The sequence below is a fragment of the Pongo pygmaeus genome, chromosome 20, assembly GCF_028885625.2.
Source record: "Pongo pygmaeus isolate AG05252 chromosome 20, NHGRI_mPonPyg2-v2.0_pri, whole genome shotgun sequence".
Taxonomy (NCBI): Eukaryota; Metazoa; Chordata; class Mammalia; order Primates; family Hominidae; genus Pongo; species Pongo pygmaeus.
Window position 1 is genome coordinate 20960640 of NC_072393.2, and position 288358 is coordinate 21248997.

At 39.6% G+C, this 288358-nt stretch overlaps 2 protein-coding genes, 1 long non-coding RNA gene and 2 pseudogenes across 13 annotated transcripts; 3 read left to right on the forward strand and 2 right to left on the reverse strand.

Annotated features, from left to right (window-relative positions):
* Positions 1-10331: 10331 nt before the first annotated feature.
* On the forward strand, positions 10332-21157 carry LOC129020582 (uncharacterized). Its single transcript, XR_008495859.2, has 3 exons — positions 10332-10419; positions 15903-16065; positions 21074-21157. It is a non-coding gene; the product is annotated as an uncharacterized LOC129020582 (long non-coding RNA).
* Positions 21158-48290: 27133 nt separating this feature from the next.
* Positions 48291-216397, reverse strand: LOC129020572 (zinc finger protein 486-like). 9 transcript variants are annotated; one of them, XM_063658821.1, is made up of 5 exons: positions 76473-76616; positions 64248-64390; positions 62066-62192; positions 61182-61277; positions 48291-51257 (listed from the first exon to the last, which is right to left on the reverse strand). In XM_063658821.1, the coding sequence occupies exons 3-5, from the start codon at positions 62097-62099 to the stop codon at positions 49453-49455; spliced, it is 1935 nt and encodes a 644-aa protein (XP_063514891.1). In that variant the 5' UTR covers positions 62100-62192; positions 64248-64390; positions 76473-76616; the 3' UTR covers positions 48291-49452. The 9 variants fall into 9 exon arrangements, with proteins under 9 accessions (XP_063514891.1, XP_063514890.1, XP_063514888.1 ...); XM_063658820.1 differs by lacking the exon at positions 64248-64390 and adding an exon at positions 75601-75752 and having other exon boundaries at positions 76473-76613; XM_063658818.1 differs by lacking the exon at positions 64248-64390 and having other exon boundaries at positions 76473-76620.
* LOC129021039 (zinc finger protein 506-like) lies at positions 103628-126234 on the forward strand (annotated as a pseudogene).
* Positions 126154-149438, forward strand: LOC129021040 (zinc finger protein 737-like; annotated as a pseudogene).
* On the reverse strand, positions 206451-237568 carry LOC134738876 (zinc finger protein 737). Of its 3 annotated transcripts, none has more exons than XM_063658826.1 (5): positions 237359-237564; positions 225408-225534; positions 224173-224268; positions 216340-217697; positions 206451-208077 (listed from the first exon to the last, which is right to left on the reverse strand). In XM_063658826.1, the coding sequence occupies exons 1-5, from the start codon at positions 237359-237361 to the stop codon at positions 208006-208008; spliced, it is 1656 nt and encodes a 551-aa protein (XP_063514896.1). In that variant the 5' UTR covers positions 237362-237564; the 3' UTR covers positions 206451-208005. The 3 variants fall into 3 exon arrangements, with proteins under 3 accessions (XP_063514896.1, XP_063514897.1, XP_063514898.1); XM_063658827.1 differs by having other exon boundaries at positions 206451-208094; XM_063658828.1 differs by lacking the exons at positions 206451-208077; positions 216340-217697 and adding an exon at positions 223701-223954 and having other exon boundaries at positions 237359-237568.
* Between the last annotated feature and the right edge of the window lie 50790 nt (positions 237569-288358).

Consider the following 288358-nt stretch of genomic DNA (forward strand, 5'->3'; position numbering starts at 1 on the left):
AATAAGTCTGTATTTAAAAAACAACATGTACACATTTACTCATGCAATGTTTATTGAGCAGGTACTGTGTGCTCAAGAGTATGATACAGAGCACAGTACTGGGAATAACATTATGTAATTCTCATAACACCTTGGGAGCTGGTACTAAGGTTTTAATAAATTTCAGTATTTATATAAAAGGCCCAGCATTTTTATTTCTTCTTGCATTTCCCTATCATCAAAATTTTAAAAAACTATTGAGAATAAAAGCTAAAAATAGACAGATATAAGAGATATAAAAAGGAAGAGTTTAATGTAGTTTAGAGAAAATTTCATTCTGTCTATATTTCCTTTTTTGTGACTTGTGGAGCAACTACTGGATATGCAGGAATAGAAAACAAGTTGCTAAATAGAACGTTTCTGCAAATAGTGGTTTTCATAGAAAATTTAAAATCTAAGACCCTACAATACATACTTTATTTTTCTCATTTATCTGCTTTTGGGTTGCAGGAAATTGTGAGCACCAGCTCTAGAAAGGCAGCAGGATTCACCAGCTAAAACTCTGATCTCTTCTAATCAGCTCTGTGAGGCAAGACTCCCGGGTAGGGTCAGACCTAAATAAGGCCTTCAAAAAAAGTCAGTCTGAAAGAACTGGGCCAGGAAGTAAATCCCATGTAGAATTCTGTTCTCTATGCCATTGGGAGATTTCCAGTTATGTTTTTTCTAATCTTACCTAAAAGAAACTTAAATCCCAGAGTCTGTAATTTTAATCTTTTCTAGCCAATGCCCTGTCAACTTTATACATGATAATATGCAACTTAAACAACATGATAATATGCAATTTAAACAAATCCCTTCTGTTTTTCTAGGGTAATTTTATTAGAAAATAAATACATACATTTAACAAGGTGAAAGAATAAAAACTATGTGGCCCAGTGCGGTGGCTCATGCCTGTAATCCCAGCACTTTGGGAGGCTTTGGCAGGTGGATCACGAGGTCAGGAGTTCAAGACCAGCCTGACTGAGATGGTGAAACTTCATCTCTACTAAAAATACAAAAATTAGCGGGGTGCAGTGGCAGGCACCTGTAATCCCAGTTACTTGAGTGGCTGAGGTAGGAGAATTGCTTGAACCCAAGTGGCAGAGGTTGCAGTGAGCTGAGATCACACCACTAAACCCCAGCCTGTATGACAAAGTGAGACTCCATCTCCAAAAAAAAAAAAAAAAAAAGAAATGAAAGAAATTAAAATTGTAATAACAATTCTTCTGTTCATAAATATCCCTTCAGCTGTGGACTTCAGAAGTCAGAAAAATGTAATAAAAGTGGCAAATAAAGCCCAAGATTTTGGGCACATCTATTTGTTGTACCAACCATATGGTGCATAATTCAATTATTTATCTAGTTGCTAGTCTAGACAAAAAGTTTCTGGATTGTAGGAACTATGACTGCTTCATGTATTTTTTTAATGGCCATATAAATTGGAAGCTACTAGTTTATCTATCTGGGTCTCCAGATCTCCTCCTTGTTTATCATCCCAGTACCAGGAAACTAGAGAAACTGTCATCTGGCTACCAACCAAAGACATCTTTTGTATGAGGGGATGAACAGACACAGGATGACTCATTTCTCTTACACTGAGACAGAAGCAGAATTAACCACTCTTGTCTGCTCTGGACATCCTTAAATGGTTCAAAGACACCTAGGTGACTGAGAGAATTCCCATTGACCTGGGGCTGATGGCCCAATGATAAGCCAGGCTGGAGAGACTCAGGCCAATTCTAAATAGAAAATAGAACTGCCTTGGTGGAGCTCAAGAACCTGGGTCACCTGTCCTGATTTGCTAGCTCTTGGGTAAAAGAAAGAACACAAATACTCTACTCCAGTATCACATTTTACAGGTAAATTTAGTTGTGACATGGCTCTGGATACTTTGTGGCCTTGATCTCTCATGCCTAAGATGCTTATTTGCACTTACAGATTCTGCCATCACATTCTATTTCCTCCTGGATCCTCTCCCATAACTGTAGCAGGGCAATGAACAAAATGTGTAAAATCTCAAAATGCCACACTCCCAAATGGGAGCTTAAGATGTCAAGGGTGACATCTCACAATGCAGAAAATGCCTTTTGTTAGTTTTCTGTACATCTCAGTTCAAATTCCTGTCCTTTTTTCTAAATTCCAGGCAGAGGGAAGACCTTATCTGCAGATTCTAGGTAGGATCAACCTGGCTCTGCATCCTACGGTGTTACAGCAAGTGGAGTACAAAGGAGAGATCCCCTCATTGAGGCTGCTCTAGCACATTCTAAATAAGCCTAAATGGAAAAAAAAAAAAAAGCTGGCGTAACATGAATGTAAGTAGACAGTTTATTTGGTCAACTTTGCAGATTATAAGCTGGGAGCAAATATTCAAGTTGCCTTAAATCTACACTTTGATTAGCAGCAGTTACAAGAAGATTTGTAAAGACAACAAGAGAAAGAGAGAGAGTGGGCTGACACAAAGTTGTTTTTCAGAAAATTTTATTTATTTACAGAAATGACTTTGATTATTGATTAGAAATATATAGTTATTGTTTAGGGTATGGGATATAGGGTCCAATGCAGCATTATTAGTTTATTTTATGGCTACTTGTGGCAATAGTGAACAGTTTCAAGTGATAAATATGTAGTTCAAAGCAGGGAGAAAGATATAACTGCACTCTCATTTTAATGTCTGAGTTTGATAACCAAAAGGACTTGCATTTTTCAGATAAACGTTTTTTATTTCCCAATCTCAAGACCAGGATTCAAAATTTGGAGCTGCAGATTTAGGGCCTGAATGTCTGAAGTAGCAGCACGTGTTACCTGCAAATTTGTGAGCATTTTAGCAAGAGGAGGAAGAAAGTGGAGATTCTCTTGTCTACATGTCTACTCAATGCACACGTTACTTTAATTGGATTTGTGGGTCCCACGATCTCTGAATCAGTTTCAGATCTGAAGATACAAGAGTCAGTGAAAGAGGTAAAATGATTGATTACTGTACTGTGAAACTGATGGAAATCTGATCTAGCCTCTCTAGAAGTGACTGTAGAGGACTATAGATACCAAATAGGTAGAGACACAATTCTGCCTGCATATTTAGGGGACGTCATGCACTTTGCTCTACAACTGTGAGTTCACTAGAAGCCTGAGAGGAAGTCTTCTCTAGAGTAAATTCTGGTTGGCACCTTATGTGTTTATATTATGTCTGGTAATTCTAGACAGTGTTTTGAAACAATAATTAAAAGAAAAGTTTTCTCCATCCCCAGAAGAATGTCACAATAGAACAGAAAAAAATGGTTATATTACACAATTAAACTTGAACGTGACATGCATCATAGTCAATCTGCTTAAGAGACTGCAATAATAAAAAGATGGACATCATAATTAGTCCACAAGTAGAAGAATTTACAGCATGATGTCATACATAGTTCATTCTAAATTCACCTGGAGATTGAAGAGGCCATCTGTGTATGCTAATTGCTTATATTCAATGATAAATAATCTTTTCACATCTTCATAATAGGAGGTAGTTTAGCACCTTGAAGCCAGGTACCTGATGAAGCTAGGCTTTCACTCTGCTACAAAAATGGTTGAATAGGGTTCTATGTTTTTGGCTATTTACATTTTAGAGCAGTGGTTCTGTACTCCCTGGCACTGGGCTACAGCACTCCTGCTTGATTTCACCTGGTTGCTAGTGTCCTCTTGACTTCTACCATCTGTCACTGAGGAACAGCCCAGAGCACAGCTCATATTTTATGTGAAGTCCATTTGCCACAGCAGCACTCTAGTGTCACATCAGACAGGGAAGCCTGAGCTACAGGAGAAGAGCCTACGGGCCTCCTGGGTAGAATTACACATTCACAATAATGGAAATGGGAGCAGTGTTTCAGCCCATTTCTACTTATAATGGTGACCAGTGAAAAATACTGCTGAATTTCCAGCATGAATCTAGATAGAGATAGCTCCAAAAGTTCTCACTGTGACAGCTCAGCTTATTCCAAAATCATGGGATATGAATAAGGCTTCTGAAAAAGAGACCCAAAGCATTGGAGAGAAAAACAGATCTCCATCAGAGCAAGATGGTTCTGAGAGAAAAAAGTTAAAATGATCCTAAGAAAAATCTCAGATTACATATAAGATTGATTATGTCAGATAGAAAATATTCCCCTAAAAGAAATTTCTCTCTAAACACCTAAAGTGTACAGCTACTCTCAACATGAGAAATGTGAGCATTATGAAGAAAGGGGGCAGATTTTCAGAATTTTATAAAGTTTCTTTTCCATCTCTGCTGTTCTCTCATCTCCTAGCCATTGAATGGGGGTTCTATATTGGAATATATTTGACAACTTCCAACAACACTTTCTGATGAAAAAATAGAATCTGACTGTGTTCATATAGTGGAATATGTTAGAACTTGCAACACAGCTAACTGAAGAGCTATTATGGTTTTTGGGTGGCCTAACTTTATTTGTCCTGCAATAGCAGCATACCAATTTAGTGAAATAAAATATACTAAAATTGTGTTTACTCAAAATTATCCCTATTGAATAAAGTAACAAACATGTCACACTAATATCTATTTACTGTAACAATTTGGTAGTAAATTTTCTTTGTATATTAAATATAAATATCTAAGTATAAATAATTTTAATGAACTAGTCATAATGTATATAGCATTTAAAAAATTAAAACTTCAGTTAACACATTTTATATTTCAAAAGTATAAATAACAATATTAAAATAACCATGTAAGTGATTCATTCAAAGTAAGTAGTGCAGCTTTGTATTCATACAATTGTAGAAAATACTGTTTCTGGCTTATGCCTGTAATCCCAGCACTTTAAGAGGCGAGAAGGGTGGATCACCTGAGGTCAAGAGTTCAAGATCAAGGTGGTGAACATGGTAACACCTCATTTCTACTATAAATACCAAAACTTAGTCATGCAGGGTGAGGCATGCCTGTAATTCCAGCTACTTGGGAGGCTGAGGCAGGAGAATCACTTCAACCTGGGAGGCAGTGGTTGCAGTGAGCTGAGATCACACCACTGCACTCCAGCCTGGGCAACAGAGTGAGACTCTGTCTCAAAAAAAAAGAGAAAATACAGTTTAATGTACATGAATGCAGATTGTCTACAAACATTACACATAATTATGCTAATTGTTATGAAGTAATAAATAGAAAGCAAGATACAACTACAGACTCCACTGTTTAGTTTATACCCTGAACTGTTTTTGCTGTTGCAGTATAAGCACTTCAGCCTGCAAATATTGGATAATTACCTTGGATCATCAGGTTTCTGTCAAAGAAATATAGTATCTTTTAGACTTTATCATTCTGTTTTGCTAAATTTAATCTTATCTTTGTGCTAAGCTTCTGTGTGCTCTTAAAATGAGCTTTTATCTAAACAAATCTGTCTACTTTAAATGACTAAAAATGAAAAAAATAACCTTTTCAGAACCAAAAACAAAGCAATAAATCTGAATCAATAGATAATCTGGAGCCAGAAAAAATGACAAAAGGCTTATTTAGTTGTTAATATGATTTACATATATTTCCAAAAGCAGAGAAAAATATCTATATATAATCTAAATCCCTTAACAAAAGAGGGAATAGCAAAACTTTTTTTGGAAGCTTTTTTTTTTTTTGAGACAGAGTCTCGCTCTGTTGCCCAGGCTGGAGTGCAGTGGCGTGATCTCAGTTCACCGCCAGCACCACCTCCTGGGTTCACGCCATTCTCCTGCCTCAGCGTCCGGAGTAGCTGGGACTACAGGCACCTGCCACCATGCCTGACTAATTTTTTTGTCCTTTTAGTAGAGACAGGGTTTCACCGTGTTGGCCAGAATGGTCTCGATCTCCTGACCTCGTGAACCACCCTCCTCGGCCTCCCAAAGTTCTGGGATTACAGGCTTGAGCCACCACGCCCGGCCTTTTTTTGGAACTTTTTAATGAGTTTTTGAACTCTTGGACATCTGAAATTTGCACACTGTATACACTTGAAAGAAGGTTTATGGGGAAGCTGGGTGGGGTGGCTCATGCCTGTAATCCCAGCACTTTGGGAGGCCAAGGCAGTCAGATCATGAGGTCTGGTGGTCGAGACCATCCTGGCTAACACGGTGAAACCCCATCTCTACTAAAAATACAAAAAATTAGCCAGGCGTGGTGGTGGACACCTATAGCCCCAGATACTTGGGAGGCTGAGGAAGGAGAATGGCCTGAACCCGGGAGGCAGAGCTTGCAGTGAGCCGAGATCACGCCACTGCACCCCAGCCTGGTCAACAGAGTGAGACACTGTCTCAAAAAAATGAAAAATAAAAAATAAATTAAAAAAAGAAGGTTTATGGGGAAAAAAACAGAAGATAAAAAGATTACATAAAATCCATAAGTGCCCAAGACAAATGAAACAGAATAGAGAGCCCAGAAATAATGCCACCTTCCTACAACCATCAGATTTTTTACAAAGTTGACAAGAAGAATGTGGGAAGATTTTTCTCTGTAATAAATGGTACTGGAATAATAGCTAGTGTTATGTAGAAGACAGAAACTTGACCCCTTCATTGCACCACATACAAAAATCAACTCAAGATAAAATAAAGACTTAAATGAAAAACTTAAAGTTATAAAGAAACCCTGCAAGATAACCTAGGAAATACCATTCTTGACACAGAAACGGGTAAAGACTTCATGATGAAACTATAAAAACCAACTGCAACAAAAGCAAAAATTGACAAATGGGACCTATTTGAACTTAAGAGCTTCTTCACAGCAAAGGAAACTATGAATAGAGCAAACAGACAACCTACAGAGTAAGAGAAAATATTTGCAAATTTTGCCTCTTACAAAGGCCTAATATACACAATTTATTAAGAACTGAAATGAGTTTAGAAGAAAAAACCAAGCAACCTCATTAAAAAGCAGGCAAAAAATATGAACGGATGCTTTTCAAAAGACATACATGTGGCTAACAAATATTATGAAAGAAAGGTCATTGCTAATCATTAGAGAAATTAAACGAAAAACACAATGAGACACCACCTCACTCAAACACGTCAGAATGGCTATTTTTAAAAAGTCAAAAAGTAACAGGTGCTGGCAAAGTTGCAGAGAAAAAGGAAATGCTTATACTCTGCTGGTGGGAGTGTAAATTAGTTCAATAACTTAAAAAGCAGTGTGGCGATTCCTCACAGAACTAAAAACAGAATTATCATTTGATCCACGAGCCTCAAAACTGGGTATATACCCAAAGAAATATAAATGTTTATATTATAAAGACACATCCACATGCATGATCACTGCAGCACTATTCACAATAGCAAAGACATGGACAGGCCGTGAATGCCTATCAATGGTAGACTGGATAAAGAAAACATGGTATGATCAGATGCGGTGGCTCATGCCTGTAATCCCAGCACTTTGGGAGGCGGAGGCAGGTGGATTGCCTGAGCTTAGAAGTTCGAGACCAACCTGGGAAACATGGCAAAATCCTGTCTCCACGGAAAATACAAAAAGAAAAATTGGCCAGGCATGGTAACAAACACATTTAGTCCCAAGGTTGAGGCTAAAGTAAGCCAATATCACACCATGGCACTCTGATCTGGGCAATAAATGAAACCCTGTCTCCAAAAATAAAATAAAATAAAATAAAAGATTTAGTAAAAACAAAATATGGTACATAAATATCATGGAATACTCTGTAGCCATTAAAAAATAGTTATCATGTGCGTTGCAATAACATAGATGAAGCTGGAGACCATTATTCTTACAAAACTAATGCAGAGACTGGGCACGGTGGCTCACGCGGGTAATCCCAGCACTTTTGGAGGCTGAGGTGGGCTAATTACCTGAGGTTGGGAGATTAAGACCAGACTGATCAACGTGGGGAAACCCCGTCTCTACTAAAAATACAAAATTAGCCAGGCGTGGTGGTGCGTGCCTGTAATCTCAGCTACTTGGAAGGTTGAGGCAGGAGAATCCCTTGAACCCTGGAGGTGAAGATTGTGGTGAGCTGAGATGGCACCACTGCACTCCAGCCTGGGAAACAAGAGCAAAGCTCTGTCTCAAAAAAACCAAACAACAGGGCCGGGCACGGTGGCTCATGCCTCTAATTCCAGCAGCTTGGGCTCCCTGAGGAGGATGGATTATGAGGTCAGAAGATTGAGACCATCCTGGCTAACACGGTGAAAACCCGTCTCTACTAAAAGTACAAAAAATTAGCTGGGCGTGGTAGCGGGTGCCTGTAGTCCCAGCTACTCAGGAGGCTGAGGCAAGGGAATGGCGTGAATCTGGGAGGCGGAGCTTGCAGTGAGCCGAGATCACACCACTGCACTCCAGCCTGGGCAACAGAGCAAGACTCAGTTTCAAAAAAAATCACAAAACAGAACAACAACAACAAAAAAACAGAAAACTAATGCAGAAACGGAAAACCAAATGCATGCTATTATTTTTAAGTAAGAGCTAAGTAATAAGAACACATGAACACAAAAAGGAGAACAACGGACATTGAGGCCTAGTTGAGGGTGGAGGGTGGCAGGACTCAGAGGATCAGAAAACATACCTGTTTGGTGCTATGGGTAGTACCTCAGGGACAAAATAATCTGCACACTAAACCCTCATGACATAATTTTAGCCATATAACAAACCTACATGTGTACACCAAACCAGAAATAAAAGCTAAAAGAAAAAAGAAATCCCTGTGTGGGAGAGTGCAATGCAGGTGTATGAACTGATTTTGGCTACAGATAGTGGCCCAGGTGGAAATGTACTCTGATTGATTTCTGTGTGCCTGCAGATTATAAACAGGTGGCTCAGAACCTTAGGGTGGTGGAGAAAACAGGTTGCTGCTGCAGATTCAGTGTCTGGGGGTGGGGATATGCCAGGAGACTTGTAGAGACTTGTGGCTTCTTGGCAAGAAACACTTGGATCAAAAATGCCATGGTGGCCAGGTGCCATGGCTCAAGCCTGTAATCCCAGCACTTTGGGAGGCTAAGACAGATGGATCACCTGAGGTCAGGAGTTTGAGGACAGGAATTTGAGACCAGCATAGTGGAGGGCACCTGTAAACCCAGCTACTCAGGAGGCTGAGGCAGGAGGATCACTTGAACTCAGGAGGCAGAGGTTGCAGTGAGCCGAGATCGTGCCACTGCACACCAGCCTGGGCAACAAGAGTGAAACTCTGTCTCAAAAAAATAAAAAAATTAAAAAATACAAAAAATTAGCCAGGTGTGGTGGTACACACCTGTAGTCTCAGCTACTCCAGAGGCTGAGGCAGGATAATCATTTGAACCTAGTAGGCAGAGATTGTGTAATGGCCTAAGGCATTCACCTTGCCCTTTGCCTAGACAGAGCCCATTCATCAAGACAGGGGAATTTGTGGAGAAAATGTTAAACATTAAATTTCAACTCAATTGAACGTGGACACAAACAATGGTCACCAAGTCCTGGAACAGGTTATGTGAGCCCCTTGAGGCATTCATCCAGCACTATTTTTGAGAAATCTCTATTTGAAATGCTTGTTCCTTGGTGCCATAAAGAAATAGCACTTGAACATAAATTTAATTTACTCAGTAAGGCCATTTTTATTCTCTGCAGAAAGGGTACACTTACCAGCAGTTTTGCCATAAGAGTACACCAACCAAAGGAGACAAGGTCATTTATAACCCGACACATCAATCCTACTCCTGTGTCTGGTTTTCACTGGCTGGGACCAGACCTCACATTCTGTATTTGTCTCGATTGGCTAGCAACGTAGAACTTTTTAAAAGAGGCAAATGCAGAGGAGAACAGAGGAAGGAGGAAGTAACTTGTGGAATGATGAGAAAGGTAAAAACACCTTCAAATAATGAAGAGGAACAGGCTATGACCTAATGCTTGCTTGGACCAGTATAAGCATGCCAGAGCAAATATTTAGGCTAAATAGTGGGAGCTAAGAACATAAAGAACACTGATTTCTTTATTATGGCTAGCAGATATTTAAGAATATTGGCACAGGTCTTTCAATAAATTTTACTTCTAAGAGAAGTTACTATTTATTCGTAATTAGACGGGGAGGAAAGTCTTTGAAGAGGACTCTACTTTACTTTTACATCTCTATTTTAATCTATTCCTCTACATTAGTTATTGAAAAACAATAGAGAATTGCAAAAAAACAAGTTCACCTATTTGTGTTCCTGGAGCCCATTCGCAAAGGGCCCTTGTGACTGGGCCTCATGCCAAACAAGTTGTTACAAAAAGGGCTAGGGCCCCAGACTGCGCCAAGGATTCAAGAGACCTCTCCTCATCTGTACATGGTTGAGTGTCCGACTCTGGAGCCCAGGCTGTCGCTTACTGGTGTGGTGGTGAATCCTCCATAGTCTGATGAGTGTGGTGTCTGACTCTGGAGCCCAGGCTGTTGCCTCCTGGTCTGGTGATGAATCCTCCATAGTCTGGTGAGTGTAAGTACATACACACACACACATATAGATATATGTATATATATGTGTATATACACACATATATATGACTTTTCCCTTCTCCCGTTTCCATTGCAATTTTCTTATTATATCAATTTGCTTATTATATCTGCATTGCCATTTACATAAGATAAAACTTCTTTACCCTTTAAGGTATTGTGTGTCTTTGTTTCTCCCCTCATGAGTTTCCTGCACAGAACACCATATTTTTCAGAGGCTTTATTTGTTTCTTATTATTCTTTTTTCCTTAATCTTGACTGCATGCCTAATTTTGGCAAGGTGCTATTCATACTCTGATATCCTTTCTTCTGCTTAGTCAATTCGGCTTCAAATACTTTTGTATCCTTCATGAAGCATACAAAAAAACCTAACTGGGCCTTTGGCCAGGGATGGTGGCTGAAGCCTGTAATCCCAGCACTTTGGGAGGTCATGGTGGGTGGATCACGAGGTCAGGAGTTTAGGACCAGCCTGGCCAAGATGGTGAAACCCCATCTCTACTAAAAATTGAAAAGTTAGCCAGGCATGGTGGTGGAAGCCTATGTCAGTCTTCTGAGCCCAAGCCCAGCCATCGTATCCCCTGTGACCTGCACATATACATCTAGATGGCCTGAAGCAAGTGAAGAATCACAAAAGAAGTGAAAATGGCCAGTTCCTGCATTAACTGATGACGTTATCTTGTGAAATTCCTTCTCCTGGTTCAGAGGCTTCCCCTCTGAGCACCTTGTGATCCCCACCCCTGCCTGCAAGAGAAAAACTCCCTTTGACTATAATTTTCCACTACCCACCCAAATCCTATAAAATGGCTCCACCCCATCTCCCTTTGCTGACTCTCTTTTCGGACTCAGCCCACCTGAACCCAGGTGATGAAAAAGCTTTATTGCTCACACAAAGCCTGTTTGGTGGTCTCCTCACATGGACGCATGTGAAAACCTGTAATCTCAGATAAACAGGCGGCTGAGGCAGAGAATTGCTTGAACCTGGGAGGCAGAGGTTGCAGTGAGCCGAGATCATGCCACTGCACTCCAGATTGTGCAAAAGAGAGAGACTCTGTCTCAAAAAAACAAAACAAAACAAAACAAAAACAGAATACAGAAGATCTTTCTTCCATTTTGACTGTAGAAAATGAACATATTTCCACAGGAAAATGTGGTAGATAATTGATGAGTTACATAGATTCGTCAAACTATCTGTTTATCTTTTTGCAGGGTGAATTTGTGACAGTGACTATCTTGGTTCTATATCTTTTTGTCTTGTTTCTTAGTTTAGTGCTAAATTATATGTGGTGAAATGTGGTACTGTTAGTTATGAGTTCTAAATGTCTTTTCAAAGAATCAATATGTCAGTATGTTCAATTCTTTGCCTTCTACTTTTAAATTTAACTTCCTCATAAAGCAAACTTTTTCAATTACCTGCTCCACCTGACTCATTTCAATCACCTGCTCCACCCTGCCTCACTCCGATAACCTGCTACCTGCTCTGCTCTGACTCATTTTTTTCCCTGCATAACCATTTTTTTTCCACCAAACCACTCACCCCATCACTCCGTTTAAATTAGCTAAGTGGAATTAGTTTAGCCTATGCAGTCTAACCCTAGCCAATAGGGGAAAGACACAGCAGCAGAGGCCATGTGCGTCAGGGATAAGAACCGCTTTCCCTCTCTTGTCCAGGTGTGTACTTACCATTGCTCTGTTTGTAAGGGCACGCCCTTCTATAGAATTACCTTGCCTTGCTGAGAATCAAAAAAAAATTTTATATTCGAGTGCTATTTCTTTTGCGGCACAGAAACTTTATTTATAACAATTTGGGGGCTCGCTTGTGATTACATTCCCCTCCAGGGGTGGTCTCTGGTTCTCTCTCTTGAGGAGGCTTGCCCTGCCCACTTGTGGCAGCCTCAGGGGTGAGAAATCCAGACCCACTCAGTGAGAAAAATAACCGGAGCTCTCAGCAACGTGGGAAAAAAAAAAAACTGGTCAGTAACCTAGTTTAAGGATCCTCATATACTGTGGCAACAACTCCGTGCACAGACCAAGGAAGGAGAAGCCGCGGGAGCCTGAAAACTACTTCCTTGGTAGTCAAATTCTGGAGGGCTAAATGTGTTTGTGTGTGAATGATCACAAACAACCCCGCTTGCAATGTTGTTTGTGTGGATGCTGACAAGTCCTACTGCTGAATGGAGTGAGTGGGTCCTCTCCGTGGTTCTGTAGCTACCTCATATGACTGAGGGTGGATCTTGCCATGAGATTTATTCTGGCATGCCAACACTAAGAGGGGCCTAATTCTCCCTTGGGGGAGCAGCCAGAGGAAACAACACGAGTGGGAAGTGTGCAAGGAAAGAGGGGGAAAGGGAGGAAACAGGTTAACTTTTTGGGACAGGCAAGGAGAGACATTTCTGGTGACAGGGGATGAGACTTCTGGGACAGGCAAGGTGAGACATCCCTGGTTTGAGGGGTTGAGGCTTCTGCTAATTTCAAGCGTTGAACCTCACACAATCCCCCCCTTTCCTTTTTTCTTGGGGGCAGAAAGAGTAGCTCCACTCCCTCTGGTCCCTCCCCTAAGGGAAGGAGGAGAGGACAGAACAGCAGCATAAGCATCTGGGAGAGGCAGGGAAAGACCAGCAGAGAGATGAGACAGAGAGAGGGAGAGAAGAGAGAGAGAGGAAGAGACAGAGAGACAAAGAGGGAGTCAGAGAGAGAGACAGAAAGTCAAAGAGAAAGAAAGAGAGAAGTAGTAAAGAAAAAACAGTGTACCCTATTTCTTTAAAAGCCAGGGCAAATTTAAAGCCTATAATTGACAATTGAAGGTCTTCTCCGTGACTCTATAACACTCTAATACCACCTTGTTTGCATTGTAAACAAGGGTGTAGCCCAAAAGCACTGAGGTCGCTGACAACCTGTAGCCTTCCTATCAAAAATCCTTAACCCAGAATCCTGTGGATGAATGTATTTCATTCAATCTGTAGCGACAACTGCTTTGCTTGTAATGCCCAACCTTGTTTTTACTAACCCTGTTTTTAGATCCTCCCTTTCTCTCCCTTAATCACCTAGCCTTGTTTCCACATGAATAAAACTCTCCCTGGGCCAGGCGTGGTGGCTCACACCTGTAATCCCAGCACTTTGGGAGGCCTAGGTGGGCAGATCACGAGGTCAGGAGATTGAGACCATCCTGGCTAACATGGTGAAAACCCATCTCTACTAAAAATACAAAAAATTAGCCAGGCGTGGTGGTGGGCACCTGTAGTCCCAGCTACTGGGGAGGCTGAGGCAGGAGAATTGCCTGAACCCGGGAGGTGGAGCTTGCAGTGAGCCAAGATCGTGTCACTGCACTCTAGCCTGGGTAACAGCCAGACTCTGCCTCAAAACAAACAAACAAACAAACACTCTCCCTTAGCTGAGAAAGCCAGACAAACTCCATCTGGCCTCCTTGGTTTACAAGACATTAAGGACTCCTTACCCACCCCCTTCTTCAAGGAGTTAACTTGTGTAAACAGATTCTCAACATATCAAAAGAGTCCAATTAACAGATAAGGTACTGAAACAAACAATGTACAAAGTTCCCAGGATTTTGCTCAAAAGATAACACCGTTAAGCTTTGAATTTGTGTCCGGCATAGGACCCATATTTAACATCTTATGAAGGATTTAGAGCCCCTGCACCTGGTACTGTTGCTTTTCTGTAACCATTTGTCTTTTAAATTGTCTGTTTCTCTGTAATCATTTGCCCTTTTAATTTTTGCATGTTTTTACCTCTGTAGAATTGTTGCATTTGAGCTCCCCTCCCCTTCCTAAACCAAAGTATAAAAGAAAATCAAGCCCCCTCCTCATAGCCAAAAGAATTTTGAGTGTTAGCCGTCTCTTTGGCCGCCGACTAAATAAAGGACTCTTAAATCTCAAAGTGTGGCATTTTTCTAACTCGCTCGGGTATCACATTTGGAGGCCCCAGCGAGATATATTCACCACCGGGCGAGAGCTGGGCTTGCTCCAGGCTCCCCTGGACAGACGGCTGGCTTATAGTGGGGGTGCCACCTGAAAAATTTTTCCAGGTCCCTTAAAGGCAACCATCTTGTGGAGGAGAGCGGATTGACTACCGTGTAGGTGCCCACAAAATTCCACCTGTGAGTCCTCAACTTCTGACCCTGGGGTCGGGTAAATCAGGCTTGACTTTCGTTTGGTAAGAGGGAAGCGTCCCTGATGAGGGCGTCCCTCTTTTTGACTCTGCCCATTTTTCCAGGACGCTGGAGGGTAGAGTCCTGGTTTTATGTTAGGTTCCTCTGTGTCTCTCTCCAGGAGGGAAGCGGCCCTGATGGGGGCACTCCCTGGACTCTGTCCACATCCCAGGATGCTGGGGACTGAGTCTTGATTTCTGGCAGGCCAGCCTCTCTCTCTCTCTCTTTCTCTCTCTCTCATTAAAGACTAGTCTCACTCTCTGCTCTTTCTTACTCTCCTTCTCCCTTTTTCTATCTCTCATCCTTCTCTTGTTCAGGTTTCTTGGAGACCTCCGGGGAAAAAAAAAAAAAAAACTGTTATAAACTCTGTGTGAATGGTGAGTGACTGGGTGATTGCAGAAGACAAGGGCCAGTTTGTAGCTCCAGGGTGAAAGCTATGGAGTTCGAGTGGGCCCTCACCTGTGGTTCCGTGAGGACCTCGTAAGGCTTAAGGTAGCATAGGGCATAGCTCCATCTGAGCCAGGGGTTTATACTAGCCTGCCAGTGCTAAGAGGAACCCAAGTCCCCCCAGGGGGAGGGGCCAGGTGGGCATCTGACTGATCCCATCACGGGACCCCCTCCCCTTGTCTAATAAAAGCTGTCATAATTGTTTACATGCCCTAGGGCCAATTGTTTGTTTTATGTTCATTGTTCTGCTCAGTGTCTATTGTCTTGTTTAGTGGTTGTCAAATTTTGTATGTTAGGTCATTGATATCGCCCAAGACATCTGGGTAAGACTTCTTCAAGGTCCTTAGTGTTGATTTTTTATCACAGGAGGTTAAATTTCTCATCAATCATTTAGGCTGGCCACCACAGTCCTGCCTTTTCTGGCAGAAACAAATCAGGTGTTGTTAGGGGAAGGAGTGTGGAGAACATTCACCTGATTGGGATTTCTGGCACCATGAAGGTTGCTGGTATTTAGATTGTCATACTGTAAATCCAAGCGACTGGGCTGCCTCTAGACTAAACCGGTGGTGGGTTCAAAATAGCCACCCTGCAGATTTCCTTGCTCACCTCTTTTGTCATCCTGTAACTTTTCCCATGCCCTTAAATAGGACGCTGTGTAGGGAAACCTACACCTGTACTGCTTTACTTCATTTAGATTCTTACTGTGTTCCTCCGTGGCTACTCTCCCACCTTAAAAATGATCCGAGTGGTCTCATCCCTGCCCCTTACCCTGTACATCTTGTTTTCTGGTGCCACAGCAAGTTCAGCATCTCCAGGACTTGACTCTGCTCTCACTCCTTAAACCCTTACAGGAAAAGGCTGAGTTTGAGCTATTTGCCTTTGAGTCATGGAGACATCAACAGTATTTAGGGTACAGGTCCAGGGGAAGAGGGAGAATGCCTAGATCCGACTGACCCAGGAGACCTCGGGGCAGCCTCTAGTCCCCCTGTTCAATCTTAAAGCTACAGTAATGTGGTAAGTGGTATTAGCTGTTGTGGTTTTTCTGCTCTTTCTGGTTATGTTGATTTTGTTCTTTTGATACTCCAGCCCCCTAGGGAGTGAGTTTCTCTGTCCGTGTTGGGTTTAATGTCTATGCTCAAATCTTAATAAATTGCCTTCAAAAACAAATGAGAAACTCCTCCTCTGGCCTTGTAAGGGTTGGAGCCCTCTCCAATGTATGCTGCAGAATTTTCCTCTCCGTTTCTGAGAGGATTATGGAGTCCGCCTTAAAAAAGGCAAGCTCCGGACACTCTGTGAAGTAGAATGGCCAAAGTTTGGAGTCGGGTGGCCCCCTGTAGGGTCACTGAACCTCGCAATTGTTCAGGCTGTGTGGCAGGTTGTTACTGAAACTCTCAGCCACCCCAATCAGTTTCCCTACATTGATCAATGGCTGAGTTTGGTCAGAATCCCCCCTCCATGGCTCGGCTCATGTGCCGTTCATAATTCTACCTCCAAGGTCCTTCTGAGCCAGACCGCATTTTTGCCTCAACCCTCAGCCGGTCCAACTCCCCCTGTACTGCCTCCCTCTGAAGAAGAGGAGAGTCTCCCTCAACAAGTCCCACCACCTTACAACCAGCCTGCTCCCTTAGAATCATCCCTTGTCTCCTCAACTACTTCCCCTGTAGGATCGCCACCTATTGCCTCTTGATTGTGACCACGGTAGGACGAAGTAGCCCCTCTACTACCGCTGAGAGAGGCGCAAGTCCCTCTGGGTGATGAGCGCTCATCCCCCTTCTTGGTTTATGTCCCTTTTTCTACTTCTGACTTGTTTAATTGGAAAACCTATAATCCTCCCTTCTCTGAAAAGCCCCAGGTTTTGACCTCTCTGATGGAGTCCGTACTCCGGACTCACCGGCCCACCTGGGATGATTGCCAACAGCTCCTTTTAACTGTTTTCACCTCTGAAGAGAGGGAAGGTATCTGAAGAGGCCAAAAAGTACTTCCTCACATCAGCCAATAGGCCAGAGGAGGAAGCTAGAGACCTCCTTGAGGAGGTCTTTCCCTCTACCTGGCCTAATTGGGACCCAAATTCCTCAAGTAGAAGGAGAGCTTTGTATGATTTCCACTGGTATCTCCTTGCGGGTATTAAGGGAGCCATTCGGAAACCCATAAACTTGTCTAAGATGAGTGAAGTTGTCCAGGGGCCTGATGAGTCAGCAGGAGCATTTTTAGAGTGCCTCCAGGAGGCTTATCAGATTTACACCCCCTTTGACCCGGCGGCTCCCGAAAATAGCCTTGCTTTTAATTTGGCATTTGTGGCTCAGGCAGCCCCAAATGTTAAAAGAAAACTCAGAAAACTGGAGGGATTTGCTGTAGTGAATATCAGTTAGCTTTTAGAAACAACCCAAAAGGTTTTTGATAATTGAGAGTTTGAAAAACAAAAACAAGCAACACAGGCAGCTGAAAAAGGTGCTGATAAAACATTCAAAAGATAAGCAAAAATCTTAGTGATGGCTGTCCAAGAGGGGAAAAAGGAAAGGCCCCCATCACAGAAAAATGGCCAGGGAACCTTGGGTTCCCACCAGAAAGGTAAAGGAGGTGAACAGGCTCCTCTAGGAAAGGACCACTGGGCTTATTGCAAGCAGGCTGGCAGTGGAAAAAGGAATGCCCACTATGGCCAGAAGAAAAATAAGAAAAGAAACATGTCCTCACCTTATCCATAATGGAAGAGCCTGATGACTGACAGGGCCAGGGCTCCCTCGCTGTTGGCCCCCAGGAGCCCTTGGTAACCACTACAGTGGGGGGCAGCCTGTACACTTCCTAGTAGATACCAGGGCAGAGCACTTGGTACTGCAGACCCCCTTGGGCAGTGTCTCAAATAAAAGAGTGCCTGTACAAGGGGCAACTGGAGCTATTCAATAATATCCTGTCACACACTCATGAGAATTGAGCTTGGGACAGAAAAGAGTGACACAGTCATTTCTTGTGGTTCCTGAGTGTCCTTTTCCTTTTCCTCTCCTTGGATGAGACCTGCTCCATAAGTTACAGGCCTCAATCTCTTTCTCAGCTCAACAGGCTCACCTCACAGTAGGAAATACAGCTCCCTCCACTGCCCAACTCCTGCTAACTACCCCTCTTTGGAGGAATACCTTTTAGTTTCACCATCACAATCACCAGAGGAGAATAATAATCCTCTTCTATTGGACTTACAGACATTTTTTCCCTGAGTTTGGGCCTAGTCAAACCCTCCAGGACTGGCTAAACACCATTCACCAGTAGTTGTAGAACTCCTGGCCACTGCCATGCCAGTCCAGGTGAAACAATACCCCATGAGTCAGGGGGCTAGACAGGGGATTAATCCCCATATTTAATGTCTGTTACAAGCTGGCATACTTACACCATGTCAGTCTGCTTGGAATACTCCATTATTGCTGGTCCAGAAACCTGGAACAAGTGATTACTGGCTGGTACAGGACTTAAGGGAAGTTAACAAATGGACTGTTACTGTCCATCCAACCATCCCTAATCCTTATACTCTACTTAGCCTGCTCTCACCAGAACATACAGTATACACTGTCCTTGACCTAAAGGATGCTTTTTTTGCGATTCCTCTGGCCCCCCAAAGCCAGCCGATCTTTGCATTTAAATGGACAGATCCTAGCTCAGGAGACACTACCCAACTGACTTTGACTTGGTTACCTCAGGCTTTTAAAAACTCCTCCCCCCTTTTTGGGGAGGCTCTCCAGTAAGATCTTATACCATTCCAAGCTAGTCACCCTAACTGTACTCTTCTTCAGTACGTCGATGATCTTTTATTAGCTACTGGAACTATGGACAGTTGCCTGCAACATATGAGAGACCTACTTTACCTTCTTCAGGAGCTCAGGTATTGAGTCTCCACCAAAAAGGCCCAGCTTTGTCTTCCCAGAGTGTCTTACCTGGGATACGAGATAAACCAAGGAAACAGGGCACTCACCAGTGCCCGGAAAGAAGCCATCCTATGAATACCCACTCCTACCACCAAGAGACAGGTATATGAATTCCTGGGGGCCATGGGATACCGTTGCCTCTGGATATTGGGGTTCACAGAGATTGCCAAGCCCCTGTACACTGCTACAGGAAGAAATGGCCCACTGGTTTGGACAGATGCCGAAGAACAGGCTTTTCAAAACCTGAAAAAGGTATTAACTGAAGCCCCTGATTTAGCCCTCCCAAATATCTCAAAGCCATTTCACCTGTTTGTCCATGAAAGCCAGGGAGTTGCTAAAGGGGTACTTACTCAGACTTTAGGACCCTGGAGATGCCCAGTGTCCTATTTGTCTAAGAGGCTGGATCCTGTGGCCTCTGGATGGCCAAGTTGTCTGCAAGCCATAGCGGCTACACCAAGCCTAGTCCAAGAGGCTGATAAGTTAACTCTGGGTGAAAATTTAACCCTTATGGCTTCTCATGCCATAGAGACTTTACTACGAAGTGCTCCTGGCAAATGGATGTCAAATGCTTGCATCTTGCAGTATCAGAGTTTACTGTTAGATCAGCCTCATTTGACTTTCTCTCCCACAAGGTGTTTAAATCCAGCTACACTACTTCCTGATCCAGACTCCACTACTCCTGTTCATGACTGTCAGAAACTGTTGGAAACTACTGAAACTGGCTGACCTGATCTTCAAGATGTGCCCCTAGAAAAGGCAGATGCCACTCTGTTCACAGATGATAGCAGCTTCCTAGAGAAGGGAGTACGAAAGGCTGGTGCAGCTGTTACCATGGAGACAGACGTGTTGTGGGCTTAGGCTTTACCAGCGAACACCTCAGCACAAAAAGCTGAATTGATCACCCTCACTCAGGCTCTCCAATACGTTAATAAACATATTAACATTTACACTGGCAGCAGGTATGCCTTTGCTACAGTGCATGTACATGGAGCCATCTACCAGGAAAGCGGGCTACTCACCTCAGCAGGAAAGACTATCAAAAACAAAGAAGAAATTCTAGCCCTGCTTGAAGCCATATGGCTCCCTCAGCAGGTGGCTGTAATCCACTGCAAAGGACATCAAAAAGAAAACACGGCCATTGCCTGTGGTAACCAGAAAGCTGATTCAGCAGCTCGGGACACAGCGTGACTTTCAGTCATGCCTCTAAACTTGCTACCCACAGTTTCTTTTCCTCAGCCAGATCTGCCTGACAACCCCTTGTACTCAACAGAAGAAGAAAAACTGGCTTCAGATATTGGAGCAAATAAAAATCAGGAAGGTTGGTGGATTCTTCCTGACTCTAGAATCTTCATACCCTGAACTCTTAGGAAAACTTTAATCAGCCACCTACATTCTACCACCCATTTAGGAGGAAAAAAACTAGCCCAGCTCCTCCAGAGCCTTTTTAAGATCCCCCGTCTTCAAAGCCTAGCAGATCAAACAGCTCTCCAGTGCACAACCTGCTCCCAGGTAAAGGTCAAGCAAGGTCCTAAACCCAGCCCAGGTCACCATCTCTGAGGAAACTCACCAGGAGAAAAGTGGGAAATTGACTTTACAGAAGTAAAACCACACCGGGCTGGGTACAAATACTTTGTAGTACTAATAGACACCTTCTCTGGATGGACTGAGGCATTTGCTACAAAAAAAGAAACTGCCTGCATGGTACTTAAGTTTTTACTCAATGAAATCATCCCTTGATATGGGCTGCCTGCTGCCATAGGGTCTGATAATGGACCAGCTTTCACCTTGTCCATAGCTCAGTCGGTCAGTAAGGTGTTAAATATTCAATGGAAGCTCCATTGTACCTATCTACCCCAGAGCTCTGGGCAGGTAGAACACATGAACCGAACCCTAAATACACTCTTACAAAATTAATCTTAGAAACCGGTAAAAATTGGGTAAGTCTCCTTCCTTTAGCTCTACTTAGAGTAATGTGCACCCCTTATCGGGCTGGGTTCTCACCTTTTGAAATCATGTATGGGAGGGTGCCGCCTATCTTTTCTAAGCTAAAGGATGCCCATTTGGCAGAAATATCACAAGCTAATTTATTGCAGTACTTAAAATCTCTCCAACAGGTACAAGATATCATCTTGCCACTTGTTTGAGGAGCTCATTCCAATCCAGTTCCTGACCAGACAGGGCCCTGCCATTCGTTCCAGCCAGGAGGCCTAGGGTTTGTTAAAACGTTCCAGAAAGAAGGACTCACTTCTGCTTGGAAGGGACCTCTCACCATCATCCTCACGACACCAACGGCTCTGAAGGTGGATGGCATTCCTGCTTGGATTCATCACTCCCACAACAAAAAAGGCCAACAGAGCCCAACTAGAAACATGGGTCCCCAAGCCTGGGTCAGGCCCGTTAAAACTGCACCTAAGTTGGGTGAAGCCATTAGATTAATTCTTTTTATATACCTCTCTTGCTTCCTTTTGCCTGTTACATCCTCTGCGCCTTCCTACTCCTTTCTCCTCACCTCTTTCACAACAGGACGTGTATTTGCAAACACTTCTTGGAGGGCCGGTACCTCCAAGGAAGTCTCCTTTGCAGTTGATTTATGTGTACTGTTCCCAGAGCCAGCTCGTACCCATGAAGAGCAACACAATTTGCCAGTCATAGGAGCAGGAAGTGTTGACCTTGCAGCAGGGTTTGGACACTCTGGGAGCCAAACCGGATGTGGAAGCTCCAAAGGTGCAGAGAAAGGGCTCCAAAATGTTGACTTTTACCTCTGTCCTGGAAATCACCCTGATGCTAGCTGTAGAGATACTTATCAGTTTTTCTGCCCTGATTGGACATGTGTAACTTTAGCCACCTACTCTGGGGGATCAACTAGATCTTCAACTCTTTCCATAAGTCGTGCTCCTCATCCTAAATTCTGTACTAGAAAAAATTGTAATCCTCTTACTATAACTGTCCATGACCCTAATTCAGCTCAGTGGTATTATGGCATGTCATGGGGATTAAGACTTTATATCCCAGGATTTGATGTTGGGACTATGTTCACCATCCACAAGAAAATCCTGGTCTCTTGGAGCCCCCCCAAGCCAATTGGGACTTTAACTGGTCTAGGTGACCCTATGTTCCAGAAACACCCTGACAAAGTTGATTTAACTGTTCCTCTGCCATTCTTAGTTCCTAGACCCCAGCTACAACAACATCTTCAACCCAGCCTAATGTCTATACTAGCTGGAGTACACCATCTCCTTAACCTCACCCAGCCTAAACTAGCCCAAGATTGTTGGCTATGTTTAAAAGCAAAACCCCCTTATTATGTAGGATTAGGAGTAGAAGCCACACTTAAACGTGGTCCTCTATCTTGTTATACACGACCCCGTGCTCTCACACTAGGAGATGTGTCTGGAAACGCTTCCTGTCTGACTAGTACTGGGTATAACTTATCTGATTCTCCTTTTCAGGCTACTTGTAATCAGTCCCTGCTTACTTCCATAAGCAACTCCGTCTCTTACCAAGCACCTGACAATACCTGGCTGGCCTGCACCTCAGGCCTCACTCGCTGCATTAATGGAACTGAACCAGGACCTCTCCTGTGTGTGTTAGTTCATGTACTTCCCCAGGTATATGTGTACAGTGGACCAGAAGCACAACTCCTCATTGCTCCCCCTGAGTTACATCCCAGGTTGCACCGAGCTGTCCCACTTCTGGTTCCCCTCTTGGCTGATCTTAGCATAGCTGGATCAGCAGCCATCGGTATGGCTGCCCTGGTTCAAGGAGAAACTGGACGAATGTCCCTGTCTCAACAGGTGGATGCTGATTTAAGTAACCTCCAGTCTGCCATAGATATACTACATTCCCAGGTAGAGTCTCTGGCTGAAGTAGTATTTCAAAACCGCCAAGGCTTAGATCTGCTATTCCTCTCTCAAGGAGGTTTATGTGCAGCTCTAGGAGAAAGTTGTTGCTTCTATGCCAATCAATCTGGAGTCATAGAAGATACACTCCAAAAAGTTCGAGAAAATCTAGATAGGTGCCAACAAGAACGAGAAAATAACATCCCTTGGTATCAAAGCATGTTTAACTGGAACCCACGGCTGACTACTTTAATCACTGGGTTAGCTGGACCTCTCCTCATCCTACTATTAAGTTTAATTTTGGGGCCTTGTATATTAAATTGGTTTCTTAATTTTATAAAACAACGCATAGCTTCTGTCAAACTTATGTATCTTAAGACTCAATGTGACCCTCTTGTTAATAACTGAGGAATCAATGATTTGACTCCCAAAAAACACAAGTGGGGAATGTAATGCCCAACCTTGTTTTTACTAACCCTGTTTTTAGACTCTCCCTTTTGCTCCCTTAATCACCTAGCCTTGTTTCCACACGAATAAAACTCACCCTTAGCTGAGAAAGCTGAACAAAATCCATCTGGCCCCCTTGATTTACAAGACATCAAGGACTCCTTACCCACCCCCTTCTTCAAGGAGTTAACTTATGTAAGCAGATTCTCAACCTATCAAAGAGTCCAATTAACTGATAAAGTACTGAAACAAACAATGTACTAAGTTCCCAGGGTTTTGCTCAAAAGATAACACCATAAAGCCTTGAGTTTGTGTCCTGCATAGGACCCATATCTAACATCTTATGAAGGATTTAGAGCCCCCGCACCTGGTGCCATTGCTTTTCTGTTACCATTTGTCTTTTAAATTGTCTGTTTCTCTGTAACCATTTGACCTTTTAATTTTTGCATGTTTTTACTTCCATAGAATTGTTGCATTTGAGCTCCCCTCCCCTTCCTAAACCAAAGTATAAAAGAAAATCAAGTCCCCACCTCATGGCCAAGAGAATTTTGAGCGTTAGCCATCTCTTTGGCCACCAGCTAAATAAAGGACTCTTAATTCGTCTCAAAGTGTGGCGCTTTTCTACCTTGCTCGGGTGTAACATGCTAACAGAAGAAAGTATGAGGTTATTCTGTTAAAAAAAAATGATTTAACATTAACCATTGAAAATCCCCTTAACCCAGCAGGTTTCCTAACAGGGAATCTAAACCTTAATTACCATATAAAGGTCCAACCAGACCTAGGAGGAACTCCCTTCAGGACAGGATGATAGATGGCTCCTCCTGGGTGACTGAGGGAAAAAGGCACAATGGGTATTCAGTAACTGATAAGGAAACTCTTGTAGAAGCAGAGTTAGGAAAATTGCCTAATAATTGGTCTGCTCAAACGTGCAAGCTGTTTGCATCCAGCCAAGACTTAAAGTACTTAAAGAATGAGGAAGGAGTCATCTATACCAATTCTAAGTTAATATGGACTGAACAAGGTCTTATTAATAGCAAATAATAATTGAAATCCCAAATTGACGAGGTTTTCAACAAAAGTAAATTTTGCTGAATGTTAACAGTGTAACATGTATTATCCTAAATTCTAATCTTGTGACCTTAGACAGTCTAGTTCAAAGACATGAAGGCAATTCACATTGGAAAAGAATGGTTATCATCTCTGAAAGAAAAAAAAGGAGGGGTGGAGAATTTATGTAAAAAGGGACGTTATATGGTAAATTCTTGTTCTAAAATTAACTGGTTGTTTAAAGAAAGGGATGTTTGCAACAAGTCAGAAAGTTGAGGCATGTGAAGAATTATCTTTGAAAGCCATGAAAAATGTTATAAAGGGAATTTATGCAAGAAATGTTTTATAATTTAAAAGTAATTAGGCCTCCTGAATGTAAAACTATGGAAGAAACAGTTTACTTGTAAGGTGTGTAAGGAAAGTAAAATATACTTTTGGTAAAAGGATTATAAGGAGGCATAAGAATGTGGATTTTTACCTACATTAAAAGGTTAAAAAAATTTATTTTAAAGGTCTCAGCAAGTTTTGAAACATTAATTGTAAAGAAAATTCTGTGTGTAAACATACGAGCTAAAGTTAAAGGGGTATCATCCAGTTTTTCTGTGAACTGGACAGTAAAATAAAAGCACAACAGGTTTTTCTTAAAGCACTAACTTGCTCTTTAACAAAAATTATAAAAGGTTAAAAAGAGTCTATAAAAATCTTACCTTATGGTCAGACATTAAAAGTTGGATAAATATGTCTACAACGTTTTATTAAAGTTAAGTTTAACAGTAATAGCACTAAATTTAGCTTATCTCATATAAAAATCATACAGGAAGCATTTTAAAGTATAAAATGGTGTTTGACTTTCTTTGGTCTGAAATCTAATAAAAATAGGTGCTAAAGAAAATTTCTCAACAAGAAGGCACCAAGGATTATAAAATCCACTGTTGATGTCCCCACATTTAAAACAAAAGATCGATTTCTTAGAAATCTTATACTAGGCATATCTTTCACTTTACTTTCCCTCAAAACTAAAAGTCTTTTAGCACAGGTACCACCCCTAGAATTCCTGGTAAACCAGCACCAGCCTTGGGATCACGCTCTCATCAAAGGATGAAAAGAAGGAAAACTCAAGTCAGCCTGGGAAGGACCCTACCTTGCGCTGCTAACTGAGACTCCTGTTCATACCACAGAAGGGGGATGCACACATGACACCTGAGTCAAGCAAGCGCCATTATCATCAGAATCATGGGCCATTGTTCCTGGATCAAGCCCTACCAAATTAAAGCTAAGAAAAGCTCAGTCTAACGATACTTTCCTTTCCTTTCCTAACCCAGTGCTTATATTCATTACTATTCCTACCACTAGCAACTCTAACCCCACTTTAGAGCATTTCTATGATTTAGGAGCAGAGGTCACTGGAAAGGATCCTATAGGATTCTTTAAGATGCACATTTTTCTCCCTCCTCCACCTCCTACATCTGCCCTGTTCCCAAACCTATGACACCAAACTATGCCTCACCTCATGCCAAATGACAAAAGCAAGCTCTCAGTAGCAGAAATAGGAGACCTGAGGCAAACCATAGCCATTGAAACAGGATATAAAGATGTAAATGCCTGGATAAAATGGATTAAATATTCCATTCATGCTTTAAACAAAAGTGACTGTTATGCTTGTGCGGATGGTAGGCCAGAGGCCCAGGTTGGGCCTTTCCACTGGGATGGTCCTCAAACCAAGTGGACATGGAGTGCATGGCCACTGCTTTTCAAGATTCCACTGCCTGGAATAACGAATCATGTCAAGCTCTTTCTCTGCTATTTCCTGAAGTCCAACACCCTGAGGGTCAGCCCCTGAGTGCCATCTAGCCTCCATCTTCCAAAACCAACTTTACATCGTGTCTCCAATGACAAGGGAAAAAATTTGGCATTCCTTGGAAACTTTACAGGATGGAGTGAAGTCCGGCATTTCCTAGAGCTGACCCGTTAGTCTGCTCTTATTCATCCCTGAGTGGATGTATGGTGGTATTATGGAGGATCTTTACTGGACACTTTGCCAAATAATTAGAGCAGTACTTATGCTCTAGTTCAATTGGCTATCCCTTTTACTCTGGCATTTCATCAACCAGAGGAAGGAAAAATAAGATATCATAAAGTGAGAGAAGCTCCTTATGGGTCTTTCGACTCTCAAGTCTATTTAAATGCAATTGGAGTCCCACAGGAAGTACCAGATCAATTTAAAGCCCCAAATCAGGCCGGGCACGGTGGCTTATGCCTGTAATCCCAGCACTTTGGGAGGCTGAGGTGGGCAGATCACGAGGTCAGGAGATCAAGACCATCCTGGCTAACACAGTGAAACCCCGTCTCTACTAAAAATACAAAAAATTAGCAGGGCGTGGTGCTGGGCGCCTGTAGTCCCAGCTACTCGGGAGGCTGAGGCAGGAGAATGGTGTGAACCCAGGAGGTGGAGCTTGCAGTGAGCCGAGATCGTGCCACTGCATTCCAGCCTGGGCGACAGAGAGAGACTCCATTTCAGAAAAAAAAAAAAAAACCCAAAATCAAATATCTGCAAGATTTGAGTCAATATTTTGGTGGGTGGCAATTAATAAAAATGTAGATTGGATAAACTACATCTATTACAACCAACAGCGATTTATTAACTACACTAGAAATGCTGTTAAAGGAATAGCTGAGCAATTAGTGCCTACTAGCCAGACGGCTGGGGAAAAATAGAATAGCCTTAGACGTAATATTAACAAAAATAGAAGGAGTTTGCATCTTGATTAAAACTCAATGTTGTACCTTCATCCCAAACAATACTGCCCCTGATGGAAATACTACAAAGGCATTGCAAGGTCTGACTGCTCCGTCCAATGAGTTAGCCAAAAACTCAAGTGTAAATGACCCCTTTACAAGTTGGCTAGAAAAGTGGTTCAGTAAATGGAAAAAAATAATAGCCTAAATTCTTACTTCCCTTGCAGACATAATGGGTATACTTAATCTTCTCAGGTGCTGTGTCACACCGTGACTCCGTGAGGTGGTGCAGAGGCTTATAAAAACAGCACTTACTAAAACCTCCCTTAATTATCCACCATCTTATCCATAGAAGCTTCTTTTGGAAAATCAAGCAGAACATCTAAGCCAAGACATGTTAAAAAAAATTGAAAAGAAAGGGCTGTAAGGAAATGCAAGAGGAAGGGTAGTTAGATATGACTTCTAAATTTCTTCTCAAAGAATCAATATGTCAGTATGTTCAATTCTTTGCCTTCTACTTTTAAACTTAACTTCCTCATAAAGCAACCTTTTTCAATTACCTGCTCCACCCTGACTCATTCCAATTACCTGCTCAACCCTGACTCATTCCCATTACCTGCTACCTGCTCTGCTCTGACTCATTCTCCACCCTGAATAACCACTTTTTCCTACCAAACCACTTACCCCGTCACTCTCTTTAAATTAGCCAATCGGAATTAGTTTAGCCTGTCTGGTCTAACCTTAGCCAATAGGGGAATGACACAGCAACAGGGTCCACGTGCATCAGAGATAAGAACCCCTTTCCCTCCCTTGTCCAGGTATGCGCTCACCATTGCTCCATCTGTAAGGGTGCATCCTTCTATAGAAGTACCTCAGCTTGCTGAGAATTAAAAAGAAAATGTTATATTTGAGTGCTATTTCTTTAGCAGCACTGAAACTTTATAACAGTACCTTCTACACGTGTTCCCATGTGACTAATCTTTTACTGCATAATTTTTAATAGAAATAATAAAATAATACATATATTGTCTGAAAAAAGTACATATATTTGCTTTTCTTATGAAGGTATAAAATGCAAGCACCTTAGCCAGGTACACTGGCTCTTACCTGTAATCCCAGCAGTTTGGGAGGCCAATGCAGGTTGATCACTTGAGGTCAGGAGTTCAAGACTATCAGGCCTCTGAGCCCAAGCTAAGCCATCATATCCCCTGTGTCCTGCACATATACATCCAGATGGCCTGAAGCAACTGAAGAACCACAAAAGAAGTGAAAATAGCCAGTTCCTGCCTTAACTGATGACATTCCACCACTTCTGGGTAGAAATGTTGAGGAAGCAGGATAGTAGCCTGCTGGTAAGATTAGTAAGAGGGGCTGCAAAGAAGATAATAAAAATATTGAATAAGGTGGGGTCAGCAGTTTGAGACCAGTCTGGTCAACAAAGTGAAACACTGTGTCTACTAAAAATACAAAAATTAGCTGGTGGTTGTGGTGGGAGCCTGCAATCCCAGATACTCAGGAGGCTGAGGCAGGAGAATTGCTTGAATCCGAGAGGCAGAGGTTGCAGTGAGCCGAGATGGCACCACTGCACTGCAGCCTGGGTGACAGAGTGAGACTCCATCTCAAAAATAGTAATTTATTTTGGCCACTGAAGACAAATTCAGCTGATTGTTTTAGTGAGAATAAGGAGAAAATGTGCAGAGTATGTATCTGGCACTGTGATAAGTAAGAAAAGAGAGCACTATCTAAGTCATAATGGGAAGAGTGTTTCTTTCCACAAACTGTTACTGGAGCACAAAAAGGATGGAGAATTTTATTAATCACAAATTTTTTTATGATTTTGTGTTTCATCTTTCCCCATCTCTTTTCTTGTTCTATGCATTTCTTCCATTTGGCTTTTCCTAGGCTGCATCTTATATATGAAACCGGTAAACATAACTACGGTGTTTTGCTGAGTTCTGTGAGTAGCTCTACCCAATTATTGAACTTCAGGGAGGTTATGGGAGTCCCCAATTTTTAAGCAGCAGCTCAGAAGCATAGATGGGCCCATGGGGTTTGTGACTGGCATCTGCAGTGAGGACAATGTTGTGGAACTGAGCCCTGAATCAGGGTCTGTGCTGACTCTGGGTGGTGTCAGAATTCAAATGTTAATGAGTTGGTGTTGGAGAATTATTTGATGTTCAGGAAACTACAGATTTGGTGCCAGAAAAAAGATATCATGGAGGGCTGGCCTGGAATAAAATTCTGGGTGTTTGGGAATGGGAGGCTCTGCTCTCCTGTACACAGGCTGTCACACTGCCCATTGTCCTGTGATTCCAGGTCTTCTCCCAGGGTGACAGAGAACTGAAAACTTAGAGGAAAGGGGCGATGATGACAGACCCCCTTTTCTTGCAGCTGCTACTACAGGATTCCCACCCATTCCCAAACACACACACTAGACATTGACATGTCCACACTCCTCCCAGGACTAGGCACCACCCTCAGGAACTTCCCCACTGCATTTTTGATCCAAGTGTTTCTTGCCAAGAACCCACAAGTCTCTACAAATCTGGCATATCCCCCTCCCTGGACACCGAATCTGCAGCAGCAACCTGTTTTCTCCACCAACCAAGGTTCTAGACCTGCTTTTCATAATCTCATCTGCCTGCATTCACACAGAAATAAATCAGAGTACAGCCCCACCTGGGCCACTATCTGTAGCAAAAATCAGTCCGCTTACCTACATTGCACTCTCCCTGACCCAGGAATTTCTTTTTCTTTTAGCTCTTATTTTTGGTTTGGGGTACACATGTGGGTTTGTTACACAGCTATGTCATGGGGTTTGGTGTGCAGATTATTTTGTCCCTGAGTTACTACCTGTAGCACCAAACAGGTATGTTTTCTGATCCTCTGAGTCCTCCCATACTCCAACCTCAACTAGGCCTCAGTGTCTGTTGTTCTTTTTTTTCTTTTTTTTTGAGACCGAGTCTCACAATCTTGCCCAGGCTGGAGTGCAGTGGTGCCATCTCAGCTCACTGCAAGCTCCACCTCCTGGGTTCACACCATTCTCCTGCTGCCTCAGCCTCCTGGGTAGCTGGGACTACAGGTGCCTTCCACCATGCCTGGATAATTTTTTGTATTTTTAGTAGAGACGGGATTTCACCGTGTTAGCCAGGATGGTCTCTATCTCTTGACCTTGTGATCCGCCCGCCTTGGCCTCCCAAAGTGTTGGGATTACAGACATGAGCCACTGTGTCTGGCCTGTTCTTCTCTTTGTGTTAATATGTTCTTATTATTTAGCTCTTACTTATAAATAATAACATGCATTTGGTTTTCTGTTTCTGCATTAGTTTTCTTTTTTTTGTTTTGTTTTGTTTTGTTTTTTTGAGAAGGAGTTTTGCTCTTGCTGTTTAGGCTGGAGTGCAATGGTATCATCTCGACTCACTGCAAACTTCATTTCCTGGGTTCCAACAATTCTCCTGCCTCAGCCTCCAGAGTAGCTGATATTACAGGAGGGTGCCACCACTCCTAGCTAATTTTGTATTTTTAGTAGAGACAGGGTTTCTCTATGTTGGTCAGGCTAGTCTCAAACTCCTGATCTCAGGTGATCCGCCCAACTCGACCTCTCGAAGTGCTGGGATTACCGGCCTGAGCCATCGTGCCTGGCCTCTGCGTTAGTTTTCTAAGAATGTTGGTCTTCACCTTCATCAATGTTATTGCAAAGGATATGGTCATTTTGTGTGTGTGTGTGTGTGGCCACTCAGTATTCCATGGTTTTGTTTTTACTAAATTTTGTTTAGTAAATTTTTGTTTTTACTAAATTTTTTATTTTATTTTTGGAGACAAGCTTATTGCCCAGGCTAGAGTGCCAAGGCATGATATTGGCTTACTTTAGCCTCATCTTCCCAGGCTCAAGCAATTCTCTCCTACCTCATCCTCCCAAGAAGCTAGGACTACACGAAGGCATTACCAAGCCTGGCCAATTTTTCTTTTTGCACTTTCCGTGGAGACAGGATTTTGCCATGTTGCCCAGGCTGGTCTCAAACTTCTAAGCTCAGGCAATCCACCTGCCTCCACCTCCCAAAGTGCTGGGATTACAGGCATGAGCCAACACATCTGACCGTACCATATTACCATATTTTCTTTACCCAGTCTACCATTGATAGGCATTTAGGGCCTGTCCATGTCTTTGCTAGTGTGAATAGTGCTGCAGTGAACATACATGTGGATGTGTCTTTATAATATAATAATTTATATTTCTTTGGGTATATACCCAATTATGAGATCCCTGGGTCAAATGCTAATTCTGTTTTTAGTTCTGTGAGGAATCACCACACTGCTTTTTACAGTTGTTGAACAAATTTACACTCCTACCAGCAGAGTATAAGCATTCTTTTTTCTCTGCAACCCTTGCCAGCATTTGTTATGTTTTTGAAATTTTATAAGTAGCCATTCTGATGGATGTGATGCGGTATCTTATTGTGGTTTTTCTTTTAATTTCTCTAATGATTAGTGATGAGCATTTTTTCACATGATTGTTAGCCACATGTTTGTCATCTTTTGAAAAGAATCTCTTCATGTTTTTGTGATGTTACTTTTTAATAAGGTTGGTTTCTTTTTTGTAAACTTGTTTACGTGTTTTTTTTGTTTTGTTTTTTGTTTTTGAGATGGAGTTTCACTCTTGTTGCCTAGGCTGGTGTGCAATGGCCCAATCTTGGCTCACCGCAACCTCCACCTCCTGGGTTCAAGAGATTCTCTTGCCTCAGCCTCCCAAGTAGCTGGGATTACAGGCATGCACCACCATGCCCTGCTAATTTTGTATTTTTAGTAGAGATGGTGTTTCTCCACGTTGGCCAGTCTGGTCTCAAACTCCCGACCTCAGGTGATCTGCCCACCTCGGCCTCCCAAGGTGCTGGGATTACAGGGGTGAGCCACCGCATCTGGCCTAAGTTCTTAATAAATTCTGGATATTAGACCTTTGTTAGAGAAAAAGTTTGCAAATTATTTTTATTCTGTAGGTTGTCTGTTTACTCTGTTGATAGTTTCCTTTGCTGTGAAGAATCTCTTTAGTTTAAATAGGTCCCATTTATCAATTTTTGCTTGTGTGGCAATTGCTTTTGGTAGATTCATCATGAAGGCTTTGTGAGTTTCTATGTCTAGAATGGTATTACCTAGGTTATCTTGCAGGGTTTCTTATAATTTTAAGTTTTACATTTAAGTGTTTAATTCATCTTGAATTCGTTTTTGTATATGGTGTAATGAAGGGGTCCAATTTCAGTCTTCTACATAGTGCTAGGTAATTATTCCAGCACCATTTATGAAATAGAGAATTCTTCCCACATTTCTCTTGTCGGCTTTGGCAAAAATCTGATGGTTGTAGGAGGGTGGCATTAATTCTGGGCTCTCTATTCTGTTGCATTGGTCTTGTGCACTCATGGATTTTTTTATAACAACTTTCTGTCTTCTGTTTTTTCCCCCCATAAGCCTTCTTTCAAGTGCATATAGTGTGCAAATTTCAGATGTCCCAGAGTTCAAAAAATTTTTAAAGTTCAAAAAAAATTTTTGCTTTTTCTCTTTTCTTAGGTATTTAGATTACATGTAGATGTTTTTCTCTGCTTTTCTGAAATATATGTAAATCGTATTAATAGCTAAATAAATCTTTTGTCATTTTTCTGACTCCAGATTTTCTTTATCTAGTACTTCAGATTTATTGCTTTACTTTTGGTTCTGAGGATTAATTTTTTTCATTTTTAGTCCTCTAAAGTAGACACAGATTTGTTTAGATAAAAGCACTTTTCAAGAGCACACAGAAGCTTAGCACAAAGATAGGATTTAGTTTTGTAATATGGAATGATAAAGACTAAAAGATACTAAGTTTCTTTGACAGAGACCTGATGATCCAAGGAAATTATCTAATATTTGCAGGGTGAAGTACTTATACTGCAAAAGGAAGGACAGTTCAGTGTGGAAACTGAAGGGTGGAGTCTGTAGTTATACCTTGCTTTCTATTTATTACTTCAGAACAATTAGCATAGTTATGTGTAGTGTTTGTAGACAACCTGCATTCATATAAATTAAACAGTATTTTCTTTTATTAATTATACTTTAAGTTCTAGGGTACATGTGCACAACGTGCACGTTTGTTACATATGTATATATGTGCCAGCTTGGTGTGCTGCACCTATTAACTCGTCATTTACACTAGGTATATCTCCTAATGCTTTCCTTCCCCCCTCCCCCCAAGTATTTTCTTTTTTTGAGACAGAGTCTCACTCTGTTTCCCAGGCTGGAGTGCAGTGGCATTATCTCAGCTCACTGCAACCACTGCCTCCTTGGTTCAAGCAATTATCCTGTTTTAGCCTCCTGAGTAGCTGGGATTACAGGCCTGCACCACCATGCATGGCTATGTTTTTGTATTTTTAGTAGAGATGGGTTCTCACCACGTTGGCCAGCTTGATCTTGAACTCCTGACCTCAGGTAATCCACCCAACTCACTCTTCCAAAGTGCTGGGATTATAGGTGTAAGCCATAAACAGTATTTTCTAAAATTTTATGAAAGTAAAGCTGCAATGCTGACTTCGAATGAATCACTTTGTTATTTTAATATTGTTATTTATACTTTTGAAATATAAAGTGTTTTAATTGAAGTATAGTTGCTATTTAGTTATTTAGAGACAGAGTCTCACTCCTTCACCCAGGCTGGAATGCACTGGCTTGATCTCAGCTCACTGCAATTGCTGCCTCCTGGGTTCAAGTGATTCTTCTGTCTCAGCCTCCTGGGTAGCTGGGACGACAGACACAATCCACCATGCCTGTTTTTTTTTTTTTTTTTGTATTTTTAGTAGAGATGGCTATTCACCATATCGGCCAGGTTGGTCTTGAACTCCTGACCTCGTGATCTGCATGCTTCAGCCTCACAAAGTGCTGGGATTACAGGCATGAGACACCAATCCTGGCTATAGCTGCAATTTTTAAAATGCTGCATACATTATGACTAGTTTATTAAAATTATTCATACTTAGATATTTATATGTAATATCCAAAGAAAATTTACTACCAAGTTGTTACAGTAGATATTAGGCTTACGTGTTTATTACCTTATTCTATAGGGATAATTATGAGTAAACACAATTTTAGTATATTTTATTTCACTAAATTGGTATGCTGCTATTACAGGACAAATAAAGACAGGTGATGTGGCCACCCAAAATCCGTAATAGCTCTTCAGTTAACTATGTTGCAAGTTCTAATATATTCCACTATATGAACACAGTCAGATTCTATTTCATCAAAAAGTATTGTTGGAAGTTGTCATATGTATTTCAATATAGAACCCCCATTCAATGGCTAGGAGATGAGACAGCAGCAGAGATGGAACAAAAACTTAATAAAATTCTTCTGAAAATCTGCCCCCTTTCTTCATAATGCTCATGTTTCTCATGCTGAGAGTAGCTGTGCACTTTGGATGTTTAGAGAGAAATTGCTTTTAGGGGAATATTTTCTGACTGACTTGATCAATCTTACATCTAATCTGAGCTTTTTCTTAAGATCTTTTTAACTTTTTTTCCTCAAAATAATCTTACTCAGATGAAGATCTGTTTTTCTCTCCAATGCTTTTGTGTTTGTTTCAAAAGCCCTATTCATACCTCATGGTGTCTGAATGAGGTGCGCTGTCACAGTGAGAACTTTTGGAGCCATTTCTATATGGACTCATGTTGGAAATTCAGCAGTATTTTTTCCATGTCACCATTATAAATAGAAATGGAGGCTGAAACACTGCTCACATTCCCATTATTGTGAAGGTGCAATTCTACCCAGAAGGCCTGCGGGCTCTCCTCCTGCAGCTCAGGCCTCACTCTCTGATGTGACACTAGAGTGCTGCTGTGGTGAATGGTGTTCACATAAATTGTGAGCTGTGCTCTGGGTTGTGCATCAGTGGCAGATGGTAGAGGTCAAGAGAGGACACTAGCAACCAGGAGAAAAAAACCAGTGCCAAGGAGTACAGAGCCACTTCTTTTAAATGGGAAAAGTTTATTTGTATTGAATATAAGGAATTAGCATACAGAGATGGCCTCTTCAGTCTACTCATGAACTAATTATGGTGACTATCTTTCTGTCTTTGCAGTCTCTTAAGCAGATTGATGATGTTGCAAGTCAAAGTCAAATTCCCTTGTGTAATAAAACCATTTTCTTTCTGTTCTATTATTGTAGAGTTTCTCTGGGGCTTGAGAAAATTTTTCTTTTTCTTTCTCTTTTTTTTTTTTTTTTTGAGATGGAGTCTCACTTTGTCACTCAGGCTGGAGTGCAGTGGCATGATCTCGGCTCACTGCAACCTCTGCCCTCTGAGTTCAGGTAATTCTCCTGCCTCAGCCTCCCTAGTAGCTAAGATTACAGTCACCTGCCACCGTGCCTGGCTAATTTTTTGTATTTTTACTATGGACAGAGTTTTACTACCTTGGCCAGGCTGGTCTTGAACTCCTGACCTCGTGATCCACCTGCCTCAGCCTCCCAAAGTGCTGGGATTACAGACATGAGCCACCGCACCTAGTCGAAAATTTTTCTTTTAATTATTGTTTCCAAACACTCTCTAGAATTACTAGACATGATATAAACACATAAGGTGCCAACAGGATTTCCTCTAGAGAAGACTTTTACTCTCAGGCTTCCAGTCAACTCACACTTGTGTTGCAAAGTGTATGCTGTCCCCTAAATATGCAGGCAGAATTGTGTCTCTGCCTATTTGGAATCTATAGTCCTCTACAGTCACTTCCAGAGAGGCTAGACCACATTTCTACAAACTTCACAGGGGAGTAATTAACCATTTTACCTCTTTCAATGACTCGTGTATCTTCAGACCTGACACTGATATAGAAACTATGTAGCCCAGAAACCCAATCAGAATAACATGTGTGCACTGTGTAGACACAGAGACAGGAGAATCTCCACATTCTCCTTCCTTCTCTTGCTAAAGTGCTCACAAATGTGCAGGTAACACCTGCTGCTACTCCAGCCATTCAGGCCCTAAATCTGTAGCTTCATATTTTGAATCCAGGTCTTGAGATTTGGGAAATAAAAAACTTTTATCTAAAAAATTCAAGTCCTTTTGGTTATCAAACTCAGAGAGACATGAAAATAAAAGTGCAGTTATTTCTCCCCTCTTGGAACTATGTATTCATCTCCTGAAACTGTTCACTGTTGCCACAAGTACCTATAAATTAAACTAATAATGCCACATTGGACAGTATATCCCATACCCTAAACCATAACAATATATATCTAATCAATAATCAATGCTATTTCTGTATATAAATAAAAATTTCTGACAAACAACTTTGTATCAGCCCACTCTCTGTCCTTCTCTTGTTGTCTTTACAAATCCTCTTGTAACTGCTGTGAATCAAAGTGTAGATTCCAGGCAAATTGAATCTTTGCTCCTAGGTTTTAACCCTTAAGCTTGACCCAAATAAACTGCCTACTTATATTCATGTTGTGTCAGTTTTTTTTTTTATGTAGACATATTATTTAGAAAGTGCTACAGCAGCCTCTATGAGGGGATCTCTTCTTTGATTGTACTCCACTTGCTGTAACACCAAAGGATGCAGAGCCAGGTGGATCCTACCTAGAATCTGCAGATAAGATCTGGCCTCTGCCTGGGATTTACAAAAATGGCCAGATATTGGATTGAGAATGTATAGAAAACAAACAAAAGAAATTTTCTGCATTTTGAGATATCAACATAGACATCTTAGAGCCCCCATTTGGGAGTGTGGCATTTTGAGTTTTTTTACATCTTGTTCATTGACCTGCTACAGTTATGTGAGAGGCTCCAGGAGGAAATAGCAAATGATGCCAGAATCTGTAAGTGTAAATAAGCATCTTAGGAGTGAGAGATGAAGTCCACAAAGTATCCAGAGCCATGACCACAACTCTGTTTACCTGTAAAATGTGATACTAGAGTGTAGAATATTTTTGTTCTTTCTCTTACCCAAGAGCTAGCAAATCAGAATGGTGATCCAGGTTCTGGAGCTCCACCAGGGCAATTCCCTATTCCATTTACAATCAGCCTGAGTCTCTCCAGCCTGGCTTATCATTGGACCATCAGCCCTGCATCACTGGGAATTCTCTCACAACCACCTAGGTGTCTTTGAGGCATTTGAGGATGTCCAGAGCAGAATTATGTCAGGCTGACAAGAATGGTTAATTCGGCTTCTCTCTCAGTATAAGAGAAATGAGTCATTCTGTGTTTGTTCATCCCCTCATACAAGAAGTGTCATTGGTTGGTACCCAGATGAGAGTTTATCCAATTTCCTGGTACTTGGATGATAAACAAGAGATCTTGAGACCTAAATAGATAAACTAGTTGTTTCCATTTCATATGGCCATTAAAAAAAAATGAAGCAGTCATGGTTCCTACAATCCAGAAATGTTTAGTCTAGACTAGCAACTGCATAAATAATTAGGTTATGCATTATATGGTTGGTACAACAAGCAGATGTGTCCAAAATCTTGGGCTTTATTTAGGCCACTTTCTTTATGTTGTTGTGACTTCTGATGTCTACACCTGAATGATATTTATGAACAGAAGAATTGCTATAATTTCTTTTTTATTTTTGAAATGGAGTCTTACTCTGTCACCAAGGCTGCAGTGCAGTGGCACAATCTTGACTCACTGCAACCTCTGCCACCCGGGTTCAAGCACTTCTCCTGCCTCAGCCTCTTGAGTAGCTAGGATTACAGGTGCCTGCAACAGCACCTGGCTAATTTTTGTATTTTTTGTAAAGACGGGGTTTGACCATCTTGGTCAGGCTGGTCTCAAACTCCTGACCTCAAGCTCCAGCCAACTTGGTCACCCAAAGTGCTGGGATTATGGGCATGAGCCACCATGCCCAGCCATATAATATCTATTTTTATTACCTTGTTAAGTGCATGGTATTTATTTTCTAATAAAATTACACTAGAAAACCTGAAGGGATTTGTTTAAATTGCATATTAGTATATGGTATATAGTTGACAGGGCAGTTGCTAGAAAAGATTAAAATTAGAGAAATTCTAGGATTTAAGTTTCTTTCAGGTAAGCTTAGAAAAAACAAAACTGGTATTACCCCAGTGGCATAGAGAACAGAATTCTATAGGGTTCTTACCCTGTTCCAGACCTGTTCATATTCACACTTGTTGGAGGCCTTATTTAGATCTGAATCTAACCTGGAGTCTTGCACTCAGAACTGATTAGTAGAGATCAGAGTTTTGGCTGGTGAATCCTTCTGCCTTTCTAGAGCTGGTGCTCACAATTTCCTGAAACCCAAAAGCAGATAAATGGGAAAAATAAAGTATGTATTGTAGGGTCTTAGTTTTTAAATTTTCTTTTAAAACCAGTGCTTGCAGAGACATTCTATTTAGCAACTTGTTTTCTTTTCCTGCAGATCCAGTAGTTGCTCCACAAGTCACAAAAAAGTAAATATAAACAGAATACAATTTTCTCTAAACTACATTAAACTCTTCCTTTCTATATCTCTTTCATGTGTATATATTTAGCTTTTATTCTTTACAGTTTTTTAAAAAACTTGATAACAGAGAAAAGAAGAAGAAATAAAAATGCTGGGCCCTTTATCTAAATCTTGGAAATTATTAAACCCTTAGTACCAGCTCCCAGGGTGTTATGACAATTAAATCACATAATGTGTTATGCCCGGCACTGTGCTGCATCATACTCTTGAGCACATAGTACATGCTTAATAAACATTGCATTAGTAGGTGTGTACATGTTTTTTAAATACAGACTTATTCAGACATTGCTGTCTTTTGTTTCCTCTGTAAACTTTAAAGACCCAGCAAAGAATGTAAAACTTTAGGATGGAGATGGGTTGTCCCTATTTGTACAAGAAATATTTGGTTGTGACAAGAGTTCTAAGTGTAAGGAACTCTGTGCTGTGCCTGCTTCTCTAACTAATGCTAATAATGAGCCCAGTGAAAGAAACATCAGCATTGACAGGGAACTTGTTTAAAACACCCATTCATGGACGCTTTTCAAACCTACAGAATCACATTACATAAAGTGGTGCCAAAATTACCAAGTGATTTATAAGCTCATTAAAGCTTGAGAGGCAATGATTAGCTCAGTGGTTATCAGCCCAGGCTTCTCATTAGGATCACAAGGCCAATTTGCAGAAACCTCTTGTGTCCCCCCCACAGCTTCTGTTTATTGTTGTGGGTAGAAATATCTACGGTTTTTTTTTTGCCTTTTTTTTTCCTTTTTGTGGAGAATGTGGTCTTGCTATATTGCCCAGGCAGGTCTCGAACTCCTGGGCTCAATCTATCATCCTGTCTCTGCCTCCCTGAGAGCTGGGACTACAGGTGTGAGCCACCGCATCTGGCTCCATGTTGCTTTAATGAAGGGCCTCATGTGACCCTAAGGCGAGGTAAAAATCAAGTATGAGGGTTTCAAAATACATTCATGAGAGTTAAGTTCCACCTTTGCCCTAAAGGGTGGTCACAGGGGCAGTTCTGTTTGGGTTTGGTAGGGACAGGTCAGTGTGGCACATATTTGCATTACTGTAGCAGAAATTGCTGGTGTCTGTGGCAGGGGAGGGCAACTGAGGACAGAAAAGGAGAAACTTATATTTTTATCTTCATGGAGCAGCTCATTGTTCCCGAATCTCTTCTGTTTTAAGGGACAGAAATGAGTGGACTTTTTCTGTCTTTTTCTGCCAGTTGATGTCATGCTAGCAGGTACACGTGTGGTACTGACACCTTTAATGGCATATTCTCAAGATGCAGGTGTAATTTATCCAGAGAATCTCATCTGAGAAGAAATTCCAGAGAAGGAGAAGAAAGAAAAATAAATGGCTTTTCTTCAGGTAAACAGGTGTCAGATGAAGAGCTGTGTCCACTCTGCCTCCTGGACTGCCACGAATTTAGTACTTAAAAAACTTTATTTCTCTACTTGTGTTTTTCCTCCTTAATGAGTTTGGTGTAACTACTTCATAAAATTCTTATCATAGTCAAGAGTCTCTGAGAAATATTTCTTCCCGATATCCAGTAGCATTCTCTAGTTTCTATGTTATAGCTTCTTATATGCCATGAAGAATTCTCAGCAAGAATTTATGATACACAGTATTAAAAATGTTCCCTTTGTAGCTGTTGAACAGGAAAAGATGTGGATACTCAAGATCTCTATTGGGGAAACCTGTGGTCCATAGTACACATGGAGAACATGTCATATTGAGGCTCCATCTGTGTGTTCCATTAGCTCTATGCAGAACAGGATTAAGAAAATGCTTATTTAAATGAAATGGAATTTATTAACCAGAAAGTTCTGAAAAAAATTATTTGGAGATATCTGTTTTCTAGGTTGCCAAATGAAGCCTATTTAAAATTACTGTTAAAATTACACAACATAGGAGTTATCTGGATTTTGAAGTTTGCATACAACTGATTTTTTTTATGGTTAAATTCAGAATATAATTTACTTCTTTTGGGAGAAATATTTCAACACTGATGCTGTGTTCTTCTATGTGAATTAGCACATCATAAAAATTTGTCCTCGTGCAGTTAGTGGTTAACGATTCACTTGGTAGAATAGCTCTCTGATGAATTATTTTCTCTACAGAGTTAATTATTTTTCTCTTTATCATTAAGTATCTTTATGCAGCGGATGTGCATAAATCATCACATTTAATCTGGCAACTGTTCTTTTTTCTAATTTTTTCCACATAATTTTCTTTGGAAAATGAAGGCTTTTATCTTTGCTTACAGGCTAGAAAAACTGGGAAAAACATGGGCTCTTCCACTTACTGGATGTTTGACAAAATATCCTTCTTGGGCCAAAAACATTGGCATTACTGGTGAGCTTGTTAGAAATTCAAAAAATCGGCCAAGTGCTGTTGCTCAAGCATGCAATCTTACCACGTTGGGAGGCTGAGGCGGGTGGATCACCTGAGGTCAGGGTTTTGGGTCCAGCCTGGCCAACATAGAGAAAACCCCGTCTCTACTAAAAATACAAAATTATCCGGGTGTGGTGGCGCATGCCTGTAATCCCAGCTACTCAGGAGGCTGAGGCCAGAGAATCTCTTGAACCCGGGAGACTTAGGTTGCGGTGAGCCAAGATTGCATCACTGCACTTCAGCCTGGGCAACTAGATCAAAACCCTGTCTCAGAACAATACAAAACAAAACAAAAAATTTGAGAGGTGCCTTCTAACTCAACATGTCTTTTCCATTTGAAAAATATTCACAACTCATTCTGTGTGATGTAAATATAGCACTCAAAAATGTACATGTTTGTGTTTATGGCCTTAATTTTATACTTTATTATATGGAAAAATGTAGGAACTGATATTGTGGATGTTATGCCGCTCTTTTTTCTCAGAGTTAGAGGATATATTAGAGAATATTTCTGTGTTGATATTATTTTATTGGATAACTTTAGTCAGTCCAATAAGTCAGAACCAGTTCTCTTTACTCTCTCATTTCATCTTAAGTCAAATTAAAAATTCTGCCTATGGCCACGTGGTGAAAATGTGTGTGTGTGTGTTTTTCAGGGACCATTGCAATTTAGAGATGTGGCCATAGAATTTTCTCTGGAAGAGTGGCATTTCCTATACACTGCACAGTGAAATTGATATAGGGATGTGATGTTATGGAACTACAGACACCTGGTCTTTTTTTGGTGAAGATAGCATTAATATATAATTCATAATATACTCTGATTATTTCTCTTTTTTATAGAATGTATTATAGTAGTTTATTCTTTGAATAAAAGAGTTTCAGCGCTCGGCATGATGGCTCATGCCTGTAATCCCAACACTTTGAGAGGCTGAGGCAGGTGGATCATGAGGTCAGGAGTTCAAGACCAGCCTGGACAAGATGCTGAAACCCCGTCTCTACTAAAAATACAAAAAATTATCCAGGCATGGTGGTGGGCCCCTGTATTCCTAGCTACTCAGTAGGCTGAGGCAGAGAATTGCTTGAACCTGAGAGGCAGAGGCAGTGAGCTGAGATCGGGCCACTGCACTTCAGTCTGAGCAACAGAGTGAGACTTCATCTCAAAAAAAAAAAAGAGTTTCAGATCCCCCTTTATTTGTAAAATCTTCAGAATTTGGTAATATAGGAAAGAATTTATTCAATAAGTTTTGTCTTAATCCAAACTTTCCACAGTACTGAGATGAGCTGTATTTTTTACTCTAAATTAGTGGTACTTCCAGAAATTTAGCAGCATAAAATATTGTTGCCCCCACCTGAAAATCTAATTGCCACCACCAATTTTTGATTCAGTAATACCAGGTATTAAAATTAAGAAACCTACAAATTGAAAATATTTTCTAAATGTTTAGAAATTTCTTTTATAATTTAGTATTTTTGTATCAATTTACTATTATATTTTATCACATCCTCTCTGCTGAGCACATTACTAGATTGTAGTTGAAGAATATGAGCAAGATTCACGTTATTTATTCTTAATAAAACAGGTATTGTTTTCTCTAAGCCAGACCTGATTACTTGTCCTGAGCAAGGAAAAAAACCTTTGACTTTGAAGAGACCTGAGATGATTGCCATAGCCCCAGGTAGGTGCGAGCGAAAATGAATACAACAGATGACACAGATAAGAGGTCCCAAGGTCAAAGAAAAAGCCAGTCCTTAGAATGTGATTGGGGAAGCTGAGTTCCAAAGGAAATAGTTCCTGGGCATCTGGGTTTTTTTTCTTTGTTTGTTTTATTTTATTTTTTAAATTTTGCTCTCAGAAAGGGGCATCTTTTGTGTTATCCTTTTTGCTTTTTTTTTTTTTTTTTTGAGATGGTGTTTGGCTCTCATTGCCCAGGCTGGAGTGCAATGGTGTGATGTTTTCTCACCACAGTCTCCACCTCCCATGTTCAAGCGATTCTCCTGACTCATTTTTTCTAGTAGCTGGGATTACAGGCATGCACCACCATGCCCAGCTAATGCTATATTTTTAGTAGAGATGGGGTTTCTCCATGTTGGTCAGGCTGTTCTCGAACTCACAAACTCAGGTGATTTACCTACCTCAGCCTCCCAAAGTGCTGAAATAACAGGCTTGAGCCACCACACCCAGCCCTGCTTTATGCTTTTAAATTCTCTAAGGATTCTACTTTTCCTTCGATGAACTTCCTTCAGGTTTATACTGAAAGCAAAATTCCTCTTCATGGCATATAAGAGACTGCACAAGCTGGCTGCTTTTTTATTGTTTGGGGGCCTCACAAACATTTGCATGATTTAGAGAAACTAAAACTCTTTTTTGAGTTTTTTTTGCATCAGATTTGAAATGTGTGAGAGCAGTAGTTTCTGTTGCATTTTTAAATTCATTTTTTCTGCACAGTCCTTTCTGTTTTTATTCTAGTCTTGAAATATAGTTTGAAATTATAAGTATGATATCCTTCTGCTTTGTTGTTTTTCCTTGATTGCTTTGGCTATTCAAAGTTTATTTTAGTCTCGTGTAAATTTTAGAATTATATTTTCCATTACTGTGAAAAAAATAGCACTGCAATTTTGATTGGAATTATATTGAATCTATAGATCACTTTGGATAACATGGCACATTAGTAATATTTATTTTCAATTCACAGACAAAATATTTTAAAATTTATTTGGATCTTCTCTAATTTTTTTCATTTTTTATTGGAAAGATTTTTTTACCTCCTTGGTTAAATTTTTTCTCAGAAATTTATTATTTAATACTATAGCAAATAAGATTTCTTTCCTTTTTTTTTTCCTTTAGAGATAGAGTCTTGCACTGTCACCCAGGCTGGAGTGTAGTGGCATGATCTTGGCTTACTGCAAACTCCACCTTCTGGGTTCAAGCAATTCTCTTGCCTCAGCCTCCCAACTAGAAGAGATTGCAGGTGCCCAGCACCATGCCCAGCTAATTTTTATATTTTTAGTGCAGATAGACTTTCATCATGTTGTCCAGGCTGGTCTTGAACTCCTGAACTCAGATGATCCACCCACCTCGGCTTCCCAAAATGCTGGGATGGCAGACATGAGCTACCATGCCCAGCCTCTTCCTGTATTTTATCAGATAGTTTTAAGTGTATGAAATCATACATATACTTGTATGTTAATTTTATATTTTGCTAATTTACTGACTGTATTTAGTTTAGACAGGTTTTAATATACTGTTTATGGTTTCTTTGTGTTTCTTTTTGAGACAGAGTCTCACTTTGTCGCCCAGGCTGGGGTTCAGTGGCACAATCTCAGCTCACTTCAAGCTCCACCTCCCAGGTGCACGCCATTCTCCTGCCTCAGCCTCCAGAGTAGCTGGGACTATAGATGTCTGCTGCTGTGCCCGGCTAATTTTTTGTATTTTTTTTTTTTTTTTGTATTTTTTTTTAGTAGAGACGGGGTTTCACCGTGTTAGCCAAGATGGTCTTGATCTCCTGACCTCGTGATCCACCCACCTCGGCCTCCCAAAGTGCTGGGATTGCAGTCATGAGCCACCGCGCTCGGCCCTGTTTATGATTTCTTAAATATAAAATTGTATGATCTACAAACTGCAACTTTTTACTTATTTTTCTTTAATTTCAATGGATTAAATTTTTTTTGACTAATTCTTCTGCCACATACATCCAGTGCTAGATTAAAATAGAAGCATTGACAATGGGCAAAATGTAGTTTTGTATTGGTGTCTGAATTTGATGGAACAAACACCTCTTCAAATTTTCATAAACTGATTTCAGAAGATAAAAATATTTTGTTGGACCATTAGGGTGATGATATGCTCTCTGAATTTGTCGTGAAGAGGGGTTGTAGCTCAGTCACAAGGCTGCTGGGTCTGCTTTAGGGTCCACCTTTAGTTGGCTTGTTACAGGGGCTTGTATAGTTGTAATTCCCATTTTATTTGTGAACAGACCATGTGTTTTTCAGGACTTTGCTCCATAGGGCAGACACTAGGGCAGGTTTTTGCAGTCGGGTCTGCATATGGTGGGCCTCGCATCAGGATGTGGATGAGTGTAGCTTTCACTGAGTACCAGAGAACATTTCCTCAGGTAACTGTGTGGGTTTCTATGTAGGCAGAACTGATCATAAACTGAGGCTCAGGTAACTGAAACTGAGTCATTGAACTGCTTCACAGACCCCGGTAAAGGCCAAGGTCTGCAGGCCTGCCTACATGGCTGTAAATGGGTGCCTTCCTCCAGGTCTCTGGAATGGCAGGACCTTGGCCAGACTGTGGCTGGTAGGATGTTGGGATAATTACAGAGTAAGTTCAGAATTCTCAGTGGGATCAAGTTGGGTGAACCCTATCCTGGTCTGTAGCCAAGAACAGGGGTCATGTAGTTTTCCACCTGAATGAGGGCCTGCCTTCTGAATAGAACACTTCTCAATCTTAAGCTTTAACAGTGTTTCACAACTCCCTCCCTGGATCTCAAATCTCTCATAGAGGCACTTATTTTGGAGATGACGTCTTGGTACATAACCAAGGCTGGCCTCAAAATCCTGGCCTGAAGCAGTTCTCCAACCTTAATGTACCACATAGCTGTCATTACAGGTGTAAGCCATAATGACTGGTTCTCTAATAAGGGCATTTTTTTTTTCTGCTGAGATGGCGTCTCACTCTGTCATTCAGGCTGGAGTGCAGTGGCACCATCTCAACTCTCTGCAAACTCCGCCTCCTGGGTTCAGGCAATTCTCCTGCCTCAGCCTCCTGAGTAGCTAGGATTACAGGTGTGTGCCACCATGACCGCCTAATTGTTTTGTATTGTTAGTAGAGATAGGGTTTCACCATGTTTGCCAGGCTGGTCTTGAATTCCTGACCTCGTGATCTGCCTGCCTCAGCCTCCCAAAGTGCTGGGATTAAAGGCATCAGCCACAGCGCTCAGCCAATAAAGGCATCAGGGATGGCTGATTTCTTTTGCTGTAAGGGAATATGAAAATAGGGCTCTTTTAATCTTATTTATGTCACTCTCTCTATACATTTTTACTTTCTATTTTCTATTTCAAATTTGTCTGTAACTTTAGATTCAGATGTTTAGGACAATATGCTAGAATTTGCATGGTATGCCTGAAGTAAATTACATAAGTAGTAGGCACTCCATATTTACCAAAATACCTAGTTATAGATTCAAGTTTGTTGCAGGCAAAAAGGAATTACAGAATTTTCATCTACATTCTTCAGCCTATATCTAAAGAATAATAGTTTATTTCTTAATATTTGTTTCACATATCACAGTGCCTAACCCTATTCTGCCAAATACATATGTATATAATTTTTTCTATGTTTAACAATTTAAGCCTATTCTTTTCTTCTAAAGTTGGATTACAACAGTTTCATTTTGTGTAAGAACAGCATATATTTGAAACATGAAGAGTAACCCTAGTTTCTTTTAAATGCTTATTAAATGTTTCTAATTAGATTCTTCTATTTATTGTTTTGGGAAAAAAAGTCTTTCTGTTACTTTTGTTATCTACATAAAAAAAGATATCCTCTACAAATAATAATTAACAAATGTCCAGTTTTATTCATTACAAATATTAACATCATTTTTCTGGCTTATCCTTTATGCACGATTTTATACATTCACACACACATAGAACATTAAAAGTATATCCAATTATTCAATTTTGGTTGAATTTCATTAAAATAAGTGTTAAAAAGGTTTATTTGTTTTCTGTTTTGAGAAGGCTTTTATTGTTGTACTCCAGAGTGTTGTTTCTGGAGACAAAGTTGCTGTGCCTTAATAGGGAGATTCTTGGGAGAATCTAAACCATAAGCAACAAAATTTTATGTTAATAAATTCAAGACAAAGCAGAAAGTATAGATTTGCTTTCAGCATTCCCGAGGTGTTTAGTTTTTTATTAGTCACCTAATTAAAATAATGTTTTGTTCCAATAATTGTTCTTTTCTTCTGAAAATAAGCAGAAACTCATACTTACACAAAAACACTCACTTCATAATTTTCTTACACCTAAGGTTTATCTTCAGAATGACATGTGTATATTTAACCCTGTGCAAATTAACACTAAAAGTCTATGTTTGCAGGCAGAGACCACATGTTCAAAGAAAACTATATAACAAATATTTTTAAATAATTTTTCAGGATTCTGTATGGATTTCTATTTCTTTTCTTCCTGAGATTGAGTCTCACTCTGTCACCCAGGCTGGAGCACAGCTGTGGGATCTCAGCTCACTGCAACCTCTGCCTCCTGGGTTCAAGTGATTCTCCTGCCTCAGCCTCCATGTGCAACCATGCCCGGCTATATTTAATACTTTTAGTAGAGACGAGGTTTCACCATGTTGGCCAGGCTGGTCTTGAACTCCTGACCTCAGGGAAACCACCTGCCTCGGCCTCCCAAAGTATTGGGATTACAGACATGAGCCACTGGGCTGGGTCATATTCTATTTATATTTCAGTATAATTTTTATTATGGCCATAAAAATAACACTGTAGTCAATAACAATTTAATTGTACATTTTAAAATAACTGAAAGTATATAATTACACTGTTAAGGATAAATGCTAGAGGTGATGGATACCTTATTTACCCTAATGTAATTACTACATATTTTAGGCCTGAATGAAAATATGCCATATAAGGCATAAATATATATACATACTATATACCCACAAATACCAATAATAAATTTCAATAAGAAAAAATAAAAACCTAACCTATGGAAACAATATTCTTAAATTCATTTGCTGTTTAAAGCCACTGGCAAAGTGATTACTAGAGATGTTATTTCACTATGTACCAAATAGTATATTGCTACCATCTTTTACCTACACCCTTGAGTAAGGTGGGATAGGTTAGTTAGTGGAATAATGCTTCATTAAATGCACAATAGTCTTAACATGGTAAAAAAATAAAATTAAGTTCACACATAATCTAATGATTTTTAAATATACTGCATTTCATTACATAAAAGCACAATTAATAAAGTGTACTTATTTTAATATACTTTTAACTATAATTAATAATTTCACTATAATGTAGAAAATACTCTGAACACCTAGCTTATACATTACTTAATATAGGTTAACTACAATGAGCTTCTCCACTTATCTTTTCATCATGCATCTTACATTTTAGTGTCCTTACTTTTATAGAAAAGGTCATAAATAATGCCCAATAAAAAAAGAATCTCTGGTATCTCTGATGCAGCAAAAATTGCTCATATGCTTTCACATGTGAATAGGAATAAAATAACAGCATAAAGTAATTTGAAAGCTGTATGACATCATTATTCACTTTTGAAAAAACTTTTTTCAAGAAAACAAGTATACTTTTAATGTAATTACAATGCTTCCAAAAATCTCCTTTTAAAGCTGTATACAAATAATTTTAAACAATTTTTTATTTTTTTATATTTATCAAGTGTGGCAACCAAATAAAGGCTTTGTCACATTTTATACATTTCTACAATTTCACACTAGTATAATTTTTTTATATATAGAAAAGTTGGAGGTGTTGGGAACAGCACTGTCACGTCTTTTAGGTTTGTAGAGTTCCTCTTCAGCATGAATTATTGTCATGTCTCTTAAGAATTGAGAACTTATGGCTAGGAATGGAGGCTTATGCCTGTAATCCCAGCACTTTAGGAGGCCAAGGTGGGTGGATCAACTGAAGTCAGGAGTTTGAGATGAGCCTGGCAAACATGGCAAAACCCCATCTCTACTAAAACTACAAAAATTAGCTGGGTGTGGTGGTGGGCACCTGTAATCCCAGCTACCCAGGAGACTAAGGTTGCAGTGAGCTGAGATCATGCCATTGCACTCCAGCCTGGGTCACAAGAGTGAAACTGCATCTCAAAAAAAGAAAAAAAAATTGAGAACTTGTTATAGGCTTTGCCAAATTCTTCACACCTGTAGGGTTTCTGTCCAGTATGAATTATGTGTAATAAGTGTTGAGGACTTCCTTACAAAGGTTTGTCAGCCTGGTGCAGTGGCTCATGCCTGTAATCCTGGCACTTTGGGAGGCCAAGGTGGGTGGATCCCTTGAGGTTGGCAGCTGAAGACCAGCCTAACCAACATGGAGAAACCCCATCTGTACTAAAAATGCAAAATTAGCCAGGTGTGGTGGCACATGCCTGTAATCTTAGCTACACAGGAAGACTGTGGCAGGAGAATTGCTTGAACCTGGGAGATGGAGGTGATGGTGAGCCAAGATTGCACCATTGCACTCCAGCCTGGACAACAAGAGTGAAACTCCATCTCAAAAATAAGTAAATAAAAAAATAAAGCTTTGTTACATTATTGGTTTCTGTCCAATATGAATTCTCTTATGTTTATTAAAGTCTGAGGACCAGTTAAAAGCTTTGCCACATTCTTCACATTTGTAAGGTTTCTCTCCAGTATGAATTGCCTTACATTCACTTAGAGTTGAGGATGCAGTAAAAGTTTTGCCACATTCTTCACATTTGTAGGGTTTCTCTCCAGCATGAGTTCTCCCATGTTTATGGAGGCTTGAGGACCATGTAAAGGTTTTGCCACATTCATCACATTTATAGCATTTCTCTCCAGTATGAATTGTCGTGTATAGTAAGGTGTGAAAAATGGTTGAAGGCTTTGCCACATTCTTCACATTTGTAGAATTTCTCTCCAGTATGAATCTTCTGATGTTCACTAAGGGTTGAGGATAAAATAAAGGCTGTGCCACATTTATAACACTTGTATGGTTTCTCTCCAGCATGAATTTTCTTATGCCTAGTAAGGTGTGAGGAATGGGTGAAGGCTTTGCCACATTCTTCACATTTGTAGGGTTTCTCTCCAGTATGAATCTTCTCATGTTTATTAAGGTTTGAGGATGAAATAAAGGCTTTGCCACATTTATCACACTTGTATGGTTTCTCTCCAGTATGAGTTTTCCTATGTGAAGAAAGGGTTGCAGGACAGTTAAAAGCTTTGCCACATTCTTTACATTTGTAGGGTTGCTCTCCAGTATGAGTTATCTTATGAATAGCAAGCTGTGAGGACCAGTTAAAGGCTTTGCCACACTCTTCACATTTGTAGGATTTCTCTCCAGTATGGATTATCTTATGTTTAGTAAGGGTAGAGGAATACTTAAAGGCTTTGCCACATTCTTCACATTTGTAGGGTTTCTCTCTAGTATGAGTTATCTTATGTGTAGTTAGATGTGAGGACCACCTGAAGGCTTTGCCACATTCTTCACATTTGTAGGGTTTCTCTCCAGTATGAATTCTCTTATGTGTAGTAAGGTGTGATGACCATCTGAAGGCTTTGCCACATTCTTCACACTTGTAGGGTTTCTCTCCAGTATGAATCTTCTCATGTTTACTAAGGGATGAGGAAAAAATAAAGGCTTTGCCACATTTATCACACTTGTATGGTTTCTCTCCAGCATGAATTTTCTTATGCCTAGTAAGCTGTGAGGAACAGGTGAAGGCTTTGCCACATTCTTCACATTTGTAGGGTTTCTCTCCAGTATGTATTCTCTTATGTGTAGTAAGGTGTGAAGACCATCTGAAGGCTTTGCCACATTCTTCACATTTGTAGGGTTTCTCTCCAGTATGAATCTTCTCATGTTTACTAAGAGATGAGGAAAAAATAAAGGCTTTGCCACATTTATCACACTTGCATGGTTTCTCTCCAGTATGAGTTTTCTTATGTGAAGAAGGGGTTGTGGGATGGTTAAAAGCTTTGCCACATTCTTTACATTTGTAGGGTTGCTCTCCAGTATGAGTTATCTTATGACTAGCAAGCTGTGAGGACCAGTTAAAGGCTTTGCCACACTCCTCACAATTGTGGGATTTCTCTCCAGTATGAATTATCTTATGTGTAGTAAGGGTAGAGGAGTGCTTAAAGGCTTTGCCACATTCTTCACATTTGTAGGGTTTCTCTCTAGTATGAGTTATCTTATCTGTAGAAAGAGTTGAGGACCAGTTGAAGTCTTTGCCGCATTCTTCACATTTGTAGGGTTTCTCTCCAGTATGAATTTTCTTACGTGTAGTAAGGGTTGAGGACTGTTTAAAAGCTTTGCCACATTCTATATGTTTCAAAGGTTTTTTTACAGTATGTCTTCTCTTTTGTCTGTTTGAATTTGAAAATTGATGAAAGACTTTCACATATTTATCACATTGAAATATTTTGCAATGGGTAGTTGTCAAACATTGGTTAAGCCCATTATAACCTCTTTTGTGCACCTTACACTCATCCACACTTTGACATCCTTTTTTTAACCGTAAATTGCCATGTCCACATTTTTTATATCTTCTCAGTATCACTTTTTGAAAAGAATCTTTTATGTTCTGCTCTGGCCAAAGTTCTTGGGCAAAATGAGAACACATAACTGAAAGAGACAATAAAAACACAAAACTTCAACTGCTAGACTCAGATAAACATATTTTACAAATCTAACCTATAAAATTTCACAGACTACCTAAGGAAGATGACATAGCAAAATACCACAAGCTGTAATTTCTTCCTGGACATATAAATGTAACAAAAACATACTGACCAAAATACATTTGTAAAAAATGTATAAGTGAATTAAGTGTGTGAAGGGTCCTAGGTGAGCACAATGCAAAAAGCCACATAGAAGAAAAAGAAAAGTCTGTTACTTATACCCAACACAGCTCTTCCATCTCTCCAGTAAAACACTGTGCCTTTAAAAGTAAATTGCTGGCCTGGTGTGGTGGCTCATGTCTGTAAACCCAACACTTTGGGAGGTGGATGTGGGTGAATCACTTGAGGTCAGGAGTTCAAGACCAGCCTGGCCAAGATGGTGAAACCCCATCTCTACTAAAAATACAAAAAATTAGCCAGGCATGGTCATGGGCACCTGTAATCTCAGCTACTGGGGAGGTTGAGGCATGAGAATTGCTGGAACCCCAGGGTGGAGGTTGCAGTAAGCTGAGATTGCACCACTGTACTCAGACCTGGGTACAGAGTGAGAACCCATCACAAAAAATAAAAATTAAAAAAAAGTTAATTGCCAACGAGGCATGATGGCTCATGCCTGTAATTCCAGCAATTTGGGTGAACAAGATGGGAGTACCATCAGAGGTGATCAGCTGGACCAACATGGTGAAACCTCATCTCTACTAAAATACAGAACATTAGCCAGGGGTGGTAACAGGTACCTGTACTCCTAGCTACCTGGGAGGCTGAGGCAGGATAATTGCTTGAACTCTGGAGGCAGAGATTGTACTGAGCCAAGGTCATGCCACCGCACTCCAGACTAGTTAATAGAGCAAGGCTCTGTCTCACACATACACACAAAAATGTAAATTGCCAACTCCTGGTTTCTTTTTTAAAAAACAAGAAAAATATTGGCACATACATCTTTATTTCTGGCTTCTAGGGGCTTTTTTAGACACTAGTTGATATGTCCCATGACACAAAATGCCAAAAAAATCGTGATATGTGTTAGAATGACCCTTTGAGTCTGATGAGTCTGAAGGTAAATTATAGAGAAGCAGAGAAACTGCAGTAAACCAAACAGGGAATGGGTGTAGCAAATGATTACTTACTATTAACTAAACAATAAACATAAAATTTTAAACAAGACACACCCTAAAAACATGTTTGAGGAATTCTTAGAATCTAGAGTCAAGACAACTGATTTCAGACTATGCCAGGACAGAGCTATATTATAAAGACTGTAACAGGTAGCTTTTTGTTAATGTCCTAATCTCAATCAAAGGTTATAGTGTATATCAAATATTACAGCAACATGGCCCCATCAAAAAAATTATAAAATTTTCAAAATCAACCATAAAAAATATATAAAATCAACCATAAAAAATATATAAAGTAATTTTTAAATTTCCAAATGGATTGAACAGCCCAGTGTTGGTGGCTCATTCCTGTAATCCCAGCATACTGGGAGATCAAGGTGGGAAAATCACATAAGGTCAGAAGTTTGGGACCAGCCTGAGCAACACGGTGAAACCCTGTTTCTACTAAAAATACAAAAATTAGCTGGGCATGGTGGCATGTGCCTGTAATCCCAGGTACTTGGGAGGTTGACACAGGATAATTGCTTGAATCCAGGAGGGGAAGTTTGCAGTGAGTGGAGATTGTACCACTGCAATGCAGGCTCGGCAACAGAGCAACACTGTCCCAAAATAAAGTAAAAAAGGCCAGGTGCAGTGGTTCTTGCCTGTATTCCTAGCACTTTAGGAGGCTGAGGTGGGTAGATCATTTGAGGTCAGGAGTTCAAGATCAGCCTGGTCAACATGGGGAAACCCCGTCTGAATTAAAAACACAAAAAATTATCTGGGCATGGTGGCAGGCACCTGTATTCCCAGCTACTCAGGAGGCTGAGGCAGGAGAATTGCTTGAACCAGGAGGCAGAAGTTGCAGTGAGCCGAGATTGCGCCACCGCATTCCAGCCTCAGTGACAGAAAAAGACTCTGTATCAGAAAAAAAAAACCAGAAACACAGACAACTATTGAAGATCAGAAAAATGAGAACAAAAAGAAATACTAAAATAAACACACACAAAAATTGTGAATATAAAAAGTACAAAAATAACTGAAAAATTTATTACAAGAAAATATGTAAACATGAAAAAGCTGGAAAAACAAACTTAGATACACACAAATATATTTATAACACCCAAATAAGCAAAATTTCAAAAATCACATATAAGAATATAATTTTGGGTGCTGTAAGATAAAAATGATGTTTCGTTTATAAGCATAGTCTCATGAGATAACCAGTGAATTTATTTAAAACATTTTTGCATGTCAAAAGGAAACTGATATTGTTAAAGTTATAATAATAATAAAAAAGCTGTCAAATGGGAATAATACCATCAGCAAAATTGTACTATCAAATAAAAAGAAGTCCTTCCAAAATAACCAAATCCTGAGAAAGTATATTGGCACTGCGTACACCCTACATATGAAATATGCTGAAAGGAGTTTCTTCCACTGAAAATAACATAATGTAAGAAAACAACACATAATCATATGAAAATACACAACTTTCTGGAAAAGACATGCAAATTCACAAAAATGGTATTTCTTACTTAACATTATCATAATGGTACAGAAAATATTTTTAATTATTCTCTAAATTTAAAAGATAAAAGTATGGAAATTATTAACATCTGTTAATGAATATACAACATAAGAAATATAATTAACAAAATCAATAACAAAGTTGAAGGCAGATGTAATGATGAATAATTTTGGTATGTAACTGAAGTTAAATTTTTACCACATTAAAATACATTTTTGGATATTTTAGAGGTTTTATGGAGTCCCCTGGTAACACTAAGATTATATCTGTAGAGCTACACAAAAGTAAATAAGAGGGAACTGAAAGCCTATCAATAGAAAAATCAAAAAAACACAAAAAAGGTAGAAAGAGAAAATGAGAGACAAAGACACAACAATCAAATAAAACAATTAATAAAAATAACAGTAAAGTTTTCTATTTCAGAAAACTATTTAAATATATATGTTATCTTTCCAATCAAGAAACATATATATATATATTTTTTGAGATGGAGTCTCGTTCTGTTACCCAGGCTGGAGTACGGTGGTGTAATCTCGGCTCACTGCAACCTCTGCCTTCCAGTTTCGAGTGATTCTCCTGCCTCAGCCTCCTTAGGAGCTGAGATTACAGTTGCCTACCAGCACACCTGACTACTTTTTGTATTTGTTAGTAGAGACACGGTTTCACCGTGTTAAACAGGCTGGACTCAAACTGCTGACCTTGTGATTCACCCACCTCAGCCTCCCAAAGTGCTGAGATTACAGGCATGAGCCACCACACCTGATGGAGTTTACAGAGAGCCAAGATCACACCACTGCATTCCATCCTGGGCAATAGAGTGAGAATCAGTCTCAAAAAAAAAAAAAGATGGTACATAAAAACTTTAAAATTCTTTTATGAAATACAAAAACAATATGTAAATTTGCATAAATCTGTCAATAGATACACGATATAAAATAATTTTTATAACAATAACAAACTAGAAAAGGTAGAGACACAGTTTTTGTATTCAATTGAAGTTATTATGAGATTAAAACATATTGTTTTAACTTTAAGATGTATGTAATCTCCGGTTTTCAAGATGATTACAAAGGTAATATTTGTAGAAAGTATGGAAAAGAAGATAAAAAATAATCAAAGCATGCCAGTACAAAATTAAATGAAAATTAAGAAAGTAAAACAGCAAATGAGAAAAATATAACTACTAGAAACACACAAAACAATAACAATATAACTGGTAATAACAACTTCATTTCTTTAAGTAATCATTGTAAATATAAATTAATTAAACTACCTAATAAAATGAAATGTAACCTGAGGACTTTCAAAGGCCAAAGTAGGCTGATCACTTGATCCCAGGAGTTCAAGATCAGCCTGGGGAACATGGCAAAACTCTGTCTCTACAGAAAAAAAGCTGCCTGGGTGTGATGGCACTTACTGGTAACCCAGCTACTTGAGAGGCTAAAATGAGAGGATCATCTGAGGTTTGGAGGTTCAGTCACCAGTGAACCATGCAGATCAGCCTGGTTGACAGAGTGAGACCCTATCTCAAAAATAACTGAGGCTGGGCACGGTGGCTTATGCCTGTAATTCCAGCACTTTGGGAGGCTGAGGGACGCAGATCACCTGAGGTCAGGAGTTTAAGAGACTGCCCAACATGGTGGAATCCCATCTCTACTAAAAATATAAACAATTAGCCAGGTGTGGTGGTGGGTGCCTGTAATCCCAGCTACTCAGGAGGCTGAGGCAGTAGAATCACTTGAACTTGGGAGGTGGAGGTTGCAGTGAGTTGAGATCATGCCATTGCACTCCAGCCTTGGCAACAAGAGTGAAACTTTGTCTCAAAATAAATACATACATACATAAATAAATATATATAAAGAAAAATCTATAGAATGCCTCAGTGGTTTCTTAAAAAGCATACAGTATGCTGCCCACCAAAGATTCATTGTAGCATTGAGTCAAATAGGCTGAAAGTAACAGAAGGAAAAAAATGTGTATTTCATTAAAATTTTAACCACATTTGAGTGAGGTGGTCTTAATTATATTAGACATAACATGCTTTAAGTCAAGCACTACCATTAGGTGAAGACTGATATTATATTATAGTAAAGTGAGTTAATTTACCAGGAATCTATAACTATAATATTTATCTACCTATATGTATACGTGTATATAACATCAGGGTTCCAAAATATATAAAGCAAATATTGACAAAACTGAAGCAAAACACACACAGCAACGTAATAATTGTAGACTTCAAGACCCCATTTGCAATAATAGAAAATTCAGAGAAAAAAATGAAAAACAGAAAACTTAGACAACATTAGACTATATTATTTTGCATACAGAGGAATACTTCAGAGATTATAATTTATAAAGAAAAAAATTATGTGGCTCACAGTTTGGCAGACTGTATAAGAAGTGTGTGCCAGCATCTGCTTCTGGTGAGGGTCTCAAAAAACTTACAATCATGGTAGAAGGTAAATAGTAACTGGACATATTATATGGTATGAGACAGAGCAAGTGTGAGGTGAAGGAGCCAGGTCCTTTTAATGAACCAGCTCTCATTTGAATTAATAGAGTGTAAACTTTTTGGTTACCAAGAGGATGTACCAAGCCATTCATGAGAAATTTGCCCCCATGACACAAACATGTCCCACCAGGTCCCACATCCAACATTGAGGATTTATTTTGCAGCATGAGGTCTGGAGAACATGAACATCCAAACCATATTATAGACCAACTAGGCTTCACAGACACACACAAAACTCTCCAGTCAAAACCAAGATAATACACAATATTCCCATTTGCATCTGGTGTATTCTGTTATGACATATACCAAGTTTTATTAAATTTAAAAGTACTGACTGGGTGCAGTGGCTCTCGCCTATAGTCCTAACACTTTGGGAGGCCAAGGTAAGAGGATCCACTGGGGCCAAAAGTTTGAGACTAGCCTGGGCAACATAGTGAGATCCTAACATTACAAATAAGCAAACAATTAGCCAGACATGGTAGTGCATGTCTGTAGTTCTAGCTACTCAGAAAATTGAGGTGAAAGGATGACTTGAGCCCAGGAGGCTGAGGCTACAGTGAGCCAAAATTATGCCACTGCACTCCAGCCTCAATGTCCATAAGATCTTGTCTCAAAAACAATAACAAATCAATTAAAAAACGCTAAAATTATACACTCTATTGTTTTCTAAAAAAACTGAATGAAACTAGGAATTAAAAGCACAAGCAAAACAGGCAAATTAAAAAATATGTGAATGTAAGACACCTTCTTCAACATATTCTTGCTCAGGGGTCAAAAAACTTTATTTTTCAAAGATGTCAATACAACCTACAGTTAAAAGCTACAGTAACATAAACAATGTGATACTGACACAAAGATAAACAGATAAAAGAACAGAATAGAGAGCTCAGGAATGAACCCTTCTGTATATGATCGAATGATCTTTCAAAAGGTTGCCATAAGTACAAAATAGAGAAAAATCATCTCTTCAAAAAATGATGTTGACAACTGAATATCAACATCGATAAAATAAAGTTGGATTATTTTCTTGAATGATACAAAAATATATTTTAAATAAAATACTTAGACATAAAAAAACTAACACATCTTTTAGAAAAAATACAGGAAAAAGACATGACATTGTCCTGGCACCATTTTCTTAGTTATGACATTAAATGCATGAGCAACAAATACAAGAATAGAAACCATTAACTACAGTAGATGTCAAAATTTCTGTACATCAAAAGAAAATTTGAGATTGACAACATACTTAGAAAATGGGTGAATATATTTGCAAATTACATGTCAAAAAAGTTAATATTAAAAATATATCAACAACTCTAAAAACTAAACAATAAAATTCAATAACTTGATTTATAAATGAACAAACAAAATTTTCATCAAAAAACTACACAAATGGGAAGAAACATTTGACAGGATGTACAAAATTACTCATTTGCAGAGAAATGAAAAAAAAAAACACAGTGACAGCAAAATCACTTCACACCCATTAGAATGGCCACTATATATTTTTAAAAAAACACCAACTCTGTTGATGATGCAATAAAAATGAAACCCATGTTGGTTGTTGGTGGAGAACAAAGATGTAGCCATTATTTTAAAATGTTATTAATGTTCCTCATTTATATATCTACATACAAAATATGTAACACAGACCAGGTGCAGTGGCTTAAGCCTGTAATCCTAGCACTTTGGGAAGCCAAGGTGGGCAAATCACCTGAGGTCAGGAGTTTGAGACCAGCTTGGCCAACATAATGTACGCTATCTTACTAAAAATACAGAAAATTAGCTGAGCATTTTGGGGGGCTCCTGTAATCTGAGTTACTAGGGAGGCTGAAGCAGGAGAATTGCTTGAACCCAAAAGGCAGAGGTTGCAGTGAGCTGAGATCGCACCACTGCACTTCAGTCTAGGTGACAGAGCGAGACTTCATCTCTACAAAAATAAATATATAAATAAATAAATCACAGGAATGAGAGAATGAATGAATGAATGAATAAATAAATAAATAAATGCAACAGAGGACCAGGAAGACAAATTTGAAAATATATGGCTAGTCTCGGTGGCTCATGCCTGTAATCCCAGCACTTTGGGAGGCCAAGGCGGGTAGATCGCCTGATGTCAGAAGTTCGAGACCAGCCTGGCCAACATGGTAAAACCCTGTCTCTACTAAAAACACAAAAATGAGCTGGTGTGGTGGTGGGCACGTGTAATCCCAGCTACTCAGGAGGCTGAGGCAGGAGAATCACTTGAACCTGGGAGGTGGAGGTTGTAGTGAGCCAAGATTGTGCCACTGCACCCTGGGTGACAGAGCAAGACTCCATCTCAAAAAAAAAAAAAAGAAAAGAAAGAAAGGAAAGAAAATCCATGTTTATTGCATCAGTATTCACAAAAGCCCAAAGGCTGAAGCAACCCAAATTTCTCGATTTAAAAACATATCGAAAAATGTAACATATACATACAATGGAATATCGTTCCACCTTAAAAAGAACAATCTTGTCACATTTTAAGATGAACATTGAGAATATTATGTCACTTGAATTAATCCAGTAAGAACATTATGGGTACTGTATGATTCCACTCACATGAGATACCTTAAGTAGTCAAAATCATAAAAACAAAGTGGAAGGTTTGTCTGTCAAGGACAGGAGAGAGGGTAAAATGAGCAGATGTTACTTAATGGGTATTGAGTTTAAATTTCACAAGATGTAAAGTTTGTAGAAGTCTTTTGCATAACAATGTGAATATACTTAACATCCCTGAAATGAACAGCTTTTCTTTTGAGACAAGGTCTCACTTTGTCACTGAAGCTAAAGTGTAGTGGCACAACTTTGACTCCTCCTCAACGTCCCAAGTAGCAGGTACCACAGCTGCACACCACCATGTCTAGCTATTACTAAATTTATTTTATATAGGGGGGTCTCCATATGTTGCCCAGACTGATCTCAAACTTTTGTGCCCCAGGGATCCTCCTGTGTTGGCCTTCCAAAATCCTGGGAATACAGATGGGAGCCACAACCATGCATGGCCCTGAAATATAGACTTGAATAGATTTAAGATGGTAAATTTTATGTTATGTGTTCTTAAAACAATTTTTTTAAAGAAAAACTGAAAAATGTCCAAAATTATAAATCATTTTGAAAATTACCTTCAAATCACAAAAATGTTTCTCTCACAAAAGAAAATATATGTTCATCATTAAACACATGGTGAAAATAAGACTGTGTCTATGACTACTCACTTAAACAAGATAATTTTGTGGTCAGTTCTGCCTATATAGAAACTCACACAGTTACCTGAGGAAATGCTCTCTGGTACTTACTAAAAGCCACACTCATCCACATCCTGATATAAGGCCGAGCATATGCAGACTCGACTGCAAAAACATGCCATAGTGTCTGCCCTACTGAGCAAAGTCCTGAAGGATATTCAGTCTGTCCAAAAATAAAATAGGAATTACAACTACCCAAGCCCCTGTAACAAGCCAACTAAAGGTGAACCCTAGTGCAGACCCAGCAGCCTTGTGACCAAGATACAACCCCTCTTCACTACAAATTCAGAGGGTGTCTCATCACCCTAAGGGCCCAACAAAAGATCATTACCTTCTAAAATCATTTTATGAAAACATGAAGTGTTTGCTCCATCAAATTCAGACACCAATACAAAACCATATTGTGCCCATTGTCAATATTTCTATTTTAATGTAGCACTGGAAGCATGTGGCAGAATTAGTCAAAGAAATAAAAAACATCCATTGAAATTAAAGAAAAAAAGTAAAAATTGCTGTTTGTAAATCATATAATCTTATATTTAAAAAACCATAAACAGCACATTAAAACCTGTCTAAACTGATAAATACACTCAGTAAATTAGCAAAATGTAAGATTAACATACAAGTATATGTATGGTCTCATACATTTAAAACAAACTATCTGATAAAATAGAGAAAGACAAAAATCTTATTTACTATAGCATTAAATAATATACTTCTTAGAAAAAAATAACCAAGAAGGTAAAAAATCTTTACAATAAAAAAAGAAAAAATTAGAGAAGATCTAAATGAATTTAAAAATTGGCATATTATCCAAAGTGATCTATAGGCTCAATAAACTTTCTATCAAAATTTCAGTGGTATTTTTTTCATAGTAGTGGAAAATACGATTCTAAAAGTTACATGAAACTAAGATAACTCTGATAGCCAAAGCAATCTTGAGGAAAAAGAACAAAGCAGAAAGGTATCATACTTATAATTTCAAACTATATTTCAAGACTACATAGTAATAAAAACAGAATGAACTGTGCAGAAAAATGAACAAAAAAATGCAATACAAACTATTACTCTTATACATTTCAGATCTGATGCAAAAAGAGTACTTAAAAAATAGTTTTAGTTTCTCAAAATCATGCAGATATTTTTGTGTCCCCCAAACAAAGGAAAAGCAGCCAGATTGAGCAGACTCTTATATGTCATAAAGAGGACTTTGGCTCTCACTGAGAACTTGAAAGAAGCTCACCAAAAGAATTCTTAGAGAATTTAAAAGCATGATACAGAAAATGTCCCTTGGTGAGAACAAAATTAAAAACAAAACAAACAAACAAAAAACAGCTGCCCAGGAACTATTTCCTTTAGAACACAGCTTCCCAGATCACATTTTAAGGACTGGCCTTCTCTTTGATGTTGTGGCCTCTTATCTGTGTCATCTGTTGTATTCATTTTCACTCGCACCTACCTGGGGGTTTGGCAATCATCTCATGTCTCTTCATGGTCAGAGGTTTTTTTCCTTGCTCCAGACAGGTGATCAGTTCTGGCTTGGAGACAACAATACCTGTTTTATTAGAAATAAATAGTATGAATCTTGCTTATATTGTTTAATTACAAGCTAGTAATGTGCTCAGCAGAGAAGATGAAATAAAATATTCTAGTAAATTAAGACCAAAATACTAATTTATAACAGAAATTTCTAAATATTAAGAAATAATTTCAACTTGTAGGTTTCTTTTGTTTTGCTCTTGTTGCCCAAGCTAGAGTATAATGACTCAATCACAGCTCACCAAAACTTCAGCCTCCCAGGTTCAAGCGATTCTGCTGTCTCAGCCTCTGGAGTAGCTGGGATTACAGGCCTGAGCCACCATGCCTGGTTAATTTTGTATTTTCAGTAGAGATGGAGTTTCTTCATGTTGGTCAGGCTGGTCTCGAAATCCAGACCTCTGGTGATCTGCCTGCCTCAGCCTCCCAAAGTGCTGGCACCTGGCCACCACGCTGGGCCCTGCTTATAGGTTTTTTAAATTTTACTACCTGGTACTGCTGAATCAAAAATGGCTTGTGTCAATGAGATTTTCAGGTGGGGGCAACAATATTTTATGCCACTAAATTTCTGGAGTTACCACTAATTTAGAGTGAAGAATAGAGCTCAACTCAGGAATGCGGAAGTTTGGATTAAGGTGAAACATCTTGCAGAAATTCTTTTCTACATGAACAAATTCTGAAGATTTTCTGGAAAAAGGCCATCTGAAACTCCTTTATGCAAAGAATAAATTATTAAAAAACATTCCACTAAAAAAGAAATAAAACTTTTAGGGTTTTTTGTGAATTATGTATTTAAGTTGTCCTCACCAAGGAAGACCAGGTGTCTGTAGTTCTCTAACATCACATCCCTATATAAATTCCGCTGTGCAGTGTCCAGGCAATGCCACTCCTCCAGAGAGAATTCTATGGCCACATCTGTAAATTGCAATGGCCCCTGAAAAACACACACACACACACACACACACACACATATTTTTACCAAGTCGCCACGGGTGGAATTTTTGACTTAAGGTGAAATGAGCGAGTAAAGATAACTGATTCTGACTTATAGGACTGACTAAAATTATCCAATAAAACGATTTTCAACACAGAAATATTCTCTATTATATTCTCTGACTCTGAGAAGAGCAGCATAAGATCTACATTATTTCATGTATGATATTTTTCTAAATAATAAAGTATAAAATTAACAGCATGAACATGAACATGTACATTTTTGAGCGCTATATTTATGTCACATGGAATTACGAATATTTTTCAGATGGAAAAGACATGTTGAGTTAGAAGACACCTCTCATTTTTTTTTTTTTTTTTTTGAGACGGAGTCTCGCTCTGTGGCCCAAGCTGGAGTGCAGTGGCGTGATCTCGGCTCACTGCAAGCTCTGCCTCCCGGGTTCACGCCATTCTCCTGCCTCAGCCTCCAGAGTAGCTGGGACTACAGGCGCCCGCCATCATGCCCGGCTAATTTTTTTTTGTATTTTTTAGTAGAGAGGGGTTTCACCGTATTAGTCAGGATGGTCCCAATCTCCTGACCTCATGATCCGCCCGCCTCAGCCTCCCAAAGTGCTGGGATTACAGGCATGAGCCACCGTGCCTGGCCTCACATTTTCATACGTACAATAAGCTGAAGACCTTATGCAGGTTTTTTTTTTTTTTTTCCAGAAGATCTGGCATAAAGTCTGATTTTTTGAGTTTCTAACAAGCTCACCAATAATGTCAATGTTTTTGTCCCAAAAAGGATATTCTGTCAAACATGCAGTAAGTGGAAGAGCATATGTTTTTCCCGGTTTTCCTGGCCTGTAAACAAAGAGCCTTCATGTTCCAAAGAAAAGTATGTAGAAAAAAAAAAAAATGCTGCCAGATTTAATGTGATGGTTTATACACATCAGCTGCATAAAGATAATTAATAATGGGGCCGGGTGCAGTAGCTCATGCCTGTAATCCCAGGATTTTGGGAGGCTGAGGCAGGCAGATCACGAGGTGAGGAGATCAAGACAATCCTGGCTAACATGGTGAAATCCTGTCTGTACTAAAAATACAAAAAATTAGCCAGGCGTGGTGGGGGGCGCTCTTAATCCCAGCTACTCAGGAGGCTGAGGCAGGAGAATGGTGTGAACCCAGGAGGTGGAGCTTGCAGTGAGCTGAGATTGCACCACTGCACTCCAGCCTGGGCGACAGAGTGAGACTCGGTCTCAAAAATAAAAAAAAAAGATAATTAATAATGAAGAGAAAAATAATCAACTCTACAGTGAAAAAAATCTGTCAGAGAGCTATTTCACCAAGTGAATTATAAACCATTAACTGCACAAGGACAAATTTTCCTGATATGCTAATGCACACAGAAGAACACAGCATCATTGTTGAAATATTCCTCCCAAGGAAGTAAATAAAATCTGAATTTAACCATAAAGAAACATGTTTTATGCTAACTTCAAAGTACGGAAAATTCCTATCTTCTGTAATGTTTAGTAGTAATTTTAAGGAGACTTCATTTAGCACCCAAGAGATCAAGTATCTCCTAATAATTTTTTTCAGAGCTTTCTGAGTAATAAATGCCATTCCATATAAATAAGCATTTTCTTAATCCTGTTCTGCATAAACTAATGGAACACACAGATGGAGCCTCAACATTACATGTTCTCCATCTTTACTAAGGATGAAAGTTTTCCCCAATAGAAATCTTGAGTAGCCACACCTTTCCATGTTCAACAGCCACAAAGGGAACATTTTTAATATTGCAGATCATAACTTATTGCTGAGAATCCTGCATGGCATATAAGAAGCTATAACATACAGAATGCAGAGAAAGCTCTGGGATATAGAAGAAAAATATTTTTTCAGAGACACTTGACTGTCATAAGAATTTTAAGTAGTTAAACCAAACCCAGGGAGAAAAAAGACAAGTAGAGAAGTAAAGGTTTGTGAGTGCTACATGCATGCCAGTCCAGGAGGCAGAGTGAACACAGCTCTTCATCTAAGACATGTTTACCTGAAGAGAAGCCTTTTTTTTTTTCACCTCCTCCTCTGGAATTCCTTGTCAGATGAGATTCTCTGGCCAAATTACCCCTGCATCTTGAGAATATGCCTTTAAAGGTGTCAGTACCACATGTTTACCTGCTAGCATGACATCAACTGGCAGAAAAAGACAGAAAAAGACCACCCATTTCTGTTTTTTACAACAAAGAGATTCAAGAACAATGAGATGCTCCATGGAGATAAAAACATAAGTTTCTCCTTTCATGTCCTCTGGTGCCCTTTCTGCCACAGACACCGGCAATTTCTGCCACAGTAATGGAAATATGTGCCACACTGACCTGTCCCTACTAAATCCAAACAGAACAGGCCCTGTGCCCACCCTTTAGTGCAAAGGTGGAACTTCTTAACTCTCATGAATGTATTTTGAAACCCTCAAACCTGATTCTGGCCTCCCCTTAGAGTCACATGAGGCCCTTCATTAAAACAACGTGGATGCTTCCACCCACAACAATAAACAGAAGCTGTGGGGAGGGCACAAGACATTTCTGCAAATTGGCCATGTGATCCTAATAAGAAGCCTGGGCTGATAACCACTAAGCTAAGCATTGCCTCTCAAGCTTTAAGAAGCTTATAAATCACTTGGTAATTTTGACTCCACTTTATGTAATGTGATTCTGTAGGTTTGAAAAGGGTCCATAGATGGGTGTTTTAAACAAGTCCCCTGTCAATGCTGATGTTGCTTCTCCTTGGCTCATTATTAGCATTAGAGAAAGCAGGAATAGCAGAGGGTCCCTTACACTTAGAACTCTTGTCACAACCAAATACTTCTGGTACAAATAAGGACAACACATCTATGCTAAAGTTTTATATTCTTTGCTGGGTCTTTAAAGTTTACAGAGGAAACAGAAGGCAGCAATGTCTGAATAAGTCTGTATTTAAAAAGCATGTACATATGTACAAATGCAATGTTTATTAAGCAGGTACCTTGTGCTCAAGACTATGATATAGAGCACTATGCTGGGTGTAACATATTATGTGATTTAATTCTCGTAACATTCTGGGAGCTAGTACTCAGGGTTTAATAGTTTCCAGGATTTAGAAAAAGGACAGAACATTTTTACTCTTCTGTTTCTCTATTACCAAAATTTTTTAAAAATTGTAAAGAATAAAGCTAAATATATACAGATGAAACAGATATAGAAAAGTTTATTGTAGTTTAGTGAAAATTTCATTCTGTTTATATTTACTTTTTTGTGACTTGTGGAGCAACTACTGGATCTGCAGGAATAGATACCAAGTTGCTAAATAGAATGTCTCTGCCAACACTGGTTTTAATAGAAAATTTAAAAACTAAGACTCTACAATGCATACTTTATTTTTCCCATTTATCTGCTTTTGGGTTTCAGGAAATTGTGAGCAGCAGCTCTAGAAATGCTGCAGGATTCACCAGCCAAAACTCTGATATCTTCTAATCAGTTCTGTGAGGCAAGACTCCAGGGCAGGGTCAGACCTAAATAAGGCCTCCAAAAAGGGTGAATCTGAACAGGTCTGGGACAAGGTGAGGATCCTATAGAATTCTGTTCTCTATGCCACTGGGGTACTAACAGTTTTCTATTTTTCTAATCTTACCTAAAAGAAAGTTAAACCCCAGAGTTTCTGTAATTTTAATATTTTCTAGCACTGCTCTGTCAACTTTATACTCTATACTAATACACAATTTAAACAATTCCCTTAAGGTTTCCTAGGGTAATTTTATAAGAAAATCAGTGTGTACACTTACGAAGGTAAAAGAAACAGAAATTATATGGCTGCGCATAGTGGCTTACACCTATAATACCAACACTTTGGGAGGCTGATGCAGATGGATCATGAAGTCAGGAGTTCATGACCAGCCTGACCAAGATGGTGAAACCTCTTCTCTACTAAAAATACAAAAATTAGTTGGCTGTGGTGGGAGGTACCTGTAATCATAGCTAATTGAGAGGCTGAGGCAGGAGAATTTCTTAGACCCGGGTGACAGAGGTTGCAGTGAGCCAAGATCATGACACGGCACTCCAGGCTGGGTGACAGACTAAGAATCAATCTCAAAAAAAGAAAAATAAATTATAACAATTCTGCTGTTCATAAATATCCCTTCAGGTGGTAGGTACCATGACTGCTTCATGTATTTTTTTTAATGACCATAAGAAATGGAAGCAACTAGTTTATCTACTTGGGTCTCCAGATCTCCTTGTTTATCATCCAAGTACCAGGAAACTGGAGAAACTCTTATCCGTGTACAAACCAAAACAACTCCTGTCTGAGGGGTTGAACAAACACAGAATGACTCATTTTTCTTTACACTGAGACAGAAGCAGAATTAACCACTCTTGTCAGCCTGACACAATTCTGCTGTGGACATCCTCAAATGCCTCAAAGAAACCCAGGTGATTGTGAGGGAATTCCCAGTGACCCAGGGCTGATGGCCCAACGATAAGCCAGGCTGGAGAGACTCAGGCTGATTCTAAATAGAAAATAAAACTGCTTTGGTGGAGCTCCAGAACCTGGATCACCTGTCCTGATATGCTAGCACTTGGGTAAAAGACAGAACAGAAATACTCTACTCCAGTATCCCATTTTACAGGTAAACATAGTTGTGGTCATGGCTCTGGACATTTTGTGACCTCGATCTCTCACTCCTAAGATGATTATTTACACTTACAGATTCTATGTCCTTCTGGAGCCTCTCACATAACTGTAGCAGGTCAATGACAAAGATGTAAAAAAACTCAAAATGCCACACTCTGAAATGGGGGCTGTAAGATGTCTATCTTGACAACTTACAATGCAGAAAATAACTTGTTAATTTTCTGTACATTCCATATCCAAAGTGTGGCACTTTTTAAATCTCAGGCAGAGGCCAGACCTAATCTGTAGATTCTAGGTAGGATCAACCTGGCTCTGCATCCTTTGGTGTCACAGCAAATGGAGTACAATCAAAGGAGGGTACCCTCATAGAGGCTGCTCTAGCACATTCTAAGTGATAAGTCTAAATAAAAAAAGCTGACATATCAAGAATATAAGTAGACAGTTTATTTGGTTTAAGCTTAAGGATTATAACCAGGGAGCAAAGATTCAAGTTGCCTGAAATCTACACTTTGATTAGCAGCAGTTACAAGATTTGTAAAGACAAGAGAGGGACATAGAGTGATCTGATACAAAATTGTTTGTCAGAAGTTTTTATTTATTTACATAAATACCATTGATTATTGATTAGATATATATCATTATTGTTTAGGGTATAGGATATAGTATCCAATGTGGCATTGTTAGTTTACTTTATAGCTACTCGTGGCAATACTGAACAGTTTCAAGAGATGAATACACAGTTCAAAGGGGAGAGAAAGATGTAACTGCTCTTTCATTTTAACTTCTCTCTTAGTTTGATAACCAAAAGGGCTTGCACATTTTAGATAAATGTTTTTTATTTCCCAAATCTCAAGATCTGGATTCAAAATATGGAGCTACAGATTTAGGTCCTGAATGGCAGGAGTAGCAGCAGTTGTTACTTGCACATTTGTGAGCATTTCAGCAAGAGTAGAAATGGGATAGTGGAGATTTTCTTGTCTACATGTCTACTCAGTTCACATGTTACTCCAGTTTGGTGTGTTGGCCCCACGGTCTCTGAATCTGTTTAAGGTCTGAAAATAGAAGAGTCATTGAAAGAGAAAAAATGATTGATTGCTTCCCTGTGAAATTTGTAAAAATCTGATCTAGCCTCTCTAGAAGTGACTGTAGAGGACTCTAGATACCAAATAGGCAGAGACACAATTCTGCCTGCATATTTAGGGGACAGCATGCACTTTGCTGCACAAGTGTGAGTTGACTGGAAACCTGAGAGGAAAAGTCCCCTCTAGAATAAGTTCTGGTTGGCACCTCCTTTGTGTTTATATCATCTCTGGTAATTCTAGACAGTGTTTGGAAACAATAATTAAAAGACAGATTTTATCCAGCCCCAGAGAAACTCCACAATAATAGAACTGAAAGAAAATGGTTTTATTACACAATTGAACTTGAATGTGACATGCATCATGGTCAGTCTGCTTAAGAGACTGCAAAGGTAGAAAGATGGTCACCAATATTAGTCCACAAGCAGAAGAATTTCCAGCACCATGTCATACATAGTTCATCCTAAATTCACCTGGAGATTGAAGAGGCCATCTATGTATGCTAATTGCTTATATTCAATGACAAATAAACTTTTCATATCTTCATAACAGGAGATAGTTTAGCACCTTGAAGCCAGGTGCCTGCTGAATGTAGCCTCTTACTCTGCTACAAAATTGTTTGAATAGGGTTCTTTTTTACTATTTACATTTTAGAGCAGTGGCTCTGTACTCCCTGGCACTGGGCTACAGCACTCCTGCTTGCTTTCTCCTGGTTGCTAGTGTCCTCTCTTGACCTCTACCATCTGCCACTGAGGCACAGCCCGGAGCACAGCTCACATTTTATGTGAAGTCCATTTGCCACAGCAGCACTCTTGTGTCACATCAGAGAGTGAAGCCTGAGCTGCAGGAGGAGAGCCTACAGGCCTCTTCGGTAGAATTACAAATTCACAATAATGGAAATGAGAGCAGTGTTTCAGCCTCAGTTTCTACTTATAATGGTGACAAGGAAAAAATACTGCTGAATTTCCAGCATGACTCAAGATAGAGATAACCCAAAAACTTCTCACCATGACAGCCCACCTCATTCAGAAAAAAATAGGATATTAATAGGGTTTCTGAAATGACACCCAAAGCTTTGGAGAGACAAACAGATCTCCATCTGAGCAAGATTTTGAGAGAAAAAAGTTAAAACTATCTTAAGAAAAGCTCAGATTAGTTATAAGATTGATCATATCAGCCAGAAAATATTCCCCTAAAAGTAATTTCTCTCTAAACACCCGAAGTGCACAGCTACTCTCTGCATGAGAAACATGAACATTACGAAGAAAGGGGCAGTCTCAGCAGAATTTTATAGTTTCTTTTCTATCTCTGCTGTTCCGTCATCTCCTAGTCATTGAATTGGGGTTCTGTATTGAAATACATCTGACAACTTCCCACAACACTTTCTGATGAAGAAATGGAATCTGACTGTGTTCATTTATTGGAATATATTATAACTTGCAACATAGCTAACTGAAGAGCTACTATGGTTTTTGGTGGTCACATCACCTGTCTTTATTTGTTGTGTAATAGCAGCATACCAATTTAGTGAAATAAAAGATACTAAAATTTTGTTTACTCATAATTATCCCTATTGAATAAAGTAATAAACATGTCACACTAATATCTACTTACTGTGACAATTCGGTAGTAAATTTTCTTTAGATATTAGATACAAATATCTAAGTATGAATAATTTTAATAAACTATTAATAATATATGTAGTTTTAAAAATTGCAACTATACTTCAGTTAAAACACTTTATATTTCAAAAGTATAAATTACAAAATTAAAATAACCATGTAAGTGATTCAAAGTAAGTATTGCAGCTTTATATTCATGTTACTGTAGAAAATACTGTTTATGGCTCATGCCTTGTCTGCACATTGGGAGGCTGAAATGGGTGGGTCACCTGAGGTCAAAAGTTCAAGATCAAACTGGAGAACATGGTGACACCCATCTCTACTATAAATACAAAAACTTAGCCAGGAATGCTGATGCAAACCTGTAATCCCAGCTACTAGAGAGGCTGAGGCAGAAGAATCACTTGAACCCAGGAGGCAGTGGTTGCAGTGAGCCAAGATCATGCCATTGCACTCCAGCCTGAGCAAGAGTCTGTCTTGCTCTGTCTCAAAAGAAAAAAAAAAAAGAGAATACTGTTAAATGTATATAAATGCAGGTTGTCTACAAACATTACATGTAACTATGCTAATTATTCTGAAGTAATAAATAGAAAGCAAGATACAACTACTGACTCCACTGTTAAGTTTATACACTAGACTGTTCTTGTTTTTGCAGTGCAAGTACTTCAGCTTGCAAATATTGGATAATTTCCTTAGATTATCAGGTTTCTGTCAAAGAAACATAGTATCTTTTATTGTTTAACATTCTGTGTTACTAAATTTAATCCCATCTTTGTGCTAAGCTTTTGTGTGCTCTTAAAATTAGCTTTTACCTAAACAAATCTGTGTCTATTTTAAAGGGCTAAAAATGAAAAAAATAAAGTTTTCAGAACCAAAAACAAACAAGTAAATCTGAAGTACTAGACGATAATCTGGAGTCAGAAAAATGACAAAAGGGGCTAGGCGCGGTGGCTCACGCCTGTAATCCCAGCACTTTGGGAGGCAGAGGTGGGCAGATCACAAGGTCAGGAGATCAAGACCATCCTGGCTAACATGGTGAAACCCCGTCTTTACTAAAAATACAAAAAATTTGCCAGGTGTGGCAGCGTGCACCTGTAGTACCAGCTACTTGGGATGCTGAGGCAAGAGAAGGGCATGAACCCGGGAGGCAGAGGTTGCAGTGAGCAGAGATTGCCCCACTGCATTCCAGCCTGGGTGAAAGAGCGAGACTGTCTTAAAAAAAAAAAGAAAGAGAAAGAAAAAATGGCAAAACGTATTATTTAGCTGTTAATATGATTTACGTATATTTAAAAAAGCAGAGAAAATTGTCTACATATAATCTAAATCCCTTAAGCAATGAGAGAATAGCAAAATATTTTTTTGGAACTTATTGAAGAGTTTTGAACAATTGGACATCTGAAATTTGTACACTGTATGCACTTGACAGAATGTTTATGAAGGAAAAACCAGAAAAGAGAAAGATGTTATAATAAGCAGTGCTGGAATAACTACCTAGCATTATGTAGAAGACCGAAGCTAGACCCCTTCATCATACCATATACAAAAATCAACTCAAGATAAATGAAAGACTTAAGTGTAAAACTTAAAATTATGGCGGGGCGCGGTGGCTCATGCCTGTAATCCCAGCACTTTGGGAGGCTGAGGCAGGTGGATCACAAGGTCAGGAGATCGAGACCATCCTGGTTAACACGGTGAAACCCCATCTCTACTAAAAATACAAAAAATTAGCCGGGCGTGGTGGCGGGCACCTGTAGTCTCAGCTACTCAGGAGGCTGAGGCAGAATGGCGTGAACCCGGGAGGCAGAGCTTGCAGTGAGCCGAGATTACGCCACTGCACTCCAGCATGGGCGACCGAGTGAGACTCCGTCTGAAAAACCAAACAAAAAACGAACAAAAAAAACCACTTAAAATTATGAGAAACCCTCCAAGATAACCTAGAAATACCATTCTAGACATAGAAACTGGCAAAGACTTCATGAGGAAGCTACCAAAAGCAACTGCAACAAAAGCAAAAATTGAAAAATGGGACCTATTTTTCAATTTTGAAGAACTTAAGAACTTCTTCACAGCAAAAGAGATTATCAATAGGGTAGACAACCTACAGAATAAAGGAAAATATTAGCCTCTGACAAAGGTCTATTTTCCAGAATTTATTAACAGCTTAAACAAGTTTACAAGACAAAACAAAGCAAACTCATTAAAAAGCAGACAGGACGGGTACGGTGGCTCACGCTTGTAATCCCAGCACTTTGAGGGGGCAAGGAGGGTGGATCCCTTGAGGAGAGGAGTTCAAGACCAACCTGGCCAACAGGGTGAAAACCTGTCTCTACTAAAAATACCAAAAATTAGCTGGGCATTGTGGTGGGTGCCTGTACTCCCAACTACTCAGGAGGCTGAGGCAGGAAAATCGCTCGAACACAGGAGGTGGAGGCAGAGGTTGCAGCCAGCTGAGATCACGTCATTGCAATCCAGCCTGGGTAAGAAGAGCAAAACTCTGTTTCAAACAAAAAAAAAAAAAAAAAAAAAAAAAAAAAGCAGGCAAAGGCTGGGTGCGGTGGCTCACACCTGTAATCCCAGCACTTTTAAAGGCTGAGGCGGGCTAATCACCTGAGGTCAGGAGTTTAAGATCAGCCTAATAAACATGGAGAAATCCCACCTCTATTAAAAATACAAAATTAGCTAGGCATGGTTGTGCGCACCTGTAATCCCAGCTACTTGGGGGGCTGAGGCAGGAGTATTGCTTGAACCTGAGAGTCAAAAGCTGCCGTGAGCCAAGATCGCACCATTGCACTCCAGCCTGGGCAATAAGATCAAAACTCTATCTCAAAAGACAAAACAAAATGAAACAAATAAATAAATAAATAAAACTAATGTAGAAACAGAAAACCAAATGCATGTTATTATTTAAGTAAGTGCTAAATAATAAGAATACATGAACACAAAGAGAAGAACAACAGACACCAAGGCCCAGTTGAGGGTGGAGGGTGGCACGACTAAGAGGATCAGAAAACATACCTGTTTGGTACTATGGGTAGGACCTCAATGACACCAAACCCCCATGACATAATTTTAGCTGTATAAAAACCCCACATGTGTACACCAAATCACAAATAAAAGCTAAAAGAAAAAAAATCCCAAGGTGGGGGAGAGTGCAATGTAGGTGCATGGACTGCTTTTCACTATAGTGGCCCAGGTGGGGCTGTACTCTGATTTATTTCTGTGTGAATGCAGGCAGATGAGATTATAAACAGGTGGCTCAGACCCTAGGCTGGTGGAGAAAACAGGTTGCTGCTGCAGATTTTGTATGTGAGGGTGGGGATATGCCAGGAGACTCGTAGAGACTTTTGGGTTCTTGGCAAGAAACACCAGGATCAAAAATGCCATGGTGAAGTTCTTGAGGGTGGTGCCGAGTCCTGTGAGGAGTGTGGATACCTCAATTTCTAGTGTGTGTTTGTGAGTGAGTGGGAATCCTGTAGTAGCAGCTGCAAGAAATGGGGGTCTGTCATAAGAGTTTCTTTCTTCTAAGTTTTCAGTCCTCTGTCACCTTGGGAGAAGACCTGGAATCACAGGACAATGGGCAATGTAACAGCCTGTGTACAGGAGAGCAGAGCCTCCCATTTCTAAACACCCAGAGCTTTGTTCCAGTCCAGGCCTCTGTGATATCTTTTTTCTGGCACCACATCTGTAGAGTTTGCTGAGCATCAAACAATTCTCCAACAACTTATTGTCTAACATTTAAATTCTGACACCACCCAGAGTCAGCACAGACCCTGATTCAGGGCTCAGTTCCACAACATTGTCCTCACTGCAGATGCCAGTCACAAACCCCATGGGCCCATCTATGCTTCTGAGCTACTGTTTGAAAACCGGGGACTCCCAAAACCTCCCTGAAGTTCAATAATTGGGTAGAGCTACTCACAGAACTCATCAAAACCCTGTACTGATGTTTACCGGTTTAATATATAAGATGCAGCCCAGGAAAAGCCAAATGGAAGAAATGCATAGAACAAAGAAAAGAGATGGGGAAAGACAAAACACATAGATAATCATGAAAAATGTTTGTGATTAATAAAATTCTCCGGCCGGGCACGGTGGCTCACACCTGTAATCCCACCACTTTGGGAGGCCGAGGAGGGTGGATCACGAGGTCAGAGATCAAGACCATCCTGGCTAACACGGTGAAACCCCATCCCTACTAAAAATACAAAAAATTAGCCGGGAGTGGTGGTAGGTGCCTGTAGTCCCAGCTACTTGGGAGGCTGAGGCAGGAGAATAGCATGAACCCGGGAGGCAGAGCTTGCAGTGAGTGGAGATTGCGCCACTGCATTCCAGCCCGGGAGACAGATCGAGACTCCGTCTAAATAAATAAACAAATAAAAAATAAATTGTCCATCCTTTGTGTACTCCAGGAACAGTTTATGGAAACACCCTTCACCTTATGACTTCAATGGTGCTCTTTTTTCTTACCTATCACACAGGCAAACACACTCTGCACATTTTCTCCTATTTCTCGTTATAAAAATCAGCTGATTTTTTCTTCAGTGGTCAATTTTTTTTTTTTTTTTGGTGTGATCGAGGCTCGCTCTGCTGCCCAGGCTGGAGTGCAGTGGTGCCATCTCCACTCAGTGAAACCTTCGCCTCCCAGGTTCAAGAAATTCTTCTGCCTCAGCCTCCCCAGTATTTGGCACTACAGGCGCCCGCCACAACGCTCAGCTAATTTTTGTATTTTTAGTAGACACAGGGTTTCACCATGTTGGGAAGGCTGGTCTTGAACTCCTGACCTCAGGTAATCCGCCTGCCCCGGCCTCCCAAAGTGCTGGGATTACAGGTGCGAGTCACCACCCCTGGCCTAAAATAAAGTAATTCTTAGTGAAATTTACTTAAGTTTATCTCCCTCCGTCAGGCTCCTGAACTTTGAGCTACCCTCGGTTTGAGTCGACATACAACCCCATTTACGTCCCTCCTAAGAACATGCTGATTTCAGGGTAAGACATTCTGTGATCTAAAATCTGACCTTTTCACCCTCCATTTGCCATTCCCCTCCCACCTCCTTTCTAATCTTGTTTAATCCTCCTTAGGAAAGAAAGTCCTTTTGTGCCTACAGTTTTGCAAGCCACAAAGACCTTATAGTTGGTTGATACTTTCTCCTATTGCAATACATTTTTGGAATTCATTGTTTTACATAAATCTAACGTTGTTACCTTACAAAGCCTAAAACTTGCCTCAAAACAAAAACTTCTTTATCAGTAAGACCCTCCCAGTTTCCTTTCATCTTAATCTTAACTGCATCTGCCTGTGGGACTCCAGCTTTCCAGGGCTCTGTAGCTTCTCTCAGGATAAAGGCTCTTTCCATGGCTGGGGTGAGCAGGCTGGGACATCTGCAGGGAAGTCTCCCCAGCAAAAAACGAACTGGGCCTTTAATAACCTCCTGTTGGCCAAGTGCGCTGGCTAAAGCCTGTAATCCCAGCAATTTGCGATGCCTACGAGGGCGGAAAACCTGAGGTTGGGAGTTGGAGTCCAGCCTGACAAACATGGAGAAACCTCGTCTCTACTACCACACAAAATAAGCCGGGCGTGATGGCGCAGGCCCGTAATCCCAGTTACTCGAGAGCCTGTGGTAGGAGAATCCCTTGAACCCGAGGTAGAGGTTGCGGCAAGCCAAGATCGAGCCATTGCACTGCAGCCTGGGCAACAAGAGCTAAACTCCATCTCAAAATTAAAAAAAAATTAAAAACAAAATAAAAACACCTCCTTTTTGCAGTCTTAATATTAGCCTTAGCTTGGAATTACTAGGTTCAAGCTTCAGTTTCCACGTTAGTGTTATTCACCTGGTTTTTGAAACTAAGTGTTTGAAAAATCCAATGAAATTACTCAAACATAGTGTTTACATAAGCGGAGATTTTAAGATACTTTAAAAAATTTTTTTAAACAAGAGTCTCGCTCTGTCATGCAGGCTAAAGTGCAATGACTCGATCTCAGCTTACTGCAACTTCCGCCTCCCGGTTTACATAAAGGAAGGAAATTTTAAGGTCCTTACTTTTTTTTTTTGAGATGGAGTCTCGCTCTGTCGCGCATATTGGAATGCGACGGCGCGATCTCGGCTCACTGCAACCTCCGGCTCCCGGGTTCGAGCAATTCTCGTGCCTCAGCCTCCCAAGGAGCTGGGATTACAGGCGTAAGCCACCGCGCCTGGCCCCATAAATTTTTAATACGAGAAAAGAGAAACTGTGAACCCCACGGACCAAAGCTCTTCCCATTCGTGAACCCGCACCCCGAGTCAAGATTCTCCCCTAACGACCCTCTCGTGGTTCCTGCACAATCTGGGAGATACCCGGAGCTGTGGGTGCAGAGCTGCCCAGAGAGGGCTCCAGGCTGGGGCACACTCACTGCGAAGGGAAGAGTCAGGACGCCCGGGACCGGCTTATAGAGCACCCGCCATCTTTTTTTTTTTTTTTTTTTTTTGAGACGGAGTCTCGCTCCGTCTCCCAGGCTGGAGTGCAGTGGCGTGATCTCGGCTCACTGCAAGCTCCGCCTCCCAGGATCACGCAATTCTCCTGCCTCAGCCTCCCTAGTAGCTGGGACTACAGGCGCCCACCATAACGCCTGGCTAATTTTTTTGTATTTTTAGTAGAGACGGGGTTTCACCGTGTTAGCCAGGATGGTCTCGATCTCCTGACCTCGTGATCCGCGCCCCTTGGCCTCCCAAAGTGCTGGGACTACAGGCTTGAGCCACCGCGCCCGGCCCAGCAGCCGCCATCTTATGGATGGTGGGGAGTAAGGCCAAGCTGGACAAGGAGAACTCTGGGCACAGATTGTGGAGCTGACTGCGGGGAGGCCTGAGTCCTGCCACAGCCACTTCTCATTAACCAGTCCCTCCCCTCTCTGGGGATGTTGGACCAGCACTCTTACCATTTCTAGGCTTCTAGGGGATCCTGGTTCTTGGCTGTGGATCTTCCAATACCTGCAGGTCGCTGGGCCTCTATGAGCAGAGAACACAGACCAGTGAAGAAGAGATCTGGAGCTCCAGCTGCAGCAAGAGACAAAGGCCGCGCCAAACCAGAAAGCCGTCCTCTTTGCTCCAGCTGCCTGCCTGATTGGAGGGTTTCCAGACCAGTGTCCCTGATTGGATAATGCTTAAGGCTCTGCCCCCTCAGTCCCTGAGTGACAGAAGATGTAATCAGATTCTGGGCTGAGTGAAGAAAGAGTAACAGCCTAAGATGCAGCCTTTCCAGACAGGGCTTCCTCCCTGAGCTGAGCTAGGCCCACCCCAGAGAAGGGAACAATTCTGTATCTTTTTTACTCTCTCTGTTTTTGAATGTATTCAAAAGGTGAACAGGAGTATTTTTCTGTCATATGAATAATACATAATATTTTTGTTCAAGAGAAAATCAACTTTTACTTTGGTAATAGTGTATTATCAATACTAAAGCTAATTTTAATAAAATCTTATAAATAAATCAAATTTGTCACTTTTAACCTCTCGAGATTTACATATATATTTTCTAATCTCTTGTAATTTTTTTAACTTTTTATATTTTATTTTTATCTACATTCTTTCTATTTTTTCAATTTGAAACAACCTTTAAGTAATTTCAAATTGTAGGAGATAGAAATCATTTAAGGCCAGGCACAGTGGCTCACGCCTGTAATCCCAGCACTTTGGGAGGCCAAGGTGGGCCGATCACTTTAGGTCAGGAGTTCAAGACCAGCCTGGCCAACATGGTGAAACCCAATTTCTACTAAAAATACAAAAAATTAGCTGGGCATTCTGGTGCACACCTGTAGTTGTAGCTATTCTGGAGGCTGAGGCAGGAGAATCACTTGAACCCAGGAGGTAGAGGTTGTGTAATGGCCCAAGGGGTATACCTTGCCCTTTGGTTTAGACAGAGCTGATTTATCAAGACAGGCCTTTTGCCTAGACAGAGCCTATTAATTAAGACAGGAGAATTTGTGGAGGGAAAGTTAAATATTAAATTTGAACTCAATTGAATGTGGACACAGACAATGGTCACTAAGTCCCAGAACAGGTTGTGTGAGCCCCTTGAGGCATTTATCCAGTGCTGTGTTGGAGAAATCTGTAATTCAATTTATTCCCGTACATTTATTATTGAAAAACAATAGATAATTACAAAAACAAATTGGCGTTTTTGTGTTCCTTGAGCCCAGTCTTGAAAGGCCCTCATAACTGGGCCTTATGCCAAAAAACTTGTTACAAAAAGAGCTAGGGTTCCAGTGTAGCCGGACAAGCCACAGACAAAACCTCTCAGACATCGAGTTGTAGAAGAAAGGGCTTTATTCAGCTGGGAGCATCAGCAAGCTGCTGTTTTAAAATCCAAGCTCTCTGAATGCACAATTTCTGTCCTTTTTAAAGGCTCACAACACTAAAGATTTCACATGAAAGGGTCGTGATTGATTTGAGCAATCAAGGGTTACATGACAGGGGCTGCATGCACCGGTGGTCAGAGAAACAGAACAGGGCAGGGAGTTTCACAATGTTCTTCTATACAACGTCTGGAATCTATGAATAAAATCAGTTTTTAAGTTATGAGTTGATTTTTTATTACTAGGTTTAGGCCAGGCAGGCCCAGGGCTGGTTTTGGGCCTGGAACAAGGCTGCCTGTCTTTGATTTCACTTCCTTGTTTTTTTCTTAAAACAGGTACTGAGTATAAAACAATAAAACAATATGAGTGGGTCTCTCTCTTCCCTCATTTCCTCTCTTTGAGACTCTCACTTTTTGTTAGTGGGGGTTCTCACTCTTATTTTTGCTACTTATGTCTTTTTGTGTAATAGATTGATAGTGATTTATATAGTATGCTTGTGCTGAAGTATTTTGGTGAACTAAGGTAACGACGAAGTTTTTTATCATTTGGAGAAATACAGGTGTCAGACAAGGGAGCAGTAAGCAGGTTCCTGTTACTATTATTACTCTTATTATAAGAGTTTTAAATCTTCCTATTTCTGGAACTAATTTTTAACATGGCTCTCAGATTGAGTCTGTGCCACACTTGCACGGGTACATGTGCTAGTTTTGTTATATCTTTAACTATATCTTCAACTACTTGCCCCTGATCATCTGTGTGTAGAGAAAAATTAGTAAGGTTAAATTTTCTACAAACTTCTCCTTCAGCTGCTAGCAAGTAGTCAAGAGCTAGTCTATTTTGATAGATAGCATTTCTCATCAGAGTCTCTCACGGGGAAAGAACAGTCAAGGCTTGACCAGTTTTATTAGTAATACTTTTTAAAAAATAGCTTGTAACCCTATGATTTGGTTGAGCATGTAGATGGGGGCTGGATATCTTTATGAGCCATCTTCTGCCTAAGTGGTGGGTCTATAGTATTGTATGATTCTTTCAGGGGGCCATTCATTATCTTTCTAATCACCTATGGCTATGCTTCATTTTTCATGGGAAGCATAGACTAGGAAGCCTAGAAGTTCACGTGTTTTTATGGACAGCAAGAAGAAAGACAGCTTAATGGTGCCAGTTACACAGCTACCTGTCTACTGATCAGGCAGCTTAGCATAAGCTCTGTGTCTATAGATCCAGTATAACTTGGTGGGGCTGTCCAGTCCCAGTGGAATTCTGGGTGGACCTAAACAGGCTGCAACTTTGGAAATTTACTGAATGGATTTCTTTCTGTGTAGTTGGAACTTCACCATGTAACTGTTTTTGTGGTATTATTACACAGCTTTTGTCCTAGGCAACTAAGTCATCTTACAGAATGAGTGAATTTTTTTCTTTTTGTAGATATGCAATATTGTCCAATAATTGAGACATTTAGAACCTAGAAATGATCAGGGTGATTCTTTTGGGCCAGGAATTCATCAGGATCTGGGTCTGTAGGCACTAATTCTTGGGCTTCTTATGGCCATTGATCTTTTATTACAGTTTCTTTACAAACATAACATGAAGTGACATTTAGAGATTGGGCTACATGCTCGGCTAATTGCAAAAACAAATTTTTAGTTTTTCCTGGAGTCTCAGGCACGGGCAAATTTAGTTCATCATAGAAAGTCTGAAATACTGGTTCTGGAGAGTGTTTTTGAACCTCTCCTTTTATTAGCATGCTTATACTAGGATCTAGTCCTTTTCCATCAATGCCTAATGTTACATTACATTTTTTATTCTACTTTGGGTCTGAGGGGTTTGTGATGATCAATTTTAAAAGGTTGCAGCTCCTACTTGTGCAGGAGGGGCTGAATTTTCCTTTTTGGAGATAAACAGGATCTTTTTTATCTTTTTTTCAAATAGTCTAAATGACACAAGTCTAGTATTGACACATCTTAGATAAATATGATTCTTGACAGATATACATTTTTTTTAACTGTGTAACTTTTTTTTTTCTAATTTAGAGAACTACATCTTATTCCATGCTGCTTACTATCAATAGCGCACAAGCATTAAATTTTAAGGTTACATTTTTGGGGACCCCTCTTTCTTCTGTTCTAGCTATTACTTTACTTGTGTCACTTAGAAAAGGACCAGTCCTTAATTTTATTTTAAAAACTGTGATCATGGGAGGCTTAAAATGGGCCATAACATGCATCAGGTTGGTTATTTCTTGGGCTACATACCTTGGATAGAATAGCATTATACAAACAAGTTTCTTTTAGAGTCCTGGTACACTTACAATAATTATAAAATAATAGGACTGTAGCAATCTTTTGTCTTACTTCAGTGACTTGATGTATATACTGGAAACAGTTCTCAGTCTGAGGAAGGTCAGTTGAAGTCTTTACTATACAAGTCCAAATTTTAAGGAAAATGAGTGCTGCAATGAGTTTCTTCATGCTTCAGCTGTGCATGGACCAGTCAGCTTCTGGGTGTGACTGGAGCAGGGCTTGTGGTCTTCTTCAGAGTCACTTTGCAGGGGTTGGCGAAGCTGCTCCTATCTACGTGCAGCTCCTAGTCTACTGATTTTTAAGGGTAGTCTCGGAGGTTGGGCCCACTAGAATAAAATGAGTCTAATACTTCTACACAGTTTATGTTTAACTGGTCTCTCTGATACTAGGAGTAAGGTGGAGGGGTTAGGGTGTTGCAATCTTCAATGGTTATGCGGGGATTTTCACAGAGCAAGCTTTGGTATCTAGTTAGTCTAGCATTCATTAGCTAATGGTGTCCTTTGATATTTATTAAAATCACCACAGCATAGGGGGACTTTATGTTTAGGTTTTGTCTAAGAGATAGCTTATCTGCTTCTTGTGGTAACAGGGCCATTGCTTCTAGGGCCTTTGGACATGGGGGCTAGACTTTGGAAACCCAAACTAGTTGTTTTGAGAGATTGGCCACTGGCCTTGGCTAGGGCCTCACAGTCTGGGTTAAAACTCTAACTAACTGCCATTTTTTTTCTTTCTGACACATAGAGTGTAAAGAGTTTTGTCAGGTCAGGTAGCCTCAGGGCTGGGGCTGGCAAGAGTTTATTTTTTTTTTAACTCATGAAAAGCTCATGACTATTGGTTGTAATAGATGTAGTTTATCTAATCTACATTTTTATTGACTGTCATCTACTAAAATATTGACTTAAATCCTGTAACTATTTGATTTCAAGCTTTAAATTGATCTGGTATTCCTTGCAGGGCTCTAATTGCATCTAAATAGATGTGAGAGTTGAAAGACCTATAAGGGGCTTCTCTCGCTTTATGATGTCTTATTATTTATTTATTTATTTATTTGGTTGATGAAATGCCAGTGTGAAAGGGATAGCCAAATGGACTAAAACACAAGTGCCACTCTAGTTATTTGGCAGAGTGTCCAGTGAAGATCTACCACAATACCACCACACATCCGCTCGAGGATTAACAGGGGCTGACTGATTGATAAGCTCTTGAAAATTCTTAAGCTCACTGCATCCTTTCAGGTCTCTAAGGAATGCTAAGTCTCCTGCTTGCTGTGAAGACATGAAGTGAACTTAGTGTTGGGAGATGGAACCTGGATAGCCTTCGGGGACTGACCTGCAGGGATTTCAGGATATAGCAGAGAGAGCTTGGCATGACTTATTACTCTAGACTGTAGAATCCTGGAAAGGAACTATCATGCAGCCTATGCCTGGTCAACTGGAGGACCGCATTAGTGGAAGGGGGACAATCAGGGCCTCTGGCCTGCCATGTGCACAAGCGTAACAATTGCTTTTGTTTAATGTGCAGATGGAATATTTGATCTATTTCATCCAGGAATTTGCATCTTGATAAGCTGTCTTAATTGCCAAACTTTGTTTTAACTCTTTAACTTTTATGATCCTCTAGTAAAATGAACATCTCCTTTAGCACCAATTTTTATTAGTTTTTAGACTAAAGAACACTAAACACCATTTTATATTTAATAATGTTTCCTGTATGATTTTTATATCAGATAAGCTAAATTTTACCTTTATATTAGTGTGTTATTAATATTAAACATAATTTTAACATAACCTTGTAGACATATTTATCTAATTTTTCATGTTTGACCATAAGGTAAGATTTTATAGACTATTTTTAACCCTTTATAATTTTTGTTAAGGAGCAGGTTGACGCTTTAAGAAAAACCTGTTGCATTTTCACTTTAATGTCCAGTTAACAGAAAAACTGGATGATACTTTTCTAACTTTAGCTAATATGTTTACACACGGAATTTTCTTTATAATTAACATTTTAAAACTTGCTTAAACTTTTAAGACAATAATTTTTTTAACCTTTTAATGTTGGTAAAAATCTACATTCTTATGCCTTTTTGTAATCTTTTTACTAAAGGTATATTTTACTCTTCTTATACACTTTGCACAAAAACTGTTTTTTTTTTTAATAGTACTACTAGGAGACTTTATTACCTTTAAATTATATAACATTTTTTTGAATAAATTTTTTATAACACTTTTTCTTTCATGACTTTCGCCAACAAGTCTTCAATGTGTCTCAACTTTTTGACTTATTACAAATATTTTTCTTTCTTTAAACAACTAGTTAATTTATTTCAGCACAAGAATTTACCATATAACACTCTTTTTACATAAATTCTGCCTCCTACATTTTTTTTTTGAAGATAACCATTCCTTTTTTTAAAGCGAACTTTCTTTATGTCTTTGGACTAGACTGTCTAAGGCCACAAGATTGGAAGTTACCATAATACATATTACACTGTTAACTTTTAGCAAACTTCACTTTTGTTGAAAACTTTGTAAGTTTGGGATTTCATTTATCCTTTGCTATTAATAATACCTTGTTTAGTTTAAATTAACTTAGAATTGGTATAGATGGCCTTTTTTTCTCTCTGCCAGTCTTTCCTTGCCTCTGCCAGCCACTTATGCTGCTGTTCTCTTAATTACTGTAGGGGAGAAGGGGGTCTAAAACCAGCTGTAACTGTCTATGTATGGAAACTGGTCTGGGTGCCTTGGCTTACAGATTACGTTGTGTCATACTTTTGAAACAAGGGACCTCTCCAGGCTTCCTTCTGATGGTCAACCCACCTCTAATGCTGGCCAGTCTATTTCACACAAAGTTCTAAGTTTTCTTGGTGTCATAGTAACACTGTAATCTCTATTAAATCTTTTCTTGAAATTTTTTTAACATAGTTCCTAATGGGGTGAGCTTACTTGTGTCTGACCTATGCTTCTTCGAGACAAAACACTACACTTACACCACACGCACACCACAAAACAGAAAAAACAGGTAAAAAGGGCACACACACACTTTTGCAGTTTACACCAAACTAAAATCAAAACCAAAATCAGAGTATCCAGAAATCTAAGCCAGGTCAAAACCAAAACTAAAGTATCATGCAATCTAAGTCAAGTCAAAACCAGAACAAAAGTGCCAATGCAGGTATGCTGTGGGTGATCAGGCCACTCTTCCACTCAGATGGAGTGGGGCAAGTTCCAAAGACTAATCTTACCAAGTCAAGCCAAGTCAAAACCAGAACAAAAGTGCCAATACAGGCACACCGTGGGTGATCAGGCCACGCTTCCACTCAGATGGAGTGGGGCAAGTTCCAAAGACTAGTCTTACCAAGTTACAGATGTCCAGACTCCAAGTGCCAGTTCCTTCCGGGTGTTCAGCCACTGTGTTAATCCTCTGTGGGGACCTGCTACGTGCTGCTCTGGCAAGGTGTTCCACTGGGGCAATTTCCTACCTGGGAGTATTCTTTGGATCATGTAACTCAGGCTGGCTGGAGTCCCCTGCAGAGATGCTCCACGGGGCAGGCTTAAGCCACCTAAGGGGCTGCCTCAGCTGTCCATCAGTTACCTCTTTTCCCAGTCAGGGAACCAAGAAATGTAGCTGCACAATCCACAGACAAAACCTCTCAGACACTGAGTCATAGAAGGAAGGGCTTTATTCAGCTGAGAGAATCAGCAAGCTACTGCTTTAAAATTTGAGCTTTCCAAATGCACAATTTCTGTCCTTTTTAAAGGCTCACAACACTAAAGATTTCACATGAAAGGGTCGTGATTGATTTGAGCAAGCAAGGAGTACATGACAGGGGCTGAATGCATCGGTGGTCAGAGAGAAACAGAACAGGGCAGGGAGTTTCACAGTGTTCTTCTATACAATGTCTGGAATCTATGAATAACATTGGTTTTTAAGTTATGAGTTGATTTTTAACTACTAGGTTTAGGCCAGGCAGGCCCAGGGCCAGTTTTGGGCCTGGTGCTAGGCTGCCTGTCTTTGATTTCACTTCCTTGTTTTTTTCTTAAAACAGGTACTGAGTATAAAACAATAAAACAATATGAGAGGGTCTCTCTCTTCCCTCACCAGAGGGGCCAAAGTTTTGTGAGACATCTCCTCATCTGTGCACAGATGGGTGGCAGACTCTGGAGCCCAGGCTGTTGCTTTCCATTCTGGTGGTGAATCCTTCATAGTCTGGTGAGTGTAAATATATATACATGTCTTTTTCCTTCTCCTATTCCCATTGCAATTTGCTCATATCGATCTGCTTATTACATTGATTTGCTTATTATATCATTTGCTTATTTTATCTGAATTGCCATTTACGTGGGATAAAGTTTGTTTACCCTTAAAGGTATTGTGTGTGTGTCTTTTCTTTTCCCCTTGTGTGTTTCCTGCACAGAACATTTTTCTCATTACAAACAGAAATCGAAAACAAAAGTGTGCTGCTTCTTGGCCAGAAGGACAGGGCTGATGGCTCCGGGACTTCCATAACCTGGGATGAGAACTCCCGCAGTTCTCCCCCTTGGTGATTGAATGGTCCAGGGGAACTGACCTTTGTGAGAACTGGGAATCTTAATTAGTGCAATTTAAACCTTTGCCTGTGCATGAAGTGCTGCAGGGGATTCCAGTCAGCAAAGGAGATGCTGAGTCGATCTCCCAGAGTGGATGGTGTTTGCTTACTGCTTATAAGTCAATGTATCAAGATAGGGGATGGTTGCTACAAGAGAAATGTGAGCTGGAAAAGAAAAATGCTAGTCTGACTTCCAGACTGTCCCTGGCCCAATGCCAGGCCTATGTCTTGACTGACCAGGCTCAAAGCTATCCGCCTATTGGTGAAAAAAGCAGCTGTCCAAATGGCCCCATCACAGTAAAACTGAAGAACTGGTTAGCTAGGCTTGGAGCAGGTAAAAACCCAGCTTCTGGCCAAGGACAGTGGCCCATGCCTGTAATCTTAGCACTTTTGGAGGCCGAGGTGGGTGGATCACAAGGTCAGGAGATTGAGACAATCCTGGCAAACACGGTGAAACCCAGTCTCTACTAAAAAATACAAAAAATTAGCCAGGCATGGTGGTGGCTGCCTGTAGTCCCAGCAACTTGGGAGGCTGAGACAGGAGAATGGCATGAACCAGGGAGGCAGAGCTTGCAGTGAGCTTAGATTGCACCACTGCACTCCACCGTGGGTGACAGAGTGAGACTCCATCTCAAAACAAACAAACAAACAAACAAAATAAGCAAAACCCAGCTCCTGTCTCAAGGATGGGAAATTAACCTTAGTAAAATTCAAGGACCTGAACAAAGTGTAACATTCCTTGACATCCTATGGTATGCAGAGAAATAGCCCATTGTACTAAAGGCTAAGGCTAAAATACCAGAATTTGCAACCCCTAGCACTAAAAAGGAGGATCAGAAATTTATTGGCTTGTTTGGATTCTGGAGACATGATATTCCCCACTTGGGCAACATTTTACAACCTCTCCATGTAGTCACTAAAAAACACTATAACTTTCACTGGGGAGAGAAAGAGAGCATGGCTCTTAACAAGCTAAACAAGCAGTGCAACTGGTCCTGGATCTGTGGCCCATATGGGATGGGCCAGTAGAACTGCAAGTAACTGTCCCAGATCAACCTGCTAATTTAAGCCCTAGGCAGAAACCTTTCAGGTTTGGGACCCAGAAACTGGCAGAGGCTGGCAAATCTTATAACCCTTTGTAGAAGCGGTTGTTAGCTTGTGATTGGGCTTTGCTGAAAAGAGAACACCTCTTCTTCAACCTTGATGTCTTTATGAGGCCTGAAATTCCTATTATGACTTGGGTCATGAATTCCCCAAAACCCACCAGATAGGGCATGCCCAAGAAAGTAGTATCATAAAATGGAAATGGTACATACAAGACCAGGCTAAGCCAAAACCAAAGGGGTTATCACTTTTACATGAGGATGTACGAAACTTTTTTTTTTTTTTGAGACGAAGTCTCTCTCTTTCACCCAGGCCGGACTGCAGTGGCGCTATCTCGGCTCACTGCAAGCTCCACCTCCCGGGTTCACGCCATTCTCCTGCCTCAGCCTCCCGAGTAGCTGGGACTACAGGCGCCCGCCACGGTGCACGGCTAATTTTTCATATTTTTAGTAGAGACAGGGTTTCACCGTGTTAGCTAGGATGGTCTTGATCTCCTGACCTCATGATCCTCCCGTCTCGGCCTCCCAAAGTGCTGGGATTACAGACGTGAGCCACCGCACCCGGCCTGGATGTACGAAACTTGTCCGCTCAAAAAACCACCGAACTATCCTGCAGATAGGAAAGAAAACCCCCTCACCCCACACTCCACCGAAAGGGGCCAATCTTTTAAATAACTAAGCCCAAATGATCAGAAGCATGCTTAATTTATGGATGGATCCACCAAATACATTGGTGGGACCCGATGCTGGAAGGCTGTGGCTTTTGTTAATCCTGTTAAAACATAAGCATTACTGGCCAGGCGCGGTGGCTCATGCCTGCAATCCCAGCACTTTGGAAGGCTGAGGTGGGCAGATCACGAGGTCAGGGGTTTGAGACCAGCCTGGCCAACATGGTGAAACCCCATTTCTACTAAAAATTACAGAAATTAGCCAGGCGTGGTGGCGCGTACCTGTAATCCCAGCTACTCGGGTGGCTGAGGCAGGAAAATCACTGGAATCCCAGGAATCAGAGCTTGCAATGAACCAAAATCACACCACTGCACTCCAGCCTGTGCAACAGACTGAGACTCAATCTCAAAAAACAGACAAACAAACAAACAAAAACATAAGCATTCCTGATGAAGGAAGGGGTGGGAGCAGCCAGTTAGATGAACTAGTATCAATATTCTGATCTCTTCAGGAGGAGGCCAGAGAGATTTGTCACTTGTATACCGACTGTTGGTGAGTAGCAAATGGTCTTACTCCCTGTATGCCCCAATGACAACAAAACAAATGGCTAATTGGGAATAAAGGGGTTTGGGGAAAACAATACTGGAAAGATATCTCAATCCTGGCACAGACTACCATTGTCACTGTTTTCCTTTTTTTTTTTTTCTTTAACACGGAGTCTAGCTCTGTCACAAGGCTGGAGAGCAGTGGCACAATCTAGGCTCACTGCCACCTCCGCCTCCCAGTTCAAGCGATTCTCCTGCCTCAGCCTCCCAAGTAGCTGTGATTACAGGCACACGCTGCCACCCCCAGCTAATTTTTGTATTTTTGGTAGAGACAGGTTTTCACCATGTTGGCCAGGATGATCTCTATCTCCTGACATTGTGATCTGCCCACCCCAGCCTCCCAAAGTGCTGGGATTACAGGCATGAGCCATTGTTCCTGGCCCTTTTTCCATGTTGATGCTCATGCATCTCTGCTTTCTCTTGACAGACCGTTTAATTAGCAGGAAGATCAACAGGCCAAAATTTCCACCATAACTGTAAACTTGAATGCGTATTTATGGAAGACAACGTGTTCAAGCCTTGCAATGAGAGGCATTATAATGTATGGTGCTATAATTGATAGTGATTACTGGGGAGAGTTAAAGGTCATTTTATACAATAACATTCCCTATTTTTTTGCTATAGGACCGCAGATGCGTGTTGCTCAATTATTTGTGGTACCTTGTCAACAATTATCCTGTGAGGAAATCTCTGCCCCAACAGAGGCTACATGCAGAATTGGGGGATTCAGATCCACTGCTACAGGTAGCTTAAATCCTGGAGCCAATATATGGATACAGCCTCCATCAGATCCTGCCCCTAAGGCTGGTGACCTTGTAGCTATGAAAGCAGAAAATAAAGGCATAGTACAATTTCCTAAAGATGAAAAACAATATGTTCCCCTCCGTTTTTGTTATTACAGGGAATAACCTATCTACTAATGGTCAGCACCTGTGTCTTTGTGTCTAAAGCCAAGAATAAATTCATTTACTAGATAGCCACTGCTGCAACAAAAGCCAATCACAGAGAATGTTGGCTGTACATCCAGTTGCCAGAGGCTGCCAGAAATGGGCTACCTTGAAGAATCGTCCCTGAAAATATTTCTGAATGGTTATGTTGTTACCAATGGGGCCACAACAACAATAATTGTAATCCAACCTGGACTTCCTTTGACCACACTAAGCAGTCTGTCTTTGCCCAGGTCAGACAAAAGGTGACCTCCACCCTCACCTTCCATCAAAAGCCTTGGTATTTTGCCCAATATTCCTGGAATGGTATATATTGGAAACCTACTGTGCTGGTGGCTGGATTCCACACAGCCCCTGCTTCATCTGGAGGCCTTAAATGGCTCCTCTAATGTTACTCTGGGGTTTCTCCAGAAAATTGTCAACACATACTCCAAATCAACAACAGTGCCCCCAATGAACCACAATCTCTTTCCTATCTTAATAACACATTAGTACAGTATGATTACAGTAGCTCCATTGCTGTCCCCTGGGGGCCCCTCTGGGTGTGCAGATCCTGTGGGTGGTGATACCTGTCCCTGCATTGGATGGGGAGATGCACTTGGCGGTGGCCATTAATTCCATTCACCATCCGGGATAATATTCCCCTCCCAAGTAATCTGGATGCTTACAAACATCACTGGTTATGAATGTGCCGACCTCCTTGGTGGCGATACTTTATCACAGTATTCTCCCCTGCCACTGGAACAATCTTGCTTCACAAACAAATTAAAATATTAAGCTTATATGTAGAAAAAGCTCTTAATGATAGTAGCACTGGACTTATGTTGTTATCAGATGAATTTGCTCAGCTGCGTTCTGTTGTGTTGCAAAATCAAATGGCATTAGATATGCTTACCGCAGCCCAAGGAGGGGTTTGCACCTTGTTGCATACTGAATGTTGTGTGTATATCCCTGGCAATTCTCACAATATTAGTCTCCTTGCAAAGCCGTGAGTATGGTTTTTTTTTTTTAAATTGTGCTTTTAATTCTCCTATGCTTACCCTGTATCTGCAATCTATGTCAACTATGCATTTCCCATGTATCTGTAAGGGTATTTTAATACAATTGAGTACCGAATTGAGGCTGAATGTTGACAAAAAGTTAAATATTAAATTTGAACTCAATTGAACGTGGACACAAATAAAGATCACCAAGTCTCAGCACAGGTTGTGTGAGCCCCTTTGAGGCATTCATCCAGCACTGTTTCAGAGAAGTCTCTATTTCAATCTATTCCTATATGTTAGTTATTGTAAAACAATAGCCAATCACAATAACAAGTTGACCTTTTTGTGTTTCTTGAGCCCAGTCACAAAGGGCCCTTGTGACTGGGCCTCATGCCAAACAACTTGTTACAAGAAGAGCTAAGGTCCCAGACCACACTAAAGCTTCAGACCTCTCCTAGTCTGTGCAAGGACCGTTGGCTGACTCTGATGCTGGAGCCCAGACTGTTGCTTCCTGGTCTGGTGATAAATCCTCCATAGTCTGGTGAGTGTAAATATATATATATATATATTTATATATATATATATTTATATATATGTATATATATATGTATATATGTGTGTATATATATATTCCCTTCTCCCCTTCCCATTGCAATTTTCTTATTATATCAATTTACTTATTATATCTGCATTGCCATTTATGTGGGATAGAGCTTGTTTATCCTTAAAGGTATTTTGTGTGTATGCCTTTTCTTCTCCACTCACGCATTTCCTGCAAAGAACACCATATTTCTCAGAGGATTTGTTGGTTCCTTTTTATTATTTTTTCTTTAATCGTGTCTGCAAGCCTTATTTTGGCAAAGTGGTCTTCAAACTCTGATATCCTTTCTTCTGCTTGGTCAGTTCAGCTATTGATACTTTTGTATGCTTCATGAAGTTCTCATGCTGTGTTTTTCAACTCCATGAAGTCATTTATGTTCCTCTCCAAACTGGTTATTCTAGTTAGCAGTTCCTTTAACCTTTTATCAAGGTTCTTAGCTTCTTTGCATTGGGTTAGAACATGTTTCTTTAGCTCAGCAGAGTTTGTTATTAACCATCATCTGAAACCTACTTCTGTCAATTCATGCATCTCATTCTCTGTCCAATTCTGCATCCTTGCTCAAGAGACATTTTGATCATTTGGAAAAGAGGCACTCTGACCTTTCAGCCATTTTTAGTTGATTCTTTCTCATCTTCTTGAGTTTGTCTAGTTTCGATCTTTTGAGGGTGCTGACCCTTGGATGGTTTTTTTTTTTTTTTTTTTTTTTTGACAGAGTCTCTCACCCATGCTGGACTGCAGTGGTAACATATCAGCTCACTGCAAATTCTGCCTCCAAGGTTCAAGTCATTCTCATGTTTCAGACTACTGAGTAGCTGGGAATAAAGGCATGCACCACCATGCCTGGCTAATTTTTGTATTTTTTGGTAGAGAGGAGGTTTTACCATTTTGGCCAAAGTGTTGGGATTACAGGTGTAAGCCACCATGTGCAGCCCTGGATGAGGTTTTTGTGGGTACTTTTTTTCTGTTGTTGATGCTGTTGTTGTTGTTTTCTGTTTGTTTTTCTTTCAATGGTCAGGTCCATCTTCTGTAGGGTTGCTGCAGTTTGCTAGGGTTCACTTCAGGCCCTATTCATCTGGTTCACTCCCATGCCTAGTGTTGTTGCTCGAGGAGGTTGGAGAACAGCAAAGAAGAATGTCTGCTCCTTCCTCTGTCATCTCTGACCTCAAGAGACACAAACCTGATACCAGTAGAATCACTCCTGTATAGGGTGTCTGACAATTCCTATTGAAGGTGGAATGGGGAGCAGATGGGGAGCAGAACCCATTTAATGAAGCACTTTGACTGTCCTTTGGTGGAGGGAGGTTTTTTGCTGGGGGAAAATCCACTCATCTAGGCTGCTTAAATTCCTCAAAACTAGCAGGAGGAAAGGCTAAGTCTGGTGGTCCACAGAGACTGCAGCCACCCCTCCCGCTAGGGTTCTGCTCTGATCTTTGTTATTTCTTTTTTTCTGCTAGGTTTGGGTTTGGCTTGTTCTTGTTGCTCTATTTCCTGGAGGTGTTATCTTAGATTGTCTACTTATACTCTTTCAGAATTTTTAGTAGGCACTTGATGCTATGAACTTTCCTTTTGACACCACTATTGCTGTATCCCAGACATTTTGTTAGATTGTGTCATTATTATTGTTCAGCTCAAAGAATTTTTAAATTTCCATCTTGATTTCATACAGCAATCATTCAAAAACAGGTTGATCCTAAATTTTATTTTTTATTTACTTTCCATGTATTTATTTAATTTCCATGTATTTGCATGGTTTGAGGGTTCATTTGGAGTTGATTTTCACTTTTATTCCACTGTAGTCTGAGAGAGTAGTTGATATAATTTTGATTGTTTTAAATTTATTGAGACTTGTTTTGTGGCCTATCATATGTCTGTCTTAGAGAATGTTTCATGTGCTGATGAATAAAATGTATATTCTGCAGTTGTTGGGTAGAATGTTCTGTAAATACTTGTCAAGACCGTTTGCTCTAGGTTATAGTTTAAGTCCATTTTTTTGTTGTTGTTGTCATTGACTTTCTGTCTTGATGACTTGTCTAGTGCTGTCAGTAGAGTATTGAAGTTCCCCGTTATTATTGTGTTGCCATTTGTCTCATTTCTTAGGTCTAGCAGTAATTTTTTAATAAATTGGGAGCTCCAGTGTTAGGGGCATATATATTTAGAACTGTGATATTTTCCTGTTGGACTAGTCCTTTTATCATTATATAATGTCCCACTTTGTCTTTTTCTTTTTTTAACTGTTTTTGCTTTAAAGTCTGTTTTGTCTGATGTAAGAATGCCTACTGCTGCTTGCATTTGGGGTACATTTGCATGGACTATCTTTTCCCAACCCTTTACCTTAACTTCATGTGTGTCTTTATGTGTTGGGTGAGTCTCTGGAAGACAGCAGATTTTTGGTTATTAAATTCTTTTTTTTTTTTTGTATTTTTAGTAGAGACGGGGTTTCACCATGTTGGCCAGGCTGGTCTTGAACTCCTGACCTCATGATCCACCCGCCTTAGCCTCCCAAAGTGCTGGGATTACAGGCATGAGCCACCGTGCCCGGCGTTGGTTATTAAATTCTTATCCATTCTGCTATTCTGTATCTTTTAAGTGGAGCATTAAGGCCACTAATCACTATCAATTATGGCACCATACATTATAATGCCTGTCATTGCAAGGCTTGGAACATGTTGTAATCCATTCATCCACATTCAAGTTTGCAGTTATAATACAAATTTTGGCCTGTTGATCTTCCTGGTGATTAAACAGTCTGTCAAAAGAAAGCAGAGATACATAAACATCAACATGGAAAACAGCGATAATGGTAGTGTGCAAGAGGATTCAGATATCTTCTCAGTATTGTTTACTCCAAACCTCTTCATTCCCAATTAACCATTTTTTTCATTACCATTGGAGCATCCAGGTAGTAAGACCATTTGCTACTGACCAAGTGTTGGTATACAAATGACAAATGTTTCTGACTTCCTCCTGAATAGCTCAAAAGACAGCTACTAGTTCAGCTAGCTGGCTGCTCCCACCCCTTTCTTCATCAGAAATGCTTATGTTTTTAACAAGATTATAGGTCACGGCCTTCCAGCATCAGGTCCCACCAATGTATCTGGTGGATGCATTAGTAAACCAAGCATGCTTGTGATCCTCTGGGCTTAGTTCTTTAAAGGAGTTGCCCCGCTGGACAAGGGAGGTTTCCTTGCCTATCTGCATGACTTCCTCGGTGGTTTACTGAGCTGGCAAGTTTTTTACAACCTCAGGTAAAAGTGATAACCCGTTTGGTTTTGGCTTAGCCTGGTCTTGTATGTATCATTTCCATTTTATGATGCTACTTTCTTGGGCATGCCCTATCTGATGAGATTTTGGGGAACTCATGACCGAAGTCATAGTAGGAATTTCAGGTCTCATAAAGACATCATGGTTGAAGCAGAGGTGTTCTGTTTCCAGCAAAGCCCAATAGCAGGCTAACAATTTCTTCTTGAAAGGAGTATAAGGTTTTCCAGCCTCTGGCAGTTTCTGGGTCCAAAACCCAAAAGGTACCCTCTTCCCATCTTGTTTCTGCCTAAGGTTCCAATTAGCATGTTGATTTAGGATAGTTACTTGCAGTTCTACTGGCGTATCCCATATGGGCCATGGATCCAGGGCCAGTTGACTTGCTTGTTTAGCTTGTTCAGAAGCCATGCTCTCTTTCTCTCTCCAGTGAAAGTCATCGTGTTTTCTAGTGACTGCATGCAGAGGTTGTAAAATGTTACCCAAGTGGGGAATATCATGTCTCCAGAATCCAAACAAGCCAATACATTTCTGGGCCTCCTTTTTAGTGGTAGGGGTTGCAAATTCTAGTATTTTAGCCTTAGCCTCTGGTAAAATGGATGATTTCCCTGCATTCCATAGGATGCCAAGGAATTTTACAGTTTGTGCTGGTCCTTGAGTTTTACTAAGTTTAATTTTCCATCCTTGAGATAGGAGCTGGGTTTTTACCCGCTCCAAGCCCCAGTTGACTAGTTCTTCAATTTTATCCTGATGGGGCCACTGGGGCAGCTGCTTTTTTCATCAATAGGCTGATATTTTTTGAGGCCGATCAGTCAAGACATAGGCCTGATATTGGGACAGGGCCAGTCTGGAAGTCAGATTAGCATTTTCCTTTTCCGTCTTACGTTTCTCTTGTAGCAACCATCCCCTATCTTGATACATTAACTTATAAGCTGTAAGCAAACACCATCCACTCTGGGAAATCCCTTCAGCATCTCCTTTGCTGACTGGAATCTCCTGCAGCTCTTCATGCACAGTCAAAAGTTTAAATTGCATTAATTTAGATTCCCAATTCTCACAAAGGCCAGTTCCCCTGGACCATTCAATCGCCAAAGGGGAAAACTGGGGGAGTTCCCATCCCTGGATATGGGAATTCCTTGAGTTTCCATCCCTGTCCTTCTGGCCAAAAAGAGGCACACTTTGGTTTTCGAATTCTGTTTATGACACCAAAAATGTTCTGTGTGGGAAACACGCAAGGGGAGAAGAAAAGACACACACAATACCTTTAAGGGTCAACAAGTTTTATCACATGTGAATGGGAATGCAGATATAATAAGCAAATGCTATAATAAGCAAATCAATGTAATAAGCAGATTTATATAATAAGAAGATTTATATAATAAGCAAATTGCAATGGGAAGAGGAGAAGGGAAAAGATATATATATATATACACACACACATATATATACACACACACACACACACACATATATATATATATATACACACACACATATATATATAATGCCCACCAGACTATGGAGGATTCACCACCAGACTGGGATGCAACAGTCTGGGCTCCAGAGTCAGACACCGTACCCACCAGACTGTGGAGGATTCACAGCAGACAGAGAAGCAACAGCCTGGGCTTCAGAGTTGGCCACTAGTCTGTGCGCAGATGAGGAGAGGTCTCATGAAGCTTCAGCACAGTTTGGGACCCTAGATCTTTTGTAACGAGTTGTTTGGCATAAGGTTCAGTCACGAGGCTGAACTGACTGGGCTGTTCGTGACTGGGCTCAAGCAACATAAAAAAGTCAACTTGTTTTTGCAATTGTCTATTGTTTTTGAACAACTAATATATAGGAATAGATTGAAATAGAGATTTCTCCAAAAGAGTGCTGGATTAATGCCTCAAGGGGCTCACACAACCTGTTCTAGGACTTGTTGATCATTGATTGTGTCCACGTTCAAATAAGTTCAAATTTAATATTTAACTTTTCCTCCACAAATTCCCCTATCTTGATAAATCAGCTGTGTCTAGGCAATGAGCAAGGTGAACCCCTTGGACAGTTATACAACCCTGCCTTTTGGGTTCAAGCGATTCTCCTGCCTCAGCCTTTCGAGTAGCTGGGACTACAGGTATGCAGCACATCCAGCTAATTTTTTGTATTTTTATTAGAAATGGGGTTTCACCATGTTGGCCAGGCTGGTCTTGAACTCCTGACCTCAAGTGATCTGCCCACCTTGGCCTCCTAAAATGTTGTGATTACAGGCATGCTCCAGTGTGCCCTAAATAATTTCTTTCTTTTTTTTTTTTTTGTATTTTTAGTAGAGATGGGGTTTCACCATGTTGGACAGGCTGGTCTCAAGCTCCTGATGTCAGGTGATCCACCCACCTCAGCCTCCCAAAAATGATTTCTTTCTATCTCCTATAACAGTTTGAAATTACTTTAAGTTTGTTTCAAGTAGAAAAAATAAAAAGAATGTGAATAGAAATAAATTGTAGAATGAAAAATATTACAAGAAATTACAAAATATGTATGTAAACCTGGAGTGTTCAAAAATGACAAATTTGATTTATTTATGAGGTTTTATTAAAATTAGCTTTAGTATTGACAATACACTATTACTGAAGTAAAAATTGTTGAATACATTCAAGAACAGAGAGAGTAAAAAAGAGATAGAACCCCCATTCAATTGCTAGGAGATGAGAGAGCAGAAGAGATGGAAAAGAAACTTTATAAAATTCTCTGAAATTCTGCTCCCTTTCTTCATATTGCTCATGTTTCTCATGCTGAGAGTAGCTGTGTGCTTTCGGTGTTTACAGAGAAATTTAAGGGACTATTTTCTGACTGACTTGATTAAACTTACATCTTGTCAGAGCTTTTTCTTAGGATCTTTTTCACTTTCTTCTCTCAAAATAATCTTGCTCAGATGGAGATCTGTTTTTCTCTCCAATGCTTTTTCTGTTTCTGAAGCCCTATTAGTATCCCGTGGTGTCTGAATAAAGTGGGCTGTCACAGTGAGAACTTTTGGAGCTATCACTATCTAGAGACATGCTGGAAATTCGGCAGTATTTTTTTCATGTCACCATTAAAAGTAGAAACTAAGCCTGAAACACTGCTCCCATTTCCATTATTGTGAAGGTTCAATTCTATCCAGGAGCCTGTAGGCTCTCCTCCTGCAGCTCAGGCTTAGCTCTCTGATGTGACACTAGAGTGCTGCTGTGGCAAATGGGATTCACATAAAATGTTGGCTATGCTCTGGGCTGTGCCTCAGTGGCAGATGATAGAGGTGAAGAGAGGACACTAGCAACCAGGAGAAAGCAAGCAGGAATGCTGTAGCCCAGTGCCAGGGAGTACAGAGCCACTGCTCTAAAATGTAAATAGCCAAAAAGATAGAACACTATTCAACGATTTTTGTAGCCTAGTGAAATCCTACCTTCAGCAGGCACCTGGCTTCAAGCTGCTAAACTATATCCTGTTATGAAGATGTGAAAAGTTTATTTGTCATTGAATATAAATAATTAGCATACACAGATGGCCTCTTCATTCTCCAGGTGAATTTAGGATGAACTATGTATGACATGGTGCTGAAAATTCTTCTAATTGTGGACTAATTATGGTGACTATCTTTCTGTCTTTGTGAACTGTTAAACAGATTGACTATGATGCATGTTACATTCAAGCTTAGTTGTGTAATAAAACCGTTTTCTTTCTGTTCTATTAGTGTGAAGTTTCTCTGGGGTTGGAGAATTTTTTTCCTGTTTATTTTTTCTTTTCTTTTTTATTATTTTTTTTTTTTGAGACAGAAGTCTCGCTCTGTTGCCCAGGCTGGAGTGCAGTGGCACTGGTGTGAGCCACCGCACCCAGCCCAATTTTTCTGTTAACTATTGTTTCCAAACACTGTCTAGAATTACCAGACATGAAATACACACATAAAATGCCGACCAGAATTTACTCTAGAGGGGACTTTCCTTCTCAGGCTTCCAATCAACTCATACTTATGCAGAAAAGTGCATGCTGTCCCCTAAATATGCAGGCAGAATTGTGTCTCTGCCTATTTGGTATCTATAGTCCTCTGCAGTCACTTCTAGAGAGGCTAGACCACATTTCTACAAACTTCACAGGGCAGCAATCAATCACTTTACCTCTTTCACTGATTCTTGTATGTTCAGACCTGATACTGATTCAGATACTACGAAGCCCAGAAACTTAATCAGAGTAATGTGTGCATTGAGTAGACACATACACATGAGAATCTCCACTTTCCCCTTCCTCCTCATGCTAAAATGCCCACAAATGTGCAGGTAAAACCTGCTGCTACTCCAGCAATTCAGACGTTAAATCTGCACCTCCAAATTTTTAATCAAGGTCTTGAGATTTTATCTGAAGTTCCATTTTACCTGAAAAATGCAAGTCTTTTGGTTATCAAACTCAGATATTAAAATGAAAGTGCATTTATGTATATCTCCCCCCTTTGAACTATGCGTTCATCTCTTGAAACTGTTCACTATTGGAACAAGTAGCTAATCAATGTTATTTCTGTAAATAAAAATTTCTGAAAAACAACTTTGTATCATCCCAGTCCCTGTCTCTCTCTTGTCTGTAGAAATCCCCTTGTAACTGCTACTAATCAAAGTGCAGATTCCAGGCAACTTGAATCTTTGCTCCCAGATTACTGTCCTTAAGTTGACCCAAATAAACTGTCTACTTATATTGATGTTGTGTCAGCTTTTTTTTTTCTTTGAGATGGAGTTTTGCTCTTGTTACCTGGGCTGGATGGAGTGCCAAGGCCCTGTCTCACCTCACTGCAACCTCTGCCTCCTGGGTTCAAGCGATTCTCCTGCCTCAGCCTCCCGAGTAGCTGGGATTACAGGTGCCTGCCACCACATCCGGCTAAATTTTGTATTTTTAGTAGAGAAGTGGTTTCACCGTGTTGGTCATGCTGGTCTCGAACTCCTGACCTCAGGCAATCCACTCACCTTGGCCTCCCAAAGTGCTTGGATTACAGGTGTGAGCTACAGCACCCGGCTGCTTTTTTTTTTTAATGTAGATTTATCATTTAGAATGTGCTAGAGGGGCCTCTATGAGGGCATCTCTCCTTTGATTGTACTCCACTTGCTGTGACACCAAAGGATGCAGGGACAAGTTGATTTCACCTAGAATCTGCAGATAAGACCTGGCTACTGCCTGGGATTTACAAAAAAGGGCCAAACTATGGATAGAAAATGTACAGAAAACTAACAAAAAGCATTTTCTGCATTGTGAGTTGTCAACATAGATATCTTACAGCCTCCATTTGGGAGTGTGGCTCTGTGAGATTTTTCACATCTTGTTCATTGACCTGCTACAGTGATGTCAGAGGCTCCAGAAGGAAATAGAATCTGATGGTAGAATCTGTAAGTGTAAATAAGCATCTTAGGAGTGAGAGTTCAAGGCCACAAAATATCCAGAGCTATAACCACAACTACGTTTACATGTAAAATGTGATTTTTGTATTTTACCTGTAAAATGAGTATTTTTGTTCTTTCTTTTATCCAAGAGCTAGCAAATCAGGACAGGTTATCCAGGTTCTGGAGCTCCACCAAGGCCGTTTCATCTTCTATTTAGAATCAGCCTGAGTCTCTCTCTACTGGCTTATCATTGGGCCATCAGCCCAGGGTCACTGGGAATTCCTTCAAAATCACCTAGGTGTCTTTGAGGCATTTGAGGATGTCCAGAGCAGAATTGTGTCAGGGTGAAAAGAGTGGCTAATTCTGCTTCTGTCTTAGTGTAAGAGAAATGAATCATCCTGTGTTTGTTCCTCCCCTCATACAAGAGGTGTCTTTGGTTGGTACCCAGATGAGAATTTCTCCAGTTTCCTGGTATTTGGATGATAAACAAGGAGGAGATCTGGAGGCCCAAATAGATAAACTAGTTGCTTCCATTTTATATGGCTGTTAAAAAAAAATACATGAAGCAGTCATGGTTCCTACAATCCAGAAACTTTTAGTCTAGACTAGCAACTGGATAAAAAATTGAATTATGCATCGTATGCTTGGTCCAATAAATAGATGTGTCAAAAATCTTGGACTTTATTTAGGTCACTTTCTTTATATTGTTGTGACTTCTGATGCCTACATCTGAAGGCATATTTATGAACAGAATTATTATTATAATTTCTTTTTTTTTTGAGACAGAGTCTGTTGCCCAGGCTGCAGTGCAGTGGTGTGATCTCAGCTCACTGCAACCTCTGCTGCCCTGGTTCAAGCGATTCTCCTGCTTCAGCCTCCTGAGTAGCTGGGATGACAGATGCCTGCCACCTCGCTGAGCTAATTTTTGTATTTTAAGTAGAGATGGGGTTTCTCCATATTGGTCAGTCTGGTCTTAAACTCCTGACCTCATGATCCACTGGCCTTGGCCTCCCAAATTGCTGGGATTACATGTGTGAGCCACTGTGCCCAGCCTTATAATTTCTATTTCTTTTACCTTGCTAAGTGTATGTATTTATTTTCTAATAAAATTTCCCTTGAAAGGCCAGGCATGGTGGCTGAAACCTGTAATCCAAGCACTTTGAGGGGGCATAGACAGGTGGATCACCAGGTCAGGAGTTTGAGACCATCCTGGCCAATATGGTGAAATGCCGTCTCTACTATTAATACAAAAATTAGCTGGGCATTGTGGTGCACACCTGTAGTTCCACCTACTTGGGATGGTGAGGCAGAAGAATCACTTGAACCCAGGAGGTGGGAGTTGCAGTGAACTGAGATGGCAACACTGCACTCCAGCCTGGGCAACAGAGTGAAACTCCCTCTCAAATAAATAAATAAATAAATACATAATTACCCTAGAAAACCTTAAGGGATTTGTTTAAATTGCATATTAGTACATATATAAAGTTGACAAGGCAGTGGCTAGAAAAGATTAAAATTACACAATCTCTGGGATTTAGTTTCTTTTAGGTAAGCTTAGAAAAAACAAAACTGGTAGTACTTCAGTGGCATGGAGAACAGAATTCAACATAGGGTCCTCACTGCAGTGTCTCAGACCTGTTCAGATTTATCCTTTTTGGAGGCCTTATTTAGGTCTGACCGTACCTTGGAGTCTTGCCTCACAGAACTGAGTAGAAGAAATCAGAGTTTTGGCTGGTGAATCCTGCTGCCTTTCTAGATCTGGTGTTCACAATTTCCTGAAACCCAAAAGCAGATAAATGGGAAAAATAAAGCATGTATTTTAGGGTCTTAGTTTTTAAATGCTCTATTAAAACCAGTGCTTGGAGAGACATTCTATTAGCAGCTGGTTTTTTTTTTCCTGCAGATCCAGTAGTTGCTCCACAAGTCACAAAAAAAGTAAACATAAAGAGAATAAAATTTTCTCTAAACTACATTAAACTCTTCCTTTTTTATATCTCTTTCACCTGTCTGCATTTAGCTTTTATTCTGTACAATTTTATTAAAAATTTGATAACAGAGAAACAGAAGAAGAAATAAAAATGCTGGGCCCTTTATCAAAATCCTGGAAATTATTAAACACTGAGTACTGGCCAGGCGCGGTGGCTCATGCCTGTAATCCCAGCACTTTGGGAGGCTGAGGCGGGCGAATCACGAGGTCAGGAGATTGAGACTACGGTGAAACCCCATCTCTACTAAAAATACAAAAAATTAGCTGGGTGGTGTGGCAGGCGCCTGTAGTCTCAGCTACTCAGGAGGCTGAGACAGGAGAATGGCATCAACCCGGGAGGCGGAGCTTGCAGTGAGCCGAGATTGTGCCACGGCACTCCAGCCTGGGCAACAGAGCAAGACTCCGTCTCAAACAAACAAACAAACAAAAAACACTGAGTACCAGATTTCAGGGCATTATGAGAATTAAATCACATAATATGTTATGCCCAGTATGGTCCTCTGTATCCTGCTTTTGAGCACATAGTACCTGTTTAATGAGCATTGTATTAGTACATGTGTACCTGCTGTTTTTTAAATCCAGACTTATTCAGACATTACTGCCTTCTGTTTCCTCTGTAAACTTTAAATAGCCAGCAAAGAATATAAAACTTTAGGATGGAGATGGGTTGTCCATATTTGTACCCAAAAGTGTTTGGTTGTGACAAGAGTGCTGAGTGTGAGAGACCATGGGCTGTGCCTGCTTTCTCTAACTAATGCTAATAATGTGACAAGGGGAAGCAACGTCAGCACTGACAGGGGACTTGTTTTAAACGCCCATTCATGGACTCTTTTCAAACCTGCAGAATCACATTATATAAAGTGGGGCCAAAATTATCAATTCATTTATAAGCTCATTAAAGACTAAGAGGCAATGCTTAGCTTAGTGGTTATCAGCCCAGGCTTCTCATTAGGATCAAATGGCTAATTTGCAGAAATGTCTTGTGCCTTCCCCACAGCTTCTGTTTATTGTGGTGGGTGGAAGCATCCATGTTGTTTTAATGAAGGGCCTCATGTGACTCTAAGGTGAGGCCAGAATCAAGTATGAGGGTTTCAAAATACATTCATGAGCATTAAGTTCCACCTTTGCCCTAAAGAGCAGTCACAGGAGTGGTGCTCTTTGGATTTGGTAGGTACAGGTCAGTGTGGCACATATTTGTATTACTGTAGCAGAAACTGCTGGTGTCTGTGGCAGGGGAGGGCACCTGAAGACAGAAAAGGAGAAACTTATATTTTTATCTTCATGGAGCAGCTCATTGTTCCTGAACTTCTTTTGTTTTAAAGGACAGAAATGGGTGGACTATTTCTGTCTTTTTCTGCCAGTTGATGTCATGCTAGGAGGTAAACATGTGGTACTGACACCTCTAAAGACATGTTCTCAAGATGCAGGTGTAATTTGTTCAGAGAGTCTCATCTGAGAAGAAACTCCAGAGAAGGAGGATAAAGAAAAAAAATGGCTTTTCTTCAGGTAAACATGTGTCAGATGAAGAGCTGTGTCCACTCTGCCTCCTGGACTGCCATGTATTTAGTACCCACAAACCTTTACTTCTCCACTTGTGTTTTTCCTCCCTAATGACTTTGATTTAACTACTTCTTAAAATTCTTATGATAGTCAAAGGTCTCTGAAAAATATTTTTTTCCTATATCCCAGAGCCCTCCATACATTCTCTACATCATAGCTTCTTATATGCCATGCAGGATTCTCAGCAAGAATTTACGATCAGCAATATTAAAAATATTCCCTTTGTGGCTATTGAACATGAAAAGATGTGGATAGTCAAGATTTCTATTGGAGAAAACTGTGGTACTTATTATAGATGGAGAACATGTAATGTTAAGGCTCCATCTATGTGTTCCATTAGCTCTATGCAGAAAAGGATTAAGAAAATCCTTATTTAACTGGGATGGCATTTATTACTCAGAAAGTTCTGAAAAAAAATTAGGAGATACCGCTCTCTAGGGTGGTAAATGAAGCCTCCTTAAAATTACTACTAACAATTACAAAACATAGGAGTTATTTGTATTTTGAAGTTTCCATAAAACTGATGTTTCTTTATGGTTAAATTCAGATTCTATTTACTTTTTTGGGGGAAGAATATTTCAACAGTGATGCTGTGTTCTCCTGTGTGCATTAGCACATCACGAAAATTTGTCCTCGTGCAGTTAATGATTAATGAATCACTTAGTGAAATTGCTCCCTGACAGAATTTTTTTATTATGGAGTTAATTAGTTTTCTCTTTATTATTAAGTATCTTTATGCAGCTGATGTGCATAAATGATCACATTTAATCTGGCAGCTGTCTTTTCTTCTTATTTTTTTCCTACATATTTTTCTTTGGTAAATGAAGGCTCTTAGTTTTGTTTACAGGCTTGAAAAACTGGGAAAAACATGGACTCTTGCACTACTGAATGTTTGACAAAATATCCTTCTTGGGCCAAAAACATGGGCATTACTGGTGAGCTTGTTAGAAATTCAAAAAATTGGCTGAGCATGGTGGCTGATGCCTGTAATCCCAGCACTTTGGGAGGCTGAAGTGGGTGGATCACCTGAAGTTGTGAGTTTGAGACCAACCTGAACAACATGTAGAAACCCCATCTCTACTAAAAGTACAAAAAAAAAAAAAATTAGCCGGGCATAGTCATGCATGCCTGTAATCCCATCTACTTGGGAGACTAAGGCAGGATAGTTGCCTGAATCCAGGAGGTGGAGGTTGCCGTGAGACAGATTGCACCATTGCACTCCAGTCTCAGCAACAAGAGAGAAACTCCGTCTCAAAATAAATAAATAAATAAATAAATAAATAAATAAATAAATAAATTTAAAAATCAGACTTTATACCAGATCTTCTGGAAAAAAAAAACAAAACCCTGCATAACAAGGTCTTCAGCTTATTCTACACATCAAAATTTGAGAGGTGCCTTCTAACTCAACATGTCTTTTTCATCTGAAAAATATTCATAAGTCATTTTGTATGATGTAAATATAGCACTCAAAAATATACATGCTTGTGTTCATGCCCTTAATTTTATAGTTTATTATCTAGGTAAAGATCACTATATGAACTGATGTGGTGGATATTATACTGCTCTTTTTTCTCAGAGTTAGAGAATACATTAGAAAATATTTCTGTGTTGAAAATTATTTTATTGGATAATTTTGGTCAGTCCTGTAAGTCAGAACCTGTGCTCTTTACTCTCTCATTTCACCTTAAGTCAAATTAAAAATTCTACCCATGGCAACTTAGTAAAACTGTGTGTGTGTGTGTGTGTGTGCTTTACAGTGACCACTGCAATTTAGAGATGTGGCCATAGAATTCTCCTTGGAGGAGTGGCATTGCGTGGACACTGCACAGTGAAATTATTACAGGGATGTGATGTTAAAGAACTACAGAAACATGGTCTTCCTTGGTGAGGATAACTTGAGTACATAATTCATAATATATCCTAAAGGTTTTATTTCTCTTTTTATTTTTATTTTTCAAGATGGAGTCTCACTCTGTTGCCCAGTCTGGGGTGCAATGGTGCAATCTCTGCTCACTGCAACCTCAGCTTCCTAGGTTCAGTGATTCTCCTGCCTTAGCCTCCCGAGTAGCTGGGATTACAGGTGACTGCCACCACGCCTGGCTAATTTTTGTATTTTTAGTAGAGATGGGGTTTCACCATGTTGGCCTTTCTGGTCTCGAACTCCTGACTTCAGGTGATCTGCCCGCCTTGGCCTCCCAAAGTGCTGGAATTACAGGCATAAGTCACCGTGCTCAGCCTATTTATCTTTTTTGTAAAATGTTTTTAGTCATTTATTCTTTGCATAAAAAACTTCCAGATCCACTTTTTCCAGAAAATCTTCAAAATTTGTTCATTTAGTAAAGAATTTCTTGAAGATGTTTCATCTTACTCCAAATTTTCCACATTCCTGAGTTGAGCTGTATTCTTCACTCTAAATTAGTGGTAGTTCCAGAAATTTTGTGGCCTAAAATATTTTTGTCCCCACCTGAAAATCTAATTGCCACCACCAATTTTTGATTCAGCGGTACCAGGTAGTAAAATTAAGAAACCTACAAATTGAAAGTATTTTCTAAATATTTAGAAATTTCTGTTATAACTTCCTATTTTGCTATTAATTTACTAGAATATTTTATCACATTCTCTCTGCTGAGCACATTACTAGCTCATAATTGGAGAATATGAGAAAAATTTATGTATTTAGTCTTAATAAAACAAGTATTGTTGTCTCTAACCCAGACCTGATCACCTGTTGAGAGCAAGGAAAAGAAACTTTGACTATGAAGAGACAGGAGATGATTGCCAAACACCCAGGTAGGTGGTTTTTTTTGCTCTCACAAAGGGGAATCTTCTGTCTTATGCTTTTAAATTCTCTAAGGAGTCTGCTTTTCTTTCAGTGAGCTTCCTTCAAGTTCACAGTGGGAGCCAATGTCCTCTGCATGGCATAGAAGAGACTGCACAATCTGACTGCTTTTCTACTATTTTGAGGACACACAAATATCTGGATGATTATGAGAAACTAAAACTATGTTTTAAGTTCTCTTTTTTCATCAGGTTTGAAATGTGTGAAAGTAGTAGTTTCTGTTGCTTTTTTTGTTCATTTTTCTGCCACAGTCCATTCTGTTTTTATTACTATATAGCCTTGAAATATAGTTTGAAATTATAAGTATGATATCCTTCTGCTTTGTTCTTTTTCCTCATAATTGCTTTGGCTATTCAAAGTTTATTTTAGTTTCATGTAAATTTTAGAATTGTATTTTCTGTTGCTGTGAAATAAATACCACAGCAATTTTGATAGGAATTTTATTGACTCTATAGATTACTTTGGATAATATGGCACTACAATAATATTTATTCTTTCAAGCCATAGACAAAATATTTTAAAATTTATTTGGATCTTCTCTAATTTATTTTTTTATTGTAAAAATGTCTTGCCTCTTTGGTTAATTTTTTCCTCAGAAATTTACTAATTAATGCTCCAGTAAATAAAATTTTTTCTTTATTTTATCAGATAGTTTAAGTGCATGAAACCACACATACACTTGTATGTTAATTTTATATTTTGCTGATTTACTGAGTATATTTATTTGTTTAGATAGGTTTTAATGTACTGTTTATGGTTTTTTAAATATAAGATTGTATGACTTACAAACAGCAACTTTTTACTCATTTTTCAATTTCAATGGTTTTTTTAAAAAATTTCTTTGACTGATTCTTCTGCTACATACTTCCAGTGCTACATTAAAATAGAAGAATTGACAATGGGCACAATATAGTTTTGTATTGGTGTCCGAATTTGATGGAGCAAACACCTCTTCAAGTTTTCATAAACTAATTTTAGATTGTAAAGATTTTCTTTTATCCTTAGGGTGATGAGATGCCATCTGAATTTGTAGTGAAGAAGGATTGTAGCTTGGTCACAAGGCTGCTGGATCTGCACTAGGGTCCACCTTTAGTTGGCTTGTTACAGGGGCTTGGGTTGTTGTAATTCCCATTTTATTTTTGGACAGACTAAATATCCTTCAGGACTTTGCCCAGTAGGGCAGGCACTACGGCATGTTTTTGCAGTCAGGTCTGCATATGCTGGGCCTTAAATCAGGATGTGGATGAGTGTGGCTTTCATGAGTATGAGGGAGTATTTCCTCAGGTAACTGTGTGGATTTCTATGTAGGAAGAACTGACCATAAACTGTGGCTCAGGTAACTGAAACTGAGTCATTGAACCACTTCAGGGACCAGAGTAAAGGCCAAGGTCTGCAGGCCTGCCTGCATGGCTGTAAATAGATGCCTTCCTCTGAGTCTCTGGAATGGCAGGACCTCTCCCAGACAGCAGCCGGGAGGAGTTTGGGATGGTTATATAATAAGTTCAGAATTCTCAGAATCTCAGTTTGGGACCAAGTTGGGTGAACTCTATCCTGGTCTGTAGCCATAAACAGGAATCCTGTACTTTCCCACCTAATTGAGGGTCTGCCTTCTGAGTAGAACATTTTTCAATCTTAAGCTTTAACAGAGTTTCACCACTCCTTCCCTGGATCTCAAATCTGTCTTACAGGCACTTATTTTGGAGATGGGGTCTTGCTACATAACCCAGGCTGCTATCAAAATTCTGGCCTGAAGCAGTTTTTCCACCTTAATGTATGATGTAGCTGTCATTACAGGTGTGAGCCATAATGCTTAGTGCTCTCATAAAGGCATTTTTGTCAGGGATGGCTGACATTATTTTGCTGTGAGGGGATATGAATGTAGGGGACTTTTAATCTTTTCATCTTACTGATGTCACTCTCCCTATACATTTTTACTTTCCATTTTCTATTTCAAAATTTTCTGTAATTTTAGATTCAGATATTTAGGACAATATGCTAGAATTTGCATGGTATGCCTGATGTAGTTAGAAAATTAGTAGGCACTCCATATTTACTAAAAGAGTTACTTATAAATTTAAGTTTGCTGCAGGCAAAAAAGAATTATAGGATTTTCATCTACTTTCTTCGGCCTATATCTAAATAATAACATAGTTTATTTCCCAATATTTGCTTTACATATCAGAGGGTCTAACTCTATTCTGCAATATATACATGTATATTTTCTATCTTTAACAATATAAGGCTATTCTTTGCTTCTAAAGTTAGATTACGAAAGTTTCATTTTGTGTAAGAATAACGTATATTTAAAACATAAAAAGTAACTGTAGTTTTTAAAAATGCTTATTTATTAGAAGTTTCTCATTAGAATCTTCTATTTATGATTATACTGAATATTTTCTGAAATTTTACTGCCACACAGTGCATGCCAATGATTCAAAATATCTGCATTTAATGAGTACACAGTAACAGCTAAATATTGCAGTTATCCAGACAAATTAAAAAAAAATTTTTTTGAGATGGAGTCACAGCCTGTCACCCAGGCTGGAGAGCAGTGCTGTAATCTTGGCTCACAGAAAACTCCACATCCTGGGTTCAAGCAGTTTTCATGCCTCAGCCTCCCAAGTAGCTGGAATTACAGGCATGTGTCACCACACCTGGCTAATTTTTGTATTTTTGTGTGAGATGAGGTTTTACCACATTGGCAAAGGTGGTCTTAAACTCCTGACCTCAGGTGATCTGCCTGCCTCAGCCTCCCACAGTGTGAGCCAATGCATCTAGCCTGACAAAATTTTTTTAATGATACCTCAATGTTGCATACCAGGTTTTATGAGTAAACTCTTATCTTATTTTTGTTTTGAAGTTTCACATTAGTGTTTCTTTAGTGAAGGTTTCTGTTTTTTCTGGGGGGATGGAGTCTCGCTCTGCTGCCCAGGCTGGAGTGCAGTGGCATGATCTCAGCTCACTGCAACCTCTGCCTCCCAGGTTCAAGCAATTCTTCTGCCACAGCCTCCCAAACTGCTGGGACTACAGGCGCGTGCCACAACGTCTGGCTGATTTTTGTATTTTTCATCGAGACAGGGTTTAACCTTAATGGCCAGGCTTGTCTTGAACTCCTGACCTTGTGATTCACCTGCCTCGGCCTCTCAAAGTGCTGGGATTACAGGCGTGAACCCCCATGCCAAGCCTCATTTATGTTTCAAATAGGGTCTCACTTGGTTAACCAGGCTGATTTGCAGGGCTCACTGCTGCCCAAACCTCCCAAACTCAGATGTTCCTCTCACTTCAGCTTCTCAAATAGCTGGGTTACACGTTTTTGCCATCACACCCAGCTAGCTTTTTTGTATTTTTTGTAGAGACAGAGTTTTGCAATGTTGCCCAGGCTGCTGTTGAACTACTGAGATCAAGTGATCCACCCACCTTGGCCTTCCAAAGTCCTAAGATTACATTTCATTTTATTAAGTAGTTTAATTAATTTATATTTAAAATAATTGCTTAAAAAATGAAGTTGTTATTACCAGTTGTTATTGTTTTATGTGTTTCTAGTAGTTACATTTTTCTCATTTTCTGTTTTACTTTCTTAATTTTCATTTAATCTTGTACTGGCATGCTTTGATTATATTTTGTTTTCTTTTGCATAGTTTCTATATATATTATCTTTGTAATCATCTTGAAAACTGAAGATTACATACATCTTAAAGTTAAAAAACAATATATTTTAATCTTATAACAACCTTCATTGAATACAAAAACTATGCTTCTGTATTTTCCAGTTTGTTATTAATATTAAAATTATTATTATTATTTTTTTGAGATGGAGTCTCCCTCTGTTGCCCAGGCTGTAGTGCAGTGGCACGATCTCGGCTCACTACAACCTCCGTCGCCCTGGTTCAAGGGATTCTCTGCCTCAGCCTTCTGAGTAGCTGGGATTATAAGCGCCTGCCACCACGCCCAGCTATTTTTTTTGTTTGTTTTTAGTAGAGACGGGGTTTCACCATCTTGACCAGGCTAGTCTTGAATGCCTCACCTAGTTTATATGGTGTATCTATTAACAGATTTATATGGATTTACATATTGTTTTTTATATTCTATAAAAGCACTTTAAAGGTTTTATGTACCATCATTTTGGTTTTTTTGTTTTGTTTTGTTTTGTGTTGGATTTTTTTTTTCAGACTGAGCCTTGCTCCATTTCCCAGGATGGAGTGCAGTGGTGTGATCTTGGCTCACTGCAACCTCCGCCTCTCGGGTTCAAGCAATTCTCCTTCCTCAGCCTCCTGAGTAGCTGGGATTACAGGTGCCTGCCACCATGCCCTGCTAATTTTTTGTATTTTTAGTATAGATGGAGTTTCACCATGTTGGCCAGGCTGGTCTGGAACTCCGGACCTCAAGTTATCTGCCCGCCTCAGACTCCCAAAGTGCTGGGATTCCAGGTGTGAGCCACCATGTCCAGCCTGTACCATTATTTTGATAGTAAAGAATTCTATATGTGTCCATATATTTACATTAGGGTATAGCTTTATATTTATATATGTTTTTATGATGCTGTCCAGTATCAATTTGTGTTTCAACATAATGGACACATTTTAACATTTCTGTATTTTTATACATAGAATCTCATTATGTTGCTCAGGCTGATGTTGAACTTTTGGTCTCCAGTGATATGACTACTTTGGCCTCCGAAAGATGTAGGATTACACACATGAATGATTGTGCCTGAGCCTGGTGTAGTATTTTTTTTACTTTTTTTTTTTTTGAGATGGAGTCTCTCTCTCCTAGCCCAGGCTAAAGTGCAGTGGCACGATCTTGGCTCACTGCAGTTTTCGCCTCCCAGGCTCAAGCGATTCTCTTGCCTAAGCCTCCCTTCCAAGGAGCTGGGGTTACAGGAGCATGCCACAATGCCCAGTTAATTTTTCTTTTTTTTTTGTAGTTTTAGTAGAGATGAGGATGAGGTTTCACCATGTTGGCCATGCTGATCTCAAACTCCTGACCTCAAGTGATCTACCCGCTTTGGCCTTCCAAATTGCTGGGATTACAGGCTTGAGAAACCGTGCCTGGCTTTATTTTTTAAAATTTTTTTAAGAGTGAGTCTCGCTCTGTCTCCCAGGCTGGAGTGCAATGGCATGATTTTGGCTCACTGCAACTCCCACCTCCTGGATTCAAGCAATTCTCCTGCCTCAGCCTCCTGAGTAGCTGGGACTACAGGTGTGTGCCACCACACCTGGGTAATTTTTGCATTTTTAGTAGAAATGGGGTTTCACCATGTTGGTCAGGCTGATCTTGAACTCCTGACCTCAGGCAATCCACCCACCTTGACCTCCCAAAGTGCTGGCATGAGCCAGTGCACCTGCCCCAAGTATTATATTATGAGAGACAGTGATAGTTGTGATGAATACTCTCACCTTTTATTTTGGAAAGTCTTTATTTTTATCTTCTTTTTGAAGTAAAGTAATTTTGAATTGAGTATTACTGGTTAGAAATTTTTTTTTGTTACATCAAAATTTGGGAAGTTTTCAGATTTTTTTTAATCTTCATGTAACCTCTATATTACTTTTTCCCTATATTCTAAGATTTGTGTCATGAATACATTCATCTACTTGATGGTATCCAATAAGTTTTATATTCCAGGTTTTAATTTTGTTTCAGAATTTTATATTTTTGTGTTATATGTTTTTGGGTATGTCACGTCACACCAGTTAATTGTGTTTTAATTTTTTAGTTTATATTATAATTGGGTATGACAATTTTTAACTCTGTACAATTTAAGACACTATGGAGCAAAATTAAATATGAATAAGCCATATGTCTATTGCCAATATAATTATTTATATGTTTGTTTGCCTGGATAAATATTATCTTTGTATTTTTGTGTCACTTGTATATTTATTGTGTAGGTTTGCTGTAACAGTTTTTTTTTTTTTTGGAAGAGGGTTTTGCTCTTTTTGCTCATGCTGGAGTACAATGGTGTGACCTCAGCTCACTGCAACCTCCGCCTCTTGGGTTCAAGTGATTCTCCTGCCTCTGCCTCCTGAGTAGCTGGGATTACAGGCATGCATCACCATGCCCAGCGAATTTTGTATTTTTAGTAGAGACGGGATTTCTCCATGTTGGTCAGGCTGGCCTCGAACTCCTGACCTCAGGTGATCTGCCTGCCTCAGCCTCCCAATGTGCTGTAATTATAGGTGTGAGCCACCATTCCCGGTCTGTAACAGTTTTTTAATCCTGTCTAGGTGAGTAGTCATAAAAATTCTCCTAATTTCAGCATTTATTCATTTGTGAATCTATATTTTTTCTGTGGGGGAGAAACACAGAAAGAAATGTGTTATGTGTCAAAAACACATAACAAAATTTACAATAAAATATTTCTAGGCTGGGCACAGTGGCTCACGCCTGTAATCGCAGAACTGTGGGAGGCTGAGGTGGGCGGATCAGGAGGTCAGGAGATTGAGACCATCCTGGCCAACATGGTGCAACCCCGTCTCTACAAAAATACAAAAAATTGGCTGGGCTTAGGTGGTGCGGGCCTGTAATCCCAGCTACTCAGGAGGGTGACGCAGGGGAATTGCTTGAACACAGGAGGTGGAGGTTGCACTGAGCCGAAGTTGTGCCACTGCACTCCAGCCCGGGAGACAGGGTGAGACTTCATTTTAAAAGAAAAAAATGTATATGTATATGTATATAAATATATATAATGTTTCTAAATATTCAGTTTGGTCATATTAATTATGTTGACATTGTTATGCAACATATCACTAGAATATTTTCATCTTGCAAAGCTAATTCTCAATAGTCATTAAACAACTACCAATTCTAGGGATGGGCGCAGTAGCTCACGCCTGTAATCCCATTACTTTGGGAGGCCAAAGCAGGCAAATCAGCTGAGGTCAGGAGTTCGAGACCAGCCTGACCAACATGGAGAAATCCCGTCTCTAATAAAAATACAAAAAAATTAGCGAGGCATGGTGGCACATGCCTGTAATCTCAGCTACTTGGGAGCCTGATGCAGGAGAATCGCTTGAACCTGGGAGGTGGAGGTTGCAGTGAGCCAAGATCGCACCATTGCACTCCAGCCTGGGCAACAAGGTCGAAACTCGGATTCAAAAAATATATATAAATAAATAAATAAACAAACAACTACCAATTCTTCTCATTTTGTGGCACTTTTCAAACACCAGTCTGTTTTCTGTTTCTAAGAGTATAATTGCTTTGTATATCTCATACAGTCTCTGTCTCTTTGTGGATGGCTCATTTTATTTTGCATAATGTCATCAATATTTATCTTAATAGTTGTTAGAATATTTTCTTCTTTTTGAGATCTGAGTGATATTCCAGTATTTTTATATCTACTGAATGTTTTGGTGACAGAAATTTGCATTGCTTTTACCTACTGGCTTCCAGTAACTATGTTACAATAGTTATGTGAAAGTTAATATAATATATGTGCTGCATGCTGTTTTATTAGTCTACATTTTCACCTTTATAATCATACCAAATTGTTGTAATTCTATACCTTTTTTGATATGTTTGAAATCAGAAATTGTAATGCCTCCAACATTGTTCCTTTTTCTCAAGATTGTTGGGTAATTTATTGTCTCTTTAGATTCCATATACTTTTGGAATTGGTGTTTTTGTTTCTTCAAAAATGCAATGAGAAATTTGAGAAAGATTGTATTAAATTTCTCGATTAAATTGAGCAGTATAGACATCTTCACAATATTAATTATTTCTTTTTTCATTGTTTGTTTTTGAGATGGAGTTAAGTTCACCCACTTCAGCCTCCCAAAGTGCTAGGATTACAGGCATGAGCCACCACACCCAGTCCAGTTATTTCAACAAGTGCATGCTCAAGAGTGTGTTGTATCATTTCTATATAGCTGTAAATTTATCAATTATTTATATTATTATTTTGTACTCTAATTCCATTTTTGTCATAGAAAATAATCTATGAAATTTCAATTGTAAATAATGTGTTAAGACTTTGTTTTTGGCCTAACATGTGGTCTATAAAGAAGAATGTTGTAGGAGCTATCGTGAAGGCTGTGTATCCTGATGTTGTTGAGGAGTGTTCTCTATACCTTCATTAGAAATTATTGTTTTTGACTGCCTTCTAGTCCTCTGTTCCATTACTAATATTATGTCTTGTTTTATTATTATTACAGAAAGTGGGGTATTGAAATATCCTACTATAATTATATTGCTCTCTCTGTATTCAATTTTGTCAGTATTTGCTTGATATAATGAAACCCTAATTTGAGACACACAAAGACAAATGCACATGTGTATAAACAAGTTTGTCATAGGTTACCAGTGAATGAATCTATGTATTGTTTAATGTCCTTCTTTGTCTTTTTGAAGTTTTGACTTAAAGTACATTTTATAAAATATGACAGTTTTTTTACTTAAGATGTAGCTTGTGTAATATTATTTTGACCTCTTCTGCTGTAATTTGGTTAATATTTATATAAAATTTCTACTTTCATCTTGCAACTTTCAGTCTTTTCTTGTCATTAGATCTCAACTGACTCTTTAAAAAGGTAAGTTGAATCTGATTTTTAAAACTTTTTAAAGAACCTTTTTATTGAAACTATGTCTCTTGAATGGAAAGATAATTATATATATTTAAATAGTTTTCTGAAAGAGAAAAACTTAGGTATTTTAATTGTTTTATTTGATTATTGTATCCTTGTGTGTCATTTTCTCTTTCTGCCTTTTTGTGTTGTTTTGATTTTTATATAGACATGCTTTCAGTTTTTTCTTATTGTTTTTTGTGTATCTATATGGATTTTTTTTTAGTGGTACCTTAGGGAATTACCTAAAACCTCTAAAAGATTCAACAATATATTTTAATGTGGTAAAAAATTAGCTTCAGTTGCATACAAAAATTCTTATTACATCTGCCTTAAACTTTGTTATTGACTTTACTAATTATATTTTCTATGTTGTATATTCATGAACAGATGCTTATAATTTCTACACATTTATCTTTTCAGTGTTAGAGAATAATTAATAATGTTTTCTGTACCATTATGATAATGTTAAGAAATTCTATTTTTATGTGTGTACATATCTTTCCCAGAAATTTATGTATTTTCATATGATTATGTGTTGTTTCCTTGCATTATGTTATTTTCTGTAGAAGAAACTCCTTTCACCATCCTTGATATGTAGGACATATGCAGTGCCAATATAATTCTCAAGATTTGGTTATTTTGGAAGGACTTCTTTCTATTTGATAGTACAATTTTGCTCTTATGGTATTGCTAACCACTTGACAACTTATTTTGAAATTATAATTTTAACAATATCACAGTTTCCTTCTGATCTGCAAAAATTTTTTTGATAAATTCACTGGTTATCTCATGAGACTATCTTATGAATGATTATTATTTTTACCTTGCAGCTCCCAAAATTCTCTTCTTATCTGTGATTTTTGAAATTTTGCTTATATATGTGTTTGTTATAAATATATGTTTGAGTGTAACCTAGTTTGTTCAGCTTTTTCATGTTTACCCCATTTTTTCTTACTTTTAAGAAATTTTTCAGTTATTTTTTACATCCACAATTTTTGTTTTCTGCTATTTTAATATTTTTTGTTGTTAATCTCATTTTTATGATCTTCAGTAGTTGTCTGTGTTTCCACATAACTTCCTGGATATTATTCAATTTATTTTATTTTATTTATTTATTATTCATTTTTTTTTTTTTCTGAGATGGAGTCTCGCCCTGTCACCCAAGCTGGAATGCAGTCATGTGATCTCAGCTCACTGCAACCTCTGCCTCCTGGATTCATGCAATTCTCCTGCCTCAGCCTCCTGAGGAGCTGGGATTACAGGCACCTGCCAGTATGCCTGGCTAATTTTTTGTGTTTTTAAATGAGGTGGGTTTTCCCCATGTTGACCAGGCTGATCTTGAACTCCTGACCTCAAATGAACTGCCCATCTCTGCCTCTCAATGTGTTGGGATTACAGGTGTCAGCCACCTTGCCTGGCCTATTTTATTTTATTTTTGAGACAGAGTCTTGCTCTGTTGCCCAAGCTTTAGTGCAGTGGCACAATATCCACTCACTGCAAACTTTCCTTCCCGGATTCAAGCAATTCTCATGTGTCAGCATCCCACGTAGCTAGGATTACAGTCAGATACCACCAGGCTCACTAATTTTTGTATTTTTAGTACATACAGGGTTTTAACATGTTGGCCAGGCTGGTCTCCAACTCCTGACCACCTGTGATTCTCCCATCTTGGCCTCCCAGTGTGTTGGGATTACAGGAACGAGCCTCCACTGAAATAGGGGAAAACCACCTTAGGGCTGGAGGTGGGACATGCTGGCAGCAATACTGCTCTTTAATGCATTGAGATGTTTATGTATATGCACATCAAAAGCACAGCACTTTTTTCTTTACTGTGTTTATGATGCAGAGACCTTTGTTCATGTGTTTTCTTACTGACCTTCTCTCCACTATTACCCTATTGTCTTGCCACATCCCCCTCTCTGGGAAATGCCCAATAATGATCAATAAATACTAAGGGAACTCAGAGGCCACGGCCGGCGCGGGTCCCCCTTATGCTGAACGCTGGTCCCCTGGGCCCATTTTTCTTTCTCTATACTTTGTCTCTCTGTCTCTTTCTTTTCCAAGTCTCTCATTCCACCTAACAAGAAACACCAACAGGTGTGGAGGGGCAACCCAGCCCTTCAAATTTCCATAGAGTTAAATATACACATATTACTCTGAAGATAAACCTTAGGTGTAAGAAAAGTATTAAGTTAGTGTGTTTGTGTGACTATGAGTTTGTACATATTTTCAGAAGAAAAGAGCAATAATTGCAACAAAACAAATAAATAACGTGGCTAATAGAAAACTAAACACCTCAAAAATGCTGAAAGTAAATCTATACTTTTTGCTTTGTCTTGAATTCTTTTATTAATTTTATTTTTTTATTTTCTTTTATTTTCTAGAGACAGAGTTTCACTCCTGTTGCCCAAGCTGGAGTGCAATGGCACGATCTCGGCTCACTGCAACCTCCAACTTTTGGGTTTAAGTGATTCTCCTGCCTCAGCCCCCCAGTAGCTGGGACTACAGGCACGTGCCACCATGCCCAGTTAATTTTTTTTTTTTTGTATTTTTAGTGGAGACTGGGTTTTACCATGTTGGCCAGGCTGGTCTTGCATTCTTGATCTCAAATGATCCATCCACCTCGGCCTCCCAAAGTGCTGGGATTACAGGTGTGAGCTGCCACATTCAGCGTGTCTTGAATTTATTAATGTAAAATGTTATGGTGTATTGTTCGGATTCTCCCTATAACCTGCCTATTAAAGCACAGGCATCTTTGTCTTCAGAAATAACACTCTTGAGTAGAACAATAAAAGCTCTCTTCAAACAGAAAAAAATAATCATTTTTAACACTTATTTTAATGAAAATTTGACCAACATTGAGTAATTGGATATATTTTTATTGTTTTATGTGTGTGTGAATGTATAAAATGGTACATACAGGAAAAATAATTTAAACCAGAAAAAAGATGTAAGTTAATATTTGTAATGAATGAAACTGGAGAGTAGTTAATTATTATTTGCAGATAATATCTTTGTTTATGTAGATAACAAAAGGAGCAGAAAGACTATTTTAAAAGTTTATTTAGGTGGGTAGGCAACATTCTAAGATAATACCCTGGATTACTAGTCTGTTGCACACCTGCTGTGTCATACTTTCCTCTTGAGTGAAAAAACAATGTGTGACTGTGTGGGAAATCACTCATGAAATTAGGTTACTCATCTGTTGACTTTTTGTTTATCAAAACGGAGATTATTCTGATTGTGCTAAAAACTTAATCACAGGTGCTTCTAAGAGAAAGAAACACATAGAAAAACAACCTGCTGGCCTGATTGTTTTGTGTGTTTTTCTGTGCTGGCTTACTTTACTTGGCATAATATTTTTCAGGTTCATGAATATTGTTGCAAATAACAAGACTTTCTTCTTTTTAAGTGCGGAGTAGTATTTCATTGTGTACATATACCACATTTTCTTTTTCTATTCAACTATTGATGGACACTTAGGATGATTCCATACCTTAGCTATTGTGAGTAATCCACTTCCTTCCCTCTGTTTTGTTTTGTTTTTTGTTTTGTTTTGTTTTGTTTGAGATGGAGTCTCATTCTGTTGCCCAAGCTAAAGTGCAGTGGCACAGTCTCAGCTCACTGCAACCTATGCCTCCCAAGTTCAAGTGATTCTAGTTCTTCAGCCTCCTGAGTAGCTGAGGTTACAGGTGTGCACCACCACACTTGACTAATTTTTGTATTTTTAGTAGAGGCAGGCTTTCACCATGTTGACCAGACTACCTTTCATTTGTTTGTATAAATTTTTCTTCCTTTTCTATTTCTACAAGCATGTTAATTTTAAAATATAAATTATGAATGTTAAAAACCTTCATTTCTCTGTCTTTGATTACTATTACAGCTGATTTAAAAATAAGTTTTTTTGAAATTTCCTGGATAAAAGTTATTACTTCTTTATTAACATAACTTGAGACATCATAGAAATGAAAGTGAATATTTGATAGTAAAACAGCAGTTATGTAGCTCCTGGTAGTCATTTAATCTCTCACTCACTCTTTAGAACTTCCATCAAGACAAGAATTCTATTTTTTTCCAAGAGCATGTGATATTAAATGACACTGTTATCTTTTTGTCTTTGTGGAAGAAGTTGGGTATTTATGGCAATGAAAAAGAACTCTAGGTCTCTTTTTAGAAGAAAGATGGTGATGATGGAAGCAAATATAATGGTACATGGTACTTGGCCACATTTCCAAGCATGCCAGTACAAAGTTAAATGAAAATTAAGAAAGTCAAACAGGAGATGAGAAAAATATAAATACTACAAACACATAAAAGAATAACAGTATAACTGGTAATAACAATTTCACTTCTTTTTTTTTTTTTTGGTTTTAGACAGAGTTTCACTCTTGTTGCCCAGGCTGGAATGTAATGATACAACTCGGCTCACTGCAACCTCCGTCTCATGGGTTCAAGCAATTCTTTTGTCTCAGGTTCCCCAGTAGCTTGGGCTACAGTCACATGCCACCAAGCACGACTAATTTTTGTATTTTTGGTAGAGACATAGGGAAGAGTAAAATTTTGTATTTTTAGTAGGACATCTTATTTGTCAGGCTGATCTCGAACTCCTGACCTCAGGTGATCCACCTGCCTTGGCTTTCCAATGTGCTGGGATTATGGTCATGAGCCACAGTGCCCAGCTAACAATTTCATTTGTTTAAGCAATTATTTTAAAAATAAATTAATTAAAATACTTAATAAAATGAAATGTAGTCTTAGGATTTTGGTAGGCTGATCACTTGATCCAAGGAGTTCAAGACAGGCCTAGGCAGCATGGCAAAAGTCTGTCTCTACAAAAAATACAAAAAAGCTAGCTGGGCGTGATGGCACATACTTGTAACCCAGCTACTTGAGAGGCTGAAATGAGATGATCATCTGAGTTTGGGAGGTTCAGGCAGCAGTGAAATGTGCAAATCAGCCCGGTTGACACAGTGAGGTCCATTCTGAAAAATAAATGAGGCTGGGCATGGTGGCTCACTCCTGCAGTCCCAGCACTTTGGGAGGCCGGGTTGGGCAGATCACCTGAAGTCAGGAGTTAAAGACCAGCCTTGACATCATGGTGAAACCCTGTCTCCACTAAAAATACAAAAATTTAGCTGGGCATGGTGGCAGGCACCTGTAATTTCAGTTACTTGGGAGGTTGAGGCAGGAGAATCGCTTGAACCTGGGAGGTGGAGGTTGCAGTGAGCTGAGATCACACCATTGCACTCCAGACTGGGCAACAAGAGTAAAACTCCATCACAAAATAAATAAATATATATATAGGCTGGGCACAGTGTCTCTCATCTGCAATCCCAGCTCTTTGAGAGGCTGAGGTGGGTAGATCATGAGGTCAAGAGATCGAGCCCATCCTGGCCAACATGGTGAAACCCCATCTCTGCTAAAAATACAAAAATTGGCTGGGCATGGTGGCATGTGCCTGTAATCTTAGCTATTCAGGAGGCTGAAGCAGGAGAATCAGTTGAACCCGGGAGGTGGAGGTTGCAGTGAGCTGAGATTGTGCCACTGCACTGCAGCCTGGGTGACAGAGTGAGACTTCATCTCAACAACAACAACAAAAATAAATAAATAAATATACATATATATAAAATTATATAAAGAAAAAGCAATAGAATGCCTGAGTGAATTTTCAAAAAGCATACACTATGTTGCCTACAACAGATTCATTTAAGCATTGAATCAAATAGACTGAAAGTAACTGAATGAAAAAACTGTATATTCCATGAAAATAGTAACCACAATTGAGTGAGGTGGTCATAATTATATTAGACATAATATGGTTTAAGTCAACTAGTACCACTAGACAAAGATTGATATTATATTATGGTAAAGTGAATTGATTTACCAGGAATCTATAACTATAATATTTATCTATCTATAAGTATATGTGTATATAACATCAGGGCTCCAAAATATATAAAGCAAATACTCACAAAAGTGAAGCAAGACACAAAGAGCAACATAATAATTGTAAACACCAAAACTCCATTTGCAATAATAAATATAAAATTTAGATAAAAATAAGAAAGAGAAAACTTAGACAACATTATAGATGATATTAATTATTTTGCATATAGAGGAATACTTGAACGTGCATAATTTATAAAGATAAAAGGTTTATTTGGCTCACAGTTTGGCAGACTGTATAAGAAGTGTGTGCCAGCATCTGCTTCTGGTGAGGATTTCAAGAAGCTTAAAATCATGGTAGAAGATAAAAAGTAACTGGACACTCGGGTAATTTTTGTATTTTTAGTAGAGATGCAGTTTCGCCATGTTGGCCATGTAGGTCTTGAACTCCTGACCTCAGGTGATTCACCCACCTTGGCTTCCCAAAGTGCTGGGATTACAGGCATGAGCCGTCAAGCCCAGCCTGATAATTATTAACAAATGGAATATATGATTAAATACTAATTTTTTGAAATTCATCTCTTTTATGTCCTTTGTAAATATTTTCTTACCTTTCAAGCCCTACTAACAAAATGTAAATTACAGTAAAAAAAACTCATGCAGCTGGATGCAGTGACTCACACCTGTAATCCAGCATTGTGGGAGGCCAAGGCAGGTGGATCACTTAACACCAGAAGCTTGAGACCAGCCTGGTCCGTCTCGACTAAAAATACAGAAGGTAGGTGGGCGCAGTGGTGCGCACCTGTAGTCCTATCTACTCAGAAGGCTGAGGCATGAGAATCAATCACTTGAACCCAGGAGGTGGAGGCTGCAGTGAGCAGAGATCGAGTGACTGCATTCCAGCTTGTGCAACAGAGTGAGACTGTCTCAAAAATAAATAAATAAATAAATAAATAAATAAATAAAAAACCTGAGGTCAAAATAAGTGAACAAATCTTTTCAAGGTACAGATCCAATCACCCACCCTATCCTGTTCACTTACATGCTCAATAGCCACCCTCCAAGGAGACACAGCACTATGCCCCAGTGAGTGCCCCAGGTGCGTTTTAGTTTTTAAGTTTTTACGCCATCTCACTGGGGTCCGTTTTTTGTCTTTTGGAGTTTTTTTTTCTTACCAATTTTTCACTATTTTTATTTCACTGTTTTTCTGCCCTACCCAAGATAATCCAGGGGGCAGAAATTATTTTTTTCCCCTCAATACCAGCATCTAATTGGCTGCCCAGCAATGTGTCTCCAAGAAATGGAAGCTAGGCTGAGTGAAGACAATCTTCATGTCTCAAGGGGTTAGCTAAAAAAAAAAATAAAAAGCACTAGGAGATGCCTTTCAGCCCCAAGGCTGCCACCTGCTCCCTTGAGAGGCTACACTCCATACTTCAGGTGGTCTATGGGAGAAAATGACCCAAGAGCTAATGTTCACTAGACACTCCAGGAGACATAGCCATAGTGGGTATGTTGGTTTATCCCCAGAAAGTACTAAAACCCAGGCCCAGAAAAAAACTGAAGGTTAGCTGAGGACACGTCACCCTATAAAGTTTCCAAAGGGTAATCTTGACCCGAAAACATTCTGGTGAGTTCTCCGAAAAAATCAAAGAAAAGGAGGCACAGATTTTTTTTTTGCAATACAGTGTCAGTGGATTATTCTGTGCTTTCTTCTCAGGGGAAGTATTTACAAACAGAAAACAAATCTCTTCAATACTGTTATGACATGATTTTTATAAAATGATTAATTGAGGAACATGGGGTACACTTGAGGTCCTGCTTGGGACACATGTGAAAAATGCCAGGGAAAATCAGTCCCTTATGTTGTGTGAAAATAATTAAGTGGAAGGCAATTAGACTGAGGAGGCTCTAGTCCCCGGATTCCTACTTCTAAGAAAAAAATATAAACTCAAGTGCATTTTCTGGTAAATTACTGCATTAGGGGAAACAAAACTCAAGCTTAAACAACTATAAACTGCCACGTAAGGTGTGATTAAATATCCAGGAAATTTCCACTTTGATTGTACAAATTAGGAAACTACATAAGTATATCTAACCAACTATTGAATTTGGTTTTCTTCATCATGCACCTTATAAATGTCTTTTCTTCAAGCCCCTCCCATGGACCTCATACTACAAACTATAGCTAGGTGCTTACAATTCTTGAATCACTCTTTGATTAAATTATTGGATATTTTTACGGTAACTCTCATAATTTTTTTTTTTTTTTTTTTTTTACAGAGACTTACTCTGTCTCCCAGGCTGGAGTGCACTGGCGCGATCTCAGCTGACTGCAACCTCTGCATCCGAAGTACCTAGGACTACAGACATTCACCATCACACCTAGCTAATTTTTGTATTTTCAGTACAGATGTGGTTTCCCCATTTTGGCCAGGCTGGTCTTTAACTCCTGACCTCCAGTGATCCGCCCGCCTCGTCCTCCCCTCATCCCTGCACAATCTGGGAGAGACACCGTGCTGTGGGTGCTGAGCTGCCTGGCAAGGGCTCCAGGCCAGGGCACAGTCACTGCGCAGGGAAGAGAAAGGACGGCCGGGGGACCGGCTGTCAGTGGAGCCGCCATCTTATGGCTGAAGGGAACTGACGCCAAGCTGGGCAAGGAGAACTTGGGGAGCAGATTGTGGAGCTGACTGCGGGGAGGCCTGAGTCCTGCCACAGCCATTTCCCCACCAAGGGAGGCTGTGCCTGAGCGGGCTACCTAGCCTGGAAAACAGTGCTTTTTCCATGGATCTGTGCAACCCACAGTTCAGAAGATTCCACTGTGAACCCACGCCACTGGAGACTAAGATCCCAACCCCAGAACTCAGCAGATTCTCAAGAGCCTCTAGAATCTGCTTAAGCCTGCTGAGTTCCCGGGGGAGGGGCGACCGCACCACGGCTGTGGCTGGCTGCTGTCTAAGCCTTTTGCGCTCCTTGGGGGAGGGACAGCAGCCAGCACTGAGACCCCCAACTGCCTAACATGGTAAGCTTCCTGGGTGCGGGAAGGGCAGCAGCCATCTTTTTTCCTCCCGGCGGCACTTTTCGCCTGCTGGAGCCAGGGAGGTTGGACAGCTTGGTCTGGAGAGGTGTCCCCTGCAGCCCAACACACCGGCTGTGGCAGACTGCGGCCCGAGTGTCTCTCCAGGTCTGACTCTGACCCATCTCTCCTCACTAGGCAGGGCCTCCCAGCAGAACCTCCAACAACTCAGCCAGGGGCTCAGGGACAGAACTCTGATATCCTTGGGCCCGAGCCCCTAGGAGGAGGGGTGGCTGCAGTCTGTGGAACAGCCAACTTAGCCTTTCCTCCCGCTAGTTCTGAGGAATTCAGGCAGCCCAAATGAGTGGGTTTCCCACCAGCAAAACACGCTCCTTCCACCAAAGAACAAAGTTCTTCATTAAATGAGTTCTGTGCCCCGTGCCACCCAACTGCGTGAGACCCTTCAACAGCGGTTGTCAGGCACACTATACAGGAGCGATCCTACTGGCATCAGTTTGGTGCCTCTTGAGGTCAGAGATCACAGAGGAAGGCACAGACACTCTTCTTTGCTCTTCTCCAACCTCCTTGAGTGACATCTCCAGGCACAGGAGTGAACCAGATGAATAAGGCCTGAAGTGAACACCCAGCAAGCTGCAGCAGCCCTACAGAAGAGGTACCTGACTACTGAAAGAAAAACAAACAGAAAGCAGTAACAACAGCATCAACAACAAAAAAGTACCTACAAAAACCCCATCCAAGGCCGGGCATGATGACTCATACCTGTAATCCCAATACTTTGGGAGGCCGAGGAAGGGAGATCACTGGAGGTCAGGAGTTCAAGACAAGCCTGGCCAACATGGCAAAACGTTGTATCTACTAAAAAATACAAAAGTTAGCCAGGCTTGGTGGTGCATGCCTGTAGTCCCAGCTACTTGGTAGTCTAAGACATGAGAATCAGTTGAACCTGGGAGGCAGAAGTTGTAGTGAGCTGAGATCATGCCACTGCACTCCAGCCTTGGTGACAGAGTGAGACTGTCTCAAAACAAACAAACAAACAAAACAAAAAAACTGAAAAAAAAAATCCAAGGGTCAGCAGCCTCAAAGATCGAAACTAGACAAACTCATGAAGATGAGAAAGAATAATAATAAAAAAAAAACTGCTGAAAAACCAGAGTGCCGCTTCTCCTCCAAATGATCAAAATGTCTCTTCAGCAAGAGTGCAGAACTGGACAGAGGATGAGATGCATGAATTGACAGAAGCAGGCTTCAGAAGATGTGTAATAATGAACTCTACTGAGCTAAAGGAATATTTTCTCACCCAATGCAAATAAGCTAAGAACCTTCCTAAAAGGTTAGAGGAGTGGCTAACTAGAATAACCAGTTTAGAGAGGAACATAAATGACCTGATGGAGCTGAAAAACACAGCACGAGAACTTCATGAAGCATACAAAAGTATCAATAGCCGAATTGACCAAGCAGAAGAAAGGATATCAGAGTTTGAAGACCACCTTGCCAAAATAAGGCATTCAGACATGATTAAAGAAAAAATAATAAAAAGGAAAAAACAAAGCCTTTGAGAAATATGGTGTTCTGTGCAGGAAATGCATAAGGGGAGAAGACAAGACTCACACACAATACCTTTAAGGGTAAACAACTTTTAACCCATGTAAATGACAATGCAGATATAATAAGCAAATTGATATAATAAGAAAATTGAAATGGGAAGGGGAGAAGGGAAAAGATTATATATGAGTATATATATATGAATATATATATGAGTATATATATGGATATATATCAGTATATATATATGGATATATATATGAGTATATATATGGATATATATGAGTATATATATATGGATATATATGAGTATATATATGGATATATATGAGTATATATATATGGATCTATATATGAGTATATATATATGGATCTATATATGAGTATATATATATGGATCTATATATGAGTATATATATGGATCTATATATGAGTATATATATATGGATCTATATATGAGTATATATATGGATCTATATATGAGTATATATATATGGATGTATATATGAGTATATATATGGATATATATATGAGTATATATATGGATATATATGAGTATATATATGGATATATATGAGTATATATATGGATATATATATGAGTATATATGTATATATATGAGTATATGAGTATATATGTATATATGAGTATGTGAGTATATATGTATATATATGAGTATATATGTGTATATATGAGTTTATATATGATATATATGAGTATATATGAGTATATATGTTTATATATGAGTATATATGTATACATGTTTATATATAAGTATATATGTATATATGTTTATATATGAGTATATATGTATATATGAGTATATATGTATATATATGAGTATATATGTATATATGAGTATATATGTGTATATAGGAGTATATATGTATATATGAGTATATATGTGTATATAGGAGTATATATGTGTATATATGAGTATATATACATATATGAGTATATACGTATATATATGAGCATATATATGTGTATATATAAGTACATATATGAGTATATATATGTATATATATATGTGTATATATATACATATATATATATACTCATATAGAAATCATGCTTTATAGTCTGGTGAGTATATATATATACACTCATATATACGTATATATATACTCATATATATACATATATATATATATATATATATATATATATATATATATATACTCACCAGACTATAGAGGATTCATCACCACACTGGGAAGCAATAGCCTGGGCTCCAGCGTCGGCTGCCTATCTGTGCAAAGACAAGGAGAGGTCTCTTGAAGCTTTGGTGCAGTCTGGGGCCCTAGCTCTTTCTGTAACAAGTTGTTTGGCATGACGTCCAGTCACGAGGGCCCTTTGCGACTGGGCTCAAGGAACACAAAAAGGTCAGCTTGTTTTTTTTGCAGTTGTCTATTGTTTTTCAATTACTAACGTATAGGTATAGATTGAAATAGAGATTTCTTCAAAAGAGCGCTGAAGGAACACGTGAAGGGACTCACACAACCTGTTCTGGGACTTGGTGATCATTGGTTGTGTCCATGTTCAATTGAGTTCATATTTAATATTTAACTTTTCCTCCACAAATTCCCCTGTCTTGATGATTTGGTTCTGTCCAGGCAAAGGGCAAGGTGAACCACTTGGGCCTTACACAACCTCCGCCTCCTGGGTTCAAGCGATTCTCCTGTTTCGGCCTCTGGAGTAGCTGAGACTACAGGTGTGTACCACCATGCCTGGCTAATTTTTTGTATTTTAAGTAGAGAAGGGGTTTCACCATGTTGACCAGGCTGGTTTTGAATTCCTGACCTCAGGTCACCTGCCCACTTTGGCCTCCCAAAATCCTGGGATTACAGGCATGCGCCACCGTGCCTGGCCCTAAATGATTTCTTTTTATCTCCTATAAGAGTTTGAAATTACTTAAAGATTGTTTCAAATTGAAAAAATAAAAAGAATGTAGATAAAAATAAAATATAAAAAGCTATAAAAAATTACATTAGATTACAAAATATATATGTAAATCTCGAGAGGTCAAAAATGAAAATTTGATTTACTTATAAGTTTGTATTAAAATTAGCTTTAGTATTGATAATACACTATTACCAAAGTAAAAGTTGATTTTCTCTTGAACACAATTTTTATTTATTATTAATATGACAGCATAATTCTTCCGTTCACCTTTTGAATACTTTCAAAAAGAGAGAGTAAAAAGAATTTTCCCATGCTCTGGGGTGGGCCTGGCTCAGTTCAGGGAGGATTCCTTGCCTGAAAAGGCTGAAGCTTAGGCTGTCACTCTTTCTTCACTCAGCTCCGCGTCTGATCACATCTTCTGTCACTCAGGGCCCGAGGGGGCGGGATCTTAAGCATTATCCAATCAGGGACGCTGGGCTGGAAACCGTCCAATCAGGCATGCAGCTGGAGCGAAGAGGACGGCTTTCGGGTTTGGCGGGTCGTTTGTCTCTCCCTGCAGCCTCCCAGATCTCGTCTCCACTGCTCTGTGTCCTCTGCTTCTAGAGGCCCAGCCTGTGTGGCCCTGTGACCTGCAGGTATTGGGAGATCCACAACTAAGATGCCGGGACCCCCTTGAAGCCAAAAATGGTGAGAGTGCCAGTCCGACATCCCAGAGAGGAGGGACTGGTTGGAACCGGTGGGAAGTGGCTATGGCGGGACACAGGCCTCCCCGGAGTCAGCTCCACAATCTGCGCATTGAATTGTCCTTGCCCTGCTCGGCCTCAGTCGCATTCAGCCGTAAGATGGTGACTGCGCTGAAAGCCGGGCCCTGGGGCGTACTGTCTCTTCCCTGCGCAGTGTCTGTGTCCTGGCCTGGATCCCTCTCTGGGCCGCTCTGCACCTGCAGCGTGGCCTCTCTCCCAGATTGTGCAGTGACCAGGGGAGGGTCATCAGGGGAGAATCCTGACTCGGGGTGCGGGTTCATGAATGGGAAGAGCTTTGATTCATGGAGTTCACGGTTTCTCTTTTCTCCTATTAAATATTTATGGGGCCGGGCGCGGTGGCTTAGGCCTTTAATCCCAGCAATTTGGGAGGCGGAGGTGGGCGGATCACGTGACGTAAAGAGGTTTAGGACAACTAAGTTCCTCTTCAAAGACTTAACTTCCTGGTCATAAGCTGTAAAAGTTATAAATCAACCCTACCTCTTAGTCGCCTTTCTCCTTTTCTCACAAATCGCACGTGTACCTTATTTGGAAAAAGTCTGGGTCTAAGCCAAAGGGATCAGCTTAGATTGTGCGGTCTAACCCCAGCCAATAGAGGACAGACACAAAAACAGGAACTGCGTTAGGGTTAAAAACCCCTTTCTGGTGGGGCGCAGTGGCTAAGGCCTGCAATCTCAGCCCTTTGAGAGGCCCAGCCAGGCGGATCACGTGCTCAGGAATTCTAGGCCAGCCTGGCCAACATGGTGAAACCCCATCTGTACTGAAAACACAAAAATTAGCCAGCATGGTGGCACGTGTCTGTAATCCCAGCTACTTGGGAGGCTGAGGCACGAGAATTGTTTGAACCCCGGAGGCAGAAGTTACAGTGACCTGAGATCGAGTCATCGCACTTTAGCCTGCGCGACAGAGCGAGACTCCTGCTCAAAAAAAAAAAAAAAAAAAAAAAAATTCCTTTGTTTATGTAAACACTGTGTTTGAGTAATTTCACAGGATTTTTCAAACACTTAGTTTCAAAAACCAAGTGAATAACTCTGATGTGAGAATTAAAGCTTGAACTCAGTTGTTAGGAATAACGCTCAAAATCCTAAGAAAATTAAACACTGGAACAAACGATTCTTAGCAAAGCAATGTTACTTCTGCGCAGAGGGGTGCCTCCTTGGCCAGTCACGTGAGAGCACACCTGAACAAAGGGTCAGGAAAGCCTTTATTCGTAATGCAAGTCCTACCCCTAAATCCTTTCCCCATTGGCTGGGGTAGGGTCGTACAATCTAAACTAAACCCGGTTGGCTAAATATTTGATTTTTTTAGATAAGGTGGGCACGTAAAAGAAAGTGGAGAGGACAGGGTAAGGGATGTCTGTAATGAGCTAGAAAGTTAGTCCTCTTTCCAAATAAGGAAAGGAATGTGAGCTGGTACTGATAATGCCTGGTACTGTGGCATGCCTGGGCATCTAACAAACGCAGAAAGGAAAAAAAAGAGAAAAAGAAAAAAAGGAGGGGGGACTATGAAATAATAAAAGATTGATCAGATTATTTGAGAAGAAACCTCATCATATCTCACACTGTTGACTCCAAGCTAAGGCTAATGTTAAGCCAGCAACAGGCATTTTGTTTTGTTTTGTTTTTGTTTTTTGAGACTCAGTTTCACTCTTGTTGCCCAGGCTGGAGTGCAATGGTGCGAGCTCAGCTTACTGCAACCTCTGCCTCCTTGATTCAAATGATTATCCTACCTCAGCCTCTCCAGTAGCTGGGATTACAGGCATGCACCATCACTCATGGCTAATTTTGGTGTTTAGTAGAGACAGGGTTTTTCCATGTTGATCAGGCTGGTCTCGAACTCCCAACCTTAGGTGATCCACCTGCCTTGGCCTCCCAAAGTGCTGGGATTACAGGAGTGAGCCACTACACCTGGCCAATAGGAGGTTATTAAAAGCCAAGTTAGTTTTTTCTAGGGAGCCTCCCTTGCAGATTTCTCAGCCTGCTCACCCCAGCCATGGAAGGATCCTTTATTCTGAGAGAAGCTACAGAGCCCTGGAAAGCTGGGGCCCCACAAGCAGATGCAGTTAAGATTAAGACAAAAGGAAACTGGGACTGTCTTACTGGTAATGAAGTTGTTACTATTTTAAGGCACTTTTTAGACTTTGTAATATAAAAACATTAAGTAAAAAATGAATTCCAAAAAGTATTGCAACAGGAGGAAGTTCCAACTAAAGTTGAGATCTTTATGGCTTGCAAAAATGTAGGCAGAAAAGGACTTTCTTTCCTGAGAAGAAGCAAACAAGATTAGGAAGGAGGTGGGAGGGGAATGGCAAATGGAGGGTGAAAAGGTCAGATTTTAGATCAGAGGATGTCTTTACCCTGAAATCAGCATGTTCTTAGGATGGACATAAAATGTGGTTGTAAGTTGACTCAAACTTATGGTAACTCAAAGTTCAGGAGCCTGAGGGAGGGGGATAAAACTTAAGTAAAGTTTGATTAAGAAATATTTTATTTTAGGCTGGGAGCTGTGGCTCACGCATGTAGTCCCAGCACTTTGGGAGGTCAAGGCAGGATCATCGCCTGAGGTCAGGAGTTCGAGACCAGCCTGGCCAACATGGTGAAACTCTGTGTCTACTAATAATACAAAAATTAGCTGGGCATCATGGCAGGTGCCTATAATGCCAGCTACTCGGGAGGCTGAGGCAGGGTAATTTCTTGAACCCAGGAGGCAGAGGTTGCAGTGAGCCCAGATGGTGCTGCTGCAATCCAGCCTGGGAGACTTCATCTCAAAAAAACAAACAAACAATTTTTTTTTGACCACTGAAGACAAATTCAGCTGATTTTTTTATTGACAAAAAGGAGAAAATGTCCAGAGTGTGTGTCTGGCTGTGTGATAAGTAAAGAGAGCACCATCTAAGTCATAATGGGAGGGCTCCTGGAGTACACAAAGGATGGATAATTTTACTAATCACAAATATTTTCCAGGATTATCTATGCATTTCATCTTTCCCCATCTCTTTTCCTTGTTCTACACATTTCTTCCATTTGGCTTTTCCTGGGCTGCATCTTATATATTAAACCGGTAAACATCAGTACAGGGTTTTGCTGAGTTCTGTGAGTAGCTCTACCAAATCATTGAACTTCAGGGAGGTTTGGGAGTCCCCAGTTTTTAAACAGTAGCTCAGAAGCATAGATGGGCCCATGCGGTTTGTGACTGGCATCTGCAGTGAGGACAATGTTGTGGGACTGAGCCCTGAATCAGGGTCTGTGCTGACTCTGGGTGGTGTCAGAATTCAAATGTTAGACAATGAGTTGGTGTTAGAGAATTGTTTGATGTTCAGCAAACTCTGCAGATTTGGTGCCAGAAAAAAGATATCATGGAGGCCTGGCCTGGAACAAAGCTCTGGGTGTTTAGACACATGAGGCTCTGGTCTCCTGTACACAGGCTGCCACACTGCCCATTATCCTGTGATTCCACATCTTCTCCCAGGATGACCGAGGACTGAAAACTTAGAGGAAAGGAGCTCTGATGACACAACCCCTTTTCCCACAGCTGCCACCACAGGATTCCCACCCACTCGCAAACACACACACACTAGACATTGATGTGTCCACACTCCTCCCAGGACTAGGTACCACCCTCAGGAACTTCACCATGGCATTTTTTTTCTTGAGATGGAGTCTTGCTCTGTTGCCCAGGCTGGGGTGCATTGGTAAAATCTCAGCTCCCTGCCACCTCTGCCTTTCAGGTACCAATGATTCTTCCACCTCAGCCTCCTGAGTAGCTGGGATTACAGGTGTGTGTCACCATGCCTGGCTAATTTTTGTACTTGTAGTAGAGATGGGGTTTTATCACATTTTCCAGGCTGGTCTCAAACTCTTGACCTCGTGATCCACCCACCTCGGCCTCCCAAAGTCCTGGGATTACAGGCATGAGCTACTGCACCTGGCTGGCATTTTTGATCCTAGTGTTTCTTGCTAAGAACCCAAAAGTCTCTACAAGTCTCCTGGCATATCCCCACCTTCGGATACTGAATCTGCAGCAGCAACCTATTTTCTCCACCAACCAAAGGTTCTGGTCCTCCTGTTTATAATCCAATTTGCCTGCATGCACACAGAAATAAATCAGAGTACAGCCCCACCTGGGCCACTATCTGTAGTGAAAATCAGTCCACTCACCTACATTGTACTGTCTCCCACCCAGGGATTTTTTTTCTTTTAGCTTTATTTTTAGTTCAGGGTACACACGGGTTTGTTATACAGCTAAAATTTATGTCATGGAGGTTTGGTGTGCAGGTTATTTTGTCACTGAGATACTACTTATAGCACCAGACAGGTCTGTTTTCTGATCCTGTTAGTCCTCACACCCTCTACCCTCAACTAGACCTCAGTGTCTGTTGTTCTCCTGTTTATGTTTATGTGTTCTTATTATTTAGCTCTTGCTTATAAATAATAACATGCATTTGGTTTTCTGTTTCTGCATTAGTGTTCTTTTTTTGTTTGTTTGTTTTTTGTTTTGATTTTGAGATGAAGTTTTGTTCTTGTTGCCCAGGCTGGAGTGGAATGGTGCGATCTCAGCTCACCACAACCTTCAACTCCTGAGTTCAAGCAATTCTCCTGCCTCAGCCTCCCGAGTAGCTAGTATTACAGGCACACAACACCATGCTTGGCTAATTTTGTATTTTTAGTAGTGGTGGGGTTTCTCTATGTTGGTCAGGGTGGTCTTGAACTCCTGACCTCAGGTGATTAGCCCTCATCGGCCTCCAAAAGTGCTGGGAATACAGGCATGAGCCAATGTGCCCAGGCTCTGCATTAGTTTCCTAAGAATGATTTCCAGCTTCATCGATGTTATTGTAAAGGACATCATTTTTTTTAATGGCCACATTCTATGATGTCTATGTACCACATTTGTTTTTACTAAATCTTTTGTTTTATTTTATTTTATTTTATTTTATTTTTGGAGACAGGGTCTCACTTATTGCCCAGGCTAGTGTGTCTTGGCATGATATTGGCGTACTTTTGCTTCAAGCTTTCAGGCTCAAGCAATTCTCTCCTACCTCATCCTCCCAAGTATCTGGACCTACACATGTGCATTACTATGCCTGTTCAATTTTTCTTTTTGTATTTTCCGTGGAGACAAGATTTTGCCATGTTGCTTAGGCTGGTCTCAAACTTCTAAGTTCAGGCAACCCACCTGCCTCGGCCTCCCAAAATGCTGGGATTACAGGCATGGACCACCACATCTGACCATACCATATTTTCTTTATCCAGTCTACCATTGATTGGCATTTAGTGCCTGTCCATGTCTTGGCTATTGTGAACAGTGCTGCAATGAACAGGCATGTGGATATGTCTTTATAATATAATAAATTATATTTTTTTGGTGTATACCCAATTGTGAGGTTCCTGGGTCAAATGATAATTCTGTTTTTAGTTCCATGAGGAATTGCCACACTGCTTTTTACCATTGTGGAATGAATTTACACTCCCACCAGCAGAGTAAAAACATGTCCTTTTCTCTGCAACCTTGCCAGCATCTGTTATGTTTTGACTTTTTAAAAATAGCCATTTTGATGGGTGTCAGGTGGTATCTCACTTTGGTTTTTCTTTTAATTTCTCTAATCATTAGCGGTGAGCATTTTTTTATATGCTTGTTAGCCACATGTATGTCTTCTTTTGGAAAGCATCTCTTCATATTTTTTGCCTACTTTTTAATGAGGTTGTATGTTTTTTCTTGTAAACTTGTTCAAGTTCTTAAGAAATTCTGGAATTAGACGTTTATCAGAGGCAAAGTTTGCAATATTTTCTTTTATTTGATAGGTTGTCTGTTTACTCTGTTGGTAGTCTCCTTTGCTGTGAAGAAGCTCTTAAGTTCAAATAGGTCCTATTTGTCAATTTTTGCTGTCTTTGCAGTTGCTTTTTGTTACTTCGTCATGAAGTCTTTGCCAGTTTCTGTATCTAGAATGGTATTTCCTAGGTTATCCTGCTGAGTTTCTTATAATTTTAAGTTTTACAATTAAGTGTTTAATTTATTTTGAGTTGATTTTGTATATGGTATAATGAAGGGGTGCAGTTTCAGTCTTCTACATAATGCTAGCTAGGTATTCCAGCACCATTTATTAAAGAGAGAATTCTTCCCATGTTCCTCTTGTCAGCTTTGTCAGAAATCTGATGATGGTAGGAGGGTGGCATTATTTCTGGGCTCTCTATTCTGTTGCATTGGTCTTGTGCACTCATGGATTTTATATAACATCTTTCTCTCTCTCTCTCTCTCTCTTTGTTTTTTTGAGAGAAGTCTCACTTTTATCCTCCAGATTTGAGCACAATGGCTTGATCTCAGCTCACTGCAACCTCTGCCTCCCAGGTTCAAACTACTCTCCTGCCTCTGCCTCTCAAGTAGCTGTGATTAAGTCACCTGCCACCATGCCTGGCTAATTTTTATATATTTTACTAGAGATGGGGTTTCATCATGTTGGCTAGGCTGATTGTGAACTCCTGACCTCAAGTGATCCACCTGCCTCAGCCTCTCAAAATGCTGGGATTACAGGCCTGAGCCACTGCACCTGGCCAACATATTTCTATCTTCTGGGTTTTCCCCTATAAGCATTCTTTCATGTGCATACAGTGTAAAAAAATCAGATGTCCAAGAGTTCAAAACTGTTTAAAAAGTTCCAAAAAAAATTTTGCTATTGCCTCTTTTCTTAAGGAATCTTAATTATGTGTAGATATTTTTCTCTGCTGTTTTGAAATATAGGCAAATCATATTAACAGGTAAATAAAACTTTTGGGATTTTTTTCTGACTCCAGATTACCTTTATCTGGTTCTTCAGATTTATTGCTTTGTTTTTGCTTCTGAAATGTTTATTTATTTATGTTTTTTAGTCCCTTAAAGTAGACACAGATTTGTTTAGATAAAAGCTTATTTTAAGAGCACACAGAGCTTAGGACAAAGATAGGATTAAATCTAGCAATAGAGAATGATATACACTAAAAGATACTAAGTTTCTTTGACCGAAAGCTGATTATCCAAAGAAATTATCTAATATTTGCAGGCTGAAGTACTTACACTGCAAAAGCAAGAACAACTCAGGGCATAAACTTTACTGTGGAGTCTGTAGTTGTATCTTGCTTTCTATTTATTACTTCAGAACAATTAGCATAGTTATGTGTAATGTTTGTAGACAACCTGCATTCATATAAATTAAACAATATTTTCTTTTTTTTAAATTTTTTTTTGAGACACAGAGTCTCACTGTGTTGCCCAGGCTGGAATGCAGCAGTGTGATCTCGTGTCACTGCAACTGCTGCCTCCTGGCTTCAAATGATTCCTCTGCCTCAGCCTCCCATGCAGCTGAAATTACCAGCATGCATCACTGTGCCTGGCTAAGGTTTTGTATTTATAATAGAGATGGGGTGTCATCATGTTGGTCAGCTTGATCTTGAACTTTTGACCTCAGGTAATCCACCCACATCAGCCTCCCAAAGTGCTGGGATTACAGGTATGAGCTATAAACAGTATTTTCTACAATAGTATGAATATAAAGCTGCACTACTTACTTTGAATGAATCACTTAAATTGTTATTTTAATATTGTTACTTATACTTTTGAAATATAGAGTGTTTTAACTAAAGTATAGTTACAATTTTTTAAAACATTACATACATTATGACTAGTTCATTAAAATTATTCATACTTAGATATTTATATCATACATTATGACTAGTTCATTAAAATTGTTCATACTTAGATATTTATATCTAATATCCAAAGAAAATTTTCTACAAAATTATTACAGTAGATACTAGTATGACATGTTTATTACTTTATTCAATAGGAATAAATATAAGTCAACACAATTTTAGTATGTTTTATTTCACTAAATTGGTATGCTGCTGTTACAGGACAAATAAAGACAGGTGATGTGGCCCCCCAAAAACCATAATACCTCTTCAGTTATCTATGTTGCAAGTTCTAATATATTAGACTATATGAACACAGTCAGACTCTATTTCTTCATAAAAAACTGTTGTTGGAAGTTGTCAGATGTATTTAAATATAGAACCCCCATTCAATGTCTAGAAGATGAGAGAGCAGCAGAGATTGAAAAGAAACTTTATAAAATTCTTCTGAAAATCTGCCCCCTTTCTTCATAATGCTCATGTTTCTCATGCTGAGAGTAGGAGTAGCTGTGCACTTTGAATGTTTCGAGAGAAATTTCTTTTCAGAGAATATTTTCTGGCTGACTGGATCAATCTTATATCTAACTGAGTTTTTTTGTAAGAGCTCTTTGATTTTCTTTTCTCAAAATAATCTTGCTCCAATGGAGATCTGTTTTTCTCTCCAATGCTTTGTCTGTTTTAGAAGCCCTATTAGTATTTTGTGGTGTCTGAGTGAGGTGGGCTGTCACAGTGAGAACTTTTGGAGCTATCTCTATCTGGACTCATGCTAGAAATTCAGCAGTATTTTTTCTACATTGCCATTAAAAGTAGAAACTGAGGCTGAAACACCGCTCCCATTTCCATTATTGTGAAGGTGTAATTCTACCCAGGAGGCCTGCAGGCTCTCCTCCTGCAGCTCAGGCCTCACTCTCTGATATGGCACTAGAGTGCTGCTGTGGCAAATGGGGTTCACATAAAATGTGAGCTGTAGTCTGGGCTCTGCCTCTGGCAGATGGTGGAGGTCAAGAGAGGACACCAGCAACCAGGAGAAAGCAAGCAGAAATGCTGTAGCCCACTGTGAGGAGGTACAGAGCTACTGCTCTAAAATGTAAATAGCCATAAAGTTAGAACCTTATTCAATCATTTTTATAGCAGAGTGAAAGCCTACCTTCAGCAGTCACCTGGCTTCAAGCTGCTAAACTACCTCCTGTTATGAAGATGTGAAAAGTTTATTTGTCATTGAATATAAGCTATTAGCATACACAGATGGCCTCTCCAATCTCCAGGTGAATTTAGGATGAAGTATGTATGACATGGTGCTATAAATTCTTCTACTTGTGGACTAATTATGGTGGCTATCTTTCTGTCTTTGTAATCTGTTAAGCAGATTGACTATGATGCATGTCACATTGAAGTTTAATTGTGTAATAAAACCATTTTCTTTCTCTGGGGCTGAAGAAAACATTTTCTTTCTCTGGGGCTGGAGAAAACTTTTCTCTCTTTTTGTTTTTCTTTCTTTCTTTCTTTGTCTGTTTTTTCTTTCTTTTTTCCTTTTTTTTTTTTAGATGGAGGATTCATTCTGTCACCCAGGCTGGAGTGCAGTGACACAACCTCTGCTCGCTAAAACCTCCGGCTCCCGGGTTCAAGTGACTCTCCTGCTTCAGTCTCCTGAGTAGCTGGGATTACAGGCACCGGCTGCCATGCTGGGCAAATTTTCATGTTTTTAGTAGAGATGTGGTTTCACTGTTGGCCAAGTTGGTCTCGAACTCCTGACCTCACATGATCTGCCTGCCTTGGCCTTCAAAAGTCCTGGAATTACAAGCATGAGTCACCATGCTCAGCCAGATTTTTTAAAATTATTGTTTCCAAACACTTTCTAGAATTACCAGACATGATATAAACATGTAAGATGCCAATCAGAATTTACTCTAGAGGGAACTTTCTTTCTCAGGCTTCCAGTCAATTCATGGTTGTGCAGCAAAGTGTGTGCTGTTCTGTAAATATGCAGGGAGAATTGTGCCTCTGTGATTTAGTATCTATAGTGCTCTACAGTCACTTCTAGAGAGGCTAGACCAAATTTCTACAAACTTTCACCGGGCAGCAATCAATTATTTTACCTGTTTAACTGACTCTTGTATCTTCAGACTTGAAGCTGATTGAGAGAATATGGAGCCTCAAAACCCAATGAGTGTAACATGTGTGCATTGAGTAGACATAGAGGCATGAGAATCTCCACTTTCTTCCTCCTCTTGCCAAAATGCGCACAAATGTGCAGGTAACACCTGCTGTTACTCCAGCCATTCAGGCCGTAAATCTTCAGCTCCAAATTTTGAATCCAGGTCTTGAGATTTGAGGAATGACAAACTTTTATCTGAAAAATGCGGCCAGGTGCAGTGGCTCATGCCTGTAATTCCAGCACTTTGGGAGGCCGAGGCAGGCAGATCACGAGGTCAGAAGATTGAGACCATCCTGGCTAACACGGTGAAACCCCGTCTCTACTAAAAATACAAAAAATTAGCCAGGCGTGGTGGCAGGTGCCTGTGATCCCAGCTACTTGGGAGGCTGAGGCAGGAGAATGGCATGAACCTGGCAGGCGGAGCTTGCAGTGAGCTGAGATCGCGCCACTGCACTACAGCCTGGGAGACAAGAGTGAGAATCCATCTCAAAAAATAAAAAATAAAAAATAAAAATGCAAGTCCTTTTGGTGTCAAACTCAGAGAGACATTAAAATAAAAGTGCAGTTATATCCTTCTCCCTCTTTGAACCTCTTTGAACTATGTATTCATCTTTTGAAACTGTTCACTGTTGGTACAAGTTGCTATAAATTAAACTAATAATGCCACATTGGACACTATATTCCTTTTTGTTTGTTTGTTTTTGAGATAGAGTTTCGTTCTTGTTGCCCAGGCTTGAGTGCAATGGCACGACCTCGGCTCACTGCAACCTCAAGCAGTTCTCCTGTCTCAGTCTCCCCAGTAGCTGGGATTACAAGCATGCATCACCACGCCCAGCTAATTTTGTGTTTTAAGTAGAGGTGGGGTTACTGCACGTTGTTCAGGCTGGTCTCAAACTCCCAACCTCAGGTGATCCACCTGCCTTGGCCTCCCAAAGTTCTGGAATTACAGGCGTGAGCCACCAAGCCCAGCCTCGACCCTACATTTCATACCCTAAACCATAGTGATATATATCTAATCAATTATCAATGTTATTTCTGTGAATAAAAATTTCTGAAAAACAACTTTGTATCAGCCCACTCTCTGTCCCTGTCTTATTGTCTTTACTAATCCTTTTGTAACTGCTGCTAATTAAAGTGTATATTTCAGTCAACTTGAGTCTTTGTTCCCAGGTTATAATCCTTAAGTTTGACCCAAATAAACTGTCTACTTATATTCATGTTGTGTCACTTTTATTTTGTTTGTTTCATGTAGATTTATTATTTAGAATGTGCTAGAGCAGCCTTTATGAGGGGATCTCTATGTTTATTGTACTCCACTTGCTGTAACCCAGAAGATGCAGAGCCAGGTTGATCCTATCTAGAATGTGCAGTAAAGGTCTGGCTTCTGCCTGGATTTACAAAAAATGCCAGACTTTGGATAGAGAAGGTACAGAAAACTAACAAAGGCATTTTGTACATTGTGAGATGTCAACCTAGATATCTTACAGCCCCCATTTGGGAGTGTGTCTCTTTGAGATTTTTCACATATTTTTCATTGACCTGCTACAGTGATGTGAGAGGCTCCAGGAGGAAATAGAATCTGATGGCAGAATCTGTAAGTGTAAAAAAGCATCTTAGGAGTGAGAGATCAAGGCCACAAAGTATCCAGAACTATGACTGCAACTATATTTACCTGTAAAATGTGATACTGGAGTAGAGTATTTTTGTTCTTTCTCTTACCCAAGAGCAAGCCAATCAGAATGGGTGATACAGATTCTGGGTTCCACCAGGGCTATTCCATTTTCTATTTAGAATCAGCCTGAGTCTCTCCAGCCTGCCTTATTATTGGGCCATCAGCCCAGGGTCACTGATAATTCCTTCAAAATCATCTAGGTGTCTTTAAGGCATTTGAGGATGTCAGAATTGTGTTAGGCTGACAAGAGTTGTTAATTCTGCTTCTGTCTCATTGTAAGAAAAATGAGTCATCTGTGTTTGTTCATCCCCTCATACAGGAGGTGTCTTTGGTTGGCACCCAGATGAGAATTTCTCCAGTTTTCTGGTACTTGGATGATAAAGAAAGAGGTGATCTGGAGACCCAAATAGATAAACTCATTTCTTCCATTTCATATGGCCATATAAACAAACAAACAAAATGAAGCAGTCATGGTTCCTACAATCGAGCAACTTTTAGTCTAGACTAGCAACTGGATAAATAATTGAATTATGCCTCATATGGTAGGTACAATAAATAGATATGTCTAAAATCTTGGGCTTTATTTAGACTACGTTCTTTATATTTTTGTGATGTCTGATATCTACATCTGAAGGCATATTTATAAACAGAAGAATTGTTATTATACCTTCTTTTTCTTTTTTTTTTGAGATGGAGTCTGTCACCCAGGCTAGAGTGCAGTGGTGTGATCTCAGCTCACTGCAACCTCTGCCACCTTGGTTCAAGCAATTCTTCTGCTTCAGCCTCCTGGGTAGCTGGAAATACAGGTGCCAGCCAACATGCCCGGCTAATTTTTGGGTTTCTTTTAATAGAGACGGGGTTTCACCATCTTGGTCAGGCTGGCCTCAAACTCCTGATGTTGTGATCCACCTGCTTCATTCTACCAAAGTACTGGGATTAAAGGCTTGAGCCACCACATCCAGCCGTATAATTTCTATTTCTTTTACCTTGCTCAGTGTACCTATTTATTTTCTAATAAAATTACCCTAGAAAGGCTGGACATGGTTGCCCATGCCTGTAATCCCAGCACTTTGAGGGGCTGAGGTAGGTGGATCAGAAGGTCAGGAGTTTGAGAGCAGCCTGGCCAATATGCTGAAAAGACGTTTCTCCTAATAATACAAAAATTAGCCAGGCATGGTGCCGCCCACCTATAGTTCCAGCTACTCTGGAAGCTGAGGCAGAAGAATCACTTGAACCCAGGAGACAGAGGTTGTAGTGAGCCGAGATGGCAGCATTGCACTGCAGCTTGGCAACAGAGCAAGACTCCATCTCAAAAAAAAATTACCCTAGAAAACCTTAAAGGATTTGTTTAAATTGAGCATTAGTATACAGTATAAAATTGACAAGGCAGTGGCTACACAATATTAAAATTACAGAAACTCTGGGATTTAAGTTTTTTAAGGTAAACTTAGAAAAAACAAACTGGTACTACCACAGTATCATAGAGAAGAGAATTCTACAGAGGGTCCTCACCCTGCCCCAGATCTGTTCAGATTCACTTTTTGCAGTCCTTATTTAGGTGTAACCCTACCTTGGAGTCTTGCCTTATAAAACTGATTGGAAGAGATGAGAGTTTTGGCTGGTGAATCCTGCAGCCTTTCTAGAGCTGGTGCTCACAATTTCCTGAAAATGCAAAGCAGATAAATGGGATAAGTAAAGTATGTATTTTAGGGTCTTAGTTTTTAAATGTTCTATTAAAACCAGTGCTTGCAAAGACATTCTATTTAGAAACTTGTTTTCTTTTCCTGCAGATCCAGTAGTTACTCCATTGTCACAAACAAGTAAATATAAACAGAATAAAATTTTGTCTCAACTACATTAACCTCTTCCTTTCTATATTTCTTTCATCTGTCTATGTTTAGCTTCTATTCTGTAAAACTTTTTTAAAAATTTGATAACAGAGAAACAGAAGAAGAAATAAAAATTCTGGGCCCTTTATCTAAATCCTAGAAATTATTAAACCCTTAGTACCAGCTCCCAGGGTGTTATGAGAATTAAATCACATAATGGGTTATGCCCAGCACAGTGCTCTGTATCGTACTATTATGCATATAGTACCTGCTTAATAAACATTGCATTAGTACATGGGTACATGTTGTTTTTTAAATCCAGACTTATTTGTACATTGCTCCCTTCAGTTTCCTCTATTAACTTTAAAGAGCCTGCAAAGAATATAAAACTTTAGAGTGGAGATGGGTTGTCCTTTTTTGTACCAGAAGTATTTGGTTGTGACAAGAGTGCTAAGTGTAAGGGACCCTGTGCTGTGCCTGCTTCTCTAACTAATGGTAATAATGGGCCAATGGGGAGCAATATCAACATTGACAGGGGACTTGTTTAAAACACTCATTCATGGACCCTTTTCAAACATGCAATCACATTACATAAAGTGGGGCAAAATTATCAAGTGATTTATAAGCTTATTAAAGCTTGAGAGGCAGTGCTTACTTAGAGATTATCAGCCCAGGCTTCTCATTAGGATCACATGGCCAATTTGCAGAAATTTCTTGTACCCTCTCCACAGCTTCCGTTTATTGTTCTGGGTGGAAGCATCCATGTTGTTTTAATGAAGGATCTTATGTGACCCTAAGGTGAGGCCAGAATCAGGTATGAGGGATTTAAAATGCATTGATGATAGTTAAGTTTCACCTTTGCACTAAAGGGTAGTCATACAGGCTGTTCTGTTTGGGTTTGGTAGGGACAGGACAGTGTGGTGCATATTTCCATTACTGTAGCAGAAATTGCTGGTGTCTGTGGCAGGGGAGGGCACCTGAGAACAGGAAAGGAGAAACTTATATTTTCATCTTCATGAAGCAGCTCATTGTTCCTGAATCTCTTCTGTTTTAAAGGACAGAAATGGGTGGACTTTTTCTGTCTTTTTCAGTTAATGTCATGCTAGCAAATAAGCAATGTGGTACTGACAGCTTTAAAGGCATATTCTCAAGATGCAGGTGTAATTTGTCCAGAGAATCTCATCTGAGAAGGAATTCCAGAGAAGAAGGAGAGAGGGGAAAAGAAAAAAAAAGCTTTTCTTCAAGTAAACATGCCTCAGCTAAAAACCTGTGTCCACTCTGCCTCCTGGAATGCCATGCATTTAGTACTTGCAAACCTTTACTTCTCTACTTGGGTTTTTCCTCCCTAAGTACTTTAAATTCTTATGATAGTCAAGGGTCTCTGAAAAATATTCCTTTCCTGTATCCCAGAGCCTTCTCTTCATTCTCTACATCATAACTTCTTATATGCCATGCAGAATTCTCAACAAGTTTATTACCAGCAATATTAAAAATGTTCCTTTTATGGCTGTTGAACATGGAAAGATGTGGACACTCAAGATTTTTATTGGGGAAAACTGTGGTCCTTAGTTGTTGGGAGCAAGCCCCCCAAAATCTGGCCATAAACTGTCCCCAAAACTGGCCATAAGCAAAATCTCTTTAGCACTGTGACATGTTCATAATGGCCCTAACAGCCACACTGGAAGATTGTGGGTTTACCAGAATGAGGGGAAGGAACACCTGGCCCACCCAGGGCAGAAAACAGCTTAAAGGCATTCTTAAGCCACATACAATAATAGCATGAGCCATCTATGCTTTAAGGACATGCTCCTGTTGCAGCTAACTAGCCCAACCTATTCCTTTAATATGGCCCATCACTTCATTTTCCATAAGGAATACTTTTAGTTAATTTAATATCTATAGAAACAATGCTAATGACTGGTTTGCTGTTAATAAATATGTGGGTAAATCTCTTTTCGGGGCTCTCACTCTGAAGGCTGTGAGACCCCTGATTTCCCACTTCACACCTCTATATTTCTGTGTGTGTGTCTTTAATTCCTCTAGCGCCACTGGGTTAGGGTCTACCCGACCGAGCTGCTCTGGGCATTAGTAAAGATGGAGAAAATGGAATGTTGAGGCTTCATTCATGTGTTCCATTAGCTGTATGCAGAACAGGATTAAGAAAATGCTTATTTAGGCCGGGCACAGTGGCTTATGCCTGTAATCCCAGCACTTTGAGAGGTTGAGGTGGGTGGATCACCTGAGGTCAGGAGTTCAAGACAGCCTGGCCAACATGGTGGAACCCCATCTCTACTAAAATTACAAAATTAGCCATGCGTGCTGGCAGCTGCCTCTAATCCCAGCTACTTGGGAGGCTGAGGCAGGAGAACTGCTTGAACCCAGGAGGCAGATGTTGCAGTGAGCCAAGGTCATGCCATTGCACTCCAGCCTGGGGAAGAAGAGCAAGACTTTGTCTCAAAAAAAAAAAAAAATGCTTATTTAAATGGATGGCATTTATTACCCAGAAAGTTCTGAAAAAAACTTATTAGGAGATTCCTGCTCTTTATGGTGCTAAATGAAGCCTACTTAAAATTACTACTAAAAAATTACAGAACATAGAAGTTATCTGTATTTATTTTTTCTTTTTAAGATGGATTTTAGCTCTTGCTGCCCAGGCTGGAGTACAATGGTGTGATCTTGGCTCACCACAACCTCCGTCTCCCTGGTTCAAGTGATTCTCCTGCCTCAGCCTCTCGAGTAGCTGGGATTACAGGCATATGCCAACACGCCTGGCTAATTTCATATTTTTTTAGTAGAGTCAGGGTTTCTCCAGGTTGATCAGGCTGGTCTCAAACTCCAGACCTCAGGTGATCCGCCTGCCTCAGCCTCCCAAAGTGCTGGGATTACAGGTGTGAGTCACCATGCCCAGCCAGGAATTATCTGTATTTTGAAGTTTGCAGAAAACTGATGTTTCTTTATGGTTAAATTCAGATTTTATTTGCTTTTTTAAAAGAGGAATATTTCAACTGTGATGCTGTGTTCTTCTGTGCACATTAGCATATCATAAAAATGTGTCCTAGCACAGATAATGGTTAATGATTCACTTGGTGGAATAGCTTTCTGAAAAATTTTTTTCACTATATAGCTGATTATTTTTCTCTTTATTATTAAGTATCTTTATGCAGCTGATGTGCATAAACCATCACGTTTAATCTGGCAGCTGTCCTTTTTAAGATTTTTTTCTACATATTTTTCTTGGGAAAATGAAGACTCCTACATTTGTTCACAGGCAAGAAAAACTGGGAAAAACACAGGCTGTTCCACTTACTGGATGTTTGACAAAATACCCTTGTTGGGCCAAAAACATTGACATTATTGGTGAGCTCATTAGAAATTTAAAAAATCAGACTTTATTCCAGATCTTCTGGAAAAATAAAAAAAAAAACCCCTGCATAACAAGGTGTTAAGTTTATTGTAAATATTAAAATTTGAGAGGTGCCTTCTAACTCATCATGTCTTTTTCATCTAAAAAGTATTCACAACTCATTCCATATGATGTAAATATAGCACTCAAAACTGTACTTGTTCATGTTCATGCCCTTAATTTTATACTTTATTATCAAGAAAAATATATGAAGTAATATTGTGCATCTTATGCTACTCTTTTTTCTCAGAGAATACATTACAGAATATTTCTGTGTTGAAAATTAGTTTATTGGATAGTTTAAGTCAGTCCTATAAGGCAGAACCAGTTCTCCTTACTCTCTCATTGCACCATAAGTAAAATTAAAAATTCCACCTCTGGCCACTTGGTAAAAATGTGTGTGTGTGTGTGTGTGTTTCAGGGGCCATTGCTATTTAGAGATGTGGCCATAGAATTCTCTCTGGAGGAGTGGCATTGCCTGGACACCGCCCAGTGGAATTTATTTAGGGATGTGATGTTAGAGAACTACAGAAACCTGGTCTTCCTTGGTGAGAAAAACTTTAATACATAATTCATAATATACACAAAAGATTTTATTTCTCTCTTTTGTAGAATGTTTTTGGTAATTTATTCTTTTATAAAACAGTTTCAGATCCACTTTTTCAAGAAAATCTTCAGAATTTGTTCATTTAGAAAAGAATTACTGCAGTACCTCATGCCTGTAATTACAGCAATTTGGGAGGCTGAGGCAGGGGTATTACCTGAGGCCAGGAGTTCAAGACCAGGCTGGGCAACATGATGAAACCCTGTCTTTACTAAAAGTACAAAAAATTAGCACACACCTGTAATCCCAGCTACTCAGGAGAGTGAGGCAGGAGGATCGCTTGAACCCAGGAGGCAGAGGTTGCAGTGAGTCAAAAATATGCCATTGCAATCCAGCCTGGGTGACAGAGCAAGATTTAGTCTCGAGGAAAAAAAAAAGAAAGAAAAAAGAATTCTTCAATATGTTTCATCTTAATTCAAACTTTCCACATTTCTGAGTTGAGGTTTATTCTTCACTCTAAGTTAGTGGTAATTCCAGAAATCTACTGACAAAAAATATTGTAGCTTCTACCTGAAAATCTAATTACCACCACCAATTTTTGATTTAGTAGTACCAGGCAGTAAAATTAAGAAACCTACAAATTAAAAGTATTTTCTTTCTTTCTTTCTTTCCTTCTCTTTCTTTTTCTTTCTTTCTTTCTTTCCTTCTCTTTCTTTCTTTTTCTTTCTTTCTTTCTTTCTTTCTCTGTCTCTCTCTTTCTTTCTTTCTGTCTTTCTTTCTTTTTCTTTCTTTCTTTCTTTTTTCAGAGTCTCGCTCTGTCACCCAGGCTGGAGTGCAGTGGTGTGATCTCAGCTTACTGCAACATCCACCTCCCAGGTTTAAGCAATTCTTCTGCCTCAGATTCCTGAGTATCTGGGACTACAGGTGCATATCACCATGCTTGGCTAATTTTTGTATTTTTAGTAGAGATGGTGTTTCACCTTGCTGGCCAGGCTGGTCTCAAACTCCTGACCTTGTGATTCACCCACCTTGGCTTCCCAAAGTTCTGGAATTACAGGCATGATCTGCTGTACCAGGCAAATTGAAAGTATTTTCTAAATATTTAGAAATTTCTGTTATAAATTTGTATTTAGGTATTAATTTACTAGAATATTTTATTACATTGTCTTTGCTGAGCACATTTGTAGCTTGTAATTGGAGAATATGAGCAAGATTCACTATTTATTTTTAATAAAACAGGTATTGTTTTCTCAAAGGCAGACCTTATCACTCATCTGGAGCAAAAAAAAGACCTTTTACTGTGAGGAGACATGAGATGGTAGCCAATCCTTCAGGTAGGTGTGACTGAAAATGAATACAACAGATGACACAGATAAGAGGTCCCAAGGTCAAAGAGAAAGCCAGTCCTTAAAGTGTGATTTGTGAATCTGTGTTCTAAAGGAAATAGTTCCTGGGCAGCTGTTTTTCTTTTTTTCTTTGTTAAAATTTTGCTTTTATGAAGGTGCATTGTCTGTCTTATGCTTCTAAATTCTCTAAAAATTCTACTTTTCTTTCAGTGAGCTTCCTTGAAGTTCACAGTGAAAGCCAAAGTCCTCTTCATGTCATATAAGGGATTGCACAATCTGGTTTCTTTTTCATTGTTTTGGGGACACACAAATGTCTTCATGATTTTGAGAATTATTTCTCTTTTTGCATCAGGTCTCAAATGTGTGAGTAGTAGTTTCCACTGTAATTTTTTGTTGATTTTTCTGCATAGTCCATTCTATTTTTATTACTATAGAGTCTTGAAATATAGTTTGAAATTATAAGTATGACATCCTCCTGCTTTGTTCTTTTTCCTGAAGATTGCATTGGCTATTCAAAGTTTATTTCAGTTTCATGTAAATTTTAGAATTGTATTTTCCATTACCATAAAAAAAATCACTGCAATTTTGATAGGAAGTTTGGTCCCAATGGATCCACTTACCTTGGTCTTCCAAAGTGTTAGGATTATAGGCAAGAGCCACTGCACACAGTCAGTATTTTTAATTGAATAAAACTTGGTATGTGTCCTAACAGAATACACCAGATGCAAATAGGAATATTGTGTATTATCTTGGTTTTGACTGGAGAGGTTTGTGTGTGTCTATGAAGCCTAGATGGTCTGTATTACAGTTTGGATGACCATGTTCTCCAAACCACATGCAGCAATATAAACCCTCAATGTTGGATGTAGAAACTTGGGGGACATGTTTGGGTCATGGGGGCAAATTTCTCATGATCCACCCATGTCAGCCTCCTAAAGTGCTGGGATTACAGGCGTGAGCCACTGTGCACAACTGGGAATTTACATTTGAAGGCACAATGTTATACTGGAGAACAGGAAGAACTCTGTTGGGTATAAATAACAGACTTTTCTTTTTCTTCTATGTGGCTCTTTGCATTATGCTCACCTAGGACCCTTCACATACCTAACTCATTTATAAATTTTTTTACAAATGTATTTTGGGCAGTATGTTTTTGTTACATTTATGTGTCCAGAAAGAAATTACAGCTTGTGATATTTTGCTATGTCATCTTGCTTATGTAATTTGTATAATGTTATAGGTTAGGTTTGTAAATTGCATTTATCTGAGTCTAGCAATTGAAGTAATGTGTTTTTATTGTTTCTTTCAGTTATGCGTTCTCATTTTGCCCAAGACCTTTGGCCAGAGCAGAACATAAAAGATTCTTTCCAAAAAGTGATACTGAGAAGATATGAAAAATGTGGACATGACAATTTACAGTTTAAAAAAGGCTGTGAAAGTGTGGATGAGTGTGTGCTGTACAAAAGAGGTTATAATGGACTTTATCAATATTTGACAACTACTCAAAGCAAAATATTTCAATGTGATAAATATGTGAAAGTCTTTCATAAATTTTCAAATTCAAACAGACATAAGATAAGAGATACTAGAAAAAAACCTTTCAAATATATAGAACATGGCAAAGCTTTTAACCAGTCCTCAACCCTTACTACACATAAGAAAATTCATACTGGAGAGAAACCCTACAAATGTGAAGAATGTGGCAAAGCCTTTAAGTTCTGCTCTTCCCTTACTATGCATAAGGGAATTCACACTGGAGAGCAACCCTTCAAATGTGAAGAATGTGGCAAGGCCTTTAAGTGCTCCTCTATCCTTACTACACATAAAGTAATTCATACTGGAGAGAAACCCTAGAAATGTGAAGAATGTGGCAAAGTGTTTAAGCACTTCTTTCCCTTTACTAAGCATAAGATAATTCATACTGGAGAGAAACCCTAAAAATGTGAAGAATGTGGAAAGCCTTCAGTTGGTTCTCAAACCTTACTAGACATAAAATAATCCATACTGGAGAGAAACCCTACAAATATGAAGAATGTGGGAAAGGCCTTAAGTGCCTGTCTATGCTTACTACACATAAGGTAATTCATACTGGAGAGAAACCCTATAAATGTGATGAATGTGACAAAGCTTTTAACCATCCTGTAACCCCTTTTCCACATAAGAAAATTTGTATTGGAGGGAAACCATACAAGTGTGACAAATGTGGCAAAGCCTTTATTTCATCCTCAAACCTTAGTAGACATGAGATAAGTCAGGTGGGAGAGAGACCCCACAAATAAGAAAACATGTCAAAGCCTTTACACACTCCTCTACCCTTACTAGACATAAGATAATTCATATTGGAGAGAAACATTATAAGTTTGATGAATGTGGGAAAGTTTTTAACCAGCTATCAACTTTTACTAAATGTGAGAGTTCATATGTAACATAAACCCTACAAATATAAAGAATGTGACAAAGCTTTTAGGAAGTTTTGAACCCTTCTTACACATAATTCCCACTGGACAAAAATCCTAAAAGTTTGAAGAATGTGGCAAAGCCTATAACAAGTTTTCAATTTTTTTTTCTTTCTGAGATGAAGTTTCATGCTTGTCACCCAAGCTGGAGTACAATGCCATGATCTCAGCTCACTGTAACCACCACCCCCTGGGTTCAAGCCATTCTCATGCCTCAGCTTCCTGAGTAGCTGGGATTACAGGTGTCTTCCAACATGCCCAGCTAATTTTTGTATTTTTAGTAGAGATAGAGTTTCACTTATTTTATTTTTCAGAAACTCCAGCTTAGAAAACACCAGAGAGTTTATACTAAAATATAATTTTGCAGATGCAGTAAATATAAAAAAAATTAATTCAAAATTGTTTGTGTATAAATATCAAAGATTTTACACTAGAATAACTAAGGCACTAACACTTCAGACATTACACTAAATCAGAGTGTTGAATATAAAAACTAATTAACTACTACAGTTTTCAGATAAATGATTTGTATGTAACTTTAAAAGGAGTAGATTTTTGGAAGCATTGTAATTACATTGAAAGTACACTTGTGTTGAATTTATTAAAATAAAATGTTCTGGCTTGTGATTCACATTCTCCCCAGAATCTGCCTATTAAAGCACAGGCAACTTTGTCTTGAGAAACAACAGTCTTGAGTACAACAAAAAAAGCCCTCTTCAAACAGAAAAAAGAAACCATTTTTAACCCTTATTTTAATGAACATTCAACCAAAATTGAATAATTGGATATATTTTTATTGTTCTATGTGGGTGTGAATGTATAAGTGGTGCATAAAGGGAAAATAATTTAAGCCAGAGGAAAGAAAAGGTGTTAGTTAATGTTTGCAATGAATAAAACTGGAAAGTAGTTAATTATCATATCCAGTTGATATATTTGTTTATGTAGATGACAAAAGCAGCAGAAAGACTTTTATTTTTTTTTTTGAAGTAGAGTCTCACTCTGTCACCCAGGCTGGAGTGCAGTGGCATGATCTCAGCTCACTGCAACCTCTGCCTCCTGGGTTCAAACAATTCTCCTGCCTCAGCCTCCTTAGTAGCTGGATTACAAGCATGCACCACCACATCTGACTAATTTTTTTATTTTTAGTGGAGTAGTGGTTTCATCATGTTGGCCAGGCTGCTCTCAAACTCCTGCCCTCATGATCTGCCTACCTCAGCCTCCCACAGTGCTGGTTACAGGCATGAGCCACTGTGCCCGGTGAAAGATGATTTTAAACATTTATTTAGGTAGGTAGGCAACATTCTAAGATAATCCCCAGGATATCCAGTCTGTTGCACACCTGCTGTCTAATACTTTCCTCTTGAGTGTAAAAACATGTGAGTGTGGTGGGGAATCACTCATGAAATTAGGTTACTCATCTGATGACTTTGTGTTCATCAAAATGGAGATTATCCTGATTGTGCTATGCTCTTAAGAGAAAGAGACACATCATAGAAAAACGTCCCTACTTGCCTGAAAGTAAGTTACTTCAGGGTGGAACATGTTGTAAGCTGCTTATGGTGGCCACATGGCAGGAAACATTTTTGTATATTATCATCATTCCTGCCTTTTGCATGTTGCTTCCAGTAAGGACAATAAGAGGATCCTATGGCAGAGGGAAAAAAAGGGAATCTCATTAATGCAAGAAATTATCACCTCTCATCTGGGATAGCTTAAGAGAAACAGGAGACCACAACAGGACCACATTAAAGGGAAGAAAAGGGTAGCGTGGGTAAAAGTGCTCTCTGGCATTACAGAACAACATTTAGTATGCTATAGTGAATGATCAGCCTCTGGGATACTGATAGTCTACCAACAAGGCTGAACTCAGCATAATTCAATCAGCATGTCTGCACCATTCTGGTGACCCAGATTTACACTATTCATTACAGAAATACCATGAAGACCAGAGGGTAATGTCCTAGGGTTGAACTTACTTCAAAAAGCCTACCTAATTGTCTGTTTCCAAATTTGAAAAACCTCAAAAACAATTTATAAATAATTAACTTCTAATTATAGAGGATTCTACTGTACTGTAATACAAGATTAAACGGTAAACACCTTAAATATGAATAGTTTTTGAATGTATGATTAGTTATGTAGTTTCTTTTAGATTCATATGATGTAAGTAACAATTAGAGAAAACATTCGAAATGGGATAAAATTAACCAAAACCACATCTTTTCAATGGCTTGGCATAACTGCTATACTTATGGAAATGGCCAGATGACTAACAAGAAAAAAAACCAGATTTTGGTTTTGCTTAATGATTGTTTTTGAACTTTGGAAATCTGAAATCCTGGCTAAAATATTCAAAGGGAGTATTTTATAGGGGCTTCCCAGGGTTCTAAGTAAATGAAGAAAGAATTTTATTTATTTATTTATTTATTTTGAGATGGATTTTCACTCTCACCCAGGCTGCCTTGCAATGGCACGTTCTCAGCTCACTGCATCCTCTGCCTCCTTGGTTCAAATGATTCTTCCATCTTAGCCTCCCGAGTAGCTGGAATAACAGGCAGTTGCCACTATGCCCGGATAATTTTTGTATTTTTACTAGAGATGGGGTTTCCCCATGTTAGCCAGGCTTGTCTTGAACTCCTGACCTCCAGTGATCCATCCACCTCAGCCTCCCAGAGTGCTGGGTTTACAGGTGTGAGCCACTTTGCCCAGCCAGAATTGGTAAGCAGGAAAATGCACATTATGTACACACATGCTCTTCTCTGATTTGCTTCAGCACTGAAAAACTGAAGATTGTAAATGTAGTCTCAATTTAGAGTGAATTAACAAAATATTTGTTTTTCAAAAAAGCTAATGTATAAAATTAATGGGTAACAGATGCCATTAGCTGCTAAGAAATGGTATGACCAAGTTTAGTAAGTAGCTATGCAAGTAACAGCCCAATTAGATTAAGACCCTAATAGGTGCAAGTGAAGAGCATTGACATGCAGGGTGGTGCACCTCCACTCTGCATTTTCTTCTGCTTCTGTACAGAGGTACCAATTCCCCCTAAATTACTCAGGGTCCATACTGGTTTTAGAAATGCTTGTTCTCTGGTGCTGTAAAGAAATAGCACTGGAACATAAATTTAATTTTTCTTAGCAAGGCCATTTTTACTTTTTGTAGAAAGGGTACACTCACCAGCAGTTTTGCCATGAGAGTACACCGATCAAAGGAGATGGAGTCATTTATAACTTGATGTGTCCAGCCTACAGCTGTGTCCAGTTGTCATTGGCAGGAATGGGACCTCACATTCTATATTTGTCCTGATTGTTTAGCAACTTAGAATTTTTTAAAAGAGGCAAAAGAAGAGGAGAACAAAGGAAGGAGGAAGTAACTTGTGGGATGCAGAGAAAGGTAAAAATACCTTCCAATAAGGAGGAGGAACAGGCTATGACCTAATGCTTGCTTGGATTATTATAAGCATGCCAGGGCAAATATTTAGGCTAAATTGTGGGAGCTAAGAACATAAAATACATTGATTTTTTTTTTTTATGATGGCTAGCAGATATTTAAGAATGTTAGTACAGGTCTTTGAATAAACTTTGTAAGAGAAGTTACTATTTATTTCTAATCAGACAGGAAAGTCTTTGAAGAGGAACCTCTACTTTACTTCTTACACTGGAAACTGAGAATGCTGTGTTCAGAGTGATTACTGAAAACATGGTTAATATACTTCTTCCATGTGATAATAAAATGTTATAAATCTTACTCTGCCTCAGAAAAGGTTTTGCTAAAATATTATCTATAGTACTAAATTTGAGTTCATGGAAAATTTCAATATTCCAGATAATTCAGACCATTAAATGTCAATAAAATCCTATAAAATATTTTAATAAGATAAAGTCTTCTTAGTGAAGAATTTTGTTATTGGTAAATTTAGAAAAAAAGGAAAACCAGGCTGAATGCAGTGGCTCACACCTGTAATTGCACCACTTTGGGAGGCTTAGGCAGGTGGATCACCTGAGGTCTGGGGTTCAGGACCTGCCTGGCCAACATGGTGAAACATCATCTCTACTAAAAATACAAAAAATTAGCTGGGCGTGGTGGCAGGCACCTGTAATCCCAGTTACTGGCTAGGCTGATGCAGAAGAGTTGCATGAACCTTGGGAGCAAAGGTTGCAGTGAGTTGAGACCGTGCCATTGCACTCCAGCCTGGGTAACAAGAGCAAAACTCTGTCTCAAAAAAAAAGAAAAAGAAAAACATTAAAAACCAGTACTTTAAGCCAAATAACGGTGTCTGACACATGAATAGCAACAAAACAAATCCTATTCATGATCACTTTCTTTTTGTTTTTTTGGTTTTTTTTGTTTGTTTGTTTTGAGACAGAGTCTCACTGTGTCACCCAGGCTGGGGTTAAGTGGTGTGACCTTGGCTCACTGAAACCTCTGGGTTTTGGGTTTAAGTGATTCATTTGCCTCAGCCTCCCTAGTAGCTGGGACTACAGGCACTTGTCACCATGTTCAGCTATTTTTTTTGTTTTGTTTTGAGAGGAGTCTCACTCTGTTGCCTAAGCTGGAGTGCAGTGGCATGATCCGGGTTCACTGCAACCTTGGCCTCCCAGATTCAAGCAACTCTCCTGCCTCAGCCTCCTGTGTAGCTGGAATTACAGGCACCCATCATCACATCCAGCTACTTTTTTGTGTTTTTAGTAGAGTCCAGGTTACACCATGTTGCCCAGGCTGGTCTTGAACTGCTGACCTCAAGCAACCCACTGGCCTTGGCCTCCCAAAATGCTGGGATTACAGGCATGAGCCACCATGCTTGACCTGATCATTGTTAAAGTAACAATAGCACCAGGTGCTTTCCTAGGACCTGCTGGCCTGTGTTTCATGGATATAAAGTGAAGAAGGCATTGAAATAGCAAAGGCAGGTGATATAATTTGAATACTTGTATGAAATAAAATTTTAAATAAAAATTAGCGTTTGATGTTGTACAACTATAGGTGAGATTATTAGTGTGCAGTCATATTTTTACTCATATTGACAACATAACCATTCATAATATTCTTGTTTAAACAATTTTCCTTTTCTGCTGTGTATTTGCTAGCTTTTGATCAAATGTTACAGGCACTCAATAGAAATCAACAAAATGAATCTTTATTTTACTAGAAGCATTATTGATGCACATGCTACTCCGTTTTTTTCAGTTTGTTGTTTATTGCAGAGAGGTGGCTGTTCTGCCAGAAAACTCCTATTCTCATATCTACTCACATTGACTAATAGTGCACGGAAATGAAGTGGTAAAATATGGGATTTTTTTTTGTTTCATTATTGTACTGTCTGCTTCTATGAGTTTAATTTTTTATTTTTTACACTTTACATAGAAATAGAATTATGTGGGCCAGACACAGTGGCTCATGCCTGTAATCTCAAAACTTTGAGAGGCCGAGGTGGGTGGATCAGTTGAGGTCAGGAGTTTTGAGACTACCTTGGCCAACATGGGGTAAAAGATGGCCCCATCTTTAGTAAAATTATAAAAATTTGCTGTGCATTGTGGCACATGCCTGTAATCCCAGGTACTGAGAAGACTTAGGCAGGAGAATCACTTGAACCTGGGAGGTGGAGGTTGCAGTGAATGGAGATGGTGCCACTGCACTCTAGCCTGGGTGACAAGAGCAAAACTCCATCTCAAAACAAAACAAAACAAAACAGGGTTATGTTTTCTCATTTTTTTCTGTGCTGACTTATTTTACTTAGTGTAATATCTTTCACTTTCATGAATGTTGTTGCAAATAACAAGACTTTATTTTTAAGGGATGAATAGCATTTCACTGTGTACATATACCATGTTTTTTTTTTTGTTTTTTTGTTTTTTTGTTTTGCCATTCACCTATTGATGGACACGTAGATTGATTTCATACCTTAGCTATTGTGAGTAATCAACTTCCTTCCTTCTCTTTTTGTTTTGTTTTGTTTCGTTTTGTTTGAGATGGAGTCTCATTCTGTCACCCAGGCTGGAGAGCAGTTGAGTGATCTCAGCTCACCACAAACTCTGCCTCTCAGGTTCAAGTGATTCTAAAGCCTCAGCCTCCCAAGTAGCTGAGATTACAGGTGTGCCCCACCACACCAGGCTAATTTTTGTATTTTTAGTAAAGGCAGGTTTTCACCATGTTGACCAGGCTGCCATTTATTTGCTTGTATATTTCTTTCTTCCTTTTCTTCTTTATTTGTAGAAGTATTTTAATTTTAAAATATAAATTATGACTGGTAAAAACCTTCATTTCTCTGTCTTTGCTTACTACTATGGCTGATTAAAAAATAAGTTTTTGGCCAGGTGTGGTGGCTCACATCTGTAATCCCAGCACTATGGGAGGCTGAGGTAGGTGGATCATGAGGTCAGGAGATTGAGACTCTCCTGGCTAACACGGTGAAACCCCATCTCTACTAAAAATACAAAAAATTAGCCGGGTATGGTGGTGGGTGCATGTAGTCCCAGCTATTTGGGAGGCTGAGTCAGGGGAATGGCATGAACCCATGAGTCGGAGCTTGCAGTGAGCTGAGATAGTGCCACTGCACTCCAGCCTGGGCGACAGATCAAGACTCTGTCTCAAAAAATAAAAATAAAAAATAAAATACGGTTTTTGAAATTTCCTGGATAAAGGTTATTCCTTCATTATTAACATAACTTGAGGCAATATAGAAATGAAAATCAACATTTGTTAGTAAAACAGAAATTATCTAGCTACTGGTAGTCTTTTAATCTCTCACCCAACGTGAATGCTACATCTTTATGTCATCCCTGCTAGTTGTATGAGAGAGGCTACTGATCAAATTTGTCAACATAAAGTTTTGTGAAGTTTAACACATTTGTTTTGAAAATTAAGCTGATCTACTTCCAGAAAAGTAGATTTTTTGATATGTATAATTTGACTCTATATAAATTCTTCAGAAAAATTAAACTGACAACATTTATTTAAAAGGTTTTTAGAAATTAAAAATACTTAAGAAACATTTATAAAAACTAAAAATAAAAATAATTTTAGATTCTTAACATCTCTAAAATACTTCAAGTTATCCACTTACAGTATATATATAATATATGTATATATATATATATTTTTTTTTTTCTTTTTTTGAGACAGAGTTTCACTCTTGCCCAGGCTGGAGTGCAATGGCATGATCTTGGCTCACTGCGACCTCCACCTCCCAGGCTCAAGCAATTCTGCTGCCTAAGCCTCCCCAGTACCTGGTATTACAGGTGCCCACAACCAAGCTTGGATAATTTTTGTATTTTTAGTAGAGATGGGGTTTCACCACGGTGACCAGGCTGGTCTTGAACTTCTGACATCAAGTGATGCACCTGCCTCAGGCTCCCAAAGTGCTGGGATTACAAGCATGAGCCACTGGCCCGGCTGAGTGTTCAACTTTTCTGAATCAATTAACTTAACACAGATCATTTAAATCAGCTAATTAGCTTACCTCAGGAGAGTCCAAGCAGCCAATTAGCACAACCCAGGAGAATCCAATCAGCAAATTAGTTCAGCCCAGCTGATTAGCCCAGGTGATTTCTAACAGCCAGCTAGCTTATTCCAGGTGATACTAATCAGCCAGTTAGCTTGGCTGATGTGAATCTTATAAGCCAATTAGTTTAGCACAGGTGATTTTAAACCACTGATTAACTCAGCCCAGGTGATTTCAATAAGTGAATTAGCTCAACCTGGTGATTTAAATAGTGAATTAGCCCAGGTGATTCCAATCAGCCAATTGATCAGTCCAGGTGAATTCAATTAGCCAATTAGCTCAGTCCAGGTGATCCCAATCAGCCAATTATCTAAATAGCAGCTACAGATTCATTAAGGCATGCCCAAAATGGAAAACGTAAATAGCCCATGCACACTAAGAAGAAATGCAGGGCCCTATATGTTAACCTGGACAGTATATATCACACAGCTCTACTGTGAGCTTATTTACAAGGCCTGAAACCTGAAGCTGAAGCTTTATGTTTATATAAGGAACATTGTATGGCTATGTTTTATTCTGAAATGCTATTGAGCAAAACAGAAGGCAATTAATTCTACATCTGTGTCCTTAGTATATGCTCTATAACTTCAAAAGTGGGAAAATAATGTATGTATACATTAATATTTATGTAGACGCATTCATATAAGTTTGTGTTTATGTAGCTACCATGTGTATATATATTCATATGTATATCTAAGTATATATAAATAAACGTAGAAAGCTACAACAATCTTTGTATTTATATTTAAACAGTATAAAGATGTTGAATGTAGAAGTATTGATAGCTATTGCTACAAACAGTAATAAAAAACCTTTCATACATGTATAAAATATTTTCCCTATAGAATACTATAGAATAGTAAAGAAATAGAGGAATGCTCTGATATACGTTCTGCTGCACTTAATATATTCAAAGAAAGCACTAGGCTTTGTTGTGCACTTCTGGAAGATCAATACTTACTAAGGCCATTGGAGTTATTTACTGCCATGTCAGGGTTGACTTTTATTGTTGCATGTAGGGTGGGAGATGAACCAGCCCCAGTCCAAAGGTCCTAACCTAAATATGAGAATACTTATTTTTTCTCTTTAGAACTTTCATCAAGACAAGAACTGTATTTATTTCCAAGAGTATGTGATGTAAAATCACACTCTTGTCTTTTTGTCTTTGTGGCAGAAGTCGGGTATTTATGGTAATGAAAAGGAATTCTAGGTCTCTTTTTAGAAGACAGTTGGTGATGATGGAAGCAAATATAATGGTACATAGTACCTGGCCACATTTCTAATGGGCGGTACCAAACATTCACTGACGTGCCACAGGTGGCTGTTATTTGCCAGGTCAAATCTTCTTTGTGAGAAAGCCTCAGTCCACTGGCGTCAAGCATTTCTGGCAGTTCCTAGGTAGATGAACGAACTTCACTGGGCTGGTTTAATGAGACCAGAATTAAAAATACTCAGGTTCGAGGTTCTTAAAGACATTTTTACATTTATGAAAAAAATGTAATGTGGTGTGTGGCTTGGTTTGACTAAATCTTCAGAGCTCAGCAGCTGATTGATTTAGCTAATCTGTAGGTAAAGAAAATGGAATTAACCTCTGATCAAGTTTATTTTATAAGCTTCTTTCTGTACATATAGATATAAAATAGGTGGCTAGATAAACATATACATACAAAGTGAGTCACATGGGTATGTCTATGAAATGTTTATTTCTGCATACAACCCTTAAAAAAAACCTCAGAAATAAAGTAGGTCAGATGACATCTCCGTACTCTACCACTGAAGCTGAGATAAATTGAAAATGCAAATTAGCAGAAACTGCGTGATTGCAATCAGCCAATTAGCACAGCCCAGGTGATTCCAACCAGCCAAGTAGCTCAGCCCAGGTGGATACAATCATCCATTATCTAAATGATGACTGTTGCTTTGTCAAGACAGGCCCAAATGGTGGATGTGAACAGAACATACACACACTGAGGAGACATGAAGAATGCTGAAATACTATCCTGGACAGATGTGTTACATGACTTTCTTTTCAGCTTATTTCTGTGGCCTTGCCCTTGAAGATAGAGCTTTGTTGATATTTACATAAACAACATTGTATAACTATGTTCCATTCTGACATGTTATTTAGCAAAAGAAAAAAGAACAAATTCTACATCAGCATCTTTAGTGCATGCTAAAAAATTAAAAATTTCTTTTTGGGAATGTGTTCTGTATACCTAAACATTTAGATAGAAATATTTATATAATTATCTATGTGACTGTTTTTCTTCCTTTGTATATTTATATATAGATGTGTCAATCTTTGTATTGACATGAAACACTATGAATAGTGAGATAAAAAGTAACCGGCCAGGTGCTGTGGCTCACACCTGTAAGCCCAGCATTTTGAGAGGCTGAGGCAGGTGGATCACCTGAGGTCAGGAGTTCAAGACCAGTCTGGCCAACATTGTGAAACCCTATCTCTACTAAAAAATACAAGAAATTAGCCAGGCTTGGTGACAGGCATCTGTAATCCCACCTACTATGGAGGTGGAGGCAGAAGAATTGTTGAACCTAGGAGGTGGAGGTTTCAGTGAGCCGAGATCACATCCATACACTCCATCCTAAGCAATACAGCAAGATTCAATCTCAAAAACAAAACAAAACCAAACAAACAAACAAAATGATGGTACGTAAAACCTTTAAGGCAGTTTTATAGAATATAAAAAACAATATGCAAATCCACATAAATATGTTAATAGATACACAGTATAAAATAATTTTAATATCAATAACAAACTGGGAAATATAGAGACATAGTTTTGTATTCAATTGAAGTTGTCATGAGATGAAAATATATGACTTTAATCTTAAGATATATGTAATCTGCAGTTTTCTTTCTTTTCTTTTTTTTTGAGACAGTCTCGCTCTGTCACACAGGCTGGAGTGCAGTGGCATGACCTCAGCTCACTGCAAGCTCTGCCTCCCGGGTTCACACCATTCTCCTGTCTCAGCCTCCTGAGTAGCTGGGACTACAGGCACCCGCCACCTCGCCCGGCTAATTTTTTGTATTTTTAGTAGAGATGGAGTTCACCGTATTAGCCAGGATGGTCTCAATCTTCTGACCTTGTGATCTGCCCACTCGACCTCCCAAAGTGCTGGGATTATAGGTGTGAGCCACAGCACCCAGCCACTACAGTTTTCAAGATGGTTATAAAGTTAATATTTATAGAAAGTATGCAAAAGAAAATAAAAAAATCAATGCATGCCAGTACAAAATTAAATGAAATTTAAGAGAGTATAAAAGGAAATGGGAAAAATGTACTACAGAAACATATAAAACTTGGACAATATAACTGGCAATAACAACTTCATTTCCTTAAGCAATGATTTTAAATATAAACTAATTAAGCTACTTAATAAAATGAAATGTAATCTTAGGATTTGGAAGGCCAATGTAGGCTGATAACTTGATCCTAGGAGTTCAAGACCAGAATTGGTAACATGAAAATACTGTCTCGACAAAGAATACAAGAAAGGTAGCTGGGTGTGATGTCACATACTTGTAACCCAACTACTTGAGAGGCTGAAATGAGAGGATCAGCTGAGTTTGGGAGACGTGGGCAGCAGTGAACCAAGCAAATTGGCCTGGTTGGCAGAGTGAGACACTATCTCCAAAACACACAGGGTCAGGTGTGTTGGCTCATGCCTGTAATCCCTGCAATTTGAGATGTCGAGGCAGGCAGGCTACCTGAGATCAGGAGGTCAAGACCAGTCTGACCATCATGGTCAAACCCCGTCTTTACTAAAAATAGAAAAAATTAGCCAGGCAAGGTAGCAGGCACCTGTACTGCCAGCTACTCGGGAGGCTGAGGCAGAAAAATCACTTGAACCCAAGAGGCAGATGTTGCAGTGAACTGAGATCACACCATTGTACTCCAGTCTAGGCAACAAGAGTGAATCTCTTATATAAAATTATATTAAAAAAAGATGTAGAATGCCTGAATGGTATTTTTATAAAGAGTTCAGTATGCTGCCTACAAGAGACTCATTTTAGCATTGAGTCAAATAGGCTGATAGTAACAGAATAAAAAAAGTATACTCCATGAAAATAGTAACCACAATTGAGTGAGGTGGTCATAATTATATTAGACACAATATGATTTAAGTCAACTACTGCCATGAGACATTGATTAATATTATATTATGATAAAGTGAGTTGATTTAGCAGGAATCTATAATATTTTTCTATCTATATGTATATGTGTATATAACATCAGGGCTTTAAAATATATAAAGCAAATATTGACAAAAGTGAAGCAAGACATACATAGCAACATAATGATTGCAGACATCAAGACCCCATTTGCAGTAATAAATAGAAAATTCAGACAACAAATAAGAAACAAAACTGAGACAACATTATGGACTATATTAATTATTTTGCATATAGAGGAACACTTGAGAGTGCATAATTTATAAATATAAAGGTTTATTTGGCTTACAGTTTGGCAGACTGTATAAGAAGTTTGTGCCAGCATCTGCTTCTGGTGAGGATTTCAAAAAGCCTAAAATCATGGGGTAAAGAGTAACTGGACATCTTATATGTTAAAAAAGAAAGTGTGAGGTGAAGGAGCCAGGTTCTTTTAATGAACCAGCTCTCATTTGAATTAATAGAATGTATACTTTTTGGTTACCAAAAGGATGCACCAAGCCATTCATGAGAAATTTGCCCCCATGATCCAAACATGTCCCACCATGTCGTACATCCAACTTTGAGGATTTATATTGCAGCATGAGGTTATCACAACATGGATATCCAAAGCATATTATAGACCAACTAGGCTTCACAGACACATACAAAACTCTCCAGTCAAAACCAAGATAATACACTATTCCTATTTGAATCTGGTGTATTCTGTTAGGACATATAGCATGTTTTATTAAATTTAAAAATACTGACTGAGTGCAGCGGCTCTTGCCTATAATCCTAACACTTTGATAGACCAAGGTAAGAGGATCCATTGGTGCCAAAAGTATGAGAACAGCCTGTGCAGAATAGTGAGATCCTAACACTACAAACAAGCAAACAATTAGCTAGACATGGTAGCACATGACTGTAGTCCTAGCTACCAGAAAAGTGAGGTGAAAGGATAACTTGAGCCCAGGAGGCTGAGGCTACAGTGAGCCAAAATTATGCCAAGGCACTGCAGTCTGGTGACAGTCAGATCTGGTCTGAAAACAACAACAACAGATCACTTTAAAAACACTACAATTATTCACTGTGTGTTTTCTAACAAAAACCGAATGAAACTAGGAATTAAAAACAAAAGTCAAACTGGCAAATTAAAACTATGTGAATATGAAAAACACTGTTCAACGTATTCTTTCTCTGGTGTCAAAAAATTTCATTTTTCAAAGATGTCAGTAGAACTCACAGTTAAAAGCTACATAACATAAACAATGTGACACTGACACAAAGATAAACACATGAAAGAACAGAATAGAGAGCACAGAAATAAACCCCGCCTGAAATGGATTAAATAATTCATTGGCAGTTTAAATAAAAGCGATTATTATGCTTGTATGCACAGTAAGCCAGAGGCCCAGATTAACTTCTTTCCACTCAGATGGTCTCCTTGTCGACAAGATATGGATTGGATGGTGGCTCTTTTTCAAAATCTCATGGTTTGGAATAGTTCTTCATACTGAGCTTTCTTTGCTATTTCCACAAATTCCACACCCTGTGGATCAGCCCCTGAGGGCAATCCAGCTTCCACCTCTAAATGCCAAGTTTACTCCATGCCTCTCACAATGGGGGGGAAAATTTGGTGTTCCTTAGAAGCATAAAAGGATACAAAGAGCTCAAGCCTTTTGAAGAGCTTACCCATCAGTCCATACTTACCATCCCCAAGCAAACGTATGGTGGTACTGTGAAAGACCTTTACTGGACACTCTGCCAAATAATTGCAGCAGTACTTGTGTTCTAATTCAATTGGCTATTCCCTTCACCCTGGCATTTCATCCATCTAAAGGGGTAAAAACAAAACACTACAGGCCAAGGAAAACTCCTTATAAGTCCTTTAATCTTCAGGTTTACATAAATGCTATTAAAGTCCTGTGAGAAGTGTCAAATACATTTAAACCACAAAATCATATAGATGCAAGATTTAAATTCCCATTGTTCTAGTAGGTAACTATAAAAAACTAATTTGCATTTATTCTTATGGGCTGTTATATTATTCCCTGTCTTCAAAGTTTTATACAAAAACTTGTCTCTGCCACTTTTACAGAGTTAACTCCTAACTATCCTCCATCCTATTAAAAAAAAATTACTTATCTTAGAAAGACAAACAAAGCAATTAAGTCAAAACATATTAAACAAGTTTGAAGAGGAATTATGAAATAAAAAGAGGGAAAATATTGTAAAAAGTAAAATAGAGTTTCCTCTTCAAAGACTTTCCTCTCTGTCTAATTAGGAATAAATAGTAACTTCTATTTAAAGCAAAACTTATTCAAAGACCTGTGCTAACATTCTTAAATATCTGCTAGTCATAATAAAGAACCCAATGTACTTTATGTTCTTAGCTCCCACAATTTCACCTAAATATTTGCCCTGGCATGCTTATACTGGTCAAAGCAAGCATTAGTTCATAGCCTGTTCCTCTCCCTTATTTAAAAGTGTTTTTACTTTTATCAGCATTCCACAATTTACTTCCTCCTTCCTTTGTTCCCCTCTACCTTTGCCTCTTTTAAAAAGTTCTAAGTTGCTAGCCAATGAGGACAAATACAGAATGTGAGGTCCCTTTCCAGCCAATGGAAACCGGACACAGCACTAGAGTGGACATGTCACATTATAAATGACCCTGTCTCTGTTCGGCGTACTCTCGTGGCAAAACCTTCAGTGAGTGTACCCTTTGTGCAGGAATTAATAATGGCTTTACTAAATAAATTAAATTTATGTTCCAGTGCTATTTCTTTATGGCACCGGGTAACAAGCATTTCAAAGAAGCAATGACTATCACTGCAGTCTGGCTCCCAAGTAGCCCCATCTGAAGGGAAAAGGGGAGAGCATCACATCAAAGGATCACCCCATGAAGCAAAATAATCTGAACAGCAGCTCTTTAGCCTCAGATCTTTCCTCTGACATAGACAACCCAAATGAGAAGGAACCAAAAAAAAATTCTGGTAACATAAAAAAGCAAGGATTTTTTAACACCTTTGAAAGACCACACTAACTCCATACCAATAGATCCAAACCAAGAAGAAATCTCTGAATTGCCAGAAAAAGAATTCATAAGGTCCATTATTAAGCCACTTAAAGAGGCACCACAGAAAATGAATACTAACTGAAATAAATTTTTTAAAAATACAGGATATGGATTAAAAAAATCTCCAGAGAAATAGATAGCATAAATAAAAAACAATCACAACTTCTGGAAATGAAAGGCACATTTAGAGAAATGCAAAACATAGTGGAAAATAACAATAATAGAACCAAACAAGTAAAAGAAAGAACTTCAGAGCTCAAAGACAAGGCTTTGAAGTAACCCAATCTAACAAAGACAAATAAAAAAGAATTTAAAAAATAAACCAGGCCTCCAAGAAGCTTGGAATTATGTTAATCCACCAAAACTAAGAATAATTGGTGTTCCTAAGTGAGGAGACCACCCCTTATATTGTCTTATGCCCAATTTCTGCCTCCAAAGAAAGAAGTAAAAACTAAAAGGCAGAAATGAAATCCACAAGCAGACAGTCTGCACCGTGCCCTGGGCCTGGTTAAAAATCGACCCCTGACCTAAATCGGTTATGTTATATGTAGATTTCAGACATTGTCTGGAAAAGCATCATGAAAATTCCTGCCCTGTTCTCTTCCGTTTTGATTACCTGTGCATGCAGCCCCCAGTCATGTACCCCTGCTTGCTCAATCAATCACAACTCTCTCACACGGACCCCCTTAGAGTTGTAAGCCCTTAAAAGGGACAGGCGTTGCCCACTCAGGGAGCTCAGTTTTTGAGATGTGACTTTTGCTGATGCTCCCAGCAGAATAAAGCCCTTCCTTCTTTAACTCAGTGTCTGAGGGGTTTTGTCTGCAGCTTGTCCGGCTACATTCCCAGAGAAGTGAAATTGAAAAGTTTGGAAAACATATTTGAGGGAATAATTGAGAAAAAATGTCCTGGCCTTGATAGAGATCTAGACATCCAAATAAAAGAAGCTTAAAGAACACCAAGGAAACTCATCACAAGAAGATCATCACCTAGGTACATAGTCATCAGGTTATCTGAAGTCAATATAAAGGAAAGATTTTTAAGAGCTGTGAGAAAAAAGCATCAGGTAACCTATAAAAAAAAATTTCAGATTACCAGCAGATTTCTCAACAGAAACCCTAAAAGCTAGAAGGGATTTGGGTCCTATGTTTAGCCTTCTTAAACAAAACAAATATTAGCCAAAATTTTATATCCACTGAAACGAAGCTTCATAAATGAAGGAAGGATATAGTCTTTTTCAGACAAACAAATGCTGAGAGAATTCACCAATGCCAAGCCGCTAGTATAAGAACTGCTAAGAAGAGTTCTAAATCTTGAAACAAAAACCTCAAAATACAGTGAAATAGAAAATCCTTAAGGCATAAATCTCACAAGGCCTATACAACAATAACACAATATAAAAGGTATTCAGGAAACTACTAGCACAAAGAATAAAATAGTCCTTCACACCTCAATACTAATGTTGAATGTAAATGTCCTAAATGCTCCACTTAAAACATACAGAATGGCAGAATGGATAAGAGTTTACCAACAAAATATCTGCTGTCTTCAAGAAACTCACCCAATATAAAAGGACTCACATAAACTTAAGGTAAAGGGTTGGAAAAAGGTAGTCCATACAAGTACACCGCAAAAGCAAGCAGTAGTAGCCATTCTTACATCAGACAAAACAGACTTTAAAGCAAAAACAGTTAAAAAGTAAAAAACACAAAGAGGGACATTATATAATGATAAAAGGACTAGTCCAACAGGAAAATATCACAATCCTAAATATATATGCACCTAACACTGGAGTTCCCAAATTCATAAAACAATTACTACTAGACCTAAGAAATGAGATAAATGGCAACACAATAATACTGGGGAAATTCAATACTCTACTGATAGCACTAGACAAGTCATCAAGACAGAAAGTCAACAATAACAACAAAAAACACAATGGACTTAAACTATAACCTAGAACAAATGGACTTGACAAATATTTACAGAATATTCTACCCAACACCTGCAGAATATACATTTTATTCATCAGCACATGGAACATTCTCCAAGACAGACATATGATAAGCTACAAAACAAGTCTCAATAAATTTTAGACAATCAAAATTGTATCAACTACTGTCTCAGACTACAGTGGAATAAAATTGAAAATCAACTCCAAATGAACCATTGAAACCATGCAAATACATTGAAATTAAATAAATTTTAGAAATTAAATAAATGCATGGAAATGAAATGAAAAGTTAAATTTAAGATCAACCTGTTTCTGAATGATCATAGGATGAAATCAAGATTAACAGAACAATAATGATGACACAACCAATCAAACATCTGGGATACAGCAGAAGTGGTTTTAAAAGGAAAGTTTATAGCATCAATTGCCTCCATCAAAAAGTCTGAAAGAGCATAAGTGGACAAAGTAAGATAACACCTCAAGGAACTAGAGAAACAAGAGCTAGCCAAAACCAAACCCAGCAGAAGAAAATAAATAACAAAGATCAGAGCAGAACTATATGAAATTGAAACAACAACAACCAAAAAATCCAAAAGATAAATGAAATGAAAATCTGGCTCTTAGGAAACATAAACAAAATTGATAGATCATTAACAGAATTAACCAAGAAGAGAGAAGATCCCAATAAGCTCAATTCGAAATGAAACAGAAGATATTGCAACTGATGCCACAGAAATACAAAAGATCGTTCAGGGCTACTATGAACACCTTTACATGTACAACTTAGAAAACCTAAAGGAGATGAATAAATTCCTGGAAATGTACAACCCTCCTAGATTAAAAAACAACAACTCTGAACAGACTAATAATAAGAAGCAAGATTGAAATAATGATTTAAACAAATTGCCAACCGAAAAAAAAAAAGTTCAGAACCAGATGGATTCACAGCTGAATTCTATTAGACATTTGAAGAAAAATTGGTGAGGGTGGGGCCAAGATGGCTCACTAGAAGCAGCATCCCATAGAAAAGAACCATAATAGCCTGTGAATACTGCACCACAACCTGAGGTATCCAGGTTCTCTCATCAGGACTGACTAGGTGGCTGACATGACCCATGGAAAGGAAGGAAGAGCAGTGTGTTGTCGCAGCCCACCTGACACCCACATGGGCCTGATGAGCCTCCACCCCCCAGCCAAGTGAGGCAGTGGGTGAGCGTGCTACCCATCCTGAGAAACTGTGATTTCTTCATGGAACTGTGCAACCCACGCATTAGAAGATTCCACTCATGAACCCATGCCACTGGAGCCTAATGTCCCAACTGTTGGAAACAAGAGCTCAGAGTCACAAAGAAAATGAGCACTGACACAAGGAATTTCTCAGCAAGGCAAGGCAAATGTACTTCTGCAGAAAGGTGCTGCTCATGTCTCTGGGTGTTGTGAGAGCACAGCGTCCAAGAGAGGGAAATGCTTTTATCCCTGACACAGTGCCTACTTCTGTGTCCTGCCCCCATTGGCTGGAGTGAGACCACACAATCTAAGCCAATGCGATGGCTATTTTAAATAGAGACTGGCAGGATGGTTGTTTATAGAGCAGGTAACTAGGAGTTAGGAGGACTTCTTCCAAATAGGGAAGTGATGTGGGCTACAGATTGGGACTAATGGGCAGAGATGTTTACAGAGCAGGTAGCTAGGAGTGGGAAGGTACAAAGAAGTTGATTTTGAGAACAAACAACAAGGAAGTTACCCTTTGAAGAGGAACTTATTGTGCCTGACACAACCCTGGAGCTGAGCAGATTATGAACAGCCTGTCAGCTAGAATCTACTTAAGCCTACTGAGTTCCCACGGGAGGGGCAACCAGCACCACATTTGCAGCTGGCTGCTGTCCAAGCTGTTTGAGCTCCTTGAGGGAGGCACAGCAGCCAGCACTGGGACTTGAAGCTGCCTAACAAGCTAAGCTCCCTGGGCAGGGAAAGGGAAGCAGCCATCTCTATAGCTCCTGGCCACACTTTTCCTCTGCTAGATCCAGGGAAACTGGACAGCTTGGTCTCAAGAGGTGTCCCCCACAGCCCAACACACTGGCTGTGGCAGACTGTGGCCAAAATGTCTCTTTAGGCCCGAGCCTGACCCATCCTTCCTCACTGGCCAGGGCTTCCCTGCAGGAACTCCAACATCTCCAGCCAGGGGCTCAGGGACATAACTCTGATCTCCCTGGGCCTGAGCCCCTAGGGGGAGGGGAGGGATGTCTGCAGTCTCTGTGGACCAGCAGACAGCCTTTCCTCCTGCTAGTTCTGAGGAATTTGAGCAGCTCAGATGAGTGAGTTTCTCCTCAGCAAAACACCCCCCCCACCAAAGAACAGTCAAAGTGCTTCATTAAATGGGTTCTGTTCCCCATGCCACCCAACTGGTGACCCTTCAACAGGGGTTGTCAGACACACTATACAGGAGTGATCCTACTGGCATCAGGTTGCTGCCTCTTGAGGTCAGAGATCAAAGAGGAAGGAGCAGACACTCTGCTGTTCTCCAACTTTCTTGAGTGACATATCCAGGCACAGGAGTGAACCAGATGAATAGGGCCTGAAGTGAACCCCCAGCAAACTGCATCAGCCCTAGAGAAGAGGGACCTGACTATTGAAAGAAAAACAAGCAAACAGGAAGAAACAACAGCATCAAAAACAAAACAGTACAAAGAAAAATCCGATCCAAGGCTGGCCATGGTGGCTCACACTTGTGAAAAGTTAACTTGTTTTTGTGATTGGCTATTGTTTTTCAATAACTAACATATAGAAACAGATTGAAATATAAATTTCTCTGAGACAGCGCTGGATGAATGCCTAAATGGGCTCACAAAACCTGTTCTGAGACTTGGTGACCATTGTTTGTGTCCACGTTCAATTGAGTTCAAATTTAATATTTAACTTTTCCACTACATTTGTCCTCAATTGTATTAAAATACCCTCACAGACATATGGAGAACACATAGTTGATATAGATTACAGACACAGAGTAAGCGCAGGAGAATTAAAAGCACAACTAACAAAGATGAAACCCAACATGTCATTGCAAGCAGAGTAATATTTTGAGAATTTCCAAGGATATACACAAAACATTTCAGTATACAGTAAGGTGCAAACCCATTTTGGGCTCGGGTAAGCTTATCTAATGTCATTTGATTTTGCAACACAACAGTATACAGCTGAGCATATTCATCTGATAACAACATAAGTTCAGTGCTACTAACATTATGAGCTTTTGTGGCATGTACGTTTTTAATTAGTTGGTTAAGCAGGATTGTACCAGCAGCAGGGGAGAATACTGTGATAGGGTCCCACCACCAGGGAGTCCAGTGCATTTGTAACCAGCGATGTTTGTAGGCATCTAGATTACTGGGGAGGGAAATATCCTGGATGGTGAATGGAATTAATGGCCACCGCCAAGTACATCTCCCCATCTAATGCCGGGGCAGGTATTGCCACCCATAGGATCTGCATACCCAGAGGGGCCCCCAGGAGACAGCACTGGAGCTACCATAATCATAGTGTACTAATCTCTTATTAAAATAAGAAAGAGATTGTGTTTCATTGGGTGCAACGTTGTTGATTTGGAGTATGTGTTGACAATTGTCTGGAGAAACCCCAGAGTAACATTAGAAGAGCCATTTAAGGCCTCCAGACAAAGCAGAGGCTGTATGGAATCCAGCCACCAGCACAGCAGGTTTTCAATATATACCATTCCAGGAATATTGCACAGGGTACCAAGGTTTTTGATGCAAGATGAGGGTGGAGTTCATCTTTTGTCTGACTTGGCAAAGATAGATTGCTTAGTGTGATTAAAGGAAGTCCAGGTTGGATTGCATGTGTTGTTGTTGTTGTGGCCACATTTGTAACGACATAGCCATTCAGAAATATTGTCAGGGACGATTCTGCAAGTCTGACCATTTCTGGTGGCCTCTGGCAACTCGACTTATAGCCCTCATTGATTGCGGTTCGCTTCTGTCGCGGCAGCGGCTACCCAGTTGATGAATTTATTCTTGGCCTCAGACACAAGGACACAGGTGCTGACTATTAGTAGATAGATTATTCCCTGTAATAACAAAAACAGAGGGGAAATGATATTGTTTTTCATTTTTAGGAAATTGTACTATGCCTTCATTTTCTGCTTTCATAGCTACAAGGTCACCAGCCTTAGGGTCGGGATCTGATGGAAACTGTACCCATATTTTGGCTCCAGGATTTAAGCTAGCTGTACTAGGGGATCTGAATTTCCCAGTTCTGTATGTAGACTCTGTTGGGGCAGAGATTTCCTCAGGGGTTAATTGTTGACAAGGTACCACTAGCAATTGAGCAACCAGAATCTGTGGCTTTATAGCAAAAGAATCTGGAGTGTTATTGTATAAAATGACCTTTAACTCTCCCTGGTAATCGCTATCAATTATTCCACCATACACTGTAATGCCTCTCATTGTAAGGCTTGAATATGTTGTAATGCATTTACTTGCATTCAAGTTTGCAGTTATGGTGGCAATTTTTGCCTGTTGATCTTCTTGCTGACTAAATAGTCTGTCAAGAGAAAGCAGAGATGCATGAGTGTCAACATGGAAAACAGGGCCGGGTGCAGTGGCTCATGCCTGTAATCTCAGCACTTTGGGAGGCTGAGATGGATGGATCAGGAGGTCAAGAGATCGAGACCATCCTGGCCAATATGATGAAACCCCGTCTCTACTAAAAATACAATAATTAGCTGGGCATGGTGGTGTGCACCTGTAGTCCCAGCTACTCAGGACGCTGAGTTAGAACAATCACTTGAACCCAGGACATGGAGGTTGCGGTGAGCCCAGATCGCGCCACTTCACTCCAGCCTAGTGGCAGAGTGAGACTGCCTATGAAAAAACAAACAAACAAGCAAAAATACAAAATTAGCTGGGTGTGGCGGCCTATGCTGTAATCCCAGCTACATGGGAGGCTGAGGCAGAAGAATTACTTAAACCTGGGAGGCAGAGGTTGTAGTGAGCTGAGATTGCACCATTGCACTTCAGTTTGGTGACAGGGCTAGATTCCGTCTCAAAAAAAGCAAAAAACAAAACAATACAAAGCAAAAAAAGCAAAAAACAAAAAAAAACATGGAACACAGTGATGATGGTAGTGTGCACCAGGATTCAGATACCTTACCAGTATTGTTTTCCCCAAACCTCTTTATTCCCAATTAATCATTTGTTTTGTTGCCATTGGGGCATCCAGGTGGTAAGACCATTTGCTACTGACCAAGAGTTGGTATACAAGTGACAAATCCCTCTGGCCTCCTCCTGAATATCTCAGAAGATGGCTACTAGTTCAGCTAACTGGCTGCTCCCACCCCTTCCTTCATCAGAAGTGCTCATGTTTTTAACAGAATTATAAGCCACAGTCTTCCACCACTGGGTCCCACCAGTGTATTTGGTGGATCCATCAGTAAACCAAGCATGTTTCTGATCCTCTGGGCTTAGTTCTTTAAAGGATTTGCCCCATTTGGCAGGGAAGTGCGGGTGGGAGGAGGTGTTTCCTTCCCTCTGCAGGACTGGTTGGTTTCCTGAGCTGGCAAGTTTTGTCCATCCTCATGTAAAAGCGATACTCCCTTTGGTTTTGGCTTAGCCTGGTCTTGTATGTACCATTTCCATTTTATGATGCTACTTTCTTGGGTGTGCAGTAACTGGTGGGCTTCGGGGGAACTCATGACCCAAGTCATAATAGAAATTTCAGGCCTCATAAAGATATCATGGTTGAAGCAGAGGTGTTCCATTTCCAGCAAAGCCAATAGGAAGCTAACAATTACTTCTCAAAATGGGTATAAGCTTTTCCGGCCTCTGGAAGTTTCTGGGTCCGAAACCCGAAAAGTACCCTTAGTAGAGATGGGGTTTCACCATGATCACCAGGCTAGGCTTGAACTCCTGACCTCAAGTTATCCGCTCACCTTGGCCTCCTAAAACGTTGGGATTACCAGCGTGAGCCACCTGTGCCTGCCCCTAAATGATTTCGTTCTATCTGCTATAGCTGTTTGAAATTACTTAAAATAATTTCAAATTTGAAAAAATAAAAAGAATGTGGATAAAAATAAAATATAAATGGTTAAAAAATTACAAGGGATTACAAAATATATATGTAAATTTGGAGTGTCAAAAATGACAAATTTGATTTATTTATAAGGCGTTATTAAAATTAGCTTTAATAGATAATACACTGTTACCAAAGTAAAAGTTGATTTTCTCTTGAACAAAAATTTTATGTATTATTCATATGACAGTAAAATTCTTCTGTTGACCTTTTGAATACATTCAACAAGAGAGAGTGTAAAAAGGAGATAAAATTTTCCCATGCTCTGGGGTGGGCATAGCTCAGGGAGGAAGCCCTGTTTGAAAAGGCTGCTGCTTAGGCTGTCTCTCTTCACTCAGCCCAGCATTTGATCACATCTTCTGTCACTCAGGGCCTGAGGGGGCGGGGCCTTAAGTATTATCCAATCAGGGACAGCGGGCTGGAAACCGTCCAATCAGGCACGCAGCTGGAGTGAACAGAACGGGCTTCCGTGTTTGGCGGGACCTTTGTCTCTTGCAGCAGCCAGAGTTCCAGGTCTCTTCTTCACTGCTCTGTGTCCTCTGCTCCTAGAGGCCCAGGCTCTGTGGCCCTGTGTCCTGCAGGTATTGGGAGATCCACAGCTAAGACGCCAGGACCCCCTGGAGGCCTAGAAATGGTAAGAATGCCGGTCCGACATCCCGAGAGACGGGGAGGAGCTGGGTGGAATCGGTGGGAAGTGGCTGTGGCGGGACTCAGGCCTCCACACAGTCAGCTCCACAATCTGCACCCCGAGTTCTCCTTGCCTAGCTCGACCTCAGTCCCGTTCAGCCATAAGATGGCGGCTAGGCTGACAGCCGGGTCCCCAGGCGTCCTGTGTCTTCCCTGCGTAGTGACTGTGCTCTGGCCTGGAGCGCTCTGTGGGCATCTCTGCACCCGCAGCACCGCCTCTCCCAGATTGTGCAGGGACCACCGGAGGGTCAGTCAGGAGAGAATCCTGACTCAGGGTGTGGGTTCTTGAATGGAAAGAGCTTTGTTCTGTGGGGTTCACAGTTTCTGTTTTCTGCTATTAAAAATTTATGGGGCCAGGCACGGTCGTTCACGCTTTCAATCTCAGCACTTCGGGAGGCCCAGGCTGGTGTAGCACTTGAGGTCAGGAGTTCAAGATAAACCTGGCCAAAATGGGGAAACCCCATCTGTACTGAAAATACAAAAATTAGCTGTATGTGATGGCGAATGTCTGCAGTCTCAGCTTCTTGGGAGGCAGAAGTGAAAGAATCGCTTGAACCCGGGAGGTGGATGTTGCAGTGAGCTGAGATCCTGCCACTGCACTCCAGCCTGGGTGACAGAGCAAGACTGTCTAAAAAAAAAAAGGGAGTCACTGCAAAAATATCAAATAATTTAATCAAAGAGTGACTCAAGAATTGTAGAGCACCCAGCTACAGTTTGTAGTTTGTGGTTCATGGGAGGGGCTTGAAGAAAAGACATTTATGAAATGTATGATGAAGAAAACCAAATTCAGTAATTCGTTAGGTATAGGTATGTAGTTTCTTAATTTGTAAAATCAAGGTGGAAATTTCCTGGTTATGTAATTAGAGCTTAATTGGCAGTTTATAGTTGCTTAAGCCTGAATTTTGTTTCCCCTGGTGTAGTAATTTACCAAAAAATGCACGTGAGCTTAGATTTTTGTTTTTTAGAAGTAGAAATTCAGAGACTAGAGCCTCTTCAGTCTAATTGCCTGCCACTTAATTATTTTCATACCCCACAGGGAACTGATTTTTCCTGGCATTTTTCACATGTGTCCCCAGCAGGGCCTCAAGTGTACTCCGTGTTACTCAATTAATTTATTATTATTATTATTATTATTATTATTATTATTATTTGAGACGGAGCCTCGCTCTGTCGCCCAGGCTGGAGTGCAGTGGCGTGATCTCGCCTCACTGCAAGCTCCGCCTCCTGGGTTCACGCCATTCTCCTGCCTCAGCCTCCCGAGTAGCTGGGACTACAGGTGCCCGCCACCATGCCCGGCTAATTTTTTTGTAGTTTTAGTAGCGACGGGGTTTCACCGTGTTAGCCAGGATGGTCTCCATCTCCTGACCTTGTGATCGTGCCCACCTCGGCCTCCCCAAGTGCTGGGATTACAGACGTGAGACACCGTGCCCAGCCTTGTTTTTTTCTTTTGAGACAGAGTCTTGCTCTGTCGCCAGGCTGGAGTGCAGTGTCAGATCTCGGCTCACTGCAACCTCCACCTCCTGGGTTCAAGCAATTCTCCTGCCTCAGCCTCCCGAGTAGCTGGGATTACAGGCGCACACCACCACTGCCAGCTAATTTTTTTTGTATTTTTAGTAGAGAGGGGGTTTCAACATGCTGGCCAAAATGATCTCGATCTCCTGACCTCGTGATCTACCAGCCTCAGCCTTCCAAAGTGTTGGTACTACAGGTGTGAGCCACTGCGCCCGGGCTACTTCATTATTTTTAAGATAAATAAAATAATACACATATTGTCTGAAAGAAGTAGATATATTTGCTTTTCTTATGGAGGTAGCAAATGCTAGCACCTTAGCCAGGTGCAGTGGCTCACACCTGTAATCCCAGCACTTTGGGAGGCCGAGGTGGGTTGATCACTTGAGGTCAGGAGTTTGAGACCAGCCTGTCCAACATGGTGAAACCCCTTCTTTAGTAAAAATACAAAAATTAGCCAGGTGTGGTGGCATGTGCTTGTATTCCCAGCAACTTGGAGGCTAAGGCACAGGAGGCAGAGGTTGTGGTAAGCCGAGATCATGCCATTGAACTCCAGCCTGGGCCACAGAGTGAGACTCCGTCTCAAAAAAAACAAAAACAAAAAAAAAGTAAGCACCTTAAAATTTCCTTCTCTTATGTAAACACTGTGTTTGAGTAATATACCTGGATTTTTCAAATACTTAGTTTCAAAAACCAAGTGAATAATTCTGACATGGAAATTAAAGCCTGAACTTAGTGACTCAAGCTAAGGCTTACAGTAAGTCTGCAACAAGTTATTAAAGACCCAGTTAGTTTTTTCTGGGAAGCCTCCCCTACAGATGTCCCAGCCTGCTCACCCCAGCTATAGAAGGAGCCTTTATTCTGAGAGAAGCTACAGAGCCCTGAAAAGCTCAGGATCCACAGGAAGATGCAGTTGAGGTTAAGATGAAAGAAAGCTGAAAGGGACTTACTGATAATAAAGTTGTTATGTTCAGCGGCATTTTCCACACTTTATAAAATAACATTAGATTTCTGTAAAAAAAAAAAAAAATCAAAAAAATTATTGCAACAGGAGAAAGTACCAACTAAGTATAAGATATTTATGGCTTTCAAAGATGTAGAAGTAAAGGGCATTTTTTTTTATGGAGGAGCAAACAAGATTAGAAAGGAGGTGGGAAGGGAATGACAAATGAAAAGTAAAAAAGTCAGATTTTTTCAGAGAATGTCTTACCCTGAAATCAGCATGTTTTTAGGAGGGACATAAAGTGGGGTTGTATGTTGACTCAGACTGAGGGTAGCTCAAAGTTCAGGAGCCTGAGGGAGAGAGATAAACTTTAGTAAAGTTTGATTAAGAAATATTTTATTTTAGGCCAGTCCCCATAGTTGACACCTGTAATCCCAGCACTTTGGGAGACTGAGACAGCTGGATCACCTGAGGTCAGGTGTTCAAGACCAGCCTGGCCAACATGGTGAAATTTTGTCTCTACTAAAATACAAAAATTATTGGGAGGCTGAGACGGGCGGATCACCTGAGGTCAGGAATTCAAGACCAGCCTGACCAACATGGAGAAACCCCATCTCTACTAAAACAAACAAACAAACAAACAAAATTCATCAGGTATGGTGGCACATGCCTGTAACCCCAGCTACTTGGGAGGCTGAGGCAGGAGAATCAATTCAATCCAAGAGGTAAAGGTTGTGGTGAGCCGAGATGACTCCAGGGCACTCCAGCCTGGGCAACAAGAGTGAAACTCCATCTCAAAAAAAAAAAAAAAAAAATTAGCCAGGTGTGGTGGTGGGCACCTGTAATCCCAGCTACTTGAAATGCTGAGGCAGAAAAATTGCTTGAACCTGGGAGGCAGGCATTGCAGTTAGGTGAGATCACACCACTGCACTCTAGCCTGGGTGACAAAGTGAAGAATTATTTTATTTTGAGCACTGAAGACAAATTCGGCTGATTTTATTGATGACAAAGAGGAGAAAATGTGCAGTGTGTGAGTCTGCCTCTGTGATATGTAAGAAAAGAGAGCACTATCTAAGTCATAATGGGAAAAGTGTTTCTTTCCATAAACTGTTCCTGGAGCACACAAAAGATGGAGAATTTTATTAATCACAAATATTTTCTAGGATTATCTATGTTTCAACTTTCCCCGTCTCTTCTTTGTTCTATGCATTTGTTCCGTTTGGCTTTTCCTGGGCTGCATCTTATATATTAAACAGGTAAACATAACTACAGTGTTTTTCTGAGTTCTGTGAGTAGCTCTACCAAATTATTGAACTTCAGGGAGGCTATGGGACTCCCCAGTTTTTAAACAGTAGCTCAGAAGCATGGATAAGCACATGGGGTTTGTGATTGGCATCTGCAGTAAGTGTTGTTGTGGGACCGAGCCCTGAATTAGGGTCTGTGTTGATTCTGAGTGGCGTCTGAATTCAAATGTTAGACAATAAGTTGGTGTTGGAGAATTGTTTGATGTTCAGCAAACTCTACAGATTTGGTGCCAGAAAAAGTATCACAGAGGCCTGGCCTGGAATAAAACTCTAGGTGTTTGGGAATGAGAGCCCTGCTTTCCCATACACAGGCTGTCACACTGCCCATTGTCCTGTGATTCTAGGTCTTCTCCTAGGGTGACAGGATGGAAAACTTAGAAGAAGAGAGTTCTGATGACAGACCCCCTTTTCCCACAGCTACCACCACAGGATTCCCGCCCACTCACAAACACACACACTGGACGTTGACATGTCCACCCTCCTCCCAGAAGTAGGCACCACCCTCAGGAACTTTGCCATGGCATTTTTGACCCTAGTGTTGCCTGCCAAGAACCCACAGTATCTACAAGTCTTCTGGCATATCCCTATCCGCAGACCCTACATCTGCAGCAGCAACCTGTTTTCTCCACCAGCCTAGCATTTTGGACCAGCTGTTCTTAATCTCATATGTCTGCAGGCACACAGTAATAAATCAGAGTACAGCTGCAGTGGGACCACTATCTGTAGCAAAAATCAGTCCTCTCACCTACATTGCACTCTCTCCTGCCCAGGGATTTAATTTTTTCTTTTAGCTTTTATTTTTGGTTCGAGGTACACATGCAGATTTGTTTTATAGGTAAAATTATGTCATGGGGGCTTGGTGTGCAGATTATTTTGTCACTGAGCTACTAAGCACAGCACCAAACAGTTATGTTTTCTGATCCTCTGAGTCCTCCCAACTTCTACCCTCAACTAGGCCTCAGTGTCTGTTGCTCTCCTTGTGTTCATGTATTCTTATTATTTAGCTCTTACTTATACATAATAACATGACTTTGGTTTTCTGTTTCTGCATTATTGACTTTTTCTTTTTTTTGGAGGCTGAGTTTCACTCTTGTTGCCCAGGCTGGAGTGCAATGGTGTGATCTCAGCTCACTGCAACCTCTGCCTCCAGGTTTCAAGTGATTCTCCTGTCTCAGCCTCCCTAGTAGCTGGGATTATAGGCTTGTGACACCACGCCTAGCTAATTTTGTATTTTTAGTAGAGACAGGATTTCTCCATGTTGGGAAGGCTGGTCTCGAACTCCTGACCTCAAGTGATCAAACTGCCTCGGCCTCCCAAAGTGCTGGGATTACAGGTGTGAGCCACTGTGCCAGGCATCTGAATTTGTTTTCTAAAAATAATGGTCTGCAGCTTCATTGATGTTATTGCAAAGGACATCATTTTTTTTTTTAATGGCCACAGTGTATTCCATGATGTTTATGTACCATATTTTGTTTCGACTGAATCTTCTATTTTATTTCATTTTTGGAGACAAGGTCTCACTCATTGCCCAGGCTAGAGTGCCATGGCATGATATTGGCTTACCTTAACCTCAACCTTCCAGGCTCAAGCAATTCTCTTCTGCCCCATCCTCCCAAGAAGCTGGGACTACGAGCGCGTGTTACCACAACCTGGCCAATTCTTTCTGAATTTTCTTGTGGAGACAGGATTTTGCCATGTTGCCCAGGCTGGTCTCAAACTTCTAAGCTCAGGAAGTCTACATGCCTTGGCCTCCCAAAGTGCTGGGATTACAGGCATGAGCCACAGCATCTGACCATTCCATATTTTCTTTATCCAGTCTACCATTGATAGGCATTTAGGGCCTGTCCTTGTCTTTGCTATTGTGAATAGTGCTGCAGTGAACATGCATGTGGATGTGTCTTTATAATATAATAATATATATTTCTTTGGGCATATACCCAATTATGAGATTCCTGGGTCAAATGATAATTCTGTTTTTAGTTCTGTGAGAAACCACCACACTGCTTTTTACAGTTGTTAAACTAATTACACTCCCACCAGCAGAGTGGAAGCATTCCATTTTCTCTGCAACCTTGCCAGCATCTGTTATTTTTTGACTTTTTAAAAATGGCCATTGTGACTGGTGTGAGGTGGTATCTCATTGTGGTTTTTCTTTTAATTTATCTAATGATTAGCAATAAGCATTTTTTTCATATGCTTGATGTTGAATTTATATTGGAGATGAGTCTGCAAATGTAGTAAGTTTAGAAACACTTTTTTTTCAGAAACTGCAGCTTAGAAAACACCAGAGGTTTATACTAAAACACAATTTTGCAGATGCAGCAAATATAAAAACATATTTAATTCAAAATAGATTGTATATAAATATTAGAGAATTTATGGTAGAATAACTAAGGATCTGACACTTCAGACATTACACTAAATCACAGTGTTGAGTATAAAAACTAATCCACAACTACAGTTTTTAGATAAATGATTTGTATGTAACTTTAAAAGGGGTAGATTTTTGGAAGCATTGTAATTACACTGAAAGTATACTTGTTTCCCTGAATAAAATTTTTTGAAAGCTGAATAATGATATAATACAGATTTCAAATTACTTTATGCTGTTTTTTGTCTGTATTGTATTCACATGTGAAAGCATGTGATCAATTGCTTCTGCATCAGAGATATTAGATATTTTTAAAAATTATTTGGACTTGGTGACCTTTTCTATGAAAGAGTAAGGACATTAAAATGTAAGATGCATAATGAAAATAAAAATGGAGAGTTTCTTTGTAGTAAACCTCTATTAAGTAATGAATAAGGTAAATGTTCAGAGCAATACTTTTCTACATAATAGTGACATACAGAAATAATTATAGTTAAAACTGTGTTAAAATAAATTAATATATTATTTTACTAATTCATGTAATAAAATGCAGTACATTTAAAAATTGTTAGGGCGAGGCTCAATGGCTCATGCCTGTAATCCCAGCACTTTGGGAGGCCAAGACAGGTGGATCACCTGAAGTTGGGAGTTCAAGACCAGCCTGATCGACATGGAGAAACCCTGTCTCTACTAAAAATACAAAAAATTAGCCAGTCATGTTGGTGCATGCCTGTAATTTCAGCTACTCAGGAGGCTGAGGCAGGAGAATTGCTTTAACCAGGGAAATGGAGGTTGTGGTGAGCCGAGATCATGCCATTGCACTCCAGCCTGGGGAACAAGAATGAGACTCTATCTGAAAAAAAAAAAAAAAGGTAGATTATGTGTGAACTTAATGTAATTTAATTTGTTGTTAACATGGTAAGACTATTATGCATTTAATGAAGCATTATTATGCCTCTACCTTTAAGCTATCCCACCTTACTCAACGGCGTAACTACAAGACAGTAGCAATATACTATTTGGTACATAGTGGAATAACATCTCTAGTAATCACTTTGCCAGTGGCTTTAAACTGCAAATGAGGTAAAGAATATTGTTCCCATAGATTAAATTTTTACTGTTTTTTCTTATTGAAATTTGTTATTTGTATTTGTGGGTGTATAGTATATGTATATATTTATGCCTTATATGGCATATTTTGACTCAGGCCTACAATATGTAGTAAATACATTAGGGTAAATAAGGTATCCATCACTAGCATTTAACCTTTGTATTACCAACAGTGTAATTATATGCTTTTATTTATTTTAAAATGTACAATTAAATTGTTATTCACTACAGGATTATTTTTATGCTCATAATAAATATACAAAAATATAAATACAATATGGCCAGGTATGGTGGCTCATGCCTGTTATTCCAGCAGTTTGGGAAGCCAAGACAGGTGGAATGCTTGAGGTTAGGAGTTCAAGGCCAGCCTGGCCAACATGGTGAAACCCTTTCTCTACAAAAAATACAAAAATTAGCCAGGCATGGTGGCACACACCTGGAGGCTGAGGCAGGAGAATTGTTTAAACCCGGGAGATGGAGGTTGCAGTAAGCCGAGATCACACCACTGCACTGCAGCCTGGGTGACACAGTGAGACTATCTCAAAAAAAAAAGAAAAAAGAAAAAAGAAATAGGAATAAAATCCATACATTTCTGAGTCCTGAAAAATTATTAATAAATATTTGTTATATAGTTTTCTTTGAACATGTGGTCTCTCTGCCTGCAAGCATATAGACTTTTAGTTTTAATTTACATAGAGTTAAATATACTCATATTACTCTGAAGATAAACCGTAGGTGTAGGAAGATTATGAAGTGAGTGTTTTTGTGGGAATTTGAGTTTGTACATATTTTCAGAAGAAAAGAGCAATCATTGCAACAAAACAAATTAATTAGGTGACTAACAAAACTAAACACCTTGAAAATGCTGAAAGAAAATCTATACTTTCTGATTTGTATTCAATTTATTAATGTAAAATATTATGGCTTGTGATTTGGATGCTCCCCAAAATCTGCCTTTGTCTCCAGAAAGTTGCCTCCAAAAAGGCAACTTTGTCTCCAGAAACAACACTCTTGAGTACAACAATAAAAGCCCTCTTCAAACAGAGAAAAAAAAAACATTTTTAACACTTATTTTAATGAACATTCTACCAAAATTGAATAACTGGATATATTTTTATTGTTCTATGTGTGTGTGAATATATAAAATGGTGCATAAAGGAAAAATAACTTAATCCAGAAAAAAGATGTTAATATTTGTACTGAATAAAACCAGATAGTAGTTAATTATTATGTCCAGATGATATCTTTGTTTATGTAAATAACAAAAGCATCAGTACCATTTTTTTTTGAGATGGAGTCTTGCTCTGTCACCCAGGCTGGAGTGCAGTGGTATGATCTCGTCTCACTGCAACATCCACCTCCTGGGTTCCAGCAATTCTCCTGCCTCAGCTTCCTTAGTAGCTGGGATTACAGGTGTGCTCCACCATGTCTGACAAATTTTTGTATTTTTAGTAGAGACAGGGTTTCTTTATGTTGGCCAGGCTGCTCTCAAACTCCTCACCTCATGATCTGCCTGCCTCAGCCTCCCACAGTGCTGGGATTACAGGCTGAGCCACTGTGATGGGGTGAAAGACAATTTTAAAAGTTTATTTAGGTGGGTAGACCACGTTCTAAGATAGTACTCTGGATTCCCAGTCTGTTTCACACCTGCTGTGTAATACCTTCCTCTTGAGTATAAAAACATGTGTGACTGTGGTGGAAAATTACTCATGAAATTAGGTTACTCATGTGTTGACTTCGTGTTTATAAAAATGGAGGTTATTCTGATTGTGCTACAGTTAATTAGAGGTGCTTTTAAGAGAAAGAGACACATCATAGAAAAACACCCCTGCTGGCCTGAAAGTAGGTGACTTCTAGGTGGAACATGTAGTAAGCTGCTTATGGTGGCAGCTTACATGGCAGGAAACATGTTTGTATATTGTCATCATTCCTGCCTCCTGCACATTGCTTCCAGTAAGGAGAATAAGAAGATCTTATGACAGAGGGAAGAAAAGGGACTCTCATTCATGCAAGAAATAGTCAACTCTCACATGGGATAGCTTAAGAGAAATGAGACCACAACAGGACCACATTAATGGGAGAAAAAAGGCAACCTGTGTAAAAGTGCTCACTGCCATTATGGAACAATATTTAGTAAGCTGTAGTGAATGATCAGCCTCTGGGATACCGATAATCTACCAACAAGGCTGAACTCATTCCAATTCAGTCAGCATGTCTGCACCCTTCTGGTGACCCAGTTTTACACTATTCATTACAGAAATACCATGAAGAACAGTGGGTAATATCCTAGAATTGAACTCACTTCAAAAAGCATACCTAATTGTTTTCACATTTGAAAACCTTAAAAGCAATGAATTTAACTTCTAATTATAGAGGATTCTACTATACTGTCATACAAGATTCAACTGTAAACACCTTAATATGAATATTTTTTGAATGCATGATTAGTTTTGTAGATAGTTTCTTTTAGAGTTGCATGACCAAACTAACAATTAGGGAAAATATTTGAAACGGGATAAAATTAACCAAAACCACATCTTTTCAATGGCTTGGCTTAATTGCCATATTTATGGAAATGGCCAGATGACTAACAAGAAACAAAAAGATTTTGGCTTTGCTTGATGATAGTTTTTGATCTTTTGAAATCTAAAATCCTGGCTAAAGTATTCGAAGGAAATATTGTATAGGTGGCTTCAGAGGGTTTCCAAGTAAATGAAGGATGGATTTTCTCTCTGTCACCCAGGCTGTAGTGCAATGGTGCATTCTTGGCTCACTGCAGCCTCCACCTCCCTGATTCAAGCAATTCTTCCACCACAGCCTCCTGAGTAGCTGGGATAACAGGCACCTGCCATTATGCCCAGATAATTTTTTTATTTTTAGTAGAGATGGGGTTTCACCATGTTAGCCAGGCCCGTCTTGAACTCCTGACCTCAGGAGATCCACCCACCTCAGCCTCCCAGAGTGCTGGGATTAGAGGTGTGAGCCACCATGCCCAGCTGGAAGGATTTTGATAGGCAGGAAAATGCACATTATGTACACTCATTGTTCTACTCTGATTTGCTACAACACTGAAAATTTGAAGATTCTAAACATAGTCTCGAACATAACAGGTGGAGCCAAGATGGCCAAATAGGAGCAGCTCCAGTCTACAGCTCCCAGCATGAGTGACGCAGCAGATGGGTGATTTTTGCATTTCCAACTGAGGTACCCTGTTCATCTCACTGGGGAGTGCCTGACAGTGAGTGCAGGACAGTGAGTGCAGTGCACTGTGTCTGAGCCAAAGCAGGGCGAGGCATCACCTCACCTGGGAAGCACAAGGGGTCAGGGAATTCCATTTTCTAGTCAAAGAAAGGGGTGACAGAGGGCACCTGGAAAATCAGGTCACTCCCACCCTAATACTGTGCTCTTCCAATGGGCTTAACAAATGGCACACCAGGAGATTATATCCTGCACCTGGCTCAGAGGGTCCTGTGCCCATGGGGCCTCACTCATTGCTAGCACAGCAGTCTGAGATCAAACTGCAAGGTGGCAGCGAGGCTGGGGGATGGGCACCAACCATTGCTGAGGCTTCAGTAGGTAAACAAAGTGGCTGGGAAGCTCGAACTGGGTGGAGCCCACCACAGCTCAAGGAGCCTCTGTAGGCTCCACCTCTGGGGGCAGGGCACAGACAAACAAAAGACAGCAATAACCTCTGCAGACTTAAATGTCCCTGTCTGACAGCTTTGAAGAGAGTAGTGGTTCTCCCAGCACGCAGCTTGAGATCTGAGAATGGGCAGACTGCCTCTTCAAGTGGGTCCCCCAGTAGGGATGGACTGACACCTCACACGGCCGGGTACTCCTCTGAGACAAAACTTCCAGAGGAAGGATCAGGCAGCAGCATTTGCAGTTCACCAATATCTGCTCTTCTGCAGCCACCACTGCTGATACCCAGGAAAACAGGGTCTGGAGTGGACCTCCAGTAAACTCCAACAGACCTGCAGCTGAGGGTCCTGACTATTAGAAGGAAAACTAACAAACAGAAAGAACGTCCACACCAAAAACCCATCTGTACATCACCATCATCAAAGACCAAAGGTGGATAAAACCACGAAGATGGGGAAAAAACAGAGCAGAAAACCCGGAAACTCTAAAAATCAGAGCACCTCTCCTTCTCCAAAGGAATGCAGCCCCTCACCAGCAATGGAACAAAGCTAGGCGGAGAATGACTTTGATGAGTTGACAGAGGAAAGCTTCAGAAGATCAAACTACTTCGAGTTAAAGAAGGAAGTTTGAACAAATGGCAAAGAAGTTAAAAACTTTGAAAAAAATTAGACAAATGGATAACTAGAATAACCAATGCAGAGAAGTCCTTAAAGGACCTGATGGAGCTGAAAACCACAGCACAAGAAGTATGTGATGAATGCACAAGCCTCAGTAACTGATGCAATCAACTGGAAGAAAGGGTATCAGTGATGGAAGATGAAATGAATGAAATGAAGTGTGAAGGGAACTTTAGAGAAAAAAGAATAAAAAGAAACATACAAAGCCTCCAAGAAATATGAAACTATGTGAAAAGACCAAATCTACATCTAATTGGTGTACCTGAAAGTGATGGGGAGAATGGAACCAAGATGGAAAACACTCTGCAGGATATTATCCAGGGAGAACTTCCTGAATCTAGCAAGGCAGGCCAACATTCAAATTCAGAAAATTACAGAGAATACCACAAAGATACTCCTCGAGAAGAGCAACTCCAAGACACATAATTGTCAGATTCACCAAAGTTGAAATGAAGGAAAAAATGTTAAGGGCAGCCAGAGAGAAAGGTCGGGTTACCCACAAAGGGAAGCCCATCAGACAGCTGATCTCTTGGCAGAAACTCTACAAGCCAGAAGAGAGTGGGGGCCAATATTCAACATTCTTAAAGAAAAGAATTTTCAACCCAGAATTTCATATCCAGCCAAACTAAGCTTCATAAGTGAAGGAGAAATAAAATACTTTACAGGTAAGCAAATGCTGCAGATTTTGTCATCACCAGGCTTGTCCTAAAAGAGCTCCTGAAGGAAGCACTAAACATGGAAAGGAACAACTGGTACCAGCCACTGCAAAAACATACCAAATTGTAAAGAACATCAAGGATAGGAAGAAACTGCATCAGCTAACGAGCAAAATAACCAGCTAACATCATAATGACAGGATCAAATTCACATATAACAATACCTTAAATGTAAATGGGCTAAATGCTCCAATTAAAAGGCACAGACTGGCAAACTGGATAAAGAGTCAAGACCCATCAGTGTGCTGTATTCAGGACACCCATCTCACATGCAGAGACACACATAGGCTCAAAATAAAGGGATGGAGGAAGATCTACCAAGCAATTGGAAAACAAAAAAAGGCAGGAGTTGCAATCCTAGTCTCGGATAAAACAGACTTTAAACCAACAAAGATCAAAAGAGACAAGGCCATTACATAATAGTAAAGGGATCAATTCAAAAAGAAGAACTAACTATCCTAAATATATATGCACCCAATACAGGAGCACCCAGATTCATAAAACAAGTCCTTAGTGACCTACAAAGAGACTTAGACTCCCACACAATAATAATGGGAGACTTTAACACCCCACTGTCAACATTAGACAGATCAACAAGACAGAAAGTTAAGAAGGATATCCAGGAATTGAACTCAGCTCTGCACCAAGTGGACCTAATAGACATCTACATAACTCTCCACCCCAAATCAACAGAATATACATTCTTTTTAGCACCACACCACACCTATTCCAAAATTGACCACATAGTTGGAAGTAAAGCACTCCTCAGCAAATGGAAAAGAACAGAAATTGTAACAAATTGTCTCTCAGACCACAGTGCAATCAAACTAGAATTCAGGATTAAGAAACTCACTCAAAACTGCTCAACTACATGGAAACTGAACAACTTGCTCCTGAATGACTACTGGGTACATAACGAAATGAAGGCAGAAATAAAGATGTTCTTTGAAATCAATGAGAACAAAGACACAACATACCAGAATCTCTGGGACACATTCAAAGCAGTGTATGAGGGAAATTTATAGCACTAAATGCCCACAAGAGAAAGCAGAAAAGATCTAAAATTGACACCCTAACATCACAATTAAAAGAACTAGAGAAGCAAGAGCAAACACATTCAAAGGCTAGCAGAAGGCAAGAAATAACTAAGATCAGAGCAGAACTGAAGGAAATAGAGACACAAAAAAACCCTTCGAAAAATCAATGAATCCAGGAGCCGGTTTTTTGAAAAGATCAACAAAATTGATAGACCACTAGCAAGACTAATAAAGAGAAAAAAGAGAAGAATCAAATAGACACAATAAAAAATGACAAAGAGGATATCACCACCAATCCCACAGAAATACAAACTATCATCAGAGAATACTATAAACACCTCTACTCAAATAAACTAGAAAATCTAGAAGAAATGGATAAATTCCTCGACACATACTCTCTCCCAAGACTAAACCAGAAAGAAGTTGAATCTCTGAATAGACCAATAACAGGCTGTGAAGTTGAGGCAATAATTAATAGCTTGCCAACCAAAAAAAGTCCAGGACCAGATGGGTTCACAGCCGAATTCTACCAGAGGTACAAGGAGGAGCTGGTACTATTCCTTCTGAAAGTATTCCAATCAATAGAAAAAGAGGGAATCCTCCCTAACTCATTTTATGAGGCCAGCATCATCCTGATACCAAAACCTGGCAGAGACACAACAAAAAAAGAGAATTTTAGACCAAAATCCTTGATGTACATTGATGCAAAAATCCTCAATAAAATACTGGCAAACTGAATCCAGCAACACATCAAAAAGCTTATCCACCATGATCAAGTTGGCTTCATCCCTGGGATGCAAGTCTGGTTCAACATACGAAAATCAATAAACGTAATCCAGCATATAAACAGAACCAAAGACAAAAACCACATGATTATCTCAATTGAAACAGAAAAGGCCTTTGACAAAATTCAACAACGCTTTATGCCAAAAGCTCTCAATAAATTAGGTATTGATGGGACGTATCTCAAAATAATAAGAGCTATCTATGACAAACCCACAACCAATATCTTACTGAATGGACAAAAACTGGAAGCATTCCCTTTGAAAAGTGGCACAAGACAGGGATGCCCTCTCTCACCACTCGTATTCAACATAGTGTTGGATGTTCTGGCCAGGGCAATCAGGCAGGAGAAGGAAATAAAGGGCATTCCATTTGGAAAAGAGGAAGTCAATGGTCCCTGTTTGCAGATGACATGATTGTATATCTAGAAAACCCCATCGTCTCAGCCCAAAATCTCCTTAAGCTGATAAGCAACTTCAGCAAAGTCTCAGGATGCAAAATTAATGTGTAAAAATCAGAAGCATTCTTATACACTGGTAACAGACAAACAGCCAAATCATGAGAGAACTGCCATTCACAATTGCTTCAAAGAGAATAAAATACCTAGGAATCCACCTTACAAGGGATGTGAAGGACCTCTACAAGGAGAACTACAAACCACTGATCAATTAAATAAAAGAGGATACAAACAAATGGAAGAACATTCCATGCTCATGGGTAGGAAGAATCAATATCATGAAAATGGCCATACTGCCCAAGGTAATTTATAGATTCAATGCCATCGCCATCAAACTACTAATGACTTTCTTCACAGAATTGGAAAAAACTACTTTAAAGTTCATATGGAACCAAAAAAGAGCCCGCATTGCCAAGTCAATCCTAAGCCAAAAGGACATCATACTGCCTGGCTTCAAACTATACTACAAGGTTACAGTAATCAAAACAGCATGGTACTGGTATCAAAACAGAGATATAGATCAATGGAACTGAACAGAGGCCTCAGAAATAATGCTGCATATCTACAACTATCTGATCTTTGACAAACCTGTCAAAAAGAAGCAATGGGGAAAGGATTCCCTATTTAATAAATGGTGCTGGGAAAACTGGCTAGCCATATGTAGAAAGCTGAAACGGGATCCCTTCCTTACACCTTATAGAAAAATCAATTTAAGATGGATTAAAGACTTAAATGTTAGACCTAAAACCATAAAACCCTAGAAGAAAACCTAGGCAATACCATTCAGGACATAGGCATGGGCAAGGACTTCATGTCTAAAACACCAAAAGCAATGGCAACAAAAGCCAAAATTGACAAACGCGATCTAATTAAACTAAAGAGCTTCTGCACAGCAAAAGAAACCACCATCAGAGTGAGGAGGCAACCTACAGAATGGGAGAAAATTTTTGCCACCTACTCATCTGACAAAGGGCTAATATCCAGAATCTACAATGAACTCAAACAAATTTATAAGAAAAAACAAACAACCCCATCAACAAGTGGGCAAAGGATATGAACAGACACTTCTCAAAAGAAGACATTTATGCAGCCAAAAAACACATGAAAAAATGCTTATCGTCACTGGGCATCAGAGAAATGCAAATCAAAACCACAATGCAATACCATCTCACACCAGTTAGAATGGCGATCATTAAAAAGTAAGGAAAAAACAGGTGCTGGAGAGGATGTGGAGAAATAGGAACACTTTTACACTGTTGGTGGGACTGTAAATTAGTTCAACCATTTTGGAAGTCAGTTTTGCAATTCCTCAGGGATCTAGAACTAGAGATACCATTTGACCCAGCCATCCCATTACTGGGTATATACCCAAAGGATTATAAATCATGCTGCTATAAAGACATATGCACACATGTATTTATTGTGGCACTATTCACAATAGCAAAGTCTTGGAACCAACCCAAGTGTCCAACAATGATGGACTGGATTAAGAAAATGTGGCACATATACACCATGGAATACTATGCAGCCATAAAAAATGATGAGTTCATGTCCTTTGTAGTTACATGGATGAAGCTGGAAACCATCATTCTTAGCAAAGTATCACAAGAACAAAAAACCAAGCACTGCATCTTCTAACTCATAGGTGTGAATTGAACAATGAGAACACATGGACACAGGAAGGGGAACATGACACTCCAGGGACTGTTGTGGGGTGGGGGGAGGGGAGGGATAGCATTAGGAGATATACCTAATGCTAAATGACAAGTTAATGGGTTCGGCACACCAACATGGCACATGTATACATATGTAACAAACCTGTACATTGTGTACGTGTACCCTAAAACTCATAGTATAAGAATAATAAAAAAAAAGTGTTTTCTAAATATTTAGAAATTTCTGTTTTAACTTAGTATTTTGGTATTAATTTACTAGAATATTTTATCACACCCTCTCAGCTGAGCACATTACTAGCTTGTAATTGGAGAATATGAGCAAGATTCATATTATTTATTGATTGATTTATTTATTTTTTTGAGACGGAGTCTCACTCTGTCACCCAGGTAGAGAGCAGTGGTGTGATCTGGGCTTACTGCAATCTCTGCCTCCCAGATTCATGCTATTCTCCTGCCTCAGCCTCCCGAGTAGCTGGGACAAGAGGTGCCTGCCACCACATGTGGCTATTTTTTTTTATTTTTTATTAGAGACGAGGTTTCACCATTTTAGCCAGGATGGTCTCGATCTCCTGACCTCGTGATCCACCCACCTTGGCCTCCCAAAGTGCTGGGATTACAGGCATAAGCCACCACACCTGGCCTCATGTTATTTATTTTTAATAAAACAGGTATTGTTGTCTCTAAGCCCGACCTGATCATCTGTCTGGAGCAAGGAAAAATCCTTTGAGTATAAGGAGACATGAGATGATTGCTAAACACCCAGGTGGGTGCAAGTGAAAATGAATACAACAGACATCACAGATAAGAGATCCCAAGGTGAAAGAGAAAGCCAGTACTTCAAATGTGATTTGGGAAGCTGTGTTCCAAAGGAAATAGTTTCTGGGCAATTGTTTCATAATTTTTCTCTCACAAAGGGACATCTGCTGTCTTATGCTTTCAAATTCTCTAAGGATTCTACTTTTCTTTCAGTGAGCTTCCTTCAAGTTCACAGTGAAAGCCAAAGTCTTCTTCATGGCATATAAGACACTGCACAATCTGGCTGCTTTTACATTGTTTTGGGGACACACAAATATCTGCATGATTTTGAGAAACTAAAACAATTCTCAAAATTCTCTTTTTGCATTTTGAAAAGTGTGAGAGTAGTAGTTTCTGTTGAATTTTTTTCATTATTCTGTGCATTCCGTTCTGTTTTTATTACTATATAGTCTTCAAATATAGTTGGAAAGTATAAGTATGATATCCTTCTCCTCTGTTCTTTTCATCAAGATTGCTTTGGCTATTCAAAGTTTATTTTAGTTTCACGTAAATTTTAGTATTGTATTTTTCGTTACTGAAAAAGACACCACTGCAATTTTAATAGGAAGTTTATTGAATCTATAGATAACTTTAGATAATATGGCACTCTAATAATATTTATTCTTTCAATCCATAGACATAAAATATTTTATAATTTATTTGGAACTTCTCTAATTTCTTTCACTGATTTTTTTTGGTAAAGGTTTTTTACTTCCTTGGTTAATCTTTTTCTCAGAAATTATTTAATGCTATAATAAATGAGATTTTTTCATCCTTTATTTTTATCAGATAGTTTGATTTAAGTGTATAAAATCGTACATATACTTATATGTTAATTTTATATTTTTCTAATTTACTGAGTGCATTTATTAGTGTAGATAGGATTTAATGTACTGTTTATTGGTTTTTAAATATAATATTGTATGATCTACAGGCAACAACTTTTTAGTTTTCTTAAATTTTAATGGATTTTTTTATTTCTTTGAGTAATTCTTCTGCCACATACTTCCAGTGTTACACTAAAATAGAAGCATTCACAATGGGAACAATATAGTTTTGTACTGGTGTCTGAATTGGATGGAGCAAAGACGTATTCAAGTTTTCATAAACTGATTTCAGAAGGTAAATATCTTCTTCTGTTGGACCCTTAGGGTGATGAGATGCCATCTGAATTTGTAGTGAAGAGGAGTTGTGGCTTGGTCACCAAGCTGCTGGGTCTGCATTAGGGTCCACCTTTAGTTGGCTTGTTACAGGGGCTTGGGTAGTTATAATTCCCATTTTATTTTTGGACAGACTGAATATCCTTCAGAGCTTTGCTCCATAAGGCAGACACTAGGGCATGTCTTTGCAATTCAGTCTGCATATGGTGGGCCTTGTATCAGGATGTGGATGAGTGTGGCTTTCAGTGAGTACCAGAGAGCATTTCTTCAGGTAACCATGTGGGTGACTATATAGGCAGAAAAGACCATAAACTGTGGCTCAGGTAACTGAAACTGAGTCATTGAACTGCCTCAGTGACCCCAGTAAAGGCCAAGGTCTGCATGCCTGGATGCATGACTGTAAATGGACACCTTCCTCCAGGTCTCTGGAATAGCAGGACCTCTGCCAGACTGTGGCTGGGAGGAGTTTGGGATGGTTACAGAGTAAGTTTAGAATTCTCAATGGAACCAAGTTGGGTGAACCCTATCCTGGTCTGTAGCTAAAACAGGGGTCCTGTAGAATCCCATGTCAATGAGGGCCTGCCTTCTGAGTAGAACATTTCTCAAACTTAAGCTTCAACAGCATTTCACAGCTGCATCCCTGGATCTCAAATCTCTCTTAGAGGCACTTATTTTGGAGATGGCGTCTTGCTAGATAACCCAGGCTGGTCTCAAAATCCTGGCCTGAACCAGTTTTCCAACCTTAATGTACCATGTAGCTGTCATTACAGGTGTAAGCGATAATCCTGTTTCTCTCATAAAGGCATTTTTGTCAGGGGTGGCTGACTTTTTATGCCATAAGGGAATATGAAAATAGGGCACTTTTAATTTTTTCATCTTACTGTTGTCACTTTCCTTTTACATTTTTACTTTTTATTTTCTATTTCAAATTTGTCTATAATTTTGTATTCAGTCATTTAGCACATATGCTAGAATTTGCATGGTATACCTGAAGTAAATAAGATATTAGTAGGCACCCCATGTTTACTAAAATAGTTACTTATAAATTTAAGTTTGCTGCAGGCAAAAAGGAATTATAGGATTTTCATCTACTTTTTTCTGTGTATATCTAAATAGTAACATAGTTCATTTCCTAATATTTGTTTTACATATCAGAGGGTCTAACCCTATTCTGCAAAATATATATATATATTTTTTTCTATATTTAACAATGTAAGGTTATTATTTCCTTTTAAAGTTGGAATACAGCAGTTTCATTTTATGTAAGAATAGCATATATTTAAAACAAAAAGCAACCCTAGTTTCTTTTAAATGCTAATTTATTAAAAGTTTCTCATTAGAATCTTCTATTTGTAATTATACTGCATATTTTCTGAAATTTTAGTGCTGCACAGTGCATGCCAATGATTCAAAATACCTGTATATGATGATTACATAGTAGCAGTTGAATATTGCAGTTACCTACACAATTTTTTTTTTTTTTTTTTTTTGAGAAGGAGTTACCTCTCTTACTCAGGCTGGAGTGCAATAGTGTGATCTTGGCTCACTGCAACCTTCACCTCCTGGGTTCAAGCAATTCTTATGCCTCAGCCTCCCAAGTAGCTGGGATTACAGGCATGTGCCACTATACCTGGCTAATTTTTGTATCTTTAGTAGATTTTGGGTTTCACCACATTGGCCAGGCTGCTTTTAAACTCCTGACCTCAGGTGATCTGCCCCCCTCTGCCTCCCAAAGTGTTGAGATTACAGGCATGAGCCACTGCACCTGCCTGATAATTTTTTTTAATGATACATCAATGTGGCATACCAGATTTTATTAGTAAATATTTCTCTTATTATTGTTTTGAAGTTCTATGTATTAGGGGAACCTGTCCCCAACATTTCAATGTATGTTCTTTCTATTTTCCATAAGTGTCAGCTGGCTGAGAAATAAAGAGAAAGAGTACAAAGAGAGGAATTTTACAACTGGGCTACCAGTGGTGACATCATATATCGGTAGGACAATGATGCCCACCTGAACCTTAAAATCAGCAAGTTTTTGTTAAGGATTTTAAAAGGGGAGGGATTGTGTGAACAGTGAGTAGGTCACATACTTCAAGGGGCAAAAAGCAGAACAAAGATCACATGCTTCTAAGGAAACAGGACCAGAGCAAAATCAGAACTCCTAATAAGGGTCTACGTTCAGCAGTGCACATATTGTCTTGATAAACATCTTAACAGAAAACAGGGTTCTAGAGCAGAGAACCCATCTGACCAAAAATTTACCAGGGTGTAGTTTCCCTATCCTAGTAATCCTGAGGGTACTGCAGGAGACCAGGGCATATCTCAGTCCTTATCTCAACCGCATAGAACAGAGATTCCCAGAGTGGCCATTCATAGACCTCCCCCCAGGAAGGAATTCCTTTCCCAGAGTATTAATATCAGTATTCCTTGCTAAGAAAAGAATTTAGTGATATCTTCCCTACTTGCACACCCCTTTATAGGCTCTCTGAAAGAAGAAAAATATGGCTATTTTTGCCCAACCCCACAGGCAGTCAGACCTTATGGTTGTCTTCCCTTGTTCCCTAAAAATCGCTGTTATTCTGTTATTTTTCAAGGTGCACTGATTGCATATTGTTCAAACACACGTTTTAAAATCAGTTTGTACAGTTAACACAATTATCATACTGGTCCTGAGGTGATATACATCCTCAGCTTATGAAGATAACAGGATTAAGAGATTAAAATAAAGACAGGCATAAGAAATTATGAAAGTATTATTTGGGAAGTGATAAATGTCCATATTAAAATGCAATCTTCACAATTTATGTTCCTCTGCTGTGGCTCCAGCTGGTCCCTCTGTTCAGCATCCCTGACTTCCCACAACATCTCTCCCTTTCTTTTTATATAAATGTAACATTTATGTAAAAAGCGATGAAGGCTTATTTATTCTCTCAGTTTTCATGCAGGATTCTTAGACTGGTCTGGCACACTAAAAACAAGCCAATTAAACAGAGAAACCTAATTCCAAAATTTACTACAGTGGAGTCCCAATAGACTTAATCCAAGTAGTGGAGTTTAGTCCAGAAAGACTTTCTGCCATGTGACCTAATGCCTCAGATTCAGGCACAATGGATAAATGAGCTTGAGTGGTTTTAAAAATTTGTTATTGCACTGCATTTGCATGCAATGTTCAAGAGTCACTAGCTGATCTCCAAGCTAAATAACAGATTGTCTTAAATCATTAACTTGATTAGCTAATTTTTGATCAGTGCCTTGTTGAGAATTCCACATTTGGGTGGAATTGGCTTGCCAAACATTATCAAAATGAGCCGTTCAAATAGATTGGTGTAATACCACTCTGGCAGTGGTGGCCAGTGCAGTGACTATAAATAGGCCCATGATCACAGGGATTAAAGTGAAAACAAATCTTTTAGATTTTTTGAGAATTCTTTGTAACACTTCATTCATTAAATGTACTGAGAGGGAAGATTCCCAAGTTTTGGGTAAAGTTGCCAAATCCAGATTCCTTCTAGAGCTCGTAGCAATATTACACTTCTCCTGGAGTCAAAATGGGAGTGAACACAAGTGTATAAATGTCAATTAATGCATTGGACAGTTTGATTGTTTGTCCAAATTTTGATATTTCCCACTAACAGCATGTAAGGAGGCTTAACACAACTTTGTATAGGAATAGTCAGGCTGGAGGTAAACAAAGCAGAACATTGAAACTGAGGGAGAGGAAAGGCAGTGGCAACACCCAATGTTCTCTGCCATAAAGAAGCAATCCGAGGTGCCCAGGGATGCTGAGGAAGTAGAGGGGCATGCCTGGGTCAAGAAGAATTATCATAATGCCAATTGGAGTCCCATAAAGGAGTACTGGCATCAAAAAGAGGAAAAGGGTTCAAAGAGGATTTATCATGGGGTTCAGAGTCATGGATGCAAGGGTCAGTAGTGGGGATAACAGACAGAAAAGTTTCCACTTCCGATACTCACAGTCCAAACATGGCAATGGCCAATTTCCAAAGTTCTGCGTGTTCTAGGCTCAGCATGGGGAATATCATATGAGGCCTCGGAGGGGTAATGCCCTTATCTTCCCATTTTAAGGGAAAGAATGAGCTGAACCTCCTATGTAAAGTAGAATGATGATCCTCATCCTCCCAATAAGAAAATAAATAGCCTCCAGGCATTTCCTTCCACCGGAGGAGCAATTGTTTTTTAAATAGCCCTTTGGTGCCCAGCCTATTACTAAACCATATGCACCATTTTTTAATACTACTGCATGTGAGTTAACACAATCTTCCCAAATTAAAATTTTAGATGGGCCCTCAAAATTTTTAGGGAATGGTTTTCCTACAGGTTTATATTGAAAGCTTGGGGTATCTCCTATTACTCCCCCTTTCATTTGTCTTCAAGGAGAATTAGAGAGGCCGGAGACCAAATGTCCCCATTCTCTTGTAGCTAATTCCTCTGGAAGATAAGCAGCCCAGATTTGAGTTTGTAGATGGATACAACCATCTACATGTGCATGTCCGAGGCACAGAGGAGGGTATTTTTAACCCATAGTAACATTAAATGCAGTGCTTTCTTCTCCTAGTTGAGCAGGGCAATGGTCATCTGTAGCTCCATGTATCCACACACTATCTATCGTTAGTATAGATTTCTGCAGGAGCATCCATCCAGGTAAGAGGTCAAATAAGTGGAAGAAAAGGTACATAAGCCCAATAAGAATAATTTTGTGTAGCAGGTAAATCAGTGTTAGGGGAAACTGATGAGACAGAAAGTATAAGGAGGAGAATTATTAAATAAAACCTATTGTAAGCAAGATCCAGTGCTGAAGGAGGAAGAGAAGAACAGAGGGATGTTATTTTCAGGCTAATAGAAATGGTGAGATTTTTAGGTTTAGGAGAATTGGGATTAATTAGAGGGGTCTCCATTGCCATTAGGGAGGATTGAACTAGACCAATTTTGATTTGGCTTGCCAGTTTTTGAGGAGTTGGCACAGATCTCACCAGGTATGAGGGCGGTCTCTGATGTGGACGTCTTTTCCCTGTGGTTTTCTTTGTCACTATTCACACGAAGTTTGAGTCTCTTAGTGGGCATCCAGACAGGGGATGGATGATCTCCTGGTGAAACACAAGCGTACCCTCTTTCCCACGTTATAAATGTTCCAGTGTCCCAGGTATTGGTTTGGGAGTTTTTCCACAACACTGGCTTGCCTTCATTTAGGGAGAATTTTTTTGCCTGTATAATGGCATTCAGCTGCAGTCAGAGTTGTCTTTAGGAACGTTTAGAAAGTTTAAAGTAAACAATGCTAAATGTAATTGGGAGTGGGGTGTGGTTAAATTATACTTTTGTTTCTCAGACTGTTTGGACAATTGAGATTTTAAAGTGCAATTGGCCTGTTCCACCACAATTTGTCCCTGAGGATTGTAAGGGATTCCAGTAATATGGGAAATTATCCATTGTTGCATAAATAAATCAAAAGCCTTACTAACATATCCAGGGGTATTGTCTGTTTTTACCTGATATGGAAGCCCCATAACTGCAAAGTAAGAATACTTATGTCTTTTAACATGGGTTGTGCCTTCCCCTGTTTGGCAAGTAGCCCAGATAAAGCCTGAAAAGGTGTCTACAGAAACATTAGATATGAAAGTCTGCCAAAGGAGCTAACATGAGTCACATGCATTTGCCATAAATCATTAGGAGTTAGGCCTCTGGGATTAATGCCAGATTCCTGATTTGGAAATACAAAAACTTGGCACTGAGGGCAGCAGTGGATAATAAACTTAGCCTCTTTCCAAGTAAGAGCAAATTTATCTTTTAATCCAGCAGCATTGACATGAGTGAGATTTGGAACTCTGAGCTTCTTGGTTTGCAAAAGAGACCAGTCAACATTTTGATTACCAGCAGGCATGGGTCCCAGTAAAGTGGTATGAGATCTGATATGTGTAGTATAGAAAGGGTGTCTACATCAGAGAACCACCTGTTGTAAGCTGGAAAATAAAAAAAAGCCAATTCAGAAATATCAATATGTTTGATAGTAGCGATTTCTATATTTTTTGTGACATGTACAACATAAGCAGTATCAGAGACAATATTTAACAGTTTGGGGAAATCCTGTAAGGCAATAATTACAGCAATTAATTCTGCCTTTTGAGCAGAGGTGTAAAGGGTAGAAATAAGCTTGTCTGTATGACACACATAACCAGCATTTCTGTTACTGGAGCCATCAGTGAACACTGTAATGGCCTCAGGAATGGGCTGATGTTTGGTCAATTGAGGGACCACCCAATGAATCATTTTTATAAAATCAAACAATTTGTTTTTTGGATAATGATTGACAATAACACAGATAAAATCAGTCAAGTGAATTTGCCACAGTATGGAATGTTGAAAAGCAGCCTGAACTTTGAGCTGATTTAAAGGAACAACAATTAAATTTGGATCAAATCCAGAAATTTTAAGTGTTCTACACCGAGCTTGTCCAATTAGGTTGGCTATTTGGTCCAGATAAACAGACAAGGTTTTTGACACAGAATGAGGAAGAAAACACCACTCCACTAAATCATTATGTTGAAAAATTAGCCCAGTAGGGGAGTGCAATGAAGCAAAAACCAGAAGCTGAAAAGGATGAGATGGCTGTACCCTAGACAACAGGGCAGTTTGGATTCTTTCTTCCATGAATTACAGTTCCAGTGAAGCCTCAGGGGTCAAAGTCCTGAGACTGTGGAGATTGTAATCTCCACACAGTGTAGAAAACAAGTTAGACAGTGCATATGTTGGAATGCCTAAAGTAGATCTTAAATAATTAATGTTACCCAAAAGTTTTTGGAAATCATTTAAGGTTTTCAAAGAATCTCTCCTAACCTGAACTTTTTGAGGTTGAATATATTCTTTATCGACCACCATTCCTAAATATTGAACAGGAGTGGTCTCTTGAATTTTATCTTGAGTGATGTGTAATCCAGCCTCAGTGACATGGTGGCTCAAAAATTGATAACAGTCAATTAATTCTTTATCAGTGGGGGCAGCAATTAATATATCATCAATATAATGAAGAATATAGGCCTGGGGAAATTGAGTTCAAACTGGTGAAAGCACCTGTCCAACATAAAGCTGGCAGATAGTATGGCTATTCAGCATTCCTTGAGGAAGTACTCTCCATTGATAATGAGCACAGGCTCCTGATTATTGATAGATGTACAGTAAAGGCAAATTTTTCACAATCCAATTTAGGTAAAGCAATAAAAATACTTTAAGATCAATAACTATGAGAGGCAATTCTTAGGTATTAAAGCAGGGGCAGGCATGCTGGGTTGGATGGCTCCCATAGGTTTAATTACAGCATTAATGGACCATAAATCAGTTACCATCCACCACTTGCCTGGTTTCTTTTTTACTAGAAACACAGGAGAATTCCAGGGGGAAAGAAAAGATTCCACATTTCCAAGTTGTAACTGTTCAGAAACCAATTGAGTTAAAGCCTTCAGTTTTTTTTTAGAGAGTGGCCACTGATCAATCCAAACAGGTGTTTTTGATTTTCATTGTAAAGGAATAGGATTAGGAGGCATGGCAGTGGCTGCCATTAAAAAGGAGAACCTAAACCAGCCCTGTCTTCTTTTACAGTAACTTGAAGAGGTTTAGCAATTCCTTCATGTTCTGGACTGATACTGAGTCTGGGAACAAACCCTAAGTTTTCCATTATATGTTGACTGGGAGCATTATAAGAGTTATGTTGAATATTAATTTCAGCTCCCCCTTGTGCCAGCAAATCTCTGCCCCAAAGATTAATGGGGACTGGCGTGATATAAGGCTGAATTGTACCCTTTTGACCATCAGGGCCAGTGCAAGGCAAGATAAATGTGCTCTGGTGAACTTCATCAGCTTTTCCAACACCTACTAGTCCCACGTTAGTGGGATGTTTAAGTCAAGAGGAAGGCCATAAATTAGAGGAAATAATAGAAACATCAGCCCCATTATCTACTAGGCCTTCAAACTTTTTTCCTTGAAGGTGTATGGTGCAGGTGGGTCATTGTTTAGAAGTTATGTTAATCCAAAAAGTGGCTTTTTCACTGCCAGAGCCCATCCCAGAGCCCCATGTCTTATCTCCTTTGTTTAAACAATATTAGGTAGTGAAAGTAATTGAGCAATTGACTCACTGGCCAGAATGGAAACAGGAACCTTGGCAGACACCATAAGTTTAATCTCATCAGAGGAATCAGAATTAATGAGACCAGTATGAACTATGACACCTTTAGCAGAGGTGGATACCCTACATAACACCAGACCCACTGAACCTTGAGATAAAGGGCCAGTGACCCCTGTGGGGACAATTAAAGGCAAAGAATTAGGTAGTAAATTTAGAGGAATGGTAATACAGAGATCGACCACCCCACCCCGTACTGTGGAGGTAGACAAGCATTGTACTGAGACAGAAGAAGAGGCTGGGACCCATCTGGGTTGGCTGTAGGTAAATTTGTTTGTACCAGAGGCTATGTTGGGACTGCTTGAAGTGGAAATGCACATTGGTCTGAGTCTGAGGTGTCGCATTTGATATTGTGGTCTGGGACTGGCCCCAGTTCCCATTTCCCTGGTTCTGTGGCAAGGGATTTCCATCTATATCAGACTTAGAGGGAGAAGTACTTGCCCAATGTTTACCTTTATGACAATGTGGGCAAACAGTAGCAGGAGAATTTGACTGTGTTTGTTCAGCTGGCTTGGCTGCTTTTAAGTTTTTAACAGGCTCCAAGAAAAGAGTAAGTTGAGCCAGTTTGATTGCCATCCTTCATGGCCTGTGCCCACAGAATAGCTTTGTGGGTGTCCAATCCAATGCCTTCCCAAGCTTTAACATATGCAGGCAACACCTCATGATCAGGTAAATTTTGTTGTTGGATGGAACGCATGGCAATTTTACATTCATGGTTCAGATTCTCAAAAGCTAACATATGAAGGAGAATACCTTGAGCACACTCATGAGAGACAGATTTTTCAACAGCATCTTGTAATTTAGCCAAAAAAATGAGGATATAATTCTGACCCAGTTTAACACTAGTAAATGAAACAGGAGCTTGGCCTGGGGTGCATAATTTATCCCAAGCTCTCATACACAACTTTGTTACTTGTTCCATGGTGAGAGCATCAAAGCCTAATTGAGCGCTAGTTTCAGAGTAATTATTGGAGCCTGTGAGCTGAGCCTGAGTAATTAGAATGCTATCAGTCCAATTTAGTTGAGCCTGCAGACGGGCCTCCTCTGACCACCAGGTACAGAATTGTAAATGTTGAGATGCAGTTAGAACAGCTTTTGTCAAAAAGTCCCAGTCTAAAGGAAGCAAAATGACCTCAGTACAAAGAGTCTGTAATACCATTTTAACATATGGAGAAGTAGGACCATACTGAATACAGGCATCCTTGAATTCTTTTAAAAAGGTAAGATTGAGCAGTGCATATCGAAGCACTTGTACCCCTTGGGCATCAGAAGGTTCCAGCACGACCAGATAAGCCTACACCTCTAATCCACTTGTTTCTTTGTTCTGGCATAACAAGAGTTGCATGGAAGTTTCAAGAACAGTCACATGAGACGGAGTTGGCATAGAAGTGACAGGAAAAGTATGTGTAGATAAGGGAAACTGAGGTTGAGGAGGTCAGACTGGTATGAGAGTGTGAGAAAGGGGCATTGGGGGAGCAGAAGAGGCAGAAGCACACTGGTGATTATTGTCCCAGTCCTGTGCAACCAGAGTGGCAGGGGCATCCTTGCATGAAGAAGAGTACAGAGAAGTAGGCTGAGTGGATGGCAAAGTGACTGGTTGAGGGACCAAAATGACAGGAGGGTGAGGAGCTGTGGTGGATGGGGGAGGGCCTACAGAATTACAGGTAAATTGTAGTTTGGTCCCAGAGGCATTAAGGGTCTCCAGAGGCAAAGCCGGGGCTCTATTCTTGACAGAGTCCTTTTTGTTAAGTTGGAGGCTGAGCTTGCTGAGGTGTGTTCTTAAAAGACCATTAATCCATTTTACCTTTCCTGAAGATTGAGGACAGTAAGGGGTATGAGGTTTCAATGAATACCAAGAGCCTGAGAAACTGCTTGGGTGATTTGACTAGTAAAGGCTGGTCCATTATCAGACTGTATAGAGGTGGGAAGGCCAAACTGAGGAATTATGTCTGACAGAAGGGAAGAAATAACAAAGGTAGCCTTCTCAGACCCTGTCGGGAAGGCCTCTACCCATCCAGTGAAAGTGTCTACCCAGCCCAAGGGGTGTTTTCATTTCCTGACTCAGGGCATGTGAGTAAAGTCACTTTGCCAGTCCTGGGCAGGGGTAAATCCCCCAGCTTGATGTGTAGGGAAGGGAAGGGACTTGAATAATCCCTGAGGAGTAGTAGAATAGTAGATGGAACACTGAGAAGTGATTTCCTTGGGGATAGATTACCATGATGGAAAGGAAATGAGAGGTTCTAAGAGGCAGGATAGCGGCTTGTAACCTACATGGAAGAGGTTATGAAATGATGACAGAATGGAATGGAATGGAATGAGGCTGGAATAAGATATTTTCCTTGGTCCGAGAATCATTTGCCTTGTGTGGGAAGAGATTGACAGGTAAAGTTTCAGTGGGGGAGTAGGTGGGAGTGACCAGATGAGAAGGAGAAAAACTGCCATGAGGGATAGAAATCGGAATGCTAGCTGTTTTTAGCTACCTTATCAGCCTAAGCGTTGTCCTAAGTGATGGGATCTGATGCCTTTTGATGGCTGGTTTTTTAGCTACCTTATCAGCATAAGCATTGTCTTAAGCGATGGGATCTGATGCCTTTTGGTGGCCCTTGCAGTGAATGACTCCAGCTTCCTTTGGAAGTAAAGCGGCCTTCAGAAGAGTTTTTTTAAAGAGGAATTAATAATGGACGACACTTGTATAGTGAGGAAACATTTTTCAGCCTATATAACAGCATGGTGGTGCAGGATATGGAAGGCATATTTAGAGTTAGTATAAATATTGATGCATAGTCCCTTTGCAAGATTGACGGCCTGAGTTAAGGCAATGGGTTTGGCTTGCTGAGAGGTAGCACAAAGGGGCAGAGTGGTAGCCTCAATGATAGATATGGAAGATACTATACCATATCCTGCCTTTGCTGGTGAGTGGCAATTAGGCCTGGTGGAACTGCCATCAATAAACCAAGTGTGATCAGGGTGAGGAATAGGAAAGAAGGAAATATGAGGAAATGGTGTGAATGTCAGGTGGATCAGAGTGATACAGTCATGTGGGCCAGTTGTGGTATCAGGAATAATGTAGGGGCCGGCCTAAAACAGTAAAGTCAAGTTGTTTGGATAGAAAGGCTACACAATGCAGTCCCAGCTCTTGTGTAAGAATTTTGACCACAAAGCCCTGTACTTTGGCTGCATGTAATGAAAAGGGTTACGATGAGTTAAGGAGAGCTACTGTGGGAGTAGCTTCTAGGGCTGCTTTTAAGGAATGGAAAGAGGAGTGGTGAAAGGATTTAGGATCTGTGGGGTCAGCTAGGTTTGCTTTTGTGAGTTTATTTAATGGTTTAGTCAGGATGGTAAAACTAGATATCCAAAGGCGGAAGTACCTAACCATGCCTAGGAAGGAAAGGAGTTGTTTCGTAGAAGGGGTTGGGGTTTGGGAGATTAGCTGGACACAATTGGTAGGGACAGCACATGTGTTTTCATGAAGAATTATGCTGAGATAGGTAATGGATGAGGAAGAAATTTGGGCTTGACTGAGGTAATGGGAGCTGTCTGTGAAGCCTTGTAGCAGTACAGCCCAGGTAATTTGCTGAGCCTAATGGGTGTCAGCATCAGTCCAAGTGAAAGAGAAGAGAGGCTGGGATGAAGGGTGCAAAGAAATAGTAAAGAAAGCATGTTTGAGATTCAGAACAGTATAATGGGTTATGGAGGGGTTGTGGAGGGAGGTATTGAGGTTAGGAGAGTATACAGTTTGGGCACCACAGGGTGGATAGGCAAGACAATTGGTTGATAGGTACAGATCCTGAAATAACCTGTAAGTCTTGTCTGGGTTTTGGACAGGTAAAATGGGGGAATTGTAAGGAGAGTTTAGAGGCTTAAAAGGCCATGCTGTAACAGGCAAGTGATAATGGGCTTTAATCCTTTGGGGTAAGAGTGATTAGGTTTTAATGGGATGGTAAGGGGTGCATGATCAGTCACTAAGGAGGGAGTAGAGGTGTCCTATACTTCTGGATTAAGGTGGGGAGATAAAAGGGGAGGATGTGAAGGAGGCTTTGAACTGGGGAAAAGGGTGGAAATGAGGTGTGGCTGTAGACTAGGAATAGTCAGGGAAGCAGATAATTTAGTTAAAATGTCTCAACCTAATAAGGGAGCTGGGCAGGTGGGGATAACTAAAAAGGAGTGCATAAAAGAATGTTGTCCAAGCTGGCATCAGAGTTGGGGAGTTTTAAGAGGTTTAGAAGCCTGGCCATCAATATCCACAACAGTTATGGAGGCAAGAGAACCACGCCCTTGAAAAGAAGGTAATGTGGGGTGGGTAGCCTCCGTATTGATTAAGAAGGGGATGGACTTACTTTCCACTGTAAGAGTTACCTAAAGCATCTGTGATGGTCCAGGAGGCTTCTGAGGTGATTGCACAGTGTCAGTGTTCAGCCGCTAAGCCAAGAATATCTGGGAAGGAGTCAGTCAGAGAGTCTTGGGCTAGAGTTCCAGGGGCTCTAGGAGTGGCTGCCAGGTGAGCTGGACAGTCTGATTCCCAGTGGGGTCCCACACAGAGGAGACATGGCTTAGGAGGAATCCCAGACTGCAGGCATTCCTTGGCCCAGTGGCCAGATTTCTGGCACTTGAAGCAAGATCCTGAGGGAGGTGGTCCTGTAGGAATGCCCGACCACTGTGGCTCAGGCATTTTGAAGTTCTTATGTGCTGGAGGTGTGGCTGGGTTTTGTCTCACAGCAGAGGCAAGTAATTTTAAGTCTTCTCTATTATTGTACACCTTGAAGGCAAGGTTAAGTAATGTTGTGGTGTTTGAGGGCAAGAATCTAATTTTTGGAGCTTTTTCTAACATCGGGAGTGGGTTGGGTAATAAAACACATATTGAGAATAAGACAGCCTTCTGGCCTTTCTGGGTCTAGGGTGGTAAACCATCTAAGGGTTGTTGCCAAATGGGCCATGAACTGGGTTGAGTTTCTATATTTGATGAAAAAGCCTAAATGCTAACTGATTTGGGAAAGGTCAAATAAAGAAAAAGGAGTATTAGCCTTGGCTATGGCTTCAGCTCCAGCCACCTTTTTAAGAGGAAATTGTTGGGCAGGTGGGGGAGGGCTAGTCATGGAATGAAACTATAAGCCAGACCGGGTGTGAGGAGGGGAGGTGATAAAAGGATTATAGGGTGGCGGAACGGAGGCTGATGAAGAATTGGGACCTGGCTTGGCCTGGCAAGGAGCAGCCTGAGGAGGAGAGGACAGATGGGTCTGTAGAAAAGGAAGATTCAAAGGACTCAGTGATGCTTGGGGTTGGGGCTGAAGGGACAGGTGGGAGGGAAAGAAGGAGGATTTGGAATGAGTCACATTGGGAACAGAGAGTAGGGAGGGACCAATGTGTAAAAGAATGCCTGGACGTCAGGCACCTCACACCATTTGTCTTTTTTGACAAAAATCATCCAGGTCTTGTAAAATAGAGAAATCAAAAGTGCCATTTTCTGGCTATTTAGAACCATTATAGAGTTTGTATTGGGGCCAAGCGGTGTTGCAGAAGAAAATAAGATGCTTTGGTTTTGTCAGGTGAGAGTTGAAGACGTTTTAAGTTTTTAAGAACACAGGCTAAGGGAGAAGATGCAGGAATGGAGTGCGGAATGTTGCCCACAGTGAAAGAGGTAAGTTTAAAGAGAAAGGTAGAGACATGGAGAAGAGGGTGGTGAGCAGCCCTGGGCTGCAATGTGGGTGAGCATCCAAAGCAGGCATCCCCACAATTAACTTGCCACCAAGGCAATGTGGGTGAATGACCAAGGCAGATGTCCCCGTGGTGATCAGACACCAATGAAATGCAGGTGAATAATCAGGCAGGTGTCCCCACAGTGATTAAACACCGAGGGAAAACTGTCTTCCCGAGTCCAAGACTGGCTCCGGAGTTTTGGGTCCACGGATAAAATATGTCTCCTTTGTCTATACCAGAGAGGAAAAATAACTGGAGTTGGAAGGTCAGGGAGATTGAAGGGTAGCAAGAGAGGGAGATTAAAGGGTAGCAAGAGAGGCTGGAGAAGAGAGTGAAAAGACTGCTTACCCGATTTGAAATTGGTGAGACGTTCCTTGGACTGGTTGGTCTGAGGACTCGAGGTCGTAGGTGGATTTCCTCATGGAGTGAGGGTGGGGACAGGCCTCCCGAAGGAGTCCCCCTGTCCCGGGTCTTCGGCACCAAATGTCATGCGTGTCCATGTGAAGAGACCACCAAATGGGCTTTGTGTGAACAATAAAGCTTTTTAATTACCTGGATGCAGGCAGGCTGAGTTCGAAAAGAGAGCGAAGGTAGATAGGGGTAGGGCCGTTTTATAAGATTTGGGTAGGTAATGGAAAATTACCATCAAAGGGGGTTGTTCTCTGGTGGGCAGGGGCAGGGGTCACAAGGTGCTCAGTGGGGGAGCTTCTGAGCCAGGAGAAGGAATTTCACAAGGTAATGTCATCAGTTAAGGCAGGAACAGGCCATTTTCACTTCTTTTGTGATTCTTCAGTTACTTCAGGCCATCTGGGTGTATATGTGCAGGTGACAGGGGATATGATCACTTAGCTTGGGCTCAGAGGCCTGACATGCATGTTTATCTATAAATATGACCCCAATTTTACTTATGGCTTATCTCATGTTCTTTGTTAGCTGATTTTTGATGGTAGTTTTATCTTGTCTAAGTGAGTAGTCATGGAGATAGTCTTATTTTCACGATGTGTTTAATGATGAATATATATTTTCTTTTTGTGAAACACTTTTGTGATTCGAAGTTAATTTTTAAAAAGATTTACAATTCTGTATTTTTGTCAGTTTTTCCTTGAAAACGTTGTTTTAAAAACACACAACATAAAATTTACCATCTTAAATTTATTGAAGTGTATATTTCACAGCCAGCTGTGGTTGTGGCTCTCATCTGTAATCCCAGAATTTTGGGAGGTCAAGACAGGAGGATATCTGGAGCTGAAAAGTTTGAGACCAGCCTGGGGAATATATGGAGACCCCTCTCTATAAAAAAAACTTAATAATAGCCAGGTATGGTGGTGTGCAGCTGTGGTCCCAGCTACATGGGGGATAGAGGGGGAGTCAAAATTGTGCCACTACACTCCAGCTTGTGTAACAGAGTGAGACGCTGTCTCAAAAAAAAAAAAAAAAATGCTGTTCACTTCAGGCATGTTAAGTATATTCACATTGTTGTGCAAAAGATTTCTAGAAACTTTACATATTGCAAAACTAAAACTCAGTAAACATTAAGTAACAACATCTCATTTTACCCTCTCTCCAGCTTTTGACAGACAAAACTTCCATTTTTTTGTTTTTATGATTTTGACTACTTAAGATATCTCATATAAGTGGAATCAAACAGTATCCATAATTTTGTTACTGGATTAATTCAACTGACATAATATTCTCAATGTTCATCTTAAAATGTAACAAGATTGTTCAAGGTGGAATAATATTCCATTGTATGTATATGTTACATTTTTTGATATGTTTATAAATCAAGGAACATCTAGGTTGCTTCAGCCTTTTGGCTTTTGTGAATACTGGTATAATAAAGATGAATTTTCAAATATGCCTCCCAGGTCCAGTGTTGCATTTTTTTTTTTTTTTTCCCTCAGACAGAGTGTTGCTTTGTCACCTAGGCTGGAGTGCAGTGGTGTGATCTCAGCTAACTGCAACTTCTGCCTCCTGGGTTCAACCGATTCTCCTGCTTCAGCCTTTTGAGTAGCTGGGGTTATAGACACCCACCACCACACCCAGCTAATTTTTTGTATTTTTAGTGGAGATGGGGCCAGGCTGGTCTCAAACTCCTGACCTCAAGAGTTCTGCCCCCTCAGCTTCCTAAATTACTAGGATTATAGGCTTGAGCCATTGTGCCTGGCCTTTGTTACATATTTTGGATATAGATTTATAAATGAGGAACATTTATAACTTTTAAAAATAATGGCTGCATCTTTGTTTTCCACCAACATTCAACATGGATTTCATTTTTGTCGTATCAACAGATTTGGTGTTTTTAAAAAAATTTATCATGGCCATATTAATGGGTATGAGGTGATTTTGTTTGTCATTGTGGTTTTTTTTTTCATTTCTTTACAAATTAGTAATTTTGTCTGTCCTTTCAAATGCTTTTTCTCATTTGTGTACTTTTCTAATGAAAATTTTGTTTGTCCATTTCTAAATCAAGTTATTCAACTTTATTGTTTGGTTTTAAGAGTTGTTTATATATTTTGAATATTAACTTCTTTCACATTTAATTTGCAAATGTTTTCACCTACTTTCTAAGGGATGTCATTACTCTTGAATTGTTTTTTGATATGGAGAAATTTTGAAGCCTATTGTAGTTAAACTTCTCTGTTATTTCATTTGCTGCTCAAGTATTTAATTTTGTATCTAAGAAAATGGTGCCAAGACCAATGTCATGTCTTTTTCCTGTAGTTTTTCTAAAATATTTGTTAGTTTTTTTATGTCTAAGTATTTTATTTAAAATATATTTTTGTATCATTCTAGGAAATAATCCAACTTTATTTTATCAGTGCTGATATTCAGTTTTCAACATCATTTTTTTGAAGAGATTATTTGTCTCTATTTTTTGCTCCTGGCAACTTCGTGGAAGATCATTTGATCATGTACAGAAGGGTTAATTTCTGAGCTCTCCATTCAGTTCTTTCATCTGTTTATCTTTGTTTCTGTATCACATTGTTTATATTCTCTAGCTTTTAACTGTAGGTTGTATTGACATCTTTGAAAAATTATATTTTTGGATTCCTGAGCAAGAATATGTTGAAGAGTATGTTTCATATTCACATGGTTTTGAATTTGCCAGTTTGACTTTTGCTTTTAATTCCTAGCTTCATTCAGTTTCTGTTGGAAAACACACAGTGTATAATTTTAGTATTTTTAAAGTGATTTGTTGTTGTTATTTTGAGAGAAGATCTGTCACCAGGCTGCAGTGCTGTGGCATAATTTTGGCTCACTATAGCCTCAGCCTCCTGGGCTCGAGTGATGCTTTCACCTCACTTTTCTGGTAGCTATGACTACAGTCATGCACTACCATGTCTGGCTAATTGTTTGCTTGTTTGTAGTGTTAGGATCTCACTATGTTGCCCAGGCTGGTCTCATACTTTTGGCACCAATGGATCCTCTTACCTTGGTTTCCCAAAGTGTTAGGATTATAGGTGAGAGCCACTGTACCCAGTCAGTACTTTTAAATTTAATAAAACTTGGTATATGTCCTAACAGAATACACCAGATGCAAATGGGAATATTGTGTATTATCTTGGTTTTGACTGGAGAGTTTTGTGCGTGTCTGTGAAGCCAAGTTGGTATATAATATGGTTTGGATGTCCATGTTCTCCAGACCTCATGCTGCAAAATAAATCCTCAATGTTGGATGTGGGACCTGCTGGGACATGTTTGTGTCATGGGGGTAAATTTCTCATGAATGGCATGGTACATCCTCTTGGTAACCAAAAAGTTTACACTCTATTAATTCAAATGACTACCAGTAGCTAGATAATTTCTGTTTTACTAATAAATGTTTATTTTCATTTCTATATTGTCTCAAGTTATGTTAACAATAAAGTAATAACCTTTATCCAGGAAATTTTGAAAACCTATTTTTTAATCAGCCATAACAGTAAGCAAAGACAGAGAAATGAAGGTTTTTACAAGTCATAATTTATATATTAAAATTAAAATACTTCTAGAAATGAAAGAAAGGAAGAAAGAAATATATAAACAAATGAAAAGCAGCCTGGTCAACATGGTGAAAGCCTTCCTCTACCAAAAATACAAAAATTAGCCTGGTGTGGTGGCGCACACTTGTAATCTCAGCTACTCGGGAGGCTTAGGCATGAGAATCACTTGAACCTGATAGGCAGAGTTTGCAGTGAGCTGAGATTGCACTACTGCACTCCAGCTTGGGTAACAGAATGAGACTCCATCTCAAGCAAAACAAAACAAAACAACACCAAAATAAAAGAGAAGGAAGGAAGTTGATTGCTCACAATAGCTAAGGTATGAAATCAACCTAAGTGTCCATCAATAGGTGAATGGAGAAAGAAAATATGGTATATATACACAATGAAATGCTATTCAGCCCTTAAAAATAAGAAAGTCTTGTTATTTGCAACAACATTCATGAACCTGAAAGATATTATGCTAAGTAAAATAAGTCAGCACAGAAAAAAAACAAAATCCTGGTTTTTTTTTGAGATGGAGTTTTGCTTTTGTCACCCAAGCTGGAGTGCAGTGGCACCATCTCCACTCACTGCGACCTCCACCTCCCAGGTTCAAGAGATTCTCCTGCCTCAGCCTCCTCAGGACCTGGAATTACAGGCATGTACCACCACACCCAGCAAATTTTTATGTTTTTAGTAGAGGTGGGATTTCCTCATGTTGGCCAGGCTAGTCTCAAACTCCTGACCTCAATTGATCCACCCACCTCAGCCCCTCAAAGTGTTGGGATTACAGGCATCAGCCCCTGTGCCCAGCCCACATAATCCTATTTCTATGTAAAGTGTAAAAAAAAAAAAAAAAAAAAACTCATAGAAGCAGATGGTACAATAATAAAACAAACAAAAAAATCCCCTATAAGGTTTTTTGTCTGGTAAAGAGAGCTTCTTCATGATCTTTCAGGGGTTATATTTTCTTTTATTTTCCACATTTTCCTGTTCTTCAGCCAATGGATGAAAAAAGATAGAAGACACATTTACCTTTTACCCACTTCACTTCCATTCACTATTAGTCAATGTGAATATAGATGAGAGTAGCAGTTTTCTGGTAGGACATCCACTTCTCTGCAATAAACAAAAAACTGAAAAAAAATTAGCATATGCATCAATAACCCTTCTAGTAAAATAAAGATTAATTTTGTTGATTTCTATTGAGTTCCTGTAATATTTGATCAAAAGCTAGCAAAAACACAGTAGAAAAGGAAAATTGTTCTAAATAAGAATATTGTGAATGGTTATTTTGTCAATATAAGTAAAAATATGACCTCACACTAATAGTCTCACCTATAGTTGTACAACATCAAATGCTAATTTTTATTTAAAATTTATTTCATATAAGTATTCAATTTATATCACCTGCCTTTGCTATTTCAATGCCTTCTTCACTTTATATCAGTGAAAAACAGGCCAGCAGGTCCTAGGAAAGCATGTCATGCTATTGCTACTTTAACAATGATCAGGTCAAGCATGGTGGCTCATGCCTGTAATCCAGCACTTTGAGAGGCCGAGGTGGGTAGATCACAAGGTCAGGAGTTTGAGACTAGCCTGGCCAATACGGTGAAACACCGTCTCTCCTAAAAATACAAAAATTCCTGGGTGTGGTGGCTCACACCTGTAATCCCAGCACTTTGGGAGGCCGAGGCTGGTGGATTGCTTGAGGTCAGCAGTTCAAGACCAGCCTGGGCAACATGGTGAAACCCCATCTCTACTAAAAACACAAAAAATTAGCTGTGTGTGGTGGTGGGTGCCTGTAATCCCAGCTACTCAGGAGGCTGAGGCAGGAGAATCTCTTGAACCTGTGAGGCCAAGGTTGCAGTCAACAAACCAGGATCATGCCACTGTACTCCACCCTAGGCAACAAAGTAAGACTCCTCTCAAAACAACAAAATCAGCTGGGCTTGGTGGTGGGCACCTGGAGTCCCAGCTACTAGGAAGGCTGAGGCAGGAGAATCGCTTAAACCCAAAAGCCAGAGGTTGCAGTGATCTGAGATCACAACACTGCACTCTAGCCTGGGTGACACAGCAAGACTCTGTCTCAAAAAACAAAAAACAAAAAACAAAAACTGATCATGAATAGCACTTTTTTGATTGCTACACAGGTGTCAAACACTGTTATTTTGCTTAAGGTACTAGGGTTTTTTTTTTTTTTTTTTTTTTTTCTTTTTTGAGATGGGGTTTTGCTCTTGTTGCCCAGGCTGGAGTACAATGGCACAATCTCATCTCACTGCAGCCTCTGCCCTCAAGGTTCACACAACTCTTCTGCCTCAGCCTCCCCAGTAGCTGGGATTACAGGCACCTGCCACCATGCCTGGCTAATTTCTTGTACTTTTAGTAGAGATGGGGTTTCACCATGTTGGTCAGGCTGGTCTCGAACTCCAGACCTCAGGTGATCCACCCGCCTTGGCCTCCCAAAATGCTGACATTACAGGCACGAGCCACCGCATTCAGCCTGGTTTTCTATTTTTTTTTCTAAATTTACTGGTAATATAAAATTCTTCACTAAGAAGACATTATCTTATTCAAATGTTTTATGAGATTTCATTGATGTCTGAATTATCTGGAATATTAAAATTTTTCATAAACTCAAATCAAGTACTATACATAATCTTTTAGTAAAAGCTTTTCTGAGGCAGAGTAAGATTTATAACATTTTATTATCATATGGAAGAAGTGTATTAACTATGTTTTCAGTAATCACTCTGAACACAGCATTCTCAGTTTCCAGTATAAAAAGTAAAGTAGAGGTTCCTCTTCAAAGACTTTTCTACCTGTCTAATTATGAATAAATAGTAACTTCTCTTAGAAGCAAAGTTTATTCAAAGACCTGTGCTAACATTCTTAAATATCTGCTAAGCACAATTAAAAAATCAATGTACTTTATGTTCTTAGCTCCCACAATTTAGCCTAAATATTTGCCCTGGCATGCTTATACTAATCCAAGCAAGCATTAGGTCATAGCCTGTTCCTCCTCCTTATTTGAAGGTGTTTTTACCTTTCTCAGCATTCCACAAGTTACTTCCTCCTTCTTTTGTTCTCCTCTGCCTTTGCCTCTTTTAAAAAGTTCTAAGTTGCTAAACAATTGGGACAAATACAGAATGTGAGGTCCCATTCCAGCCAATGAAAACCGGACACAGCAGTAGGGTGGACACGTCAAGTTATAAATGACTCTGTCTCCTTCATTCAGTGTACTCGTGGCAAAACTGCTGGCAAGTGTACCCTTTCTGCAAAAAGTAAAAATGGCCTTGCTATGAAAAATTAAATTTATGTGCAAGTGCTATTTCTTTACAGCAGCAGAGAACAAACATTTCTAAAACCAGTATGGACCCTGAGTAATTCAGGGGGAATTGGCATCTCTGTAAAGAGACAGTAAGGAAATGCTGAGTGGAGGTGCACCACACTGCACATCAATGCTTTCCACATGCACCCATTAGAGTCTTAATTTAATTGGGCTGTTATTTGCATAGCTAGATAATTACCAACTTTAGTCATACTGTTTTTTAGCAACTAATGGCATCTGTTACCCATTAATTTTATACATTTGCTTTTTTGAAAAACAAATCTTTTGTTAACTCTAAATTGAGACTACATTTACAATCTTCAGTTTTTCAGTGTTGAAGCAAATCAGAGAAGAGCAATGTGTGTACATAATGTGCATTTTCCTGCATATCAAAATTATTCTGGCTGAGCAAAGTGGCTCATGCCTGTAATCCCAGCACTCTGGGAGGCTGAGGCGGGTGGATCATCTGAGGTCAGGAGTTCAAGACGGGCCTGGCTAACATGAAATCCCATGTCTACTAAAACTACAAAAATTATCCGGGCATAATGGCGGGTGCCTGTTATCCCAGCTACTCAGGAGGCTGAGGCGGAAGAATCACTTGAACCAGGGAGGCGGAGGTTGCAGTGAGCTGAGAACGTGCCATTGCAGTGCAGCGTGAGTGACAGAGTGAGAATCCTTCTAAAAAAAAAAAAATTCTTTCTTCATTTACTTGGAAACCCTGGGAAGCCCCTATAAAATACTCCCTTTGAATACTTTAGCCAGGATTTCAGATTTCAAAAGATCAAAAACAATCATTGAGTAAAGCCTAAATCTTGTCTTTGTTTCTTGTTAGTCATCTGGCCATTTCCGTAAGTATGGCAATTATGCAAAGCCATTGACAAAATGTGGTTTTGGTTAATTTTATTCCATTTCAAATGTTTTCTCTAATTGTTACTTTGGTCATGTGAATCTAAAAGAAACTATCTACATAACTAATCATGCATTCAAAAGCTATTCATATTAAGGTGTTTACAGTTTAATCTTGTATTACAGTATAGTAGAATCCTCTATAATTAGAAGTTAATTATTTATAAATTCATTGTTTTTAAGGTTTTTCAAATTTGAAAACAGACAATTAGGTATACTTTTTGAAATAAGTTCAATTCTAGGACATTACCCACTAGTCTTCATGGCATTTCTATAATAAATAGTGTAAACCTGTGTCACCAGAATGGTGCAGACATGCTGATTCAAATAGAATGAGTTCATCCTTGTTGGTAGACTATTGGTACCCTAGAGGCTGATCATTCAGTACAGCTTACTAAATACTACTCCATAATGCTAGAGAGCACTTTCACTCAGGTTTCCCTTTGCCTCCCATTAATGTGGTCCTGTTGCGGTGTCCTGTTTCTCTTAAGCTATCCCGCATGAGAGGTGATTATTTCTTGAATGAATGAGATTCCCTTTTTTTTCCCTCTGCCATAGGATCCTCTTATGTTCCTTACTGGAAGCAACATGCAGGAGGCAGAAATGATGACAATATACAAACATTTTTCCTGCCATGTGGCCACCATAAGCAGCTTACAACATGTTCTATCTAGAAATCACTTACTTTCAGGCCAGCAGGGGTGTTTTTCTATGATATGTCTCTTTCTCTTAAGAGCACCTCTGATTAAGTTTAGCACAATCAGGGTAATCTCCATTTTGATAAACACAAAGTCTACAGATGAGTAACCTAATTTCATAAGTGATTTCCCACCACAGTCATACATATTTTTTTACACTCAAGAGTAAAGTATTACACAGCAGGTGTGCAACAGACTGGTAATCCAGGGTATTATCTTAGAATGTTGCCTACCCACCTAAATAAACTTTTAAAATCATCTTTCGCTGGGCACGGTGGCTCATGCTTCTAATACCAGCACCGTGGGAGGCTGAAGCAGGCAGATCATGAGGTCAGGAGTTTGGAACCAGCCTGGCCAACATGATGAAACCCTTTCTTTACTAAAAATAAAAAATTAGTCAGATGTGGTGGTGCACGCCTGTAATCCCAGCTACTTAGGAGGCTGAGGCAGGAGAATTGCTTGAACCCAGGAGGTGGAGGTTGCCATGAGCTTTCATGCCACTGCTCTGCAGCCTGGGAGACAGAGCAAGACTCCATTGTGAAAAAAAAAAAGTCTTTCTGCTGCTTTTGTTATCTACATAAACAAAGATATTAACTGGATATAATAATTACTTTTTAGTTTTATTCATTACAAATAACACCATTTTTCTGGCTTAAATTATTTTTTTATGCACCATTTATACATTCACACACATAGAACAATAAAAATATATCCAATTATTCAATTTTTTTTGAATGTTCATTCAAATAAGTGTTAAAAATGATTTTTTTTTTCCTGTTTTAAGAGGGCTTTTATTATTGTACTCAAAAGAGTTGTTTCTGGAGACAAAGTTGCCTGTGCTTTAATAGGCAGACTCTGGGGAGACTCCGAATCACAGGCCAGAACATTTTATATTAATAAATTCAATACAAAGCAGAAAGTATAGATTTGCTTTCACCATTTTAAAAGTGTTTAGTTTTGTTAATCACCTAATTAACATAATTTGTTTTGTTGCAATAATTGTTCTTTTATTCTGAAAATATGTACAAACCTATACTCACACAAAAACACTCAATTCATAATTTTCTTACACCTCAGGTTTATCTTCAGAGTAATATGTGTATATTTAACTATGTAAATTAAAACTAAAAGTCTATATGTTTCCAGGCAGAGACCACATGTTCAAGGAAAACTATATTACAAGTATTTATAATTTTTCAGGACTCAGAAATGTATGGATTTTATTTTTATTTCTTTTCTTTCTTTTTTTTTTTTTTTTGAGATGGAGACTCACTCTGTCAGCCAGGCTGGAGTGCAGTGGTGTGATCTCAGCTCACTGCAACCTCCGCCTCCTGGGCTCAAACGATTCTCCTGCCTCAGCCTCCTGGCATGCGCCACCATGCCTGTCTAATTTTTGTGTTTTTAGTAGAGACCAGGTTTCACCACGTTGGCCAGGCTGGCCTTGAACTCCTAACCTCAAGCATTCCACCCGCCTTGGCCTCCCAAAGTGCTGGAATTACAGATGTGAGCCACTGTGCCTGGCCGTATTTTATTTACATTTTTGTACAATTATTATGACCATAAAAATAATCCTGTAGTCAATAACAATTCAATTGTACATTTTAAAATGAATAAAAGCATATAATTACACTATTGGTAATACAAAAGATAAGTGCTAGAGGTGATGGATACTTTATTTACCATAATGTAATTACTACATATTGTAGGCCTGAGTCAAAAGATGTCAATAAGGCATAAATATATACACATATTATATACCCACAAATACAAATAAAAAATTTCAATAAGAATAAAGAGTCAAAATTTAATCTATGGGAACAATATTCTTTAACTCATTTGCAGTTTAAAGCCACTGACAGTGATTACAATGTATTCATATTTTACATATTTTATATATTTACATATTTTACAATGTATGAAATAGTATATTCCTACAATATTGTACCTATACCCTTGAGTAAAGTGGGATACAGTTAGTGGCACAATAATGGTTCATTAAACACACAATAGTCTTACCATGGTAAAAATAAAATAAAATTAAGTTCACAAATAATCTAACAATTTTTTTTTTTGAGACAGAGCTTTGTTCTTGTTGTCCAGACTGGAGTGCAATGGTACAATGTCGCCTCACTGCAACCTCTGCCTCCCAGATTCAAGTGATTCTCCTGCCTCAGCCTCCTGAGTATCTGGGATTACAGGCATGCACCACCATGCCTGGTTAATTTTTTTGTATTTTTAGTAGAGACTAGGTTTCTCCATGTTGGTCAGGCTGGTCTCAAACTCCTGACCTCAGGTGATCTGCCCGCCTTGGCCTCCCAAAGTGCTGAAATTACAGGCATGAGCCATCAAGCCCGGCCCTAGCAGTTTTAAAATGTACTGCATTTTATTACATAAAAGTACAAGTAGTAAAGTAATATACTCATTTATTTTAATATACTTTGTTATTTCTTTGTGTCACTATAATAAAGTATTGCTCTGAACATTTACCTTATACATTACTTAATAGAATTTTACTACAAAGAGCCTCTCCACTTGTGTTTTCATTATGCATCTTACATTTTAATTCTATTTTATAGAAAAAGTCATAATGTCCAAATAATGTAAAAAAAATAGAATATCTCTGATGCAGAAGCAACTGATCACATGCTTTCTCACATGTGAATAGAAGTAAAATAACAGCATAATTTGAAAGCTGTATTACATCATTATTCAGCTTTCAAAAAATTTTATTCAAGGAAACAAGTATACTTTCAACATAATTACAATGCTTCCAAAAATCTACTCCTTTTAAAGTTACAAAGAAATCATTTACTTAAAAACTGCAATTGTGGATTAGTTTTTATACTCAATATTCTGATTTAGTGTAATGTTTGAAGTGTCAGGGCCTTAGTTATTCTACTGTAATTTCTCTGATATTTATATACAATCATCTATTTTGAATTAAATATTTTTTCATATTTACTGCATCTGCAAAATTGTATTTTAGCATAAACTCTCTGGCGTTTTCTAAGCTATAGTTTCTGGAAAAAAAAAAAGTGTTTCTAAACTTAATACGTTTGTAGGACTCATCTCCAATATAAATTCCCTGATGTTGAACAAAGCTTGAGCAACTGCTTGAGGATTTTCCTCCAGTACAAAATGTGTGCAATAAGATCTGTGACACTAGTAAATGTACTATATAACTCCCTTTATATTTGTAATGCTTATCTTCACAATATATACTCTTCTTCACTTTAAAGGCTTATACTTTCTGAAAGTTTTTTTTGACAGCAATTGCAATTTTAATGCTTCTATTAAAAGGAAGATTTTTATGTTGAGTTAGATGTGAGTAGGAATTAATGGGTTTTCCATATTCCTTCTATTTGTACAATTTTTCTCAAAGATACTAGCTTTCCTGTGAAATAAGGTGTAAGAACTGATTAAAAGTTTTGCCACATTCTTCACACTTGTAGTTTTGCCATTATGAATTATCCTACCTACAATTAAGTGTGGCAACCATATAAAGGCTTTGTCACATTTTATATATTTCTAGGGTTTCACACTAGTATAATTATTGTTATGTACAGAGAAGTTGGAGATGTTCGTAAAAGCAATGTCACATTTTTTAGCTTTGTGGATTTCCTCTTCAGCATGAATTATCACCATGTCTCTTAAGAATTGAGAACTTGTGGCCGGGTGTTGTGGCTCATGCCTGTAATCCCAGCACTTTAAGAGGCCAAGATGGGTGGATCACCTAAGGTCAGGAGTTCAAGACCAGCCTGGCAAACATGGCGAAGTCGTATCTCTACTAAAAATAATAAAATTAGCTGGGCATGTTGGAGGACACCTGTAATCCCAGATACTCAGGAAGCTGAGGTAGGAGAACGGCTTAAACCCAGGAGGCAGAGGTTGCAGTGAGCCAAGATCATGGCATTGTACTCCAGCTTGGGTGGCAAGCATGATACTTCATCTCAAAAAGAAAAAAAAAAATTGAAAACTTGTTATAGGCTTTGCCACATTCCTCAAACTTGTAGGAATTTTGTCCAGCATGAATTATGTGTAAGAAGGGTTCAGAACTTCCTAAAAGATTTGTCACATTCTTTATATTTGTAGGGTTTATGTTCCATATAAATTCTCATATTTAGTAAAAGTTGATAGCTGGTTAAAGACTTTCCCACATTCATCAAACTCACAGGGTTTCTCTCCAGTATGAATTATCTTATGTCTGGTAAGGGCAGAGGTGTCCTTAAAGGCTTTGCTGCATTTTCTTATTTGTTGGGTTTCTTTCCTGCATGAATTATCTAACGTCTACTAAGGTTTGAGGATGAAATAAAGGCTTTGCCACATTTATCACACTTGTATGGTTTCCCTCCAATATGAATTTTCTTATGTGAAAAAAGGATAGTGGGATAGTTTAAAGCTTTGCCACATTCTTCACATTTATAGTTTCTCTCCAGTATGAATTACCTTATGTGTAGTAAGGGTAGAGGAGCACTTAAAGCCTTTGCCACATTCTTCACATTTGTAGGGTTTCTCTCCAGTATGAATTCTCTTATGTCTATTAAGGATAAAGGAGCGCTTAAAAGCCTTGCCACATCGTTCACATTTGTAGGGTTTCTCCCCAGTATGAATTCTCTTATGTGCAGTAAGGTGTGAGGACGAGTTGAAGGCTTTGCCACATTCTTCACATTTGTAGGGTTTCTCTCCAGTATGAATTCTCTTATGTGTAGTAAGGATAGAGAAGCACTTAAAGGCCTTGCCACATTCTTCACATTTGAAGGGTTGCTGTCCAGTATGAATTATCTTATGTGTAGTAAGGGAAGAGGAGTACTTAAAGGCTTCACCACATTCTTCACATTTGTAGGGTTTCTCTCCAGTATGAATTCTCTTATGTGTAGTAAGGTGTGAGGACCAGTTGAAGGCTTTGCCACATTCTTCACATTTGTAGGGTTTCTCTCCACTATGAATTATCTTATGTGTAGTAAGGGATGAGAAGTACTTAAAGGCTTTGCCACATTCTTCACATTTGTAAGGTTTCTCTCCAGTATGAATTCTTTTATGTGTAGTAAGGACAGAGGGGTGCTTAAAGGCTTTGCCACATTCTTCACATTTGTAGGGTTTCTCTCCACTATGAATTATCTTATGTGCTGTAAGGATAGAGGAGCGCTTAAAGGCCTTGCCACATTCTTCACATTTGTAGGGTTTCTCTTCAGTATGAATTATCTTATGTGTAGTAAGGTTAGAGGAGCGCTTAAAGGCTTTGCCACAGTCTTCACATTCATAGGGTTTCTCTCCGCTATGAATTATCTTATGTGCAGTAAGGTATGAAAACCGGCTAAAGGCTTTGCCACAGTCTTCACATTTGTACCGTTTCTCTCCAGTATGAATTATCTTATGTGTAGTAAGGTGTGAGGACCAGTTGAAGGCTTTGCCACATTCTTCACATTTGAAGGGTTTCTCCCCAGTATGAATTTTCTTATGTGTAGTAAGGGTTGAAGACTGGTTAAAAGCTTTGCCACATTCTATACATTTGAAAGGTTTTTTTCCAGTATGTCTTATCTTATGTCTGTTTGAATTTGAAAATTTATGAATGACTTTCACATATTTATCACACTGAAATATTTTGCTTTGAGTAGTTGTCAAATATTGGTTAAGTCCATTATAACCTCTTTTGTGCACCTTACACTCATCCACACTTTCACAGCCCTTTTTAAACTGTAAATTATCATGTCCATATTTTTCATATCTTCTCAGTGTCACTTTTTGGAAAGAATCTTTTAGGCTCTGCTCTGGCCAAAGATCTTGGGCAAAATGAGAACACATAACTGAAAGAAACAATAAAAGCACATCACTTCAATTGGTAGACACAGATAAATATACTTTACAAATCTAACCTATACAATTATACAAACTGCATAAGCAAGATGACATAGCAAAATATCATAAGCTGTAATTTCTTCCTGGACATATAAATGTAACAAAAGCGGACTGCCCAAAATACATTTGTAAAAAATTTATAAGTGAGTTAAGTGTATGAAGGGCCCCAGGTGAGCACAATGCAAAGAGCCACATAGAATAAAAAGAAAATTCTGTTACTTATACCCAACAGAGCTCTTCCTGCTCTCCAGTATAACATTGTGCCTTTAAAAGTAAATTTCCAGTCAGATGCAGTGGCTCATGCCTGTAATCCCAGAACTCTGGGAAAGTGACACATGGGTGGATCATGAGAAATTCACCCCCATGACCCAAACATATCCCACCAGGTCCCACATCTAACAGTGAGAATTTATATTGCAGCATGAGGTTTGAAGAACATGGGCATCCAAACCATATTATAGACCACCTAGGATTCACAGACACACACAAAACTCTCCAGTGAAAACCAAGATAATACACAGTATTCCTATTTGCATCTGGTGTATTCTGTTAGGACACATATGAAGTTTTATTAAGTTAAAAATACTGACTGTGTGCTGTGTCTCTTGGCTATAATCCTAACACTTTGGGAGATCCATTGGGGCCAAAAGTTTGAGACCAGCCTGGGCAACATAGTGAGATCCTAACACTACAAACAAGCAAACAATTAGCCAGACATGGTAGTGCATATCTACAGTCCTAGATACTCAAAAAACTGAGGAGAAAGGACCACTTGAGTCCAGGAGGCTGAGGCTACAATGAGCCACAATTATGCCACTGCACTGCAGCCTGGGTGACAGTAAGATCTTGTCTCAAAACAACAACAATCAATCATTTTTAAAATACTAAAATTACACACTGTGTGTTTTCTAACAAAAACTGAATGAAACTAGGAATTAAAAGCAAAAGTGAAACTGGCAAATTCAAAAATATGTGAATATGAAACACTCTACAACATATTCTTGCTCAGGGTGCAAAAAATTTTATTTTTCAAAGTTGTCAATACAACCTACAGTTAAAACCTACAGTAACATGCCCAGGTGTGGTGGCTCATGCCTGTAATCCCAGCACTTTTGGAGGCCGAAGTGGGTGGATCACAAGGTCAGGAGATGTAGACCATCCTGGCTAACATGGTGAAACGCCATCTCTACTAAAAATACAAAAAATTAGCCAGGCATGATAGCAGGCGCTTTTAGTCCCAGCTACTTCAGAGGCTGAGGCAGGAGAATGGCATGAACCTGGGAGGTGGAACTTGCAGTAAGCTGAGATTGCATCACTGCACTGCAGCCAGGGTGACACAGCGAGACTCTGTCTCAAAAAAAAAAAAAAAACCTACAGTAACATAAACAATGTGACACTGACACAAAGATAAACAAATGAAAGAACAGAATAGAGAACTCAGAAATGAACCCTTCTGTATATGATCTTCCACAAAGTTGCCATGCATACAAAATAGAAATAATCTCTTCAAAAAATGATGTTGAAAACTGAATATCAACACTGATAAAGTTGTTTATTTCCCTGAATGATACAATAATATATTTTAAATAAAATGCTTAAACATAAAAATATACAAGTGAGGAAAAGCATTTGGAAGAACACACAAAATCATTAATTTGTAGAGAAATGAAAAAAAACACACACAATGACAAAATCACCTTACACCCATTAGGTGCAATAAAAATAAAACCCATGTTGATTTCTGGTGGAAAACAAAGACACAGCCATTATTTTAAAATGTTGTAAATGTTCCTCATTTATAAATCTCTATCCAAAATATGTAACACAGGCCAGGTGCAGTGGCTCAAGCCTGTAATCCTAGCAGTTTGGGAGGCTGAGGTGGGCAGATAACCTGAGGTCAGGTGTTTGAGGCCAGCCTGGCCAACACACCATTTCTACTAAAAATAAAAGATTAGCTTGGTGATGTGACGTGTACCTGTAATCCCAGCTACTTGGGAGGCTGCGATAGGAGAATCGCTTAAACCCAGAAGGCAGAGGTTGCAGTGAGCCAAAATCACACCACTGTACTTTAGCCTGGGCAACAGAGTGAGACTCCATCTCAAAAAAAAGGAAAACACCACCAACAAAAAAATATGCAACACAGGACCTGGAAGATATAATTGAAAATGTACCAGTATTCACAAAAGCCAAAAGGCTGAAGCAATGCAGATGTCTCTTGATTTATAAACATATAAAAAAAAACATATACATATGATGAAGTATTATTCCACCTTAGAAAAAACAATCTTGTCAATTTTAAGATGAACTTTGAGAATATTATGTCACCTGAACTAATCCAGTGACAAAATTATGGATACTGTATGATTCCACATATATGAGATAAATCTTAAGTAGTCAAAATCATAAAATCAGAAAGTGGAAGGTTTGTCTGTCAAGGGCTGGAAAGAGGGTAAAATGAGCAGTTGTTACTTAATGGTCAGTGACTTTTAGTTTTACAAGATGTAAAGTTTCTAGAAGTCTTTTGCATAACAATGTGAATATACTTAACATGACTGAAATGAACAGCTTTTTTTTTGAGACATGGTCTCACTCTGTCACCCAAGCTGGAGTGTAGTGGTACAATTTTGACTTCCCTTCAATCTCCCAGGTAGCTGGGGCCACAACTGCACATCACTATGCCTGGCTATTATTATGATTTTTTTTATAGAGAGGTGTCACCGTATGTTGTCCTGGCTGGTCTCAAACTGTTGGGCTCCATGGATCCTCCAGTCTTGGCCTCCCAAAATCCTGGGATTACAAATAAGAGCCTCCACCAAGCCTGGCCCTGAAATGCACACTTCAATAGATTTAAGGTGGTAAATTTTATATTACGTGTTTTTAAGACAATTTTTTTAAAAGAAAAACTGAAAAAAAAAACAGAATTATATATCTTTTTGAAAATTACTTTCAAATCGTAGAAGTGTTTCTCTCACAAAAGCAAATATATACTCACCATTAAACACATGGTGATAATAAGACTATCTCCATAAGTACTCACTTAGACAAGATAAAACTACCATCAAAAATCAGCTAAGAAAGAATATAAGCCATAACTAAAGTTGAGGTCATATTTATAGATAAATGCACATACATATGTAATCTGATTATGATAGACATGCATAATTTATCTCTTAATTAAACCTTAAATTGACTTAAAGTGTACAAAAAGAATTGCAAATTGTCTAAAATTATAATACATAAGTAAAACCAAAACACCCAATAAACTAATGTTAAGAAACCTACACTGAGGCCAGACGCAGTGGGTCACATCTGTAATCCCAGCACTGTGGGAGACCAAAGCATGCAAATCCCGAGGTCAGCAGTTCCAGACCAGATTGGCCAATATGGTGAAACCCCATCTCTGCTAAAAATACAAAAATTAGCTGAGCGTGGTGGCTCATGCCTGTAGTCCCAGCTACTCGGGAGGTCAAGGCAGAAGAATCAGTTGAACCTCGGAGGGGTTCAAAACTTCAAAACAACAATAAGAGAAATGTTTACTCATAAAATCTTGTATGCAACACTGAAGTATAATTAAAAAAAAATTGTCAGGCTGGGCAGAGTGGCTCACGACTGTTATCTCAACACTTTAGGAGGCCTAGATGAGCAGATCACCTGAGGTCAGGAGTTCAAGACCAGCCTGGCCAAAGTGGTGAAGCCCCATCTCTACTAAAAATACAAAAATTAGCTGGGGATGGTGACACACGCCTGTAATCCCAGTTACTTGGGAGACTGAGGTATTAGAATAGCCTGAACCCAGGAAGTGGAGGTTGCAGTGAGCCAAGATCATACCACTACACTTCAGCCTGGGTGACAGAGTATGACTCCATTTCAAAAAAAAAAAAAAAAAAAATTCTAGATAACTGCAATATTTAACTGTTAGTGTGTACTCAGGAAATGCAAGTATTCTGAATCATTAGCATGCACTGTGTGGCAGTAGAATTTCAGAGATTATGCAGTATAATTATAAATAGAAGGTTCTAATAAGAAAATAAATTAGCATTTAAAAGAAACTAGTTACTTTTAATGTCTTAAATATATGGTATTCTTACACAAAATGAAACTGCTGTAATCAAACACTGGAAGCAAAGAGTACCCTTACATTGTTAAATAAAGAAATATATATTTTGCAGAATGGGGTTAGACCCTCTGATATGTAAAACAAATATTAAGAAATAAACTATTTTATTATGGAGATATAGGCTGAAAAAAGTAGATGAACATCCTATAATTCCTTTTTGCCTGCAGCAAACTTAAATTCATAAATAACTACTTTAGTAACTATGGGTGCCTACTAATTATGTAATTTACTTCAGGCACAGCATGCAAATTCTAGCATATTGTCTTCAATATCTGAATCTAAAATTACAAACAAATCTGAAAGAGAACATAGAAAGTAAAAATATATAGGGAGAGTGACATCAGTAAAATGAAAAGATTAAAAGTGCCCTATTTTCATATTCCCTTACAGCAAAACAATGTCAGCCATCCCTGACAAAAATACCTTTATGAGAGAACCAGGATTATGACTCACACCTGTTATGACAGCGCCATGGAACATTAAGGTTGGAAAACTGCTTCAGGCCAGGATTTTGAGACCAGCCTGGGTCTCAAAGACCAGATCAAAGATGTAGCAAGATGCCATCTCCAAAATAAGTGCCTCTAAGGGAGATTTGAGAGCCAGGGAGGGAGTTGTGGAATGCTGTTAAAGCTTAAGGTTGAGAAGTGTTCTATTCAGAAGGCAGGCTCTCATTCAGGTGGGAAACTACAGTACCCCTGTTCATGGCTACAGACCAGGATAGGTTTCACCCAAGTTGGTCCCACAGAGAATTCTGAATTTACTCTGTAACCAGCCCAAACTCCCAGCCACAGTCTGGCAGAGGTCCTGCCATTCCAGAGACCTGGAGGAAGGCACCCATTTATAGTAATGTAGGCAGGCTTGCAGACTTTGGCCTTTACTGGGGTCCCTGAAGTGGTTCAATGACTCAGTTTCGGTTACCTGAGCCACAGTTTATGGTCAGTTCTGCCTACATAGAAACCCACACAATTGGGCCAGGTGGGCTGCCTCATGCCTGTAATTCCAGTACTTTGGGAGGCTGAGGCAGGCAGATCATCTGAGGTCAGGAGTTTGAGACCAGCCTTGCCAACATGGTGAAACCCAGTCTCTACCAAAAAAATACAAAAAATTAGCTAGGTGTTGTGGCGGGCACCAGTAATCCCAGTTACCCAGCAGGCTAAGGCAAGAGAACCATTTGAACCCAGGAGGCGAAGGTTGCAGTGAGCTGAAGTCATGCCATTGCACTTTAGCCTGGGCAACAAGAGTGAAACCCCATCTCAAAAAAACAAAAAAAGAAAGAAAGAAAGAAAAAAATCCATTGCAATTGAAGAAAAATAAATAAAAGTTGCTGTTTGTTGATCATACATCTTATATTTTAAAAACCATAAACAGTACATTAAAACCTGTCTAAACTAATGAATACACTGAGTAAATTAGCAAAATATAAAATTAACACACAAGTACATGTATGGTTTCATACGCTTAAAACAAACTATCTGATAAAATAGAGGAAGAAAAAATCTTATTTAATATAGCATTAAATAATAGATTTCTGAGAAAAAAATTAACCAAGAAGGTAAGAAAATGTTTACAATAAAAAAATGAAAAAATTAGAAGATCCAAATAAATTTTAAAATATTTTATGTCTAGGGATTGAAATAATAAATATTATTAAAGTTTCATATTATCCAAAGTGATCTATAGATTTCATAAACGTCATGTCAAAATTGCAGTGTTTTTTTTTTTTTTTACAGAAATGGAAAATACAATTCTAAAATTTACATGAAAATAAAATAAACTCTGAATAGCCAAAGCAATCTTGAAAAAAAAAAAAGAACAAAGCAGAAGGATATCACACTTATAATTTCAAAGTATATTTTAAGACTATATAGTAATAAAAATAGAAAGGACTAAATAGAAAAATAAACAAAAAAATTCAACAGAAACTACTACTCTCACACATGTCAGACCTGATGCAAAAAGAGAAATAATTCTCAAAATCATGCAGATATTTGTGTGTCCCCAAAACCATGAAAAAGCAGCCATATTGTGCAGTCTTTTATATGCCATGAAGAGGACTCTGGCTCTCACCGTGAACTTGAAGGGAGCTCACTGAAAGAAAAGTAGAATTTTTACAGAATTTAAAAGCATAAGCAGAAGATACCCCTTTATAAGAGCAAAATTTAAAAAAGAAAAAAAAAAATAGCTGCTCAGGAACTATTTCCTTTGGAACACAGCTTCCCAAATCACACTTTAAGGACTGGCTTTCTCTTTGACTTTGGGACCCATTATCTGTGTCGTCTGCTGTATTCATTTTCACTCGCACCTACCTGAAGGGTTGGCTACCATCTCATGTTTCTTCATGATCAAAGGTTTTTTTCCTTGCTCCAGACAGGTGATTAAGTCTGGCTTAGAGACAACAATACCTGTTTTATTAAAAATAAATAACATGAATCTTGCTCATATTCTCCAATTACAAGCTAGTAATGTGCTCAGCAAAGACAATGTAATAAAATATTATAGTAAATTAATACCAAAATACAAATTTATAACAGAAATTTCTAAATATTTAGAAAATACTTTAAATTTGCCAGGTGCAGTTGCTCATGCCTGTAATCCCAGCACTTTGGGAGGCCAAGATGAGTGAATCATGAGGTCATGAGTTAGAGACCAGCCTGGCCAGCATGGAGAAACCCCATCTCTACTAAAAATACAAAAATTAGCCAAACATGGTGACTTGCCCCTGTAGTTCCAGATACTCAGGAGGCTGAGGCAGAAGAATTGCTTGAACCTGGGAGGTGGATGTTTCAGTAAGCTGAGATCACACCACTGCACTCCAGCCTGGGTGACAGAGTGAGACTCTGTCTCAAAAAAAAAAAAAAAAAAAGAAAGAAAGAAAGAAAGAAAATACTTTCAATTTGTAGGTTTCTTAATTTTCCTTCCTGGTACTACTGAATCAAAAATTGGTGGCAATTAGATTTTCAGGTGGTAGCTACAATAGTTTATGTCAGTAAATTTCTGGAATTACCACTAATTTGGAGTGAAGATTACAGCTCACCTCAGAAATATGGAAAGTTTGGATTAAGATGAAACATCTTGAAGAAATTTTTTTCTTTTCTTTTTTTTCCCCCTCGAGACAAAATCTTGCTCTGTTGCCTGGGCTGGAGTGCAATGGCATGATTTTGACTCACTGCAACCTCCACCTCCTGGGTTCAAGCTATTCTCCTGCCTCACCTTCCCAATTAGCTGGGATTACAGGCATGTGCCACCATGCCCGGCTAATTTCTTGTACTTTTAGTAAAAATGGGGTTTCACAATGTTGGCCAGGCTGGTCTTGAACTCCTGGCCTCAGGCAATCCCCCCACCTCAGCCTCCCAAAGTGCTGGGATTACAGGCATGAGGCACCGAAGAAATTATTTTCTAAATGAACAAATTCTGAAGATTTTCTTGAAAAAGTGGATCTGAAATTCTTTTATAAAAGAATAAATTACTAAAAAAATTCTACAAAAGAGAGAAATAAAACCTTTTGTGTATATTATGAATTATGTATTAAAGTTTTTCTCACCAAGGAAGACCAGGTTTCTGTAGTTCTCTAACATCACATTCCTATATAAATTCCGCTGTGCAGTGTCCAGGCACTGCCACTCCTCCAGAGAGAATTCTATAGCCACGTCTCTAAATTGCAATGGCCCCTGAAACACACAAACACACATACGTTTTTACCAAGTGGCCATGGGCAGAATTTTTAATTTGACTTAAGGTCAAATGAGAGAGTAAAGACAAATGGTTCTGACTTATAGGACTGACTAAAATTATCCAATAAAATAATTTTCAACACAGAAATATTCTCTAAAGTATTCTCTGAGAAAAAAGAACAGCATAAGATCCACAACATCAGTTCATGTATTTTTCTAGATAGTAAAGTGTAAAATTAAGGGTATGAACACAAACATGTACATTTTTGAGTGCTATGTTTACATCATATGGAATGAGTTGTGAATATTTTTCAGATGAAAAAGACATGTTGAGTTAGAAGGCACCTTTAAAATTTAAATATATACAATAAGTTGAAGACCTTGTTATGCAGGGTTTTTTTCCAGAAGATCTGGAATAAACTCTGATTTTTTTGAATTTCTAACACAACTGCCAGATTAAATGTGGTGGTTTATTCACATCAGCTGCATAAAGATGCTTAATAATGAAGAGAAAAATAATCAACTACATAGTGAAAAATATCTGTCAGAGAGCTATTTAAGCAAGTGAATCATTAACCATTAACTTCACTAGAAGAAATTTTTATGTTGTGCTAATGCACATAGAAGAACACAGCATCACTGTTGAAATATTCCTCTTTTAAAAAAGTAAAAAAATCTGATCCAATCATAAAGAACCATTAGTTTTATGCAAACCTCAAAATACAGATAACTCCTATGTTCTGTAATTTTTAGTAGTAATTTTAAAGACTTCATTTAGCACCCTAAAGAGCAGGTATGTCCTAATAAGTTTTTTCAGAACTTTCTGGGTAATAAATGGCATCCCATTTAAATAAGCATTTTTTTTTTTTTGAGGCAAAGTCTCACTCTTGTTCCCTAGGCTGGAGTGCAATGGCATGATCTTGGCTCATTGCAACCTCCGCTTCCCGAGTTCAAGTGGGTCTCCTGCCTCAGCCTCCCAAGTAGCTGGGATTACAGGAGCCTGCCACCACGCCCGGCTAGTTTTTGTATTTTTAGTAGAGACAGCATTCCACCATGTTGGCCAGGCTGGTCACGATCTCCTGACCTCAGGTGATCTGCCCACCTCGACCTTCCAAGGTGCTGGAATTACAGGCATGAGCCATCGTGCCCGACCTAAATAAGGAATTTCTTTTCTTTTCTTTTCTTTTTTTGATATGGAAAATCACTCTGTTGCCCAGGCTGGAGTGCAGTGGCACAACCTCGGCTCACTGCAACCTCTGCTTCCCAGGTTCAAGATATTCTGCTGCCTCAGCCTCCTGAGGAGCTGGGAGTGCAGGTGCCCACTGCCACGCCTGGCTAAGTTTTTGCATTTTTAGTAGAGACGGGGTTTCACCGTGTTAGCCAGGATGGTCTCAATCTCCTGACCTTGGGATCTGCCTGCTTCAGCCTCCCAAAGTGCTGGGATTACAGGCGTGAGCCACTGCACCCGGCCAATAAGCAATTTCTTAATCCTGTTGGGCATACAGCTAATGGAACACACTAATGGAGCCTCAACATTACATGTTCTCCATCTTTACTAAGGACCACAGTTTTCCCTAATAGAATATGAGAATTTATGATGTAGAGAATGAACAGAAGGCTCTGGGATACAGCAAAGAAACATTTTTCAGACACCTTTGACTATTATAAGAATTTTAAGAAGTACTTAAACCAAACTCCTTAGGGAGGAGAAACACAAGTAGAGAAGTAAAGGTTTGCAAGTACTAAATGCATGGCATTCCAGAAGGCAGAGTGGACACAGCTTTTCAGCTGAGGCATGTTTACCTAAAGAAAAGCCTTTTTTTTTTTTCTCCTATCTCCTCCTTCACTGGAATTCCTTCTCAGATGAGATTCTCTGGACAAATTACACCTGAATCTTGAGAATATGCCTTTAAAGGTGTCAATACCACAAGCATACCTGCTAGCATTGACATCAACTGGCAGAAAAAGAACACCCATTTCTGTCCTTTAAAACAGAAGAGGTTCAGGAACAATGAGCTGCTCCATAAAGATGAAAATATAAGTTTCTCATTTCCTGTCCTCAGGTGCCCTCCCCTACCACAGACACCATCCATTTCTGCTACAGTAATGGAAATATGCACCACACTGACCTGTCCCTACCAAACCCAAACAGAACAGACCCTGTGGCCACCCTTTTGTGCAAAGGTGGAACTTAACGCTCATGAATGTATTTTGCAGCCTTCATGCCTGATTCTGGCCTCACCTTAGAGTCACATGAGGCCCTTCATTAAAACAACATGGATGCTTCCACCCAGGACAAGAAACAGAAGCTGTGGGGAGGGCACAAGACATTTCTGCATATTGGCCATGTGATCCTAATGAGAAGCCTGGGCTGATAACCACTAAGCTAAGCATTGCCTCTCAAGCTTTAACGAGCTTATAATTCACTTGGTAATTTTAGCTCCACTTTATGTAATGTGATTCTGCAGGTTTGAAAAGGGTCCATGAATGGGTGTTTCAAAAACAAGTCCCCTGTCAATGCTGATGTCGCTCCCCATTGGCTCATTATTACCATTAGTCAGAGAAGCAGGCACAGCACATGGTCCCTTACACTTAGCACTTTTGTCACAACCAAATACTTCTCGTACAAACAAGGACAACCCATCTTCATCCTAAAGTTTTATATTATTTGATGGCTCTTTAAAGTTTACAGAGGAAATAAGGCAGCGATGTCTGAAAAAGTCTGTTTTTAAAAAGCAACATGTACACATGTACTAATGCTCTGTTTGTTAAACAGGTACTATGTGCTCAAGAATATGATACAGAGCACTGTGCTGGGCATAACACATTATGTGATTTAATTCTCATAACACCCTGGAAGCTGGTACTAAGGGTTTAATAGTTTTCAAGATTTAGATAAAGGGCCCAGCATTTTTATTTCTTCTTCTGTTTCTCTGTCATCAATTTTTTAAAATTGTACAGAATAAAAGCTAAATATAGACAGATGAAAGATATAGAAAGAGGTTAATGTAGTTTAGACAAAATTTCATTCTGTTTATATTTACTTTATTGTGACTTACGGAGCAACTACTGGATCTGCAGGAATAGAAAACAAGTTTCTAAATAAATGTCTCCACAAGCACTGGTTTTAATAGAACATTTAAAAACTAGGACCCTAAAATACATACTTTATTTATCCCATTTATCTGCTTTGTGGTTTCAGGAAATTGTGAGCACCAGCTCTAGAAAGGCAGCAGGATTCACCAGCCAAAATTCTGATCTCTTCTAATCAGTTACCTGAAGCAAGACTACAAGATAGGGTCAGACCTAAATAAGGCCTCCAAAAATGGTGAATCTGAACAGGTCTGGGTCAGGGTGAGGATCGTATGTAAAATTCTGCTCTCTATGTCACTGCAGTACTACCAGTTTTGTTTTTTCTAAGCTTACCTAAAAAAAAAAAAAAAAAAAACTTAAATCCCAGAGTTTCTGTAATTTTAATATTTTCTAGCCACTGCCCTGTCAACTTTGTACTACATTTTAATGCGCAATTTAAACAAATCCTTTAAGGTTTTCTAGGGTAATTTTTTTTTTTTGAGATGTAGTCTTGCTCTGTCACACAGGCTGGTGTGCAGTGGTGCCATCTCCACTCACTACAGCCTCTGCCTCCAGGGCTCAAGTGATTCTTCTCTCTCAGCCTCCTGAGTAGCTGGAACTACAAGTGCATGCCACCACGCCAGGCTAATTTTTGTATTATTAGTAGAGATGGCATTTCACCATATTAGCCAGGCTGGTCCCAAACTCCTGACCTTGTGATCCACCTGCCTCGGCCCCACAAAGTGCTGGGATTACAGGCATGAGTAACCACACCCAGATTTTCTAGGGTAATTTTATTAGAAAATAAATATGTACATGTAGCAAGGTAAAAGAAATAGAAATTATACAGCCAGGAGTGGTGGCTGATGCCCATAATCCCAGCACTTTGGGAGGATGATGTGGGTGGATCACAACCTCAGGATTTCGAGACCAGCTTGACCAGATGGTGAAACCCCATCTCTACTAAATATACAAAAATTAAAAGAATATATATATATAAAAAAATTAGCTGGGCGTGATGGCTGGCACCTGTAATCCCAGCTACTCAGGAGGCTGAAGCAGGAGAATCACTTGAACCAGGACAGCAGAGGTTGCAGTGAGCCAAGATCACACCACTGCACTCCAGCCTAGGTAACAGAGACTCCGTCTCAAAAAAAGAAAAAAAAACCTATAATAACAATTCTTCTGTTCATAAATATGCCTTCAGATGTAGACATCAGAAGTCTCAAAAATATAAAGAAAGTGGCCTAAATAAAGCCCAGGATTTTGGACACATCTATTTATTGTACCAACCATATGATGCATTCAATTATTTATCCAGTTGCTAGTCTAGACTAAAAGTTTCTGGATTGTAGGAACCAAGACTGCTTCATAGTTTTTTTTAATGGCCATATAAAATGGAAGCAACTAGTTTATCCATTTGGGTCTCCAGATCTTTTCCTTCTTTACCGTCCAAGTACTGGGAAACTGGAGAAACTCTCATCTGGGTACCAACCAAAGACACCTCTTGTATGAGTTGATGAACAAACACAGGATGACTCATTTCACTTACACTGAGACAGAAGGAGAATTAACCACTCTTGTCAGCCTAACACAATTCTGCTCTGAACATCCTCAAATGCCTCAAAGACACCTAGGTGATTGTGAGGGATTTCCAGTGACCCTGGGCTGATGGCCCAATGATAAGCCAGGCTGGAGAGACTTAGGCTGAAGATCAATGCAACAGAATAGAGAGCCCAGAAATAATGCCACCCTCCTATAACCATCAGATTTTTGACAAAGCTGACAAGAGAAATGTGGGAAGAATTCTCTCTTTAATAAATGGTGCTGGAATAACTACCTAGCACTATGTAGAAGATTGAAACTAGCTCCCTTCATTACAGCATATACAAAAATCAACTGAAGATAAACACTTAAATGTAAGCTTAAAATTATAAGAAACACTGCACGAAAACCTAGAAAATACCATTCTAGACACAGAAACTGGCAAAGAATTCATGATGAAGCTACCAAAAGCAACTGCAACAGAAGCAAAAATTGACAAATGGGACCTATTTAAACTAAAGAGCTTCTTCACAGCAAAGGAAACTATTAACAGAGGGAAAAGACAACCTACAGAATGAAAGAAAATATTTGCAAACTTTGCCTCTAACAAAGGTTTAATATCCAGAATTTATTAGAAACTTAAACAAGTTTAAAAGAAAAAACCAAACGACCTCATTAAAAAGTAGGCAAAAAAGATGAACAGATGCTTTTCAAAAGAAAATATACATGTGGCTAAGAAGTACGTGAAAAAAATGCTCATCGCTAATCACTAGAGAAATTAAAAGAAAAACCACATGTGGCTAAGAAGTACATGAAAAAAATGCTCATCGCTAATCACTAGAGAAATTAAAAGAAAAACCACAATGAGATATCACTTCACACCAGTCAGAATGGCTATTTTCAAAAAGTCAAGAAATAACAGATGCTGGCAAGGTTGCAGAGAAAACGGAATGCTTATACTCTGCTGGTGGGAGTGTAAATTAGTTTAACAACTGTAAAAAGCAGTGTGGCAATTCCTCACAGAACTGAAAACAGAATTATCATTTGACCCAGCGATCTCATAATTGGGTATATACCCAAAGAAATATAAATTATTATATTATAAAGACACATCCACATGCATGTTCACTGCAGCACTATTCACAATAGCAAAGATAAGGACAGGCCCCAAATGCCTGTCAATGGTAGACTGGGTAAAGAAAATATGGTATGGTCAGATGCGGTGGCTCATGTCTGTAATCCCAGCACTTTGGGAGGCTGAGGCAGGTGGACTCCCTGAGCTTAGAAGTTTGAGATCAGCCTGGGCAACAATGCAAAATCCTGTCTCCATGGAAAATACAAAAAGAAAAACTGGTCAGGTGTGGTAATGCCCGCCTGTAGTCCAAGCTACTTGGGAGGATGAGGCAGGAGAAAATTGCTTGAGCCTGGGAGGTTGAGGCTAAAGTAAACCAATATCATGCCATGGCACTCTAGCCTGGGCAATAAGGGAGACCATGTCTCCAAAAATAAAATAAAAGATTTAGTCAAAATAAAATATGGTACATAAACATCATGGAATACTCTGTGGCCATTAAAAAAAAAATCATGTCCTTTGCAATAACATCAATGAAGCTGGAGACCATCATTCTTAGAAAACAAATGCAGAGGTCTGGCACAGTGGCTCATGCCTGTAATCCCACCACTTTGGGAAGCCAATGTGGGTTGATCACTTGAGGTCAGGAGTTTGAGAACAGCCTTCCCAACATGGAGAAACCCCATCTCTACTAAAAATACAGAATTAGCTGCGCATGGTGGCATGCATCTGTAATCCCAGCTACTCAAGAGGCTGAGGCAGGAGAATCACTTGAAACTGGGAGACGGAGGTTGCAGTGAGCCGAGATCATACCATTGCACTCCAGCCTGGGCAACAAAAGTGAAACTCCATTTCCAAAAAAAAAAAAAAAAGGAAGAAAAAGAAAATAATGCAGTAAGAGAAAACCAAATGCATGTTTTTATTTATAAGTAAGAGCTAAATAATAAGAACACACAAACACAAAGAGGAGAACAGATGCTGTGGCCTAGTTGAGGGTGGAGGGTGGAAGACTAAGAGTATCAGAAAACATACCTGTTTGGTGCTATGCTTAATACCTCAGTGACAAAATAATCTGCACGCAAAACCCCCATGCACCAAAACAAACCCACATGTACCCCGAAACAAAAATAAAAGCTAAAAGAAAAAATTAAATCCCTGGGTGGGAGAGATTGCAATGTAGGTGAGAGGACTGATTTTTGCTACAGATAGTTGTCTCGGTGCAGCTGTACTCTGATTTATTACTGTGTGCATACAGACATACGAGATTATGAACAGCTGATTCAAAATGCTAGGTTGGTGGAGAAAACAGGTTGCTGCTGCAGATTTAGTGTCTGGGGGTGGGGATACGCCAGGAGACTTGTAGAGACTTGTGGGTTCTTGGCAAGAAACACTAGGATCAAAAATGCTGTGGTGAAGTTCCTGAGGGTGGCGCCTACTCTTTTAAGTTTTCAGTCCTCTGTCACCCTGGGAGAATACCTGGAATCACAGGACAATGGGCAGTGTGACAGCCTGTGTACCAGACAGCAGAGCTCCCATTCTGAAACACCTAGAGTTTTATTCCAGGCCAGACTTCTGTGATATCTTTTTCCTGGCACCAAATCTGTAGAGTTGGTTGAACATTAAACAATTCTCCAACACCAACTCAATGTCTGACATTTGAATGCTGACACCACCCACAGTCAGCACAGACCCTGATTCAGGGCTCGGTCCCACAACACTGTCCTCACTGCAGATGCCAATCACAAACCCCATGGGCTTATCTATGCTTCTGAGCTACTGTTTAAAAACTAGGGAGTCCCATAACCTCCCTGAAGTTCAATAATTTGGTAGAGCTACTCACAGAACTCAGCAAAACACTGCAGTGATGTTTAACAGTTTAATATGTAAGATGCAGCCCAGGAAAAGCCAAATGGAAGAAATGCGTAGAACAAATAATAAAAGAGATGGGGAAAGATGAAACACATAGATAATCCTGGAAAATCTTTGTGATTAATAAAATTCTCCATCTTTTGTGTGTTCCAGGAACAGTTTATGAAAAGAAACACTCTTCCCATTATGACTTAGTGCTCTCTTTTCTTACCTATCACACAGGCAGACACACACACTGCACATTTTCTCCTTTTTCTCATTAAAAAAAACAGCTGAATTTGTCTTCAGTGCTCAAAATAAAATATTTCTTCACTTTGTCACCCAGGCTGGAGTGCAGTGGTGCAATCTCAGCTCACTGCAACCTCTGCCTCCCAGGTTTAAGCAATTCTCCTGCCTCAGCCTCCCAAGTAGCTGGGATTATAGGCACCCACCAACACACCTGGCTAATTTTTTTTTTTTTTGAAATGGAATTTCACTCTTGTTGCCCAGGCTAGAGTGCACTGGTGTGATCTTGGCTCACCACAAACTTTCAAGCCATTTCCCAGGTTCAAGCCATTCTCCTGCCTCAGCCTCATGAGTATCTGGGATTACAGGCATGCACCACCATACCTGATGATTTTTTTTTTTTTTTTTTGGTAGTAGAGATGGGGTTTCTCCATGTTGGTCAGGCTGGTCTCAAACTCCCGACCTCAGGTGATCTGCCCACCTCAGCCTCCCAATAATTTTTGTATTTTAGTAGAGACAGGATTTCACCATGTTGGACAGGCTGGTCTTGAACACCTGACCTCGGGTGATCCGCCTGTCTCAGCCTCCCAAAGTGCTGGGATTACAGGCGTGAGCCACCACACTTAGCCTAAAATAAAATATCCCTTAATCAAACTCTTCTTAAGCTTATCTCCCTCCCTCAGGCTCCTGAACTTTGTGTTACCCTCAGTCTGAGTCAGCATACAACCCCACTTTATGTCCCTCCTAAGAACATGCGGATTTCAGGGTAAGACATCCTCTGATCTAAAATATGACTTTTTCACTCTCCATTTGCCATTCCCTTCCCACCTGCTTTCTAATCTTGTTTGCTCCTCCCTAAAAAAGAAAGCCCTTTTCTGCCTACATCTTTGCAAGCCACAAAGATCTTATACTTACTTGGTATTTTCTGCTGTTGCAATTGTTTTTGGAATTCATTTTTTTAACATAAATTAATATTTTTTATTCTACAAAGTGTAGAAAGTGCCACAAAACATAACAACTTAATCATAAGACCCTCTAAGTTTCCTTTCATCTTAACCTCAACTGCATCTGCCTGTGGATCCCCAGCTTTCCAGGGTTCTGTAGCTTCTCTCAGGATAAAGGCTCCTTTTATGGCTGGGGTGAGCAGGATGGGACATCTGCAGGGGAGGCTCCCCAGAAAAAAACTGAGTCTTTAATAACATCCTGTTGCATGCTTAATATCAGCCTTAGCTTGGAGTCACTATGTTCAAGCTTTGATTTCCATGTCAGAGTTATTCACTTGGTTTTTGAAACTAAGTGTTAGAAAAATCCAGGGAAATTACTCAAACACAGTGTTTACATAAGAAGGAAATGCTTACTTTTTTTTTTTTTTTTGAGACAGAGTCATCCTGTGGCCCAGGCTGGAGTTCAATGGCATGATCTTTGCTCACCACAACCTCTGCCTCCTGGGTTCAAGACCTTCTTGTGCCTCAGCCTCCCATGTTGTTGGGAATACAGGCATATGCCACCACACCCGGCTAATTTTTGTATTTTTAGTAGAGATGGGGTTTCATCATGTTGGGCAGGCTGGTCTCAAACTCCTGACCTCAAGTGATCCACCCACCTCAGCCTCCTAAAGTGCTAAGATGACAGGCGTGAGCCACTGCACCTGGCTAAGGTGCTTGCATTTGATACCTCTGTAAGAAAAGCAAATATATCTACTACTTTCAGAAAATATATGTATTATTTTATTATGTATCTTAAAAATAAGTAGGCTGGGTGCGGCAAATCATGCTTGTAATCCCAACACTTTGGAAGGCCGAGGCAGGTAGGTGACGATGTCAGAAGATCACGACCATTTTGGCCAAAATGTTGAAACCCCCTCTCTACTTAAAATACAAAAAAATTAGCTGGGTGTGGTGGCAGGTGCCTGTAATCCCAGCTACTCAGGAGGTGGGGGCAGGAGAATTGCTTGAACCCAGGAGGTGGAGGCTGCAGTGAGCAGAGATCACACCACTGCACTCCAACCTGTTGACAGAGCGAGACTCTGTTTCAAAAAAATAAGTAAATAAATAAAATAATGTAGTAAAAAATTAGTCACATGGGAACACTTCTAGAAGGTACCATGTTTCATCACATATAATTTAGCATTTAATTCAGAACTCAACAGGATATAGAACTGAGATATTCACTGTCACAAATTTCCCCTGCAAAAAGAGGAACTAATGTGTTGACGAATCTATGTAACTCATCAATTATCTACCACATTTTCCTGTGGAAATATATTCATTGTCTACAGCCAAAATGGAAGAGAGATTTTCCCTATTTTTTTCCTTGGTAACTAGCATTCCTGGCTAACATAGTGAAACCCCATCTCTACTAAAAATATAAAAATTAGCTGGGCGTGGTGTCGCGTGCCCATACTCCCAACTACTCCAGAGGCTGAAGCAGAAGAATACTTGAACCTGAGAGGAGGAGGTTGCAGTGAGCCGAGATCTGACACTGCACTCCAGCTCTGGGGACAGAGCGAGACTCCGTCTCAAAAAAAATAAAAATAAAATAATAATAATTAATTGAGGAACATGGGGTACACTTGAGGCCTTGCTTGGGACACGTGGAAAATACCAGAGAAAATCAGTCCGCTGTGGGGTGTGAAAATAACTAAATGGCAGGCAATTAGACTGAAGAAGCTCTAGTCCCTGGATTCCTACCTCAAAAAAAAAAAAAAAAAAAAAATCTAAGCTCATGTGCATTTTTTGGGAAATTACTACATTAGGGGAAAGAAAATTCAGGCTTAAGCAACTATAAACTGCCAATTAAACTGTAATTACATAACCAGGAATTTTTTTTTTTTTGAGACGGAGTCTCACTCTGTCGCCCAGGCTGGCATGCAGTGTGGCATGATCTCGGCTGACTGTAACCTCCGCCTCCTGGGTTCAAGCAATACTCTGCCTTGGCCTCCGAGTAGCTAGGATTACAGGCGTATGCCACCATGCCTGGCTCATTTTTGTATTTTTAGTAGAGACACGGTTTCAACCCGTTGGCCAGGCTGGTCTTGAACTCCTGACCTCGTGATCCACCAGCCTTGGCCTCCCAAAGTGCTGGGATTACAGATGTGAGCCACCCCGCCCGGCCATAACCAGGAAATTTCTACCTTGATTGTACAAATTAAGAAACTGCATAACTAAACCTAACCAATTATTGAATTTGGTTTTCTTCATCATGCATTTTATAAATGTCTTTTCTTCAAGCCACTCCCATGGACCACAAACTACAAACTGTAGCTGGGTGCTATGCAATTCTGGATTCACTCTTTGATTACATTATTTGATATTTTTGCAGTGACTCCCATAACTTTTTTTTTTTTTTTCTTAAGACAGAGTTTTCCTCTGTCGCCAGGCTGGAGTGCAGTGGCAAGATCTCAGCTTACTGCAACCTCCACCTCCGGAGTTCAAGCGATTCTCTCACTTCTGCCTCCCGAGAAGCTGGGATTACAGACATTTGTCATCACACCCAGCTAATTTTTGCATTTTTAGTAGACATGGGGTTTCCCCATTTGGGCCAGGCTTATCTTGAAGTCCTGACCTCAAGTGATCCGCCTGCCTCGGCCTCCCAAAGTGCTGGGCTTACAGGCGTGAACGACGGCGCCCGGCCCCATAAATTTTTAATAGCAGAAAACAGAAACTGTGAACCCCACGGACCAAAGCTTTTCCCATTCATGAACCCGCACCCCAGGTCAGGATTCTCCCCTGACGACCCTCTGGTGGTCCCTGCACATTCTGGGAGAGACGGGGGGCTGCGGTTGCAGAGCTGCCCACAGAGCGCTCCAGGCCAGAGCACAGTCACTACGCAGGGAAGACACAGGACACCAGGGGGCCCGGCTGTCAGCGTAGCCGCCATCTTATGGCTGAACGGGACTGAGGCCGAGCTGGGCAAGGAGAACTCAGGGTGCAGATTGTGGAGCTGACTACGCAGAGGCCTGAGTCCCGCCACAGCCACTTTCCACCGGTTCCAACCAGCATATCCCCCTCTCTCGGGATGTCGGACGGGCACTCTCACCATTTCTAGGCTTCCAGGGCTCCCAGCGTCTTAGCTGTGGATCTCCCAATACCTGCAGGACACAGGGCCACAGAGGCTGGGCCTCTAGGAGCAGAGGATACAGAGCAGTGAAGACAAGATCTGGAGCTCCCGCTGCAGTCAGAAACAAAGGCCCCGCAAAACACGGAAGCCTTCCACTTCACTCTGGCTGCGTGCCTGATTGGACGGCTTCCAGCCCAGCGTTCCTGATTGGATAATGCTTAAAGCCCCGCCTCCTCAGGCCCTGAGTGACAGAAGATATGATCAGATGCCGGGCTGAGTGAACAAAGAGTGACAGCCTAAGCAGCTGGCTTTTCAAACAGTGCTTCCTCCCTGAGCTGAGCCAGGCCCACCCCAGAGCATGGGAACATTTTATCTCTTGTTTACTCTCTTTCTTGTTGAATGTATTAGGTGAACAGAAGTATTTTGCTGTCATTAATAATACATAAATTTTTTGTTCAACAGAAAATCAACTTTTACTTTGGTAATAGTGTATTATCTGTTAAAGCTAATTTTAATAAAACTTTATAAATAAATCAAATTTGTCATTTTTGACCACTCCAGATTTACATATATATTTTGTAATATCTTGTAATTTTTTAAAACTATATTTTATTTTTATCCACATTCTTTTTATTTTTTCAATTTGAAACAACCTTTAAGTAATTTCCAACAGCTATAGGAGATAGAAATCATTTAGAGGCAGGTATGGATAGTTCACGCTGGTAATTACAACACTTTGGGAGGCCAAGGTGAGCGGATCACTTGAGGTCAGGAGTTCAAGACAAGCCTAGCCAACATGGTGAAACCCCATGTCTAATAATAACTAATAATATAAATAATAATAACTAATAATATAAAAAGTTACCGGGGTGTGGGGGTGCACATCTGTAGTCCCAGCTACACCGGAGGCTGAGGCAGGGGAATCGACTGAAGCCAGGAGGCGGAGGTTGTGTAACAGCCCAAGGGGTTTATTTTACCCTTCGCCCAGACAGAGCCGATTCATCAAAACAGGGGAATTTGTGGAGGAAAAGTTACATATTAAATTTGAACTCAATTGAATGTGGACACAAACAATTGTCACCAAGTCCCAGAACAGGTTGTGTGAGCCCCTGAGGTGTTCATCCCGCGCAGTATCGAAGAAATCTCTATTTCAGTCTATTCCTATATATTAGTTGTTGAAAAACAATAGACAATCACAAAAAAAGGTTGACCTTTTTGTGTCCCTTGAGGCAAGTCATGAAGGGCTGTCATCATTGGGCCTTATGCCAAACAACTCTTTACAAAAGAGCTAGGGTCCCAGACTGCCCTGAAGCTTCATGAGACCTCTCCTTGTCTGTGCATGGATGGGTGGCTGACTCTGGAGCTGTGACTATTGCTTCCCTCTCTGGTGGTGAATCCCCCATAGTCTGGTGAGGGTAAAAAAAAAAAAAAAAAAAAATATATATATATATATATATATATATATATATATATATATATATATCTTTTCCCATCTCCTCTTCTTATTGCAATTTGCTTATTACATCAATCTGCTTATTATATTTATTTGCTTATTATATTATATGCTTATTATATTATTACTTTATTATGTCTGCATTGCCATTTACGTGGGATAAAAGTTGTTTACCCTTAATGGTATTGTGTGTGTGTCTTTGTTTCTCCCCTCTCACATTTGCCTCACAGAACATTTTTGGCATCACAAATAGGATTTAGAAACAAAAGTGTGCCCCTTTTTGACCAGAAGGACAGGGCTGGAGGGCTCAGGGACTTCCCATATCCTGGGATGGGAACTCCCCCAGTTCTCCCTCTTGGTGATTGAATGGTCCAGGGGAACTGGCCTTTGTGAGAATTGGGAATATAAATTAGTGCAATTTAAACCTTTGACTGTGCGTGAAGGGCTGCAGGGAATTCCAGTCAGCAAAGGAGATGCTGAGGGGATCTCCCAAAGTGGATGGTGTTTGCTTACTGCTTATAAGTTAATGTATCATGATAGGGGCTGGTTGCTACAAGATAAATATAAGCTGGAAAAGGAAAATGCTAATCTGACTTCCAGACTGGCCCTGGCCCAATGCCAGTCAATGTCTTGACTGATCAAGCTCAAAGCTATCAGCCTATTGCTGAAAAAAAGCAGCTGTCCAGGTGGCCCAGTCAGGATAAAACTGAAGAACTAGTCAGACGGGGCTTGGAGCAGGTAAAAACCCAGTTCCTATGTCAAAAATGGGAAATTAACCCTAGTAAAATTCAAGGACCTGCACAAAGTGTAAAATTCCTTGGCATTTTATGGAATGCAAAGAAATAGTCCATTTTACCAAAGGCTAAGGCTAAAATACTAGATTTTGCAACCCCTACCACTAATGTATTGTCTTGTTTGGATTCTGGAGACATCATATTCCCCACTTGGGTAACATTTTACAACCTCTGCATGCAGCCACTAGAAAATGCTATGACTTTACTGGGGAGAGAAAGAGAGCATGGCCTTTGAACAAGCTTAACAAGCAGTGCAACTGGCCCTGGATCTATGGCCCATACAGGATGGGCCAGTAGAACTGCAAGCAACTGTCCCAGATCAACATGCTAATTGGAGCCTTGGGCAGAAACAAGATGGGAAGAGGGTACTTTTCAGGATTTGGACCCAGAAACTGCCAGAGGCCGGAAAAGCTTATACCTCTTTCAAGAAGCAATTGTTAGCTTGCTATTGGGCTTTGCTGGAAATGGAACACCTCTGCTTCAACCATGATGTTTTTATGAGACCTGAAATTCCTATTATGACTTGAGACATGAGTTCCCCCAAAACCCACCAGATTGGGCACACCCAAGAAAGTAGCATCATAAAATGGAAATGGCACATACAAAACCAGCCTAAGCCAAAACTAAAGGGGGTATCACTTTTACATGAGGATGGACAAAACTTGCCAGCTCAGGAAACACTGAACGAGTCCTGCAGATAGAGAGGGAAACACCCCCTTCCCCTGACCACCCATCAAATGGGATCAGAAACATGCTTGGTTTACTGATGGATCCGCCAAATACATTGGTGGGACCCAATGCTGGAAGGCTGTGGCTTATAATCCTCTTAAAAATATAAGCATTTCTGATGAAGGAAAGAGTGGGAGCATTCAGTTAGCTGAACTGGTAGCCATCCTCTGAGCTATTCAGGAGGAGACCAGAGGGATTTGTCACTTGTATACCAACTCTTGCTCAGTAGCAAATGGTCTTACCACCTGGGTGCCCCAGTGGCAATGAAGCAAATGGCTAACTGGGAATAAAGAGGTTTGGCGAGAACAATACTGGTAAGGTATCTGAATCCGGGTGCACAACACATACCACTGTGTTCCATATTGTTTGTTGTTGTTGTTGTTGTTTTCCTAGCCCTGTCACCAAACTGAAGTGCAGCAGTGCAATCTCAGCTCACTGCAACCTCTGCCGCCCGAGTTTATGACATTCTCCTGCCTCAGCCTACCAAGTAGCTGGGATTACAGGCACAGGCCGCCACGTCCAGCTAATTTTTTTTTTTTTTTTTAGACTTAGTCTCACTCTGTTGCTAGAATGGAGTGCAGTGGCGCGATCTGGGCTCACTGCAACGTCCATGTCCCAGGTTCAAGTGATTCTCCTGACTCAGCCTCCCGAGTAGCTGGGACCACAGGTGCGCACCACCATGCCCAGCTAATTTTTGTATTTTTAGTAAAGACAGGGTTTCATCATGTTGGCCAGGATGGTCTCAATCTCTTGACCTCATGATCCACCCAACTCTGCCTCCCAAAGTGCTGGGATTACAGGCATGAGCCGCTGCACCTGGCCCTGTTTTCCATGTTGATGTTCATGCATCTCTGCTTTCTCTTGACAGACTATTTAATCAGCAGGAAGATCAACAGGCAAAAATTTCCACCATAACTGTGATCTTGAATGTGGATAAATGGAATACAACATGTTCAAGCCTTGCAATGAGAGGCATTATAGTGTATGGTGGTATAATTGATAGCGATTACCAGGGAGAGTTAAAGGTCATTTTATACAATAACACTCCAGATTCTTTTGCTATAAAACCACAGATGCTCGTTGCTCAATTGTTAGTGGTACCTTGTGAACAATTAACCCCTGAGGAAATCTTTGTCCAACAGAGTCTACATACAGAACTGGGGGATTCAGATCCCCTGGTACAGGTAGCTTAAATCCTGGAGTCAAAATATAGGTACAGCATCCCTCAGATCCTGACCCTAAGGCTGGTGACCTTGTAGATATGAAAGCAGAAAATGAAGGCATAGTACAATTTCCTAAAGATGAAAAACAATATCATTTCCCCTCTGTTTTTGTTATTACAGGGAATAACCTATCTACTAATGGTCAGCACCTGTGTCTTTGTGTCTGAGGCCAAGAATAAATTCATCAACTGGGTAGCCATCGCTGCAACTGAAGCCAACCACAATCAATGTTGGCTATACGTCGAGTTGCTGGAGGCCGCCAAAAATGGCTACCTTGGAGAATCGTCTGTGACAACATTTCGGAATGGCTATATTGTTACCAATGGGCCACTACAACAACACTTGTAATCCAACCTGGACTTCCTTGGACCACACTAAACAATCTATCTTTGCCAAGTCAGACAAAAGATGAACTCCTCCCTCACATTGCATCAAAAGCCTTGGTATTCTGCCCAATATTCCTGGAATGGTATATACTACAAACCCGCTGTGCTGGTGGCTGGATTCCATACAGCCTCTGCTTTGTCTGGAGGCCTTAAATGGCTCCTCTAATGTTACTCTGGGGTTTCTCCAGTCACTTGTCAACACATACTCCAAATCAACAACATTATGCCCAATGAAACACAATCTCTTTCCTATTTTAATAAGAGATTAGTACACTATGATTACAGTAGCTCCATTGCTGTCCCCTGGGGGGCCCTCCGGGTATGCAGATCCTATGGGTGGCGATACATGCCCCCACTTTGGATGGGGAGATGCACTTGGGGGGTGGACATTAATTCCATTCACTATCCGGGATAATGTTCCCCTCTCCAGTAATCTAGATGCTTAGAAACATCGCTAGTTACAAATGTGCTGGACTCCCCGGTGGTGGTACCCTATCACAGTATTCTCCCCTGCCGCTGGTACATTCCTCCTTCACCAACAAGTTATAATACTTAGCTTACCTGTAGAAAAAGCTCTTAATGATAGTAACACTGGACTTATGTTGTTACCAGATGAATTTGCTCAGCTGCATATTGTTGTGTTGCAAAATCAAATGGCATTAGATGTGCTTACCGCAGCCCAAGGAGGGGTTTGCACCTTACTGCATACTGAATGTTGTGAGTATATTCCTGGCAAGTCTCACAATATTACTCTGTTTGCAATGCCATGTTGGGTCTAATTTTTATTAATTGTGCTTCTAATTCTCCTGTCCTTACCCTGTATCTGTAATCTATATCAACTATGCCTTCCCCATGTATCCGTAAGGGTATTTTAATACAATTGAGTATCCAATTGAAGCCGAATGTAGTGGAAAAGTAAAATATTAAATTTGAACTCAATTGAATGTGGACACAAACAATGGTCACCAAGTCTCAGAACAGATTATGTGAGCCCCTTTAGGCATTTATCCGGCGCTGTTTCAGAGAAATTTCTACTTCAATCTATTCCTATACGTTAGTTATTGAGAGACAATAGCCAATCACAAAAACAGGTTAAACTTTTTACAGGTGTGAGCCACCATGCCTGGCCTTGGATGGGGTTTTTGTGGGTACTTTTTTGTTGTTGAAGCTGTTGTTCCTTTCTGTTTATTTTTCTTTCAATGGTCAGGACTGTCTTCTGTAGGGCTGCTGCAGTTTTCTGGGGGTTCACTTCAGGCCCTGTTCATCCGGTTCACTCCCGTGCCTGGAGACGTCACTGAAGGAGGTTGGAGAAGAGCAAAGAAGAGTCTGCTCCTTCCTCTGTGATCTCTGACCTCAAGAGGCAGCAACCTGATGCCAGTAGGATCGCTCCTGTATAGGGTGCCTGACAACCCCTGTTGAAGTGTCACCAGTTGGGTGGCATGGGGAGCAGAACCCATTTAATGAAGCACTTTGACTATTCCTTGGTGGAGAGGGGTGTTTTGCTGGGGGGAAACCACTCATCTGGGCTGCTTGAACTCCTCAGAACTAGCAGGAAGAAAGGCTAAGTCTACTGGTCCACAGAGACTGCAGCCACCCCTCCCCCTAGGGGCTCAGGCCCAGGGAGATCAGGGTTATATCCCTGAGCCCCTGGCTGGAGATGTTGGAATTCCTGGAGGGAGGCCCTGACCAGTGAGGAGGGATGGGTCAGGGTCAGGCCTGAAGAGACATTCTGGCCACAGTCTGCCACAGCCCGTGTGTTGGGCTGTGGGGGACACCTCTTGAGACCACGCTGTCCAGTTTCCCTGGATCTAGCAGAGGAAAAGTGTGGCTGGGAGCTATAGAGATGGCTGCTTCCCTTTCCCCATCCAGGGAGCTTAGCCTGTTAGGCAGTTTTGAGTCCCAGTGCTGGCTGCTGTCCCTCCCTCAAGGAGCTCAAACAGCTTAGACAGTAGCCAACTGCAACTGTGGTGCTGGTCGCCCCTCCCTTGGGAACTCGGCAGGCTTAAGTAGATTCTAGCTGAGAGTCTGTTCATAATCTGCTCAGCTCCAGGGTTGTGTCAGGCATAATAAGTTCCTCTTCAAAGGGTAACTTCCTTGTTCTTTGTTCTCAAAATCAACTTCCTTGTACCTTCCCGCTCCTAGCTACCTGCTCCGTAAACATCTCTTCTCCCCGGTTGCAATCTGTAACCCACATCTCTTCCTTATTTGGAAGAAGTCCTCCTCACTCCTAGTTACCTGCTCTGTAAACAACCTTCCTGACAGTCTCGATTTAAAATAGCCATCGAGTTAACTTAGATTGTGCGGTCTGACTCCAGCCAATGGGGGCAGGACACAGAAGTAGGGACTGTGTTAGGGACTTTTCTCCCTTGTATGCTGTGCTTTCACAACAGCCAGAGACATGACTGGCACCCTTCTGCAGAAGTAAATTTGCCTTGCCTTGCTGAGAAATTCCTTGTTTTCTTTGCGACTCTGAGCTCTTGTTTCCAATGGTTGGGACCCTAGGCTCCAGTGGCGGGAATTCATGAGTGGAATCTTCTAATCCGTGGGTTGCATAGTTCCATGGAAAAAGCACAGTTTCCCAGGATGGGTAGCAGGCTCACTCACCACCTCCCTTGGCTATAGGGCGAGGGCTCCTCAGGCCCATGTGGGTGTCAAGTGGGCTGCCACACCACACTGCTCTTCCTCTCCATGGATCACGCCAGGCACCTAGTCAGTTCGGATGAGAGGACCTGGATACCTCAGGTTATGGTGCAGGATTCACACACTATTATGGTTCTTTTCTATGGGATGCTGCTTCTAGTCAGCCATCTTGGCCCTGCCACCACCAATTTTTCTTTGAAAGGCTAATGGAATTCGGCTGTGAATCCATCTGGTTCTGAACATTTTTTTTTGGTTGGCAATTTTTTGAAATTATTATTTCAATCTCACTTCTTGTTATTAGTCTGTTCAGAGTTGTTGTTTTTAAACCTAGGAGGGTTGTACTTTCCAGGAATTTATTCATCTCCTTCAGGTTTTCTAATTTATGCACATAAAGGTGTTCACAGTAGCCCTGAATGATCTTTTGTATTTCTGTGGCATCAGTTGCAGTATCTTCTGTTTCATTTCTAACTGAGCTTATTTGGATCTTATCTCTTCTTGGTTAATGCTGTTAATGGTCTATCAATTTTGTGTATCTTTTCTAAGAGCCAGCTTTTCATTGCATTTATACTTTGGATTTTTTGTTGTTGTTGTTGTTTCAGTTTCATTTAGCTCTGCTCTGATCTTTGTTATTTCTTTTCTTCTGCTGGGTTTGGGTTTTCTTGTTTCTCTAGTTCCTTGAGGTGTTATCTTACATGGTCAACTTATGTTCTTTCAGACTTTTTCCCAGAGAAATTTGATGCTATGAACTTTCTTTTCAGCACCACTTCTGCTGTATCCCAGACATTTTGATCAGTTGTGCCATTATTAATGTTCAGTTGAAAGAATTTTTAAATTTTAATCTTGATTTCATCCAACGGTCATTCAGAAACAGATTGATCATAAATTTAACTTTTTGTTTAATTTCCTTGTATTTAATTTCTAAAATGTATTTAATTTTCATATATTTGCATGGTTTTGATAGTTCATTTAGAGTTGATTTTGAATTTTATTCCACTGCAGTCTGAGAGAGTAGTTGATATAATTTTCATTGTCTTAAATGTATTGTGACTTGTTTTGTGGCCTATCATGTGTCTGTCTTGGAGAATGTTCCATGTGCTGATGAATAAAATGTATATTCTGCAGGTGTTGGGCAGAATGTTCTGTAAATATTTGTCAAGTCCATTTGTTCTAGGGTATAGCTTAAGTCCATTGTGTTTTTTGTTGTTGTTGTTGTTGTTGACTTTCTGTCTTGATGACTTGTCTAGTGCTGTCAGTAGAGTATTGAAGTTCCCCATTATTATTGTGTTGCCATTTATCTCCTTTCTTAGGTCTCGTAGTAACTGCTTTATGAATTTGGGAGCTCCAGTGTTAGGTGCATATATATTTAGGATGGTTACATTTTCCTGTTGACTAGTCCTTTTATTATGATATAATGTCCCTCTTTGTGTTTTTCTTAATTTTTTACCTGTTTTTGCTTTAAAGCCTATTTTGTCTGATGTAAAAATGGCTACTACTGCTTGCTTTTGGGGTACATTTGCATGGAATATCTTTTTCCAACACTTTAAGTTTATGTGAGTCCTTATGTGTCGGGTGAGTCTCCTGAAGACAGCAGATATTTTGTGGGTAAACTCTTATCTATTCTGCCATTCTGTATGTTTTAAGTGGAGCATTTAGGCCATTTACATTCAACGTTAGTATTGAGGTGTGAAGGACTATTCTATTCATTGTGCCAGTAGTTTCCCAAATACCTTTTATATTGTATTATTGTTTTATAGGCCTTGTGAGATTTATGCCTTAAGGAGGTTCTATTTCAGTGTATTTTGAGGTTTTGTTTCAAGATATAGAACCCTTTTTATCAGTTCTTATAGTGGTGGCTTGGTAGTGGTGAATTCTCTCAGTATTTGTTCTTCTGGAAAAAACTGTATCTTTCCTTCATTTATGAAGCTTAGTTTCACTGGATACAAAATTTGGGCTGATACTTGTCTTGTTTAAGGAGGCTAAACATAGGACGCCAATCCCTTCTAGCTTGAAGGGATTCTGTTGAGAAATCTGCTGGTAATCTGATATGTTTTTCTTTATAGGTTACCTGATGCTTTTGTCTCACAGCTCTTAAAAATCTTTCCTTTATATTGACTTCAGATAACCTGATGACTGTGTGCCTAGGTGATGATCTTCTTGTGATGAATTTCCTTGGTGTTCTTTGAACTTCTTGTATTTGGATGTCTAGATCTCTAGCAAGGCCAGGACAGTTTTCCTCAATTACTTCCTCAAATAAGTTTTCCAAACCTTTAGGTTTCACTTCTTCCCTGGGAACACCAATTATTCTTAGGTTAAGTTGTTTACATAATTCCAAGCTTCTTGGAGGTTTGGTTCATTTTTTAAATTCTTTTTTGTCTTTGTTAGATTGGGTTAATTCAAAAGCCTTGTCTTTGAGCTCTGAAGTTCTTTCTTTTACTTGTTTGGATCTATTTTTGTAATTTTCTACTATGTTTTGCCTTTCTCTAATTGTGCCTTTCATTTCCAGAAGTTGTGATTTTTTTTTATTTATGCTATCTATTTCTCTGGTAATTGTTTTCGTCCATATCCTGTATTTAAAAAAAAATTTCTTTCAGTTAGTATTTATCTTTCTCTGGTGTCTCTTTAAGTGGCTTAATAATGGACCTTGTGAATTCTTTTTCTGGCAATTCAGAGATTTCTTCTTGATTTGCGTCCATTGCTAGGGAGCTAATGTGGTCTTTCAAAGGTGTTAAAAAATCTTTGCTTTGTTATGTTACCAGATTGTTTTTTTGGTTCCTTCTCGTTTGGGTTTTCTATGTCAGAGGAAAGATCTGAGGCTCAAGGGGTGCTGTTCAGATTCTTTTGTTTCATGGGGTGATCCCTTGATGTGATGGTCTCCCCTTTTCCCTTGGGATGGGGCTACTTGAGAGCCAGAGTGCAGGGATTGTTATTGCTCTTCTGGGTTTAACCACCCAGTGGAGCTACTGGGCTCTGGGCTGGTACTGGGGAGTGTCTGCAAAGAGTCCTCTGATGTGATCTGTCTTCAGGTTTCTCAGTCATGGATTCTACCACCTGCTCTGGTAGAAGCAGCAGGGGAGTAAATTGGACTTTGTGAGGGTCGTTGGTTGTAGTTCTGTTTAGTGCACAGTTTTGTTTTGTTTTTTTTTCTTTGAATGCTGGTTGTTCTAGCAGTGAAGTTGCTATAGGGAAAGACTGAGGAGGACTTCTGGTTAGCCAGGATGTTACAGGTGATGGAATTAGCTGTTGTTTTCTCCTTTATTGGAGTGGGTATTTTTTGTTTGTTTGTTTGTTTTTTGAGACAGAGTTTTGCTCTTGTTGCCCAGGCTGGAGTGCAATGGTGTGATCTCGGCTCACCACAACCTCTGCCTCCCAGGTTCAACGGATTCTCCTGCCTCAGCCTCCCAAGAAGCTGAGATTACAGGCATGCAAGACCAGGCCTGTCTAATTTTGCATTTTTAGTAGAAACTGGATGCAGTTTCTCTATGTTGGTTGGGGGGGTCTGGAAGTCCTGACCTCAGGTGATCCGCCTGCCTCAGCCTCCCAAAATGCTGGGATTACAGGTGTGAGCCACACCACCTGGCTGGGGTTGTTCTTTGATGAGTTGCCGTAATGGCTTGAGTTGGTTGACCTCCAACCTGGAGGTGGGATTTTCAATACAGCATCAGCTGTCGTAGTATGGGGGGGATGCAAGCTTGCCATCAGGTCACCTGGATAAGTATTCAGGTTTCTCAGGCAATGGGTGGGAACATAGAGCTCCCAAGAGAGTATGTCTTTTGTCCTCAGCTACCTGGGTGGGTAGAGTAAGGCCATCAGGTGAGGGCAGTGTTGGACATGTCTGAGCTCAGACCCTCCTTGGGTGGGGCTTGCTGCAGATGCTGTGGGTTTGGGAGTATGGTTCTCAGGCCAATGGAGTTATGTTTCCAGGGAGATTATGGCTGCCTCTGCTGTATGATACAGGTCAGGATGGAAGTGAAGGAAAGCCAGCAGTGACAGGCCTCACTCAGCTCCCATGAAGCCAGAAAGGCCAGTTTCACTCACACCCTACCCCACCAACAGCACCAAGTTTATATCCAGGAGGTGAGCAGTACTGAGATCTTGCCCCAGGCTATAAGCCTCCCCATTGAGAAAGCAACTTGGGCTTTCAGGCCCCACCCCCTCACCACCTGCCATGGCTTCTGTGCCCATATCTGTTCTTCCCATTCACTGTCCCCATGCTGATTTTGCCAAGGAATATTGACACTAGGTCAAAATTCTTACAGAATTTAGCTGGAAGTTTCCTTCTCCCTGTGGCCCTTCCCTAATTCCACTGGCAGCCTGTCCCAAGGCCCCTGTGTGATAAAGTCAGAAATGGCTTCCCTGAGGACCAAGAGTGCCTATTGGGCTATTCCCACTGCTTCTTCTGCTTTCATATTTTGCTTGATTCTCTAAGTTCATTTCAGCCCTAGGTAAGGCTAAATCCTTCTCTGGTGATCTGTATTTTCAGGTTTTGAGTATGTGTGTTTAGAGGTGAATGTTCCATCTCTTACACTTTTGGCACTTGCTATTTTTCAGTAGTCTTGCAGAGGTTGCAGTGGCAAGCCACTTCTTTCAAAGAGTGTGCATTCTTTTGGTTTTCCTGGTATGTTCTTGGAGCAAAAGTTCATGATGAGAGTCTCCACATGCTGTTCTGTCCATCCAAGTGGGAGATACAAGTTAGTCCTGTCTTCTGGCCACCTTTTTTTTTGGTGCCTTCTGAGAGAGAAATATTGATTGACTCTTCATAACAGATTAAAAATAAAAGATCAGTGAGCATTCTTTCTTTATTGTTTTAATCTTTATTGTTTTAAACAGCAATCTACTTTTTCTTCAGGCCACTGATTTAATTTCTCATTATACATTTATTTATTTATTTATCTGTTTCTTATTGCCTGTGCTCACCACTAGACCAATTGCAAAAAATTCAACTACAGAAATATAAGGTAAGTATTTAATAAATGATTCTCACTAACTAAAAATTCACAAAAATTTCATGTTCACATTCATCTGACTGGCCTCATTTGGCCTTCTACAGAATGCTTGAAGTTTGATTAAAAAAATCTACTGATAAATATTTATTGATAGAACACTGAAAGGTGAACTCTACTGGTGAAAATGTTGTTTCTTCATTACCAGAAATGAAGTAGATACATTTATTTCTGACTTACTATTTTGCTTCATTAGTGTGTGTTTATTTTTATTCAGTACCATGCTATTTGCTTTCTGTAGCTTTCTTTTGAGACAGATTTCACTCTGTTGCCCAGGGTGGAGTGCAGTGGCTTTATCGTGGCTCACTGCTGCCTCAATCTCACAGGATCTAAGGATCCTCCCACCTCAGCATCTCAAGTAGCAGAGACTCTGGGTTTGTGCCATTACACTCTGCTAATTTTTTAATTTTTTTGTAGAGATGGTGTTTTGTTATGTTGCTCAGGCTGATCTAGAACTCCTGGGCTCAAGCAACCCACCTTGGCCTCCCATAGTGCCAGGATCACAGGTGTGAGCCACTGCACCTGGCCTTACTGTAGCTTTGTAATATATTCAGAGACCAGGTAGTGTGATGCCTATAGCTTTGTTGTTTTTCTTCAATATTGCTTAGGTTATTCTTGGTCTTTCATGAATTGATAAAGATTTGATAATTACTTTTTAAATTCTGAGAAAACTATAATTGGAATTTTTATAAGGATTGCATTAAATCTGTAGATCACTTTGGGTAGTATGGACATTTTCACAATATTAATTCTTTCCATTCATAAGCATGGTGTATTTTTCAATTTTTTAGTGCCTTCAATTTATTTAATTAATGTTTTAGAGTTTTTAGGGAATAGATCTTTTACCTCTTTGAATAAATTTATTTCTATGTATTTTATTCTTTTTGATGCTTTTGTAAATGAGATTACTAATCTCAATGCCTGTCTACACATCTATTCAACTTCAACAGATTTAGAGATTAAACCAAATACATGGGAAAATGCAGGAAAGGAAAGAAACTCAAAGTTTTATAGTTTTGTAAAATACAAGTGCCCAATTTAGCATCCTGTGTCATGCCTTGTGGCACCAAGCATCGCATTAAGCTTAAACTTAAGCTCAAATTGACTTCTTATTTGGGATAACCCAAAGATAGAGAAACTCATCATCCTGATTTTAAACAGGCGGAGACTGCTGCTTATAATAAATGAATATACAGAATCACATGGCTGGTACATGGTAACCTGGAACTTCTAGAACAAACCATCTGACTCTGAACTTCAAATGAGCTCGGCAGCTTCTTACCATCTCCCTATGAAAAGGCCAGAGATACCAGAGGGTGCCCCTTGAGCCTTTGGTGAATAGGTGAAAACTTCAAATGTTGATACTCAGGTGGAAGGAGTTAGATTGACCCAACACTTGATGGAACACTTATTTTTAACTTAGTGCAGCCATAAAAGTGCTTATAACACTTGGGGCTTTGAGTTCTTCAACTAAGGCAGCATTTCTATAGAGTATACTTTTCCCTATGAAATGTATTTAGCCATTGATAACTCTATGTAGCTCTGTGAAATATGTGCTTATTAGACAGATCAGGTGTTTTGGTTATGAATAAGATGAATAATTGTGTTTGTAATAAAATATATTTATAAATAATTTTGATTCTGAATATTTAAAAACCATTAACTACTGTTTGAATAAAAAAAGACATATATACATTTTATATAATATATATAATATATGTATATATAATACACACATATATAATCACATGTAATATAGATGGTAATATAACTGAACTTTCTGTGGCTATAACTGAACCTTCTGAAGTCTCACTCTGTTGCCCAGGCTGGAGTGCAGTGGCGCTAAGTTGGCTCGCTGCAACCTCCACCTCCCGGGTTCTAGCGATTCTCCTGCCTAAGCCTCCCGAGTAGCTCGGACTACAGGTGTGTGCCGCCACTCTCAGCTAATTTTGTTGTATTTTTAGTATAGACGGGGTTTCACCATGTTGGCCAGGCTGGTCTCGATATCCTGACCTGGTGATCTGCCTGCCTCGGGCTCCCAAAGTGTTCGGATTACAGGCATGAGCCACCGCACCTGGCTTCTCTTTTTTTGTGTGTGACCGAGTTTCGCTCTTTGTTGCCCAGGCTGGAGTGCAATTGTGCGATCTCGGCTCAGCTCAACATCTGCCTCCTGGGTTCAAGCGATTCTCCTGCCTCAGCCACCCAAGTAGCTGGGTAGGCTGGTCTTGAACTCCCAACCTCAGGTGATCTGCCGGCCTCGGCCTCCCAACCTGCTGAGGTTACAGGTGTAAGCCACCGCGCTTTGCTTTTTTTTTTTTTTTTTTAGACAGAATCTCACTCTGTCGCCCAGGCTGGAGTGATGTGGCACCAGCTGAGCTCACTCTAACCTCCGCCTCCTGGGTTCAAGTGATTCTCCTGGCTCAGTCTCCTGAGTAGCTGGGTAGCTGGGATTACAGGCATGCGCCACCACACTCAGCTAATTTTTGTATTTTTAGTTGAGACAAGTTTTCACCATGTTGGTCAGGCTGGCCTAGGACCCTCAACCTCAGGTGATTCACCTGCCTCCCAAAGTGCTGGGGATACAGGCATGAGCCACTGCACCCGGCTCACCAAGACTTTTAAATGCCACTGGTGTCAACTTGGCCATGATCAAACCCGGGCCTAGAAATGCCCATGATTAGAATCTGGTCACTCTAATGACTGAACCCTCTTTTTAAAGAAACTGTAGCTATTCAGTTGACTTTTTGTTGTAGACAAAAATGTGTCATCAATAGAATATTTTGCCCTGTCTAGAGGACACCACTACAGATGATCAGACTCTAGCCAGTACTCTCTTTGAGTGCTTTTACAACTTTTTGTAAGGTTTAGCTCGCTGAAAGACATTCACAATGTCTTGTCCAGTAGAGTGTCAACTGTTTCTTTTCTCACAGTACAATAATACTAGTCTCCCTCCATTAACATATTTATTTAATTATTTCCAATTTATATTGCTTTTGCTGTACATTTGATTTTTTTTTTTTTTTGAGATGGAGTCTCCCTTTGTTACCCAGGTTGGAGTACGGTGGCACGATCTCAGCTCACTGCAACCTCCACCTCCTGGGTTCAAGTGATTCTTCTGCCTCAGCCTCCTGAGTAGCTGGGAGAACAGGTGCCCACCACCACGCCTGGCTAATTTTTGTATTTTTAGTAAAGACCAGGTTTCACCATATTGGTCAGGGTGGTCTCGAACTCCTGACCTCATGATCTGCCCACCTTGGCCTCCCAAAATTTTGGGATTACAGGCGTGAGCCACTGCACCTGACCATTTGACTCTTTTTTGTACTGGTTATCATATTGGCTGATTCCTCAGATGTTAAATAAATATTTTAATATGTGCTCCCATCTTTATGAGTGTCACGAATTTATAATTTTTTAAAATTATGTTTTAAGCACTTTTTATGTGACACTGATATGCCCAATGAATTTATTTACCAAAAGCATCCAAACTTCTATGACAGAGGGTTACACAGTTGAACCCAGGTGTTTTTATTTGAATATCTAGGTGACTAAAGCTTCAGTAGAACTTTGTGGACTCTGTTTTCATTTTATTTTCAATTTTCCTTTCAGTTAACTTAGTGTTTCTGTGTTTTTCTGCTGCATTTAGAGCATATTATCTAGTCTTTATCAATTGGCAACAGTGGCTTGAAGTTTGTTTGTAAAATTGTGTTTATCAAGATAAAATTCACATAACATCAAATTCAATATATTAATTATTTTCAGGTTTACACTTCAGTATCTTTTTGTGTATTCACAATGCTTTACAATCATTAGCACTAGGTAATTTTAGAACAGTATGATTACCCAAAAAAGAAACCCCACACCCATCAAGCAGCCACTTTCAATTTTCCCCACCAGCCTCTGGCAACCATTAATCCACTTTCTGTTTGAAAGGATTTGCCTGTTTTGGGAATTTTATACAAATGGATTCATAAAATACATGACCCTTTTTGTATAGCTTTTTCCATCAAGCATAGTGTCTTTAATATGTATCCATGTTGTGTCCCATATTAGTACATCATTCCTTTTTCTGGCTGAATACTATTACCTCATATACTACATCACATTTGTCTATCTAGTCCTCCATGGATAGGCATTTGCACTGCTCTCACTTTTTGGCCATAACAAATAATGTTTCTATGGACATACATACACATGTTTTTGTGTGGAGCTATTTTGATTTCAGTTGAGTATATACTCAGAAGTGGAATTTCTAAGACATGTAGTAACTCTATGTTAACCTTAGGAGGAACTGCCAAAATGTTTTCCAAAACTGCTGCCTAATTTTGCTATTCCACCAGCACTGTATGAAGGTTTCAATTTCCCCACATCTTCACCCACACTGATCTGTCTTCTGAAATATATCTGTACCAGTATGTATGAAGTGATATATTATTGTGGTTTTGACTTGCATCTTTCTAATGAATTAAGATGTTGTGCATCTTTTCATCTGCTCATTGGCCACTTGTACAGAATAAAAATCTTGGAGCCACTGGTCCAGATTATGAGTCTCAAACACATGTTAGAAATAGATTTTTGGTGCTGCACAAGAAATAGCACTCAGCAAGGCAAATTTACTTCTATAGAAGAGCTCACCTCATAAATTAAGCAATGACAAGGGCACATAGAACAAAGGAAACAGGAGTTTTTATTATCTCTAATGCAGCTTCTACCTGTGTCTTTCCCCTATTGCTTAGATTTGGACCGCACAGTCTAAACTAGTCCTGATTGGTTAAATATTTCAAACTTTTTAGAGAAGGCAATCACTTAAGGGAGGTAAGAGAGAACGGAGGTCCATTGTGGGGAAATAGAAAACAACCTATTCCCTAATAAGGAAAAGAATGCAGATTGGGACTGGGGTTGTAGGAAGTTCACGCATGTCTAGGCATAGTTAGGTAAGTTGGGGCACAGGTGAGGTAAGGAATACTTGGAATTATAGAATAGAGAATGGGGAAACTGGATAAGCTATTTGAAGAGGGAACATGACTGTGTCTAACACACAAACACCATGGAATGATGATAATGTTGTACATAGTAATCTGGTAATTCTGTTATTATCCAATGAAGAACAGTATCTTAAAACTTTTTTCTTTGTATTGTTTTTGCTGTCCAATTTGCCAATCACGTGCATATAAAAAATGGTATTTATCAGTGTATTTCCAATCTAGGACAAGATGTTGGAGGACCCAATGTATTTGGGAGCTTGTAGTTTCAACTGTGCCCACCTGGAGTTCACGGGGCTGATAATGATGGCTGGAAGACACTCTAGAGGCAGGTGGTGGTAATGTACACACCTCTGCCCACTCTGTGAACATAGAAAACATGTTTGCATGCAATATCACTGAGGAAATGCTTGAAATGAAAAGAAGTCATTGTCTGTGAAGCTGCTTTGGAGAATATGACCAAGGTGTTGTCTATAGCCAGGTGCTTGAGAATCAAATCTGTGGATTTTAATAGCCACCTGGTATAACAAAGTGGCAAAAAAATAAATTCCCCAATAATCCAACTGTTTTCTGAGAAAAGAAGATCATTCCTATTTCCACATTCCTGGAGGCCATTCATTATTTTCCAGTTACTAATATTTTTATTCGGAGTGAGAATATTCTGCATAGACACATAAGGTCTGTTTTACTGTGGCAACTAAAAAGGATTATTGTTCACATACCACTGTTTTCAACTTATAGTTTTGTTTTTAAATTCTACTTTTCTTTCACTAAGATTTTTTCTATTATCTCTATATATACATATATATACACACACACATAAATTCATAAACACACACACACACACACATATATATATAAATTATTTGCATTTAGCCTGTGCTTTTTAAAATAAATTCCAGTAGTTGACATCTAGCTCACATGTTGTCAGGCATTTTCCATTTTAGTAATTTAATTTTCATCTATATTATTTCATTGAAATACACTTGAATCAAATATGAAACTTTAATATGAAAGATTCCATTGGCTTTTTTTGCAAAAACCTTTAATATGAAAGATGCCATTGGCTTTGCTTTATTATTATAACTATATAGTGTGATAACTTTATATATATAGCATTATAAAACTACTATATTTGTGTATTACATATAATTTTTACAACAACTCTATTAAGTGGTTTATTATTCTGATTTTACAGGTGAAGAGAGCATAGACAAAAATAGAATAAATGACATTTCCAAAATCACCTCCTTGTAGGAGGCAGTTTCAGGAGTTGAAGATGCTTTTAACTATTATGCTGTCTCAACATCAGATATACATATTTTTTAAATCCACATATTTTAAAAACATTTCTGTATCTCTTGTTAGTTTTTTAAAGAATGTTTGTACATATTTATTTAAAGTTGCAATATGAAATTTTAAAATTTAAATATGATTGCACAATTTATTGGCAAATATCTATAATGACTCAAAGATTCAAGTGGAATATTAATGTTCTGATTTAGCATCATCTTAACTGGAATTTATCAAATGCAAAAATGGTTTCCTCTTGGAATTAAAACAGAAGATTTTTTCAACTTAACCAAGCAGGAGACATAATGGAATGGCTATTAAGAAAAGGAACTTGAGGCTGGGCACTGTGGCTCACGCTTGTAATCCCAGCACTTTGGGAGGCTGAGGTGGGTGGATCACCTGAGGTCAGGAGTTCAAGACCAGCCTGGCTACCATGCAAAAACCTTGTCTCTACTAAAAATACAAAAATTGGGCCAGCTGTGGTGGCTCATGCCTGTATTCCCAGTACTTTGGGAGCCTGAGGCAGGCAGATCACAATGTCAGGAGTTCAAGACAATCCTGGTTAATATGGTGAAACCTGGTCTCTATTAAAAATACAAAAATTAGCCAGGCATGGTGGCATGCACTTATAATCCCAGCTACTCCAGAGGCTATGGCAGGAAAATCGCTTGAAACTGGGATGCAGAGGTTGCAGTGAGCCAAGATCAGGCCACTGCACCTCAGCCTGGGCAACAAGAGCAAAACTCCGTCTAAAAAAAGAATATATATCTCTCTCTATATATTTATATCTATCTATATGTATATCTATATATTTGTATGTATCTATATCTATATATATTTATATATCTATATCTATATATTTATATATACCTATATCTATATATATCTATATCTATATATATTTATATATATATTTATATATCTATATATTTATATATATATTTATATATCTATATCTATTTATATATATATTTATATATCTATATCTATATATTTATATATATATCTACATATATTTATATATCTATATCTATATATATTTATATATATATCTACATATATTTATATATCTATATCTATATCTATATCTACCTATCAAGTACCATGCTCACTATCTGGCTGATGAAATAATGTGTACACCAAACCCCAGTGACATGCAATTTACCCATTTCACAAACCTGCGCATGCACCCTTGATCCTAAAATAGAAGTTGGAAGAAAACAGCACAAATAAAATAAGATTCAGAAATTGAGTATATAAAACAACAACAATTTAAAAAATAGCTTTCTTGCTTTTCTAAAATATGCATGTTAATAGATGTTCTGGATCTTCAGCTCTCATCTTGGACCATGAAGAATGGGAAACAAATGTCAGGGGTGATGGAGCAGAGACATCCCTAAAGCCTTCCTGAAGCTGCCATACTGGCGCAGGTATGCCTAACTCCCCAGTTTTTATGTGGAAAAAAAAATAATTTACGTGTTTTAAGTCAGTATGAATAGATCTCAATTATTAATAGCTGAATAAAGGAAAATGAGCTGTTGAATTTGAAAAAAAAATAGAGGTATTTTGAAAAATTTGCTCCAGTTACAATTTACCAATAAGAATTACAGCTCTTTGCCAGGTGTGGTGGCACCCTCCTATAATTTCAACACTTTGGGAAACCGAAGTGGGCAGGTCACCTGAGGTCAGGAGTTTGAGGCCAACCTGGCCAACATGGCGAAACACCACCGCTACTGAAAACACAAAAATTAGTCAGGTGTGATGGTGCATGCCTGTAATCTCAGCTACTTGGGAGGCAGAGGCAGGAGCATAGCTTGAACCTGGAAGGTGGAGGCTGCAATGAGCCGAGATCATGCCACTGCACTCCAGCCTGGGTGACAGAGTGGGACTCCATCTCAAAACAGAAACAAACAAGAAAAACTATTACAGCTCTCTAGTGTTCCCAGAGAAATGAAGGAGTTTGGAACAGGCTTTTCTCTTCTATGATTTCTGAAGAAAGAAAGAGGCTCACATGGAAAGAGCAGAAAATGCTGAGTCTGATATACGAAGAACAGACAGTGAAGTCAGTGTGTCTTTCTGGGTTCTGTGCTTCCTTAAGATGATCCTCTGCTAAAAAGCAAATTTTTTGTGAATCTTCAAATTCCTGAGCAAACTATTCTTGAATATTTAATCAGGAAACATGATTATATAAAAAGCTGGAGGCCAGGCACGGTGGCTCACACTTGTAATCCTAGCACTTTGGGAGGCCGAGGCAGACGAATCACTTGAGGTCGGGGGTTCGAGAACAGCCTGACCAACATGGAGAAACCCCATCTCTATGAAAAACACAAACAATTAGCTGGGCGTGGTGGTAGATGCCTGTAATCCCAGTTACTTGGGAGGCTGAGGCAGGAGAATCGCTTGAACCCAGGAGGCAGATACAGTGAGCGCACTCCAGCCTCAGCAACAAGAGTGAAACTCCATCTCAACAAAAAACAAAAACAAAAACAAACAAACAAAAAAAGCTTGAATAGAATATGTGAAAGGTTACAGTGCAAATAAATAACTTTGAATTTAAATATTGATATAAACATAAACATATAAACATAAATGGGGCAAATATGTGCAACTTACAGAGATGTATCTCAAAGAGTTATTCTCACACAGAAAAACACCAACTTTATATACTTGAGAGATAAGTTCTACTTATTAAATAGTTGATAAATTGATGCTATCTAGACTGTTCAAGAGTTTTAATGTAGTCAATCAATCTTCCCGCTAATGTGTAAGTGTTCATAAGAGGGATACGAGAACTCTGCTTAAACAGACACATATAGAATATTACAGACATATAGAACATATAAATATAATGTAAAAATTTTAAATATTAGTAGCCATTGTGTCAGCATACTAAAACATATAATTATATTATGATCCAGTGTACTTTATGCCAGAAATGGAAGTGAGATTTAGCATTTGGAAATCCACTAACAAATTAGTCAAATAATTGAAACCAATAGAATGTCATGTTTCATGTCCACAGATATAAATAAAGACATTACCAGAACTCTACAGAAAAGTTTATATATATTTTTATATATATACTTAAGATATATATATAATATATACTTAAGATATATATATAATATATACTTAAGATATATATATAATATATACTTAAGATATATACATATATTTATATATCTATACTTAAGATATATATAGGTGTATACATATATATATATATATATATATTTTTTTTTTTTTTTGAGATGGAGTCTCACTCTGTTGCCCAGGCTGGAGTGCAGTGGTGCAATCTCAGCTCACTGCAACCTTTGCCTCCCAGGTTCAAGCAATTATTCTGCCTCAGCCTCCTGTGTAGCTGGGACTACAGATGCGTGCCACCGCACCCAGCTAATTTTTGTATGTTTAGTAGAGACGGGGTTTCACCATATTGGCCAGGTTTGTCTCGAACTCCTGACCTTGTGATCCACCCACCTCGGCCTCCTAAAGTGCTGGGATTACAGGCATGAGCAACTGTGCCAGGCCTAGAAAATTGTATTTTTAAAAAATTAGTAAGGATTTAGCATAAAGTATTTCTGAAAAATATGAATAACAGATTTGTACAAGTAAAAGTAGTGGCAATACATGTTTGAAAAGGAAGATTCAACAGTATTGGATCAATGATCTTTTAATCAGTTTAAAAACTGAGTTTGAATGCAACAGAGACATCATCTTATTGTGTTCTGAAAATAGAAATTTTGCTGCAAAGAAGAATACATGAATAAAGATATTCATAAAAAGCATAAAAAGAAAAGTGGGCTGGGTGCAGTGGCTCACAACTGTAATTCCAGCACTTTGAGAGGCTGAGGTGGGTGGATTACCGATGGTCTGCAGTTGGATACCAGCTGACCAACGTGGTGAAATCCCACCTCTACTGAAAATACAAAACATTAGCCGGGTGTGGTGGTGCATGCCTGTAATCCCAGCTACTTGCGAGGCTGAGGTAGGAGAATCGCTTGAACCCGGGAGGTGGAGTTTGCAGTAAGCCGAGATCTCACCATTGCACTCCAGCCTGGCCAAAAAGAGCAAAAAGTGTGTCTCAAAAAAAAGTAAAAATAAAAAAGAAAAGTGAAGTGACATCTATGATGTGTTATAAGGAATTTAAAAGTTAAATAATGTAGTTTTGATTCATGAACAGATTTAGAGACCAATGGAATATAAAATTCAAAAATAGTATGAAATATATATGAAATGTAGTGTATGACAGATGCAGCAGTAGTGAAATAGGAGATGTGAGCTCAGTGTGTCACACTGGAGACTAAAGCCCCCAAATATGCAGTGCAGTCCTTGTCTCCCAGTGTTTTATTTTTGCACATCTGATGTTTTCACGTGTGCAGGGAAGAGGTTTAATATTTGATTGTCTTTGGCTATGGTCTGATGGATGAGTCTCTCCTGACTCAATACAAGTTGTAACCTGTTCTATGTATGTCTCTTGGTGAACATAGATGTTACTACTGTCTGCAAAAGTTGACCATCTGCAACAGACACTCTTGCTCTGTTTGGGAATAGGTACTTATTGTTTCAGTAGTTATTTTCAGTTGGTAAATTTTCTGGGGGACTCCCCCATGCCCTTGTCCTACATGAGATAATTGTCTTAAAGCAGTTCAGGAAGAACAACTTTGTGTAGACTCTGGAATGGGCTGCTTCAAAGTAGGATACTCCATATAACCTATATTCTAATATGCAACAAACAGAAGATGGTATACTTTTTCTTTTTCTTTTTTTTAGAAAAAACTTTTGGAGAAGATAAGCAAGGCATGCCAATAATCCCAGGACTTTGGGAGTCCATGACAAGAGTATCACTTGAGGCCAGGAGTTTGAGATTAGGCTGGGCAACATAGAGAGACTTTGTCTCTATAAAAAAAAAAATTAATAGGGCATATTGACATGCAACTATAGTCCTTCCTACTCAGCAGGCCAAGGCAGGAAGATCACCTGAGTTCTTCCTATGTAAATATTAAAGGTCCAGACTGTGAACAGATCTGAAGTGAGGCTAGAGTGAGCTATAATCACACCGCTGCACTCCAGCCTGAGTGACAAAGATCTTGTTTATAAAAACGAATTTGAAAGAAATAAAGATTCTTTGTTATAACAAATAAAACTAATCTTAAGAAGATGTGCTATAGTGTAAATTAACAGATGTTTTGTGCCTACATTGAAACTTTTGTTTGTTTGTTTGTGTTTGAGACAGAGTCTCACTCTGTCACCCAGGCTGGAGTGTAGTGGTGTGATCTCACCTCACTGCAACCTCCGCCTCCCGGGTTCAGCTGTAATCCCAGCCACTCAGGAGGCTGAGGCAGGAGAAATAACATGGTGTAAGTACCAATAAACATGGTGAAATACCACCTCTACTAAAAATACAAAAATTAGCCTGGCATGGTGGCACATGCCTGTAGTCCCAGCTTCTTGGGAGGCTGAGGCAGAAGCATCACTTGAACCCGGGAGGTGTAGGTTGCAGTGAGCCAAGATTGCATCACTGAACTCCAGCCTGGGGGATGGAGTGAGGCTCTGTCCTTAAAAAAAAAAAAAAAAAAAAAAAAAAAAAAGAAATACTTTTATCTAATAAAACAAATCAGAAGAAGAAAATAGTGGAAAGATACACCATGATCATGAATGCAAATACTACATACTATCAAGATGTCAGTCCTTCCTAGCTTGATCTGTGATGCACTACAACCTTAAACAAAATTCCATGAACTTCTTTTGGGGCTATTGACAAAGTGATTCTAAAGTTTATATGTAGAGGCAAAAACCTAGGATAAGTTTATATGTAGAGGCAAAAGACCTAGAATAGCCAACACAATATTGTAGGAGAATAATAAAATTGGATGATTCAGACACTACTCAGCTTCAAGATTAAATATAAAGCTACAGTAATCAAGAGAGTGTGATATTGGTAAAAGAACAGACAAATCAGTTGATGGAATGAATGCAGAGCCCAGAGGTAAGCCCATATTAATATAGTGAATGAATCTTTGACAAAAGACTAAAGGCAATACAATGCATCCAAGAGAATCCTTTCAACAAATGATGCTAAAACAATGGGACATCCACATACAAAAGCATGAAACACAAACATTACATCCTCACAAAAACTAACACAAATGGATCACAGACCTAAATTTAAAATGCAACACTATGAAATTCCTAGAATGTAATTAGGAGAAAATCTAGATGACCCTGGATTTAGCAATTATAATTTAGATAAAATACCACCAGTTCATTTTCTGAAAGCAAAATATTGATGTCAAATTTACCAAAATTAAGCATTTTTGCTCTGTGAAAGACACTGTAAAGAGAATGAAAAGAAAGACACAGTATGGAAGATAATGTTTGCAAAAGATACATCTGATAAAGATTGTTATCCAAAATATAGAAATAATTTTCAAACAACAATAAAACAAACGACCTGACTAAAAAATAAAAATAAAAGAGTGAGCCAAAGACCTCAATCACCACCACACTTGAGGGCAGCAGGAATGAAATAACCACAGGTAAACCACTGCTTACCACCTGTTGCCCACGTTTCTTTCAGAGAACAGACAGTGAACAAGGGATGATGGGGCCACAGAAAAAGAAAACTCTATGTCTTCAGATCCGTTCACAGTCTGGACCTTTAATATTTACATAGGAAGAAAATAGATTAAAGGCAAACTTATTTTGCTATTTGGCCTTGACCCTAATGGTCAGGCTGTGGTTATCTGTTTTCTCCTGTGGTGTGGGAAACTGAGTCAATATAAGCACCAATCATATGCATACATGTCCACATGTCCACATGTATTTCTGCATTTATTTTATTTATTTATTTATTTATTTATTTATTTACTTTTTGAGATGGAGTTTTGCTCTTGTTGCCCAGGCTGGAGTGCAATGGCATGATCTCAGCTCACAGCAACCTCCGCCTCCCGGGATCAAGAGATTCTCCTGCTTTAGCCTCCTGAGGAGTAGCTGGGATTACAGATATGTGAAATCAGGCCCAGATAATTTTTTTGGATTTTTAGTAGAGATAAGGTTTCTCCATGTTGGTCAGGCTGCTCTCAAACTCCCGATCTCAGGTGATCCACCCTGCCTCGGCCTCCCAAAGTGCTGGGATTACAGGCATGAGCCACCACACCCAGCAATACTTCTGCATTTCTCAACATTATCTTACAAGACATCTAACTTTAAATAGGAAAAAATATCAGTACTTTTATAGTGCTCAGCATTAGAAGGTAACTAGTAACCAACCTGTCATTAAATCTTGGAATTCTATCTGCACTGGGTGCACATATTAGTTAGCTATGCAGCATAACAAACCATCCAAAACTGATTAGTTCATAATTGAACTGCTCAGCCATTTAGGCTGGACTCAGTGGGGCCATTCTTCTGTTCTCAGCTGAGCTCCTTCAGACATGTATCATGAGCTGCTCATTGATTAGGAAGGCAGCTGTGCTTCTAGGAGTGAGCTTCTGCTTCTGGGGCTGTCAACAGGGGCACCTTGCTTCTCCTCCCCATGGTATCTTATCCTCCAGCTGGCTAATATGGGCTTGTTTCATGAAGACAGCAGCATTCTGAAAGAAAAACAGAAGCAGGCCCAGCATGGTGGCTCATGCCTGTAATCCCAGAACTTTAGTAGGCCAAGGCAGGCGGATCACCTTAGGTCAGGAATTTGAGACCAGTTTGGCCAACCCGGTGAAACCCTGTCTCTACTGAAAATAGAAAAATTAGCTGGGTGTGGTGACACATGCCTGTAGTCCCAGCTACTTGGGAGGCTGAGTCAGGAGAATTGCTTGGACCTGGGAGATGGAGGTTGCAGTGAGCCAAGATCACACCTCTACACTCCAGCCTTGGTGACAGAGAAAGGCTCCCTCTCAAAAAAAGAGAAAAAACAGAGAGAGAAAATAAAAGAAAAACAGAAGTAGTCAAAACGGTTTGAACCTTGGCCCCAAAGTAACACATTGTCATGTTCCCAGGTTTCTACTGCCCTGAGCAAGTAAGGACTGCCAGAGCAAGCGTTTGGAAAATAGATTCTGGATCTTGATGGGAATGGCTGTAAAAGCACCTGACAATGGACATGAATACAGGAGGGATGAAAAATTGCTACTGTATTTGCAATCAGTATCATTCTGCTGTTGTTTGTTTGTTTGTTTGTTTTGAGAGGGAGTCTTGCTGTGTCACTAGGCTGGAGTGCAGTGGGGCTATTTTGGCTCACTGCAACCTCCGTCCCCCAGGTTCAAGCTATTTTTGTGCCTCAGCCTCTTGAGTAGCTGGGATTACAGGCCCGTGCCACCACACCCAGCTAATTTTTGTATTATTAGTAGAGATGGGGTTTCATTATGTTGGCCAGGATGGTCTCAATCTCCTGACCTCATGATCCACCCGCCTCAGCTTCCCAAAGTTCTGGGGTTACAGGCGTGAGCCACTGCACCCAGCCCATTCTGCTTTTTCTGCATATGTGGCCCACAGAACTCTTCCACATCAAGAAATTTTCCAAACACCCACAGCTACTAAGTGGCTGGGCTGGGACTCTGGATCAACTCTGTCTGACTCCAAAGCCTATGTACCTCCATGGATCACACTATTCAAGTAGCTGTCCTAGACTCTTAAAATCCTGGAGAGTGACACTTCAAAAATAGAAGCCAGATTGCTTTTAGATTTGTGCCCTCATAGTGCTGTTTATTGTTGGGAATAATCTCAAGAAATTACTGAAGCACATGGCGGTTCCCATCTGTAATCCTAACACTTTGCGAGGCTGAGATGGGAGAATCACAAGCTCAGGAGTTCAAGTGCAGCCTGGGTAACATAGTAATATCCTGTCTCAATATAAAACAAATTTAAAAAGTTAACGAGGCATGATGATGCTTGGGTGTCTAGGGTAGGAGGATTGTTTAAGCCTGGAAGGCGGGGGTTGCATTGAGCCATGATTGATTACACCACTGCACTCCAGCCTGGGTGACAGAGTGAGACTCTATCTCAAGCAAAACAAAACAAAAACAAAAAAGGAATTGCAAAAGCATTTTGAAAGAACATAGAATAACTTGGAAAAAATAGCTGACATAGCTGATATTGAATAACTTGGGAAACATAACTTACTTTAGATAATCAAAGCTCAACAACACATCACTTATTTTTTATCATACAAAACATTTGAAAACTTTTAAAAGAAAAAAACTTCAGAGAAATTAAGTTTAACATAGTTTAATTGAGCAAAGAATAATTTGCAAATTAAGCAGCCTGTGGTCCTGAGTAGCCTCAGAGAGACTCCAGCACAACCATGTGGAAAAAAAAGATTTATGTACAGAAAAAGCAAAGTGACATACAGAAAATAGAAGTGAGGTACAGAAACAGCCAGATTTATTACAGCTTGAGATTTGCCTTATTTGAATATAGTTTGACCAGTTGATGTTCTTTTATTGGCAAAAACGTAGTAGTTGGTACAAGAATAAGTTATAATCTATTTACATATTCAGCTATGTTTTAGTTTACTATGTACAGAAAATCCTATTAACCAAAATTAAACAAAAGGGGTCAGCTTTAGGCTTTAATTAATTTAACAATATCTCCCTTTTTGTTATCGCCTCAATTTCAAGAAATAAACCAAAACTTTAGACATTGATATTACTTTGTCACCATTACAAATGTACTTATTTAGTCTCAAATTCTGCTGTAAAATAGCAGAACTGTGGGTTTTGTAAAGTGAAAAAAAGTACTTCAGGTTATTACTTTTTAAAAGGATTACAGTAGGGGAGACCACCTTGTATTGAAATCTGCTGTTTGCCAATTAAAACAAGACCTGGCCAGTTTCAGAATCTACCTATTTCTTTAAATTTTCAGTTTGACTATGTCACATTTAGCATGAATGACTGCATTTTGGTTTGGTTTGGTCTGTTTGGGCCTAGTGAACAAGCTCAGTCCAGAATGATGGCCTCCAATAATTTTATTTAAAAAATTTCCCCCTTTTGATTAAGTTTTCACATGGGTCACAGTGTCACCAAAACTCAGGGTCTTAGCATCACTCTCAGTTTCCATTATTTTTGGTTTCCGTTCTTATGAGGTCATTCATAGGTTATGGTATTCTCATGGTCAAATACATTTTCATGTTTTCATCATTCAAGTTAAAAAGAGACCACGTGACATTCTAGAGATGACTGCATGAAAAGAGTTATAACTTTTGAGAGAATAGAGTGCAGTAAGGAGACTATTATTTTGACTATCAGGAAAATAATATCAAGAGTTACAAGTATGCTTTTTTTTTTTTTTTTGAGATGAAGTCTCAGTCTTGTCACTCAGGCTGGAGTGCAATGGTGCCGTCTTGGCTCACTGCAACCTCTGCCTCCTGGGTTCAGGTGATTCTCCTGCCTCAGCCACCCAAGTAGCTGGGATTACAGGCATGTGTCACCACACCTGGCTAATTTTTGTGTTTTTCTTAGAGACAATATTTCACCATGTTGGCCAAGCTGGTCTCCAATTTATGACCTCAGTTGATCCACCTGCCTTGGCTTCCCAAAGTGCTGGCATTACAGGCATGAGACACCATGCCGGGCCTGAAGTATGCTTTTTAACCAAGGACCCCATGAACCAACCAATGGATCAAATAATTAGCTAGTTAAATGGTCTACTCATTTCAACCAAGCAGTCTGTTCATTAATTTCCTACAACTGAATCTCTGTAATACTCGATGTATTTCTCCATGTGCAACTACAAATACTAGCAACTGCACAGATACTTCTCTGTTTATTCAGTAAGTAAACTAGATACATTCTTTTATTTAACACAACTTTCATAAAAAAAAAAGTCTTCCAATGACTTTTTATAAAGGTCAACACATTTTTTCCACTCTAAGTGCATCTATCATCAATTGCAGTTACAAAAGTAATCTAGTGAATTTAGTTAGCTTTGCTCAGTACTATTGTATCTGTAGTATCTTATTTAACAGTTTTACAATTTTTCTAGTGAAATAAGTATCTTTGTAATTGGAGACCTTTTCAAAAAGCTTTCATGAGGAAAAAAAAGTCTTAGTATCCTTTTAGCTACCGTTATAACATCAAACTTCTTGCATCAGAAAGCTTTTATACTACCAGAAAACATGCATTAAAAATGACAATTGCCAGGTGTGCAATTTTCTGTCCCGTGCTCACGTCTGTAATCCCAGCACTTTGGGAGGCCGAGGCAGATGGATCATGAGGTCAGGAGTTCGAGACCAGCCTGGCCAATATGGTGAAACCCCGTCTCTACTGAAAATACAAAAATTAGCTGGGCATGATGGCACGTGCTGTAGTCCCAGCTACTCGGGAGACTGAGTTAGAAGAATCGCTTGAACCTGGGAGGCCAAGTTTGCAGTAAGCTGAGATCTTGCCACTGCACTCCAGTCTGGGCCACAGAGTGAGACTCTGTCTCAAAAAAAAAAAAAAAAAAAGACAATTTGTGTGTAAATGTTTAAATGGCCCATGAGGTAGCAGAAACATACATAAACTTTTAATTATCTTCTGAGAATTATAAGTTTGACAAAAAAAAATCAGTCTTAAACTAGCATAGTAATTTAGAACAGTCACCACACAGACACACACACACACACACGCACATACACATTCAATTTATATTTAATGTAGATTACTTTATCTTTTCTGTGATGAGTAGTGAAAATGCAGAGTTTTTAATAATGGAAACTTCAAGAACTCAGGAACCGTATGCGGTGGCTCATGCCTGTAATCCCAGCACTTTGGGAGATCAAAGAAGGTGCATCATGAGGTCAGGAGTTCGAGATCAGTTTGGCCAACATGGTGAAACCCATTTCTACTAAAATTACAGAAATTAGTCTGGCATGGTCGTGGCCACCTGTCATCCCAGCTACTTGGGAGGCTGATGCAGGGGAATGGCTTGAACCTGGGAGGTGAAAGTTGGAGTGAGCTGAGATCATGCCATTGCACTCCAGCCTGGGTGACAAGAGTGAAACTCTATCCCAAAAAAAAAAAAGTTACTTTAATTAAAAAAAAAATAACTCAGGAAAAATCAAGTGGCTGCCTATATTCCCCATGAGTCCACACTTAACATTAAGTTTATGTCTTCTTAAATACTAGGTTACTTTCACCAATTTAGGTGCACAGCACTGACACCTGAGAGGTTATCATAAGTAATTTGACTTGGACCACAGAGTTTATTTTAAAAGCATATATAAAACATTTCCGTACTTGCTGATGTAACTTTAAAAATGTGGCAGAGTACTTTTGTAATAGTCAATTAATTTTTATCTTGTCTGGGCTCGCAGGTTTTTTTTGTTTGTTTTTGTTTTTGCTTTTTGTTTTGTTTTGTTTTGTTTTTGAGACGGAGTTTCTCTCTTGTTGCCTGGGCTGGAAATGGCGTGATCTTGGCTCACCGCAACCTCTGCCTCACCGGTTCAAGCGAGATTGCGCCACTGCACTCCAGCCTGGGTGACACAGAAAGACTCCATCTCAAAAAATAAAAACAAAAATTTAAAAATAAAAAAATTAAAAGCTAATTTTCACAAAACTTTATAAATAAATCCAACAAATATATCATTTTGACCACTCTAGATTTCCATACATAGTTTATAATCTCTTTTAATTACTTTTTTTTTTTTTTTGATAGGGAGTTTCCCTCTTGTTGCCCAGGCTGGAGTGCAATGGCGCGATCTCGGCTCACTGCAACCTCTGCCTCCCAGGTTCAAGTTATTCTCCTGCCTCAGCCTCCCGAGTAGCTGGGATTACAGGAATGTGCCACCATGTCTGGCTAATTTTGTATTTTTAGTAGAGACGGGTTTTCTCCATGTTAGTCAGGCTGGTCTCCAGATCCCGACCTCAGGTGATCCGCCCACCTTGGCCTCCCAAAATACTGGGATTATAGGCATGAGCCACCGCGCCCGGCTTTCTTTTAATTACTTTTTAAATTTTCTCACTTTTTTTTTTCTACGTTCTTTTTATTTTCTCAATTTGAGACAATCTGTAAGTAATTTCAAACTAGACAAAATATTTTTAACTTTCTTCATTGAAAGCATATTTTTGCTTTTGTTTGCACACTCTCTATGCAAAATTGTTTTTCTTAGATCCAGTAGTTTTAATTATATAAATCACATGAACTCTTTAAAACCTAATTTTTAGTGAAATCTCTAGTAAGTAATTTTGAACTGTTTGATATCAGTATTTGTAGACAGAAACCATTTTATATTTTTAATAGGAGATGTTTTTTCAAATTCTCTGTTAACTAGCAGATCTAAATATGTTAGCTTTTCTCTATCATATAAAAATAGGATTCTGGTCTGGTATAGTAGCTGACGCTTGTAATCCCAGCATTTTGAAAGGCCAAAACACAAAGACTGCTTAAGCCCAGGAATTGGAGGCAAACCTGGGCAACATGGCAAAACCCCATGTCTACAAAAAATACAAAATTAGCTCGGCATCGTTACCTGCACCTGTAGTACCAGCTACCCAGGAGGCTGAGGTAGGAGAATTGCCTGAGCCCAGGAGATCGAGAGTGCAATGAGCCGTGATGAAGCTACTTCACTCCATCCTGGATGACAGAGGCCCTTTTTAAAAAATTAAATGCCAAAGCATATAAACTTAATCTTATGGGACTTCAGGGGAGGGGGTTTGTTTTTATTATCATCTCAACAGCTTTGTGGCTGCAGGTGGTGTCTGATTGCATGAAAAAGTTTTTTTACGGGTGATTGCAGAGATTTTAGGGCACCCATATCCCAAGCAGTGTACACAGTACCCAGTGTGTAGTCTTTTTTTTATTTTTATTTTTTGAGACAGAGTCTCGCTCTGTCTCCCAGGCTGGAGTGCAGTGGCGCGATCTTGGTTCACTGCAAGCTCCGCCTCCCGGGTTCACGCCATTCTCCTGCCTCAGCCTCCTGAGTAGCTGGGACTACAGGCGCCCGCCACCACTACCGGCTAATTTTTTTTTTTTTTTTTTTTTTTTTTTTGTATTTTTAGTACAGATGGGGTTTCATCATGTTAGCAAGGATGGTCTCGATCTCCTGACCTCATGATCTGCCTGCCTCGGCCTCCTAAAGTGCTGGGATTACAGGCGTGAGCCACAGGGCCTGGCACCAATGTGTAGTCTTTTATCCCTTTTCCCCGTACCGTTCTTTCCCCCAAGTCTCTAGAGTCCATTATATAATACTTTTTTTTTTTTTTGAGACGCAGTTTTGCTCTTGCTCTTGCTGCCCAGGCTGGAGTGCAATGGTGCGATCTTGCCTCACTGCAACCTCCGCTTCCCAGGTTCAAGCAATTATCTTGCCTCAGCCTCCCAAGCAGCTGGGATTACAGGCATGTGCCACCATGCCCGGCTAACTTTGTATTTTTAGTAGAGATGGGGTTTCTCCATGTTGGTCAGGCTAGTCTCGAACTCCCGACCTCGGTGATCCACCTGCCTCAGCCTCCCAAAGTGGTGGGATTATAGGCGTGAGCCACCACACCCCACCCATTATATAATTCTTAAGCCTTTACATCCTCATAGCTTAGCATACATCCTCATAGCAATTTTGCAATTGCAAATTCTGCTGTTGTAAACATGCATGTGCAAGTGTCTTTTTCATACAATGACTTATTTTTCTCTGTGTAGATACCCAGTAGTGGGATTGCTGGATCAAATGGAAGTTCTACCTTTAATTCATTTAGAAATCTCCAGACTGTTTTTGATAGTAGTTGTACTAGTTTATGTTCCCACCATCAGTATAAAAGTGATTCCGTTGCACTACATCAATACCAACGTCTGTTATTTTTTGATTTTTTCATTATGGCCATTCTTGCAGGAGTAAGATGATACCACATGGTGGTTTGGTTTTCAGTTCTCTGATCATTAGTGATGTTGAGCATTTTTTTAAAGTTTTTTAACCATTTGTATATCTTCTTTTGAGAATTGTTTACTCATGTGCTACGCCCACTTTTTTATAGGATAGTTGGTTTTTTTCTTGCTGGTTTGTTTGAGTTTCTTGTAGAAACTTTGTCAGTCCTTTGTCAGATGCACAGTTTGCAAATATTTTCTCCCATTTTGTGTGTTGTTTGTTTATTCTTCTGATTATTATTCTTTTTTTTTCTGAGCAGAAGCTTTTTAGTTTAATTAAGTCACATTTATTGATCTTTGTTTTTATTGCATTTGGTTTTGGGGTTTTCGTCATGAAATCTCTGCCTAAGCCAATGTCTAGAAGAGTTTTTGTTATGTTATCTTCTACAGTTTCAAGTTTTCCATTGAAGTCTTTGATCCACCTTGGGTTGATTTTTGTATAATGTGAGCAATGAAGATCCAGTTTTATTCTTCTACATGTGGCTTGCTAATTATCTCAGCAGCATTTGTTGAATAGGGTGTCTTTTCCCTACTTCATGTTTTTGTTTAGTTTGTAGAAGATCAGTTGGCTGAAGGTATTTGGCTTTATTTCTTTATTCACTATTCTTTTCCATTGGTCTATTTGCCTATTTTTATACCAGTACCATGCTGCTTTGGTAACTGTAGTCTTCTAGTATAGTTTGAAATCAGATAATGTGATGTCTCCAGATTTGTTCTTTTTGCTTAGTCTTGTTTTGGCTATGCAGGATCTTTTATTTTTCTATATGAATTTTAGGATTGTTTTTTCTAATTCTGTGAGGAGTGATGGTGTTATTTTGACGAGAATGGCATGAATTTGTAGATTGCTTCTGGCACTATGATCATTTTCACAATATTGACTCTACTCATCCATGAGCATGGGATATGTTTCCATTTGTTTGTATCATCTTTGATTTCTTTCAGCATTGTTTTGTAGTACTCCTTGTAGAGGTCTTTCACCTCTTTGGTTAAGTATATTCCTAAGTATATTTTTTTCTGCAGCTGGTGTAAAGGGTTTGAATTCTTGACTTGATTGATTCTCAGTTCTGTCACTTGGTGTATAGCAGTGATATTGATTTGTGTACATTGATTTTGTATCCTGAAACTTTATTAAATTTATTTCTCAAATCTAGGAGCTTTTTGAATAAGTCTTTAGGGTTTTCTAGGTATACAATTATATCATCAACAAGCAGTGACAGTTTGACTTCCTCTTTACCAATTTGGATGCCCTTTATTCTTTTTTTTTTTTTTGATGGAGTCTTGCTCTGTCACCAGTCTGGAGTGCAGTGGCTCAATCTGGGCTCACTGCAACCTCCACCTTCCGTGTTCAAGCGATTCTCCTGCCTCAGCCTCCCGAGTAGCTAAGACTACAGGCACGCACCACCATGCCCAGCTGATTTTTGTGTTTTTAGTAGAGATGAAATTTCATCATGTTGGCCAGGATGGTCTCGATCTTTTGACCTCGCCATTCGCCTACCTTGGCCTCCCAAAGTACTGGGATTATGGGCATGAGCCACTGCTCACTTATACTTTGACTTGCTACATCTTTATTCTGTATGAATATTAATAGAATTATAGATAGATCCGGATATAGATATATGTAAGTACATAAACACACACATACAGGATTATATTAGTTTGTATATGTAAATATTTATGCGTACAAAAGATATTCATCAATTGACATTTCTAATTTTCCAGCCTAACCTGAGGACATAGATGAAGACTTACTTTTCACCTATATGGCTTTATACCATCTCAGACTGGAACACAGCCATAAAGTGTTATGTATAAATATGAACAAACTTCATGTTTGAGCACGGCCTGTGAATAAATATTTTTGTAGTGGGATGTAAGGCATTATGTCCAGCGTAGCATTTTAGGTCCTTACTTTTCTTCTCAGAGTATGCCTGTGTTACTCACTTCCATTATTTTGAGCCTGCCTTGATGTCTACACTTTTCCAGTTTAGCTAATCAGTTGGTTATATTTACCTGAGCTGACCTAATTGGATTTTTGCAATCACACAGGCTGAGCTAATTTGCTTATTTAATTATCTGGGATGCAGGGGTAGAAATGAAGATGACATTTGTCCTAAATGGGACATATGCACAAATAACCTTTACCTATACATACATATGTGACTCATTCTTTGTGTATATGTTTATCTATCAACCTATCTTATATCCATATTTATATTTACAGGAAAAAAGGCACTGAAGTAAACTTGGTAAAAAGTCATTTCTATTTTCTCTACTTCCAGGCTACATAAATCCAATCAGCCGATAAGCACGTGAAGATTTATAAAATCCAAGCCAAAACTTTGCCACACTTTTTTCCTTCTTAAATGTGAAAATGTCCTTCTTACCTGGCCCCCAGGTCTTTTTATTTCTGAATCCCAATAAATCAGCCTAGTGGGCTTCTGTTCATCCAGTTGAAAAAGCAGGAATGCCTGACATCACTAAGACTATCCTTACTCAGGAAGAAGTTTTGAACTGGCCAATAAAAGCCACCATTAGCACTTTCGTGAATGTTCACTATGATCTGGTTGAAATGCAGCCTGCTACCATGTACAGTCACATTTGCTTTCAGTATGGTTGGCTATCTTCGAGAAAGAGTGCTAGACTTTCTTCCCATTACCATAAAGACACTACTTCAGTCACAAAGACGAAAATACCAAATTGTACTTTTACATTACATACTCATAAAAATCAACTAGATCCCATGTCTTAAAGAAAGCCCTGATGAGAAAAAAAATAAACATTTTACAATTTAGATGAGAACCTTAGGACTGGGGCTGGTTGATCTCTGGCCATATGTCCAACATGAAGGGATGGATCAACCTTGACATGGCAGTGAATGACTTCCATTGGTTAGTGCATGTTCATTTTCCAGAAGTGAGCAATAAAGACCAATGCTTCCTTCGTATATGTTAAATGCAGCAGGATGTGTCAGTGCATACCTCTATAGTGTACTCTTCTAGATCTAGTTTACAGGGCAAATATATTTATACATATATAGAAGTTACTTTTCTTGGGCGGAGGGGGATGGAGTCTTGCTCTGTTGCCCACACTGGAGTGCAGTGGTGCAATCTCAGTTCACTGCAACCTCTGCCTCCTGGGTTCAAGCGATTCTCCTGCTGGGACTACAGGGATGCACCACTACACCCAGCTAATTTTTGTATTTTTAGTAGAGACGGGGTTTCACCATATTGGCCAGGCTGGTCTCGAACTCCTGACCTCATGATCCATCCGCCTCAGCCTCCCAAAGTGCTGGGATTACAGGCATGAGCCACTGCAGCTGACCAGGTAAATAGATTTTTAAAACTTACACACAGGACTATATGAGTATGTCTAGGAAAATATTTATGTATACAAAAAATGTTCCCCAATAGACCATTTTTAATCACTTGTCGTATACGAATTATACAGACATATAATAACTTTCAATCTCTTTTGCTCAGTAGCATTTCAGAATGGAGCATAGCCATACAATATTGTTTTCACAAACATGAACAAAACCCTTCACCTTCAGTAGCGTAGGCCTCAGAAATAAGCTGACAGCAAAGCCATGTTACTCATGCTGTTCAGGTTTGCACTTCAGGGCCCTGCATTTCTTCTCAATGTATGTATGTGCTCTTCACACCCACTAGTTTGGGCCTGCTTTGATAAGCCTGTAGTCACTATTTAGATAATTGTTTGACTGGATCTATCTAGGCTATGAAAATTGGCTGATCGGAGTCACCTTGGGCTAATCTAATTGGCTAATTAGATTCATCTTTACTGATGTAATTGGCTAACTGGTATCACTTGTGCTCATTTAATTGGTGAATTGGAATCACCTTGGGCTAATCTAATTGACTAATTGGATTCACCTTTACTGATATAATTGGCTAATTGGTATCACTTGGGCTCATTTAATTGGATGATTGGAATCACCTGGGCTGAGCTAACTGGCTGACTAGAATCACATGGGCTGAGTTCATTGACTGTGTCTTGAAGAGAATGAGTAAGGTAATGACCTCTTACATACTTTTCTTTTGGGGCTTTTTTTCAAGACATACTCACAAATAGACATTAATTAGACTTATGTATATAATCCTTAGTTTTTATATGTGTTTTCCTACATACATGGCTTATATCTGTTTCTAAATCTACAGAAGAAAGTTTCTGGCCAGGCGCGGTGGTTCATGCTTGTAACCCCAGCACTTTGGAAGGCCGAGGTGGGCTGATCACCTGAGGTCAGGGGTTCCAGACCAGTGTGGTCAACGTGGTAATACCCCGTCTCTACTAAAAGTACAAAAATTAGCCGGGCGTAGTGGCAGGCGCCTTTAGTCCCAGCTACTCAGGAGGCTGAGGCAGGAGGGTTGCTTGAACCTGGGAGGCGGAGGTTGCAATGAGCCGAGATCCTTGTGCCACTGCTCTCCAGCCTGGCTACAGGGTGAGACTCCATCTTAAAAAATAATCAAAAAACCAAAATAACAATGCTTACTTTATATAAGTTAACTGCCGATGGATTTAGGTAATAGTATACATCCATTTGAGTAGTATTCTAGGTATATTTCATAGGGCAGAAAATTTTATACCTCTATGGAATTATCTTTGTACATTACTACTGATGTCAATAATATCAACATTTTCACCTTCTACATCTTTATTTTTTATGAATATAGATACAAAGATGGATACATCTGGACATAGGTAGACAGATAAACATGAACGTACAGAATTATATAAATACAATTATGTAAATGTTTATTAATATACAAGATGTTCCACAAATTACATTTTTAAACTTTAGTATATACTAAGAATGCAGATGTAGACTTACTAGTCTACTTTATGGCACAGTGGGAACCCCAAATGGAACATAGCCATATACAATGATGTTTACAGAAACATAAACAATACTTCACTTTCAAAGGCAAGGTCTTGGAAATAAGCTGACAATACAGCATTGTAATGCTTTATGACCAGATTAGTATGTCTGGGCCCTGCTTTTCTTCTCAGTGTAGAAAAGTGCTTTTTACATCCACCATTCTGACTTAATGAATCTACAGTCACTAGATTATTGGCTGATTTCATCCACCTGGGCAGAACTAATTGCCTTATTGGACTCAACTAACATGAGCTAATTGGTTAATTAGATACTTCAAACTGAGCTAATTGACTGATTGGAATCACAAGGTTCAACTAACTGGCTGATTGGATTCTCTAGAATCTAGCTGATTTCCTGATTAAAATCACATGAGCTGAGCTTTCTGTTTAGAATCACCCAGCCTGAGTTAATTGGCAAATTAGATTCACCAGCGCTGAGCTCATTGACTGATTGAAATTGTTAAGGCTGAACTAATTGGCTGTTTGAAATCACCTGGGCTAATTTACTGATTGGAATCACCTGGGTTGAGTCAATTAGCAAAATGTAATCACCTTGGCTGAGCAAATTTACTGATTGGAATTGCCTAGGCTGAGCTGATTGGGTAAATGGAATCACTTGGGCTGAGCTATTTGGCTAATGGGAATCACCTGGGCTCAGCTAATTGGCTATTTGAAAACACCTAGCGTGAGCTCATTGGCTTATTAAATTTGCCTGATGAAATTGTATTCATCTATCTTGAGGAGCATGAGTAGGGACATCTGATTTACTTTTCATTTGTGAGTTTTTTTGTTTTGTTTTTTTTTTGACAGAGTCTCACTCTGTCACCCAGGTTGGAGTGCAATGGCTCCATCCCTACTCACCACAACCCCCGCCTCCGAGGTTCAAGTGATTCTCCTGCCTCAGCCTCCCCAGTATCTGGGATTACAGGCACCCACCACCACACCCAGCTCCATCTGGGAAAACAAAAAAAAAGATTCTATTTCTATGTCATGTATTTGAAAATAAAAGCCCTAAATTTGAGGGAAGCTTTAAAAAGAATTTTTCTCATTTGAAAATTTGTATTAAGGCCTTCAAGCTGAGGCTAGTTTATCCATGTTTTCATGTTCACCAGAATTAAAAATGCCATTTTTGACTTGACAATAAATGAATCTCATGGCCTTAGTGCATTTTTGCTAACAGATGTGAGCAACAAAAAGCAATTCTTTCTTTGAAAGCATTAAATGCAGCAAGATACAGGTCAGAGCATATCACCATTTGTGTGCTCTTGCGGATAAAATTTAAAGGGCAAATAAGATTTTGCGTTTATTGAAGTTTTTCTTTACCTTGCTGTAAGTACAAACACCCATTTATCCTTTGACCTCTTATATCTTTATTCTGTATGCATATGGAGAAAGTGATAGTTAGATCTATATATAGATATACATGGGTAGACAGATAAACACACACATATAGAATTCTATGAGTTTGCCTATGTAGATATTTATGTATACAAAACATATTGATCAACAAACATTTTAAATTCCCCAGCCTACACTGAGGATGCAGATATAAACTTACTCTCACCTGTATGGATCCATACCATCTCAGACTGGAACACAGCCATACAATGTTATGTTTAAACATCAACAAAGCTTCATGTTTAGGTGCATGGCCTGGGAAGTAAGTTTTTGGTAAAGCCATTTAAGACTCTAGTTCCAGCTTAGCATTTCAGGGCCCTGCTTCCTTTCTCATTGTATGCTCATGTGATACATTGCCATTTGGGTCCTGCCTGGATGCCTTCACTTTCCCAATTTAGCTAATTGACTTATATTCATCTAAGCTGATCTAAGTGGCTCATTAAACTCATCTGGGCTGCAGAAGTTGGGAAGGAAAACGACCTCTGACCTGCTTATTCTCAGGCTTCTCTACAGGACATAGGCAATAATAGAAATTACATTGGCATACCTGTGTTACCCGTTTTCCGTGTATATATTTATCTAGCTACCTATCATATATATATCTATATGTATAAAAAAGACTGCCAAAGAAAAGTATGTTAGAGGTGATTTTTACTTTATTATCCATTCAGGCCAGGTAAATCCAATCAGCCATTAGGTCAGTGAAGTTTTATCAAATCCAATCCACCACCAAATCAGGTTGTGCTAAATGTGAAAATGTCCTCATTACTGGGCACCAAGGTGTTTTAAATTCAGAGTCTAATCAAAATAGCCCATGTGGTTCTGTCCATCCAGCTAGGAATCTTCAGGCATGCCAGTAGGCCTAATTTTTTTCACAATGAGCTCTGGCCTGACCACTAATAAGAACCACCTTTGGTGCTTCAGTGCAGTGTCATTATTAAATGCAGCCAGGTAACATGTACAATTATATTTGCTTTCAGTATAACAATCTATCTTCAAATAAGAAACCTAGGCTTTCTCTCCATTATCATAGAGACCCTATTTTAGCCACAAAGACAAAAGGGCAAGAGTGTACTTTCACACTGCACACTCGTGGAAATAAACAAGAGCCCCTGTCTTGATGAAAGTCTTAATAAGAAAAAATAAACATTCTCAAATTTTGATGAGAAATTTTGGACTGAGCCTAGTTCAACTTTGGCCCCATGTATAACAGAAACAGAAGGATCAACATTGACATGGCAATGAAAGACTTCCATTGCCTTAGTGCAATTTTTTTTTTTTTTTTTTTGAGATGGAGTTTCCCTCGTTTGGCCCAGGCTGGAGTGTAGTCACATGATCTTGGCTCACCACAACCTCCGCCTCCCGGGTTCAAGTGATTCTCCTGTCTCAGCCTCCTGAGTAGCTGGGATTACAGGCATGCGCCACCATGCCCGGCTAATTTTGTATTTTTAATAGAGATGGGGTTTCACCATGGTGGTCAGGCTGGTCTCTAACTCTTGATTTCAGGTGATCCACCTGCCTTAGCCTCCCAAAGTGCTGGGATTACAGACGCAAGCCATTGCACCTGGCCCCTTAGTGCATTATCTCCCAGAAGCAAGAAACAACAAAAAATGCTTTTTTCATATATGTTAAATGCGGCAGGATGTATGTTAGAACATATTTTTATTTGTATAATATTTGTGATATTGTTTATAGGGCAGAAAAACTTATACATGTATGGAAGTTACTTTTTTTGTTTCATTTTTGTTTTGGTTTCTTGAGATGGAGTCTCACTGTGTCACCCAGGCTGGAGTGCAGTGGTGCAATCTCAGCTCACTGCAACCTCTGCCTCCCAGGTACAAGTGATTTTCTTGCCTCAGCCCCCGAAGTAACTGGGGTTCCTTCACCCACCACCCTGCCTGGCTAATTTTTGTATTTTTAGTAGAGACGAGGTTTCACCATGTTGGCCAGGCTGGTCTCGATCTCCTGACCGCAGGTGATCTGCCCTCCTCCACCTCCCAAAATGCTGGGATTATAGGCGTGAACCACCGTGCCTGGGGGGAAGTTACTTTTTATCTTACTATTCATAGTAATGCATATCAATACAAAGATTGATACATCTAGATATAAATATACATAAGAAGACAAACACATAGAGAATTCTATAAATATTTCTATCTAAATATTTATGTATACAAAACACGTTCCCCAAAAGACATTTTTAATCTTCTAACATGCACTAAAGATGCTGATGTAGAATTACTTTTTTTTCTCTTGCTAAATAACATGTCAGAATGGAACATAGCCATATAATGTTGTTTATGTAAATATCAACAAAGCTTTAACTTTAAGGGCAAGGCCACAGAAGTAAGCTGAAAATAAAGCCATGTAACACTTCTGTCCAGGTTAGTATTTCAGCGCCCTGCATGTCTCCTCAGAGTGTGCGTGTTCTGTTCACATCCACCATTTGGGGCCTGTCTTAATAAAGCCCAGTCACTATTCAAATAATTGTAGGATTTGTTTGCCCTGAGCTGAGCTACTTGGGTGGTTGGAATCACCTGGGCTATGCAAATTGGCTGATTGGAATCACCCTGGTTCTGCTAATTTGCTTATTTAATTTACCTCGGCTTCAGGGGTAGAATATGGAGATGTCATCTGACCTACTTTATTTCTGAGGCTTTTTTTTTGCAGGACCTATGCACAAATAAACATTATGTAGACATACCCATGTGACTCAATTTGTGTGTATATGTTTATCTAGCCACATATTTTAAATTTATATCTCTATGTACAGAAAGAAGCCTATAAAATAAAGTTGTTCAGAGGTGATTTCCATTTTCTTTTCCTACAGGTTAGGTAAATCCAATCAGCTACTTAGCTCAGTGAAGATTTATTCAAACCAAGCCACATGCCACATCACATTTTTTTCCATAAGTGTAAAAATGTTTTTAATAACCTGGCACCTGGGTGTTTTTAATTCTGGTCTCATTAAACAAGCACAGTGAGGTTTTTTTCATGTATCTAGGAACTGCCAGAAATGCTTGACACAAGTGGGCTGAGCTTTCCTCACAAAGATTTGACCTGGAATATAAGAGCCACCTGTTGCACTTCAGTGAACGTTCACTATCACCCATTTGAAATGTAGCCAAGTACCACGTACCATTATATTTGCTTCCATCATCACCATCTGTCTACTAAAAACAGATCTAGACTTCTTTTTTATTACCATAAATACCCGACTCCTGCCACAAAGACAAAAAGATAAGACTGATTTTGCATCATGCACTCCTGGAAAAAAATAGAGTTCTTGTCTTGATAGAAGTTCTAAAGACTAGGTGAGAGATTAAATGACTACCAGGAGCTAGATAATTGCTGTTTTACTAACAAATGTTCATTTTCATTTCTATATTATCTCATTAAGTTAATAATGAAGTAATAACGTCTATCCAGGAAATTTCAATAAAACTTATTTTTTCATCAGCCATAATAGTAATCAAAGACAGAGAAATAGAGGTTTTTAACTTTCATAATTTATATTTTAAAATTAAAATGCTTCTAGAAATAAAAAAGGAAAGGAAGAAAGAACTATACAAACAAATCAGCCTGGTCAACATGGTGAAAGCCTGCCTCTACTAAAAATACAAAAATTAGTCAAGTGTTGTGGTGCACACCTGTAATCTCAGCTACTTGGGAGGTTGAGGCACTAGAATCACTTGAACCCGGGAGGTAGATGTTGCAGTGAGCCAAGATCGCTGCACTGCACTCCAGCTTGAGTGACAGAATGAGACTCCTTCTCAAACAAAACAAAATAAAAAAATTAACAAAAGAGAAGGAAGGAAGTGGATTACTCACAATAGCTAAAGTATGGAATCAACCTAAATGTGCATCAATAGGTAAATGGAGAAAGAAAATGTGGTGTATACACACAATGCAATTTTATTCAGCCCTTAAAAATAAGAAAGTTTTGTTATTTGCAACAACATTCATGAACCTGAATGATATGCTAAGTAAAATAACCCAGCACAGAAAAGAGATGGAGTTTCCCTCTTGTTGCCCAGGCTGGAAATGGTACAGAGGCACCATCTTGGCTCACTGCAACCTCCATCACCTGGGTTCAAGCGATTTTCCTGACTCAGCCTCCCCAGTACCTGTGATTACAGGTGCCCACCACCATGCCCAGTTAATTTTTATACTTTTAGTAGAGACAGGGTTTTGCCATATTGGCCAAGCTGATCTCAAACTCCTGACCTCAAGTGGTCCACCCACCTCAGCCCCCCAAACTAGTGGGATTACAGGCATGAGCCACTGTGCCCGTCCCACATAATCCAACATCTATGTAAAGTGTGAAAAAAATTTAAACTCGCCAGGCACAGTGGCTCACGCATGTAATCTCAGCACTTTGGGAGGCCAAAGTGGGCAAATCACAAGGTCAGGTGTTTGAGACCAGCCTGACCAACATGGTGAAACCCTGTCTCTACTAAAAATACAAAAATTAGCCAGGTGTGGTGGTATGCACCTGTAATCCGAGCTACTCAGGAGGCTGAGGCAAGAGAATTGCTTGAACCCAGGAGTTGGAGGTAACAGTGAGCCAAGATCAGGCCACTGCACTCCAGCCTGGTCAACAGAGTGAGACTCCATCTCCAAAAAAAGAAAAAAAAATTAAACTCATAGAAGCAGAGAATACAATAATAAGAGAAAAACAAATCCCCCTACTGGGTTTTTGGTCTGGTTAAGGGAGCTTCTTCATTCTTTCATCTTCTGTATCCCTCTGTTCTCCAGCCAAAGGGTGAAAAAAGATACAGAGAAGACACATTTGCTTTTTACCCACTTCACTTCCACTCACTATTAGTCAATGTGGGTATAGCTGAGAATAGCAGTTTTCTGGCAGGCAGCCACTTCTAAGCAATAAACAACATACTGAAAATAAAGTATAAATCTTTCATAAAAAGCTAATGATTTTAAGAAAAACAAGCATATGCATCAATAACTCTTGTGGTAAAATAAAGATTCATTTTGTTAATTTCTATTGAGTTCCCAAAATATTTGATCAAACGCTAGCAAATATACAGGAGAAATGGAATATTATTCTAAATAAGAATACTGTGAATGGTTATTTTGTCAATACAAGTAAAAATATGATCTCGCACTAATAGTCTCACTTATAGTTGTACAACATCAAATACTATTTTTCATTTAAAATTGTATTTCATATAGGTATTCAATTTATATCACCCTCCTTTGCTATTTCAATCCCTTCTCCACTTTATATCAGTGGAAAACAGGACAGTGGGTCCCAGGAAAGCACGTGTTGCTATTGCTGCTTTAACAATGATCATGAAGAGCACTTGTTTGGGTGTGACTCACATATCAAACACTGTTATTTGGCTTAAAGTGAGGCAGAAGTTTAAAAATAATAAGTACTGCAATTTATTCACCCCAAGAAAAGTAAAAGCTAAGGCCTAGAATGTGGCAAGGCAAGAGTTAAAAAGAAAAGAACAATTTTGCCTCTGCCTAGCAGCTCACTTCAAGGACAATTAGAAGATAACACTGTCTGAATAGCCAAGGCCAAAGGAATGGGCTCCAGACATCCACCTCCCTTCCAGAGCAAGGTTGAAGGAAAAAACAAAGAGAAAGATAGGTTCTTTTACTGTTACTCTTTTCCCAGGCTTCTTAAGCAAGATTATGTTTTACAAATGTCTGTATTTAGCCAGTTCTTGTTTTTCTTCTAATGCAGCTACAAGGCCACCGGCTAGGTCACAAGTTATATTATGCTATAGATTACGTGACCTGTCACTGTATGATTAACTGCTATTCTTTTGCTTCTGTAATGCTGCTTCTAAAAACCCCACTCTGTCTTTGTTCAATGCTCAGCTTTTGGATGTGAATCCTCTGAGCCAGTGCATAACTAAAATAAACAAGCCGTTCTGTACTCCGTATTGGTTTCTTCATTCCTCAATTTACCACAACAGTTTTGGTGACCATGAAGGGACCAGACAGGGCAGGCTTACTGTCTCCTTTGCCTCTGGGGACTGGAGCGTGGGCCTCGGGAAACCTGTGACCCCAGGTGCCACTGGGAGAACTTCAGCCCGGAGGGGAGATCAGCTCTCTTGTTACCCAGTGCCCCCTACCCAGCAGTGCAATAGAACCTAAAGAGGAGCTACAGGACAATTTCAGAAACAGCGTGCTTCAGGAAGCATGGTAAGGTTTTGGGGGCCCAAGGCAGGACCTGTCCCTTGGACAGAAGGGGAGCCTGATCACCTCCTGGGGTGTGCCAAATAATCAGACCCAGAGGGGCTCAGGGCAATGGGAGTGCCTCATCGATTCGGATGAAACTCACACCCCGCTGACACAGGACACGAAAGTGGCTCGCTAAGTTGGCTAGGAAACTGGAGGTGGTGAAAGAGGCTCACCACACCAACTGGGAACTAGGGGCGGCAAGAGTGGTTCACCACACCAACTGTGAAACTAGAGGGGGTGGGAGTGGCTCACCACCCCAGTTATGAACATGGGAACTGAAAATGTGTGAAAGTGTGTGAATGGAGGGGACTAATTAGGCTCATCAGTTGTGAAGGGGGGAGTCACAGATCTCAGCATGGACTGTGTGCTCCAAGCAAGTGTGGGGTTGACTAAGACTAGTGGCAATCTGCATACAGCTAATAGAAGCTGCCCTACAGCTCAGAGTTATAGTGGGAATAAAGACTTCTCCAAAGCCAAGCAGCATCTGAAAACTCCTGTAGTAAGAAACAGTGTAGTCGGCTAAAATGAGAGGAAGAGTGAGTGTGCAAGAGTGAGTGTGCAAGAGTGAATGTGCTGCGTCGTAAAGGGAGGAATAGGAGGAAATTCATCAAAACATCAAAACTTGGCGTGCATGTTACGGAACCTTAAGAAAGGTTTTGTAGGGGTTATAGAGTTAAGATTAAGATTACAGAGTTAAGATTATAGATTATAGAGTTAAGCTAACCCCCTCAGAGGTTGAGAACTTTCTGTGAATTAGAATGGCCCTCTTTTGGTGTTGGATGATGGACCAAAGGAACTATAGACAGGGAACAATTGGCCATGTAGTTAGGGTGGTGACGGGGGTTGGAGGACTGCCAGTGTACCCAGATGAAATTCTTTTATATTGACTCGTGGTTAAATATAATATAGACAAAACCAGCATAGATCCAGCCCTGTTTAATGGCTTATTGCAAAAAAAGCCAAAAGTGAAAGTAAGAGCAGCTTCACTGGCAGATACAGCATTAAACGGGGAGTCCCAGTGAAAGCAAGAGAAGCCATTTTTGCAGGAAACAGAGGAAACAGAAATTCTTCCTCCCTATGTCCCAGCCTACCCCCCTTTACCGAGGCCAACAGCCCCCCAGGAACAAGATTCAGGAGCTAACATGCCCCAGGTCTTACCTCAAAGGGGAGGATCAGGCCCTCTAGAGGCTAGGGAAGGAAGTCAAGACAGTCAAGTGGGCCATTTCAGATCTGGCCATGCTCAAGCTGTGCAATTGCCTCTCAGGGAGAAGATAGGACCTATCTATTATGATGACCAGGGCCACATCCACAGGGGGGCAATGAACTTACATCTATCAGCCCTTTTCAATTACTGATCTGCTAAACTGAAAACACCACACACTGTCCAACATGGAGAAGCCTCAAGTTCTTATAGATCTGATGCAATCCCTCTTTCTGACACACATTACAACCTGGCCAGATTGCAGGCAGCTTTTCCTAATGTTGTTTAACATTAAAGAGTGCCAGAGGATGACATAGCTGGCTCTCCGCTGGCTAGAAGCCCATGCAACAACAGACGTAGTGAATGCTCAGGCATACGCTCAGGGTCAGTTCCCAGACCAAGACCCCAACTGGGACCCGGAGGATGCAACTCAGCTTCAGCGTTTGCAGAGGCACTGAGAGGCACTTCTGCAGGGGCTAAGAGCTGGTGGAAGAAAAGCAATTAATATAAGGAAGATTTCAGAAGTGCTTCAGGGAGCTGACAAGAGCCCAAGTTAGTTTTATAAGAGACTCTATGAAGCATTCTGCCTTTACACCTCATTTAACACTGAGGTTGCTGAAAATCAGCCTATGGTGAACACAGCATTTGTAAGGCAAGCCCAGGGTGACAGCAAGTGGAAGCTGCAGGCATGAATACCACCCAATCTATAAAAGTGGCCAAGTTGTATGTTAACTGTGACCAGGGAACAATATGCAAAAGCAACAAGTGTGGCAGCTAGGCATTCCAAGGGTTAAGTCCCTCTCCCCAGCCTGGCTCTATTTGGAAAGAGATGAGGGTGGGGACTGGCACTGGGAGAAGAGCAAAGGAGAAGGTAAGGAGAAAGAGTGTGAGAAGGGAAAGAAGGAAGTAAAAGGGAAATCAGAAAGAAACAGGAGAGACAGACAGCAGAGCATGTCGGTAGGGCCCGTACTCTTGCCCAGACCCACCGCTGGCTGCAGGAGCAGGAGAACTCAGGAAGGAAAAAGAAAAGTAAATTGAAAGCTTAAGAAAAAGGCCAATCTGTTGGCAACACCTCTTATGGAAAGAGAGATTAGTAATGTGAGAGGACTTGGACGTGGACGCAGACATGGAAGAAGGCAAGTTAGGCAGAAATTCAAGAGTTGGACAAGGCTAGAAAGAGATTAATGTGTGAGATGCAAAAAGAAAGGACCCTGGAAAGATTAATGTTCAGAAGGCAATGAGGGAAATGGCCAAGGCAGCGAGACAAAGAGGCCATCGGTCAAGGGCTGCCGCACCTTCGAGGAACCAAATACTGATCTGATTGGGTTGCCAGGAGCTGAAGGATATAAAGACTAAGACAGATCAGGCACCTTCTCACTAGGCTTCCAGGAGCCCATAGTCATATTAGAAGTTAAAGGCATTATCCCCAGGTTTGGACTGTCTCTAACTTTAAAGTCAGACAATGGACTGGCATTTCTAGCTGAAATAGTGCAAGATTTAACAGGACTGTTAAAAATAAAATGTAAGTTACATACAGCCTATTAGCTGCAAATTTCAGGAAAAGGTGGAACATATGAACCAGACACTCAAATAGCTACTGAAGAAATATTGCCAGGAAATTCATTTGAGATAGAATCAGGTGTTTGCATATGATCCTCCTCCGAGTCAGGTGCACTCCCACCAAACAAATTGGGTATTTGCCCGATAAGATTTTGTTCAGTCAGCCACCTCCAAATCGTAGGTCAAATTAAAGGTGCCCTCCAGTAACTAGGGGAATTAACCTTAAGAAAGAAATGCAGGCTTTAGGAATAGCCATACAAAGTGTTTATAATTAGGTACATGAAAATGCCTATAAGCCTGACGCCACTTTAAATCTGGTGACTCTGTTTAGGTTAAAAAGTAGAATCTAATTTCTCTAGGACTCATATAGGATGGGCCCCCTACTGTAATCTTCTCCACTCCCACTGCTGTTAAAGTTTCAGGTGTTGTGTCTTGTATCCACCACAGTCGGCTAAAACCGGCAGCTCAGGACAAGTGAACCAGCCAGCAGGACCCAGGTCATCCAACGTGGCTGATCCTGAGGCGAGACCAAGCTGCTGCTGAGGACGACAGCCCTGCTCTGGTCACTCTGGAGGCTGACCAGTTTATGCATGGCTGAAGCTTAAGGAAACAACAAGCCCTGTTGTAGTCACACACCAGAAGCTGACTAGTCTATGCATGGCCAAAGCTTGAGGACTCATCAAGCAAGTAAATGCAGTTAGAAATCTTAGGACTAGTAGTTTTCCTGTATACTAACTGTTTTACTGTTGTTCTGTCCCTGTGCTCAACCTTTTTCCCAGGTGAGGACCTCTTTTGCCCTTGCTGGATATGAATATGCTGTACATTGTTTTGTTGTTGTCACTCCTCTTAACCATTCTAGAAGAAACACCTATAGAAGGGTGTCTCCACTGTACACATACTACTTGATTAGGGAACAGTATAACTAGAACCCTATTGTACCATACTAATGAGTGTACAGGGACTTGCTTAGGAAATTGTACTTATAATCAGACCACCTATTCAATTTGTGACCCAAGAAATGGTCAGCCTTATATATGCTATGACCCTAATTCTTTACCTGGGACTTGGTTGGAGATTCATACTGAGTCAAAGGAAAGAAGTCTTATAGGTCAAACCCAAGCCTCTCTTCCTGGAGCTATATGCATATACTTTGATATTTGTCAGTTAACACCTATGAACCCAAACTATCTCACAATCTCTGGTCCTACAGAGTACTATACAAACTGCCAGTATAAAATTGTGTGTGCACCCTCTCTTTGTCCTTCCAAGGCCCTAGCAATAGCTTGCTGGAACTGTACAATGCAGTTCACTGACCGATCATCACCGAGGTCAAAGCCAATATTGCTCATCAAAGTACCAGCAAAACTGGATCGTAAGACAAGCACATGCAATCCTGTAAGCCTTACTATCTTAAAGCCAGATCTACCTATATGGACTACAGATTACTCCATTGCATTACAAAGCTATGGTCAAAAAGCTAAAATAACTTTGTATATTCTAAAGAGGACTCAAACCAAGCAGTCAGCCCAGCAGCAATTCTGAGTCTTTAAGTCATTCTTTGAGCATATAAACCAGAAGTTACCAGAGCCTCCTCCTTTAGGCAAAAACCTATTTGCTCAGCTGGCTGAAAACGTTGCCAGCAGTCTAGGCATTTCCTTATGTTATGTTTGTGGAGGGACTAACATGGGAGACGAATGGCCTTGGGAAGTAAAAGAGTTAATGTCTCAAGACAACTTTACTCTGACTGACTTTTCCCAAACAGATGCCCACAGGTTCAAGCATCTGGCTCTTAAAAACTTCTTCTTTTTTTTTTTTTCACATTTTTTTTTCTTTTTTATTATTATTATTATTATACTTTAGGCTCTATGGTACATGTGCGCAACGTGCAGGTAAGTTACATATGTATACATGTGCCATGCTGGTGCGCTGCACCCACCAACTCGTCATCTAGCATTAGGTATATCTCCCAATGCTATCCCACCCCTCTCCCCCCACCCCACAACAGTCCCCGAAGTGTGATGTTCCCCTTCCTGTGTCCATGTGTTCTCATTGTTCAATTCCCACCTATGAGTGAGAATATGCGGTGTTTGGTTTTTTGTTCTTGTGATAGTTTACTGAGAATGATGATTTCCACTTTCATCCATGTCCCTACAGAGGACATGAACTCATGATTTTTTATGGCTGCATAGTATTCCATGGTGTATATGTGCCACATTTTCTTAATCCAGTCTATCATTGTTGGACATTTGGGTTGGTTCCAAGTCTTTGCTATTGTGAATAATGCTGCAATAAACATATGTGTGCATGTGTCTTTATAGCAGCATGATTTATAGTCCTTTGGGTATATACCCAGTAATGGGATGGCTGGGTCAAATGGAATTTCTAGTTCTA

Coding starts and splice junctions, on each gene's coding strand:
- LOC134738876 (XM_063658826.1), bottom strand. Junction 224,269..225,407: donor CAGAAACCTGGTCTTCCTTG/GTGAGAAAAACT, acceptor TTAATAAAACAG/GTATTGTTGTCTCTAAGCCA. Junction 217,698..224,172: donor GATGGTAGCCAACCCTTCAG/GTAGGTGCGAGT, acceptor TGTTTCTTTCAG/TTATGTGTTCTCATTTTGCC.
- LOC129020572 (XM_063658818.1), bottom strand. Junction 61,278..62,065: donor CAGACACCTGGTCTTCCTTG/GTGAGGACAACT, acceptor CTAATAAAACAG/GTATTGTTGTCTCCAAGCCA. Junction 51,258..61,181: donor GATGATTGCCAAACCCCCAG/GTAGGTGCGAGT, acceptor TGTCTCTTTCAG/TTATGTGTTCTCATTTTGCC.